This window comes from Scardinius erythrophthalmus (assembly GCF_964197995.2).
Source record: "Scardinius erythrophthalmus genome assembly, chromosome: 8".
In the NCBI taxonomy this organism is placed as follows: domain Eukaryota; kingdom Metazoa; phylum Chordata; class Actinopteri; order Cypriniformes; family Leuciscidae; genus Scardinius; species Scardinius erythrophthalmus.
In genome coordinates this window covers 13,136,989-13,425,346 of record NC_138228.1, presented here as the reverse complement: position 1 = coordinate 13,425,346, position 288,358 = coordinate 13,136,989, and the positions used below count along the sequence as shown (strand labels likewise).

Below are 288,358 nucleotides of genomic sequence, written 5' to 3'. Positions count from 1 at the left end.
ACACAATGCCAAGTACAGAATACAATTGTATACAAGTTATAGAGCAAAAGTAAAATCCAGAAAAGTAGAGAAAGAGATAACAATAATTTATTCTATGCCAGAGTATGAGTCTATGCCAGCCCATAGAACCATATTAGAAATAGTTGTGAAATTTGGCACAAAGATAGAGGACAGTCTGAACAATAACCACAACAATTTTGGACTCTCTATCTCAATCCCTCTAGCGCCACCAACTGTCCAATTTGCACTTACATTTATGATAATGACTTTTGAACAGTAAGTAATTCAGTAAAAACAGTAAAAAATCTTTTTTTCTCTCTGATTCCTTGGCTCAAGACGATTGGACTGCTGTGACATAATTTTCCATCATGAATTTTTTTACATTTTTTAAATTTTAGAACTGGTAGGTCAGACAGATATTGAGTGAAAGAGAGAGAGAGACGTGAACAGACAGAAACAGACAGCGATACAGACAGAGATACACTTGGTATTAGCCCAAGCTGTTGGTAGTCAATTGGTCCATCTCGCAGAAAAGCATCAGGTGGAACAGACGCTATGGGCCAGTGGGTCAGTACCAAAATAAAGCAACTCCCTGAACCGAGGGTCTGTCTTTTTGGGTCTGAGGGGATGAGATAGGGTCCTGTACTGTCACAAAATCATTAATGCAACCAAAGGCATCGTTCCCCGACCTGTCATTCAAACTTTACCTAAACAAGGATGGTAGATTTCAGATATTTTTTCTGGGTGTTTCTTCAGCAATGGCTGCTTTCTGTCTCTGTGGACCTTCACAGGTTTAAACAGGTTTAAATTTACAGGGTTTTTTTTTTTTTTTTTTTTTTTTAGTCCACTAACAATGTCCAACAGTTTATATAGGCATCACTGGTTAAATATGAATGTTGAATATGAATGTATGATTTTTTGTTGTTGTTGTGTTTCATTGTTTTTTGCTAGCCATAATATTGGAACAGTTTTCACAGCTATAGAAAAAATTAAAAAGTATTTTAGAATGCAGAGGGGAAAGACAAAGAACAGTTTTGTATTTGATTGTGAATCTGCTCACGAACTGAGGCTGAAAAACGATCTCTTCCATATCAACAATGTTTAGCGATGCATTAGGAAGAAGTTTAGAGAAGAGGGAATTGGATCTCAGCAAAGTCAGACAAGATATGAGCCTATATATATCAGTGCACCATGACAAAGGGGAAAATAAATCACTCTCATTATGGATGGGAAAGAAGACAGCATCCGAAACATCCAGTCCCATTACATGCTGCATATGTAATAGACATATTTATGCAAACAACTCTTTCTTATCCTTGTCTCATGAATATCTTTTATGTCAATGCTGCATGTTAAACAAAGCGTTGTGTGCTCAACTATTCATGAAGTCTGCTGTATATTTCAGCTCACGTTTACCTTAATCAATACTGATGTTACAGGGGTCGCCGGTTTATAAGATGAAAGTTATTAAGTGATAAACTGCGCTACTGCTCATTTCTAGAACACTTTATGGTGCATCTAAATGTGTGTAATAGGCCTTCAATGTGAGTTAGAGGAGGAGGGAGCTCTTAGCACTGCTGAAGATGATTATGATGATGATACTGATGAAGATGGTAAAAACTAGAGCGATCAAGCGAGGGAATGTGTTTTTTTCTCAGTGAAGACAAATAACGTTAATGTTTTCTAACCACGTACAGCAATCGTATGTAAATGGGGAAGATTTTTTCATTCCCTCATGCATACTGTATATGTCTTCTCTGAGTCCCACAGCACGCATAGGAAAGCTTCATAAATCCTGACTGATACGATTTAACATCATGATGTATTTTCTAGGAGCAGATTTGAAGAACTTTGTTCTAGTTGTTCCATACCTTTTATTATTATTTTATTATTTGTTAATATTTGCTCGCATTTTAAAATGTATGAATGTCATTGCACTAGATACAAAAGACCAAAAAGTAGCATTTATTTTTATGAAAGAACAATAAACATTAAAGCATTTTAAAAGAAGAGGAGGGTCTCGTCTTACAATAATTCAAATTATCACATAAGTACTTGGATAAAGTTTTCGGATACATAAAAATGATGCCTATGGTAGCCATTCAACATAGAAGAAATCACCTTTTGAAAGTAACTTTAACCACCAATAACTGCTTTAAATAAAGATTGCATCAATTACATCTTTACACCAGTTGGTGAAATGTAAAATGTATTTGTCATTCAATCATTCATTCAAGAAATTTGTTCAAAAACACTGATTCATACAGAATGTACGTTTTTTTTAGCTTGTACTATGAATATGTTAGCCTTAAGGTTATGAATAAGCTGGTGTGTTCCAAAACAATGACAAAATTAGCATTTAGGAGATATAAGCATTCAAACTTACAGTCTCTCACTTCCGCTAAAATGGATCACGGATTTTTATGACATCACCGCGGACTTAAGCTTCTCATCACATCTTCTGTCCAATCAAATGCTCTCTAGAATCTAACGCATCCCGCCTCCTATGTTATAAATACCACCTGGCCAAAGCGACTGGCGTTGACACGTCACGGAGCAATATGGGTATTCGGTTGCTCAAACACTTGAGTTTGAGCTTGAGAAACACTTGAGTTGAGAATTTTGATACTGTATTTATTTTTTGAGTGCCAATATAGGAAGTGAACAGGAGACCAATGTCCAGAGACAGAAGTAGGCTACTCATACTTCACTGTAAAAATAAATTCCCAAAAATTATTGGAGTATGTTTTACAATAAAATAGTATTTATTAATTCCATTTGATACTGTAAATTCTGAGTAAAAAAACAAATCTACACCAAATTATTCCATGTACAGGAAGTTTCAGGTTGTCTTCAGCATTATTGTTAGATACTGGGCCACCTAGACTCCCAGTTTCCCTGAATGACAGATTTATTTTTGTCAGCATTGACGAGACACAGATGCAAGTTCGGCTAATGAAAGTCCCAGCCACGCTCCTCTTCCCAGCGGGCGCACCCTTCTAGTGCATAACCGAGTGATGATGATGATGATGATGATGATGATAGAAGGGAAGAAGACTTATAGTCTCAATATGCACAATAATTCCCTTGTGCAAAGCTAAAATACTTCCATAATCTTTGGGGAGAAAATAAATTGGAGGTCAGTGGCAGTATGTGGACGGTTTGTCTTCACCAGACCAAAACTAAGCGTGATGCAATAACGTTTCATATTGCTGCTAGCTTTCAGAATGGTTGAAATTGTTTTCTTTTCATCTATTCAGATGCATTTTTATAATATCAATCAAAATGTGAAAAAGAAAGGCAAAATATATTAATATAAACTATAGTGTGTTTTGTGCAATATCTTAATGTAACCTTTATTGCATTTGCCTTTATGTATAAACCTCACTTGGGCAGATAGCAGTGTGGTGCATTAAATATGAATGCATTTTGGTGTCTATATGAGTCACAGATGTGATCTCTCATCCGAACGCTCTCCGTTCCAGTGGAATAACACAATAACATGCTACCAGATACGTCACCGTGACTGATCTACAGACAAACAGAGGCTATTTTCATGTTTATTTATAAAAAGTGGTTGAGGAAGATTCCAGCTCGCAACCTCTTGCACTTGAGGACAGAAATATGACTCTGAACCACATCAGCTCATGCTCTGGAAGGGTGCCCAAGCTCCCCTGAATATTCTAGAGTCGCCCCTGCATACATCTGGGATTTTTATGTGATCCATATCTTGTGCTTTTAGCTTTTTGGGTCAGAAAGCGGTCAATAGCGGTGGTTATGAACATGAATCTAATCTATATCCACTCCAGTCACTGTACCATATACCAAACCAGCTGGTGGTATTTATGTAATACTTGCCTTGACCTTTGCCATCTTTCAATCATTGGTTTGTTCACTGGTCTTGAAAGTGAAGCAATGGATATATTTACGAATGCACACACAAGCCACGTCTAAATTTTTAAAGAGTTCATTACTTATAAATCAGATCACTGTTATCGCTCATGGCGGGACGTGTTTTCTTCTGCGAAGCATAGTGAGAAGTCTGCCGCTTTTATGGTGTTAGGCGAGAGAGTTCGCTTTTGTCCATGGATACGCGTTTCTTTTCGTCTTGTGAAACGTCTTGTTATGTACTTGGCAATCCTTTTGAGCAGAAAATCAATAAAACATGGCAAGGACGTCATTGTTCTGCCTCTAAACGCTGTTCTGCAGGTGTACTTTAGAGGCAGTTGGAACAAACCTGATTTCTTTCTTTTTTTGCGAGACATTACATTCTCCCATGTTTTGACACTGTGTCTTTTCTTCTTCCCTTTGAGGCCTGAGTGTTCCTGGGAACACGAGGACAAAATCATTCTGTAATTACTGATCCTGTCATCGGATGTTAATTGCGAGTGACCTCCAGGGCTGTTTATAATTATGCAGTCCTGCAATAACTGCTAATCTCTCAGAGGCAGAATTTTTTTAAAGCCTTAAATAATATGTTTTCTCCTGTGCAATATTCAATGAAGTGCAATCTGATACAAAACGAGCGTTCTTTCAAATCAAGATAATTGCTGTTACTCCAAGTCAGATACTGAATGTTTTGATTTGGTGTTATTTTTTCTTTCTGTATAGACATTGATTGCTGATGTCTGTGATTCTGCATCCTGTCTGACCTTTTGTAAAAAGTCTTTAACCCACTTTGCTTTACAGTAACAGTGAGATGCCGGTGCTTTGATCGCAGGGATTAGCGTTAACTGCAAACCTCCTATGCATTTAAAAGAGAACTATTGATTTGGCCTATAAAGCCAGAAAGCTTTAGACTGGAGAAGAACTTTTATGTGATTGCGAGCATCAAAAATGCTGCTTTTTATGGAAGCTTGTTTTCTTTTTCAGAATATCAAATAAAAAAAGATAAATGTGGGATTAAAGTTAAAGGTAAATGTTTACAGTAAGAAATAGTACAATTCTAAGGAGATTTTCTTTATTTTTTTATTTAAATCTGAGGCAGAAACTTCCATAAAATAACTTTAACTTCAAAAATTCAACTAAAATAAGATTTGCCTTTGGCAAATAACTGAAGTAAAGTAAGTGTAGGATGAACTTGCTCAAATAAAAATACATTAAAACTAAATGGCAAACAATAATAAATAAAAATGACAAAAACACATAGGCTAACCAAATGATTACAACATAAGCTTATTAGAAATAATAATAAATACTAGAATATTATCTAAATAATATTAAAATAGCACTGGTCCTGTCCTACTTTTTTTGTTGCATATTCTGTTTAACTCTACCTTTTGTCTCACTAGGTAATCCACCCGCCACTGGCACAGGTACACTGATAATCACTCTGGAGGACGAGAACGACAACGCTCCCTACGTCTTCCCCTCCGTGGCCCGCGTGTGCGAGGACGCTAAAGACATAAATGTGGTGGTGATCGGGGGACGAGACAAGGACATTCATCCTAATACAGATCCTTTCAAGATCGAGCTTGGCAAACAGCCAGGACTAGAGAAAACATGGAAGATCTCCAGGATCAATGGTAAGCTAATTCTCAGATGGGACAGAAACAGGCACGCACCCAACGTTAAACACATCCTGGCTATTTCTGAGGCCTGTTCGAGGAAATGCACAAGGTGCTCTTACTAAAAGAATAGTTTACCTTAATATAGTTAAGCATAATTGATTTTTTTGTTGATTAATCAATTTCAGCACAAATGCATTTAGTAATAATGAAATTAGATTGTGAAAACATTGCATATAGAGGCATAAATTACTATATTTTACATTGTACATTGTAATGGCAATTAATCATGAACATTTTTGAAAATAGTAATGGAGTGCCACTTTAAATCAACTTGAAATTTTGGAAGAATTGACTGAGATCATAACAGTCCTGAAAACTGGCATCCCTTTAGTGAATAGCATTATTGTGGAAGTCTACCAGCTATACTAGCACCAAACCAGCACTAACCAGCCAGTACAAAGGTACAAATTGTGGTGCTTTCACCAGGGTCAAATGGACCACATGCTGCTGAGATGGAAAAGGATCACTTTATTGTCACAGACAGTGTGTGTACTATTAGAGATCACTCTGACCAAATAGCTGAGTGTATTTGTGGTTTATCTTAGCAGACTCTCGATTACCCATCTCTCCTGAGAGAACACACTCAAATATAGAAAGGCATGCGAATCTCCAGACTTCTGTCAGCTGTTTGAGAAGAGAATCAGTGGCAGATGATGTGATACAGAGACAGAACAAGAGAGGTTATTTGAGATTAAGTGGCTTATAGTCTCCTGTAGCCAAACCTTTTGTAGTTTATTCTGCCTATTTAGAGAGGAAGATCCAGTCTGTCTGAACGGTATATTAAATTGTTTTCTGATGTTTTTTAGACACTCACTCCCAGATCATGTTGCTGCACAGTCTTAAAAAGGCCAACTACAACCTGCCGCTGGTTCTGACCGACTCTGGCATCCCTCCCATATCCAACAACACAGAACTGAAAGTTCAGGTGTGCACCTGTAAGAAGAACAGAATGGACTGCAGCCGTGCCGCCTCGGTACAAACAAACCTCTTGCTTCTGCTCGGCCTGGTCCTGCTCTCCATGCTCTGTAAGTGTCCTACATGACACACACTCACACACACATGATCCCTCTCATCAAATTGCTGGAAATTCTAGGTGATTTGCTTAAATGTGGAGTTTTAAAGTTTGATAGGTGCTGCATATTTCATGTTTTCTAATAAAGTGCAAATAAATATTGCAAGTGTTCCAGAGCCACGATTCAACCTGACAGTAAAATAAATAAATAAAATAGGCCATATGGAAAGTCAGAACTCTGCAGAGTTTATTATTGTACAAAACTCTCTTAATCCTTGAACTTGGAACCTCGTCCATTCTGTGCAGAAGCGGTACATCTGAACTGCTGACTTCATTTGCAGGACTCCCTAGGCTTTTAAACCTAGATTTTTTAAATCTCTTTGGATTCAGGTATTAGTAGAGTCCAGTTTACAGGCTGCTTGCAGAATCACTCCCATTCATTCAGTTTGTTTATGGACCATATTCTCAAGGGCTAAACACCAATCTGCTCTCATGTGGCACCTTAGCGCACACACACACACACACACACACACACACACACACACACACACACACACACACACACACACAAACACATTTAAAATGAAGGGCAAAACAGAAAATGGCAAATAACACAATTTTCATTCATATATTCAGAGTTATGACTATTTAAACTTTTTACTAAATATATAATCCGATTTACGTTCATGTATTGTATTTATATATTTGGGCTTATAACTATATTCAGATTTATACACACGTTTACTGTAAAACTGAACAAAGATATTTATATTTTTACTTTTTTTGGCGAGCTACCTACCTTTTTAGAAGTTTTCCAGCATTTATGTGTTGCTACTTTAGCTCAGTTTCGATGTTGATAATGAACACCCTGTATACCTTGCTGTACAGTTTGACAGGAAATTGGCTTCTCTTCCTGAGTGTCTTCAGTGACCCCGTATCTATTTACTTTGGTAAAGCATGGAACTGCATTAAGAGTTGATCCATATCTGGCTAGATTTACAGCATATAGGGCCACTATTACAGCCACTAGAGAGACATAGAAGCATTTGAAGTAATATGCACGAATTAAAGGTTGCTTTACAGCAGGTCTTAAGCTTCTCGGTGTGTGTATGTGTGTCGTTGTGTAATATATGTTTGTCCCATAGTTAATCTCCCATCCAAACCTGCACACAGTCCCCTGGTGACTCTTTCTCCCGGCAATAACATAAATAATTCACTCCTTTAGAGGGGCTGGAACATAATGGAACTCTATACAGCCATTCTAAAATAGAAAACAGAGGAAAAATAAATCTTTTCAGAAGAGACATCATGCTCTGAGGATTTCTATTGCTAGGTTCCTCGCCCAAGCCCTGGTTTGAATAGAAGTTGTGATGCCAATGTCTCCAGATCTGCATTAAGGCAGTTCTTCTCCACAGTTTCTCTCTCCCCCAGTCACTTTCTTATTTGTGTTTTCTCTCTACATTCAGATATCCATTTTTTCCCTTTGATTTTGTCTTAATATCCTGCAAAATAACATTTGGGGTGAATTCATTAAAATTACACCCTTTTCTTGTGCTGTATATCAGAGAAAAACCCTCATCTTATTCAATTTAATTTAGGTTAATTGGGTACTAAAGACGCTATTTATTATTATTTTATTATTTATTTTCTGCTTGTTGTAGGTTTTCTATGGATTTTATGTCAATCATGGTCGCAGTTTTTCATCTAATACCTGACGCACAACAACTGATCAAATGATGGAGAATTATAAATCAAGCATATATACAGACATACGTGAATGAGAGGTGCAAATAATTTAAATTACCTTTGCCTATAGTGGACGCAATTCTTATTGAATTCCCATTTTAGCATTGTCTCTGCGTCTTTTTGCCATTTCATATCCATCGTATGGGTCAATTTGACTGTTTTATGCATCATTTTCTGTTTTGTTTTTCCACAGTAGCTCTGCTAACAGTCATTGTGTTAGAGTGAATGTTTAATTTGTTACTGTTAATTGACTGAAATGATGGGATTATTTGCTACTGCCCTGGCCGACATTAACATCCACTCTATTATGCCATGCTGGTTTACCCAAAGTGGCTTTGGAGGTGTTTCTGGGGAAAAAAAATAAAAATGTATATGTGTGTGTGTGTATTAGGGGTTGCACGACTACTGATTTCTGCTAGTCGATTTCTTATCAAAATAATACTCGAGTTACTCGACTACTCGTGGTTCATGCTACTGTAAATGAAAAGACATGAAATGGCTAGATCTTATCAATAAACATTTATTAATTCATAGCCTAATGCAACAATTACATAAGTAAACTCTCAAAACATTATAATTATGACATTTCATTTTTAAATTTTCATGTAACAGTCTAAAGCCAAATAAATAGCCGTTCTTGCCTTTCATTTCAGACGTCTGCTTCTAGGGGCCGTTCACATATCGCGTCTTTTTCGCGCTCAAGTTCGTTATGTAGGCGCGCGGCGAGCACGCTCATAATGGAAGCAACGTGGTGCGCTAGTTTTTCTAGGCGTGCCGATGCCGCGGCAAGATGAAAACATCTAAACTTTTCAGAATGCCTCAAGCGCACCGCAGGTCATGTGACAAAAACCAATCAGCCTTTCCGTAACATCATCGAAAGCTCGGCCGAACAGCTGATCGTAGCTGTACAGGGCGGGTTTTCCCTTCTCATCCCCAGAAATATATCTAGTAGTAAAGCTAATGCAAGGGCTAGAAATCAATTAATCCTTTGCTGATACATCTTCGTCGTCATCATGGAGAGCGCAGTTCATGGTTGCATAGCAACCACAGACGCCACGGGAGAGCAAGCACTTTTAGACAGCGTCACGGTCGCGCTTTCCACACGTTTTTAGACGCAATATGTGAACGGCCTCTTGCAGAGTTGGCCAATTACAATATTTTTGTCATCCTTGATGAAATACTTCCACACATCTGACGTGTGGTGCCTGTTGGTGACGTTCGCCATTTTTAATTAATTTATGGTTAATGGACGCTCGAGTAGTCGATTGTTTCCGACAGCGTCGGCTAGTGGTTGAAGTAGTCGATCGACTACTCGACTAGTCTATGCAAGCCCTAGTGTGTGTATATATATATATATATATATATATATATATATATATATATATATAGTGCATCATCAAGTCTGAGAACACATTGGAAATATGGGATAAGTCTCTAGGTTACTAATCAAATAGATAAATTGGTAATATAGATCATCTAAACTCTTTTGTACACAAGGTCATATATTTCCGCAGTTGATTCACAAGATTCTCTTCGAATCATCTCAAGTCATGCTGGAGAACATTATCATCAGGTTTTTACACAAACTGGAGCTTGCGCAGCTTAAGTGCTGCTCATTAAAGCCACAAATAATTTCTATTTTAAAATCAATTTTAAACTTTTCAGTCAAATTATGCTGATCATATAAATTGCAATTCATTGTTTTGTATTTAATGTGGAAGAATGCAAAACAGAAGCATTTTCACTAGTGGTCGCAGATGTTTAGACCCCACTGTAAATTATGTATGTATACGTGTGTGTGTTCCATTCTGGCAGTGATGCATTGAAACAGGCAGTCTGAAAGTGTGTGCACGTGTTTATATCTTGTGTGACATGACACAAAGCTGGTGCATGCTGGTCTCAGAACTGCACTACACGCACACTAATGACTCCTGTAAGGATGCGTTTCACTGTCGCGCAGGAAGACACAGTCGAGGAGGTGCCATGTCGCTATGTCACACACTGATCGAGTAGGGGGGAGAGAGTGTCTGACTTCAATTTCCTTATCACCTTAATGAACCCTGACCCCCGCTGAGAGAGAGAGTGGTGAGAACAGGCAGATAAGCCCAGAAGCTCAGTGATGGAGCTCTGCAAGAGAGAAATGGCCAAAAGATTAGACAGAACTCGCTTCATCTGTCTCCTCTACAGGAGACACGTACTCACACACTCACACGTGAATTACTGTCATGTAGTTCATTAGTTTGTGCCATTCCATTTGTTTATAGGTAGTTGACATTAAATACATAAGTTGATGATGTACTGCAGTGTGACACATCTCTGAGGCCTGACACCTGCAAAACATCATTTTGATAATTATTTTATAATCATTATTTTATAATTAATTTCCTCAGGACCATTTAAAGAGATGAAAATTACAATTTTGTCATTTTCATCTGTGGAAAGCAAAGATTTGGAAGATAAAAAATATATATACAAGATATTTTGGGGAGAAATTACCTTTTAAAATTAGCTAGTGAAGGCAAAAAGATGATTCAAATGGTTAAAGATTAAATGTTATACATTATATATATGTAGCTTATGGATGCATATACATTTTAACCTTTGATCTTAAAGATAAAAAGGCACATAGATCTGTCACCTTCCCATATGGTGATAATTGTAAATATACAACAGTTATTATTAATTCAAATTGTTTGAATTCTGTTTCATTCAGCTTTTTAAATGAACAATGTATGTTTGTAAATTGTTTGTCTTCTCCACTGAGCTCCTGTGCTTATCTTCATGGACCTCCAGGTTAAAAACACTGGCTCGCTAGCTAGTTTTGTCCCAAGTGTGAGTGTGATTTCTTCTATTTCTCTGTAACAATGTTTCCTGAGGAAATACCAGACAAGTGTTAAAGTTTTAGGTAAAATTATAGTTAGAAAAGTTGTAGACCCAAATACCAATAGAGGGAGAGACAGAGAGTGAGAGAGATTGTAATATGCAATAGAGTGCAACATACCTTTATACTTTTTTCAGTGGCCTTGGTTACCGAAGACTTTTTCCCATTCATTTTTCCCATAGGCAAATTATATTCGTTAAATAGTTATAAGCCATGAACCAAACCAACCTGCTATGAGGTATATAACAATTACGACCTTTGATTTGAAGCCAAAAAGTACTTAAAGGAACACTATATCCACTTTACCACCATAGGGGGAAAACCGTTCTCATTGCTTAACCGTTCCATTCCGTGCCGTCTGGCCCAGCTGGTGCGGATATGGTTTACTTTTTGACTGTGGGGCTGATAACAGTCTTCTTTGTAACGCAAGAGTTTACAAGTGATATGAGATGTAAATAGTGATTGATATGGAGGATGATCAGATATTTATTTTAATTTTATTATTAAATTGTGTTTACGTCGCTCAAATAGTGCATTTAGCCAGCTACAGAGAAACTGGTATCTGGGTAACAGACAAGTGACCAAGTGTCACTACGGGCCGAGAGCAGTTTTGTATTTGTGTCGTGCCGTACCAGGATCAAGTGTAAATACAACTGGAACCGTTCCTTACTGTACTTAGAACCTTTTGGCCTGACAGTGGAAAAGCGGCTTATTTATCTTTTGGCCCTCTAGCGGATAAAAAAACAAAACTGCATGCATTTTATGGAAGAACATTGTTTTGGCTGTGCTTCGGCTCTGCGTGATTGTGCGGATGAATATGGCTATCTTACTGCTCATAAAACATTCAATACTAGGCTTAATATATATAACCAGTTTAGATGGAAAGGATTTCAAGCTCACAAGCTGAAGATGTTACTGTAGCTACTCCCAATTAATAGACACGGTACTTAATTAAAAGTAAATTTCTAGCACAGCACTAGAACAGCCAGTAATGAATGACCCTTCACAATAGATAATGCTTTACAATGAACTCTGTTAGAGAGCTACATATGACAGTTTATCTGTTCAATAAAATGCCTTACTAATTGAGTAATAAAAATGGCATCTCCACATTGCTTTTACAACATTTAAAATCCCTCAGTTTTCATCATTTTATTGCGAACTCTATCGTGTTCTCTTTTTGCCAGCAGACTCTCCTCATTTCCACGTTTTTTTTTTTTTAAACAAGTGATTCCCCAGAGGTTCAAGATTTAGCGTGGTCCATGTCAACTTTTCACAGTTGTTGTGACAACTTATCTATGCCACTCCCACATGCGTCAAAGTAGCCGGAGCAACTTTTCTCTATTTACAGATATGATGAGACACACGGGGAAGTGACCTATGTTCACAATTTCCTGTGAAAACCATCTCGCCTGATCGAAAATATAAACACTTACAGTACAATAGGCTTACCATAGTGAATCAGGATAAGACAAAAAAAATTTACGAAAAGAATGATTGATGATGCATTGAAATTTTGAACACAAAAAATTTACATAGTGTACCTTTAAAGCGTTAGAGAAATTCGTGTTTCACAGACGTACTTTGTTTGGATTAAATTTTAATCCAGTCCAAATCTGCCAAGTCTGTGTTTTTCTCACACAACCTCTTTAAAAAATTCCAAGGCAAATCATCTACTGTTTTTCGGCAATCTTGACGGTCCTCTGGAAAATCTAATCCCGTCCGAATGAGAATGTCTGTGATTGCCAATATTGTATTATTCAAACACTTGTCCTCATGTGTTTTTGACCCACCTCAGCTCCCGTTTGCGCACCAGTCTTCGGCATGCTTTTATTTCAATATGGATAGTATCTGATGAAAAAATAAAATTATAAAATTAATAAATGGAGAAACTGCAAATACTGCCCATTTGATAATCATGTAAGAGTAAGATACTTGTCTAGATTTCTTAGCTCACTTGTTTATTATAAACATCCATTTCTATAAACTTGTGAAGTTTACTTAAAAAGGGTTTTTAAAATGAATTCAAATTATACCATTACATAATAAATTGAAAAGCACAGCAGATGAGGTTCTGTAATGCTCACATCTAAAAAACACACACTCCCACCTCTGTTAAACAGGGAGATAGTCCCATCCGGATCGCTACATGAAACAGACGTTGAGTGATAAGAATTGTTGTTTAGAAAACTAGTCCCTAACTAGGCTATATAGAGATTTTCAAACTTAAATCTTTAGTTCCTATTTTAGTTATTAATCATAACCAAAAATAAATAGAGTGAAATTAAGGTTCTGGATTTATCTCCCATATGGTGTGAAAGACATTTAATTGCTGAAAATGGGACAAGAAGAAGAATCATACTCAGTGGGAATTCCACTTTAAAGTAACCGTTTGTTTGTGTTTGTGCGGCTGTGAGTGTGTATGTGTGTCAGTGGATGTGTATTTTTAGCTTCCATGTTGCTAACCTGCTGAAAACGGACTGAAAAAATCCATACTCCCTGTTCTTTCTCCGTCCTCAAGGATAAAGGAGTCCAGTGGACTTGCATTTGTGGGCTCTTAAATAATGTATGGAAGCCTCTGGGAGAACACAAACAGTTCATCTATGAACTGACACCAGTTCCTCTCTCGTTAGACCCCCATGAAAGTTCCTAAAGCTTGCACCAGCAAGCGTATACATGCGTGTGCCACATCATGGGGGGCCCGACTGGCACCGTCTCACACGCACTTTGTAGTCTTGACGTCTTCGATCCCACAGGAGCCATTGTTGCGGTTTCTGATGACAGTTTGCCAAACATCACCTTCTGTGCTGATTTGCCCTTTGAGTCCATTGATTTTGTTTGTCCTTCGAAAATGTGGCTCCATTGAGCTGTGTATCTGATTACACTGGCGATGTTAATTGCAGAGAGGAAGAAAAACATCATTTACGACACAAGAAGAGGCCAGATTCTGAAACAAATATTGCGTGGAAATCAAATTGTATTTTACACTGACAAAATAGGCTTTGATGTAGCAATTGAGCTCAAGTGTAGTTCACAGAGGAGACTGTTAGGTGCACATGTTCAGCAGAGGAAGGGTCAAACAATGCCAAGATGACCTTACTGCCCCCTGTAGGACTGGTTGCAAACTACAATTTAGAGATTACTCCTTTGGGGTAAGACACAGTAAGCTAATCAAAAGTAACATTAAAGACATTTGTACTGTTAAAAAATAGTTCTAATAAATACGGTTCTTTTGAACTTTCTATTATTCAAATAATCCTGGAAAAAAAATGTCAGTTTTCTAGAATGATAATAATTAATTAAGCAGCAAATCGGCGTATTTGATTGATTTCTGAAGGATCATGTGACACTGAAGACTGGGGTAATGGCTGCTGAGAATTCAGCTTTGCCATCGCAGGAATAAATTACGATTTAAAATATATTAAAATAGAAAGCTGTCATTTTAAATTGTAATAATATTTCACAATTGTTAAACAGTGAGGTAGTCCATCTGGTAAGCACACACATTTGAAATGCCAGTCATTGTTTAATTAATAATTGCTGTAATTGAAAATTTAAAATGATACATTGGTATGTTGCTAAAGTGATATTTTTCGTCAGTTGAAGAGTTGTGATATACCCAACAGGCCTCTAAAACCGCTCTTTAATCTAATGAAAGATGCCCAACAGGGGTAAAATATAATTAATCCACAACAGGGAAATAAGCCTGTGCCCGAGCCCACTGAAGTTTAAATCCCCTTTTCTGCCAAGATGGACGTTTTTACTCTTTAATCCACTCTGGTTACTAATGTGGCCTGTCTTGAGGGGATGAGAAATTTCCACATCGACCTGTTTACTGGCTCTTGTTTTGACGTGCCATCCGCGGTGCACCTGGCAGATAAAGCATAACCTCTTCTTGTTAATGAATTTTTAAGCGCGAAAGGAACGATTAATGCAGGGGGTACTTTCCATAAGATCATCTCTCAATGCAAATCAAACTAGCTTTTAGGCTAACTGAAATAAAACCATGCCAATCTCTAGGTATGGTGAAGGCTATGTGATGATGTGGGGCTATTTTAATTCCAAAGGCCAAGGGAACTTTATCAGGATGCATAGTATCCCTAAAAAAAAAAAAATACTTAAAAATAAAAATCTGCCTGCCTCTATGGGAATTTAACATAGGGGTGTACTAACTTATGCACCATGTATTTTAAGGAAGAACATTTATTTATTTACGATACATTATTCATTCACAAAGAAAATTGGTGTCCTTAAAGGTTGGATTTTTCCTAATTTTTTAAATTAAGGCATTAAGTTCAATTTCCAAAATATGATTTTTTATTCCTCTTTTTAGTCAACTTTAGCATGGGTGTATTCACTTATGCATTGCACTGTATATATAAGAGTATAATAAATTGTATATAGTAACCAAAGTGTTACTATATACACACATTTCACTGAAATGGCAATTAATAGGTAATTTTCTTTGCCTTTTAAGGTAAATTACTGAACTTAAACGAGCTTCATAAAAATGATCATTCTAGAAGAAAATTTCAGATGGCACTTAGAGGCTTTTGCATCTGAACTCTTCATATATGTATATATATTTAGGGTCCAGTTCTCACTATTAAATAGTTTCTTATTAGCATTCATATTAGGATATTGGCTGCTTATTAGTACTCATTAAGTACATATTAATGCCTTATTCTGCATGACCATATTCTACATCCCTTAATCCTACCCAATTCATAAACTTAACAACTACCTTACTAGCTATTAATAAGCAGTAATTAGGAGTTTATTGAGGCAAAAGTCGTAGGTAATAGTTAGTTAATAGTGAGAATTGGACCCTAACCTAAAGTGTGACCATATGTTTATACTGAGTTTCATGGCTGTTACCTTGAAACCCTTCATGAATAACTTTACTTCATTGCTGATGAAAAGACACATTTACAGGGAGTGAATTATGATGCAAAGGGGGTGCAATATATCTATCGGACCAAAGCACTGGAGTGCAGGGATCACGTGTGTTATTGTGTCTGTCTCAAATGCAGCTGACTGCTGCCACAACCACTTTCCTCCAATCAGGCTGATGGTAATTAGATCAAACACACTTTCGTCTTGCTGCCTTCATAGCAAGTTCCCTGCACACTTACCTGTGTTTTACCCCTTAGGAAGATGGAGTGAAGAGTGTATGTATGCAGAGATGAGAGTAGAGAGGATTTTTATCCACTGCTCGCTTGATTTTATTGCGGGCGAATGTGGCGAGGTGAATTGATTTAGTTATATATTTTGATGGTCCAGGCTCACATTTGGTTCGCCTAAGGAGGGGGGAGAATTACCTGGTCACATTTCAAGCCCTCGGCACATGTATAAGCGGGGCTGGAGTCTCATTTGAATTTGCAAATGGCATTTTGGGGAACAGAGCAACCTCACCCATGCTCTTAAGGGCTGTGCAAGTCTTATTTTCCTTCCACTGTCATTTAGGACCAAGCAATACAAACATATCTAGTGGAAAGAAACATCAAGCAGCAAAAGGGAAAAAATCAATAGTCCTCCCCCCCCCTCCACATTTAATATTCTCTCGCATCGGATCTGGCACGGTTCGATCCCCTTTGAATTTCTGAAATCCCCAGGCCAATTCATTTCGCTCAAGTCTTGCAAAATTAGACCTTACATTTTTCAAAGTAACATTTTAATCGTATTTTATTATGATGGCAGCGTGGAGTAAGAAAGGAAAGAGAAGGAAAAAATAGGGTTGACTCTAAATAACTGGTTTAATTTATTAATTCAATGCTTTGTTGTGATTTGTCATGTTTTTATACATTCATTGCATACAAATATGTCACGTTGACCTAAAAAATTCAAACCTGCCGCTGAGAGTTTATTACCACCACAGATGTTCTGTTAAACTTTCAAATGCTGTTTAATTACCATTTTTCACAGTCCTATTTTTTCTCTTTTCTCTTTTAGGCTTGTAAATTCCACTGATTCTTTCTGTAGTCCTTTTGCAACACTGAAGAAACCTTCTTCTCTTCTCCACACGCAAAGCAGGCAGAGAGAGACCTCTTCCCCAAAAGACACCTCGCACCCTTCATTTTTGCGCTCCTCCTTTTCACCGTTCTCTCTCCATCCCAAACCGACCTCCACCTTTTCACCAGGAACTCTCCTTCTGTCCTTTCCCTTCTTCCCCTACACCTCCTGTCTTCTCATACCTCTGCAATACATCACGGACGGCACCGCCTCGATGAACTCTCTCTGTCACTGGACTAAGATATATTGGATGGTGGGAAAGCGATTGGACATTTCGATGTACTCTAGTTTCCTCTGGTTAAAGACTACTGTATTTGATCTTGTTTACTAATGTAAGGGAAGGACACAAGGCCTCTTTAGTCTGCAGTGGTTGTGTTTTCTTAGGGCAGGTTGATAGCCAGAAGCCTTCAGAGTCTAAAAAAAAGCGTCTCTTGAGTCTTTTATTTTTGGTTCAATTGCATTAGTTGTTATGGAGTGGAACACAATATATCTTTATAGTAATGTGTGAAATGATGGGAGGAAATGCACACTATATATATATTTTATTTTTTACCAATGTACAAAACTATTAATTAACTTATGTACTTTGATCGCTTATTCTTTAATGACCCCCCTCAAGAGAAAAAAAAAAAGTTAAGAACTGGATGTTTTTGCAAAATTGTAGGGACTATTTCTAATGCCATTGATGTTTTTTCCTCTTTTTCATGTATGAGCTCGTGTTTTAGAGTGCGGTTCTTGAGTCTAGAGAGCGATTTGCAGACAGAGAGTGAATCTGTCTTGTGATTCTTGTTTCTGATGGTGCAGCGTTTATTTACATTTTTTCCCCTCTCCCATTGGGTCAAAGGCCAGGGAAGGCTGTTGATTCATTTGTTCTTTATATAAATATTTCTTCCCCCTTTTTGCGCTTGTGAGAAGAACAAAAGACAACAAAAAAGAGAGACAGAAAAAGATAACATGAAAACAAAATAAAATGTTTGTGTGGGAGACCCCGTAAGTTCTGAAAATGCAAAGAAAAAGATGACGTGGTGAATGAATTGTCTGTTTTTTGCACTAATTTAATAAAGCTGTTACTTCCCACCACTTCATCTTTTCTCATTTGTTTAAAGTCTTAAGACCAAAACGATTGATTCATGTCATGAAATATGCTTCTACTCTTGCAGTTATAGTGGAGACTGAATGGATTCCAATGGGGATACGGCTGAGACAGTAAATACACCAACATACAGTATGTGCATGAGATCATTGGTATTTCAAGGATATAGAAAACTCAGCAACCTTACAAACTTAAAAAGCCTTGTCCATTATGACATTTTATTATTGTTATTAATATTATTGAAAATCACTACTACTACTCATAAGTGTATATACCCCATGCAGAAAATGCAAGATACTAACAACATAAATTGGTATATATTTGGTAATAGAGGGACCAAAAATTGCATGTTATATTTTTCTAGCATCTTCTGCATATTTGAAACCTTTTCCAGCAGTGACTGTATGATTTTGAGATCCATCTTTTCACACTGAGGACAATTGAGGAATTCATACACAACTATTAAAAATGGTGAAACCATTCGCTGATGCTCAGGACGGCAACACGATGCATTAGGATCTGGGTTGGGGGGAGGGGGGTACATTCTCTTATTTTGCTTAAAGATCCTATTCTTTTCATTTAGAACTGAATAAGTACAATTTACCCTGATCATCCCCCGGCTCTTAATGCATGTTCTGCAAGAGGTGCATAAACTTATGAGCAGAACTGTACATGATTTTATGCTGTACATATTTAAATAATAAATTATAGGTAATTATCCATTTTTATTTATATATTGTAGAATACACTTATAAATAATACATTGTGTAATTCATACACAGGTATAGTTGGATGATTAAAACGGCACAATCTGTATATATATAAAAAATCCAGGCATCCCTTTGTACCTTATTTTCATGCAGACATATTTTATTAAGCTCACTTAAACAATGTTGTCAGAAGGGTCTAAAAAATAAATACTTGTCCACTGTAAAATGGAAATGTCTTGGTTTGAAGGTCAAGGTACACTTGCATATTAATTGTGATTTAATGAACCAGCTCAGGCATTTAACTAGCTTTTGCATAAATTTTGAAGTCAGAAAAAAAAAAAAAAAAAAAACTACTCTGGCCGTCTCGAGTCATCATCACTTAGAACAAATATCATCTGATAATTTCTGGCCAATTTGATTAACTGAAATAATTAGCTCATACACCAGCATTAACATTTCCCAGGAGATGCCAGAGTACAGTCTAAAAAACCAACTCCATCAGTATTAATAATCTGAAAATGAACTCTTGAAACCCTGAATGTTGCTTTCAGTTTAAAAAAGTGATGCTGAAACTTTGACAAAAGAACAGGGAACTTTTGCAGCTGTACTTGTATCTGAATTGCCCAATTTAAGGTCTGAATAACAGGCCTTGATTGGAATTTTTATCGTTGTTACTACAATTAAAAAAGAATAATGGCGAGCCAGCAATGTAATCAGCCCTCTCCTCCTCCCTCAGCTGAATGAGTCTCCTTTTGATTTCATACTCTGTTTTTGTCCCACATCAATTCTTAATCACTCTATATAAATACTAGAGCCACTGTCCTGACAGAAGTTTGTTATATGAAGTCACTGCCTTTTTTGTCATAACGATTACTCTTTGTGGAAGCGCAAACGTGCAAGACCTCGCTGAATGGGTTGAAATCAATAAATGAGCATGCTTGGCCATTCGAATCTGGGTAATGACATGCAATTGGAACATGTGTTTGGTTCGATAAGTGTGCACAGGTATTCATGGCCTCGATGAAGTCACTGAAGCAATGATTAATATTTCTTAGATTAGCCTCTAGCTTGATCTGAGAAAAAGTTTGAGATGTCATGAAATCAATTAAATCAAAGGGCATCAGTATTATAATATGCTTTCTCTAACACAAAAATGGAGCAAAAATATCCATGACCTACAGTTCTGCCCATACGTTTGTTAACACTTTTGATTAGGGAACACATTTTCACTATTAACAAGGAGTTTTCCCTCAATAAACTCATTACTGCTTATTATAAATAACTTATGTCACACTGTAGTTTCCTTGGGAACAGACTGAAGACTCTGAAGACAATTATAGATACAAACTCAAACACATAAACGCCACAGAGATTGGACAAAGACTGAAAGAAAGGGTGTATCTTAAATGGTAAACAGAAACAAGATAACTAATCATACACAGCTGGGACAAATGAACTCATAATGATAGTAACCATAGAAACAAAAGAATGGCGTGAAAAGAATGTAGGAAAACAGGAACCAATCAAAACAAACTGAAACTGAACACAAACCAAACTTGAACTGACAAGTCACTACTTAGTTGTTGTAGTGGTTATGTTTAGGTATTTGGTGGGGTTAAGGGATCTAGAATATGGTCATGCAGAACAAGGCACTAATAAACAACTAGTTAATAGTAAATAGTGTTTCCTAATGTAAACCTTTACCATAAGTTTAGATTTCCTTTGCACAATTATGGGGGGTGTAAACTTTTTGAATTGGATGATTAGGGTTAATCGGTAACATATTGCATGCAAAAATGATTACTTTTGACTGGTTTCTATTACACTCAGATGTTTATACTGATCTTTCAACAACAGTTTCAACAACATCATACTGTATTCATCACATTCAGATATGTCTAAAGCTAATGAGAGAAGGTATAAGCTAAGTTAAGCATAAGTTATTCTACACTTACTACATTTAGTTGTAGGATAGAAGCAGCTTTCATCTCCTATCCCTCTCTCACAGGTGACATGAGGGATTTGTCTCCACAAATGTTGATGACTTCTAAATCCTCTGAGAGTGCTCTTGCTTTGAAATGGCAGATAGAGCTGAGATAGCCTGGCAAGCCAGACCTACATCAAGATGTTTGGTCTGGCAACTCACCATAGACAGGCTCAATCCGAGGGGTGGGATAAACGGCTGTCTTTCAAATTCCCTCGGCATGCAATAGGACAGCGCTTCAACCAACCAGAGCGTTTTCCCAACAGCGGAGCTAACATTAGTTGATAGATTCAACTTTTGAATCTGGCCGGCAAAACTACGAACACATCTTACTTTTTTAAGAATGACTTAAGTGCCGTTCTTTGCTCTTTTCTCAAAGAAAAAACTTAACTCCAAGTCCTCCAGAGTCGCGGCCAAAGCCGATTCGAAAGACTGTTCTCCAGCAGCAGCCGCCATTCGTTGTTTTCAAGTAGCAGGGAACCGTCGCAACTCTGTCGTCATTATGTTAAGCCCACCCCGCCTACTCTATACACGATGTGATTGGCCTGACCCAATTTAGGTTTTTACAGCTCCGAATGTCAACGGAGAGTTGCTAGACTACCCTGGCTGCAAAATAAATTTTGCTGCCGCTAGGGTGCGTCTAGATTTCTAGGCTAGAGCGGAGAGGAAAAACCTCCAGACCTGACCTATTACACTTCCACAGCCAACAATGTCACAAAATATTCAAAGTTTGGAGGAGTACTTTTTCCAATACAATGAAAGTCAATGGGATGTTTTTCATATAACACCAATTTTATTGTCTCTACAATGAATACATGATGTTAGCTAAATGCGATTTGTATTATCTTAGAACTGTACATTTCTGGACATATGGACATTACTTGGACACAGTCACCTCTGATAACAGATCACTCTAAATTGTAATGTTGAAACATGCATTTTCTGTAAAGCTGCATTGAAACGATATACAGTATTGTGAAAAGCGCTATACAAATAAATGTGAATTGAATTGTTTTGGACCCTATGAACTTTCACTGTATGGATAAAACAGTTGAATTATCCAACATCTTTTATGTTTTCCAGAGAAGAAAGAAATTTTTAAGATTTGGAATGACATTGGAAACAAATATGGAATGACATAAGCGCAAATAATGGGGTGTTCTATCTATTTAAACGGATGTAGTTTAATAATTTTGACAATGTTATGAACTGATTCATTTTCAAAAGAAATTATAGAAACAGTTGAAACACTAAAATGGGCTCATCGAGAAGGAACTAATCATTTATTTACAAGTGATTCCTTTTTTTTAAATACTAAATTGTTCCAATAATAAATTAATTTACAGTTTAAGCTGTATAGATGTTCAGTCAGGATGAGAATGTACAGTGCTTTCAAAAAGTATTTAAACACTTAAGCCATAACTTTTTATCATCTAAATTAAAATGGCATTAACCTATCTGAATGTCACTGCCTTAGAAAGCAGAATTTCAAACCAAGTGGCATTTATTTAATATATATATATATATATATATATATATATATATATATATATATATATATATATATATATATATATATATGCACAAGCACTTGACGAGCGAAACATTTTTGTGGCCATTGAATGTTCTTGTATTTGGGTGGCTGTTTGATGAAGTGTCACAGATGCTGGACACACACTGTGTCCGCATCTGTTCTGCTCGGTTGGAGACTAGTAAATAAAATTCTGTTTATTTTTGGGCATGAAAAAGCATGAATGTTTTTGTGTTTTGTTTTTCAGTCATGTCTCTCTCTTTCTCTTATTTCTGCTTTCCCTGCTCACCCTTCACTTTCTTGTGATCCTTTTATATCTCTCTTTGTCAAGCCTTCTCATCTGTGATGTATTTTTTTCATGACTGGACTTGCAAGCAGGGACATAGGAACAACCTGAAAAGGTAGAAAGAGTGTGTGATTACTTACATCTTATAAACTTTTAATGAATTTGGCATCACGTAATTAATATTCTGTTTGTTTATATAATTATTTGGCAAATGTTGAATGAAGGATGCCTATTTAAAGTGTGTGTGAGTGGAAGGAAGATTTTGTGCTCAAAATTATGTGTACTGGAGGCACTGCAGGTGTGTGTGTTTGTGTGTGTGTGTGATGGATGTGGCAGGTGAGAGCCCTGGGGGAAAATTCCATCTTACACCAGAAGAGAAACCGAACTGTCGGAGACCTAATTGTCCCTCAGAGCTCCTGATTGGGTAAAACTGAGGAAAGAGAGAGAGCCTCAAGTGTGCCTGCTGGAAATAAGAGTGCAATATATCAACAGACTGGAACTCTTGTGTGTATAAGACAGAGTCTGTCAATACACAACAGTTATTTCTCGAGTTTGTTCAGGGGAGCACTGAGGTCTAGCTGTCTTGGCCCACGTTTGTTGTGTAGACATCACCTTCTGTCTGAATGCCGTTGTGTATTCATCCAGGTTTTTGTTTTTTTAGGACTGTTTTGTCTCTGAGTTGCTCTGAGTCTCTGTTTTGTCTCATGCTGCCGCTGACTGGAGTGCTGATGTACTACAGTTTTTGGCCACTAGGAAACTAGGTTTTAACATTTTCTGAAAGTGTCCTCTTTAAAACATGTGACCATGGCTGGATTTCCCAAACCTTCTTAACGCTACGTCGTTCTTAAGTTATACCTTAAGCTGTACCTCATCGTTAATGCATTCTTTGGTAAGTATACCTTCTGTGAGTCATACATTCAGAAGGTTGGTCTGGAGGACCACTCGTAGCTTTACCTTATCACTGTTAACAGGTGGCCACCACTGCAAAAACGTATTTACATCTCAGTCTATACGAATATAATTCTGAAGTTAATACACCCAGTGTTCAGTTAGGCTAATTCAAGTGTTTTCATGCACAGAATAAAATTGTAATTACACTGATTGTTGTTAGCTTTTTAAAGGGATACTTCATTGTTTTAGCATTAAGTTTTGTATTAGTAGAAAACCTGTAGTATTTTCGAATTACCGTGCTTTCCACCCTCATATCCCCCTGAGAGGAGAGATTTATATATATTTTGTCTGGAAAAAATCCTCCGATGATGCAAAAATCGTCATTTTGGGTCATCGGAGGATTTTCTGGCCAGAGGCTAAAGACTACAGCCAGTAGGAGGGGCTGTCCCGTATGTTTTCAACCCGCCCATAGAGGGTGGGATCTCACTCACATAATGTACACACAGTCAGCCGTCTTTCTTTGGAAGCTAAGCTAGCATGCTCTTGTTCTGTGAAGAAAGCTGAGTAGTAGGAGAAAGCTGAGTAGTAGGAGAAAGTAGTAGGGGTTACCATCCTCCTTTTCCCGGACTTGTCCGGCGGGCGAGATCGTTCAAAATGTCCGGGATTCGGCTTTTGCTTTCTGCGGTCGCCATTCATTGTTTACATGCACACCTCTTGTTTCAATCTAACTGAATTCATTCCGATTGGTGAATCTGAATGTAGTGTTCACATGAACGCTAAACAAGTGATCGGTTGATGTGCGTTTTAACATTGCTAAGAAAATTCCCGCACCTCCGTTGCGAGACCGGCGCGTCTCAGTAATGATGCCACCGGCCTCTCCCGCGGCCGTCAGCCTCGTCCTGCTCGCCACAGTAAACATAATGAATGGCGACTGTTGAACGCAACAGCCGAATCCCGGACATTTTGGGCGATCCCGAAATCCAAGGCAGACTCGTCACAGAGACTCACTGGTAGCCTAACCTTGTTGTTTTCAACTGCGCTCTCTTACCGGTAGGCGTGGCCTCCTAGGGCAGCGAAGCAAGTGCATTCTGGGAGTTGTTGTCTTTCATCCACATAAGCCAAAAATACATTTTCTGGCTTTTCTCAGTCTAGATTTCTTCTACATAAATGACCTATTTTAAATACACATTCATCTTTCCAGAGGTGAAGTATCCCTTTAATTGTATTAACCAAAGGTACATCAGCTGGCAAACCATTAGGCAGTAAAAGCTTAGGAGTCTATGAGGAATGATTGTGGTGGGTAGTTTGCTCAAACTATAGCAGCAATACTATACTATAGTTGTTCTAAAAGATGGCGCCGTCCGCGGAGCACTTTCAAAGGCCAGTGAAAGCACTGCTAGTTAAGCCCTATTCGGACAGTAATTGTTTCTCATGGGGTCGTATGGTATTTTGAACATTTACAGGGGTTAGTCTGTGATTTTATTGCCGTCCGAATCCAGAATGTCCGTGTTTTCCTCCCACCACCTGCGTAAAAATAGCTGGCCAAATTACCTACTGTTTTTTGACGAACACCAAGGTCGTGTGGTGATTTAATTGCCGTCCGAATCCACGTCTCTAAGTTAACAAGAAGAGATCACTTAAAACTTCACTGTTTAAATCCTTTTTGATCACTGCCGAGCACCGTACGTACGATGTACACATTTATTACTGAAATGCTGGAAAGTATTTACAAGAACAATATTTAATCACAGCTCCACCTCAGCGAACAAAAAGGAGAAAGAAGAAAGCACGTAGGCCCTATACATTTGAAATGGCCGTTATTGTGGCAGCAATGTATGATACAATTTTAAAATATGTAGGCTAGGCTATAGACTATTATAGTTTGGATTATTTTATATAATATTCCATGAGTCCTAATGAATGCAATTTCAACTGTTTCTGAAGTGCTTCTTTTATAAAGAATACCGCTTTTTCACATAACGCAGTTTGGCAGCCCCAGCACGAGCGAATAATCGATTCTCGAGTCATCGATATCAACACATTCAGCACCATCGTCGCGGACAGCACCTGGTAAAATCGCACGTAAGAAGGTGGTATGGTTTGGGGAACACGCAAAGAAATGGTATACCTTTAGTTAAGTAATACCTTAAGAGTCTTCGTAGCGCTAAGAGACAACGTTATCAGGAAACACAGCCCAAAATGAGTGTTTTGAGTGGTATCCAGGGAGTTGCTAAGGGATCTATAGTGTTTTTTAGCCAATTAATATGGTGTTGTGTGTGGTTGCTAGGGCATTGCTATGCAGTTGCTACGACATTTAGAATGGTTTTTACTTGTTGCAGTTGCCAGGATGTTGTAGGTGGTTGCCAAGATGTTGCTATGCAGGTGCTAAGATGCTGCAATGCAGGTGCTAAGTTGTTCACTATTTTAACTTCTTGTTATTCATTTGTTAGGTTGTTGTAGGTGGTTGCCAGGGTGTGTTGTTTATGGTTGCCAGACATTACTATGCAGTTGCTATGCTGTTGCTAAGAAAACAACATTTTGTGTTTCATTTTTTTTTCCAATATCGTGCAGCCCTACTATGGTGCTGTGGGTGTTTGCCAGGGCATTGCTTTTCAGTTGCTAAAGACTTTTGGAATGATTTTTAACCTGTTTCTTTGCTCTTGCTAGGGTGTTTAGGGTGGTTGCCAGGGTGTTGCTAAGGGATTCACAGTGTTTTTAGCATCTTAATAAAGTGTTGTGGGTGGTTATCAGAGTGTTACTATGCAGTTGCTATGATATTTAAATTGATTTTAAACCTGCTGCTATGCAGTTGCTAGGGTGTTGCGGGTGATTGTGAGGGCATTGCTATTCAGTTGCTAAAATGTTCAAAATATTTTAACCTGTTCCTATGTAGTTACAAGGGTGTTGTGGCTTGTTTCCATGGTTTCGTTACGCAGTTGCAAAGATGTTCAAAAGGATTTTTAACCTGTTGCTATGCACTTGCTTGGATGTTGTGGGTGGTTACAAAGGTATCGCTATGCGTTTGCTAAGGAGCTCAGTGTGATTTTAGCAGGTAGCTTTGCATTTGCTGAGGTTTTGTGGGTGGTTTACAGGTCTTTACTTATTAGGGTGACTACCATCAAACAAACCAAATGTGGGATGATTACTAAGTTTGTGTGGGACAATGTGGGACATGTTACCAACACTAAAACATAACCTGAAACTTTTATATAATGTCTATCTAACTTAATAAAAATATTTGTATTCTGCCTTTCAGCTGATAAAAATACTTTGTTCTTTAGTCCCTTCCAGAAAACACCATTACGTCACAATGTAACATAACATGTCTTTATTTTACATGTCATTTAAATTCAACACCACTGAGCTCAAAGCCAATATGGGCTAGTGGGACACAACCTACTAGTGAACGTGTTTACTCATTTCTTTTCAACCACTGGATAGGATTTTAAAAAACTGCTGTTGTATTTGTACTCCTGATGAAGCGCTGTTAAAAATAGGTGAAAAACTATGCCGCAAAAAGAATAAATAAAATGCTTTCTTAAAAGGCAAAAGAACACATGCACGTTTTCTTAAAGGGGTCATCGGATGCAAAATTCACTTGTATTTGGTGTTTGCATATAAATGTGCCTTTGCACTTTGTGGACACAGCCATCATACAATGAAAGAAATCCATTCACTCCTTCTTTTTTTAATCCTCAAAAAGCCTAAACACTCTCAATAATCAAGCCATTTGGAGTTTCTTAGCAATATGATGTCATTTTGCTCATGCTCCGCCCACGACCACTGATGGACTGTCCTGTATTAGCATATTTCCGTCCTCATCCATTTGTATACTGTCCGCAAAGGCAGAACTTTGTGTCTTGTGTTGACACCCCACATGGAAGAGAGGGGTGGGGTGAGCAGTTGCTCATTATCATTTAAAGAGACATGCACCGAAACGGGTCGCTGTGAACAGAGCTGTTTTTGAGGGTGTTGTTTTACACAACCATTGAGGAATTTTAACCAAAGTATGTTACAAACTTTATACGAAGACCCTAAAGTATCATACCAACTTGTGGAAAATGGGCATCCGATGACCCCTTTAATATGATAATTAAAAACTGATGAAAATGCGGGATATTTTATCAAAATGCGACGTGCGGGACAAGGGGTAAAAATGTTGTGTAGTACAACGCAAAGCGCATAGCGTGAAATATCTAAAACGTTTGGAGTGCATTTTAGCATGTTGCTATGATAGGGTGTTATGGGTGCCTCCATAACACCCTATCATAGCAACATGCTAAAATGCACTCCAAACGTTTTAGCTTGTCCTGCTCTAGCAACCATGCTCTGGCATCCACCCCATTGGGTGGCTGCCAGTGCATTGTTGCTTTAACACGCACTGCTGTTTATTCAGAAGAAAGAAACCTGAGACATTTTATAGGCCAGATTCATAACTTGCATTGTCCCACATAGCATTGCAGCTCAATTTGTGAAGATCACATGTACCATTGTTCTAACATGACTACATTTTCCGCCCATTTTCCGTAAGAACATTCAGCTATACCATCCGTAGGATAGGAAGATTTTTTTTAGATTTTGAATTATTGGACAGGAGCAGAGCTTCACACCTTTTGTTAGCATTGTATTAGCCTGCAGGGATTCCATTCTCACCATTGAGGGTGTGAAAATTCAGGACTGTGTTTGATTCACAGCCACCGAAAAGGACGTAGACTTCACAGCAGCCACCCTAGATTACCATGATCCGTCTTTACATCAATCCGAGCTACAGCTAAAATGAGAGCAGAAGTCCAGCTACATCTACCTCAGCATTCCATTCTCCCACAAGCCATGCTAAAAGTGAAAGGGGGAGAGGAGGAATACACATTTCTTTCGCCTGTTTTTTGTTTTGTTATGTTTTGCAGAATGGGGGAACGGTACTGTGTAGCAATGTTGACTCATGAATTATTGACTGCAGCCACATCACCTGGACCATCTCATTATCGACTCTCTATAAAGAAAGTAAACAGTAATACGGCTAGCACATCTCCATTGCAATTACCAGAAATTCAAAAGAGGCTCACACACACACAAGCTTTAAATCTAAAGACTATATGCATGGATTTATTGACTCGCATATGAGTCTGTACAGATACAGTACACAATGAATATAAGTGCTACGTTTTCATTCTGTGACATAATGCATTCACATACACATGCAGTCGTCACCTTGGCAAGGACACCTTACTCAGGAATCAATACCTGCCTGCAATGAGTGGATCAGAAATGGGGAGTTTAAACAGCAGCACACACATACTAAACAACACACACTTCATCACCCTAGCTTAGACTATTCGCTCATCGATATTCATCAGCACAGGATTAAAGAGCTCCATACTGACGGTGGGGGCTGATCAGCGCTTAATCACATGTCCAGGTGATTCACACTGTTTTTAGAGTAGTAATGAATAAGGAATGGCCATGTAGAGATTGTGTATAATGGGATTTAATTGATTTGCTTACAGTCTTGTAGCTGTTTTACAAAATTAACATTTTCATTATCTCACTCCTGTGAATGCAGAAATGTTCTGAATATAGAAAATGCATTTTCTGAGTGGTCAGATTTTTTTTCCTGGTGTTCACAACCGTTAACAAGTTAGGGGTTGGTAAGATATATATAAATATATTTCAAAAAACTTTTTTCAAAAGAAATGTCCTACTCTCGAAAATACCTTAAAACAGTAATATTTTTAAATATTTCATTTAAAAAAAAATATTTTTAAATTTTGTGACTTTTTATCTCACAATTCTGCCACCTTCTGGGCCTCGATAGAAATGGGCTTCCATATAATTCTGGCTTCATAACTCGCAATTGTAAATTCTCAGAATTGTGAGATATAAACTCTCTTCCAGTTCTGAGGGGGGAAAAATAAAAAAAATTCTTATAATTACAAGTTTATATCTCACAATTCTGGCTTTATAGCTTGCAATTGGTCAGATGTTCTACAAGGCAGAAAAACAGTCACAAAAAAGTCAGAATTGCGACAAATAAAAACTCGCAATTCCGAGAAAAAAAAAACGTTTTATCTCACAATTCTGACTTTAACACGCAATTGCGACTTTATATCGTGCAATTCTGACTATATAACTCGCAAGATGTAGTCAGAATAGTGCGATGTAAACTCGATTGCAAGAAAAAAAGTCGCAATGAAGTAAGCATGGAGGGTGCATACTATACAGAGCAGTGCCAAGGCTGGGTCTGCCTCCTCCTCCACTTTGAGGGCAGTGCTTGCAGGTTTACCACCTGATCCCTGAAAGGAGTAGTGGGAAACTTGGGCAAGTATCCAGGCCGGGTTCTCAAGATCACGTGAGAGCTATCCGGCCCGAATTCTAGGCACGCTTCATCAACCGAAAATGCCTGCAGGTCCCCTACCCTCTTGATGGAGGCCAAAGCGACCAGGAGCGCTGTCTTTATCGACAGGAACTTAAAGGGATACTTCACCTCTGGAAAGATGAATGTGTATTTAAAATGGGTCATTTATGTAGTAGAAATGTGAAATTATTTTTGAATTTGGAGCCTTCTAGACTGAGAAAAGTCAAAAAATGTATTTTTTTTGCTCATGTGGATGAAAGACAACAACTCCCAGAATGTACTTGCTTTACTGCCCGACGAGGCCACTCCCAAGCCATGCCTACCGGTAGAGCGCAGTTAAACATTTCCATACCGAGAAAAGAGATCTTCTGCACGGGGGAGAGTTTGCTCTTTTCCCAGTTGACTCAAACTCTCAGGTCCCTGTGTTCGTAAACCTGCTCTCGAGAGTGAGCTAGAAACAGCAAGTCGTCGAAATAGTTCAGGATGTGAACCCCGTGTTGCCGGAGTGGCACAAGGGCTGCCTCGACGACTTTCATGAAGGATTAGCCGTAACCCACCGCTCTTCTTGGGTACAATGAAGAAGGGGCTGTAGAAGCCAGACTTCATATCGGCTGGAGGGACGGTCTCGATTGCACCCTTCGCCAGTAGGGTGGCGACCTCCGCACGCATGACAGGGGCATTGCCACCCACCATGGTACAGCGGACTCCCCTGAAGCGAGGAGGAGACCGTGCGAACTGAATCGCATAGCCAAGCCTGATGGTTCTCGCGAGCCAGTGGGACAGATTGGGAAGCTCTAACCAGGCTCCCAAAAACTGAACCAGTGGGGTCATGCGAACCACAGACATACCCACGATGGGGCAGCGAAGCGGAATGACCAGCCCAGACGTGGGAGGTGGAGCATATGCCATATGCCGCGTCCTGACAGAGGAGGCCAGAGAAGGATGAGAGTTCCGCGGCGACCTCCTCTGACAGGGGTCTGGCGACAAGAGTGGGGACGAGAGTGGCGGAGCGGAGCGGAGATGGGGTTGTCAGTTCTTTTTTTAACCACATTAGGGTGCCGCCGGCCGTGAGGCCAGTGGCGGGGAAGGGAGAACAAAAGATTCTCCCCTGGCCCTCCACCGAGGGAAGGAGTGTCCCTGCAACCACCTCCTGGGAAGAACTGCAACCCATCTCTGAGCTGCCCGCATTAGGAGCACCGCTTCACCTGGCGTTTGGCAGGCTGCGGGGTTGGTGCGGGCTGGGGCACCCTTGGCGGTGAGCGGATTGAGGCGTCTGATCCGGCGGCTAGGTGGAGGCAGCAGCTCAGGCAGCCTCAGTCTGCTTCTCGGTGGCCAAGAAATGTTGGGAAAAGTCCTCGACCGCGCCGCCGAAGAGGCCAGCCTGGGATATGGGGGAGTTGAGGAACCGGGTTCCATCGGAGGTCATCAAGTCTCGAGCGCAACATTGCGATGGTCATGTTCCTAATGTTTACTAATAAGAAAATAATAATAAGATAATAATAATTATTATTAAAATGAATTATTAAATAATTAACATTAAATAATAAAAACAATTATATTAAATAAATAATAATAATAAATATATGTTATTATTATTTTATACCAAAACCTAAAAACTGCATGGTTTGTCAAATTTTGACAATTAAATTAGTCAGTCAGAAATTTCTAACTGACTAACTTTATTCTTAACCGTCTCTAAAAATATCAGGCGATACACACATATTTAAATAAAAATACTTTTATTTTAAAATTAATATTCTGATATTATAATCCATTATAATAAAATATTTTAAAATATATATATTAACTAACATTTCAAATTGTTTTTAAATTATAAATATTTATATTATGTTTATTATTAATTATTAATATTTTCATATTGAAACCTGGAAAGTACAATTAGTGACAGAGTGACATGGAAAAATGCACTATTATGATTGGGTTTTGTGCTACATTATCTAAGAAAAAATATAATAATTAATTACATTTTAAAAGAGAGATGTCTTAGATGTATACTCAGTCAGTGTGATATTTTATTCCAACGGTTACTTCTGGTCAGAGGCTTTGTGACCATTTAGTGTATGCGTAGAGTTACATTTCATTAATGCAATGCTCAAATACTTGTACTAACTTGTAACAGAAAACACTTGCAAACTTCCATTGTTCCATATGTAAAGCACTTTTGAGTACCCAGAAAAGCACTATATAAATGGAACAAATTATTATTATTATTATTATTATTATTATTATTATTATTATTATTCTGTGCTGCTCCAAAAGATAAAGATATGACAGAATCCTACCCTTGTTTCCAGTGGTCTCGACTGGAGATCATCAAGTACGCATGGTTTACTTTGCCCTCTCCGCTCTGCACATTCAACAAGTAAATTAAAAACGCTAATCTCCACACTGCTATTTGCCAAGATGATCGTGTTTACAAAAGAGTTATTGAGGTGGCGTATTAGAATGTTAAGCAGCGTTATAAGTGCACTTTGCTTAACCGAGCATCACTTTAACAGGCCTCAGGTTGGCTGGCACTCCAGCATGCGGAACATACACCAGCTGCCACTGTGAAAAGCCATTTTAAATAATTCCTCAACACCAATATCATTCAACCATAAAACATGGTCACTTGGTGGATACCGTGGAATGAAAATGATACGTTCACCTCCAGAGATTACAGATAAGAACCCTATTGTTAAATTAATGTCATTCCTAAACATCTAATGGTTGCCATCTCAGGAGCTTCTTTTGATTGGCTTTCTTTTTAAGGTTTCTCTTTTACAAATATTTTGCAACCAAACTGTTCAATGTGGATTTCAGAACATTTGAAATGGTTTGAAAACAGGTTCCTGAACATTAAAACACCAAATGTTTAATATGTTGTAAACAAGTAATGTTGCTTTGGCAGTGCAGTAATGAACCACACACATTCTCAGTACAATATGTACATTTATCTTGTTATGTATGTTTATTTAAAATATTAAATAGGTCAGCAACACTTGGCCCAAAGTCTTTTATATTCCAGATATTTCCCATACAGTATATATATATATATATATATATATATATATATATATATATATATATAAATACAGTATATATAGGTCATATTGTATACAACGCTTCAGTACAGACCTTTGAAAAATATCACCCATCCTTATTGAAACAGCTTTAGGATATGAAATGTTCTGAATATGCTCATATAATATATTCTTGAGGAAAATGCTTTTAAATGGTAATCTTGAAAAAAGTTATCTGTCTTTCCCTGTGAGAATTGTATGGCATAGTTTTGATAACTTGAGTGTTCCACAAATTAATAATTTAAAAGTTCTGTCATAATTCACTTACCCTCACATCCTTCCAAACCTGAATGACATGCTTTATTATGTGGAACAGAAAAGTGGATTGTATTTAAAAAAAAAATAAAAAATAAAAGACTCAAAAGTCAGTGGGGTCCAACGTTATAAAAAAAAAAAAAAAAAAGCATTCTTAACAAATATCTCCTATTGTATTCCAGATAAGTCTTGGAAAGATATGTGCTATTAGACAATTTTCTTTTTTGTGTCTAAAACCCTTTAAATAGCACACTATATATATCTGTTCACAAGTACAAATGTGAATTGAGGAAGAGTTGCACTTTAAATTTGATGGTACAGACTGACATAATTGCTTATCACTTTTAAATCACACCATTAACACCTCATGACTTACTCAATGACACTCATTTGCACAGTTTCACTCTTTTTGCATGTGATTTTCTTTGGTAATAAGTGAGTTTAATCTGCACTGAGGTTATCTGCATGATCCTATGAGTATCATTTGACAGCTTTTGAATGTGTTTGAGGTTAAAGGCCCTTTCACACTGGACGCGATTTTTACGCACGAATAATTCGCGCGATGGTTTTATTTTTTGATCAGCTGTTTGTGTAATGAGTGCTTTCAGACCGAACGCGAATGTGCTGCAGCGAAAAAACGACTTTTTTTTCCGTTTCGATGTCGATTTTTTTTTTCCTTTTGCGGCGACAGAAAAGACTTCAGCCAATCATATACTACAACGACAATGATTGTGTGGCATAGCATTGCCAACCAACTCGGTTATCACGACTGTGAGTATGTTGTGTGATAGTTTTAGTTGTTGTATAGTCCTGTGCTGTGTAGGCTAGCAGGCTAAACTACATTTGGGATAGAAAGCTAATCGTCAAAGATAGAGATAGAGACCGTGTTTACGCGGCTCATGTGATGGGTTTTGACGCGAACTATTCGCACACGAACTATTCGCTTTTTCGTTACGCATCCGGTGTGAAAGGGCCTTAAGAATGTAATTTCTAAGATAATTTTAAATATATTTTAATGAATTATCACTCCATGTTCCACAGAGATACCGTCCTTGAATGATTACAGCTGGAATAGACTGTTTCCAAAGTTGGTATTATCACATGGCTTGACAAAGATACTACATAATTTGCATAGTGCAACTCCGCCCCACTGTGTGGGTCAGAGAGAACTTGAACTTTGGTTCATATATCAGAGGTTGAAAATTCCTTGTATTAGTTTTTGTTTCTGGTCTCCTGCATCCACGTGTTGAAATCAGGGTTGTTCGCCATTCAAAACTTTAATTTGATTTCATTTGAGTTTAAGTAAAAATGAAAACTCAAACTTAAATGGAAAAACTTTTCCATTAGAAAAAGGGGTGAAGAATTACAGTATAAATTTGAATGTAACAAAGCAGAATTACAATAAATTGAAATTCATATGACCGTAAAAAAAAAACTTCTGCTTGAAAAACTGGGTGGATATTTATATTTTGTTTTAGTTTTTTTTTTTTTTTATTATATTTAATAAATTGACATTTGTGAGCCAGGGTCCACTTAATTTCCTGCCTGTTGTGGCCAAATCAATTCACAATTCTCACAGGGAAAGACAGATAACCTTTTTCAAGATTACCCTTTAAAAGCATTTTCCTCAAGAATATATGGTGAGCATCTTCAGAACATTTTTCATATCCTAAAGCTATTTCAATAAGGATGGGGGATATTTTCAAAGGTCTGTACAGAAGCATTGTATACAATATGAGCATTATATATATATATATATATTATTATGTATATATGTATATGGGAAACATCTGGAATATAAAAGACTTAGGGCCAAGTGTTGCTGACCAAAAATTTTAGCTCAAAATGAATACATAACAAGATAAATGTACATATTGTACTGAGAATGTGTGTGGTTCATTACTGCACTGCCAAAGCAACATTACTTGTTTACAACATATTAAACATTTGGTGTTTTAATGTTCAGGAACCTGTTTTGAAACCATTTCAAATGTTCTGAAATCCACATTGAACAGTTTGGTTGCAAAATATTTGTAAAAGAGAAACCTTAAAAAGGAAGCCAATCAAAAGAAGCTCCTGAGATGGCAACCATTAGATGTTTAGGAATGACATTAATTTAACAACAGGGTTCTTATCTGTAATCTCTGGAGGTGAACGTATCATTTTCATTCCACGGTATCCACCAAGTGACCATGTTTTATGGTTGAATGATAATGGTGTTGAGGAATTATTTAAAATGGCTTTTCACAGTGGCAGCTGGTGTATGTTCCGCATGCTGGAGTGCCAGCCAACCTGAGGCCTGTTAAAGTGATGCTCGGTTAAGCAAAGTGCACTTATAACGCTGCTTAACATTCTAATACGCCACCTCAATAACTCTTTTGTAAACACGATCATCTTGGCAAATAGCAGTGTGGAGATTAGCGTTTTTAATTTACTTGTTGAATGTGCAGAGCGGAGAGGGCAAAGTAAACCATGCGTACTTGATGATCTCCAGTCGAGACCACTGGAAACAAGGGGTAGGGTTCTGTCATATCTTTATCTTTTGGAGCAGCACACAGTAATACTAATAATAATACTAATAATTTGTTCCATTTATATAGTGCTTTTCTGGGTACTCAAAGCGCTTTACATATGGAACAATGGAAGTTTGCCAGTGTTTTCTGTTACAAGTTACTACAAGAAATGTAACCCTACGCATACACTAAATGGTTACAAAGCCTCTGACCAGAAGTAACCGATAAAATATCACACTGATTGAGTATACATCTAAGATCTACATCTCTATTTTAAAATGTAATTTATTATTATATTTTTTCTTAGATAATGTTGCACAAAACCAATTATAATAGTGCAGTTTTCTATATGTCACTCTGTCACTAATTTTACTTTCCAGGTTTCAATATGAAAATATAAATATTAATTATTAATAATAAACACAATATAAATATTTATAATTTAAAAACAATTTGAAATGTTACTTAATATAATTTGTAAAATATTTTATTATAATGAATTATAATATCATAATAGTAATTTAAAAATAAAAGTATTTTTATTTAAACATGTGTGTATCACCTGATATTTTTAGAGACGGTTAAGAATAAAGTTAGTCAGTTATAAATTTCTGACTGACTAATTTAATTGTCAAAAGTATTTTTTTTTATTATTATTATTATTATTAGACTACTTATTAGACTACTTTTACAAATTATGCGACTGTACATTCTTGTCTTAAGAAAAAATTGTGCAACCAAATTAACTTCCACGTTAGGTACAACTAGTGTGATCTCAGGAAACAATCATTGTGATAATTATGTTATTATAATCACCATAATGTCTATAACGAATGTAAATGATTATTTGAACAAGACAAACCTTTATTTGTTTTAAAAAAATAAAAAAATAAAAATAAATAAATAAAATAAAATAAAATAAAATAAAATAAAATAAAATAAAATAAAATAAAATAAAATAAAATAAAATAAAATAAAATAAAATAAAATAAAATAAAATAAAATAGTTTGTGAGCTGCAGGAGCCCATCAACAGTCAATGCTGAAAAGCATCATATCTTGGGTTTCTTAGAAAATTGGCCACCACAGTGACCTTTATGACAGGCATTTCTATATACTCAAACAAATATCTTATGGTAGGTTGATGTTGAATGTGTTTGTGATGCTCACTGATAAATCTACTCATTAATGCTGAAGTCACACTAGGCTTTGAAAAATGACTTTGGACCCAGCAACCAGTGGCGGAACTAGAGTTTTATACATGGGGTGGCCACTGCTACTTGCGGGGGTACACAGTACACAGTACACAGTACACACACACACACACACACACACACAGTGGAAAAGCTTATGGAAGGAATTGGGTCACTCTGTTTGTGTCTATAAGTGTTGAACATCCAAAATATTTGCAGAAAACAAAGCTGAAGCACCAAGGAGATAAGATACCGTAGCATGTGTCTGTTATGAACTGCTGCATTTATTTACAAAAAAAACTCACATTTACAATTTTTTTTTTAAATTAGATATAGCAGGCATCAAGCAGACATGTACTTGAAAAATGTAAACAATTTTATTGCCCATCAATATAAAATCTTATCCTAGGAAGATTTAATACAACATAATTATTTCATTATAATAATTTATAATTATTCTTTCTAATTATAATTATTTAATTTATAAAAAAAAATTTGTGTGTTGATTTTCTGGTGAACTATCCTTTTAATCTGCCAAAATCTTCTCAACTTAAATTCCTGAATTTGGTATGTGATTGACTGCCTGTGTCTGGTAGATGCTCTGAGCTGTTGCTGGTCCTGAAGTCTGACCACACTGACTCTGACTAGCCAGTGGTGATGCAAGGGCTGTGGTGTGTTTGCATCTGATCTGCCTGTTAGTCCAGTCATTTTAAGCCAAAATGGGGGTCAACCTTGAACAAATTGCAACAGAAGCAAACTCAACTGATTTTGTATCCTCAATATGTCCTACTGTAAGTAAGGAAAAACAAGTCCCGAAGAATCCCATTAGGGGAAAGTTTAGAAAAAGACCCAAATATAGCCTATTCATACGTCTATTCATTCTTTCTCTCACATGAATAGGGTAAACCTTTAGATATCACCATGAAAATTACTGAGTTGATTACTTACATCAAGACAAACAAAAAATGTATTACAAGTTTTTTTTTTCAATTGTTTGTTAACATGGACAAATAGTGCATAATCTAATTATGTATGTTCTAATTTGCATAAATACCACAACAGATCTAAACATTGGGTATAGCCGGGTGAAAATGTCTTGTTGAATCTTGTTGACATATAACTGTAAAATACTTAATGTTAATGTCTGAATGGAACCCATTTAGGCTACCCATGAGCATTAATACATAGAGGCAGGAAGTACTTTTTAAGAGATTGGGTTTGGGGCTGGGTCTGTGGGACTGTTTCTGGGGGACGAGTCTGAGGGAAGAACAGGAGACAATGGTAAGGAGAATGCAGAAGACAAAAGGTAGGTAAAATAAAAAGTGAATCCCCAGAAACAGTTTTCAAAACTTTCCCCAAATGGGATTCTTCTGGACTTTTTTTTCCTTACTCAGGACATATTGAGGATACAAAATTATTTGAGTTTGCTTCTGCTGCAATTTGTTAAACCTTTTTTCATAAAATGACTGGACTATGTTTGTGCTTATTAAAAAGAACTCTTATAGCCTATCTCTCTTTCTTTTCATGTTTAATTGACCCCGTTAAAAAATATGCCAAATTTAAAATATGATTTAAATCATATTCATATTCCAATCATCATCCAATTACCAACATTTTTATCTTAACTATTCTCCCAGTATAAAAAAAATGGTGTTTTTGGTAATTTTCACAATTTCATGGCACCCCAGAATATTTTGTTGTATGAATATCTGAACATACCAAAGAACAGACCCTGTGCTTTAAAAAAAAAAAATCTGTTTTGTCTTTTTTATCAACACTTGAATGTTGGCAAGTTTCATAAAAGCAACATGAGCAAAAAGCTGAGAAAATCGCATTTTTATCAAAGACTACATCTAGATCAGATTTAATTTAATGATGATCAAAACATAGTAGATCGAGTCCATCAGCACCCTACACCCATAAAGCTTCACAGTCCTAGTGATCGCATTATGATATCGCTTATTTCTGCTCTTCTTTGCCTGCGTTTTGATCTCCTATCCTCACATTAGCTAGAACATTTGTATACTGTAACGTACACACGGCAAGGTAGCCTACTGTATGCGTGTATTAGGCCGAATATATTCGGAGCAAACCCCCCCTGATGCTAAACCTTAAAAACTTACTTCAAATATGATGTTTTCTTATTCGGTGAAGTTCGGTATCTTGCAACTATCTCTCGTCCTCTGCTCGTCCGTTTGAAAACGCGCGCGCGCCGCGCTGCCGGCGAACGTAATTTTTTTTTTTTTTTTTTTTTAATCAGCGTCAGCAACTGCCAGTAGCAAATAAAATTTTGGGGTGGCACCCGGGGTGGCCAATCGCATGTCAGGGGTGTCCAGTGCCACCCCGGACCCCCCTCTGGCTCCGCCACTGCCAGCAACTGTCACGGTCTCACCAGGCTCCACCATCTCACACAACCAATGCTCACTCTCACCTGAATACTGATCACCTGCACCTGTCCCTCATCAGCATGCCAGTGGACCGGTATAAGAGCACACACCTCACAGTCACTCTCTGGCTGTGTCCCAAAACTAGCCTACTTGCTGCCTCAGCGCCCTATCAGGCAATGACTTTATAGGCAGCATTTGCGCACAAAGGTGCCTGACAAAACTGATTTCAGATAGGCTTCTGAGGCAAGTCAGGCAATTAATCTACAGCAAAATAGAGAGAACTGATAACTAAGTGAATATTTAATTACTACAGTATTAATTTCTCGCTATAGAAATTACATCAGAAGTGGAAAACGTTGGTCAGAAACATATGTTTAAACAAACTGACGACTGACCAACAGCTGCAACTTTCAGACGCCATCTTTCTTTTTTTAGCTCAACTGTCATAGGATTGACAGTTATTGTCAATAGGATTGAGCTATTGCACAATCCGCATAGGATTGTGGGATATCAAAGGCACCAAAGGATACATCTATGCTGCCTTCAAAAATCAATCAGATGAAGGTATCTCAGGAGACAGGAAGTGAAGCTAACGTTGGATTCAGACATGCCTTGATGCCTTCCTATCTTGGAACGCATCCTCTGAAGTTTTCAGATGCAGCCGCTGTCTGGTCTCCGTAGTAAATTACAGACTACTTATCTGCTATAGCCTACTCACCTGAGAATAGACCCCTTTTCAGCTGGTAAACATGGTGATGTTTTTTTGTAGGCGGAGCTTAGGTGGTGGCAGAACGATCCCCCTGGCCACTTCACTAACGTTAGTTTGCAAGTTTCGTTAGCTTGTTTTTTTAACAATGACTGGAGAAAATCCGATTTCATTTTAATGTGCAAGGTCACTCACTGTCCAGGACCGCGATTGTTATTTGCAAAAGTTAATTTTAACGGACATCCCAAACTTGACACGCTCAGTCAATGGATGGACGATCTGACAGGATTAACGTTAACGCTACCCCGGTTGAGTGGCCTGACTTCTACACCTACCCGACAGAGAAACTGAGCGTAAAGAAAAACTTAGGGCATATAAATCTTTAGATGCCTATAACTGTACTAAATAGTCACAAGACTTGTGTGGTAGCCTACGATCCACAGTTCTGCCTAGCCAGCGCCAAGGCCAAACAGAAGACGACAATGTAAAGAGTGACATTACGGTGCAATTTTAATGATGTGAATATTTTCTTGAGATAAAAATTCCAGATCATGCATATTCATTTTTTAACTATGTATTTGATTACCCTTTCTTAGCAGGTTCTTCAAAAAGTCTAGTCACAATCAGTCAAAAACATTATGCGCTAAAATTTCAAATTGGAGCCTGTACTCCGTCGATTCTTGCACCCAACAACACAACAAGATGACATTTAATAACAATAATAATAATTTAAGCTCCTTATTATGTAGCCAAATCTGTGCTGGTTTGTATTGGCCGCCTCCAGTTTTCCCTTTGTTTTGCCACCAGCTAACGCCGTGACGTAACTGTGACGTCGGCTCGAAATCGGTCTATAGTCCAAGCAATCTCCTTGCCAAACTCCAGCGATCTCCTAGTAAGAATCTACCTGTGATGCTCCAGTGATCTCCTGTCTTTTGAATCTGTTTATTTACCTGGTATCATATGATGTTTTATTAACAAAGTTCGGGAGGAGCACGTTCAAATAATCAAGTAATCAATCAACTCATCAAACAATTACCATGTCTACCCTATCAGCATGAGAGGAAGCATATATATATTCACTCTGTCAACTCATCTAACTTCCTTGACAGTTTTCAGCATCCCTCCACCACCCCGACTCCTCACTCTTGGCTTGTTCTTTCACAGCCAGGAATACGGGGGGAGTACTCTGTAAAAAAAACCTGTAAATTTACAGGAAACGGTCTGTATTTTTTAACAGAATTTTGTCGTTTTGTCATTATACAGTGAATACCTGTTATTTTACAGATATTTGTTGTAATTTAAAGGTCCACTATTAAATTTACAGGTAATTGCTTTTATTTTGGTTTTACATTAATTTTACGTTTTTAAAAGGAAATTCTCTGTAATTTTATAGTGTTATGTGTAATTTTACATAAAAAATTAAGTAATATTTTACAGATTATTTCTGTGGAATTAGAAAACAAAGAAAATAAGGTATAACTGCAGAAATCAGCAGTCACTAAACATGTTTTCCTTAAAGATTATTAAGCATGTGGGGGTTAAAGTGAGTTTTAAGATTTGTACACACATTAGGCAAGCCTATTTAATTATTTATAGTCTTTTAATTTTGTCTTGCAAATAGATGTTCATTTTGATCATCATTTGTAGGCTATTTGCCCGAAAATTTCATTTAGGCCTATATTTTATGTCTTTTATGAATCGTTTTTCCAAATCTGCGTGGCTTTGTGTGCGTTTGTATGTATGTGTGTGTGTGTGTGTGTGTGCCCGCGCGCGCGCGCAGATTCAAATTATCCGCCATTACGTTTCGTTGCTGCTAGTCCCGCCCACAACAGTTAGCTAGTACAGATCTGTCTCTGTCGTCGATCTGTGTCAAGGGCAAGCGGGAGATTTGAAGTTTCAGTCTACGCTCGTGAAGTAGTCGTGGATTGTGATCACAGTGGTTCAAAGCTATAATCGTATTCGACAGAAGCAACCAGCCGTGAGCAGGAGCGCTGAACACATATTAGTTGTTTGTAGTCTGTCAGTCAGTCCAGAAATAATGCGCCCTTTTTCAGTGAGCCTGGTTCGTCGTCACAGCGGACCTCATCCCGACCGATCAACGGCTGAGGTAAGAGTCTCATACTACATGTGTGTACGATATTTTATATTACATTTGTGTTAAGTGGTTAGACAGTTTCCATGCTAACGTTAGCATTCTTAAATGATGTTCAGTTATAACTGGGTCAGGGCAAAACACTGAAAATGCAGCATGCGTTTTTAATTATCGATCTGTGTTAAGAAAGATCAGTTGAACCCAACCCACATCTCTACTTATTAACTTAAAGACCTAAAACAATCTTTAGTAGACTTGTTATTCATATTAAAGTCCATAATTGTGTATAAAATCTTCGTTATGATAGTCAGTAACATTAAATCAATAAATGGCGGGATATTTTGAAACACTGTCTGGAAGCTGAAAACTTTTCTCTTAAAAAAATACTTTATTTTATTATAATAAAATTGTAGTAAACACGTTTTTAGCTGATTTTTTACCATTGTAATAGCCACAGTTTTACTAAAAATAGGCCTACCGTGTTTCTTTTGTTTATTTCGTAATAGTTAACATGACTAACTTTATTAAGACCGTTAAGAAATCAAAATACTGTAACTTAAGGTACTTGTTGATGATACAGGAAAGCCTAGAACAGGAATACTAGAATATGAATACAACATGATGAACCCCTAGGACCTAGGTGTGCAGCTAGGTCACAGTAAATCATATTCATTTAACTTTACTTTCTATAAATGTAACTTAGCTAAAATCACATGGCAGCTCAAAATATTACTGTTAGCCTTTCCAGCTCAGCTTCAAGATCATAGTCATTTGAGTTTTTGCATTGTCCCAATGGAACATATTCTGACATGTGTAAATCTAATACTGAGTTTTAAAATAACTTGTGTGTGTGTGTGTGTGTGTGTGTGATTTCAGGTCACGTGGAAAGCAGATGATCATGGCAAACAAGGTATGGGAAGAATTCATTAAAACATAAAAATCATAACGGTTCTGATTCCATATGTTCATAACAGTCTTCTGATTCCATATGATTGCACTAAAAGTATGCACAAGGTTTGGATTTGCTACAGCAAGATTACGATTGTGTTAGATTCCACCCATCTTTCTTTATTTTTTTATTATTTTTTTAACTACCCACTAAGCAAAATTATGTCCGAAAGACTTCTTTTCAATGTCTTTGTTACAAAAATCAGACGTTGAAATGCCGTCCACTGAGGAGCCAGAATGAAAGTTATGACGTCTTTTTTTGACGTGTTCTGCACGTCCGATATAGACGTTCATCGAACCTTCGTACAAGGTTAAAACTAGTTCAGATGTGGCCATTGTGGACATATTTCAACATCATTTATGGTCTCATTTAGACATAATTACTTTGACTATTGCTGTCAGATGATCTTAGTGAGAATTAACAGAGGTTTAGATGTTGATATTAGTTTAATTTGAAGTGTCACCATTGTGGCGATCCGTGTTTGCTTTAGTTGGGCTCTTGGTCCCCGTTCCTTTTATTTGAGCTTTTCTTTGGCTGCTGTAACAGTGTGTTTGTGTAACACAATTGTTGTGGCAGGGAAAGCCTAGAAAAAGTATGAGGTGTTATCAGTTCAATGTTGATGATGACATAATTATCACAAAATGAGCCTTTAATATTGTGTTTAAAGTTTTGTGTTTATATTTGCCGTTAATAACCACCAACCTTTTGGAACTGCATTATTGGTGAAGGTGTATTTATTTGAAGGTGTGTAAAAAGCATGTGCACATTATGTTTTGAGCAAGAGTATCATACAGTCACACACAGACATCAAGATTTTGGATATGAATCACAACAACGGTGACAACCAAAAAAAGCTTGGGAATTAAGGATGAGTTTTGTACTATGAAAGCTACCCATCATGCATTGCAGCATGAAGCTTTTTTTTTAATTGTCACCATTGTTGGAAATCATATGCACAATCTTGATGTCTGTGTGTGACTGTATGATACTCTTGCTCAAAACATCATGTGCACATGCTTTTTACACACCTTCAAATAAATACACCTTCACCAATAATGCAGTTCCACAAGGTTGTTGGTTATTAATGGCAAATATAAACACAAAACTTTAAACACAATATTAAAGGCCCATTTTTGTGATAATTATGTCATCATCAACATTGAACTGATAACACCTCAAACTTTTTCTAGGCTTTCTCTGCCACAACAATTGTGTTACACAAACACACTGTTACAGCAGCCAAAGAAAAGTTAAAGTAAAAGGAACGGGGACCAAGAGCCCAACTAAAGCAAACACGGATCGCCACAATGGTGACACTTCAAATTAAACGAATATCAACATCTAAACCTCTGTTAATTCTCACTAAGATCATCTGACAGCAATAGTCAAAGTAATTATGTCTAAATGAGACCATAAATGATGTTGAAATATGTCCACAATGGCCACATTTTAACTAGTTTTAACCTTGTACGAAGGTTCGATGAACGTCTATATCGGACGTGCAGAACACGTCAAAAAAAGACTTCATAACTTTCATTCTGGCTCCTCAGTGGACGGCATTTCAACCTTTGATTTTTGTAACAAAGACATTGAAAAGACGTCTTTCGGACATCATTTTGCTTAGTGGGGCTCTGTCATTTAGAAACATGACTTTTCCTATCACTACTATCTTAATGACACATATCTTTTAATCCAGCTAGATGATCTGACGGTTGCTGCTCGCATCTCAGCCTACCTGATGGAAAACTCTTGCTGGATGAATGACCTTCACCTTTAAATCAGCCTTGCCAAGACAGAACTGCTTATGGTTCAGCTTTCAGCCAAAACATACTTGCTGTGATCCTGCTGATTTGCCTTATCATTAGGAGGATCAGGCCCTTCCTATCGGAGCTACACAACTCTCTTGTTCTATCCAGACTGGGCTATTGTAATGCCCTCCTGGCAGCTCTTCCAGTGTCAGTCAAACCTCTGCAACTGATCCAGATGCTGCAGCAAGAGTTGTCTTTAAAGGTAGCCCTATGCCTAAACTCACTACTTCAGATCTGTGTGTCTCCAGAAGCATGTGCTCTGCAAGTGAACGGCGCCTTGTGGTGCCATCATCCCAAAGAGACACAAAACCACTTTCACTGACATTTACCTGGACTGTTTCCTGGTGGTGGAATGACCGGCGCAACGCAACACATTTTCAAGAAACTGCTAAAGATCCATCTTTTTCATAAACACTTCACCCAATAATACTTAATCTTTGTTACAAAAAAAAAAAAAAAACACCTTTCTATGTGTACTGTACTAGACTAACTGGGACTTGTCACTGCACTTGTTGCTTTTTATTATCTTTAATTATTATCTTAATTGGTTAGTCACTTTGGATAAAATGTAATTGTAAATGTTAAAATAAGTTATACTGTAAAGGTATACGGTAATTGCTTTTTATTGTGGATATTTTTACATGTTCTAAATTATATACTAAGCTTCTATTTCCTATCAATCACTTATCTTGATGTTTAGTGTTTGTTCAATTACTAATACTTTAAATATGCAGGTAATTTGTACTCATACATTTAGTTAATTTAAAAGAAATTGACTGTACATTTGCTATTATTAAGAACGTAATTAGAGATGTTGTGAAATTGGATCTGTACAAATAAAAAATAAAACTGTAAATTTACAAACATTTGTATTTGAATTTATGTACTTGTGTGCATTTTTTATACATAATTTCATTGTTATTTTACACATAAAAACTATTGAAAGAAAATTACTGTAGATAGACAGCATTATTATATAAAATAATTTTATAAAACCTTAAATTTACAGTATTTAATTGTTTTAAAGGTGTATATGACTTTTTAAAACATTAAAAATCCCAGTAATTACATAAGATTTAATGTAATATTAAAGATATAATCTGTTATTTAATTATGGAAAATTACTGTATTTTAACGTGATTGTTTTTTGCCGTTATTTTACGGTAATTTTCTGGCGCCCCAGCTGCCGGAATAATACCGTTTTTTTACAGGTTTTTTTTTTACAGTGTGGGTTCGGGCCGAATACCGAGCCCGGAGCCCTCTCCTCGGACAGCACGCCAAATACACATTTATTCTATCTGACTTATTTGTAAGTGTGAACTCGTGAAACCAGTATCATTGAAGAGATGTGTGCTCTCCAACTCCAGTTACAGTCAATATCTCAGAAACCTATAAGAAGCAAAGACTCTGGTTATTCTGCATTCATCTGCTCTTATCTTCATAGACTTCTCCAAATTTCTCACCTGCTTGCGTTGTTTAGCCCCGGTATCAATAAATTCCGGTTTGGGTTGGACTAACTCTTTCTCTGAGTCTAATATCCCTGACAGCAACACTGCAAACCATGCAGTTTTTAGGTTTCTGTGTTCTTTGACTTCAGCCAAGAGGTCAGTCCGAGATGTTTAGAGCGTGTGCTGGTCAAATATCACGGGTCAGAGAGAACTTGAACTTTGGCTCGTAGCAGAGGTTGCAAATTTTAGTTTTTGTTTCTGGTCTCCTGCATCCACGTGTTGAAATCAAGGTTGTGCGCCATTCAAAACTTCCTGAATTTAATTTGAGTGCAAGTAGAAAAAGGGATGAAGTTAAATTACCATATAAATTTGAATGTAACAAAGCAGAATTACAACAAATTGAAATTCATAAACTATGACTGTAAAAAACAAACTTCTGCTTGACAAAACCTGGGTGGATATTTATATTTTGTTTTAGTTTTTTTAATCATACTTTATAAATTGACATTTGTGAGCCAGGGTCCACTTCATTTCCTGCCTGTTGTGGCCAAACCAATTCACATTCATAAATCGAAAGGGAATCAATTCTTCAATTTTGAATTGTAACCCCTGGTAGAAATGAAAGTAAATGGAATGCAGAGGATTGTGTTTATTAATACAGAATTAGACAAACGTTTTTTTCCTCTCCAGAAGTTTATCCATTTACCCTATTTATTTGTGTCATTGCAGTTCTGCATTTATTATTGTGCATTTGATATTTTTAAATGCATTAAATTCAGACTCTTATGCTCTTGTAAAGTGTTTGCGAGGGAAAACATGATGCAAGAACATAACCGACCATTGCAGGTGCTCCCCAGAAGTACATCAATATATTCCATGTAACGTTACTGCAAGCTCCAGTGCTTAACGTGAGTGGAAAGCTTCCGAGCAAAGGACAGCAACGGGTCATTAAATAAATTCCCCTTCTGCTATTGTTGTCTTGTGTGCAAGCTCTTGGTGATATAGATTGTTTTCAACTAACGGGTGGTGAAAATAGTTGCCTCATTATTTTTAATGGGGATTTCAAATCGCTCCATTTCAGCCACGCGCTGTCATTTAGTTGGCCAGGCATACCATGGGATTATAGTGGAAATGTTCAAGTTGCCAGGGGAAATGGGTCTAATTCAGCATCACGCCTTATCTCTACGCTATTAACATTGGTCCAGAACCTAATGCCATCGTCCTGAAAATGTTTTAATTTGTTTACGTTGATCAGCAGTCCTTCATTTGAGATGAGAGGGGCAGCGAGAGAAAAAGTTTGTTAGATCTTAATGGTGTTTGCGTCTGGGTCTGACCCAAGTGGCCATCACACACTAATTGTTATCATTTTTCAATTTACATCAGGCAGTTGTTTAGCGAACACCCCACCCCCGCCTCCCGCCCCAAGATTTCCCACTGTCTCCAGATTACTTGTCTCCCAACTGCACTGCGGCCCCTAACAAATGACATTTTCCCCTGCATTTTCAATCAAGATGAGCTTTTAATTAGGCCTTCCCTTCATACTCTCTTGTGGGGTTTCTAATCAAATCAGGGGAATCAAATCTCTCCCGCTGCTGTTTCTGAGCGATCACCAAGCATCTGCTTCATTTTGTTGCATTCTTCTCGCACAGCATGTTCTTTGAGGTTCGCATATAATGTTAATAAAACTTTTTGCACAAAAAATTCTATAAAAAAATATGTGTGTGTACAGTACTGTATATATACTTATGTATGTATTTGTATCATTATTATAAACCTGTGGACTTTTGACTCAAAACCTAATAGTAGCTTCCCATGTAATAACCAGCCCTGGTCTCCCCTTTTTAATTTACAATGAAACCTCTGTTGTCTGGACCGGTCAGGGGTGCGTTTCCCATACAATGACGTAACTCGCTGCTTCACTACCATAGTACGATGCATTGTTGAAGAAATCAACTAGCTAGTCACGACTGTATCCCGAAACCATATTGTCTCAAATTGGTCATTCAGCCATGTTGGTTAATGATGTCACGCAGGTGGTGGAGTAATAATTACTTTCAATTAATCTGTTTGAGAGCGAATTACTGATAGATGTTTTGCCATAAATTACGGACATGTCATCTGAGGACTATTTCTCATTTTTCTCAGTTATTTTGCTTTATTTCCAGATTCAATAGGCTCTTTCCTACGTAGTAGAGCATGCACGCACATGCAAAATCGAGGCTTTAAATCTCTTGACAAACTAAAAGACGCAAATTACATTTGTATGTAGATAAAAGATATAGATTGCACTGAATGTCAGCTTTCTTATTTGGCTCAAGATAAGGATTTATTAAGTCCACATGTCATGCAAACAAGAAACTATGCTTCTAAGCACAGGTCAAGAGCTGTCGTTCCAACCACATAACTTTGCGATGCTGTTTGCGAATGTTCGTTGGAACTATGTTTTCGGGAAACACTACGATGGAATTTGCCACCAAAGTTGGCTAACCATGCTTTTGGGAAACGCACCCCAGGTTAGGTTCCCTTGTGCGTTTAGCTGTTTTTTTCTTAAAGCATTGTCAATGTGACCTTTGCAGCTTGATTGATTTGTATGCCTCTTGTTGTTGTTTTTTCTTATGTAAAATTCTTTTTGGTTTGGACTGAGAGTTCTGTGACATTTCGTATAAATGCAAACCATGGGAAAAGATTAAATGGAAGATTACACAATTGTATTCTGGCTTGTGCCAAAAGCAGTCTAAAAGAATTCGACAAACAAATGTTTTCAAAATAAATGCTTTGTTTAATGAACTCTGGATCTAGCCCAATGTGTCATGGTGCTATACAAGATTACATGCATTATGAATGGCATCACACACATATGCAAAGCAGGTATCTCTTGGCACACATGCTTTGTCCAAATACACTCCATGACGACTGGATTAAACTGCCAGTTAGAAGACAGAAGAGAAGTACTGCTTGAGTTCCAGCATCTTAAGATACTAATCGTCTTAGCAGCGGAATGAATCAAACAGTATCCCTGAAAGAATATTACTAACAAATAAAAAGCTATATGCTCGGAGGAGAAAGATTTGCTTTTGCTGGCTCCCTCATTCCATTCAGCTGTAGCGACTCTATGAGAATACAGTGGCAACTGTATTCTGAAGGATCATTGAGGAGAAGGAAGCGCCCCTGCATTTGGAATTCAGCATCTGTCATGTGATTCGCACCAACCACATCAAAACAATTTCAGAGTCTATTTAGAAGGGAAGCTGTATGTATGTATACATCTCAGATCCTACCACTGCTGCTATCCTTTTCTGCTGTTTATTGCTTCCTTCTTCTTTTAATCCATTTCTATGGGGCTTGTTCTGAAATTGTCAAATATCAAAATGGCCTGTAAAATCCTGTCAAAAAAATATCTTGAAAAATTAGTTGAAGAGCAGCTATAGAAAAAACAGCTAAAGCAAGCATTGCAATTGTATTATATATATATATATATATATATATATATATATATATATATATATATATATTATTTTTCTCTCATTGGTGCTATTGATTTGAACAAACTGCTCATAATTTAACATGAAAAGTTACCATTTGTGCTAAGAATATAAGCGATAACACATTATGCTTCTTGTTGAGGGAAGGCTATTTCTTTTCAAAATAAACGATGTGAATCGATCCAAGTGAATGTTCAACACTATCTCACGACCAATTCGTACGAATTCGTACGAATGATAAAAAGTTGGCTAATTCGTACGAATTCGTACAACCTCACCCACGTGATGGGTAGGTTTAGGGGCGGGGTCAGGGGTAGGTCATTCGGATGAATTCATACGAATTGGGCAATTCGTAAAATATGTACGATTTTGCAACAATTGTACTAATTCGTACGAGTGAGGTCGTATGAATTCGTACGAATTAGCCACCTCGTAGAATTTGTACGTTTTCCCGTGAGATCAGGTTGGAATGTTTAAACAGACGGAGAAAAAAATCCCATGTGGCACTAAAGAATTTGATTATTACTCTTCTTATTTTTTCAATTAATTAATATTATTTTAATGTTATTCAAAATAATGTAACTGTAGTATAATTTATGTTTATAGTATTTATTAATATTTTGAATTATTCTTTATTTAGATTTTTAAATATTTTTATTTAAAGTTTTAGTCTTTTTTTCTTTTCTTTTCTTTCTTTGGGGGGGGGGTGGGTTATATTTATTAGGGGTTTTTGATATTTTTATTTAATGTATACAGTATTTGTTTTAGTTTGTCATTTTAGTTCTTCAACTTAAACTTAAAACTTAAATTTTATCTCAGTTGCCAAGTTTTTAAAGTTATTCACTTAGTATAAAAATGTTGCAAATGGCAACAAAAAGTATTTTCTTTGGACCAAGTGCAAATAGAGTTAAATCCTCTATAAAAATGAAAATAGCAGTATTGTCTTTGCAGTAAAAATAGAAAAAGGGGGATTCAAACCTGGGTCGATCGCTTAAAAAGATAACGCCATCTGCCTTACTCTCCACACACTAATTCTGTTTTCATTTTTAATTCATTTTTAATTTTGTCTGGCTTAATCAGACAATAGTGGGCAGAGCTTGTGTAAGTAGCATCTGAAAACAAGGCGGCCTATGACGACAAAACCCGGAAGACTAATTTGCCAGTGGTTCCTTTGAGATTTTCCTATGATATTCCTGACATTTTCCCATATTAAAATGAATTTGCAGATTACGGTGTAGAACAAAACATCCAAGTATCATCAAATTATGTTTACCACAGATCTATGTACTGAGATGAAAACAGGCAACATAACCCTGGGCAGAATAGTGTTAAAAAGAGTTGTTACACTAGCATCAGGTGGACATCAGCACTGTTGAATACAAACTGAAATTCATCTTGCTTATGTGCCTAATCACCTAGAGGATGAAATGCTTTGACCTGTTCAAATGTGTCCTTGTATACTTTATATTCTGTTTATTTGTTGGACAGCCTTAAAGGTCAGTGGTTGAACAACAGGAAAATGTTGATTTGATTTGCTGTGGCCTGAGGGCATTGACTTTCATAGAGGAATCCTTTTCATGGAACAGTAGAGCTGCCGAGAGATTCAGGTAGTTCAGTCTGGACTGGAGAAAACAAAACCTAGTGTACAGATTTACAAGCTATATGCAGGGAAAAGTTTGAGTGTGGTATACTGAGGTGGGATTTAGGTATGGGACTATTGAGAGGAAGTGTGTCTTTCCAAGCCCTCAAACCAATGAAACCTTTAGGTGTTTCTGAATGAAAAACTCATAAATAAACGAGAGAAGTCCTGTGATGTACGGTCTCGTCTGTTCTTGGCAAAGGGCCATCTTGGGAAATATCTCAAAAGCATACCGAACTGCTTAAATGCTTATCAAAAATGCTCTTTGATCGATGTTTCCAAGACCCTTTAGTGAGCTGCCGGAGCACAGGTGTTCTTTCTTAGACGTGTTCCAAGAGTCTGAACAGTCTGTTGCAATATTTCATTGCTGGCAGTGATAAATTTGCTCTGAAACCTATGTAAGGAGCATGGACAATATCTTATGTCAGTATATTGGCCCTAGTGAGATGGTGACTGCGGGTCTGTTAAAATAAACCTTGATATGCTTCAGGGGAATTTGTCAGCTTGACAGGGTTAGACAGTCTGAAATGAGATATCTGAATGTCTTGGGTCCATGCAGTTGCTTTTGTGTATTAAATATGTTCTCCAAACAGTCTAATCAGTTTCAGAGACTATTGTTACTTATTGGGCTCACAGATCTATCTATCTATCTATCTATCTATCTATCTATCTATCTATCTATCTATCTATCTATCTATCTATCTGTCTATCTGTCTATCTGTCTGTCTGTCTGTCTGTCTGTCTGTCTGTCTGTCTGTCTGTCTGTCTGTCTGTCTGTTTAATTGTCTATCTATCCATTCATCCATCCATCTATCTATCTCCCTCCAGTACAACAATTTTTCCTTTTATTTTGATTGTTGTTGTTCACGGCAGTACAGTGATTGACTATTGCTTGCTATGCCAAAAGTGTCTACTGTTGTTGGCCCCTTTTTGAAACCATTTATTTTTCCTCTGTAGGGTGCTAGATGGTCTCAGTGCCAAGTCACCAGGGTATTTGTAGAAGAAATAAGAAAGAAAAAAGAGAGAATGAAAGAGTAGGGTATTTGTCGTGTGCACGCAGTCTCGGAGCCTGTTACCAGTGTAATTTTGGCGTAATTGCGGGCGTGTCGTCTCTCTTAATGTCGAGTGATTGCTGTGAAAGTGGTTGATAACTGCAGCGCTACGCCTTGCTACCCAAGACATTACACGGTCCTGCCTGTAAAGTAATGGAAATGTGTGATTGTATCAAAGGCGTCAGATCTACGGCGCTCTCTTTCACAGGCAACCGTGGAGTTTTCCAGCAGTGTCATTTCCGAGTTCAACATTGGCATGCTGGTAAATTGAACTGGGTATGGATCATGTGGTGCTATTGTGCGTAAGAAAAACATATTGACCATACAATGCACCTGGTTGCTTAAAAGATAGTGGAATAGTTCATTCTAACTAATAAACATGCTTGCTAATAAGTCTACGGTAGCACTTTATTTTACAGTGTCCCTGTTACATGTAGTTACTATAGTAATAACAATTAATTATGTACTTGCAGTTACTTAATATTGCTCAGTAATGTTTAATTACATTGTAACAAAGACATCTTAAAATAAAGTGTAACCAAGTCTTCAAATTTACTTCTAATGTTTACAACCTTAAAGGTGAACTAAGTAACTTTTTTTACCTTAACTGAACAGCTTCGGAGTCATTGGAATGGTTATATTACTTATTTCGGGTTGAATGGTTGTCGTTTCGCACCCCCCTAGTGCCCGTGAGCGGAAAATACGCACTTGCAACTTTGAGCCGGCGGGCCGGCTGCCGCCGCGTCAGGAAGTCTCGCGTGATATCAGGTCTCGCAATGTAAACAATTGCTTTACGGCCAAAAGAAATCTGCTAAAATGCTGTCATTATTGCGCTCCCTCACGCTGTCCGAACCCGAATGAAGATGTTTTAAAGAATGTCCCATCTGCTTTGATGTCGTTGATCTACTAGCCTCTGGTGTCTGAGAATCACCAACGAGTTTTTACAACAGTGTTGTCAAATATCTATTCCGGAGCTGTGGGGGGAGCTCTAGACAGAAACCTGCGAGCAAAAAGCGAGAATACAGCGAATAAATCCCGAAGCTACTGAGTGCTGCTTTAAATGCTTACAGCAAGTAAAGATGACCGTTTTCCCTTGAAGATGTGGTGCTTGCTATTGCTACATATTTTGTCAGGTTTGGTTTGTGACTATTTCAATTTCAATGCTTTGTGCTGAAATACAAAAGACATTTAAAAAATGTATATTGTTTTTATCATTTCCATTATTTAAAAAAAAGAAAGAAAGTAATTTCATTACACGTTAAGCACTGGAGCTTGCAGCATTTTAAATTTAAAAGTCACAAAAAAAAAAAGGCTTTCTCTGTGAAAATCATTATAAATTATCTGCAAAAGTTACCAGCAAATTACAATTTCAACACCCACATTAGTTATGGTTATTAGTAGTTATTTTTTTTAATCATTGAAAAGTTAAAGCATTTGTGTGATCAAATTCAAACTTAAATTATTTCATTACACTGAAAGTAAAAATAAAAACCTTTTTGTTGAAGAACCATAGAATCCATACAGACCTTTAGACCACCTTTATGCAAATATGATGCAAAATAACTGTAACTCAATGACAGTGTCAGAGGTTACAGTGAAATATTGATCGGCAGATACACCCCTACTGGTCTGCAACATGTCCGAAATCCTCCAGGACATCCATCACGTTCCTTCCACACAAGACTAAGATGCATTATTATGAGGAACAAAATAGAGAGGTATGTGTTTCTTTACCTGATTAGAATTATAGTCTGACAACAGTGGAGATCCCTGATCTGTAGCTCAACCCTGTCAGACCAGAAGATAAATTGCTCTTCCACAGGATCAGCTTCAATGCAAATTCATACGTTACACATCTCAGGGCTTAGGTTCTCCCGTCAGGACACACACAATCACACATATCAAGGCAGCCATTCAGTCATAGGCTGGGAAATGAGATGTCTTGTCTTGAAGTGGACCTGAACTTTACAAGCATTCAAACCGGCCATGTGAGGAGTCACAACACAGAGACTGCCGCAGGCTGATTTGAGTGGTTTATGTAAAGCGAGAGGTACAGAGGTCGATACTGTCCAGCCGAGAGCCATCGCAGAAATGGCTTAATGGTAAAATCACCCAGTGTGACGATTAGAATGGTCATTGTGGAGGCTGTAGTGCAGCAGGACACCTGAGGACATTGGCGCACTAGATGAGAACATGACAGGTAGGCGATGAGGAACACACCAATATGATGTTTTTTTTTTTGTTTGTTTTTTGACCTAGTGGAATTAAAGTAAATGCACAATTTTATCAACTGTCAAAACAGGCTAAAATTTGCCTTTAAAGCCAACATAAACTCAAAATTGGCCCGTTTTTGCCTTTTTGTGTACAGTTCATCAGCACGTTATTCCGATAACACTTTAGATTAGGGAACACATATTACTAGCATATTGGCTCTTTGTTAGTACTTATAAAACACATATTAATGCATGCCTTACTCTGCATGAACAAGTATTTTAGATCCCTTAACCCTACCTAAACATAACAACTACAACAATTACCTTACTTACTATTAATAAGCAGTAATCAGGAGTTTATCGAGGGGAAAAAAAGTTTTTTTGCCTGCAGAACAATGTGTGTTTATGACATCTACCAGCAGGGGTATCTGAACCATGCTATCCTTCCAACATCCCCACCATCCTTCTATTTGTTTTAGTCCTTATCCAATCACCTTTCTCCATTATGATATGTACTTTTCACAATCCAATCCATTGCGAATGCTTGATTTTACTGTAACAAGTAATTACAAAAGTCTTTATAAATGCTTGTTTTTCAAGAATTTTTAAAAATGCATTTATTATTGAAATTAGTGAGAATATGGATTGACGGAAAATTCTGTCAATGTCGGGGACATCTTAACATATTTGTTAAGAGAAATTATTGTTAAATTGCTTGCAATTCCCATCCCAAAACATGTTTATCACAATTTAAAGGAACACTCCGACTTTTTGGGACTTTAGCTTATTCACAGTATCCCCCAGAGTTAGATAAGTCCATACATACCCTTTTCATTTCTGTGCATTCTGTAAGTGTTATTTGACGCACCCACCGCTAGCCTAGCTTAGCACAAAGACTGGATGTAAATGGATAATGGTAGCATACTAATCCCAAAAAGTGACAAAATAATGCAAACATTTTCCTATTTACATGTTGTGATCTGTATAGTCACAGCGTGTACAAATAACAAGGCTATATGAGACAGAGACCATTTTTAATCGTATAAATACTGGGAACTATATTCTCACTAGGCGTAGGAGCACAGCTACTTGGGCGGAGTGATTAGCGCAGCACACGAGACGCCCTGTTGTTGATTTAGCTGTGCTCCTATGCCTAGTGAGAATATAGTTCCCAGTATTTATAAGATTAAAAATGGTCTCTGTCTCATATAGCCTTGTTATTTGTACATGCTGTGACTATACAGATCACAACATGTAAATAGGAAAATGTTTGCATTATTTTGTCACTTATTGGGATTAGTATGCTACCATTATCCATTTACATCCAGTCTTTGTGCCAAGCTAGGCTAGCTGTGGGTGCGTCAAATAACACTTACAGAACGCACAGAAATGAAAAAGGTATGTATGGACTTATCTAACTCTGGGGGATACTGTGAATAAGCTAAAGTCCCAAAAAGTCGGAGTGTTCCTTTAAATTCATTTTATTTCACACTTGAGAGATTTGTCTTGGGAAGTTTTGGGCCTTCATCACCTTGTTCTAACGTACGCTTAACTTTTGATGTCCTTTTAAATTTAATACGGGTGGAGGAGAGAACTTCCCCTTTGCACTTCGGCTGGAGAGGTAGTAGTGGATTATGGGTAGCGTCGAGATATGTGCTGTGCAAGATTATGCCAGAAAGAAAAACTAATTTCGAGGTCTGCTCTGGTGTTAGCCGCTTTACTGTTTACGCTGTATTAACTATGTTGGATTTCTCTCCTTGAGTGTTTGTGGGAGTATATGCATGTGTGTGTGTGCACGTCAGGTTCGCCCGGCTTGGAGAACGCGTGTTGGCACTGTCAGTCGGCATGACGATAAACATGCATTTCAGTGAGGGCTCTTGCTATCTTTAAAGCCCAGGCGTCGAAAAAGACAGACAACATAGAGGCAAACATTCATTCTCATTATCCTTTCCGTTAAATTATTCACACTGTGCATTGCCCACTATCTCCCAACAGCACCATTCTGCTCTAAGCTGCCCTTTAACCATAATCAAGAAGCTGAGGACTTCCCTCCTTCCTCTCCTCTCGCTCTCTCCCATTCACCCTCTTTTCTTTGCCCTTTGTTTTTCTGACATTGATCCTCACAATAGAGGTATGCGTCTCTATTTCTACTTTCTTTAGCATTCCCAGCAGTCTGTTCATCAGCGCCAGTGCAATGCACGAACAGGTGGGAGTATTTCAGGAAGGGAATTAGAGCGGGACCCTCAGACCAGGAAGGGCTCCGGGAGTCGTTGATGGAGGCCAACCCGCAGGTAACTGGATGTCGGTACACATCAGTCACACACACACCCCAGGGACGGCACAGGTCACGTGTACGACAGCGGCCCCCTCTCACCCTCCTCCGCGTGCATGTTTACGTGTGACAATCTCAGTTTTTTTTCACCGATGTTCATTTTTATACTCATTAATACTAATGAGGCAATGATTAAATACGATAAAGAACATTTTATCAAGGCCTATTAGTATAATGCATCAGATAATAAGTCTAATTGTGTAATTAGATTAGCGGCAACTGTTTGTTTAAAGATCATAAACACGCAGCTGTGGTAGAGATTGCAGCGTAAAGATAAAGAGAAGACTCCTGAAAGAAGTCATTATGAGTGTTTTACTGTGCGTAATGGCTTGTGAACAAAAGACATGCAAAAATGTGCACGTCACTGCATAGCTTTTCTTTAGCCTGCCGTCTGTTTAGCTTTTGTTAATTTGGCTTCAGTGTGAACAGGTAAACAAATCCACTTCCTTTGAGGAAATTATCCACTGTGAGACGTCAGCGCTGCATCTAGCGGCATTATTACTTTCCTGATTTTGTTCAGCAGCATGGAGAAAAGCATGTGTTACGCAAACCCGTCGCATTTTGGAGATGGCACAGGTCACAGCTTAAGTCTCTTGGTCAATGCCTGATCGCTCTCTTTTCTACTCTGGATGTAAGCCACTGAAAGCTCTGGCTAATCCACAGTTAATTAAGCTTAAATAGAGCTCTCTTCATGACAGAGAAAAAACTAGGCATCCAAACCCTTTCCATCTGTTTCTGTCAGAAACACATTTTCTTCCCCATTCTTGGTCATATACCTTGACATTCTTTTTTCTCACTGGCATACAGTACGCTTGCTTATTTGCTTTGTTATATTGTGTGGTCGCAAGAGCTAGCTTCATATTTCAGTTACCTCACCTTTAATAACACAGTGAGTCGTCTTATATTTACATGGTCCATGTATATATAGGAAAATAGCTCCTATAATTTTTTTTTATGAGGGATTGTTCACTCAAAAAAAAAAAAAAAAGTCATTATTTGCTCAAAAATGCAGCATTAAATTAGTTTTCTTCTCATGTGAGAACCAGTTCCGTTCTGGCATCAATAATCTGGATGCAAATATTTGTTAGAAAATACATAAGTGTGAGATAATAATGACAACAACAAAAACTTTTTTGGGGTGAATTATTCCTTTAATGTAGTCTAAAATCCCAAATAGTGAAAGAGCAGGAATAACTTCCTGGATCAGGAATCTGGAACAACATTCCTGTTAACCAAATAGATTTTCTGGATTAGGCTTTTTAACCTGTTTACACCCAATTTATGAAATGTATCAATTTAAGCATTGACCATAAATTACAATCAATCAAAAAAAAAATGTGATTACTAAGTTAATGTTATTTAAAATGCCCATTAATGTGGTCATTGGTTGTGCAAAAAAACTGCTTATTATACTTTATAATTCGAAAGTATTTATTCATAATATTTATTTATTTGTTCATAATTTATTCAACAACATGTGACATTACATTGATCAAAAGTGACCGTAAAGACATCTAAATTGTTATAAAAATTCTATTTCAAACAAATGCTGCTCTGTCGAACTGTCTATTCATCAACGAATGCTGAAAAATGTTTTAAAAAAAAGACATTTTAAATATATTAAAATAGTAAGCAGTTATTTTAAATTGTAATGGTTTTATTGTATTTTTGATCTAATAAATGCAGCCATGGTGAGCATAAGAGATGTAACGAAGTTAAAGGATCAGGGAAGAAGGAGGCACTATAAACAAACAAACACAAAACGAAAGTAAAAGCGGCAGCCCCTCACGGACGACTGCCTCACACACATAAGCAAAACATAACGTAAAGTCTGTTCAGGTCTGTTCTTCTCTCGTCCGTCACGTCGCTCCTCCTTTTAATGCTTCCGAAGCTCCTCCACGAGAAACTCGAGACTGGTGTGTGTGCTCATTATTACTCATGCCACCGGCACCGTCCTGCTCGCCTCCAGAGACTTCTTTCAAAAATTAAAAAATCTTACTGACCCAACACTTTGAAACGGTAATGTATAGGCCTATATGAAAATCTCACTACTCACATTGTGGATAATATATAAGCAAAATTATTCCACTACTTTGTTTTTGTTTTTTCTGGATAATATATAAGCAAAATTATTCCACAGCTTTGTTTTTTTTTTTTTTTTTTTTTCTATTCAAGAGTTTCTTTTCGAGCTGTCACATCTGTATGTGAAAATGAATTCAAGGGCAGGATCGGACAGAAACAGAGGACGTTCAGGCATCAAGATGTCAAGTGTTGACCTCACATTCCCTTCCTCCTCTGGTCATCTCAGCATCTTCAGAGAGCAGCTCTTACTGTTGGGTGACATGTAGCTGTTTATTGGAGAAGGGATCATTTCTGCTCTGCCGTCCTGTTCCCCTACAGCGGGCATGACTGGACATCGGCTTTCGGGTGGGTGAGATACTAATCCGGTGTTTGCGGTTGCAGGGAGCGTGAGAAGATTACACTATTCCCTGAGGCAGAGCTCTGTCCAAAGGTCCTGTTTCTCTGGGGCCTCGTATCGTCTCGCCATCTCTCTGTAGAGTTCTCAGTCAAGGGCACAGCTGATGGATCCTCACAGATTAGGTAAAGGTTATCTGAACACTTTGCTCAAGTGGGCCTCAGAGGACAAATGAGTAGGTGACGGTAGTAACACACAGCTCTACTGCCGCCAGGCTAATGTCCACAACTGTGTTGATGAGGAAGGCTATGTTGAGGAAAACGATTTTAGAGTATTTAGTTAAAGCAGAAGGGTGCTATTTTTGATAATGACATTTTACCCAGCTTAATGCGGATACACAACTATTAAGCTATTTTTATGTTGATTTTCTTGTAAAAAAAAAAAAAAAAAAGATAATGCAACAGAAACCCTCTGTATAATTTAGCAAAATAGACTGATTTCCCGATCAGTCCAACATTGCAACTTTAGTGCAACCAATGCCGTTAATTTAGGGTGAAACCCTAAAGAAAGAGAGAGAGACTTTTTTGGACTAGGCTTTTTTGGAACTGTGTTTATTTCTTTGAGCTACAATTCGTTTAATGTTTTTCCCTGTCATTCCAATTGAAAGTCCTATGTTGTGTCGAAAAGGTAGCACATTTTTTCCATTCTAAATTTTGCACAAACAAACTCCCAGTTCCCTTTCGAAAGGAAACTCGCACTGCGTCGAATGACGCTTTGGGGAACACCTCAGGTGTCTGAAACTGCTATCGAATCACGGCAATCTTACTGACCTTTGATAGCCCATGATGTCATCATCGTGCGCCCCGAAGTATAAAAGGGGCATCTTGCAAACATGACGTTCATCTTTTCGTCTTCAGGGGCTGTTCTGTTTGTAAACGCTGAAGGATTCTGGTAAGACAAATTTAATAATTAAATGCACGGGGAAGGCTGATTGTTTTCAGAAGTGTGCTGACCCGTGCCCAAGATATTTGACGGTGGGTGACACACATGAACTGTGTGTTTTCTGTCTGGGTGAAGCGCACGCACAGGCGGTTCTCGAGGGACTCCTCTGTGCAAACTGTGAGCGTTTTTCTTTGAGAACGCTACACTCTCGTCTGGCCCTCTTCTCGAGTGAGGAGGGCTCAGCATCTGGACCTCGTAGTAGTGGTTAACTGTCAGCTTTGCAGTCCCTCGGGTTCGATGGGAGGAGGTCCTCTCTCAGAGGAATGGGCCAGGGAGGGGCTGTCGCGAGGAACACTAGTTCCGGGAACCAGGTCCGATTGGGCCAATACGGCGCAACAAGCAAGACCTGCTCCTCGTCCTCCCTGACTTTGCACAGGGTCTGTGCAAGAAGGCTCACTGGGGGAAACGTATTCTTGCGTAGGTCCTGGGGCCAGCTGTGTGCCAGTGCATCCCGGGTGACCCGGTGCATCGTCTGGTGACCCAGTGCATCGTCTGGTGACCCAGTGCATCGCTTGACCGACGGAACGTGCGGTTTCTTTTGTCGCTCGGAGGGCAAGGTCAGTTGCCGCATGGAGCTCCTGGAAGAGCTCTGGGTCAGAACCACCCTCGCGCATGTCCATGACCGGATGCCCTCGGTCAGGGAGAAGATTAACTGGCAGTGGGACATGTCTGGGGCAGCAAACAGATCTACCTGTGCAGTCCCGAAGCGCCTCCATATCAGCTGGAACACCTGGGGATGGAGTCGCCATTCTCCCGGTAGCACCTAATCCGTTTAGCAGGCCCGGAATGTAAATGGCACAAAGCGACCTCAGATGCTTCTGACTCCAAAGGAGATGGCGGGCGAGTTGTGACATGCGGCGGGAGCATAGACCACCCTGACGGTTGATGTACGCAACGGTCACAGTGCTGTCTGTACGGACCAGTACATGCTTGCCTAGTAGTGGCGTTTTGAAGCGGCTCTGCGCAAGATATTGCTAACAACTCGAGGCAGTTGATGTACCAATGCAGCTGAGGCTCCGTCCACAGACCTGAAGCTGCATGCCCATTGTACGTGGCCCCCCAACTGTGGTGACCACAGAATCCCTGGACACTTGTTCTAGGGGAACACCTGCCCGTAGGAACGAAAGGTCCGACCACAAGCTGAGAGTTTGGCAAGAGTCACCCGTCTCAGGGTTGTTTGCACCTCCGCTTGCATCCTGGTTTGGCAGCGGCCTGGACGGGCGGGGCCGACTTCCTGCGGCTTGCTCCACACTGAGGCCTGGGTGATGGCTGCTGCGGTGGCTTAGCGGGAGCGGAGGACGCCGCTGCGCCCGGCAGACGGGTAGAGGCAGCAGCGGTCCGCCGGGTAACACAGCCGAATCCTCATCTCCAGAGGACTGAAGCTCCCCCTCCGATGCTGCAACCGACAGCTGGTCGTCAGGTGGAGCTCCAAAGGACACGACTAGTCATGAGAAGGACCAGTTGTGAGAAAGACCAGCACGCTCCTTCGGAGGCTCCAACGGCGGCAGCGTTTGTGAGGTGTGAGGGACCCACAGAGATTGCCTCGGCGGGGAAGCCCTCACGGTAATCCTCAGATCACCCTGGCTGATGTGAAGTGCTGAAGTAAGCCTATTCTGAGGTCCAGAATAGGCACTAGATCGAGGCATAGGCGAGGGGACTGCACCTCCCTTGAGGTAAGCAAGTCTCGATCTTAACGCTGCCATAGTCATATTCCCACAATGGGAACATGAGCTATTCACAAAAGCTGCCTCAGCATGCTAAATGCCCAAACACGTGAGGCAGCTATTGTGGCCGTCTGCTGACACCAGGGAACGACTGCATCCAGAAAAGCACAGACGGAATGACATCCTGAAATAGATGCAGTGTCGTGCCTGTGTTGCTATTTTGTGGGAAAAAAAGCTCTTATGTGATTCTTACACAGTGCTGAGGCACCCAGGAAATGCCCGCTGTGTACTCAGTACACTTCAGGGGAACGCCCACCGAACCGACACAATACTCTTTATGCTGTGATAACAGCAGTTGTATTGAGTTTTGAGCTTGTGGCCACTCACTGTTCGCGCCGTCACACCAACACTGAATAGTGAGAGGGAGAAGAGAAGCTTCTTCAACGCAGTAGCAGTCAGTTTCCAGGAAGACAAACAGGAAGCTCAGCTCCGAAGTGAAAGACAATGTGTGCGTGCGCCCGCTTCCTCTTTATACCCTCGATGCGGGCCGCGTGACACGATTCACGCACGCCAACGTTCTGTAGACACTCAAAGATGATAGGGCTCCCTGAAGTGATCCAAATTATGTTGTCACGTCGACGTAACGTCGAACGTGAGCAACTGATGGGGAATGAGAAACACAGAGTGACAGAGATCCAGAGAGAAAGAAAGAGAGCCAGAGAGTTCATAAATCATATGAAAGAGAGGAGCAGTGGGGCTGGCTTCACTGTTTTAATTGACTTTGCTAGCGTGGTTAATAAGGTAGACGTTCTGTAGGCAATGAGATGAGCTCCTGAACATAATGGGTCTCTGAAGATAACTTCCTCTACGAGACAACACACTGACCTCCCTTCGCCATCTGTCCTTCAGTCCGAGCGCATGCTGAGTAAATTATGCTACGTATAATGGACTTGAGTGAAAAATAGGCCGCTCTCAGTGCCTGAGTGCTGGGTTTAATGCTGGGGTTACAGCAACGATCTGAAGATACTTGCCGGTAAATTGCAACAATGTTCTAATGTCACCTCTTATGAATGAATCCCATCTGTGATTTATTTAATGGCATGTAAATTGAGTAAATATTATTGAAAATGCCCTATCCTTTTAAACACCAGAGTGGCCCTATTTCAAAGCGGATTTGTTTAATCCTATGGCAAATTGATGTTATTCCTATAGGAAATTACACAAAATCGTTGGTAAACGGCTCTAATTCTATGATAAATTATCCCTCCTACTCCCTGCATATGGGGTTGACACTGGCATAAATTGGCCTTGGAAAATAGAACCAGATAGTCATTTAGGGACAAGAGGAAGCAAAACACCATTCAGGAGAGCGATAACTAAGATGCACTAGCCAGTGTTTTTAAAGGAAAATTTGTGGGGGAAGCTGGAATGACTGTAACTCTCCTTGGCTTTTGCTCATTTATTTAGAAAACGTTTAGCCAAAAGCTTAAAATTTTTACCCCAGACATCTTTGTTAGTGGTTGTTACCTTAATTATACAATTTGCACAATTAGACTTGCACAAAGACTGATGTTACATTCATATCGCTTAGGCTGCATAATCGTAAATGTAAAAAAGAACTGTGTACAGTGCATTTACATTTTGTCCAAATGTCTGAGACCACTATAGGGAAAAAAAATACTTCTTTATTCTAACATAAATTACACACAGTGATTTATACAACAGCTTCCACAAGGGTGTGAACTTGTTAAGGATGTGCTTGATAAAATTGGATAGTTGTAGAAGTCTTTATGTACAGTTTTTTAGGACATACAGCTGTATAACTGTACAGAAATTCTGCATGTGTTTAGCTTTAGAGGTAAACATGTTCTTATGTTTAAACATCACAACATTCTCATTTTTATATTTGATATCTACACTTTATGAAGTTTTCCGCAAGTGGAGGATAATTGAATCTTATACCCAGGCAATGAAAAGTCATATTGACCCCTGTGGTTAGAGGCATAGCTGAGTGGAATAAAGCACATGAGTCTCATATCAAAGCGAGCATGAAGTAAACATGGAGGACAAACTTGTCCCCCGGTGAGCGGCTCATCTCTTCTCAGCATGTTAGAGGTGCCTGAGTGCCAGCAGATCCTGTGGGACCCCAGGAAACTAGACCAGAGTGGGCTTGTGGTGCGAAATGCACCAACCCCGTTCTCCCTTTGAGGAGCTGTGTGCACAGATTGATCTCAGCAAGCTTGTTTATTCACTTGTAAAAGCTCACCATCACAGGCTCTCTGTACACAGTCGTGTGGGAAGTGGATTATGCCACAAAAAAAAAGCTCCTTGGCTTTCATTTTTCAAGAGTGTGATTTGCTGTTGTTGTTTGTGAGAATCTGTTTGTGTTCTGAAAGGCAAAGCAAGCGAGAGAAGGAGATTGCATTACATTGTCTTTGTCAGAAGAGCAGAAAATGAAAACATGGCAAAGTGGGATGACGAGAGAGAGAGAGAGAGAGAGAGAGAGAGAGAGAGAGAGAGAGAGAGAATAAGCAATGGTGTAACGCAGATCATGGCAGCCCTCAATGAACCATGAGATGTCGGATATTATGTTGACGTCATGCAAGAAAGTTTATCATATAAAGTCAGTTAAAAAAAAGAAAAGAAATGTCCCTTTTTCAGAATATTGTATAAGCCTTACAGATCTTAATTGGAAAGGGTTTAAACAAAGGTTTTTTTTTTTTTCAGGTTTGTTCAATATATAATTAATGCAAATGCAGTGTGTGATCAGTCCTTAAGACACTAAGTCAGTTTACTGGCGTTTGAGGTCACAGTTCCAATAACTTAGGACAGTAAAGAGACATTTCTTCTGACTCTGAAACACCAAAAGAAAGATGCACAGGGTCCCTGATCACCTGTGTGAACATGTCAGTATTGCTGCCGGGAGGCATGAGGACTGCAGATGTGAACAGAGAAATAAACTTTAGTGTCCGTAATGTAACACGCCTACGACAGTGCTACAGATAGACAGGAAGGACAGCAAACCACATGTAACCATATGTGGAGTAACATATCACAGCAAAAAAAACTGGTAAATCTGCTGCAGTCCATGAGGATGAGATGCACTGGTGCACTGGAAGCAGCTGTTAAGAAATTTGCTTGAAGTAAATGCAGCTGAAAGTAAGAGGATGTTTCTTTTTTGCTGAGTTTATATTGAATTACATAAATTACATTGATCAAAACAGACAGAAAGGACATTTGTAATGTTACATAAGATTTTTATTTCAAATAACCACTGCTCTTTAAAATTTTCTATTAATCAAGTAATTAATCATTTTTCAAAATAAAAAATTAATTAATATGAATTAATTTTAACTTATTTAAAAAACAATCCGATCTCTTCTAAAAAAAATCTAGTAATAAGAAGCAACTGGAAAAATCATGGAAATCCATTGGATCAAAAGTTGTGGGTATATATAGCTATGACCAATTTATGAATAAATCATTCAGACTGGTTTCAAATCATCTGATTCTTTCACAAGTCATCAATTCTTCTCTCATTAAACTTCAGGACAAAACTTCTGCTATGCACATGAATTGTGGACTTCATCAATCATGTGACTGGTTACAAATGGACGTACATTCTCAAATATTTTGAAGATACTTTTTTTTTGTTTTTTGCTAAACTCATTAGAGACAGAATACAGAAGTTCTTACTGATAAAACACAAATAGGTTCTGATTGGCAGAGGTGGAAAGAGTAATAAAATATTCTACTCAAGTAAAAGTACTACTACTTGAATAAAATTTTACTCAAGTACAAGTAAAATTACTGGTCTAAAACATCTACTCAAGTAAAAGTAAAAAGTAGCTCATTTAAAATTTACTCAGAGTAAAAATTACTGAGTAACTTTTTTTAACAGCGGGGGTTTCTCCCGTGTAGGGTTGTAATGGTATGAGATTTTCACAGTATGATATTGTCTCAGAAAATATTACGGTTTATGATATTAAAGGGATATTTCACTCAAAAATGAAAATTAGCCCATGATTTATTCACCCTTAAGTAGGGCTGCACGATTATGACAAAAATCATAATTGCCGATTATTCCCTTGAAATTGTAATTGCGATTATTAATTACGATTATCACAATTTACATTGAATATATTATGTACATATATATATATATATATATATATATATATATATATATACACATATACACACACACACATAGGCTACATACAGACATTATTATACATGTTTACTTAAAAATTGTGAACACACACACACTGTCCCCCTTTACTTAAAATACACATAAATTGTAAGAATATGACTACTAAGAAATAAACATTAGGTAGCCTATAGATGCTAAAGCTATTAAATAGCAGTCCCAAACTAGCTTTTGTTAATACAGTGTTGGTATGAGCCACCACAGTCATTTAAAAATATAAAAAAACAACACAAAGTGAAAATAAAGTGGCATTTTGGGGTTAATATTGAAAGGACAGTTACCATGGCGAATACACAATATTAACAAGAACTGTTAATGAAACATGGAAACTGCTCCTGGTGAATAGAATGAAAATCTGCAAATCCTTCTCAGCTAACACACGACATACCAGTAACGTGATTTATTGGTATTTTACTTTTATTTCGTGACTTAGCCTACTAATTTACAACGTAACAACGTTGCATGCTCGTAGTTTCCTTTGCACTTTATATACAGCGCGTGCCGCCGCATTTGCGCGTGCAATTGAAGAGTGTGCGCTACGAACACAGTAGCTTATAACGGCTGACATGACAGGAACGTCCGTTTTTCTGAGGTAAAAGACTTTTTATTTCAGCGTACACATACGTCGCTGTCTGGTAGTTCCTATTGTGCTGGGTTTTCTGAAGTAGTTGTGATTCGCCTCTTATAACATGCTCTAAATGCACGCAGAGTGGATTTTTTTTTTTTTTTTTTTTTGTAATCGCGGCTTTGAACGATTACGTAATCGTGGCATCCATAATCGTAATCGCGATTAGAAATTCGATTAATTGTGCAGCCCTACCCTTAAGTCGTCAGGTGTATATGACATTCTTTTTTCAGACAAATACAATCAGAGTTATGTTTTAAAAAAGTCCATTAAAGTGCATCTATTCATAATCTATTCATAAAAGTGCTCTGAGGGGTTAATAAAGGCCTTCTAAAGCGAAGCAATGAGTTTTCCTCATAAAAAAAAATCCATATTTAATATGTTACAATGTACAATTCTAGCTTCTGGCCACACAGCCATACAGAGTCTACTTACGTCTAAAGCACAACTTGCGTAACTTATGACGTCGAAGTAGCGTTGTGTAGCGTTAATATCAGCAGTACGTCTCCTTACTCGCATAAATTGTGCTTTAGAGCCGGAAGCTATAGTAAATATGGATATTTTTCTTACACAAACTCGTTGCTTTGCTTCAGAATCCCTTTATTAACCTCTCATAGCCGTGTGGAGCACTTTTATGATGGATGGGTTAACTATTATGATGGACAGATGCACTTTTATGATTGATAGATGCACTTTTATCATTGATAGATGCACTTTTATGATGCATAGAAGCACTTTTATGGACTTCAAAACAGAAAAGGCCATTCACTGCCATTATAATAAAGCTTGGAAAAGATTTTTTTTATATAACTCTGATTGTATTAGTCTTAAAGTAGAATATCATATACACCTAGGATGACTTAAGGCAAGGGTGAGTAAATAATGGGCTAATTTCCATTTTTGGGTGAAAAAATATATTCCTTAAATAATATTTTTATTATTATTCATATTATTGTTATTATTTTGATAAGTACGTTCTATTGTAGGCCTACAATAGTAACATATTTCTGATATTCAATTTTTATTTTGACGGGTAGTGAAGATCTGTTTCAGCAGAGTGTGTTATGCGTTCTCTCAGAGCTGCTCTCTAAATGTTCATTCATTAAATCATGTCCTCATATTGTTTGTTAGACGCCGAAAACACAACGAGCATCAGGCATACTTGAGTATGCAGTAGACAAACCGGAACACTACAGCTCGTTCACACAGGCACACAGAACATTTACGCAGCAGTCTTTTTGCGCTTTGAGACCATGTCACGATTGGATTTATTGCACAGCTATAATTTCAATTTATTCAGTGCGTGGTTTACGTGACATCTGCATGTTAATTCCATTTGCATGACTGGATTCGGGGATGCGCTCTGCATACCTTTATCTGCATGGATAGATGGTCTATGTTTCCTCCTTTTTGCGACCACATTGCGTCCACATTTTCAGCAAATTGGATATCTAACCACGCGTTTTTCCTACATCTAAAGTAATTCGAGGGCGTTTCTCTTCCAGCTGAGTCAGCGTCACCTTTTTTGCACGTTTGTTCTCCCGCCCTTCAATCAATGTAGCAGTTTCCGGAGCGCGATTTTTTTTTTTTTTTTCCCAAACTATTTTTTTTTTTTTACTCAGTAACGGATGTGATTTAAAATGTAGCGAAGTACAATACTTCAAAAAAAACGTACTTAAGTAAAAGTAAAATTACAGATTTTAAAAATGACTTGAAAAAGTAGAAGTACACAAAAAAACTACTCAATTACGTAACGCGAGTAAATGTAATTCGTTACTTTCCACCTCTGCTGATTGGTGTCATGGGAAGGCAAACAGGCGCCCCTGGCAGGATTTGTGGAACTTAATTAGCGCTTTTAATGCTCCATCAAATGTGCATTTTGGGTTGGAGGTATTACTTAACCTTGACGAGATCAGCCAATGTGATATTCCAACATGTACCTCCATCGGTCTTTATGGATGGCTTTCAACTGCTAATTGAGATCAAATGTTCATTTATGAGGCATTTTTGCAGGAATGGGCAAGGAAAGCATTAGGATAATCAAAGGTAAAGATAAGAGCAGCAATTAAGACGATTTGTTAACAGAACTACATTATTCAGCGTTATTTATTACAATATAACTTATTATAAATAATTTGTATTAAATTGCACTGCTAAAAAGGAAAGTAGGCCACCCCTGTTCTGAACATCTAAAGAGACGTTGTTTGAAGTCAGTAATTTACTGACAATTTTATAAAGAGAAACCTTATAGGACTACTCTAAGAGCATGCTAAAAAATTTATGTAAACAACAGAAATGCCTGAATTGAAGTGCTCAAGTGTTCTAGTGTCAGGGTTCGCAGTGTCAGTGTGCTTCTCCGTCCACATGAGTTGTTTTGTGTGCAGAGCGTGTTTTTTTTTTTTTATCCCGGCACTTTGGTCTAGTTTGGTTTTGGTTCTGTGTCAGGATTCTGACATTCATGCTCTGTATGTTTGTCATCGGTTCGCTCATTCTCCGTGCGCTCCAGTCTTGGGCCCAATCCCAATTCTATTTTATACCCCTTCGCCTACCCCTTGCCCTTGCCCCTTGAAACAGAGTGGCAAGGCGTAGGGGTGAAAATATTCCCCTAAGAAATGGGACACCACTACTACACCGTTACACGTCAATATACGTCGTCGCTAGTGCCTACGTTAAAGGAGATGCGCCAATGTTTATCAAGGTAAGGCAAGTTTATTTATATAGCACATTTCATACACAATGGCAATTCAAAGTGCTTTACATAGAATAAATTAAAATAATAAAAAGAGCAATGGCAATTCAAAGTGCTTTACATAGAATAAATTAAAATAAGAAAAAGGAATAAGAATAATTAAAACAGTTTATAAAAATATAATAAAATACAGTACAAACAGTCGGACTAACAGCGGCACAGTGCTCATTCAGTAAATGCATAGCTAAACAGAAGTGTTTTGAGTCTGGATTTGAATGTGACTACTGTAGGAGCACATCTGATCTCCTCTGGAAGCTGGTTCCAGCTGCGGCTGGCATAATAGCTAAAAGCGGACTCGCCATGCTTAGAGTGAACCCTTGGTATTTCTAGCTGATATGATCCTATTGATCTGAGTGATCTGTTGGGTTTATATTCAGTCAGCATATCTGCAATATATTGAGGTCCTAGGCCATTGAATGATTTATATGCCAGCAATAATACTTCAAATTCAATCCTAAATCTAACTGGGGGCCAGTGTAAAGACCTGAGGACTGGTGTGATATGTTCATATTTTCTGGTTCTGCTCAGAATCCTGGCGGCAGCGTTCTGTATGAGCTGCAACTGTCTTATGGTTTTTTTGGGAAGGCCAGTGAGGAGTCCATTACAATAATCCACCCTGCTGGTGATGAAAGCATGCACAAGTTTCTCTAAGTCTTGTATTGCATCTTATTCTTGCAATATTTTTCAGATGATAGTATGCTGATTTAGTTATTGCTTTGACATGAATACTGAAACTAAGGTCTGACTCTAGTGTCACACCAAGATTCCTGACTTGATGTTTAATTGTTTGACCCCTAGAGTGAAGGTATGCGTTCACCTTGAGAACTTCATCTTTGTTTCCAAACACAATGACTTCAGTTTTGTCTTTGATTAACTGAAGAAAGTTTTGACACATCCAACTGTTGACTTCATCAATGCATAGGGAGTCAATGGGGCTGTAGTCATTAGGCGATAGGGCTAAGTAGATCTGTGTGTCGTCTGCATAGCTGTGGTAAGCAATTTGGTTCTTTCTCATTATTTGGCTCATTGGGAGCATATACAGGTTTGAACAGGAGTGGCGCAAGAATTGAGCCTTGAGGGACTCTGCATGTCATGGATGTCCACTCAGACTTATGGTCTCCTATACTCACATAATAACCTCTCCCATCTAAGTATGACCTGAACCATTTTAGGACTATCCCAGAAAGCCCCACCCAGTTTTCCAGCCTGTCAAGAAGTATGTTATGATCGACAGTGTCAAATGCAGCACTGAGGTCGAGTAGTACCAGCACTGATCATTTGCCTGAATCAGTATTTAAGCGAATATCGTTTATTATCTTTATGAGCGCTGTCTCTGTGCTGTGGTGCGGTCGGAAACCAGATTGAAAATTGTCAAAGGATCCATTCAAGCTCAAGAATTTGTTCAGCTGATTGAAGACAACTTTTTCAATGATCTTGCCTATGATAGGAAGATTTGAGATCGGTCTATAGTTGCTTAATATGGTCTTATCCAGATTGCTCTTTTTCAGGAGGGGCTTGACAACTGCAGTTCTCTTACGAGAGTTCTCTCGTACTGCGTTTTTGATAAAAACGCTATGGTAAAAGTCTCTTTTCACGAAAACACTGAAGCAAAAAATTATCCTTAATTTTTCATATATGTAAAACGCGTTGCGGCAGCAGCAGACAGCTGAAGCAAGACGGCTTGTCTGCTCATTGGCTGCTCTGCGGCAACTGCATAAGCCTATCGAGCGCAGGCTGATGCAACATCAGGCCAATGAGGGCGCTTTGCGCCCTCCTCGCCACTTCCCGCCGAAACGGGCGTGGCTTACCTCTATAAAAGGAGCTCGAAAAGGCTGATTCACTCAATTTTGATCTCTTCAGCGGAGCGCACGCATCGCTGGATCACGGAAGCAAGCGTCGTCGAAGCAAGCACCTCAGCGGGACGAGCCCTCGAAGCTGCTGGCCAACGCCGCCTTCTACAGCCGTACCTACTGCGCTTTCCGACGCATTATATCCTTTACTGCTATTGCTCTGTTTTTCTGTGTGTGCGTGTGGTGTTCTCCGTAACACTCACCTCCTAAAAGAGCGGCGTCTTTCTAAAGATGCCTTCCTGCGGCTCGTGCAGAGCCCCTCTCGCCGAGGGAGACAACCACGTCATCTGTGTTTCCTGCCTCAGTGAGGACCATGCAGCACTCGCGCTCGCTGACGGCGGCTGCCCTCACTGCGAGCTTTTGCCGATGGTGGCTCTGAGGACCCGCCTGGCATCCTTCTCGAAGCCTGCATTCACCGCCGCGATGCCGCGCCGAAAGAAACGGCGCTCGCAGCGGATCCCGGAACCCGCTCCAGCCCGACTAAGCTCGCCGGTTCGCCCGCTAGCTTCACCGGCCTCGCTCGAATCACTCCCCGATGCTCAGCGCCCGCAGTCTGCCGCCGCTTCATCTGAGGGGGTTGTTTCAGAGGCCGCGTCGGGGGATAAGGATTCCTGTTCTCTCCTGGCTTCGGACAGCGAGGATTGGGCGGTCTCTGAGGATCCCGCGCCTCCTGCCCAAAAGCCCTCGGTGAGAGCCAGCATCGAGACGGAGCTCATGCGGATACTCGCGCTGGCCGCGGCGAGCCTCGGCCTCGAGTGGTCTGCACCGGAGCCCCCCTCTCGCACCCGGCTTGATGGTAGCTTCCTCCCCGGTGAGCGCTCTTCTCCGGAATCAAAGCCCGCTCCTTTTCTTCCTGAGTTACATGAAGAAGTTGCGAAGGCCTGGAACGCGCCCTACTCTGCGCGGACGCGCTCATCTGTGTCGCCTGCATTTTCCTCGCTGGATAATGCGAAAGACCGAGGCTACCTCTCTCTGCCGCCGGTGGAACAGGCGATAGCGACCCATCTTTGCCCGCCCTCTGCTGGACGGCGGACTAAACCGGTGTTGCCTTCGAAAGCCTGCCGCATGACGTCATCACTGCTCGCGAGAATATTCTCCTCCGCTGGGCAAGCAGCGTCAGCGCTACACACCATGGCTACCTTATAGGTTTTCCAGGGAGATCTCCTCCGTAAGTTGGATGAGATGGGACCTGATGCTGTCTGTTTGGCGGATCTAAGGAGTGCTTCGGATCTTACGCTCCGAGCTACCAAGGCTGCCGCGCAAGCCATGGGACGGTGTATGGCTTCCGCCACTGTCGCTGAGAGGCACTTGTGGCTGACGCTCACAGAGATGGCCGATTCCGAGCGCACAGCGTTTCTCGACGCCCCGCTGTCTTCCGCTGGCCTCTTTGGTCCTTCTCTCTCCGAGTTCGTGGAGAGATTTACCGAAGCCCAGAAAGCGTCCCAAGCCTTCAAGCACTTCCTACCGAAGCGCTCTGGTTCTGCGGCGAGTCGTGGTAAACGGACCCCGCGGAGCTCTCAGCCTCAGCCCCCGCCTTCGGCCTCATCTTCGCAGCAGCCGCAACAGCGCAGCGCGAGACCCCGCTCTCGATCAACCGCCCGGCGCACGGGCCGCGACCGAGGATTGTGGTGAAACCTGAGGTTCCGAAGAAGTCCTAGCACCGCTAGGAAAGCGCAGGTGTGTGAGTCCCGTTGCGGCCGGCCTCTCACCCAAGCGCCCCGCTGTTTCAGCCCCAAGATTCGCGGCTGTTCCAGTGTTATCTGCAAAGCGCAAGCCTGTACTTCTGCCCGCTTGCCTGCACACAAAAGCCGTTTTTACGGCTACCCAGATATATCCCAAAATGATTGTGATTTCTGGTGTCCCGGCCACGGCCGATGGTGCTATAAATGTAGTATCGATGCCCACCCCCCCGTGCCCATCGTTACACACAAGCACAGCCCTACACTTAGGGCTCGCGCAAATAAAATCGACTCAGGTCGATTGCGCTTCCAACATAGTAAAAGTGCCCACTGCCCAGTGCCCACGAACACTATGTCTATCAGATCACAGGCTCTCTGTAAAAACGAGACCTGTGAGCGCGCGCGCTGCTCACACAGGCAGCGCGCCCAAATCAGTAAATGTGCCCGCTCTCAGCCCACATCTACTTGCACACATGAGTCCCACGGGACTCTCGCAGCCCTCCCTCACTCAGCTAAGAACTGCTGTAGGGTCGAGGGCGAGCGTTCCGTCCGCTGTATCAAGCGTGGCGAAACGCCTACGTTTGTGAGTCCCGTAGCACCTCTGTCGCACGGCGAACAGAGCGAGCTCTGTATCCGGCCCTTAGCCAACCATGCAGAAGCATGGGCAGCGCTTCCAGGGGTTTCGGACTGGGTCTTAGGCATTATAAAGAGAGGCTTCTCGCTACAGTTTTTTCGACGCCCTCCACGCTTCACAGCGCGCGTCGAAACTTCGGTGCCGTTGGAAGTAGCACACCTACTTCGCGCCGAAATATCAAAACTGATAAGCAAAGGGGCGATAGAACGTGTTCCCCGTGCGCAAAGCGAACAGGGGATGTACAGCAGATACTTTCTAGTCCCCAAAAAGGACGGCGGTATCAGACCCATTCTGGATCTAAGACGGCTGAACAGAGTGTTAGTGAAACGCAGTTTCAAAATGCTCTCAACCAGCAAAATTCTCGCGCAGGTTCGCCGAGAAGACTGGTTCATGTCGATAGATCTGAAGGACGCGTATTTTCAAATACAAATAGCGTCGCACCACAGGCGATACTTGAGATTCGCCTTCGAGGGTCAGACATACCAGTATACAGTCCTGCCTTTCGGCTTGTCCCTGGCACCTCGTACGTTTACGAAATGCATGGACGCAGCGCTCGCTCCTCTCAGAAACAGAGGCATGCGAGTGCTGAACTATTTGGACGACTGGTTAATCCTAGCCCAATCACGATCTCAGCTCATAGAGCACAGAGCCATTTTACTCGATCACCTCGAGAATCTTGGTATCACGGTCAATTGGGTGAAGAGTTCACTGAACCCCAGTCAAACGATTTCGTTTCTGGGGGTAGTTCTGGACTCACAATCTATGACAGCACAGCTGTCGCCACAGCGCGTGCTGAGCATTCAGAGCGCGGCGAAGTCTTTCCGCTGCGGCGCTTTAACCCCGCTCAGGAAGTTTCAAAGGATGCTGGGTCTCATGGCCTCAGCATCATCAGTTCTCCGGCTGGGCTTGCTCCGCATGCGCCCGCTGCAGTTCTGGTTGAAAGCGCGGGTAACCGGTCGATTGCGCCTCAAGGTCAATCAGAACTGTGTCACAGCCCTGGTACCTTGGATGGCGAACGACTGGTACCGGTCAGGTGTAAGCCTGGGGACTTCCTCGAAGGTGAAGATGGTGTCGACAGACGCATCCACCTCGGGATGGGGAGCGCTGCTCGAGGGCAGACCGTGCTTCGGCCTATGGTCGGAACGAGAAAAGCTCCAACACATAAACTGCCTAGAAATGGTGGCAGTACACAACGCGCTGACGCGTTTTTGTCCCCACATCAAGGACCAACATGTCATAGTCCGTTCGGACAATATGGCCGTGGTGTCCTATATAAATCGCCAAGGCGGTCTGAAATCCACATCCCTGTACAGGCTGGCGAAACGCCTCCTAATATGGGCTCAGCACAACTTACGCTCGCTGAGAGCAGTGCATGTGCCCGGGCTTCTGAATGTGGGCCAGGACAGACTGTCCAGGAACAACATTCCCCCAGGAGAGTGGTCTCTACACCCACAAACAGTCCGGCTGTTGTGGGAGAGATTTGGCAGAGTGGAGAGTGGGTTCTTTTCAAAGACCAGCAGCGCGCTGTCCCGAACGTGGCCACGCTGCCCGCTATACGCGTTTCCCCCCGTCTCCCTCCTGCCACAGGTGCTGGAACGGGTCAGGAAAACAAAATGCCCAATACTGCTTGTGGCACCGTTCTGGGAGAACCAAGCGTGGTTTCCGGCTCTGATGCAGTTAGCAGACATCGCTCCATGGCCAGTGCCGGTGAGGAGAGACCTCCTCTCGCAAGCCATGGGCTCGATTTGGCACCCACACCCGGAGCTGTGGTCCCTTCATGTGTGGGCACTCAACGGATACCCGTTGGTCTCACAGGGGGAGTCTTGAATACCATCACTGAGGCTAGAGCGCCGTCGACCCGGCGGCTCTATGCTTCGAAGTGGTCGGTTTTCTCCAGCTGGTGTACGGCTCGGAGCCTTTCACCCCTCGAATGTGAGGTAACGGAGGTTCTCTCCTTCCTGCAAGAGCTGTTGGATAAGGGCAGATCCCCTTCCACGCTCAAAGTGTATGTGGCGGCTATCTCAGCGTTCTCTGGTTCAGCGCTGGGTCAGTCACTGGGAAGGAATGATTTAGTCATCCGCTTCCTCAGGGGAGCCAGGAGACTGAATCCGCCCAGACCTCCTTCAGTCCCTATGTGGGACCTTTCTACGGTCCTGGCGGCCATGAAAAGTGCCCCTTTTGAGCCTATTCAGTCTATCAGCCTCAAACACTTATCTTTTAAAACAGTGTTTTTGATGGCTCTCGCTTCAGTGAAGCGCATAGGCGACCTGCACGCGCTCTCTGTGAGCCCGACGTGCTTGGAGTTTGGTCCTAACGACTCTAAGGTCATACTCAAACCTAAGCACGGCTATGTGCCGAAATCCCTCAACACGCCTTTTCGGGCTCAGGTTATTTCCCTGGCTGCCCTGCCGGCGTCGAGTGAGGAGGGGGACTCGAGTTTTCTTTGCCCAGTTAGGGCTTTAAGAACTTATATGTCCCGCTCTGCTGCCTTCAGACAGACAGAGCAGCTCTTTGTCTCGTTCAGCAGACGTTCCAAAGGAATGGCTGTTTCGAAACAGAGTCTATCCAGATGGATAGTTGACGCCATAGCGCTGGCTTATACTGCCAAAGGCATTCAATGCCCGTTGGGAGTTAGAGCGCACTCCACGAGAGGCGTTGCTTCCTCGTGGGCTTGGTCTAGCGGGATTCCCTTACAAGATATATGTATGGCGGCAGGCTGGGTCTCTCCGTCTACATTTATTAGGTTTTATAACCTAGAGGTTCCCGCCTTGCAGGCTAAGCTTTTGTCGGTGTAATCTACTTACAGGCGCTATGCGCTACCGACAATACTGGGCAGAACTATGTAAGACCCACGTTTTCCCGCATTAGTGCAGGCTCCCTGCCCTGGCTATGTGATGTCGTATTCGTGTCTGTGGACATGTCTATATAAGGATGGAGGAAACCCCTTCCGTCTTTAGACTCTCCCCGTGAGGTAATGTAAGCCCACGGACGCTACAGTTTAGGGAATTGAGGCTTCCTCCCTTATTCCCTGACTCTGTGTGAGTCTATCCGGTGATTATGCACTGTATGCCTGAAATAGCTTCCGGTGATCGGTGTTTTTATCCCGGCACGCACGGCGTTTTGCAAGGGGTTCCCATAGCGTTTTTATCAAAAACGCAGTACGAGAGAACTCTCGTAAGAGAACGTACTCGGTTACTAACGTAACCTCGGTTCTCTCTAGAAGAGGGAACGAGTACTGCGTTCCCTGCCGTGCGTTTGGTTTGCTCTGGTTCGCTTCGGCGATCAAACTTGAGTGAATCAGCCTTTTCGAGCTCCTTTTATAGAGGTAAGCCATGCCCGTTTCGGCGGGAAGTGGCGAGGAGGGCGCGAAGCGCCCTCATTGGCCTGATGTTGCATCAGCCTGCGCTCGATAGGCTTATGCAGTTGCCGCAGAGCAGCCAATGAGCAGACAAGCCGTCTTGCTTCAGCTGTCTGCTGCTGCCGCAACGCGTTTTACATATATGAAAATTAAGGATAATTTTTTGCTTCAGTGTTTTCGTGAAAAGAGACTTTTCCCATAGCGTTTTTATCAAAAACGCAGTACTCTTTCCCTCTTCTAGAGAGAACCGAGGTTACGTTAGTAACCGAGTACGTTTTCAGGGAGTTTGGAAAACTCACAGAGAGAAGTGAGGCATTTACCACTTCTAGAAGATCTGCTTCTAAACTGTTTAACACACTTTTGAAAAAAGATGTGGGAAGTGTGTCAAGAGCGCAGGTTGATGTTTTAAGGTGCTGTACAGTTTCTTCCAAAAGGTTGCCATCAATTTCTTTGAAATCAGACATAGTAACTACTTTCTCAGGTGGTCTGATCTGTCTGACCTCAGTGCAACTCAAGGATGTGCTGATCACCTTTCTGATATTATTGATTTTCTCAGAGAAGAAAGAAGCAAACTCACTGCACTTGTTGTCTGAGAGCATTTCACTGGGAATCTGGCTTGGGGGGTTTGTCAGTCTCTCTACAGTAGCAAAAAGAGTGCGTGTGTTGTTTAAATTGCTGTTTATAATTTTTGAGAAGAAAGTCTCTCTCACTTTGCCTAATTCCATATTGAAAGCATGAAGGCTGTCTTTGTAGATGTTATAATGGACTACAAGTTTTGTCTTCTGCCACATGCCCTCTGCTTTTCTGCATTGTCTTTTCATATTTTGCACTGCTGTTGAGTTTCTCCAAGGTGCTTTTTGTCTGCCACTCTTCTTCCTGACTTTCACAGGAGCAATATCATCAATTACACTTTTAACTTTTGAGTTAAAAGAATCAAGGAGAAAATCAACAGAGTCTGCAGATATGCTTGGTGTTAAAGGGTTAGTTCACCCAAAAATGAAAATTCTGTCAGTAATTACTCACCCTCATGTTGTTCCAACCCCGTAAGACTTTCGTTCATCTTCGGAACACAAATTAAGATATTTTTGATGAAATCTGAGTGCTGGATCACTCCTCCTGCAGGCTTATGGACACCTTAACTTGCTGGCCCAGAAAATGTATTAAAGAGATCATTAATATAGTCCAAGTGACTCCAGTGGCTTAATCTTAAGTTTATAAAGCGTCTAGAATACTTTTTGTTCGCAAAAACAAACAAAAATAACGACTTTATTCCACTTTTCATTTCCTTCTCTCTGGACCTCGAGTCTTTTTACGTAGTGTTTAAGCATAGCGCGTCTGTGTTGCACGTCACCTTGTAGGCTCACTATTGGGCGACTCTGGTCATGTGTGATACGTGGTGACGTGAAACACAGACGCGCTACGCTTAACCCTCTCGGGACGGATTGGGCGGTACCGCCCAAAATGGCATCCTTTTACAAATGTGTAATTATCTTAAAAACTATTAATGATAGAGAGATGTGCCGTCTTCCTCAGATTCCGCTGAAAACAATGGTATATGGTATACACACTTCCTTGTTGCGTAATACCACTGCGTACAAGGCCAATGAAATCGATGTTGTTAGGAATATTCCACACGCAAAGACCAATGGAAAAATTGCCGCTGCAGGAATATTTTTCTTACCCAATCAGAAGAAGGTTACCATGACTTATTCTAGCTAATCAGAGGACTCTGTAGCCTTGCAAGTGATATGATGCAAACAGCCCAAGTGGAGGAGACAGAGAGCGAACGGAGCAGAGTATTACACACAGAGATTTATATGAGAGAGACAGAACGATTATAATATTTATATATATTAGCAATATTTAATATCTATAGCATATTAGCAATTATAGCATTATTATTTTATTGTTTTAGCACTTGTATGATGGCAAGCAGTAAAATATTTACCTCAGAACAAGCTCTGGAACAATTACTGGAAAGTGACGTGGAGAAATCCGAAGCTGACAGCTGTTTGAAAAACGCTGTATATAAAGTTCATTATTTCATTGTTCTTTACACTTTTGATTGAACAATTACAAATATCTGTCTAGCAAAGGGTTTGAAAAATATATTTTTTGTTCAAAAACTGTTCACTATTTTTGTGTGAGGTGTGATTTTCAGTAATAAACGACTAAAATAAAATTTTCGGTTTTGAAATTCTCTAGTTTATTGTACATTTTTTACTCATACTTCCTTTATAAACACATTACATGCATTCTTATGTTAGCTTAGGGTCTTCTGAATCCATAGATACCAAACACATGGTGTTCCATGTCCATTACATATGGTTTATAAGCCCAAATGTAAATATAGAGAAAACGGACCAAAAAGGGCTTAGTCCCTAGAGGGTTAAACACTATGTAAAAAGACTCGAGGTCCAGAGAGAAGGAAATGAAAAGTGGATATGAACACAGCGTTATATAAAATATGAACACAAGATTGAATGTGACATAAAGAAAATGATTATTGGCAGTCATGTTGCCTCTGTAGCTGGTGTATGCAGGGACATTTCTCATACCCCTTAGTTTGAAGTGGTCCCGAAAAATCTTCATTTCAAGGGCTATCTGGCCCTTCCCCCTACCCCTACCCCTCCAACCAAAAGAGAATTGAGACAACCCTACCCCTTCACGGGAACGCGCAAAACAGAGGGGTAGGGGAAAGTGAAGGGGTAAGGGGTAGAATTGGGATTGGGCCTTGTTGTGTGAGCGTGCGATTTCGAGTTCGCTTGGGCCGTCCGTACACTCTTCTGTCCACTTGTGTTGTTGTGTTCAGTGTAGCACACGGCTTGTTTGGTGTGGACGCACAGTCTCTGAGTGCTCTCATTGGCGTTTCCGTGTCATGTTTTGTTTGAGCACAGGGCTTGTGAATGTGGTCGCTGGCCATGTGCTCTTGTTTTTTGTCATTTTTGGTGAGAGCACATGGCATATCATGTTTGTTTCTATGTGCCATGTGCTCTCCTGTCTATAAAGGGTATGCATTGACATCACTTTCCCACTGGAACACGCCCCCCTCAGCTGGACTGAGTGGCAAAAGACCCTGCTGCGTGACTGGATTTAATAGGGGAAACTGCGAAAACGGGAGTAAAACAAACAATAATCAGTGTAAATTTAAGGTTGGACTCGATATAGTGTTCCTTACAACTTACCAAAGAGCCAGTGATCCATGGATACTGACATGCAGCCAGGAATCGTGTTTCCTGACATTTATAAGTGCCCGATTTTCCTATTAACGCTTTATATAAATACAATAATATTGTTTGTGTGTTTTTCGCGACATTCACGCTGAAAACAAATGCTGCTGCTCAGTCTTTTTGCCACTCAGTGTGTGTAACCGCAGTCACTCCGACCGGTGGTGACGTCACGCGCATACCCTCTATTGTCTTAACCATTAAAAATACCTGTTCTCCCTTGTTTGCTCTCCCTATTTATCCTCCTTGTGTTTGCAGTCCTGTGGAAGATCGTTCATGGGTTTTCTCCCATGCGGTAGTTTCGTTATAGTTTTCGTTTATTTTGTTAATGAATAAAAAGCCCATATCTGCATTTTTGAGTCCTCGCCTCATCCCTTCACTCAACCCTAACATCTAGATAATCATGGAAACACTGAAACTTTGCTGTTCATCTCTTTAGATGCTTGATGCAGGTACAGTATAATACCACCCATGTGCCTATTTACCTGCTTTTTCCTCTATATATATTTTTATAATAGTCTTTGAAGGTGCACTGTGGGTCGGGACCCATAAGAAGGATTCTGCTTAAGGCCCCCATTTGGCCATGTTTGCCTCTGTATTAAGCTGGGATAGGAGAAGGTATTTTTTTACAAAGCTTCAGCTTTCCCCTTGCATTAGATACACCTTTCATCGTTCTTGTTAAAAGAGGTCTGGAAGTTTTTAGCGTCTGATGATCAGAGAATTTCTGTTCCTCTGGTTTTCATGTCCTTGACTAAGCAAGGTGACAGAGAATATATTAAGCTAAAACGAATTTGTGTGCGCGTGTTTATGACCTGCCTTGTCTGTGTGTGCACTTAGCAGAAAATTAAATTAGTTCACGAAGTGTAATCAAAAAAAAAAAAAACACACACATACACATACACACACACACACACACACAGACACTCAAAGCTCCGGGCTAAAAGCACATGATTTTGTGGACTCATAAATCATTATGTAAGTCTCTTAGTCTCAGCTTGCAACACAACATAATGGATACGAGTGGTATCCTGGGTGAAAAACAACTTGGAGCGGTGGGCTTCTCTGAAAGGTGACTGAAAATGACTGAAAATGAATTTAATCGCCATCCAGCAGAGAGATTTCTCGCCTGTTATATACCCCCACCCCCATCCCGTTCACATAACATTGCTGTCCCTTTTGGCCCCTAGAGAAACCGAATAGGTGTGGAGGAGTCTGGAATGTGTTTCTATGGTTACATATGGCAGTAGAAAAGAGTGGTTTTAGCCGGAGGGAAATGGTCAGGATGCAGGACGCAACCTCCTTTCACACTCCTTTTCCATAGAACTTTCACCTCAATTTTTGCAGCAGGAGACCAGAGGGAGGAACAGGCAAAGGTCACTTCACTGAATGCCTGCTGCGTTTCTCAGTGTTCCTGCATCATCTCAGCATCCGCTGCACAGTTTTAACTTGTTCTCTGCTAGGTCTGAAAATGTTGCGCAGCTAACTCGTAACAATATTTCACTCTCACTAAGGGGGCAAACATGCTTTAGAAAACAGACAGAGCAAAGCACACTGGAATATAACACAAGGGTATTGAGGTGTTTTAACCTATTTTGAGACAGCGGCCAAAAAAAAAAAAAAAAAAGAAAGAAATCTGTCCAGAAACATACTCTATGCAAGTAATTGGCCAACACTTTGTAAACGTCAGTTGTTAAGTTTGATAGAGTTATCTTCAAATATCTGTGCTATTAAATGTGACATTATTCAGAGATGGCTATAATTTTTTTTTTACTTTAATTTGCTCAGCAAGGGAAAAAAACACTAATTGACTTGGAAGAGAAAACCAGCTGTAGAAGACAGTTTACTGTATTGGCAGCATCTGAAGGACATTATACTGTACAAAGACAAAGGAATTTGTAGTGATTTTTTTCTCAAACAGAAAAATGTTGAGGAATGCAAGGGCGAAGCTGCCACAGTTTTTAGGGCACCTACACAATTTATAATATGTGAGCGAGTTGGAAATGGTGTGTCAAGTGGATATTTGCAAAAGTGACACTTTATGTAAACAACAGCAAAAAAAAAAAAAAAAACATTGTCATGGTGCCATTGACCAATGAGCCTTTCAAACAAACATTAATTAGTTTCAAAGACAGAAGACGAGGAAGTGACATTTTTGCATTTGATATGTTGCTTGCAATTTAAAAACAAAAAAACAAAATTCAGTATACATTACCATTTTTACCACATTACCAGATTTGTGTTTTACTTAAAATAAATTAGTTAATTTATTTATACAGGAAGGGCACGTTAAATTGATCAAAAGTGACAGTTAAGATATGTAAATTACAGGCCGTTCTCATCCCAAGGCGTCATATACTGACACTTTTGACATTTCGTCTACATCAAACGCACATGGCACCCTTTATCGTCAATATGAGACGCTAACCCTAACCCTAACCCTAACCCTAACCGCAGATAGATGTGGGCCAGAAGGCGCCTCCTAGCGGTCTAACCCTAACCCTACCCCAGACCTAAACCTACCCATAACCGAACAAAGCTCTGTGCGTGTCATATTGACGCTAAAGGGTGCCATGTGCGTTCGATGTAGACGAAATGTCAAAAGCGTCAGTAAATGACGCCCTAGGATGAGAATGCGTTGTAAATTATTATAAAAGATTTAGATTTTTAAATAAATGCTATTCTATTGAACTTTCTATTCACCAAATTCAAAAAGAACGAGATATGTTGAGAAATGAGAAATAATGAGAAAAGTTTCTTAAGCACCAAATCAGAATGATTTCTGAAAGATCACGTGACACTGAAGACTGAATGAAGCTCAACAAAATCTTTGATCTATACTGACAAGTTTGAGAGTAGAGAACTGAACTCAGCTGGAGGATGAGATCGTCTTTTGCCAAACTGCTTTATAGATGAAATGAACTAATTAATAATTGATGATCTTTACAACGGGACTGAATCACCACTGAACTTCAGCTTAACAACAGCTGAAATGCAGCATTTTCCTGTTATCACTGGTAAGCTGCTTTGAAACAATCTGTATTGTAGGCTATAAAAGCACTATATAAATAAAGTTGACTTGACTTGGCTGAAATTCAACTTTGCCATCTCAGGAATAAACTCCTTTTTTAAATTTATTAAAATAGAAAAAATATACTTTTTCCACATGAGGTGCAGTTACAAAATTGACCAGCAGGTGCTAATTGAATAGCTAACCAGCCAAACCTTGACCCCTTTGTAAATACCTTAAAAAAGTATACATGTAAGATAAGAGAGCCTGTGTTATCAATATGCATTTTTAATGACATGTCTAAATATTGGTATATTCTTACTACACTCTCAAATGTATGTACTTTTCCATCAGCAGCAAAGTATACTTACTTTTAGTGTAGTATAAGTATGCAAATTGGCTCATAGTCGCTCTCCGAAATTTCAGTCTAATGTCCATCACTCTCCGTGTTAATTACTGAGATCAATAGGGCTCTTTCTCAGGCACACTAACCTTGAGCACTCGGGAAATGACTAATTAAATCTTTGCTGCCCACCGTGTGTGTGAAGAAGATATGTAATTTAAAAGAGGTTCAGTTGGTCACGCCTTTAAGAGCGCCCCCCTTTCCCCTGAGTGGAAAGAGGACGACCCAGACAGGGACATTAGACATCTTTAAATACCTTTAATTTATCCAGCAGGTCAAAGCAACAACAAAGTTAAAAGAATGAGAGCGTGAAACTGCCGTTTACAGAATTCCACAGAATTATTTTTTTTTTTGTTGTTCATATGGAACTTTTCAGAAATATGGAAATAGTACAAAATAGTTAACACAATTATTTTTGTTGTTTAATAAAAAAAAAAAAAAAAAAAAAAAGTAGTAGTAGAAGGTGATTTTTACCTTTGGAAAAATATGATTGCCAACCTCACCATCAATTTTATATATATATATAATATATATATATGACATTGGCTAAATCAACATTGGTAACATATAGTAAAGAACATCCTTTTTTTTCATGCAATAGCTCGGCAGTTGCCGTTAGCACTCGCATTTTAAGTAGAATTATGTAAAATTAACATAGAATGATCATTTACTTGTCATTCCACCATGCTGTAGAGTAGTTCTAAATGATGGTCACAATGATGATAGTCACAAAGTTTATTTTTTGTAATATTTATTTTTTAATACTGTGTATTACAATAAATTTAAATATCAATATATCCAAATAAATTCACTTGCCTGTTAAAATGATGACAACATGTTCCTGGATCATCATCTCTGTTGATCCTGGAACAACATTCCAATCAACCAATCAAATTTGAGAGACAAGTTACAGTTTATGTCAAGTTTAAGCTTACATTCAGGTGCTTCTACGTCAGTGTTATTCACCTATCATTTCTCTCTGATTTTAGTGATAACTTTTAGGTTTAGGGGTATGGATAGGGTTAAGACTACATTTTCAGACAGGAATGTTGTTCCAAGATCATAAATATTAAAAAAATCAAATATATTTTTAGATAAGAACATTTAGCTCTTACAACAACAACAACAACAACAACAACAACAACAACAACAAAAACATGCAAATTATTTCTGTAATGCTATAAAAAAAGAAAAAAGTAATGGGCAAAGTGAAGTGCTGTATAACTCCTTACTGTCTGTTGACATAGCAAGGATCAGTTCTAGTGTTCACCTTAAATCTTCCCCTTAATGAAAGTTAATGAGTAAGGAGTTAAATTGATTTGTAAATAGTTCATAGGCTGTAATTATAGGCTTCCCTTGTTCTGTTGAATCTAGACAAACGCTTGTGCTCCAGTGTTGCTAGTGTTTTCCCAGTGATTTCCCATTGGTTTATGGTGGTAAACATGTCAATCTCTGAATCAAGTATCACTCATTCACTTCAAGACCTCTTGTTGTTGTGACCTAATGCATTTTTTAGCAGTGCATGTTTGAAAAAGAACAGATGAATATCTTCCCTATGTGGGATTTAAAAAATGCAACATTGATGGCTCAAAACAACTCAAAACAAATTGCCAGTGAATGTTTCAGTCAGTATTTAAGATGGAAATCCAATTGAATCAAATTTTCTAAAGAAAATATGTGGTGTTTGTCCAAAGCAAAAGTGGAGGTGAAAGAGACGAGGGAGAAGACTCTTGTTTGCTTTGGCTCGACTCTGATGAAACTCAGCTCTGACATTGACTGTTGCGCTCTCTGACACTCCGGCCTGTAATTTGCACAGATCAGCCCTTTGTGTGACAAAACCCGGCAATCACCAGATCCAATTAGACAAGCAAGAGGGCCAGAACAGAACCCACAGAGGAGCACTGAGGGGATTACAGCGTGAAGAGAGGTGCACGGAGAATGCTAAACTGAACGCTTCCCGTTCTCGACATTAACAGGCACCGCGGCACGCCATATAAGCTCCGTACACAACCTCTCAAACGGTGTCTATTGATGAATCGATTCATCCATTTATCCTCTCATTCGTCTTCATTTCAAAGCAATGAAATGTGTAGTTTTAATTGTGCTTCTTTGTTCTTTTTTTCCACACAATCCGAACAGACTCGCTTTGTATTTTGCTCCCGGAGGCCTGCAGCACAATTATGTGAAAAATGTTCACAGTGAATGTTTTTTTGTAGGATTGCTTTGTTTTTATTGTTCGCTCATGTTGATGAGGTTCACAGATGTTGTAATGATTTGAAATGATTTTTTAAAACGCCGTGTTATAGTATTACAGCACATCCTCTTCTATTTAATTCAAGAGCAGTTAGCTGACCTCGTGGCAGCCGGGGGGCAAACGGCTCCTTTTCAACACATTTCATTAAAAGCTGCTATTGTTGAAAAGACTAAAAATATATTTACCCAGCATCTCACTTGCTAGCCATATTTTTGAGTTAACATAAGTTTTTGCTATATCTGGCCAAGAACCGGCCACTGTTAAGCAATTGACTACTGTAAAGTTGTAAAGTCTTTTTTGTATGTTTTTTTCAGACTAATCTATAAAAATAACTGAAAAATACATTTGTTTATCAGAATTTTGCGCATGATCCTTCAGAAATCAATTTAATAGGCTGATTTGGTGCCCCAGAAATCATTATTATCAATGTTGAAAACAGTTGTACTGCTTAATATTCCTTGATTCTGTTTTGTTGTTTTGTCAAGTATTTTGATAAATATATAATATTCTATTAACTTAAAGGATTCATAAACATTTGTACATCTCTAAATTTGTTTATACGCAAATTGCTGACATTTTAGATTCTGAAAATGCATGAAAAATGTATGAAAATGCATGTGATAGAGCCACACTTTACATATAAATGTCTACCATCTGTTAGCAGCTATATTCATAAAACAACTAGATTAAACTCATTATATCAAGCCAGAACCTTTTAATTCTAAGGCTGAGATGTCATCACTCTGAGCTGGATCATGTATTACATGACAAACAACATCAAGCATTCTGATTGTGACTTATGCAAGTTGTATTTTGTCGTGTCTACAGAAGACGTGATTGTCTTTTATTGCAGGGGGTGTTTTGTTGTAAATGCACTCCATTGATGCTGCAAATTTGTTTGTATAAGTCTCAGAGTCTTTCTCTCTGCACCTCAGCATCACAGCTGGAACACTTCTGGCTGTCTCTCTGAACACTTGAGTGCTCGCTCATCTTGCCCTTTATGAAAAGAGCTCTTCTGCATCTTGTTTTTACCGAGCGAAGGTAAATATGAGGATAAGTGCTCGTCTTAATACCTTTTTCTCTCTCTCAGACACTGTCTGTTTGCATGGGGCGGAGAGTGGTGGGCGTTGGGGACTGGGTGAGCTAATTGGCCCTGAGCATAGTGCTTAATCCCCATCTAACTCATTAGACAGAGAAACAAACAGGGCGGCTCAGAGAGAGACTATAATTAAGAGAGATCTGTGACACCAAATCCTGTGTGGCATGAATCTGATGCAAACACATCTGTCAAAACAACCCACCTTAATGTTGTTGTTTTTTGTTGCTCATTTCTACTTGTTAACTAGAAAGATCTATCTTTAACTTTCTTTTTCCTTTATTGTACCACAAAACAATTATTCCATAAATCTCTCATTTCTACACACTTTAATGTTGGGAGATTTGACACCATAAGAGTTAAAAAGAATACTTTCCGGGTGGACATACAGGTCCATCTTTGATAGTGTTCAGTAAACACTAATCAAATGGTTACTTACAAACACTTGTCAATTTTAAACAAGGTAAGAAATTAATCTATCTATCTATCTATCTATCTATCTATCTATCTATCTATCTATCTATCTATCTATCTATCTATCTATCTATCTATCTATCTATCTATCTATCTATCTATCTATCTATCTATCTATCTATCTATCTATCTATCTATCTATCTATCTATCTGTCTGTCTGTCTATCCATCTATCGTCTCTCTGTCTGTCTATCTATCTATCTATCTATCTATCTATCTATCTGTCTGTCGTCTCTCTGTCTGTCTGTCTGTCTGTCTGTCTATCAATCTATTTTCTCTCTGTCTGTCTATATCCATCTATCGTCTCCCTGTCTGTCTGTATATCAATCTAATGTCAAGGCTTTTTAAACTTTGTTTCCAAGTTTCAGACTAGCCTTTGTCAAGCCAACAACATTTAAAGATTATTTGACAAACTTTGCTTTTCTAGTTAAAAATAAGTTTCATGAATTAATTGGAATCTCAATTCATTTTAATTCCACCTTATTTCATTTACAGTTTTTCTCAGTCGCTTTGGTGCATTTCAAAGAAGCTTGTGCAAACAATTCGTACAAACAGCACCACACATTGGATTACCTTCAAAAGCCTGTAACTTACTCAAATTCTTTAGTTCATCTCTCAAAAGTAAGTATTTATGTAAATGAACTTATCAGTTCATCAGAATGAAAAGTCCTTGTGTCATTGTTCACAAACAAGATAGTCAAATTGCTTAGTCATGTTGTCAATAAAACACTGCACTCTGTTAATAATAGCTCAAAGCTGCGCTTTGACGTGCCAGTCTGTTGGGCCACAGATTCTCATCTACATCACAATGAATATCTTCCCTTGCAATGCAACGTGGAAAAACTATTTTGGAATGTCTTATCCAACCTCTGTAGGCGTCTTCTGTGATTTCCTCACAGGCTACATCCATGGCAGCCGGCAGGGTCATCTGAGTGTGTGGCTGGTGAATAGACCTTCCACCTCCATGCTGAGAAGAACTCCTCAATTGGGTTAAGGAATGGAGAATAAGGTGGGAGGAATTCCATCAGCATCCTATAGTGGGTCACAAACCATTGCCTGATGGTGTTTGAGTGATGGAATCTCACAGAATTCCAAATTACCACATACTTTGGTAAATCATCTCGAAATGGACCCCTCTCATCATCAGGGATGAGAGTCAGCAGGGTTCACCAATCTCGGTCCTGGAGGGCCGCTGTCCTGCAGAGTTTAGCTCCAACCAGCTCTATAACACACCTGTTTGAAAGGGTCTAGTATGCCTATAGTGAGACCTTGATTAGCTGGTTCAGGTGTGTTTAATTGGGGTTGGAGCTAAACTCTGCAGGACAGCGGCCCTCCAAGACCGAGATTGGTGAACCCTGTTGTAGAGGGTCTCTGATAAGGTGAGTATGCTTGCCAATTGAAGGTTCATGAGATGCAACTTTGAGCTATTTCAGGGAACTGGTTTCTCATTGGTTGATGTACATTCTCTTCATTAGTGAAAGTCAAGATCACCTGCACAATTCATCAATTCATGGTACATTTACAAAAAGTCTAATAGAAATGTGTAGAAAATATGCTTGTCAGTTTATGACAACTAGATCATCCATTTTGCATTTTAATGACTTACACAATGAACTAAAATCTAGATGTTTTGAGGGGTAAGACTATTGCACAGAGAACTGTTTAATACATTTTGAGCAACATGGCATTAGCAACTGATAATGTAGGAAACCACAGACATTTGTACATAATCAATTGCATGAATGCACCAAAGGAATCGCAACTTGTTCCAAAGAATGAGAAACTGCTTTTATGATGTGCACAAGCGACTAGATGATGTGGAGGTTGAACAAAAATTAATTTCTGATCTGAGAAATGCACCAAAGCAACTGAGAAAAACTGTAAATACAAATACAAATTGCAGTTCTGCATCTTTGCTACCTCAACAGAAACTCTATGTAAATTTCATTTACTGAAATTACATTTAAAAGTATTGCAAGATTACAGATTTGTCATTTTCAGGTGAATTTATGTTGTAATGTTGTTTTATGTTTTTGTTTTCCCCAAAAATAAATGATGGCTCAGTGTGCCCCCCACACATCCCAACCCTCTCTCACTAGAGTGACATATCGACTAATGCATCCCCAAAGCACTCCACTAATGCCATCTCGAATGTGTAATTTAATGACCGCACACACACTCTGTCACTTCTCTTCTCCACCATCATAATCCCCTTTTCTTTCACTTATTCTCTTTCTTTTCTCAATTTCAATCGTGCATGATAAGCTCCGGCATTAATCCTGACTGTCGGAGAGAGCCACGGGCCCGTTCTGCCCTCCATGATGTGATATTTACACATGGCAATCAGCTCACACACACACAGACTCTGTTCTCTGCAGGGCTACAGATTGTATCATTACAGTGCAACATCACACATCCATCAGTTTATGATGCCAAATTATTGTGTGCAAACATCAGTCATGCCCTCTGGTCAAATTTGTACTCTGACAGTTACTGCTTAGAAAGGGATTAAATTCGGTCGCTGATAACAAACACGGGCACACAACACACCTGATCAGGACTTTGTCATTCACTGTCACTGACTAGACTGATAACACCCAAACCAGGGTTATTATCATTGACTAAAACTAACACTAAATATATTAAAAACGTTTATGGTAATTGAAATATAGCTGAAATCAAATAAAATATAAATATAGGTTGAAATTTGAAATGTTGCCTTAAATAAGTTTAAGCAAATTGTTGCACGTCCTGATTTTGCAGAGCCGCGTTCCTGGGTATATGTCAACATATTTTGTTGATCCTGGAACAACATTTCAGTCTGAAAATGTAATATGCCTACCACTAAATCTAACCCTAGTTATCCCTAAAATCAGAGGGAAGTTAGAAGCGCCTATCCCTGACTGTAAGCCTAAACTTGACATAAACTGTAAACTTGTCCCTCAAATCTGATTGGTTGGAATGTTGTTCCAGGATCAACAACCATGTTGATCTTATAACATGTTGTACTTGGTGAAATCATGTTCTGCACATCAACATGCTAAATAATAATAAAATGACAAAAGCACATTGGTAAAAAATGTAACTAAAATTAACATGAAACTAAATATGATTAGAACTATAATAAAACTAAAATAAAACCTAAAATAACACTGACCCAAACTGTTTCAAAATGCGGAAATAAAAAAGTAGGGTCCAAATTTGTATGAAAATGCTTATATAGCTTCACTTTATTCTTTTTTAATTTTTACTAATTTAATCAATTTTAAATTACAAATTAAATGACTAAGTTGTAGTGAAAAGTCCATTTTAATTTCAGAATTGGTCCCAAACATTTGATTGGAGACCAATAAATAGTGCACAGTATTATATTTATGATATTATTACATTTATTGATAAATGAATTAATGAATGAATGAATTACATTTATTTGTATTGTTTATATTATGTTTAGTTCAAAACATTCTTTGTTTATATATTACATTAAAATATATATATATATATATATATATATATATATATATATATATATATATATATATATATATATATACATTCAATGACTTACTCAGTAATATATATATTAATAACATTAATATATATATATATTAAATGTTATAATTAAAAATAATAATATTCTATAAAACAAATTGGTATAGATAAAAAAATCTAGACTTTCAATGTGCTCTCAGACTTGTTTACTCCACTGTATCTTACAATCGGAAGAAAGAGGCTAAACAGTTTGGTATAGTACATTCATGAGAAAAATATTGAGAAATGTATGGTAGTTCAGTTTTTTTATTTTTTATTTTTTTATTTATATAAAGTTCAAATGTGTGCAGGCAGCATATCTTGTTCAGAGACAGCAATGGCCTCAGGGAATGGTTGGATGGCATGAATTAATGTTGCATCTTTGGACAGAGGTCGCGCAACTGCCACAGGGCTGCGGTCCAGCACTTTCTGCATACAGGCTTGTATTATCTAGCAGAGCATGGGTGGATGACACAGGGATCAAGGCTTGAGCACAATTACTTATTCAGTAGCACTGTAAGTGCCCTGAGATATGCACTCAACTCTCACCTACCTCGTACAGTAATATTGAAACTAATGATACAGCACCACATTTGGAAAGACAGTAAGCTGCCCACATGCAAGAGAATAGAGACTTTTGTATTCAAATAAACATGAAGCTAAACCTGCAAACTTGAGTATAGGCCTACAGAACATATACATGATTAATGTGTAGATGTGGAATAAAACCGTATTACTTTATTGTATAACATGATTGTTACACCACTTTTAATATGATCTAGATTTGAACATTCAAATTTGTCATTGACCCATTTACAAAAATTATTACATTTAAGTATGTTGAATTATGTAAAGCACTAATACTACATCTTGTCGTCATAAACCCAGAACAGTTCACATAGACTGAAATAATACCGTCCAATGACAGTTTCTACCAGGTAAAAGCTTTGGCACAGTATAACCTTAATCAGCCTTAGGAATGAATAAATTACCAAACCATTTGCCTCCATTAGCCTATGCAGATGAGACTGGGAGGGAAATGACACCTGACCTGCACTGGGGAAGCAGCTGCCATTGATGGAGGACAATCCAGCCTCATTTAGCTTCAAATTACCCCGGGAACTATAACACCCATGATCACCTTCAACATGGATCATTCCACTCCCACTCAGCCAATCACAAAAGAGCTTTAAACGCAATATTTCAGATATCATTTCTCTTGGGTTATTCTCTCAATAAGTGTAGTGTTATGGTCAGTTGACTGGTATCCTTTAAGACTGATTAAGTTCATTAGTTTCTACACTCAGGACACACGGTGGAGCGTAGAATATCTCCATCCGACCCCGTCCATCTTTATCCAGGTACATTGCTTATATCCTCTCCACTTGCCAACATCTGCCAGTAGTCATCATGATATGGATAAAAATGGAAGCACTTTTCAAAATTGAATCTTTTGTTGCAGTTTGCCCGCACAGAGTGAAATGAAGCAAGCGTTCTTAATTATACTACAGCTGAGGCCCCCAATGTTCCAGCCCTGAGAGAGAGAGGCGGGGAGAAAGAAAGAGACAACTGTTTAATACTTTAAAGTTTTCTAGAATGGTTCACCTGCAGATTCATTAGTGAACAATTCATGTTAAGAGCTTATATAAGTCAATATGCTATATGATTGAACCAATTATATTCCTGGTCTTAAAGGCCTTTGTTAATGTCCTCTTATATTGCATTGAGCTATGTGTTTAAAACCAAGTCACGTGACACTTGAAAACTTCACATGCCACATTGTACAATTTCAGACCTTTTTTCCTGTATGTTTAAATGAACAAAAAGAGAGCCAATTTCTTTTTTCACTCTTTCCTTTCATTTCCCTTATACACTTGAGCAATTCCATAGTCTTATCAAAAGACAGTAAAATCACTTTTCCCCTCTCGATGCCCCGCTTTTTTTTTGGACTAAGCTGTCTTTCCAAGGTAACCTTTTCTGTGAAATCCTCCGCCTCAATGACTTATTGTGTGAATTCAGTGAGGTATTAAACCGCATATTTGCTCATTTCAGCCCATTCTCATATCCATCGTTTCACATGCATTTTTATGAGCACCCATGCTTACAATACAAGCTACTGTGTCTCAATTAAAAATGGTTTGCGAGAAGACCTCAGGTAGAACATCAATATGTAGAAATGAGAATTCTCATATTTTCTGCATGTGGAATCCATAAGAATGGCAATCAAACAGCAAATTGATTAATGTGCTGTTGGAAAATTTGCAACAAGGCAATTGAACATTGTTCAGCATGTGCTTTACTTAACTGTAATGACTAACTCACAGCCATTAAAAAGGGTGTAAAGTGCCTCCTGCCTGTAATTGCGTATTAACAAATGGGCACTAAAATGTTAATGTGCGGTTGGCCGGTAGCTGCGGGTGTGTTGATGAACGTATTGTGCTGAATCTTCCAGGTCACTGTGAAATGCTCTTTGAGGTCTTGAAGGCCTTGTGTTTAGATATAGTGTTGCTATTCTGGTCGGGCAGATCACTAGTGATATTAACACAGTATCGTATTACGCAACTTTCATTATTACATAACAGTTCAAGTCATTGGAACTGCGAGCCAAGAGGCAATAACAGTCCAGCAATACTGAGACTTTTCACTGTTTGTATCACTCCGCTTTTCTGTGTTTGTACATTCAAGACAGTGGTAGACGGATTTCAGTAATTGGCTCTTTGGTTCCATTGTAGCGATTCATTGAATCATTTACTCAAATGATTTATTCAACATGAAGCGAGTGGGTTAAATCATCCGCCTAGTCGAGTCTCTCAACAACACATTCATTCAGTATGTGACCCAAGTAGGTAACACTTTATAATAACGTTCAGTTGTAAGTCATTTATAAATGGTTAGTTAATGATGAACTAATCATTTACAAAACATTCATAAATGATTAGCTAATGATATACTAACATTTTATGTATGTTTTGTAAATTCCATTACAAGTCATTTACAAGTGATTAGTTAATGATTAAATAATCATTTACGAAACATGACTATGCATTCATAAATGATTAATAAGTGAATTATGGTATGTATGTTTTGTAGATTCAGTTATAAGTCATTTACATTTGATTAGTTAAAGGAGAACTCTGGTCAATTTTAACATTTTTTTGTAAATTTGGAGTGCTGTCAATACAGAGAACAACGACAAAAATCGGTGTTGCCTACACCGTGTTATCCTCTTTTAAAATTTGCACCCTGTTGACTTCAATGGGGCAAGTTTTAAACCTGCTTTTAGCCTCTTAACATCCTTGAAGTGTCATTACAAGTGCACAGCTAATGTGAGTGGTGCTTTCAGAGTGATCACGGGTGAATCTGACTGCAGTAGATGTGAAAGATATTAATAAAAAAGAGGATAACACGGTGTAGGCAACACCGATTTTTGTCGTTGTTCTCTGTATTGACAGCACTCCAAATTTACAAAAAAATGAGCTCAATGTTAAAATTGACCTCCTTTGAGTTCTCCTTTAATGATTTACTAATCATTTACAAAACATGAATATGCGTTTCATAATTGTTTAATAGATTTTTTTTTTTTTTTTGTATGTATGTATGTAGCAATTAGAGGGTGCAGAAAGTTGATGAATGATGTGTAACACATTTACAAGTGATGAATAGTTTACGCTTTAGATTAGGGGATGCAGAAAGTGTTGTAAATGATTTATTCATGTGTTTACACATCTATAACACATGGAAGTCCAATTTAACCACTGCGCACCTGATGTAAGCAAAACATACAAAAGAAATTAAAAATGAATTAAACATTTATGAAACGCATAGTCATGTTTTGTAAATGATTAGCTAATCATTAACTAATCAAATGTAAATGACTTATAACTGAATCTACACTGTAAAAAATGAATCATGAGTTTTGTAATGTTCATTAAAAAAATTGAGGTGATCATTAAAAATATTATGTATATTTTATTAAGAAAATTGTGGTTCAGTTTTTGTTGAAAATATTGAGAACATTTCACTAATAACACCAAGAGATGCATTTTTCCTATTTTTTTAAGGAAAAAATTTTAAGGCTTGAATTGAGGAACTGATAAACCTCATAAAATTAAGGAAAAGGGGCTACCTATTTATTTTAAGAGAATTAGCTAATTTATGCGGTTTTATTTAGAGACACCATTGTTTGTTCCCAGCATGCTTTGCACATGGCTGGGAAATGGAGAGTAAATCTTGAAATTAAGTGTTATTTCATGTGTTTTTGAGTAAAGGGAAACAACTGTTAATGTTTAATGTTCAGGTATGTTTGACATTTGAAAGAGTTTCTATTATGTTAAAGTTTTGATCGTTACCATTGTGCAGAAGAGTAGGGCTTATGGTTAGGTTGTGAATAACTGCATTTTTAAATATTCTGAAGCATGTTGTTTTATACATGTAGCAATAACTCTGCTAATAATAGTGCAGTAACAAGATTGATTCTGTGCTGTCCTAGCAGCATACAGTCTTATTATAAAACAATATATCTCAAAGTTAAATATAAACAGGTCATATCTATTCACTTGACTTCACACAAATTTGAGAATAAAAAATACTTAAAATAAAAAAGCACATTTCACTAAAATTTTTTAATTCATTATGTCTAAATAAATTAGGACATTTTACATGATTTATTCAGGTAGATTCCATGAATGAAATCAAGCTTTAACTACTCAAAAATAGTATGTGTAATATTGTTACCATAATTTTTTTAAGTAAACATACATAAAATAATGAACATATCACTGATTAATCATTTATGAATGCATAGTCATGTTTCGTAAATGATTAGTTAATCATTAACTAATCAATTGTAAATGACTTGTAACAGAATTTACAAAACATACATAAAATGTTAGTATATCACTTTGGTAATCATTTAGGAATGTTTTATAAATGATTAGTTCATCATTAACTAACTATTTATAAATGACTTACAACTGAACGTTATTATAAAGTGTTACCCAATCCGGTAGGCTACTCACATCATGTAGCAAACCATAAATATATCAGCAAAGTCGCCGACTCGCTATTTGTAATCCTCCTTAGCATCGTATCTGAGAGAAATGTAGCAGCGCGTGGATCTGTCTCATATCCACGCGCTGCTACATTTCTCTCAGAAACGATGCTAAATCCAATCGGTGGTGTCACTTGGATTGTGCATTGTTATAAATTATATTCCAAAAATCTCCTTGAGAACGATATTTAACGATGGTCTGGTGACATCTGCTGTTCTTCCAGAAACGCCAACGCTATCATCATTGTTCATTGTGGTGCCTTCTCCAAACTCCAAAGGTCTTATGGCTCTTTTAAAAAAAAAAAAACTTTCAACCTCTTTTAATCCTGCGGTGATCTACCTGGGTTTTATTAAGAAATAGAAAAAACTATTTATGAACTAAATTAATTTAAAATTGCGTATTTTTATTTCCATTTTTATTTCATCGTTTAGGCTATTATTTCAATATTTTTAAATCCATTTTATAACACATTGTTAAAACGGTAGTAATCCTAATGTTCAAAGCAGTGTTTCCCGTGATCTAATCCCTGTGTAAATGATTTGGTTTCTGTGCCACTTTTTCTGTGTAAAGATGCCTAAAGAGCCCAATTATTTTTGTGTATGGTATTTTCCTAAAATTACATAATGTATGTTTTCATGTAATTCAACAACAACAACAACAACAACAACAACAACAACAACAACAACAACAACAACAACAAAAAATAGAATGAATATTTATAAAAATACACACGTACATCCTATCAAACATCCCAATTTTCCATTAATACAAGTTTCTAAATCCTACCAAAATAATTTCATTTAACGGTTCAAAATTTGTGCAATTCATCATCTCTGTGAGTGCCTCTATATGACACAGAAGCATGATTTGAATACCAACAAATTACCTGAGGCTTATTTGTAAAGTCTGAATACAAATGATGAGTATCACCTTTAGTCGTCCCATTAGTCCTCAAAATGCATCTTTTTCAAGTAGCGCTTCTAGCACAGTAAACAAAATGATTAGGTCATAATCGCCAACTGAGTTCTTGTTCGCTTGGAAATATGCTGGATATTTTACTTGTATGGAAAAGTCTTTTTTCATGAATGACTAGCCTACTCTTTACACTTCATTTCCTGATCCATTATGTTTTTGTGAGACGGTAAAAACGAATAGCCTTTCGGTTTCACTTCCAATGTCCTAAAACCATGCAAATAATGCAAAACAGACACATATTTTTATACTTGAGCTTCAGATTTGGGGGGAAAAAAATCTGAAGAGGACAAATTTACTGCGTTTGAATCGTGTCGTGCAAGTTATACTAAGTTGCCCAGCTGTTGCTATGGTAACCATGTATTTGCCTCATAGTAAAGCACTTGATGTTGTGAAGTAAGGCCATCCAGCCTTGGGCCTGTGACTACAGATGTGTTTTTCTTCACTTCCTCTCTCTGTGGGAGGAGTTCCTCAAGGGCATCTTTTAAACATTGTCCTCTTTGTTCCGTTTCCACCTCGTGCTCAGTTTAAGTGAATATCATAAATTTATCATCAATTCATTTTAGGTTTATTTCTCACTTCATTAGATTTTAGGGCACCGCACGGAGGGAGGGGGGAGATGCGTGCCTCCTTTGAGAGTTAAAAATGCAATTTCACAGTCAACTTACACTGAGATACTTTACACAACAATAGAGGGAGAAAAAGACAGGAGGCCTACTTGAACACTGCAGTCTGTTATCAGACACCAGAGTCACAGAGGAATAAAGTGCTTGCTGGAGAGTGCTAAATCTCTTTAAACACCGCCAGTTAAAACGCCATGGAACGGATCTGTCCAAATGTGATAGGATCTGGCCCAACGAGATAGTGTACTGTCCTCCTGTTAAAAACGTTTGAACATCCTCCATTGCCCAATATCGATCAAACATCCGAGATAGCGCATCATGTTTAGAATAGAAACAAAAGAAAGAAAATCAGTTTTGGAAGTAGAATTTTTATATAGAAATAAATATTTGTAGCTAGCACACAATCGTGCGCACATTGAGTCACATTTGAACATACAGACAGCCATTTCACAGTGAATCAGATCACACTAATGAAGGAATCAAAACATCATTTATTACAGCAGCTTCCACTCAGTCGCGCTGGCACGCTCTCTTACATACACACGCTGAGAAGGCAAAGACATGACAGGGGCTGATAGATTTGTCCTGCTTCATTACCCACAGTCTTTCAAAGTGTAGCATAAGTCCACATCAAAATCAGCAACCAGCTAATCAAACAGAGGCATAACTCAAGCACTGCTGAAAAGGGCCAAGGCAAATAGAATCGTTTGGACAATTATCTTTTTCTTCCTTGAAATGAATGGGCATTTGGCACACCTTCCAAAAAATGGTGTATGGCAATTCACATTTCAGTTTTTTCTTCACAAAAAGCTGTTGAATACCTTCATGTAATATAGTGCACAAATCACATGGACTACTAATGCTTTATCATCCCTTTTGGACAGTGTGTATGTGGTCATTGTGAACTACTGTTGGAGGAAAGGCTGCAAGAAGAGTCTCTAAGGAAGAACGAAATTCATACAGATATTCAGGGTGAGTAAAATGTCCCTTTAAAATTTGATTTATTGGATTATTGTCTTTCAGAAAGGCAGAGTACAACTGTCCATCTCAATTAAAAATGAAATGTGACACAATCTGGTTTCAGTCGCAGAGCCCAATGGATCTGTATGAGGCTCGTTTAAGCCCTCATTGCGTTTATCCACCCAGTGCAGATCAGATATTAAAAATTATAACCCTGAATTTAAGTGCAGATCATCTTGTCCCAATGCAGAGCCACAGATTTGATTCATAGTTTGCTGCTCTTCTGGAATTGCGACACCAGTCCCAGCACCTGCTCCGAGGCCTTGATGAATTTATTCTGCATGTAGGCAGCGCTGTTAGTGCTGGTCTCTTGCAAAAAGTAGCGATAATTGACCATTATGCCACAGGAGTTGGCGATGCCCCGCGGGCTCGTGTCCGCTTGCCAGTTCAGCCTCCACATGGTGGCACCGTTCTGAAGGTGGAAGTTGGCAACAGGGTTTAGGGCGTAGCCCCGTCGTTTCTCTCCATACAGGTACCAGGCACAGAGCCGCATTAGCGCAGGTTCCAGAGAGCGGATCAGGCGATCCGAGCGGATCCACTCGCTGGTGCCGATGAGCCTGCGCAGGGCCTCCAGAGCCGGAGCGCCGGGAGCAGCTCCTGTCACATCCTCCACCTCCCTCCACTCCTGCTCAGAGAGGAGCTCCGTGGCACGTCCCTCCCTCTTGTGCTGTCCGAGAGCCCCTTGTAGCCATGTGGAGAAGCCAGGGATGGGAGACAGACTGGAGAACTGGGCCATGTGTGGGAACTCACTCTGCACAGAAAGATAAACAGACAGTTAACTCTCAAATATCTATCTATCTATACTCTGTCAAATATCTATACTAACACATGCACAAAGTAATATATGGTTTTATCAATCCATCCTCTCTGTCTGCATTTATTTGATCAAAAATACAGTAAAAAGAGTAACGTTGTAAAATACTATTACAATTTTAAATAACTTTCCTATTTTAATATATTTTAAAGTATGTGTGAAAAATGTTCAGCAGGCATTACTTTTCAGTGTAAAATAATCATTCAGAAATAATTATAATATGCTGATTTCCTATTATTATAAATGTTAAAAGCAGTAGTGCTGCTTTTTTGTGTAAAGAAAGCATTTATTTGAAATCTTTTATAACTTTATAAATGTACTACTTACTGTCTCTTTTGATCAATTGAATGCATCATTACTGGATGAAAGTATTAATTTCTTTCAAAAAAATTACTTTTGGACTGTAGTATACTCTCTACTTCATCTTCTTTTTTCTCCTTATTTCCTATCCCACACATTCCATTTGTGCTGATTTAAAAACCATGTTGAACAAGTCCACAGTGTCTCTTTCTCTTCGCCCACAAGGGCATAGATACACTCATTTTCTCTCCCTCTTACGCCCACATTCAACCAGAAGAAAGCACTGAACAAACCAAATGTGTCAGACTGCCCCCAGAGGAGCAGAGATTTTAAGTCCTCCACATCTCAAGTCCATCACACTTCTCTCTCGCTTTCATTCTTTGCCATGTATCACTCCTTCAGACAGGCCGGAGAGAAGAAAGATTAAGCATGTCCAAGGGTCACCTTTCATTCATCAACTCAATTTACTGTAAAACATTGGTCAGCAGGTTTAAAGCTACAGAGAGCGAGAAAGAGAGAGAATGAAGATCAAGGACAAGAAGAGAGTGAATGTAAGACAGAAAGTGAGTGCAAAAGAGCCCCATGAGGATTCTGCTGAAAGACAAGCAAACCCTCCTCCTCTTCTCCTCAATCACACCGTTTCCTTTCTCCACCTCTTTTTTTTCTGTCTATCATCCATCCATCACGCCAATCATCCCCTTGTGGCATGGTGAGTCACCTTTACTCTTTCTTCAGCGGAAGGATGAGCTCAGACACTCACGCTCTTAAAAATAAAGGTTCTTTATTGGCATCTATAGATGATTTTCCACCGTCGAGCCAAATCGTTCTCATTGCTTAACCGTAAAAACTTGAGAAGACATGGTTGTCTTAAGTTTATAGACCTTAGTCGGGTAAGACGCCATTTTGCATGAAAACGAGACTGTGAGAAATAGATGTACAGTTTTTACAATGGCACGCACTGTACAAAGATCATAGGTCACGTAATTTTCACAACTTTTAAAACTGTTTTATGGAGTTTTTGTAAACTGAAAGTTTTTTCAGAAAGATGATTCATTGGATTGTTGTTAAACAACAGTACAATCCATTGAATGCACTGAATTCTATCCCTCACTGCCTCGTTTTCATTGCTGTCAACAATTAAATATGGTGATACCCTGACAAAGGTCTTTGTAGTTTGAAGGAACGTATAAAGTACCTGTATGCTTAAAAATAAAAGGTTCCAAAAGGGGGTATTCGCATTGATATCATAGAAGAACCATTTTTGGCTCCCTAAAGAATCTTTTGTGAACAATTCTTAAAAGGTTACATGATTACACTAACTTTTCCTCAAGTTTAATCACTGTCAACAATAATGACAAAAGAAATCCTCATTTACTTGTTTAAACAGTTAAACTTGCCACTGTTCTTCAGAAAATGAAAAAAAAAATCTATTTATAATTTACAATAGTAACTATAACTGGTGGAAAAAAATATATATTTTGCTAGAAAATATGTGAACCTGGATCACAAAACCAGTCACAAGTAGCACAGGTATATTTGTGCCAATATCCAACAATCCATTGTATGGGTCAAAATTACCGATTTTTCTTTTATGCCCAAAATCATTAGGATATTAAGTAAAGATCATGTTCCATTAAGATATTTTGTAAATTTACTACTGTAAATCTATCAAACATTTATTTTTGTGAGTGAATGCAGCACAATCGCGAACATAAATGGACAACTTTAAAGGCGATTTTCTCTCTGTTTTAATTTTTTGATCTTCAAATAGTTGTATCTCAGCCAAATATTGTCCTATCCTAACAAACCATTCATCAATGGAAAGCCCATTCAGCTTTCAGACGATGTATACATCTCAATTTCCAAAAAATTACCCATGTGACTGGTTTTGTGGTCCAGGGTCACATATGGTTGTAAGGCTAATGTGAATATTTATGGACTGAGATGGAGAGAATTTGATTCAAAGATAAACGAGCTATCTACACCGACATACTTCAAAAACAATCTAATTCAAACACAAATCCAGAGCATCAACATGCACAATCTGCATGAAATAAAATCTATCAGCCGTCATTTCCACTCAAATGATGCCTTCAATCTCTCATTCGGGTAAATCAGCACTCAGAGAACTGCAGCCGCTCGCAGAGAGCTCTTTACTAGGGTTTACATCTATTACACAAACAGCCACCCGGCACTTTGTTTCACCAACACTCCTGCTGAAGAAAAACTCATCCAAATCTATAAACCTGAGTGCCTCTCGTTTCTTTTCCATTTAATTCCGCCTTCATCTAGTAAATAGGCAGCTCTGTGATATGCCATGTGTCCCTCCTTCCTCATGTTATTGAGGGTGACAGCTGAAATGTTATTAGTTTTCCTGCTTTTTTCTCCATTCCAGATAGAAACACACAATGTATGTAGATAGAAATGTACAATGCCTGGCACTAGGTGATGCTGTGGGACAAATATATTAAACATATTATAGTATTTAAGGTTGTCAATCAATTACATTTTTTTTATTGAATTCATTACAAAATGCCAATTAATTAATTGCATTAAATTGCATTTAGTATTTGTTGACAAAATCCCCTAGACAACGATAATTTGAATACATTACATTATACACTCACCTAAAGGATTATTAGGAACATCATACTAATACTGTGTTTGACCCCCTTTCGCCTTCAGAACTGCCTTAATTCTATGTGGCATTGATTCAACAAGGTGCTGAAAGCATTCTTTAGAAATGTTGGCCCATATTGATAGGATAGCATCTTGCAGTTGATGGAGATTTGTCGGATGCACATCCAGGGCACGGAGCTCAAGTTCCACCACATCCCAAAGATGCTCTATTGGGTTGAGATCTGGTGACTGTGGGGGCCATTTTAGTACAGTGAACTCATTGTCATGTTTAAGAAACCAATTTGAAATGATTCGAGCTTTGTGACATGGTGCATTATCCTGCTGGAAGTAGCCATCAGAGGATGGGTACATGGTGGTCATAAAGGGATGGACATGGTTAGAAACAATGCTCAGGTAGGCTGTGGCATTTAAACGATGCCCAATTGGCACTAAGGGGCCTAAAGTGTGCCTTCAACTGTCCAATTTTGGTGAGCTCGTGCAAATTGTAGCCTCTTTTTCCTATTTGTAGTGGAGATGAGTGGTACCCGGTGGGGTCTTCTGCTGTTGTAGCCCATCCGCCTCAAGGTTGTGCGTGTTGTGGCTTCGCAAATGCTTTGCTGCATACCTCGGTTGTAACGAGTGGTTATTTCAGTCAAAGTTGCTCTTCTATCAGCTTGAATCAGTCGGCCCATTCTCCTCTGACCTCTAGCATCAACAAGGCATTTTCGCCCACAGGACTGCCGCATACTGGATGTTTTTCCCTTTTCACACCATTCTTTGTAAACCCTAGAAATGGTTGTGCGTGAAAATCCCAGTAAGTAGCAGATTGTGAAATACTGAGACCGGCCCGTCTGGCACCAACAACCATGCCATGCTCAAAATTGCTTAAATCACCTTTCTTTCCCATTATTTATATATATATATATATATATATATATATATATTTCCCATCTTTTTTTACATGCTGACATTCAGTTTGGAGTGCAGGAGATTGTCTTGACCAGGACCACACCCCTAAATGCATTGAAGCAACTGCCATGTGATTGGTTGATTAGATAATTGCATTAATGAGAAATTGAACAGGTGTTCCTAATAATCCTTTAGGTGAGTGTAGATTAACATAGGCCCCTTTCACACATTAAACCTGGTAAATTACTGGAAAATTACCATATAGACATTTCTAGTAAACACACCATATATACAATTACAGTACCATTATACAGTACCATAAAACTCTTGCTCAATTTAGAAACCACATATTACCCTTACTATTTCTGCCATAGAAAGATATAGTAAAATTTTTAATTTACCAGTAAAGACTGTAGGTGTAAAAGAGGCTATTAATTAGACATTCAAAGCGGCTTTAGAACTTGTTTATAAGTCGGTATATTGTTTTATTCCTTATTATTTATATATTGTTTTAAGCACTGTATATTGCTTTTTTCAGCATCTCACACCATGAGCGCCACAATTTAAGATGTTACATTGTAATTTTTAAACGCAATGTAATTAATGTAAATATTAATAAAAAATCAAACTTTATTAAACTGCAAAAAATTATAAAATCAAGAGGTAAACTGAAATGTAATTTCTTTTTTCCCTTAATAACTATTGTTTATTTGAAGAAATGTCTAAAATCATTTATTAATTACTATATCAACCCTTTTAGTTTCTGTTAGTAATATATTACAGATTCATTATTATAATAGTTTATTATATTATTATAGCATTATATATAGGGGGATTCCTAGCATTTATTTTTCATTAACCGAGTTTTCGATGCAATAATTCTTAAAACAGCTGTAATGAACATAACCAGTGCTAACATCTTTTTATGATTTATGTTCTCATTCATCTGCCCACCTGCAGTTCTCGGACCACCCTCTTGATGAGGTAATTTCCAAGCTCCACCCCCTGCAGCCCAGCCTGAGTGGAGGAGATGGAGTAGAAGATGGCAGCATTGATCTTGTTCACATCCTCGTCTGCATCTAAAGTGGCAAACTCTCTCACGATTCCCTGGGAAAAATAAGAGGCACATAGTAACAGACTCACAGGGGACTCACTAGAGGCATTGGCAGATTTCTGTACATTCTGAGCACATTGTCTTTGTTCTCTGTATTACTCCACTACTGTCTCTGAATACATTTGCCTGATCCTGCACAAGGACACTTTCTACCATTCATGGACCCAATAACACATTTACACTCTATTTACATTTTAACCATCAAGCCATCAATTATTCTTTGTGATGAAAAACAACTGTGATTTCCATTTGTATTTACCTGGATATTATTTGCTATGTCCTCAGTTAAGGCAACATGCAGCACCACCAGTGGTTCTCCGGGCATTGAAGCGTGGGTGAAGGCATAACATCGACGGTACGGCCCCACTCTGCGTTTGATATCCGTCCAGTTCCGCACAGGGTGGACCGCCTCGTACCTGTAGGATCAGACAAAAAAAATAGAAAAGAAAAAAGGCTCAGCTGGGACGTCAAATAAAAAGGAAATGTTTACACGTACGAGACAAATCTTACTGGCTGATCTTCTGAAGGATTTCGCAAGGGGACTGCCAAGTGATTCTTTCGAGTCGGAGTAACCCAACAGAGAACCATTCTGACAGAAGACTCTTCAGAGTGCTGTTCAGATCCTAACACACCAAGATACACAAACACAGAAGAACAGATGAAGAATATGAGAAGTTAACCCGTCCCCTATTTTTTAAGTTTTGAAACATATTTTTTTATATACTATTATTTATGTACTATCATATTTTATGAATATTTTGAATAAGGTTTAGGCTTAATTTTAGTGCTTCAACAAACTTATTTTTTGTTTCAATTAACAAAAATAATAATGTTATAATAAGTTCATTAATAAATAAGTTTTGAATAATTTTAGTTAGCCTCATAATAACCTTAGATTGAACCTGACCCGATTAAACCAAATCAATCAGACTCAAATAAAAAGGAATAATTTACTTTTTAAATGTGATTTCAGTCGCACACATTTTTCCATAGGCACAAAGTTATGTGAGTTATGTTAAAATTAAAACTGTTAAATTAATGTTTTAAAAATGTTTATTTTATAGTTTTTCACTACAAATCCAACACAAACCTAAAGTTACATATGGAAATACTGAATTGAACCGCCTTGAAATGCAAGGTTTGGAATGCAAAAACGGAGCAATTCCAAGAGGGTCCTCGCACAATCAGTGCTCGGGCCCTAAAAATGGGTCATCCAGAAATCATCACAGTTTTGCGAAGAGGTTATTTACATATGGTCTTAAAAGTATAGCTGCAAAACCAGCCTGTTTAATCATAAAGGTCAAAGATAGTGTCGAAAATGGTCATGCAAAACTAAATCACGTGCAAAAAACTTTTTCCCCTGAAGTCCAAAAAATAATATGCTGCAAAGTGTAGATCATTGCCGGTTTAATATTATAATTCATGTGCAATACCCAACGATTTTCAAGAAGCGTTCTCAGTACAGCTGCGCTCATAATGGTGCCTAATTATAAAGTGTGCGGCTTCCGTTGGTGGAATTAATATTTCACAGGCGCTTTCACAGATATTGTGAAGCAACCCCACCAACTCACAGTTGCTGCCATTTCATCTGTCCCATACACAACACTTTCAGAGGAGTCTCATTTCCCTCTGCAGCTCTTAGCGTCTGTTTATTTGCTCTGGTGGTGTTCTCATTAGAGCACAGGGAACGGTGTTAGCGTCCATTCGAGGATGCTGAAAGATTTCTGTGGTAAACACAGTTCCATTTCATCAAAGAGCTGTTGCTCTCAACATGAGATATAGTTCTGCACTCTCCCTCAAGGGTCAGATTTCTTTCATAATGGTGATGAGCAACACAGCACACATACAAATATCTAGATCTAGTCGCTGGCGCACTCACACAAAGCAGCTTTAAAAATTCTAGGCTAGCCTGTCCCACAGATGCATGCGCTTAAAATAATTGTGGGCCTGTCAATCAAACATCAACACCGGCCGTCTGTGCATGCTTCGCCCTCATCTATAGGTAGTACACGTAAAATCTGACCTTATTGTAACACTTTCAGCGGTACCTGCAAGCAAAAGATCTTGAATTATCATTTCTCAGCACGCTTTTCCCTATAAAACCCGCTTGCTTAGATCAGCATACATAAACGTGCCACTAAGTCATGCATTTGCATGTAGAAAATAACCAGGGGGTGTGAAGGTAAGATGTCTGAAGCTCCCAATAGCTCAATAGCACCAAAACAAACAAAAGTTCGGATTGTAGTGTTTCCTGAAAACAGGATGGCTGTTCAAGGAAAGCAGGCCATTTGGGGACTGAACTGGAGGAGTAGTCTACAGCATTTTGCTTTTCTGTCTATCTCAGCTTTACTCAGAGTGCAATCCACAGCCTATGGCTTCCCCAGAAGTCACCGTTCCACTTAACATTAAACTCATCAAATCCTCTCTGGGCTGGGAAATTACTTCTAAGCATTTATTCGATATTCTACCTTCAAATTCAGGGCAGCTGAATGTATTCGCCCAAAAAGAGTTTTGTATTTGCTTACACGGCTGAATTTTCTCTGGGGCCAAGCGTGCGTAAGTGGAATCCAACTTTGATATGTACCATCGCACTGCAGGACACAACTTTCAAAAGCACTGCACTGTTTGGGCCGTTTCAAATATTTTCTTGTGTGCCTAAGAGAAGGGAAGATATCCAACTCGAACTAAACTATAACCGTCAAGGCAGATGCAGAGATCACAAATTATTAATCCCACCAAAGTGCTAGAAAAACCTTTGCCACGCTGAAACTTCAAAGGGCAGAGAACATTTGCTGCATGGAATCTGCACTGCACAAAAGCAAGAATGTCAAGGACGTGGCAATGCCTGCACCTGAAATTGGGCTTTTGACATTCTCAGATTTTACCGACATGAATGAAAAGTGGAGAAGGCAGGTGCAAATGGAGCGAATCGTGGCATTAGAGCAATACCTGTTCACACAAAAAATGAAAGCCTGTTTTACACCGTGAGCATTTAAGAAAAATACTTGGTAACACTTTCTATGTAATGCCTTATAATTGTATTATAAGAACTGAATGCATTAATTACTTGCCTTGTAATTCACCTTATAATGTATTGTATGGTCTCATGAATAAATGTAACCACAGTTATAATATTTATAATAATACTTACATACATAATTATAATACTTATCTATTCATTAAACTCACCTTTAGCAAGTATAATGCATTAAAACACATGAAAAACTAGCAATTTCAGATGTAACAAAAATTCTGCAAATGTTATAATGGATTTTTCATTATAATTCATTATAATAATGCATTATACCTTTATAATGCATTATATATAAAGGCTTTAAACGTTTAAAATCATAAATGTAGCTTTGTAAAATATGCTGTAAAATATATAAATGGCATAAAGGGATAGATCATCCAAAAAATGAAAATTCGGTCATTATTTACTCGCCCTCTAGTGGTTTAAACCTTTGTATGAAATACAAAAGAAGATATATTTAAAATGTCAATAGGGTCCAAACAATATTTTTTGGGTGAACTGAACTCCTTTAATAGCAAAAAAAAAAAAAAAAAAAACTTATTTTCTTATAAACTTAACTAACTGTTAAGTAGGCTATTTATTTATTTATTTTTACACCAAAGCAACACATAAATGTAAACACTTTCAAAATATTAAATTCATAAATGCAGCTTAGTAAAATATGTTGAAATGGCATATAGAAATATTAGAATGTAAATCAAATTGACATAGTTATTGCTGTTTTTGTTTTAGGATTCAAGCAAAAGATTTTTTATTTCCAGTACATCACTAATGCTTCAAAATGCTTTTTTTTTTTTTTTTTTTTAAATGCTTCAGAGAGTAGACTACTCCTGCTATAATATAATGTAAATCTCAAAACTAATGGACTGAGGAATTGTAAATGGCTTACTGACAAGGCACCCAATGTAACTTTCAATCACTAATATTGCAGAGGGCAAATCAGTGCAGTCAACCTAAATTGCTCTGAGGAAAACTGTGGAAAGCTTGCTGAGAGTCCAATACAATGCAGACTCAGAAGAAATCTGCAGGACACCTGTTTGAGTCCAGACAGACTACATCTGTTTATCGATTATATATCAAGAGGTGCACCTGCCCAGAGATTTGAACTGACATTTCTTTGGGATCCTGATAATTCTGCTCGGGAGAGTTTGGGAAGTGTGATTAAAGTTTACTGCAAAGCTCAGCATCTTTGCTGTTCTCTGTCTTGACCGATTATTGTCATTTTAATGCATTTTGCTCTTCAGCACTCTGGCTGGTAGGAAGCAAGCTAAATCAGTTCAGGTGCTAGTTCACAGTTTATGGATCCAGGTTTCAATCTCTTTGTCGGTGAATCAGAGTTGTTGTAGTCATTTATAATACTTACATAAGGTACACAGAGTATTAAAGCAGTTTATTTTTAAACTAAACTTGAGAAGTTATTCCTAATTAACAGGTCAATTAATGTTAATATATTCCTGATTATTCATTTGAAGCAGTGAGAATGTTGAAGAAAATATGGTTTGCAATGTCACACTTCATTCCAGTCCATTCAACCACTTTATGAACACATTTTACTGAAAATTGCACTGTTCAATTTGTAAAGCTTGCGTAGCCTGCAACAGTAACTAATCTTAGCAATGGTTCAACTGATGGACAGTTTGGGTGACAGGACACCTCCTTACGCTGCATCAGGCTGCTATTTCACCCCACTGTCACTGACTCAGATATATTAATGACACAGAATCTGATTTCTGATAGGGCCTAGCGGGCTGGAGGTGTGCCAGACGGTTTCTCTGAAGCATTCCTTGGGGATATGCTGTAATGCAATATTATTATAGATAGAGAGAAGCAAGGGAAGCCAACGCTGAGAGCTGTGCTAACACTCACTAACAGGTAAAAGGGCTTTTAAATGAAGTGCAGAATACACAATGAGTGGTCATGTGGCCAAATTATTGCTTGGCTGAATGTCAGCTTGACATCAATTGTGTATTCAGCTTTCATTGATCATTTCCCACTCTTATGTCAAATTACAACCTATTTAAATTGAAATTTTATTAAGTAATCCTGTATCATATATACAAATGGTTGTTTATAGTGGAAAAGGTTCTTTAAACACGCTAAGTTGTTTGTTTCTTTTAAAACTGCTCACTGGAAGGTTTCTTGAGGAACCAAAAACTATTATTCTATGGCATTGCAGCAATTTATATATATATATATATATATATATATATATATATATATATATATATATATATATATATATATATATATATATATATATATAAATATAGTACTAAAATACTCAAGTACTCAAAATATTGGAACCTATATATATATATATATATATATATATATATATATATATATATATATATATATATATATATATATATATATATATATATATATATATATATATATATATATATATATATATACATTTATATATAGGTTCCAATATTTTGAGTACTTGAGTATTTTAGTACTTTTTCACATTTTACTTTTAAGAAATAGTAGCCAGTGTGTAGTAAGCAATACACTAATATTCTTTTTTTAACATTAAGGGCCAGATCTACTTAGCAGGCCAAATTAGCATGAGAGTGCAATGGAAAGTGGAAAGTTCTGTGAGTGATCTACTGATGACGTGCACATTAAAGAACACAGATGACCAACACAATCTACCAAGAGCAGCACAAATAGCGTCTGGTTTAAAACATGCTTTTTTGGGTGGTACATAATGGTGGAAATAGGCCTACCAGTATATTGAACCGCAAAAAATAACTGTGCCCATGCCTGTTCAGCACAATTTTTTTCACTGCGTGTAATAAATCCTGACAGTAGTTTGTTTTAACGCCAAAAGAGGGTTCGCGCTGGTGCAAGCTGTTAGTAAATCAAACCCTTATTCACAATTCACCTCATGTATTCAATTCTTATGTTTTTCAATCCACCTGTGTAAAAAAAAAAAAAAAAACATTTGAGAAGGCTATATAAAACCACTGACAGAGTTTCAAACTTTCCAAAAATCACTATGAAGTCCTTTGTAACAAAATGGGGGAAAAAGATTGGAGTTTGGACTGCTTCAAAAATAAGCATCAGAACAAGATACTGTGCAAGTGACCCAAAGGCCGTCTACAACACTAAGAGCATTGCACATCTCTTTGGCTGAAATGGGGGAAGCTGTCCAGACTTCAAGGATTTCTTTGCACTTCACAGAAAAACTCACTTTTGAAAAAGGCAGAGAATGTCATACTGATGTTTGCTAGGCACCATGAGAGAGAACCTGAAATATATTTTGGTCTGGTAAGACCTACTTGGCCTCAAAACACTCAAATCAAATGAAGCCCAACATGCAGTAATTCCTCATAGATCTTATTCAAAGTAGATTCCGCATTAAATTGTTTACGAATGAAAGCAAGGCTGTCTTTTAAAAATCTTCCACTATAAATAACCTTTTGTGCAATGGAAAGATTCCATGGATGCTAAAGGTTCTTCGTGGAAACATTGATGCCAAGACCCTTTATTTTTTTTAAGAGTGTATGCTGTGTGAAGCATGGCATTATCTTTCTATGACTGTTGCCATCAAGGGCATTACAGATGAGGCCAATTCCAGATAAATCTTTGAGGAGAAACAGTGTCAATCTGTTGAGTTCATGGAATGAAAAACATTTTTTCAACAGAGAAATGACCAAACCAGACTTGAATCCTAATGAATGGCTTATTCTCAGGATGACCAAATATTTTCACATTTTCTACACTGAATTTGAGGGAAAAGATCTCTGGATTCTGTAGAAAGGATTTTAAACATGGTGAACAAACATGTGTAAAATGAAGCTGAACGCATAATCAAAGTTGACAAAATATTTAACACACAAACATGCAAGTGGATTTGTTGAATTTTGGGAATGACAAGTGTTACGATACTGCAGAATTCTGCAGGGGGAAAAAAGGGATAAAAATCTAAAATTTCTAAAAGCATAAAGTTCAAACTAAAAAAAAACATTCTTGATTTCTGAACAATTAATTCAAAAATAATTTATCTTCTTTAACAGATGAGAAATTGTATCAATTTGACCAAATTTAGAGGAGCTAAAACAGGAACAAAATGTTGGACTGACTTGTACACACAGACATGTGTCCATGTGACGTCGTGACTTAAATTAAAACAGGATTCCATGAATTCAAACGTATATTTGGCACCACAACATTACAAACTATGTCACAGCTGAAGCCTGTGACGTTCACAAATGTGGGACAGAGGTCGTCTGGCACCAAACACTACCAGCCATGTGAAATCAGAGACCACCAGGATCTAAAGTAGGGGAAAGGGCAAATCACAAGTTTCCAAGCCATGTCATAACCAAAGCCCTTTTTTAGGAATGCAGTATTCACTGACACCATCTGAAAAGCCAAAAGGTCATTCCATGACACAGGTGCCTGCCTACACAGTGTTTATTAAAGAAATGACGATATTTCTATAACATTTTCGATAGCAAGTTATTTACTGTACAAAATCACGGAAACAGAGCTATAGGGAAATAAAAAACTGTTACTATGGTAAAAAAAAAAAAAAAAAAAAAAGGTAGAGAGACGTAGCCTGGGGACACAACTCAACTTTATTGTTCACTAAATTCTAAATATATCTGTAGGTCTTTATGTTTTAATTGTTAATCATATTGAACATTTCTGCTAACAAAGCAAGGAAAATACTGAATGTATAAATATATGTAGCCTATGTATAGTGTTGGGGTGATCCATTACAAGCAACGAGAGTTACGTAATCAGATGACTTTTTCAAGTAGCAAAGTAACAAATTACTTTTTTTTTAAGTTAGCCTACTTTTTCAAATAAGTAAAGTAAGTTACTTTGTTTTCTGATTTATAGATAATTTTAGAGTAAGGTGCAGAGCCTTTGTGTGCGCTGGATCATAAAAGGATCATCTCACTTTTGGTGTGAAATATGAATTTCACTTTTGGTGTGAATGGGACTTTATTTGTGCCAAAAATTTAACTTATGTTTTTAGCCATTTATTTTTGGTATTACAAACAAACAAGTAAGCCCAACCCAGGTGAGAAAAAGTAACGCAAATGTAACGTAACGTATTGCGTTCCATAAAATGTAACACAATTAGTTACTTTTTTTAAGGAGTATAACACAGTATTGCAACATTACTTTTAAAGGTAACTCTCCCCAACATTGTATGAAGAACACAAACTCCGCCTTTTTTCTCTTGGAATGACCCCAAAAACAATTACATTTGATACATAAAACGATGAAATTATGAGTATTTACCCTCATATGTGGGCTGTCACTAATTTTTGAGGATGCGAACTCGATGAGATCTGCCCTGAGGTCCACCAGAAACTTCACCCCTCCCTGAACCTTGCTGATGTGCGTGAGGAGCTGTCGGTACCGAGGTGTCAAACTGTACCGTAACCTGTCCTCCACCTGCAGGATCGTGGCCACATCCCGCCCCTGAGTGTCCAGCAACTTCGCAGCCAGATCCGAAGCCCATCTGTGATCTACCCCGAAATCATGAGATAACTTCTCGAGAAACTCCAGTCTTTGCTCTTTCTCTAAACTATTGTAGAAGAGCATAAACTCCAGACTGTTGGATTCAGGTGGAGGTGGAGATTTTTCTCTCATCTCATAGGTGGGCAATGGGACCACTGTCTTTTTCAGGATCTCCTCCATGCTATTGTGCTCTGCGATGGAACTGCATGGATACATGTTTCTGAACTCCCACGCTCTGAGTCCCTGGACCGTTTTTAATACAGCTCTGTGTCGATAATACTTTAGCAAAGAGCGCGCGGCTGTAGATAAGTGGAAAGGTGTCATTGCGCGCCTGACAAATTCGCACCAGAAATAAACCTTGTACACAATGTTGTCTACTCATCTACTTCCGGGATCTCTTAAAGGAACCGTGCACAATTGTATGTCAAATGCATGACAGCACAAAGAACAACTTAATACATTGTGATCCTTTGTATTTTTTATGTTGTTATTGTTCTGTTATGCAATAAAAAAAGATCCTACAAACTCACAAATCTGAACTAATCTTTAAAAAAGAAAGACGCTATCAAAATAACACTAGTAACCAGGGCCCAGTTGTTCCAAAAAGTTTAATCTGGATCAGAATGATCTGGATTTGGAAATCTCATGTTGTGCTATCCAGGATCAGGTAATCCATCTTACTTTTTTGCTGTTTTTTCAAAGCAAAACTGGATTGGATCACCCTGATTCAGATACCCTTTTCATTTACACTTTCAGATACACATATTTCAATGTTTTTGCCTTCTCTCAGACAATTTTGTGTAGCATTCAGCCGAGAAACTTTGTGTTCGCTCGCAAATAACTTCTGACAGGTTCATCTCTTATGATAGTGCCAATGCAGTTTACAAACAGTGATAAAAAAAAAAAAATGTGTGTGTGTGTGTATTACTTGATACAAATGTTATTTTTTGACCAGTCTTAGTTTTATTAAATTTTTGTTCCTGAAATCCACCCTTCTGCTGGGATAATCAGGTATCCCAACATTACTAGAAAACTTTTGAACACAAACTGGTGATTTGATCCAGATCAAAACCAAGATTGGATTTTGTGTTCTAAACTGATTTCAGAATCCTTTTTTTTTTTTTTTTTACAACCCATTTTCAAGATTTGATCCAATCTGATCCGATAACGTTTGAACAACTGGGCCCAGGAGATTAAATTGAGATTTTGAAGGGTAGGAAACCCTGTTCCCCACTCCCCAGCTCACTTATTTTAGTAAAAGTAAATAAAAGTAAAAAGAAGACTATGTAAAGCAAAAATGAATAAACAATTAAATTATTCTATAAAGTCTTTATCAAAAGTTCAGATTTCTGTTCTGGAAATGTATGCAAATGAATGCATATTTAATTAGAAATTGCCTTGAGTATTTAAACATAACGTTTCAGAAAACTTGACATACAAAACAATTGTCTTTTTGTACTGTGTGATTAATCAACTGGTGAAGAAGGCTATTAGTTAAAATCTCCAGTTCACCGTGGTGTCTTGCCTTTAAAAAATCTGACCATAACAAATTATATTTTAAGACATGTATAATACTATAATGATTAACTATATTATTAAATATTATTTTAATAGTGTTTGTCCGGAGAAATCACTCTTATCTTTCTCTGAAGAGTGCTTTATGTTGTTTTTTTGACAGGAGAATAACCGCGGTGTGTTGGCCAATCAGAAAACGTAGAGACGGCTCTCTAACAAAATCAACCAATGGCGTGATCTTGAGGCGGGAATACCTTTCTGTCCGACCAATGGCAGACGTATTTGGAAAGTTTTTTTTTTTTTGGCGCAAACGCGTGCAGCAACTTTTATATTGAGACCTTTCAAGCTAACACGCGACTTTATTACCGATTTTAAATTATTATTTGCTGAACCAGGAAATTTTACAATCACATTTTAGAGATAGGATAAACTGGATTAAAAAATACCCACGACATCAAAACCTCAAACCAGTGGATCGTCTGTATGATTTGGAACCACGCGGATTCATAACAACTGCACAATATACGGATTTGCTGGTATTGCATTAATGTTTATTGATTTATTCACATGTCAGAGCTAAATTCAGGTTTTAGCATTATCTTTTGTGAAGTTTGTGAACCAATTAAGACACCTGATTTGCTTTCAGTGTCAGTGATATTGTAAAATAGTTGAATTTCTAATTGGCATCAACTTTTTAGGAATGACAGAAGACTCCAGCTCTGTGAAAGCCATGGAAAAAGAGTTGAATGATAATCCATGCTCGAGTGAAGATGCATTTGCGTGAGTACAGCTGTTATTAAAAGTACACTGTACATTGCACTACTAGGCCCTTTATACATCACCAACAAATGTTGCACTGCATGTCCAATCACATCACATCCCCCAAACACTTGTCCAAATGTTCTGTAGGCAAGAGAAGCTCTTGTTCTTGACTTCTTGACATCCTGTAATTGTGCTCTTGCTGGCACACACTGCATTCAAATTCACACATCACCTCTAATGCATCTATGAAGTCTGTAGATGAGTGTACCAGTAGGCTAAATATGTGTTAGTCAACTGAGAATAAGCGCTATTTAATGGCAACACAAACAACAGCTGCGCATTATTATACACAGCTCTGCACTTTGCAGCACGAAACGCCTTTCGTGTTACTGCGAAAGATGGAGACAAATTGAGCCTCCCAAACAAATGATGTGCACCAGAAATCGTAAATCTAACCAAGTGTGAACTGAGTGCCAGAGAGCTTGCATTCATTATTCAGAGAGTTGTACTCCATCTTCTTTATGAATAAATTATTTTACTTTGATATCTAATGCATTATATGAGCGCGATAACACCGGGGACATCCATCCGTCTCTGGCATTTGTAATTAATCTGATGAAAGACTTGGACACCTGTAAGTGTTGCTGACAGCAGCCTGTTGTGATGAAGCCTGCTGGCAGACTGTCAAACACTCCAGTGAAGGGAGAAGTTTATTTTTAATGCGATTATATGGATTCAGATCTCATGAGCATCGTCTCATCTATTCCCACCCCTTTTTCTTTTCTGATATATGTTGGTCTTTTGTCTCATATCCCTTTCCTCGTCATTTGTGTTCCTCCACAGAGTAAACCCAAAGAAAAAGAAATCAAGGGCCAAAGGAAAGGTGAAGACTCAGCATGAAGGGAAGGAGAAAACGCACAGGAAGGTAGTTCTTCAATGTCACCATTAATTTTCTTTCGTCATGCCCCTGGGATTCTCTCAAGTCCAGCTTAATTAAGAGGCCCTGTTAGCTTTGCTGTAAAGGAATATTTATGCAGTCATATCATTCAGAGCTTTCAACCTGTTTCATAGGTTACAGGGACCCAAATATAACAAGAACGGACTGCTACACGGAGCGTAACCTAAAAGCGTTTAGTCAGCGAGCAATCAAGTCTGTGATCGGATGACAGATTCATAGGTTACGAAAACAGAGGTGTAACAAGAATAGACTGTTACGCGGAGCAAACAATGCAATCTTCCCTTTTCAGAGCGGTTGCACTAAACCACTCATTATCTGTGAACGATAGTAATAGTATGTTCTCTAGTGCAACCTATTTCAAGCCATGCAGATATTTTTGTAGTGGAATATGATTCTCCTTGACAGCTCCGGGCACCAGTTTGGCCTCAAGTGGTCTAGATGGCTTTCCATGATAGCAGGTTGTAAGCCATTTGATTAGACTGGGCTTCCCTGTGGTGTGTCAAACCTACAAATAGCCCTTCTTTTCCACTGCAACTTTACATTTGCATAACACGGCTTCTTCATCTCTTTGATATTTCCATGTATTGCCTCTTCTTTATTTATCACCTGCCACCTTAATACAGTGTTTTACTGGGTTTTGCACTGTGGAATGAGATGGAATTGTAAAGGAATGTCCTTGTCAAGTCAGTAAGTAGATTGTTTGGAACTTATTTTTGATTTTTATTATTCAATTTGTTGGGATGTACATGAACACACACACATATATATGTATGTATATTAGTAAGTTTTTTTTTTAAAAGAAATGTATACTTTTTTTCTGCATGGAATTTGATCAAAAGTGGCTAAACTCCAACCTTTAAGGACACCAATTTTCTTTGTGAATCAATAATGTATCGTAAATAAATAATGGGGAACTTTCCATAAGATCATCTTTTAATGCAAATCAAACCAGCTATTAGGCTAACTGAAATAAAACCATGCCAATATCTAGGTACGGTAAAGGGTATGTGATGTGGGGCCATTTTAATTCCAAAGGCCAAGGGAACTTTATCAGGATGCACAGTATCCTGGATCCATGAAATAATAACTGGCCTTTAAAAATAAAAATCTGCCTGCCTCTATGGGAATTTAACATAGGGGTGTCCGGACTTATGCACCTTGTATTTTAAGGAAGAACATTTATTTAATCCTCTTTTTAGTCAACTTTAGCATGGGTGTGTTCACTTATGCTTAGCACTGTATTCTTCAAAAAAAGTCACTGTTAAAAAATATATTAGGCAAAACAATTATTTTCAATATTGATAATAAGGAGAGTTTCTTGATCACCAAACCAACATATTACAATGATTACAAAGGATCATGTGACACTAAAGACTGGAGTAATGATACTAAAAATTAAGCTTTGCTGTCTCAGGAATAATGTGATTTAATTATTAATGTAATGAATATTTTATTTATATTATTTTAAATCCATAGTTGCATTAAACCCTGTGCTGTTTAACTCAGCGTCCATTATTGATAGCCATCCAGACGATCAAGGCAATAGTGCCACCATATTTGGGAAAAGCAAAACAAAAGTTACCATCAGCTAGTTGTCATGTTTTTTTTTTATTGTTTTTTTTTTAATCTTTCAGATGAAAACACCTAAAGAGGAATGCATGGACTTTGAAGAAAGAAGGTACAGTGAGACAACTTTGTCACATGTGAGGGTATTTTTAATAGCTAGCACCGCACATGTAGTATTGCAGATCCAGACTTTTGATTTAGAGAAATGGCATCAGCAGCCAGCAGCTGCACTTGGAAATGAGTTTTAATCCATTTACAATTCAAATATGCAATCATATTTTTTTTCTCTTTCCTTTAGAGTTGATGAAAATTAATTCTGATGATTTGAAAGTGCGCAGTTCTGGACAATATCCATTCCGATTTTCTCGCTACATTGGCTGTCTTTCAGGAAATTAATTTATTTATTAGAAAGAAAGATGTGGCATGTCAGAAAAGTAATAAGTAATAAAGGGAGGGGGGGGGGGGGGGGGGGTAGATTGGAGCCTGAGGCACAAGTCTGGGAAAGCAAACGTTTAACATGAAGCTCTATTTCATATACAGATATAATTTAATATGTAAGATTTTCAGATATAAAAGTTAGACCATCTAAGATGTCTCGTTGACTGTTTCTGTCTCACGATAAGAACACGGTATGTCTCTAATCAGGGACTTTGACAATCAGACGCTTTGTAAATCAATTCCTGCTGGTGATTGCAGGTGGGAGGTTGATTTACACGACAGAGGTCAGACTTTAAAACTGCTGAAGGTGTCCGAGTGTTCTTTTACACTTAATCTTTCCGAGAAAGTTCTTTCCTGAATTGAACCATTTGTTATTGTGATTGTAATTAATTGATTTGGTCTGTTCACCTCCCACCACATCTGAATCATGCTTTATGGAAATTGAAGCTTGCATCTCTTTGCAATTATCCTTGGACTTAATTACTGTAATTATATAATTATCATCAGTGGCCATTAAGCATTATTGTGTAATCACCATAATTTAGTCATTGTCATTGGTCAATGCGTTTTTGTCCTTTAGTTTTTTTTTTTTAGACTGAAGTTCTCACAGCCTTTTAATGTGTTATTGACTGTTTGTCTTGTTTAGTTCTCTAGTGATTGTGAAGGAAGAGCCAGACAAAGATCCAGACTTTGTAACAAAAGGGAAAAAGAGGAAAAGAAAAGCGGATAAAACGGATGGTCCCTCTTCTACCTTTGAAGCACCTTTGTAAGTTTTTTTCTGGGTGTAGCAATGAATAAGCCAATAACATATCCCTTTTTCCTCTTTATATATTTCTTATATATGTGTAAAGTGGGGTAAGTTGTGCCACTTTTTACTTAAACCGATAGTTCACCTAAAAATTCCAAACCTGTATGACTTCCTTTTACAAAAGGAGATGTTTAGCAGCTTGTCAAAGCTGCTCGTTGTCAATACCATGAAAGTGGAGGGTACCAAGGGCAGCCATGGTCACCATTTACTTTCATCTAATGGAAATGAAATTTACAGTACAGTACATAAAATTAAGTGATTTTATGGGCCTAGAACAAACAGCTTGTACATTTAATTGATCATATATGGTTAATCTTTAATCAAATAATTAACATGGTTTTGTAAATTGGAGGAACACCAATATACATGTTATACCTGAATTTGTGCATAATTTAATGTAAAATTAATAAAAAATTGCATTTAAATTACAAAGACCTTGCAATTTAAACATTGTCTAGCTTATTAAATTAAGTTTTTTTAATGACCATTTGACTACTTTTACACAAATACTATGCAACTAGACAAATTTTGGCATGTGTACTTTTATTGTAATGTGTGTCTTGCCAGCGGAGGATGGAATTTCTGTTGATTGTCACAGTTGCCTTTGAATTGCTCCCTTTAAAGGGATAGTTCACCCAAAAATGAAAATTACCCCATAATTTACTCACCCTCAAGCCTTCCTAGGCGTATATGACTCAGAGTTATAAAAAAATGTCCTGCTCTTTTCAAGCTTTATAATAGCAGTTAATGGAGGATGATATTTTGAAGCCCAAAAAACTGCATCCATCCATGATAAAAGTAATCCATTCGTTTCCGTGGGGTTAATAAAGGCCTTCGCAAGCGATGCGTTTGTGTAAGAGAAATATCCATATTTATAACTTTATCAACTAAAATAACTAGTTTCCGCCAGGAGTATCTTAAGCTTAAACACCTCTCGTGGTTCAAACAAACAGGGCTGGGCAACAAACTCAAACTCCCCCGACATTTCTCTTTAAAAATTCTCGTTTTAGACTTCTAATTCATGACTGGTGTTTTGTTTTGCTCTATCCTCTGCACTTCTGCGTTTGTCAATGCGTCATGCGTTGGGTCAAGGATTACCATTTTGCTGTAAATCTGGCATAAGCTAGTTATTTTAGTTGATAAAGTTTTAAATATGGATATTTATCTCACAAAAACGCATTATTTCGCTTCGGAAGACCGTATCCATGTGGAGTACTTTTATGAAGGATGGGTTCACTTTTTTTGGTATTCAAAATCATATCCTCCATTCACTGCCATTATAAAGCTCGGAAGAGGCGAGACGTTTTTTACTTTAACTCAGATTCTATTCGTATGAAAGAGGAAAGTCATATACACCTAGGTTAGCTTGAGGGTGAATAAATCATGGGGTAATTTTCATTTTTGGTTGAACTATCCCTTTAAATGGATGGTTTTTTTGTAAAGTCAAACATGCTGAAACTTTTTAGCATAAAAAAGATAATATGTGTATCAATCACAGACACCTGGATATGATGCACTTGTAAGTGATGGTGTTGGTATTCTTTTTTTGAAAGTCTCTTGTGCTCACCCATGCTGCATTTATTTTATTCAAAATCCAGTAAAATAGTAATATTGTAAAGTATTACAGTTTAAAATAACTGTCTTATTTTACCTATTTTAAAATTCAAGTTATTCCTGTGATTGCAAAACTAAATTTTAGCAGCCATTACCCCAGTTTTCAGTGTCACATGGTTCTTATTCAGAAATTATTCTAATATGCTGATTTGGTGCACAAGAAACATTTCTTGTCATCAGTGTTGAATGAAATTTAAGAGACGAGAAAGTATTGACTGCTTACTGTATGTCCCTGAAAGGCCAAAGAAGAAGAAGAAGAAAGCTGCAGAAGAGGGACAGGGAAACTCTGCAACAGCAAAGAAGAAAAAGGACAAAAAAGAAAAGGTGGGCTTTACCCAGAGTGCATTAGTGGTACATTGATTATAGAGAGAAGAACTTAGTGACTGCGTGCTGAAATGCTAGTAATTTTGGTATTGAAAACCAAAAATCTTTAAAAAGGACACATGCTGAGATGAGTTACATAAAGGCACAGTCGGATATTTCTGAGATACTGTACATTAGGTAGTTTTGCATTATTATAAATTGATTTTATATTAATGCCTCCACCAGGTTATTTTTTTTTTTGCTTAAAATGATGATTTAAAATAAAAAAGAAAAGAAAAGAAAGTAGTCTTAATTGAAACTTCAGTTCACATGGTGAAAAGTCATGTTAGCACTTTTTTTTCTTCTTCTCACAAATCATTTCATTCTACTTTTGCTATTCAACTAAACTGCCATCTGTAGGTCAACGCAGCTTGTCCTTTAAGGTCACTTTACAATCTGATGGATTTAAAAGACCATGTCACAAAAGCGATTCCCTCTGCTGAAAAGCCATCATTTTGTTCAACAGCTTTCTGTTGATTGTCATTTTAGTGCTGCGGAGAGCAGTTTTGAAGAACATTTCTCTTGCAGAGCTCAAAATCTTATTCTCAGGAGAAACCGTTTACAGTTTTGTTTTTAGCTTACCGTGAAAAGAGGCTGTCCATGTCCACGCTGCCCCTCAGGAGTTCATTTTGATCAGGTGTTCCCACTGACTTGACTTCTGTGCGCTTAAATTTATCCAAGTATTTTGATCTTTGTAAAAGTAAATGATTTTTGTCTCCTGTGGATCCACCAACATTTCAACCAGGAAAGCTTTTTATCCGAATAGCCACTATTCTGACGCTGTTGTATTCCTCCATTATAACAAAAAAGTCATGTCTAGAGATGGCCTTAAAGTTTATCATAAAAAACTCTCTAAACACCAAGAACTCGTGACAAAATTATCAACAGCAGTTAATCATGTTTGTACGTACATCCTATTTTCACAGTTTCATAGTTTTCTTTTTTAACTAGAGCCCTCTTTCAGATGTGCTTCAGAGCATCAAAGCTGTTACAATTGTATTTGAAAGTAAGCAGCAATTTTAAATCAGATTTTCAGGAAACAGGATTTTAAGTACCACATTACGAGAAACTTAAATTATGAAGAAATGGAAAGTCTCACTTCTCCACAGGTGGCTTTGAGTCCAGCAGTGCTTATTTAAACTGGCTATATTTTTGAAAATTTGCTACTTCTGCAAAATGCAGACAAAATGTTCACAAAGTTTGCAGTGATGACCCCTTTTTCCCTTTCAAAGGTGATAAAAGAAGAAGGGGGGTGTTCTGTCTCCACTAAGAAGAAAAAAACCAAGGAGGAGATCCAGGCAGCCAGGGCTCTCAAGATAAAGAAGAAAGAGGAGGAAGAGAAACAAAGATGGAGATGGTAGGCTCTCTGCATGCAACTTCTTGAGACCTCTTTTAGCCTAGAAGTTTTGTTTGACACTTTTCTTGACTTTTTTTCACAGGTGGGAAGAGGAGAAGTACGAGCATGGAATTAAATGGAAGTTTCTAGAACACAAAGGGCCGTATTTCCCCCCTGATTATCAACCCCTTCCTGATGATGTGAAGTTTTACTATAACGGTATGTGTTCAGACATTATGAAGATCTAGTTGCTTCTGTTTTACTGATGGATTGAGTGGAAGCGTTTCACAGCAAAATGTGTTAAAAAAAAAGAGACATTTCGTTCAGAGAGGGGGTCAGTTCACTGGTCAGTGCTGTTCCCATTCATTTTTCTGGTCTGGGCACACAGCCCAGCTCAAGGTTGACCTTTTCCTCTGTTGGTGTCAGGCCTACTTCAGAGAGCACAGGAAGAGTCTTTAATCTCTTCGCTAAACTTTACGGTCAGCTTCTTCTATTAATATCCACTCTGCCATTTACCGTAGAGAGGCGTTTCTTAAACTATAAGTGCGTTTTGGAAGGCCCAGACCATTAATCTTGGTACAATAGCCCTGAGGGGGAAGTATTTGAATTTTGTACCTGAGACTCCCTGAACGGTAAGCTATAAATGCAGTTTTGATTATATTTGTCCTAGGCCATGATTCTCCGTGATGCATTTAAAGTCCTATATTGAAGGGTTTTCTGTCGAGTCCTGTGGGAACGTGTGTCTGAAGACTCATTTTATTGTGGTTAAAAACTTTTTTTCATTGCTCACTCGTTCTGTTGGAGATCTATGAAATTATATCTCGTTTATCTCTGTGCTTTTGTTGTCACCAGTTATCTTGTGAGAAATTAAGTTAATAATAATGTTTATCTACTTTCTTTTTATTTGCAGATAAACTCCAAACTCTTAGTCATTAGTGATGTTGATTATTTACATATTTAGGGTTTGAGGGGCTTTTGGGGCCCTAGAGATGTTTTGACATGCCCTGACATTTGTGCTTATTTCAGTTACTTATAACAGCTTGTACCTCTCGTTGGTTTCATACAGATTACATAATCAGAGACTATTTGTTTTCATTTTCATTTCAAAGTAGACATTTCAAGCTTTCTATAGACATGTTTCTCATGTTTGTTTGGCTAGTATTTGCTGAGTTTCGGTTCGGTTTTTGTGACGGGTTTTCTTTACAGTTTCAAATGATGTCTTTTAGGCCTCGTTCAGACTGTCAGTCCAAATCCGATTATTTGTGTATCCGATTGGAATCTGATCTAAAATTATTGATGTCCACAATGTGTATCGCAACTGTTCATATCCGATTTGTGTGTCCATGCAGCTCTTCCATTTTCCGGAATGTCTGTATTGGTGTATACGTTGCGTTGGTAGTCATGCGCCAATAACAAGAAGAACCGCAACATGGAGCGGTTTGCAATAGAGATGTTGTCTTATTTTAATTTTACAACATGGAAATGTGTAGCCATGTACTGGACTACTGCATCTTTTGAGGCAGCAGCAGAACCGGAGGCTGGTATGTAACGTTGCGCCTTTTTTCCCGCGCTGTCGTCTTCTCCGGTTTCAAAATATGACTCCGTTATATTGTCATTAGGGATGTCCCGATACCACTTTTTCACATCCGATACCGATACCGATGCCGCAGCTTTGGCTATTTGCCGATACCGATATCAATCCGATATTTTTATTTTATTCTTGAACTAATACTACTAATAATAAAATATAATGGAAGCACTTTCCTCAATTAGCCACTTAAAAACATCTCACTCAAATGGAGAACAAATACTTCTCCAGTATATAGTCCACAACAACAGTTGATAATGAAAGACTGCCAGCCTTTATTCAAAAGACCTTGAGATATGTTTGGTAACCTGAATGAATTTAAAATTAATTCGCTATATTTCAGATCAATATATTTGTTTCCTTTAAATTTTAATTAACTTTTACTTTATTCTCATCTGAATTATAAATGATTTATTTCTGTATAAAATAATACTACTTTTAAAAACACATTTGATTTTCTTTTTTATTCAATGTAGAATGTGTAACTTAAAAATAAACAAATTAGTGCTCTGTTTTAGGACAAGAAATGAAAACCAATGCAATGATGAATGTCCAAAAAGATGAGATCATTTTTGCTTTTAAACAGCGTGTGCGCGCGCGCGCGTGTGTGTGTGTGTGTGTGTGTGTGTGTGTGTGTGTGTGTGTGTGTGATTTTGGTTGGGTGACAGTTACAGTTTGACAAGAGTTTACAGTTTGACAAAAGCACAATGTTGGGTTTTACACAAATATAAGTAGGCTAAACACTTTTTCCAGTTTTAATGATGTCCTGTATGAAAATGACGGAGTATGTTTTTTTGTTTCCACTGTTCGATCGCGCCCGTGCCTCTCTCTCTGACACACACACACACACACACACCAGCATTGCAATCTTGACATCGCAGCCTGTTCATTTTGCTGCGTTCACACCAAAACGCGAATAGAGCGTCAAATTTGCGTCTATCGCGTCTAGTTCGATGCTTGAACAGTTTGAATCCATTCGCGCGTCCAAAACGAATAGGACGCGCCGCGCGCGTATAATGATAAAGTGAGCGTTTGAAGCGATATAGACGCGCATTCAGAGCTAAGGCGGGCTACAGATTAGGTGTCCCTAAAGAACCCGCTTATGCGCGTATCTAACAGTAACGTTAGTTTCGTATTACATTAATTAATGTGCACGCGAGATTTATTTATTTTTATACCGTGTATTCTCTGTGTAAATCCATGCACCGAACGTACGTTCAGTACGAATACGTACCGTTCCACCCCTAATAGGTATCGGATCATAGGTATCGGATAATTTTTTTTCTCCCCTCCGATATCCGATCTAGCGTTTTGGGCCAGTATCGGCACGATACAGATGCCGTGGATCGGATCGGGACATCCCTAATTGTCATTTTCTGCTCGTCCGTCACTTTGCAACAACACAAGATTGTTTCTTTCAGCATGTTTCCTATAGCAAAGTCAGACATTTACGTTTTACGTGCCGTGAGGAAGTCACATAAACAACGCAAAATCCAATCAGATCGCTCAGACTGAGACTTTTGGCACATCCAATGGACACTGTATTATCCCATGAGGCCATGGAAGAGGAATCACTATATTTGCTATGGATTTAGTGAAAATTTAGGCCAATAATTTTGATGTTATGGCAGATTAGATAAATGGCTAAAATTTATTTTCTGTTCTAGTGTCCAAAAAAAAAAAAAAATGCAGTTTAAAAAGTGATTTTAGATATCACTGTTATTATTAAAAGTACGAAATGAACATATTTTTATTTGAGATATGCTGAAGCATTATTACATTTATTTTAATAAATAAATTATTAAAGTTGCAATGAAATGGAAGTAGCGACAGGTCTTTTCATACATATTTTGATGTTCATTTCACGCAAAAATGTAGGCAGATGAATGTGAGTTTGCAGGGGCAGAGTTTAAACAGACTAAATGATTGGAGAAATCCTGCAGACGTTACCAGAGAGAAGTCTTGTCGTTTTTATCGGAAGATCCAGTTTTGATATTTTGATTAAAACATTTTTTTTTATGAAATATGTGCATGGATGATTAGTTTAAAATAAATAAAAATGTTATGACTAGATGGTGGTAAATCATATGCATATTTATATTACATTTTTGATTAACAGTATGAAATGTATGTTGTTCAGTACATACTTTTACCCAAACAACTCATAATTGGTTGTTAGCTGGTTGTTGTTTTTTCACACTGATGTCCTTATGGTAAGTGAATATGTTCTTTTTGTTGTAGGAAAGGCAGTGAAACTCAGCCTGCCAGCTGAGGAAGTGGCACTTTTCTTTGCTCAGATGCTGGATCACGAATACACAACAAAAGAGGTCTTCCGCAATAACTTCTTCAGGGACTGGAGGAAGGTAAACCATTCCTTCACTTGTAAGCCTAGCTCAATGTTTAACCAGTAGCTTTTACAGTGAGGAGGGATGGGTGTCAGGTTATGAGTATGGAACAGTTATGAAGCTTGCAGCATCCCAGAAGGCCTTAGGGCGTATCATGCAGAATTAATTTCGTGCTGCTTAGTGCTCAATGCTCTTGAAAATACGATTTGTGTAAAGGCATTGATATGCTAATCCAGACAACTCGCTTCCCGCATATGAACAAATCCAATTTAACTGTTTTATTATAACACGGAAGCCCCTGCTCGCTTCACTGAGCACAGTCTCCGCCCCGTCCCCGAATGTCAATCACGAGAATGAGCGAGAGAGGAATTCAAGTGATGAGACATCGGCTCTATTATTACAGTGCTTTCGAAAAGTGTTGTATGAGTGTTTTTGTCTCTACCTGATTGTTGCTCGCTGTTTTCTTCTGAGTTATCAGCAGCATGAAGCAAAGCAAACGGTTGTTAAAAAGTGTTCATATAGATGTTTCTTGGCCTTTTGACCCATTTAGTACTCATCAAGGGAGACTAAACCTCCGAATACAATTAAGGGTTCAGTGGATAATGAATTTCTTGTGTTTCAGTAAATGGCCACCCATAGTTGTGCCCACATTCATTGACTGTGCAGTGCAGATAGCAATTAGAAAAACAAGGTCAATGAAAAGTGTGCTGAGAGGGAGGAGGCGTGTTTATGTACTTCTTAGCATTTGGCAATTACTGCACATTAGAGACCCGCCAGAACTGGGCGCCACAGGATGTAATCGGAGAGCAGCCTAACTCCTGTCTAGCTACAAAACTGTGTTCAGGATAAGTGGATTCATCTTTGATTGTCTTAGAGATAGCCTATTGAAATTCTAGCTGATACTGATTATATATATAACGTTATGGCAGGTAACCTAGAAATCTATAATACTTTAATAAAAAAGTAAATGCTTTATTATGTTTTATAATACACTAAAAGAGTTATGGTAGTGAATTTAGGCATCACAACGATATATACAGCATGAAAAATAGATGATAAACTATCATACATCCATACAATGAAAGCCAATGGGCACCAAAAACTGTTTGGAAACTCATATAGGTTTTTTAAAAACATGAGTGAGTAAATGATGATTGAATTTTCATTTTTGGTGAACTATCCCTTTAAATGAATGTCATCATTATAATAGAGGTGGGACCTTTGAGCTGCTGGTTACATTGTACCTGAAAAAAAAAAACATCTTTGCAATAATCTACCACTTTTTTTAGTGGTAGACGATGGCAAAAGCCATTTCAGTTAAATTTGATATTTAATAAATAAAAAATAAAAAAAAACACAATAACCATTATGGTGCCAATATGTTCGTCCCTACTAGCTTCACACCAGTGTTGGTAAAATCTGTATTTGGAAGCTATCATTGAATTATCTCTCAAATGTATTTGTGTGTCCATAAGCTTATTGTGGCTTTATTTGTAACTGTCGAGACACACACAAACACTATACGAATGTAGCCATCATTCGCGCTGTTAAATTATATACTACATTCGTATTAATACTGCAGCAAATTCAAACACGCTCTCTCTGGATCTCCCAGTGCTGTCTAGAGGTTAACTGTGTCAAGACACGCGCAAACATACTAATGTTATAATGCAGCTAGAGCAGGAATCAAGGCTTCATCGGGACAGCATTCTCAAACAGAGAAGCGCAATTACACAACATTTTAAGATGAAGAGGTGCTCTTTTGGTTTTCAACCTTGAGAACTAATGTGCACACTCACAGAATCAGACTCTACTGCTATTTACAGGTGAAACTCTAAAAATTTGAACATTGTGCAAAAGTTCATTTATTTCAGTAATTCAACTTAAAAGGTGACACTAATATATTATATAGACTCATTACATGCAAAGTGAGATATTTCAAGCCTTTATTTGTTAGAATTATTATAGATTACAGCTTATGAAAACCTCAAATTCAAAATCTCAGAAAATTAGAATATTACATGAAATCAATAAAAAAAAAGGATTTTACATACAGAAATGTCAGCCCTCTGAAAAGTATAATCATGCATATGTACTCAGTACTTGGTTTGGGCCCCTTTTTGCATGAATTACTGCCTCATTGCGGCGTGGCATGGATGCTATCAGCCTGTGACACTACTGAGGTGTTATGGAAGACCAGGATGCTTCAATAGTGGCCTTCAGCTCTTCTGCATTGTTCTGTCTCATGTCTCTCATCTTTCTCTTGGCAATGCCCCATAGATTCTCTATGGGGTTAAGGTCAGGCGAGTTTGCTGGCCAATCAAGCACAATAATCCCATGGTCATTGAACAAGGTTTTGGTTCTTTTGGCAGTGTGGGCAGATACCAAGTCCTGCTGGAAAATGAAGTCAGCATCTCCATAAAGCTTGTCTGCTGAAGGAAGCATGAAGTGCTCTAAAATGTTCTGGGAGACGGCTGTGTTGACTTTGGACTTAATAATTAAGCCATAATCATCAAAATTAGGTTCCGAAACAAACTCTCAGGTGTGAAAGCACCCTTAGACTTAGATTGGAGGGACCCATACCACAACTATAGATCTGAACGTCATATAGACTTTAGGTCAGTTAGTAACCACTCTGAACATGCTAGCTTTAGTATAGCAACACAAGTTTAGGACACAACAGTATATACTATGCGCTATGTACTCTACCATTTAGTCCATCTATCAAAGTTAGGGTTACAGAGTCTGATAGACCCTCACATTTTAATTTATATATAAACATTATATTTGGGGTCAGTAAGATATATATTTTTTCATTTGATCAAATGTGACAGTAAAGACTTTTACATTTGTTTTAAAAATTGTCTATTTTAAACGAATGCTGTTCTTTTGAACTCTATACATCAAAGAATATTAGAAAAAAATATACTATTTTCAACATTGATAATGTGAAATGTTTCTTGAGTGCCGAATTATTATATTAGAATGATTTCAGAAGGATCTTGTGACACTGACTGAAGACTGGACTAATGATTCTGAAAAATCAGCTTTGAATCACAGGAATAAACTATATTTTAGAATATATTACAATAGAAAACAGTTTAAAATTATAACTATATTATTTTACAATATTACTGTACTAGCATTAAATATATATAATATAATATACAATAGACATAGCAATGCACTATTTGTAATACTGCCGCAACATGAAACAGATTATTCACAACAAATCATGGGCTATAATAAATGGATAACATTGCACTTTTTAGCATTGCACTCAAGTTAATTTCCATTTGTTGAAATTAAACTTTTCCTTTTAAATGCAGTGACGCATTTCTCAATTGCCAGTTATTTGTGATCGCCATTTAGTACATTTGATTTATTCAACAATATAGAGTCATGGATTGTGCTGCGCTCTTGACCTAACCAATGTAGTTGATTTGTGAGTCTATGAGAGTGTCTGTTTGTGTGCCATTTTTGGGGGGGCATTCTTTCCCTTTCCATCTCATTTTACTCTTTTCCTTCTCTGTGCTCTGGGCTCTGCTCCCTGGCTAATGGCCCAGGGGTGCCATTTATGGCCGAGGGTGTGTGTGACAGAATGGGGAGATGGAGGGGGGCAGGTCAGATGAAATTGCTTGTGTGAGGTCCCGTGGCGCTGGTTCTCTTCACCAGCCCCTGGAGGAGAGATTAGAGTGAATCAGTGTTAGTGTGACATTTAGCACCGCAAAAGTGCAAGAATAAATCATAAGCCGACAAAAGGGAAACGCGTATGTCAGTCCTCTGTGACCCCTCCATCCGATACTTACTTTTCTCTCCTCTCAATTTTTGGTTGTCCTCGTCCTCTATCTCCTTTCCTGTGCCACATGGGAAACTGTGATCATCACAGGTGAGGGGATCTCGGCCCTCTAGTGTTGTTTTGATGATATTTAGTGTCTTCTGATGTAGGAAGTCCTTGTTGTTATTGAATGTCATGAAACAGGCCATATCTCGAAGCAATATCAGTGCAAAGCATCAGAAGGCACCCTTTTTTGACATTGAGATCAGAAACAAAAGAAGTGGCTCACTTAAAAGGACTTAACTTTGAAGTAGGGCTGTTTCACATGATATATCAGTTAATTAGTGACATATTTCAGTATTCATTATTATGAGAGATGATTAAATCTTTGAATAAACAAAATGGAGCGTTAGAAATCAATTTATTGTTTGCTTTGTATATGTCATTGAATATTCTGTCTGAGGTAGACTTGGGCGTGGTTAAACAAAACGTGTTCTTGTATTTTATTTTATTTTTTTCAAAGCAGCACAAGGCAACAAAACCAATTTTGACTAGGCATAAATATTGCGAGCAAAAGGAGAAATGTTCTTGCCTTGGCATGTATGATCAGACAGCCATTGTCTGATCAATTTACCCTTCAGAATAGCTGCTATGCGTCACAAAAGTCTCAAGCACTTCCACTGAACTGAATCTTTTGCCTTGTCTGAAGTAAAATGTTCCAAAGTTGCAATTCATGACAGGACTGCCAATTGGAATCAACCTGAATGCAAGGTCCACTCAAAAACCTGCTGTAAATGCTCAAGATCTTGACTCCTAAGCAAGGTCAAAGTCAAATGTAAGCCTTTTCCCAAAATTTAGAAGAATGTAAATAAAGATTTAAAAGTTTGAGGTCTGTAAATTTGTATTTATTTATTCATTCTTAAAAAGAGGTCTCTTATGCTCACCAAGGCTGCATTTATTTGATCAAAAATGCAGTAAAACAGCAATATTGTGAAATAGTATTACAATTTAAAATAACTGCTTTCTATTTTAATATATTTAAAAATGTATTCCCATAATGGCAAAGCTGAATTTACAGCATCATTTCTCCTGTCTTCAGTGTCACATGATCCTTCTTAAGTTAATCTAATATTCTGATTTGGTGCTCTAGAAACATTAGAAAACATCTACCCTTAAAAGATGAGGTCATGCTAAAAGTGTCTCCAAAGCAGTAGCTGTCTCATGGAAGATGTATTGACCTGAAGATGTACTGATTGCTGTCATGAATTGTTTTCGTCCATCATTCTACTCCGAGTGTGATGATTCAAAGCCTTTTATTACGAGACAAGTTGGATAATGTTTCATTGATTCTCTCACATCAATTTATTTTCACATATTATTCTCTGTAGCCGTTTTTGCTGCTGTCACAGCATAAGGCGAAGTTCTGATATGTGAAAATCTTGCAGTCAAGAATGTATGTGTTGCTAAAAAAAAAAAAACATTAGGGTGTGAATCTTTTCTGATCTTCACACATATACGCTTACCCAAGGACAGCACCCTCAGCTTCTTTCTTATAAGATGTCTGGTAGATGTATGAAGCGAGCAGAAATATCTTAAAACCCTGCATGGATGGGACTTGTTTTCCCTGAGGAGTTAAGTTAAATTTCTGTTTCACAGCCTTTCGTATTGATTTTAATCCTGTCCAAACTGTTGTTGTTTTTTTCACCTAACCGTGGGACACATTTTGGTGCAAATTGTCTACAAGGGCTGGGACGATACACCTATCTCCTGATTCGATACTGTCACGATACTTGGGTGCCGATACGATATGTATTGCAAATTATTTATTTCTTTTATTTTATTTTTTTAAGAATTGCAATTCTACAAGTATTGCGATTCGATATTGCAATTTTTTTTTTAACACTAGACCATCGGGAAAAGTTAAATCATACACTTATACAGACTGTACATGATGTATAAGATGAGTCATATTTACAAAAACAAATCATCACATCTTTCTGACTTTTATTTCAGAAGCATCATACAATACTACATTCTCTTGAATAAACGATTCAATAACAAATACATTTTTTAACAGTCACTTGTCGCCACTTATTGCCGAAACAATGTAATCGATAAATGCGTTATTTTAAGCACCAAGTTTCTATCAAAAGCTGATCGCTATCATAGACATCAGTGTTCATATTTGAACTTTAAACTTTTATCCAAGTACTTCTATGGTAATTTTAACTATTGCATCACATGTTGGGTAGGTTAAAGAAAAACTACAACTCCCACCATTGGACTACAACTCTCCTACCTGGCTTTCACAGGTGTGGTAATCACTGTTGATTGCCCTGATGTGTTTGAACACAGTTAAGTTGATTGCTACATTTAGTGTCTTATATTTAGTGTTTTAATGCCCATTGCCCTGAGGATGGTCGTTTGACCGAAAGCTTGGTGATTAAATTTGCTTAAAGGATTTAAGTGTGCAGACAGTTTATTTTTTGAGAACTATTGCATCACAGAAATAATGATACTATGAGGTTGAAAAGACTGTTTCATGACAACTTTCTCTGGGTCAGCGGCAGCACCAACACAGCTTTGAATGTTGCGATTTGATTTTGTCAAAGTTTAATAGACAGACAAATTGAAAGATAGCGTGGGTGTTTGAATCGAGATCACAGTCTTTTAAAGATGAATCGTGCAGCTCTATTGTCTTATCTCTCTCTCTCAGCATATGAGTAGCGCAAGGGCTTTTCAGTGTTTTCAGTCACACTTCCACGCGTCCACTTGGGATATTACGTCACTCAACACTCATAGATAATGACACATTTGGACACTGTTGGAACGAAAGTGGCTAACTTCTGTTAACCTCATCTACAAGCAAGGACAAAAATAAAGCAATTGAATTTGAATCAATATTGATTCTGGAATAAAAAAAAAATCGATTTTAGAATCGTAAAAAAAAAAAAAAAAAAGCGATAGCTAGGTGAATCGATTTTGTCTCCCAGCCCTATTGTCTACTGTGTTTAGTCTACCCTGGGGTCCTCTGAGAAACAGTAAATGACATCTAGCTGGGGATGTCTATGATTTTGCTGTGTATTATTTTAGCACAATGATTCTCCTAATGTATACTGCTACTAAGGCCGCATTTACATCACATTTTTCAAGTGGCCCAATTCAGATTTTTTTTTCTTCCTCCCATGTGGCACAGATCAGAAATGACACATGAATGTGTAAGCAGGAAAAAAGCACATTGATTCTGATATTCTCAGATCGGTTTCAGGCCTCATTCATATGTGGAAATAAATCAGATATGAATCGGATACATGCATTTGCGTCTGCCATGCTAGCTGACAGATCAGTTATTCCCCTGTCAAAGCGAATCTTACGTTATTGAAAAAGCGATGGTGGCAAATGATGTTGACTCGGGTGGACACCAACCGTGATCACATAACTCTTTTCAATGCCGCAATGGAGGACGAAGGCTTAACCCAATGTTTTGCTGACCTTTAAAGATGGTACAGAAAGCAAAAGCTTGTATTCATCTGCGTCCATTGCAAATCGTGTCGTTTTTACTTCCTTTTCGGCCTAAGCTTTTCCAGGTCAGTATGTCTACCTTGGGTTGTTTCGCCAAGTATATAGTATAAATGCAGATATTGGATATGGGTCACTTTTAAAAGATGTAGTGAGCTGGTCATCAAAAAAATCAGATATAGTCAACAAATTGGAATTGGGCGTGGGCATCAAGACCTGCATTTAAAAAAAAAAAAAAGCTTCATTGCCTGGTGAGCCTTTAATATGGACTTTTTGCTAACTTTTTGGTTAAAATTACAATTGGTGGTTCAAGTACAGCTGACATCTCATCCGATTTAAATCAATAAGGAAAGTTACAGACTGCTGAGAACACGGTCATTGTAGAGCAGTGTGTGGTCTGATCTGATGGTTCACTCACCCAAAAATTTAAATTCTGTCATTAATTACTCACCCTCATGTCGTTTCCAAACCCGTTAGACTTTCGTTCATCTTCGGAATACAAATGTATCTTTTTCTAATCTTTTTGATGAAATCCAAGAGCTTTCTTTCCCTCCATAGATAGCTACTCATATGACACTTTGACGCCTCAAAAAGTTCATAAAGAGATAGTAAAATCATCTCTTTATGAATCCATATCAAATTCATATGAATTTAACAGTTTAGTTAAAATTTTCTGAAGAGACTTGATCACTTTATATGATCTTTGGGTTTTGATGGTTTATGCATGTTGTGTACAGGAGATGACTTTGGAGGAGAGACAGCTAATCACAGATCTGAACAAGTGTGATTTTGGGGAGCTCCATACTATGCACAAAGAAAAGGTGGAAGCCAGAAAGAACATGAGCAAAGAGGAGAAGTTGGTGGGTGTCCTTCGAAACATCTAAATGTTTGAAATATAAATCAAAGTTACAATCTTTGAATGGACTGCTTCATCCCTTACACTAGGTAACCAATGTTCCTCTGAATTAATAAATGTTCTCTAGGTTAATAAAGAGGTCAATCAAAAAATTGTTGAGGAGTATGGGTTCTGTGTGTTGGACCACCATCGTGAGCGCATTGGGAACTTTAAGATAGAACCTCCAGGGCTTTTCCGAGGCAGAGGAGACCATCCTAAACAGGGAATGCTGAAGAAGAAGATTCGACCTGAAGACGTGATTATCAACTGCAGCAAGTGAGGCTTTCATGTTGTAACACTCCTCAGTCTGCATAGCCGTATTATATGTTCAGAAGTGGGATTGTTTCTGTAGCACTGTGGCATGAAATGTGAAGACTAACAAAAGCACATTGCTGATATGTTTGATAGAAAGTTGTTTGCAAATGGGTAAAAGCAATTTTTCTTCAAGATCTCTTTTGAAAAACCATATATATGCAGTTTCAAGTGATATTTCTTTCATCAATCAGTGTTTTGTTTTCAGAGGAAGTTTAAGGTATGAATTTAACCCTACAGAGATTCTCGTATCCCAGAACCTCCTGCTGGTCACCGCTGGAAAGAAGTTCGTCATGACAACACTGTAACGTGGCTAGCCAGCTGGACTGAGAACGTACAAGGATCTTGCAAATATGTTATGCTCAATGCCAACTCCAAACTTAAGGTATATATTATAGTCTCCACTTCAGATTCAAAGCTTTAGCACTTGTGTATTTATTATTTTTATATATTTATTTTGCTATTTAACTATGCACAATTTTACTGCATGTATATGGTTAATTGCATTTTACTTATTTACTTTATATTTTTACTTTACTATTTACTATTATTACTATTGTATCCTTTTTTTGGAGGGGGGGGGGTTTGCTACCCTATCAGAACAGATTTGTTGCAACCCACCATAGATCTAGATCAGGGGTTTTCAAACTTAGCAGGAAACCCCGTAAATTATTATAAATGTGCATGAAATATGGAAAATGATTTAAGTATAATGTCAAATTCGGTAGATTTTAACTACCATTATTGTTGTTGTTGTTATATTAACTAACTCTGGCCCCTTGAAGTCCTTGGACCCCAATTTGAAAACCCCTGATCTAGAAAAACGTACTTCAGCATAATCTACATAAACTAATTCAGATAAACCCATCACTAAACAACACATAAAAACAAAACAAAAACTGAGATCGGTCACTTTATGTCGGTGGGACAATCTTTTCCTTCATAGAGTACATTAGTGCCCACCCACTTTTTAGCAGCATTGGTTAGCAGAAGTATTTTTATTTCAATTCATTTTTCCCATTGGGATTTTTAGTCTTTGTTAAAGTGTTACTTTTATTTGAAGCAAAAAAGTATTTGAAAATGAAGCTTCATGGGAGTGGGCATTTCCCGCCAGCTCTTTTGGTGTTAACAGCAGTTAAATCTTATTATTTAAAGTTGAAATAATGTGAACGGATAGCTTTAACAAAAGCATACCATCGAATAACAACCTTGGAACTCGCAGTAGGTCTGTCTTTAAAGGCCTAAAAGTTATCATTAAAAATCTATTTCCTTATGGAGAAAATGAATGGAGATTTACTTCCACAACCCGATTGTTTTATTCTATTAATTGGCGGTTCTTGGTCAGAATAAGCTGCAATATGGATGCAACTTCTTGCTGTTAGTAAAAAGTCTGGTGGTGTGATGGTAATATTTCCTTAATATTGACTTGATTAAAATGTACTTATTGCCCTCTCCTTCCTCTCTCTGCCTGTAAATCCCTTCATTTACAACTCAGCTTCACGTCCTTTTCACCTCATGACTACCTGTCTCTGTCACCTTGTTAATAATAGATGTGATTTGATGTTGCCTTTTAGCACTGAGTTTGGGCCAATCAAACAGAGCTGATGTGTATTCTATTCTCGCGTTCTGCCGAATCACGCTCACTTAGTTTCAGCTCAGCACCTCATCTTCACCCTCGTTCCACTCACTTCCTCTCGCTAATTAAATTAGGAAGAAAAGTGATCAATTTCATCAGAACTTCGTGATGGACACCTCTCAAGAAATCTAAAAATCAAAACTACACCGTCTTCCAGCCACCTCATTGCTTTGCTTTTCTTTCCTAAACGAGTCCATTCATCTGTCTGCTTTCTGTTGCTTTTTATGTACTGAATTAGTGTGTGAACTTGAAGGTTAAGTTATTCTACACTATGTTGGTCACTATGCTGTTGCTGTGACAACAAAGTAACTTTCTTTATGTACAAATTAAAGTGCTTGAAGCTGGAATCAGACAACCTGACTGTAACATGCAATAAGGTTTTTTAAATACCTGTTTTCAGGATTTATTAGATGGGAGGTGGCGAGGCGCTACAATGTTCTGTTCATTCATCATCAACTGAAAACAGCATATAGAAATATATTGATTCTTGGAATTTAAGAATTGGTATTGTTTCATAAAAATGAGATTCAATTCAAATCGAGAAATCAATTTTCTTTTTTTTTTACCCAGTCCTAATCTATATTAAAGTTATGTACTTGTTAACGTTAAACTTTTAGCTGAAATATAAGCCCTTAGATGTTCTGACCCAACTTCCTGTTTCAGCAGAAAGAAAAATTGCACTGAAAAGGCTGGCAAGAAATTTGCATTTGTTTTGTGGAGTCTTTAAGATTATTTTTCCTAAATCTCTTGATGTGATTTCATAATTTCAGTCAGTTCCTTTGGAATAAGATGGTACTTGAAGACAGATCACTCATGAGGTGTCAGGCTAAGCTGCCCCATGTCATGTAATTTAGTTCCTTGCTTTACTTTGTTGATTTATTTTGTTTCCCGTAGGGTGAGAAGGATTGGGAAAAGTATGAGGTGGCTCGTAGACTGAAGTCGTGTGTGGATGCCATCCGAACCCAGTACCAGGAGGACCTCAAGTCCAAACAGATGGGCACACGCCAGAGAGCCGTTGCCCTCTACTTTATAGACAAGGTCAGGCCACACAAGCTGCTCAGAAATAATTTGTGCACATTAGAGGGCTTTCAATCATGATTGCTTTATTTTGGAAAAGACCAAAGGGTTTGAGTGTACTGGTAATCACTTCACGTCAATTAAGCTGCCTGTGAGAATAAAAACAGCAGAGAGTGAGGAGATATCAGGAGGACAGCATGGTGCATTTTCTATTTCTGAAGGTGTACTAAGTTCTGAAAGTTACAGTATGTTTTCATAATATAATTAACTATTTATTTTAAAAGATCAAAGTTCAGTTCCTCATGTTATGGTCAATTTAAAGGGGTCCCATTATGCCCTTTTAAGAAGTCTTGATTTGGCTTTTGGGGGGTACTAGAATGTTTTCATGCTTGATTGTTCAAAAAACGCATTATCGTTCAGATATTTTACATCATTACAGTTCCTCTCTCCCCAGTCTGTCTCGAACACAGCAATTTCGATGAAGCCACCCCTTCCGAAATACGAAATGTGCTGTGATTGGTTAGCTGGCCCAGTGTGTCATGATTGGCACAGCGTAGCGCGTGTTCTGGAAATGTCCCTCCCCTCCATAATTTCATAATAGCAAATGTCTTAAATGGGACTTTTTCATGATTGTGAATTCATATCTCACAATTGCGACTTGTCACAATGAAATTATATTTCACAATATGGGGCTGTTTACACCTGGCCACTTCATGCGTTTTCTCAGATCGGATAGCTATCTGATTTATAAAAACGATTCCATTTACACCTGGTCACATAAATGTGTTTTTGCGAAACGGATTTAAATCCGATCTTCAATTCCCGCGCTATATGCAGATTTAATGGAGTGCACGTCACCGAAAGCAACAGATATGAGCAGCATTTTATTGATCATCAGCTAAAATTTGAAAATCAAAGACCACAATAAGAGAGAGCGGCAACAGCCCTGGTAAGATCATTTCGTTTCTTTACTTTTAATGATGATGATTGTGTGTTAAGCGTCTGCGACTTTCACTTTGATTTGTGATAGTTTGCTCGTTGGCTTAATGAATAGATGCTCAGCTGCTCATCTGTGGTGATGCGTGTTCCAGTAGCGTCGTCATATCTGGCTATAACATTACATATAGCATATAACACGCTCTCATACGTTTATTTTTTAGCATTTTTGGGATGAGTACAATTTACATATGTGGTTTCAACAACCAGATGCATTTACACTTGTCCAGTTTCGTCAGGAATGTGGCCCAGACCACCTCCTGAAGTGGTTTGAGCGATCGGATTCAAATCCGTCTCGAATGCGTTTCGGAGGGCATTTACACCTGGTCTTTTCACGATCGGATAGCTATCCGATCTGAGAAAACGCATGAAGTGGCCAGGTGTAAACAGCCGCTATGACTATTCAAATTCAACTCCATATCTCAAAATTAAAAATATTTCTTGTCAATTTGAGTATCTCATAATAGTTTTTTTTAGATCTTATAGTGTGACAAATAACATTTTTTGGAAGGCAAACACCTTTTCCTCAGTTTATAAAAACGCACACACACTCACACAAATCCTAGTTCCGTGTGGAGATACTGGATCAAAGGTTACATCAGTATCAAAGGTTTTCAGAGTCTTTTCTTATTACACTGCAGCTTTCAGTCCACTGTCATGTCCAAACCTGTTCACAAGCAGCTGAGCATTGACTCTAAGATGTTCTGAAGATCCAGTGTCATGAAGCATGTGTATGTGTGTGTTAAACTCTTCAGCTGGCTCTGAGAGCAGGTAATGAAAAGGAAGAGGGTGAGACGGCAGACACCGTGGGTTGCTGCTCACTACGCGTGGAGCACATCACTTTACACGACACACTAGATGGGCAAAAGTGTGTGGTAGAGTTCGACTTCCTGGGTAAAGATTGCATCCGCTACTACAACAAGGTTCCTGTGGCCAAAAGGGTAAGAACATTTTAAAAGAAGTAGACAGATTGTGCTTGCTTACATTTACATTTCTTACATGAATTAACAATGGAACAGCACGAGCTTAACTAAAACACTTCCAAATGGAAATGCAAATCTAGTGCAAATTGGATTCATCGCATTTATCAATTACCTCATGTATGATAATTTTAGTCATAACAGGTGGGTTATTATTTTAACACAGCTCGTAGCTGTAGAAAGTACGGTTTCTCCACTGTTCGCTAGCGTGCAGGTCAGGCTAGAGGTACCGTGAGACGTGTGCTGTACTCAGCCGCTAGATCTTGTTTGCTTGCATAGGTTTCAAAATGTAAATGAGAACATTTGAAAGAAGCTCATCAAGTGAAAATTAATTAGTTTCTGAATATCTTGTAAGTTTATTTGGCGTCAGGCAGACTTTGCGGAAATGTCAGATATAATTGCAGGTATTGTGAAAACCGACCCCCACTTTCTCATCACCGCATTACGACATAATGAATAACAATTAAAGCCTTTGGAACTTGATTTCACGTCTGTGGCTGCATTACCATCAATACGCTGCTTTTTATTTTCCTTTTTTATAGAATAACAAGTATGTTTGAATAACAAACTTTTTGTATGAATCTATCTATGGCTACGTTCACACTGCAGGCTGAAACGACCCAATTCCGATTTTTTTGCCCCTATGCGACCTGTATCTGATCTTATCATGACAGTCTGAACGACACAGATCCGATCTTTTCAAATGCGACCCAGGCCACTTGGGTATGTGGTCCAAATCCGATACGTATCCGATCTTTTGAAATGCGACTTCAGTCTGAACGGCCAGGTCGCATGTATTCGACCCGCACGTCATTGAATTGCCACCATCATGATATATCCAATGTGAATAAGAGTAGACTAACGTTATGTTAACTTATTTGTGCTGATATTAGATAGGTCAGCGGCTGCTGTCTGGCTCTTGTGTAACGGTCGCTGCACGCGCTCGTGTGTGTGTGTGTGTGTGTGAGTGAATCACAAGTTTAGCTACTTCCGCAAACAACAAGTGACGTCGTTGACCGTTGAGTACTCTTCTGCGCATGCGGGTCCCTTCTGGGTCATTTCACATTCACACAGGAGATCGCAAAAGGTTGCATTTAATTGGAAATGTGAACGGCCTTGTAAAAAAAAAAAAAAAATCGGAATTGAGCATTAAGCCCTGCAGTGTGAACGCAGCCTATGTCCTGAAGTCTGAGATCACATGAAATATATGTGATTCATCACCTCATTTTAAAAATTAAGGTTATGTTTACATTAATCCGGATACATGTTAAAACGGCGCTTTCGTTTCTCTGCCAACACTTCCAAAAGTTTGTCATCCACAGTGAAACGCTAAAATCACCTTAGTGCGCATATGTAAAAACTCTTTAAAGCTCACTGAGATGATACAGATGGAACAGACATAATCACGTTCTCACATTATTTTTCTGGAAGGGTCATTTTATTTAGTAAAATCACACTGAATTTGCACTTAATCACCATTGTATGTCTGGTCTTTGTATCATTGTACGAATGATACTTTCTGTAATTCACATAAATTTAATTTCACTCAAACTATTTTGCCGATAATGTAATTTGTAATGAAAAATGTGGAGCTATATTAGAAAAATGCAAAAAGAAGCATTTTCGCTAGTGATCTGTGAGCTTTGGACCCGCATTATTTGGTCATATTAGAGTGTGTTGAATATGCGATCATGTTAAGTGTCGATCTCCCCTCTGTGTGCTTATTAGACAGGAAGGTCAGCATATGAATCAGTCATTACTAACATACGGCCGTGTTAAATTGGGGGAAAATATTCCAGAAATATAAATTGTCATTGCTTGGCGAGCGGTCTGTTTACTTTCTTCTTCATGCATTTGGCTCAAGGATTGTTATTCAAATGAGACTGATTTAAAAGCATCACATCTGCTACCGTTAATTAGTTCCATGCATATTTTAGCTGGTTTATTTAGGAGGAGTGGAGAAAAACAGGACTTCTGCGAAATGTCAAATATAATTGAGAGTGCCTCTCCCTCTTTCCTGTCCCTTTTCTTTCTCAACCTCTGTTCTATGCATATGATAAACAAGCAAACATGTGTTTTCTGTTTTAGGTTTTCAAAAACCTCAAGCTTTTCATGGAAAACAAGCAAGGAGGAGACGACCTCTTTGATCGACTCAATGTGAGTGTAATGTTCTGAAACAGCGGCAGACAGTCATAGATTTTTCATTCTTAGGGATACGATTCTCGAGAGGCTTGCGTCATACGGGCTCACACTAAAGGATGGTAGTTTTTTCTTTTCAGCTCATTTAAAAAAAACATATTTCAGTCTTAATTTTTGCAGACAAAGGATTCTGCCCTCCTGAAGGACAGAGAGAGAGAGAGACAGATTGTGAGAGAAAATTGGAAAAAGTGTGTGTGTGTGTGTGTGTGTGTGTGTGTGTGTGTGTGTGTGTGTGTGTGTGTGTGTGTGTGTGTGTGTGTGTGTGAGAGATACAGTGACAGAGAGAGAAATGTGCCCCCTCGATGAGGTCAGGTTGGTAATGGTGGGCAATCATGGAGGGGGGAAGTTAATCTGTACTTTGGGCTCTTCCGATTGATATGGCGAAAGGCTGGGCAGAGGGGTGAACGAGGGAGGATGCGGCAGAGACTCTAATACTGGCCCTCTTCCACAAAGTGCTGCAAATCTTATTACATGCAGCTGTGCTTTTAATCTTGTGTGTGTGTTTATATATGCTGCTAAAAAAAGTCTTGAACTTGGCTGAACCATCACCAGTTTATATATATTACATACACTCAGACTCGTTTTTCTAGCTACATAAATTGTAACTTTTAATGAGAGGGGCTTGCATAGGAGAGCCGCTTAAGATTTTTTCCCCCAGCGTACCATAAAACGGAAGAAAATATACTATAACATGGGATGTTTTGTTTTGTTTTTCGTTTCGTTTGAGACATGGCCAAAGGCTTGAGTCTGTAATTTCTGTATCTCTCTCTATTATTGCTTTGTATCTCACTGTTTGTATATATACATAGTGTCTTTTTTTGCAATATTTTTGGCCTTTTTGCCAATGTCCCAAAAAGTACTTTGTCAGGTTTAGCTAAGATTGGAGGACATTGTGCAGCAGTTGTGTTCCTAGAAGTATAGATTGGGTAAACAAACACTCACACAAACACACACACACACACACACACACACACACACACACATAAACCTTTACCTGAGTTCCTTTGAGTCACTGGGTGTCTATGGCAAGTCGTTTAGACTTTTAATCATTCGCAGGATATGAATTTGTGATCTCAACAATTACATTTTCAATAGTTAATTCAATTCAATGTGACAAAACAAATGTGTTATAATGTTAATTCTTGATTTTCTTTATCAGGAATTTATATTTTTACTAGTTACAAAGTAATTATTGAAATCAAAAATTATGATTTTCTGATATGTGAAATTTGAATTTCAACTAGTAAGAAATATGTTCTTGATATCAACAGTTGAATTTGAATGGCAACCAATAGTGACATTTAACTAGTAGAAATACAATTGCAGATATCAAAATTTCACATTTTTACAAGTGGAAATGTAATTCCTGATATCATAAATTACCATTGTTACTTGTAAAAATCCAATTTCTGATATCATGAAGTAGCATTTTAACTAGTGAAAATTGTAGGGATGCACCGATACGAACATTTTAATCGATGCTGATAACCGATAATTCTTTATATTTGAAAGCCGATAACCGATATATTCGCTAATAAATCTAAATCCAAATTTTTATATACTTTTTATACAAAGCCTGATTACACAAACAAAAGTCTCACCATTAAATCTATGCCCCAAATACAATTATAATGATGTTCTCATTATAATTGTATGTAGCCTTAGCCTGTATCACAGACTTGCGCTTCACATGTTGCACTGAACTATATTTTCCTTTTTTGAAATGATTCCAATCATATTTCAAGTAATTCAAAACCATCATGGTCAGCAGTGTGCATCTGAAGTGTTTCTGCTGAAGGACATTATCCATTATTTATTGGCTTTAATATATCAGCCAAATTTTCTTATTGGGCTGATATACTGATATGGTGGCCAATATGGCGCATCCCTAGAAAATTTTAATTTTTGATATCACAAATTCATATCCTGCTAATGATTGAAAGTCAAAACGGCTTGCCATAGGGTGTCCTGACCCAAATGTCACAGTGTTCCTTGGTGAACAGACCGACATATTCAACATGCTTCAAGCGCCTTGCCATGGGCGTGTCATCAGACGGCAGCACGTGCTGAACATTAGCCGTGGTTGACATGCTAGCACACAACCGGTATCATTAGCATTTAGTATCTTTAAAGATATCACATCTAGCTTCATTTAGAATACAGATGTGTGTGACACCTTCCCCTGGGTCACACAAAACCACAGTTTCTGAAGTGAATATTTGTACTTTCAGTTTTAAAAGAAAAGTGAGAAAGGATTTTTCCATTTAGACGTTTGAGTCTGATGTAAGTGTGCATGCACTTGTTGGTCGTGGAGCTTGTCTGCGAGTCCTTTTTAAGACACTCATCTTTAAGATGTAGTTGCAGATTTAATGGATATGTTTTCTTTATGTCTGGAACATACAGTCCATACTCCTGCACTCATAAATCCATTAAAGTTGGTACGAAGCTTGCTCTTTTAGACATCTTTTTTTGTGTGTGTAGTATATTTATTTCTAGACAATCAAGGCAAAAGCGCCATCTAGGGGTTTGCAGTGAAGGTGGCTAGTAAAATATTTAGATTTTTCTGCTTTTGTGTTTGAATACTACCTTTTAATATCTTGTTTTTGTCTACACAGACTCAAGTGCTGAATAAACATCTGAGTTCCCTAATGCCAGGATTGACTGCAAAGGTTTTTAGGACATACAACGCCTCTATAACCCTGCAGCAACAGCTGAAAGAACTCAGCAACAGTGAGTGCTTTGTTTTTTTGCCTCTCTTTCTCTCTCCCCTTTCCTTCTAGCATTCTATCAGTCAAACTTCAAGTGAATATTCAGCTTCAAGACAACTTGTACAATTTCCAGATGTTTAGCCATGCCGTCAGTATGGATGTGAATTAGAAACATTTGCTAAGATCACTCAAATATGATGCCAGTATGGATTGCTGTCAGAGTGTTGAAAAACAAAACGTACATTTTGACAACTGGGAGTCCACAGGAACATATGGTTATTGTTAGTATGACAGTGTGTCTAAACTCAAGAGAGTGACATTATAATCAACCAGGTTTCTAGTCTGCGAGCGTGCAGCGTGACTGGCCGCAGTTTCACATCAGTGTTTGAGTCTGGAGTTCATTGCAAGCTCACTGATTGTTCAGGGTTATTATAGTTTTAATTTTTTGTATAACTTAATTATTATACAGTTTTTATTTCAAATTTTTCATGTAGTCTTTTTAATTTATTTACAGTACATGTCTATTTGTATTAATTAATTGCTCTGTTTTTATTTCTGCTATTTTCAAAGTTTAGCTTACTTTGATTAGTTTTTAATTAGTTTTTATTTTAGTTTTAATTTTTTTATTTAGTTAACCATTTCTCAGCACAGTCTAGTGCTATTGCTGTGGAGAGTTTTTGTTCTTTGTTTCAAGTTTTGTAATATACCATGTATTTAAAACAATTTGAATTATTTTAGAATTATTTTATTTAGTCATGAAAATAGTTTAATGTCAGTTATCCCAGTTACTTTTAGTTTAGTTTCAGTAGCTAACTAAAAATAAATGTTTACATTGAGTTTTGTTTGAGTTTTTCCTATGGTACTGCCCATAAATCAGATGTATGGAGCCCAAACCTCAAAGTATAAGCTATAAACTGATAAAACAACTGGATTCAGTCAGACTTAGTCAGATTAGAAAGTTTTTAAATGCTTTTATGTTTGTTCAGGAAAACCCTATATTGCAGAATACTTACTATACTGTATATAAGTGTTTAGTGCAAATTATTTGAACCACTAATCTGATTTGGACAGAATATAACAACTCGTCCAAATTACTAACTGTAAAACTAACTGTTAAAAAGGATGGATGAGTTTATATATATATATAATATATTAAATGTGATATGGAATTAGACCATATCGCATATATCGATATAGTTCAAATTTGCGCTGTGATCCTTGCTCCAAGCTGACCCGGAGCTCTCTGCACTGCTCCCCGCGCCCCCACCCCTCCTTTTCCACTTTGCGTGTGTGTTTAGAGCATGTTATGTTATAACATGAAATAAAGTCTTTCACCTCAGAAAAACAGACTTTCTTGTCCTGTCAGCCGTTATACTGTAGTCGTAGCGCACATTCAATTGCACGCGCAAATGCGGCGGCGCGCACTGTGTATCGCCTCACTGTATATAAAGGACAAAAGAAACTACGAGCATGCAACGCCGTTACGTTGTAAATTACACAAAATAAAAGTAATGCAGGTATGATTTTCATTCTATTCACCAGGAGCAGTTTCCATGTTTCATTAACAGTTCTTGTTAGTATTGTGTATTCACCATGGTAACTGTCGTTTCCATATTAACCCCAAAATGCCACTATTTTTCTTTATTTTTTTATATTTTTAAATGACTGTGGTGGCTCATACCAACATTGTATTAACAAAAACTAGTTTGGGACCGCTATTTAATACCTTTAGCATAGGCCTAATGTTTATTAGTACTAGTCTTTACTATTAGTCATATTCTTACAATTTATGTTAAGTAAAGGGACAGTACTTGTGTGTGTGTGTGTGTGTGTGTGTGTGTGTGTGTGTGTGTGTGTGTGTGTGTGTGTGTGTGTGTGTGTGTGTGTGTGTGTGTGTGTGTGTGTGTGTGTGTGTGTGTGTGTGTGTGTGTCAACAAATTTTGCAAAAAATAAAACATGAAAAATAAAAAAATATCGGGATATATATATATATATCGTATATCGAAATTCAACCTAAATATATCGGGATATGACTTTTGGTCCATATCACCCAGCCCTAGTTGAGATGAAAACTCTTGTTCATTAGCCTACATTTTACTTCATAATTGCAACCACATGTGTTGTATTCATTGTTGCAAAACTTGTTCTGTATTTCCTTTGTTATCGTGATCAAAACCATTGATCTGAAGCTCAATGCTGATGCTGTCATGTAAATAGTTTTCTAATCAGCAATAAATATAACAATTTCTGATCAACCCATATCAATTGCATGCTTAAAATAACATACCGGTTAAAGCCCCGCCCATTTCAAGACAACCCGACCCACTTCCGTGTTAAATCCCGCCCACTTCTTCAGATAATTCATATGGTATACAGATACAGATACGGATAATGCTGTACTCGCTCATCCCTAATATATATACACACTCCCCTAAAGGATTATTAGGAACACCATACTAATACTGTGTTTGACCCCCTTTCGCCTTCAGAACTGCCTTAATTCTACGTGGCATTGATTCAACAAGGTGCTGAAAGCATTCTTTAGAAATGTTGGCCCATATTGATAGGATAGCATCTTGCAGTTGATGGAGATTTGTGGGATGCACATCCATGGCACGAAGCTCCCGTTCCACCACATCCCAAAGATGCTCTATTAGGTTGAGATCTGGTGACTGTGGGGGCCATTTTAGTACAGTGAACTCATTGTCATGTTCAAGAAACTAATTTGAAATGATTCGAGCTTTGTGACATGGTGCATTATCCTGCTGGAAGTAGCCATCAGAGGTTGGGTACATGGTGGTCATAAAGGGATGGACATGGTCAGAAACAATGCTCAGGTAGGCCGTGGCATTTAAACGATGCCCAATTGGCACTAAGGGGCCTAAAGTGTGCCAAGAAAACATCACCCACACCATTACACCACCACCACCAGCCTGCACAGTGGTAACAAGGCATGATGGATCCATGTTCTCATTCTGTTTACGCCAAATTCTGACTCTACCATCTGAACGTCTCAACAGAAATCGAGACTCATCAGACCAGGCAACATTTTTCCAGTCTTCAACTGTCCAATTTTGGTGAACTTGTGCAAATTGTAGCCTCTTTTTCCTATTTGTAGTGGAGATGAGTGGTACCCGGTGGGGTCTTCTGCTGTTGTAGCCCATCCGCCTCAAGGTTGTGCGTGTTGTGGCTTCAAAAATGCTTTGCTGCATACCTCGGTTGTAACGAGTGGTTATTTCAGTCAAAGTTGCTCTTCTATCAGCTTGAATCAGTCGGCCCATTCTCCTCTGACCTCTAGCATCAACAAGGCATTTTTGCGCCCACAGGACTGCCGCATACTGGATGTTTTTCCCTTTTCACACCATTCTTTGTAAACCCTAGAAATGGTTGTGCGTGAAAATCCCAGTAACTGAGCAGATTGTGAAATACTCAGACTGGCCCGTCTGGCACCAACCAAGCTCAAAATGCCATGCTCAAAATTGCTTAAATCACCTTTCTTTCCCATTCTGACATTCAGTTTGGAGTTCAGGAGATTGTCTTGACCAGGACCACACCACTAAATGCATTGAAGCAACTGCCATGTGATTGGTTGATTAGATAATTGCATTAATGAGAAATTGAACATGTGTTCCTAATAATCCTTTAGGTGAGTGTATATAGTGTATGTATGTTTGTATGTATATATTACATACACATATATATATATATATATATATATATATATATACACACACACACACACACACACACACACACACACACACATATAAATGCATGCATGCATACATGCATTTATATATAATTTAAAAAAAATTATATATATATATATATAAATAAAATTAAATTATTTATATATATAAATGCATGTATGCATGCATGCATTTATATGTGTGTGTGTGTGTGTATATATATATATATATATATATATAACAAGTGACAATATATACAACTGTAAAAAAAGTATTACTTTATATTACTTTTTTTTATATATATATATATATATATTATATTACTATATGGAAAAACAACCTGTTTCTCTTTGTTTGCCATAGTCATAAATAGTTAGAACAAAGACTGTTTATTAACATGGAAGAGATCGCTGGATGACGGACATGTTCTAGTCTGTGTTGCCGCTAGCTGTGTAAATAGGATTCTCATCATTAATTACTGAGTTGTGTTTTTGCGCTAATGAGACTGTTATGTTTGTTTGTGGGTATTGTAACTATCCGAGTATCTCTAGAGCGAGTGCTGCAGTCTGTGCATGTGATGTGTGTGTAATGCTGGGGTTGGTGTGGTGTGTGTATTGCTGAGGTGTCTGAGCGCCGCTGAGAGGGAATCTGTTTTCTGCATCCGCTACAAGCTCTAATTAAATCAGCTCAGTGTGTGGCAGGGTCTCGCCCATCAGGTGCCATGTGCTTTGCGTGTAAGTGGTCCGCATGTTGGCTTGTAATTTACACATTTATACAGAGAAGCTTGTTTAAAGTCCTAGAATTATCCATTTGAAACATTTTCAGCTCTGTATTTCTTTCACGTTAGAAGCATTCAAATACTTATAATAATATTCTATTACAATGAAAATGTTAATTATAATGAACCTCAGAAAATGCTTTTTGATGAATGTGTAGGTGATTATTTGAACCCAAAAATATTTGTATTGAAGCGAATGAAGCCTTGTTTTATAGCTATTGAGAATTGATTTATAATTATAATTTTTTTTTTTTTACTACAATTATTTATTACTACAATGTGAATATCACATTCTTATTTTAATGGGGGAAAATAAATGTAGGCTATTCTATTTAAATTAGTACTTTATCTATGTACTGTCTTATGTTAAATAATTTTAAATCATTGTATTCAAATCAGGGTTATTATCATTAACTAAAACTATTTAAATATTTCTGTTTATTGAAATAAATTTTAAATAAAATATAAATATTAGTTGAAAACTAATAATAAAAGTAAATGAAAATTAGAAATGTTGCCTTGGCAATAAACTGAAATGTAAAAGTTGAAGCACTAAAATTATTAAATGAAAATTAATAAAAAATATAACTAAAACTGAAATAGAAATAAAATTAATTATACCTTAATAAATCAACTGACAAAAGCAAATGACAAAATTACTAAAAGTTAATAACTATTATAAGAATAATATAATAAAACTAATAAAACTAAAATAGCACTGATTTGAATAGGATGATTACAGTAATAAAAATAACCATTTTATTTATACAGATTAATTCTTTTTGGGAGGGGTGAAATATGATATCTTCATTTTTTTTATATCATTTTGGGTTACACTTTATTTTAAGGTAACGTAGATAAATTGTACTTAGTACTAGTAATTTTAATAAGTAATTGTTTTAAATGAGTTATTTTGTTCAAATGTATGTGACATGATTGCTGAAGGAGGAATCTAACATTTAAATGCATCTGTAACTCAACATATATTCTCTCTCTCTCTCTCGTTCTGTATGTGTGTGTTAATGTGTCATTCTTATTACAGTGAAGGATAATGCGGCGGAGAAGTTGCTCTCTTACAACAGGGCAAACCGTGCGGTTGCAATTCTATGTAACCATCAGCGGGCGCCGCCAAAGACCTTCGATCAATCTATGGCTAACCTGCAGGCAAAGGTACTGGGGATATGAGACTGAATAGTAAAAGAAGAAACATTTAAAACACATGAAAGAAATGTTTAAATATGATGCTGTTTTATTAGGTTTGTTTTTCCTCTCTTCTCTTGCTCCTTTCAGATTGACAGCAGGAAAGAGCAGCTGGACTTGGCTAAGAAAGAGCTAAAGCAGGCCAAGAAAGAAGCCAAGGGGAGCTCAGACAACAAGCTGCTCATGTCAGTATCTCATTCCAGAAAAGCGGCGTTTATTTGCTCTTCCAGCCTTTGGAATGGTTTATATACATTAGTATGGTATGCTGTGTTTGTGTTCAGTGTGGTGGAGAAGAAGAAGAAAGCTGTGCAGAGGTGTGAGGAACAGCTGCTGAAGATGGAGGTTCAGGCTACAGACCGAGAGGAGAACAAACAGATCGCCCTGGGCACCTCCAAACTCAACTACCTGGATCCACGCATCACCGTGGCCTGGTGATGATGTCACACTCAAACACACTATACTGATAGTTTTGTTATATATTATATCAAAATTATTATTGCAGTGTTTTATTTTGTTTTTTGCTTCTAGGTGTAAGAACATGGAGGTGACACTGGATAAAATTTACAACAAAACCCTAAGGGATAAGTTTGCCTGGGCTGTCGACATGACTGAACATGACTTTGTGTTCTGAGTGGGATTTGTTCATTTTTCAATTCAACACAGTGTTTTATGCAAACATATATTGTAATCGAAACTGTTAACTGAATTGTGCAGCCATGTTCTTTGGTGATATTGTTGGCAATTTTTATTTTGTTTTTTATATATATATATATACATATATTGTTTAATCAAATTCAGCTGTTCTAAATTATTTTAAGAGTTCAATAAATGTTCATTCCTTGTAGGGAAACCTTTTAAGTCCTGTTTTTAATGCAAATGACCACAAACGTTTTTTTGGGAGACATGTTTTACATTTCACCTCAAAATCAGAAAGAAATTAAAATACAAGTTTTTTTTGACAATAAGGATTTTTTGTTGTTGTTGCAGTGTGGCATTATCATAATTATTCTAATTATAATGATGTGAAAAATAATACAGTAATGAAAGAATTAATTTTAATAGATTTTCTTCTTTTATTATTATTAAAAACACCATTCATTAAATTCTATGTGACATATACTGGCATGCTGTATGAATACTTTTCAATTTAATCTAAACTATTATTGAATTAGTTTTTTTTTTTGGGTTAAAATATTAAATTTTTATTTATCTTGGGGCAAAATGCAGACATGTTCTTGACAGATTTTTGAGACTGATCTGTTTAGATCCAGTGTAATTCACCAATATACATCACTACAACTCTTTTCTCTGATTTAAAATGAGATATTTCATGAAAAAAAAAAAAAAACTTAAGTCTTTGATAATGGTGTGACTTGACTTTATAATTTCTAAGGTGTTAAGGCATTAATCATCAACTTACCCAGCTTATATATTGACCAATTATAACAGTCATATACCGGTAGTAATTTTACATTTCCAAGAATTCACCCTGTTAGTGTATTTGAGGCATACACTTTCATTTTGTCATTTGCATGTCAAGATATGTTTCTTTGACATGTTTAACTTGCCCCTGCCAGCAAATAAATGGAGGTAAAATAGTGAATGGTTTAATAAATCTACAAACATAGAGAGATGAGGGCACAGGTTTTAAGAAACAACTTTAATTCAACAACAAATTTATTTGAACAGGAATGGTGTTAGGTTGGCACTTGGGCTAGTGCTGTTATTACAGTAATGCAGGGTTCGTTTCTACAGTTGGATGTCATGTTTAAAAAGTCATTTGCAGTCCATAAAGGAAAAAGGGTAGCATATAGTCACAGCATTAAGACTGACTTGAATTCCTGCTAAATATTTTTTTAAAAAAGCATCACATCAAACCAAAATGTTAGTCACCATAGAGAAAATCTTGCTGCTCCTGAATAGTGTGTATAGTGTCTTCTCAGCATCCTGTGAAAGATAAGTGCATTTTACTACAGTATGCCAGAATTAAATGCCATCGAAATCAAACCTAAAGTACTTTTAAACAATAGAAATCAAATTAAACTACCTCTACTAGGAGGCCTCTCCTCCCTCTTTGACCTTGTTTTCTCCTTCATTCTCTTCCACTCCTGCCTGAGTCATCAGGTCTGCTATGTTCTTCTCTAGATCATCGATGCGGGTGCTCATTTCATCAAGTGAATCTTGTTAAGGAAGATGGGAACTAGTACAGGTGATAACCCACATATTAACCCTCAGACGGTCCTCGGTCATTTCTGACCGATAAATTTTCTGTTTTGAATTTCTAAAAATCACAGCTTCATCGGAATGTTATGAAACTTGGGGACTTTTATGGCATTAGGTATGTGAATACAAAAAAAAATTGAGGTCATGATCCGAGCATGCTAAGTGGTCGTAAAAAAAATAGTGACGATTTTGGTCTTCGGTCAAAAATGACCGACCCATAGGAAATGAATGGGAAATTTACAAAAAAAAAATTCTCAGAATTTTTGTGTGTACAATCTACAAATCGGCCTCAATCCTAAAAAAAAGTACACCGCTGTAAAGGGGTGACACTCTACAACATCAAGAGTACAAAAAAGACACACACATACACACACACTTTTATACACATAAACACCAATAAATTTTGATTACAAAAAATCTGTTTTGAATTTTTAAAAATCACAGCTTCATTGGAATGTTACGAAACTTGGTGACTTATATGGCATTAGGTATGTGCACACACAAAAAAATTTAGGTCATGATTCGAGCATGCTAAGTGGTCGTAAAAAAAATTGTCACACTTGTGGTCTTCGGCCAAAAATGACCCCCATAGAAAATGAATGGGAAATAAAAAAAAAAAATGTAATATTATTTTACAAAAAGTGTTATAATTGAATGAATTGCATTTTTTGTTACAAATTCTGTACAAAAAAAAAAGTAAATGTTTCCATAAACAGCTGGGGAATTGCCTCTCCATAGAGAACTGTAGATGCCATCTAGTGGTTACACCATGCTCCTACGCTTTCTCTCCATACTCTCACCAGATGGTGCTAATCTGCTTCAAACATTTTTTTTTGAAGGCCTAGACTCTATATTAAACTAAAATACTGTATAATTTTTTTTTTTTTAAATACATATATTTATATAAATTTTTACATTATTTTCAATGGCAAAAATAGACCATAAATATTGCATAAATATTAATAAATTCAATCAAATTATCTCAAAATACAAAATTAAAAAGAATAAATATTATAGAACAAAAATAAATTGCATTGGTTTTACTGGGATGGAGGAAGTTTAATTTTTAGGCCTCCGGTCACTTCTGACCGGGAAGGCCCAGGATGTGACTCCGAAACGAAGACCATCTGAGTGTTAATTGAGAGGCTTAATGATTTTGATTTGTAAACAAAAGTGTGTATTCTAAACTTCCAATCTAATATTACTGAATTAAAACAATCATGCATTTGTATTTTTGTAGAGTTTAGGCGATTAGGATTTTGATGATGTGGTTGTCGTAAATGCGGTAAATTCTGGTTCTGTGAAAATGTGGAGCTTTCAGCAGAGATTTGCATAAGATGCTCAACCGTCCTGTTCAATAATGGTGGTTGTGGCAATTTTAATGGTTAAAGACCTGGATTAATCTCTCCAATATTGACAGTTTGACCTGCCTCACATTTATACACCTGGGGCCGTATTCACAAAACATTGTAAGACTAAAAGTAGCTCCTTAATTGCAGATTTAGGAGAAACTCTTAAAAATAATGGGCATGTCAGTCCTAATTTTAGAGTATTTCACAAAGCATTTTAGCGTTAAAAGTAGCCTCTAAATCTATGGCGCGTTACTAGTCAAGAGGACTCCTAAGTCACTAAGACAAAATCACAAACAATCCTAATGGCTGTTGAACTTTTTTTCATAAATGCAATAAAAAAATACTTAGAGATTTTAATCTATGATTAAACACCAAAAATATTTTTTTATTAAATAAATAAATAACGCCTGACTACCAGTGGCAATTTGCACGAGTTCACACTTACAAAGTGATCGAATAAAGTAAAAAAATATAATAAGCGTATTTGGCGTGCTGTCTAAGGGGATCGAGGGCTCCGAGCTTGGAATTTAGCCCAAACTCAGAGGTCTCCCCTGTATATCCCCAGCCGAGAGTGAGGAACGGGGTAGCGGAGGGAGGGATGCAGAAAACTGTGAGCTTTGTTTATGAAACATATTCTCATTTGTCGCGCGAATTCTGCAATCTCTTTGAGATGCAGACACGCAAGAGGCGGACAAATAGCTGAACATATACTAGTTTAATTAGTGACACATTATTTGAATATAGCTGCATTTTTATTTTAAAACTTTTATTTGAATTCTACAATATATCTATGATTAATGACAGAGACCCAATTCAATTCATGCTTTTGTAAATCTTCATTATGACATTTAAAGTCATAAGACATATTAAGTGTTATTTATAAGATGAAAAAAATTATGCAAGTCATTAAGAGTAAAATTAGAGGTAACACTTTAGGGTCAAATTCTTACTGTCAACTAGTTAGTTATTAGCATGCATATTACTAGGATATTGCCTGTTTATTAGTACTTATAAATAACATTAATGCATTATTCTGCATGACTATGTTCTACATCCCTTTACCCTACTCAATACCTAAACTTAGCAACTACCTTACTAACTATTAATAAGCCGTAACTAGGAGTTTATTGAGGCAAAAGTCGTAGTTAATAGTCAGTAAATAATGAGAATTGGAGCCTAATCTTAAGTGTGCCCAAATTTAAAATATGACATTCAAAGTGAATTTTAATCATAACTTTGTAAGTCACCATTTCGATTCATTATGACGTAATTTAAACTGCATCTCAATTATGACTTAGTATGGTAAAATTTCGACTTACGTCATTATGATTTACAAAAGCTTGCTTTTCCTTTTCTTATGTGGCGGAAATGGGCTTCCAATACTATTTACATAATAAAGCATAGCTAAATATGAAGTAACCTTACTTAAACACCTCTAAATAGCTTGCTGTGATCTTAAAATTTGAGGTACAGTATATCGGAGACTAACGTTACTGGTGCCTACTTGGAAAAACTCTATAGCTCTATAAAAATAAAAATAAAAGGATATTTCTCCCGATGATCTGGTCTGACATTGTCTGGAACTTGTCCTGCATCTGCTGCAGCAGTGTCTGCACCTGTTAGGAAAAACATTCATTTAATCTAGCGTTTATAAATGCACAAAGATATGTAAATATGTTCAAATAAAACATGATAGCAAATAAATCTGCTTCTTTAAAACACAACAATAATATTATCCGAAAAATATCTAATTCGAAACGTTAAACGAAGTTTATATCGCATCAAAATAATCTTAAGTAGAACAGATAAACATGGCCTAGCATTAGCCTAGCTTCGCAAACCACAACAATTTCGTCCATTTTCAAACCTACCACTGCTGTGAGATCCTGAACCGATTTCGGGTCTGTTTCGGCCATTTTTTTTAATAATAAATAGATTTGTACAACTGCAAAATGTGTTTATTCTTCTTAAAATTGTGTATCCTCCCAGCTCTTTGCTTTCTAAAAATCAGCTGTTAGCCGAATCACGGACTCCTGACAAATATCGCGAGATTTTAGAGACCTCTCGGTGAGAGATTACCTCAGCTGCAGGCACGCAAATCTGCTTCTGGCGTGATCAGACAGACAGACGCGCAGCAGCAGGGCAGTGCTGCTCATCCAAAAGATGCTGCCATTTCATCTATTAAAACCAGCGACAAATTACAGCAGGATATGCCAGAAAATAGTTAAATGATTCAGCTGATTTTGTTGCTTAATGACAAAAATGGTTGTTTTGTTCATTTATTTATTAGGTGTAGGAGAGGCAGAGATACCAAAGTCTTTGTTAGTTGATAGAGATATTTTGGCCTTTAAGTAGTTTTAAAGTCACACTTAACAAGATTATAGGTTCAAATTGGCAAAACAAAATATAGATTGGACGATAATTTATTTTTAAAAAGATGTTGTGGGCAAGTTGTTTATTTGTCATATTTGTTCAGTGTAAAGGATAGCCTAACGGTCGATGTTTTGTTGTTGTTGTGACGTTAAACTTTACTGTAAAAATTAGTACAATGGTAGCGCCATATTTGGTTTGATAAGATCTAGTGGTGTTCTCCCTGTTTATTTACTTTTCCCTCTTCCTCTGTAACATTAAACCGATGAAAGCTGCGCGCGGCCAAGCCCACATCTCCAAACTGCATCAGCCTGATTTAGACTAGATGATGGCTAGATGAGACAGCATATGCTCATGAGTGTGCAGCTGCTATTATAAGGCTAAGTTGTCAAACAAGTCTTCGCCCGAAATAAGGTATGCTTGAACTTACTACGGTTTTTTTTCTTTGCAACTTCTTTCTGTTAATCAAGCTGTTACAGTAAAGCGAAACCTGCTGAATATGCAGAGTTTTGAGTAACTTAGTGCTTAAAGCTTCGCGGTGAATGCCTGAAATTGCTGATCTGAGAGTTCTTAAAACGCGTTACTGCATTAATGTTCACTCTGATTCATCAGGTTCACTTTATTGAACAAGACAAAGCATGCAGATAAGTTGTACACGCAGCATATCCATAGACAGTATATAAACGAGCATATCCCTGAGTGGTTTGTCCATATCCTCCTTCGTGATCGTTTTCGAATCGTTTTTTTTTTTGAGTCGGATCTTTTTCGATGAATCGTTTAAACGGATTTTGTTCACGATTCGAACTAATTCGGTAAATGCGGTTCTCGATTTGAAATTCTTTCGTAATCCGGATAACCTAACCTATTCATAATGGCTCGAGAACCAATGAGTGAGATTATAGAACGCACTGGTAAGGCGAAAAGTTACTTTAATTGGCAGATAAAATAGCTTAAATAAAAGTGACTGTTTGTTTACAACTCTTGACCGCTTTTTATCAGCTTGCATGTGGATCATATTGTTTTAAATAACTTTTACATAACTTTACACCTGATGATGAATTAATTTTAAAAGGCCGTATTGTAAATTCAAATCAGCCTAGTTTGGGTTCTTCTAATTTAGGCTACATTTTATGTGACGAACTTGACTGGGACACGTAGCTACAATTAAACTATTACAAATAGTAAATTACAGCTAAAACTTAATTTAAAATAAACAGCAACGATGACGTAAAAGGTCCACTAAATCATTTTTTTGGAACCGATAGATTGACAAATTTATCAAAAGAATCGACTCGCGGAAATGATTCAGACTACCCATCACTACGGTTGTATGCTGCAATTTAAACAGCTATAGCGCGTGACGGAATTGAATTGAGGTCTCGACTCTCGAGACGTTTATGGTTGAACTACTTGCAACGTACAGTTTGGAGATACTGTCAAAAAACTGTGTTAAAAAAAGGTTACTACTGTGTGAACCGACTCTTCAGGTTGGAACCCCATGAGGAATTTCTCTGCTGTCCCAATGTGCTATCCGGTTTCTAAATACCATAAACACAGACGTGCACATTGCATGAAGTGCCTCAAGCATACCAAACGTGTTTTATGGCCATGTTTGCCATTCCAGAAAATGACTGTCTCTTCTTCTTGTTTTTTTGATCAGGAATCTAAATCTATTTACTGTAAGTGTGCATGTGAACATCTGTTCATGCAGGAGACACAAAAGAGAGAGGTGGAGACATGTCAGAAAAGCCCAACCCCCCCACGGAATGCAGAAGTTATGCAACACATCTATGTACAGTAGCACTTCTCAGAAAATATACTTTACTGATAGACCACTATAGGACACAAGCAATGCGAAAATTCTTGGTTCCAGTTGAATTTATATGGATTATACATTCCTTACTAATCTGACTACTTAAACTCATAAAATCCACTTTAAAATGTCGCAGGGCCCTTCAGCTTGATTTTGAGCTTGGTTTTTGTTCGTTTGTTTGTTTGATAATTGCTTTAAAATATTTTTGCGGTGAAATGTACTTTGCCAATGCTGCTTTTCAACCATCAACACTTGTCAGCAAGGTAATAGCCTGGATTTTCTAACTGGCTAACAAATATAAAGTTGTGATGAATCTGGCAGTCTAACATTAATAAAATCAGTAATGTTTTGCCATGTATGCCATATTTTTCCAGCAATGTTGTTTATGGATTTATTTATTCCTGTTTTGGAGTTTCATATTTAAAACGTTGGCAGGTCAAATCTGAATTAAAGTTGAAAAAACAACTATAAGCCAATGTATGGGTCAATAACACAGTGTTGGTTTAAAAATGAGCTTCTTCCAGGCTTTGTGTTAGCATAGATTACACATCCTTCCTTTTTCTACATCCTTTAAAGAATGTTCACCCCCTCAGAAAACATATCTGTCCAAGACTTGTGCTGAAAAGGAGAAATGATGCTGCAACATAAGCTCAGTCAGTCATAACTATTTTGAAACTTCTCAGCAGTGTATTCTAGATCTTGTGACTCAGCCTATATCATTTTGAGGAGATGTTTGTCAGGTCAGAGACAAAGAGAAGCCTTATCTTTTGGTGCACAAACATCCTGTTTAGCTGAGATACCGCCAGATTGGGTGGCAGCGTGTATAGACGCCTGTTACTGTTTCACTACTATGAAAATGGCCCTTCATAGGATTTAATTTCTAGAAAGGCACACATTAATCCTTTACAATGTGTTTATTGTAAGTCTGTTGTTGATCCTGTGAGAGCTTTAAGGATACTGAAGGTGGCACTGTTGCTTTTATTGGTGCTGCAAGAGTATGTATATGCCTCTTTTTGCATTGTATTGTACTTTGTGATCAAATGTAAAAGTGTCCTAATCTCTTCTTTCAGGGGATATGAGTGTAAAGAGAGTGTTTTGTTAAGGACTAAAAGATGGAGCAGGGGTCAGAAGAGAACATGGAGAGCTCGTGGTCTCTGCTATCCTGGCTGGCTTCTGGTGTGTTGGTGTTTGGGGGTGCGGTGCCCTACGTCCCCCAGTACCAGGAGATCCAGAGGACCAATAATGCAGAGGGATTCTCCACAAGAGTCTGTCTGGTGCTGCTCGTTGCTAATATACTTCGAATTTTCTTCTGGTGAGTGGAGGAGAGTTAATGTTACAGCAGCATCAGATAGAGTTCAGGAAAAGGAACAAAGCTTAACTAATAAAAGTTGATTTTTTTTTTGTTGTAATTTTGTAGGCCTGTTCTTTTATTTATTTATTTATTTGCTCCCCCTTTTGTTTGGAGAATAGACTTTCTTCTCAATATAAGTTTTATTGTGCCGTTTTATGTATGTTTCAAGCTCCTTTTGTCTTTCTTTTTTAAAATAAAACATTAAAATTAAAATTATTTTAAAGTCAACACTCAGAAATGGAACTTCACCCTATCTACCCTGTTAAAAACAAAGGTTCCAAAAGAAACCTTCATCAAAAAAACATTTTAATAACATAAATACAAATTTTCCACTATAAAGAACCTTTTGTGCAATGGAAAGGTTCCATGGATGGTAAAGCTTCATGGATTCGCAGATGTCGATAAAGAACCCTTAGTTCTCTTACGAGAGGTTCTCTCGTATTGCGTAGTTGCTTACGCTACGGGAAAGCCTTTCTTTCTCGAGATACTGAAGCCAAAAATTATCCTTAATTTTTATAATCTTGTCAACGCAGTGCGGCTGCCTGCAGACCTAGGGCAAGCTAACTAGCGTGCCCATTGGCTGCCCTGCGGCAACTGCAGCAGCCTACCGCTGAGCCCTTGACGTGACGTCACGACCAATGAGCGCGCTTGGCGCGCTTAATGCGTCACAGCCCGCGAAAGAGGGGTGTGGCTTAGCGTATATAAACAGGGCTCGGAGGCTGCTTCTCTGATTTCTGTCTTTTCAGCGAAGCTCTTCGCATCGCTGCTCTCTGAGGAAGCCGCCGTCGAAACAAGCGACCAGCACGCCGAGGATCTCAGCCTGAGGACGCCGGCCGCCTTCGCCGCCTTCAGCTTTCCCTGCCTGCTTCGCTATCCGGCGATCATATCCTTTACTGCTCTGTGTTGTATGTGTTTGTGTGTTCGCCCCGCGACACACTTTTGCATCTAAAAGAGCGCGAGACGTTGTTGCAAATGCCTCGCTCATCCTGTGGCTCGTGCAGAGCCCCGCTCAGCGATGGAGACCGCCACGTGGTTTGCGCTCTCTGCCTGGGCTTCGACCACGCAGCCCGCGCCCTCTCCTCGGGCGGCTGCGAACAGTGTGAGGACTTGCCGATGTCGACCCTGCGGGCTCGACTCGCCATGTTTGACGATCCTCCACCTTCCCCGGCTGCCTCTTCAGGGCCGCGTAAGAAGAAACGCCGCTCTCAAAGGCCTCCCGAGCCGGTGGTTATAGCTGAGCGCTCGCCGGAGCCCCTCCCGCGAGCCTCGCTTTCTCCTTCTCCCCCGCCCTTCACCGACGCGCAGCGGCCGGCTACTGCCCGCACTGCCGTCGCCTCAGGGGATGAAGCAGATGACGCCGCTGACAGCTGCTCTCTGCTTGCTTCGGACAGCGAGGAGTGGTCGGGCTCTCACCGCTCCGCCTCCTCGACTCCTGAGTCTGGCAGGTCCCGCTCCAGTGTCGACGCGGAGCTTATCCGCCTCCTCACCAAAGCGGTCGACCGACTGGGATTGGACTGGTCCCCACCCAAGGAGCCCGCGCCTAACCGACTCGACGGGTGTTTTCTGCCTAGCCGCCGCCAAGCGCCAGCCTCTAGGTCAGCACCCTTCCTGCCTGAGCTCCACCAGGAGCTATCGAAGTCGTGGAACGCGCCCTTCTCCGCTAGACTCCGCTCGTCTGTCTCCTCGGCTCTCTCCCAGGTGGACGGGGCCGCCGAGAAAGGCTATACTGGCATCCCTTCCGTTGAGGAAGCGGTGGCAACGCACCTTTGCCCGCCGTCTGCTAGATGGCGCTCAAAGTCCGCCCTGCCGTCTAAAGCCTGCAGGACCACATCAGCTCTCGCCGGCCGCGCATTCGCCGCCTCCGGCCAAGCTGCTTCTGCCCTGCACTCGATGGCTGTTCTTCAGATCCTGCAAGCCGACCTCCTCTGCGAATTGGACGAGAAGGGCTCGGATCATACAGCCTTAACAGATCTGTGCAGCGCGACGGACCTTTCGCTCCGTGCTACCAAGACCGCTGCACAAGCCATCGGCAGATCTATGGCCGCGCTCACCGTCATCGACAGACACTTATGGTTGACGCTGGCGGATATGAGTGAGTCAGAACGCGCTGTTTTCCTCAACGCCCCGCTCTCGCCCACCGGCCTCTTCGGCCCTGCGGTCAGCGGGATTGTGGACCGCTTCTCTGAAGTGCAGAAGGCGTCGCAGGCTATGAATCTATTCCTGCCTCGCCGCTCGAGCCCAGCCGCAGGCCGCTCTCAAGCTCAGCCTCCTGCGCGCAGCTCCACACAGCGCTCGTCTCGGCCACCAACCACTTCGCAGCGACACCAGGGCGGCCGCCCTAGGTCGCGCTCGACCAGCCGTCACAGACCGCCGCCCCCCCGGGGTCCGCGTCCCAAGATAACGCTGAAGTCTGAGCCCGCGAAGTCCTCCTAGCACCCGCAGGGAGGAAGAGATGGCTGAGTCCCGCTGCGGCCGGACCGCCATCAAAACGCCCAGCTCTGTCAGTCCCCTCAGTACAGGCTACTGCAGCAGCTTACACCGCAGCCAACGAGCCAGTAATACCACTCGCTCGCCTGCACACAAACGCCGTTTTTACGGCGGCCCAAATAAATCTCAGAAAGAGTGTAAATTCGGGCTTTCCGGCTCCGGCCGAAGGTGTTGTAAGTGTAGAAAATGTGCCCACTCCCACGTGCTCACTGCTTCACACAAACACGGTCCCCATGGTAACGCGTTCAGAGCGCTCTCTCATAAAGCGGTCACACGCCGCTCGAGTAATAAGTGTAGTAAATGTGCCCACAACTCTGTGCTCACATCTACCTGTAACTCGCTCTGCCACTCGGTTACCCCGGGCAACAGCGGCTCAAGCCGAGGGTGTTATAAGTGTAGAAAATGTGCCCACTCCCATGTGCTCACTGCTTCACACAAACAGGGTCCCCATGGTAACGCGTACAGAGCGCTCTCTCATGAAGCGGTCGCAAGCCGCTCGAGTATTAAATGTAGGAAATGTGCCCACAACCTTGTGCTCACACCTACCCGCTGCTCGCTCTGCCAGCCAGTTACCTTGGGTCACGGACCCTCTAAAGCCCCCAAACACTGGCCGTGTCATAAGTGTAAACCCTGCGCCCGCTCACGAGCACGCGCACTCACTTGTAGACATTATAATCCCCACGCCACTCTCGCGCCTGGGATGTTTGACAGCAAATCACGCTCCATCCGATGGGACCGAGCTACTGAACGCTGTACAGTCGGCCAATACTGTTTACCAGCCCCCGTGTTCGAGCACCAGCGGCGCGCGTGCCGCGCCTTTCTCTCTGATACAGGCTCCCCATCCCGCGCAGCGCGGCGATCTGAGCCCAGAGACCATTCGACCCCTAGCTATGCATGCGGAAGCATGGGAAGCGATTCAGGGCGCGTCAGAATGGGTGCTGAAAACTATAAAACACGGCTATTCGCTTCAATTCGCTCGTCGCCCTCCGCGCTATACAGCACAGACGGAGACGAGAGTGAGTTCAGAAGCTGCGCACTTGCTTCAAGCAGAAATAGCGAAGGTGCTGCGCAAAGGGGCTATAGAACAGGTTCATCCTTCTTTGAGCGAGTCGGGCTTTTACAGCCGCTACTTCCTCGTGCCCAAGAAGGACGGAGCGTTCAGACCTATTTTAGATCTGAGACATCTGAACAAAGCCCTCATGAGACGGCCGTTCAAAATGATCACAACCAGCAAAATCCTCGCGCAGATTCGCCCAGGAGACTGGTTTATCTCTCTCGATCTAAAAGACGCATACTTTCAGATCCAGATAACTCCCCGTCACAGGCCATTCTTGAGATTCGCCTTCGAGGGTCGAGTATATCAGTACACAGTCCTGCCGTTCGGCCTGTCTTTGGCACCCCGTACATTTACGAAATGCATGGACACGGCCCTCGCTCCCCTGAGGAAACAGGGAATGCGAATACTGAATTATCTGGACGATTGGCTTATTCTAGCGCAGTCAGAGACGGAACTTGTGTCTCACAGAACAGCGCTTCTCAGCCATCTGGAGGAGCTGGGTCTCTTGGTCAACTGGACCAAGAGCTCGCTATCACCCCGTCAGTCAATTTCCTTTCTTGGAATAGAACTGGACTCGGTGGCTATGACGGCTAGACTGTCGGAGCAGCGCGCGCGCCGCATCCGCCTCCTCGCCGCATCCCTCCAAATAGGCAGCCGGGTTCCGCTGAGGACATTCCAGCGTATCCTGGGGCATATGGCCTCAGCTGCAGCAGTGCTCCAGCTGGGTTTACTGCGCATGCGCCCGCTCCAACGCTGGCTGAAAATGCGCGTGCCCCACCGAGCCTGGGCGGCCGGCGGCTTGCGAGTCAGAGTGAATCAGGGATGCATTTCAGCCCTGCAGCCCTGGCTGGCAGCCGAATGGTATCACACAGGAGTGACTATGGGAGTGATTTCACACCGGAAAGTTGTCTCGACAGACGCTTCCAACCTAGGTTGGGGAGCGCTCTTCGAAGGCAGACCGGTCTATGGCCGCTGGTCAGACCAGGAGAATCTCCTACACATAAACTGTCTAGAGATGCTCGCGGTCGAGAAAGCGCTCAAACACTTCCTCCCATTCCTCCACGGTCACCATGTTCTAGTCCGCACGGACAATACATCGGTAGTGGCCTACGTGAATCACCAGGGCGGTGTCAGATCAAAGATGCTCTGCACCCTGGCGGAACGCCTCCTCGTGTGGGCTCAGCACTCTCTGCGCTCGCTGAGAGCCGCGCATGTGCCTGGCCACCTGAACGAGGGCCCCGACAGACTGTCCAGGGACAACGTTCCCCCTGGGGAGTGGTCTCTACACCCCCAAACAGTCCAGTCACTGTGGCGACGGTTCGGCAAAGCGAAAGTCGACCTTTTTGCGTCAAAAGACAACGCTCACTGCCCAGAATTCTTCTCGAAGAACGAGGACGCGCTGGCCCAGATCTGGCCCAGCGGCCCGTTGTACGCTTTTCCCCCGGTCTCTCTGCTGCCTCAGGTCATCGAGAGAATCAGGGAAGCGCGCCACTCAGTGCTCCTCATAGCCCCATGCTGGGAGAACCAAGCTTGGTTCCCGGATCTAATACAGCTGGCAGACTCAGCCCCCTGGCCGATACCGGTGAGGAGAGACCTTCTCTCTCAAGCACGCGGATCGATATGGCATCCCCATCCAGAGCGCTGGTCTCTGCATGCGTGGAGCCTCAACGATTACACGCTAATCTGCCAGACGGGGTCATGAACACGATCATACAATCTAGAGCCCCCTTTACGAGGCGGCTCTACATGTCGAAATGGTCAGTGTTTAACACATGGTGCACTGCTAAGGGGCTCGATCCACAGACATGTGGGGTATCGCGAGTACTGTGTTTCCTTCAAGAGCTACTGGACGCGGGCAGGTCCCCCTCCACGCTCAAAGTCTATGTTGCGGCCATTTCAGCGCTCTCGGTTTCTGAGCAGGGCCGCGCATTAGGAAGGAACGAGCTCGTCATCCGCTTCCTTAGGGGAGCCAGGAGGATGAACCCCCCGCGACCCCCCTCGGTTCCTATGTGGGATCTCTCTCTGGTCTTGGAGGCCCTGAGAGCGCATCCCTTCGAACCCTTGGAAACTGTGGATATGAAATACCTCACGCTCAAAACCGTTTTTCTGATAGCTCTGTCGTCAGTCAAACGAGTGGGAGACCTTCACGCGTTATCTGTTAACGCCGCGTGCCTCGAGTTCGGACCTAATGACTCCAAAGTCATTCTCAGACCGAGGCATGGGTACGTTCCAAAAATTTTGGGCACTCCCTTCAGAGCACAGGTCATTTCCCTCTCAGCCCTGCCGACGCACGGCAGCGAGGCCGATAGTAATCTCCTCTGCCCGGTCAGGGCGTTGAGAAACTACATTTCACGGTCCGCCGCTTTCAGGCGCTCGGATCAGCTCTTTGTTTCGTTTGGTGGGCGCACCAAGGGTCTCGCCGCCTCGAAACACAGCCTGTCCAGATGGATAGTGGACGCTATTGCTGCTGCTTATGCGTCTAAAGACCTGCAGTGCCCATTGGGCGTTCGAGCTCATTCCACTAGAGGCATGGCCTCGTCGTGGGCATGGTCCAGCGGGATTCCCATTCATGACATTTGTGCAGCGGCAGGCTGGGCCTCCCCCTCCACGTTTGTTAGGTTTTACAACCTGGATGTTCCCGCCTTGCAGGCGAAAGTCTTATCAGTCTAAGTCTCGCGTATGCCAGCCCACTATCTGTGCGCGGGCTACGTTGTGTGATTTAGCTCTACTGGTTGAGCTGCACTATGCAGGGAATTGTCAGTTAGGACCGGCCGTGCCGCTCCTAACCCCCTAGTGTGTGCTTATGTACGGCGCTAGCCCTCTTCGGGCTGCCCGGCTCTCCGCTATCACGTTCCCCGGGCTCTCCCTGGGACTCATTCAGTGGATGCTGGGCGCGCACGGCGTTGACAAGGGCGTTCCCGTAGCGTAAGCAACTACGCAATACGAGAGAACCTCTCGTAAGAGAACGTTTCGTTTACTCACGTAACCTCTGTTCTCTCTAGAAGAGGGAACGAGTATTGCGTAGCCCGCCGTGCTCGCGCCACGAGCTCATTTCGCTTCATGCGACAGAAACCAGAGAAGCAGCCTCCGAGCCCTGTTTATATACGCTAAGCCACACCCCTCTTTCGCGGGCTGTGACGCATTAAGCGCGCCAAGCGCGCTCATTGGTCGTGACGTCACGCCAAGGGCTCAGCGGTAGGCTGCTGCAGTTGCCGCAGGGCAGCCAATGGGCACGCTAGTTAGCTTGCCCTAGGTCTGCAGGCTGCCGCACTGCGTTGACAAGATTATAAAAATTAAGGATAATTTTTGGCTTCAGTATCTCGAGAAAGAAAGGCTTTCCCGTAGCGTAAGCAACTACGCAATACTCGTTCCCTCTTCTAGAGAGAACAGAGGTTACGTGAGTAACCGAAACGTTTTTAAGAGTGCATGTTCCAAATGCATCTTGCTGAAAAAAAATCATTATTGATCTTTCGGCGAAAAGGCATATGATGTTGGCCAGACATCTCCAGTCATTTAGTCTACTTAAATCTGCCCCATTTTTTACAATCGACTACAAGCTCATTTTTATTTTTGATAAACCATTTCACTCGAATGTACGTCAAAATGTGGGAGAAAAGTCTCTGCTTTCATTACATTGTGACTTTAATATATAAAGAGAGCCATAAGTTAGCCATTCATATGTTGTATTCTCTGAAAAGCATAAACATTTCCAGCTCTGTGGCTTCAAAAATGGCTTTGTTTGTGTATCCGAACCAGCCCAACATAACAGCATAGCCATTAACAACATAATGGCTCAACCGATGGTGTGATTTTGGGGCAGGGTTTTCAGTTTGTTTGTCAAATGGAAAATGGCAGCACAGTCTGAGAAACCTGTTTGAAAACAGTCGTTAATTTCGCAGTGTTTGGTTTATCTAGAGGCGCAGCTTTTACAAGCTTAACCTTTAAATTAAGTATTTATTGCTTTGTTTTGCAGGATAGGCAAACAGTTTGAGCTGCCTTTGCTCCTGCAGAGTGTGGTGATGATTCTCACCATGTTGGCTATGCTTCATTTGTGCTGTTCCATCCAGAGCAGCAACCGTGTCAGTACCAAACAGCACCACATCACAGGTAATCACATTAAACAACACCCCGTAGCCAGCAGTAGTGTGAAAGTAGCTGTGCTCATCTCAATGCAATACCATTCATACATTTTTAAGTGTGGTTAAAGTGTCCAATATTTTTTGGGATCGTATTAAGACATAACTCGTTGAAAAGTATAGTGAGAATCTCTTGCATGAAAGTAGAAATTTGTTAAGTGCCAGTTATATTGATTGCTACAAGGCCTTGCCGTATTCAAGTGTTGTATTTACGCCTGAGGTGGTGTGAATGGTATATATGAAATATATATGCAAGAACATTACTAAACAGATATCGGATCTTTCTCTTGCTGTCATGTAGATGGGATTAAAAGAGCATGAATGTTACTCATTGCCTGGGGCGCCAGTCTTGTCACACATTCATTTATAATGAACATGTTAAGTGTCTGAGAATATTGGCATCACGTGGACCAGGGTGCAAACTGTGTGTAATTTCCTTTTTGCTCTTCCGCAGAATTGATTTATGATAAAGTTAGGCTTCAGTTGATTGGCTTTCTCTGGTTTTAAAACTCAATCTCACGTGAGTTTATGAGATCACTGTCTTGGAGGGAGATTATATGATAACATTTTGCTATGTTGTAATATTCAGAAAATTGAATGTGAAATCAGACAGAGCCCTAAATCACCTGCCATGTTGATTGATTAAGCTGGAGCAATAGCTCTTTCTTTTACTTTGTTATAAAGTGTGCGAAGCCTGTGTGAATGCTGACCAGCACACATTGTTGGACTTTTGTAAAATAAAATACATTTTAATGTGGTTAACCAGCAAACTGTTTTTTTTTAATGAGTCAGTGATTAACTTATGAAATAAAACCATTAATGCTGAAGCTGTAAAAAGAATCTTCTCTCTTCTCTATTTAATGAGACACCTGAGCTTTGACTGAGAGTTTTGACAGTTGTGGAAGAAACCATGGTGAAACTTTCTTGAAAATTTTGGTGAAATTCAGAGAAAGACTTTCCTAATGGTGAATTTATTTAGAAATGAAAATCAGATGGGATAGGCTACCAAAAAGGAATGTTATTAGTGTCATTGTCATTGACACTAAAGAATGATTTCAATGTTTTACAGCCCTAATTTCCCCCCAGTATACTAATAATACAGTCACAATTTGTTTTTATAGGTTTAACAAATGCATTTGTGATTTTACTTAATTAACTTTGCTTTTATAATGTGTGGAAAAGGATACACCATATCAGTTAGCTTCTGTAAAATAATTTTTTCCAACTGAAAAATAACATTTGGAAATGTTCACATTATAATTGTTTTGTTTTTGTTTAATAAAGCAGACTGTTCAGTGCTGAACATCCAGTTTCACAGAGAACTGTGTGTGTCAGCAGGTTTGCCTTAATGGCAGTTAAGGTGTCCGGTTACAGCAGGAACAGAAGGGAAGGGTGTGTGCTGGACCCAGAATAGTACGGACATCGGGTCCTCCCTCTGAACGTTAGACGTCAAATGAGACCCTCTTTAATCACTGGCTGTCCCGCTGGCTATGTGTGACCTACAGCCCACCTGTCCCTGCATAACTTCACACCTATACACACAAACACACGCACACACACACACAAGCTGTGAGTGTGAGGCTACAAAAACAGATCTTTAACCCCCCACCCCACACACACACACACACACACACACACACATACACAAACACGTGTACACTTGTGAAGGTATGCTCAAAGTAACCAATTAACCTATACGCTTTTGTATACATACTGCATGACGTTCCCTCACACGTTTCATTTGTCAGTTATGGGTAACGTAAGGTTATGTTACGTGTAAAGCTCAGGTCTGTTTAACGCTGCAGGAAATGAATTATTTTGCATTGACTCACAATGATTGCCTCAGGCTGTTCATTAGATTCCCACTGTTGTTGTTTTGACATGAATTCATAGATGTTGAGAGAAGTGTTTTGGTATGACCTTTAGGAGACCTTTAATCCTTTAGGATTAAGAAAACCAATGTCCCATATTTGTTTCATCTGTTGTTTTAGAGTATGCTTTAAATGCCAGTGAGCTTTGCCCTGGAGTTTGTGTCAGTTCTATTTCACACAGTCTACTTTTCTGTCTAGTGGCCTTTTCAGAGTATATCTGCATATTTGAGCACAACTGTGTCATGGCTTCGCAATAAGTAGCAGTTTTATTATCATCATAATGACAAAAGGAAATCTACCCTGCAGCTAACAATTACACACAATTTGGGATTGTAATATATATATATTAAATATAGGCTATAGTTATTTACGTAATATATATATTTTATATATTATATAAAATTTTAAATAGTTTTCATTAAGGGTGCATTTATTTGATAAAAATAGACCTAGTTAAAACAGTAATATTGTAAAATATTGTTACTATTTAAATATCTTTTCAATTGTGGTATATTTTAAAATGTAATTTATTCCTGTGAAGACAAAGCTGAGTTTTCAGTAGCATTTAATTTCAGTAGCACTTCAGTGTCACATGAAGATTAGATATTTGAGTGAATGGTAACACTTTTAAGCTTTTTTTTTTTTAAACTGTAAGACATTAAAAACCAGAACAGCAGAGCCCTCTTGTGGAGACACGTGGTACTTGACTTGAGTTTGATGGATAGTGCCCCCAAATGTATTTAGCAGTAATGTTTATGTATTTATTTTAATGGGAAATATATGAAGTTAAAATGAAGAAACACACTTGTGTAATTTGTTTGCAGATATTACTTGGTTTGATATTTTTCAGTGAAAAGTTTTTAAGTGTGACTCAGGTGTCTAAATACTTTTTGGGTCACTGTGAATTAAACCAGAAGTGGTTGTTTGAGCATGCTCAGTGAGTTTCTTGGATTATCTGGGCAGAGGAGTGGCAGGTGCCGTTATCTGTGCCTCGCAGAGCTGAATTGTGACCAATCAAGTGTGGCCACTTACTGGTGTGTCAGCTCTGACACTCATTTCATTACGCCCTGGTGTGTGTCCAATTGAAATTTAAAAAGTACATGTATCCAAGTGACACCATTTGGCCAATTATGCAATTGAATAAGGTTTACATTTTCAGAATTCAGTTGATGTATTTTATTACATTTTCATTGTTTATTCATTGTGTGCACATTTTCAGTTTTACAGCAGTGAGAACTGACTCATGTTTATGTGAAAAGCATAGCTGGAGCTCCCACTGTGTTGTAAATATGGTATACCTGACATAACTTTAAAGGGATAGTTCACTTTGAAATTAAATTTTGGTATGTTTTAGCTTACCTCAAGGGCATCCAAGATGTAGGTGTCTTTTATTCCGCAGTAGTTTAAATTTTGATATTTTTAGGTCAAACCGTTCTTGTCTGTCAGTCGTATAATGCAGGTCTATGGTCACGGTCTCAAAGAGCATGCACAGAGTCCAAATTAAAACAATTCCCCATCGTCCAAATTAAACAATTCCCCATCGTAAGTACACATTGATGGCCTAAGACACGAAACGAGCGGTTTGTGTGAGAAAACGAACAGTATTTATATCGTTTTTAGCTCTTATACACAGCCACGTCCAAGTGATCTGAGGGCGCGCGCGCATCCTGGTGTGTGAAGTGTACGCAGACTGGTGCATAGATATATACACTAGATGTCGCCTTAAAGACATTCGTTCCAATGAACTGCCGTAGACAAGGCGACATCTAGTGTATATATCTATGTTTAATTTGGATGATGGGGAATTGTTTTAATTTGGACTTCTCTGTGCATGCTCTTTGAGACCGTGACCATAGACCTGCATTATATGACTGACAGACAAAAACGGTTTGACCTAAAAAATATCAAAATTGAAAATACTGCAAAAAAAAAAAAACTACATCTTGGATGCCCTTGAGGTAAGCTAAAACATACCAAAATTTAATTTCAAAGTGAACTATCCCTTTAAGGTGAAAGCTTAACACTTCTGCTGTAAAGTCGCTTATGAATAATTAAGATTACATGGAATATATCATGGATCCTTGGAAGAACCTCTGCCTCTTCTTTTCCCTCTCACTGAACGTGTTTTGATGTTTTTATATTGGTTCCTGTGTAAATGTCAGAGTATGTGATATACCTATGTATGATATCAGATGGCAGGAATTAATCTGCTCACATTTCCATCCTCTTGCTAGCGGCCCTTTCACACTGGACGCGATTTTTACGCACGAATAATTCGCGCGATGGTTTTATTTTTTGATCAGCTGTTTGTGTAATGAGTGCTTTCACACCGAACGCGAATGTGCTGCGGCGAAAAAACGACTTTTTTTTTTCCGTTTCGATGTCGATTTTTTTTTTCTTTTACAGCGACAGAAAATACTTCAGCCAATCATATACTACAACGACAATGATTGTGTGGCGTAGCATTGCCAATCAACTCGGTTATCACGACTGTGAGTATGTTGTGTGATAGTTTTAGTTGTTGTATAGTCCTGTGCTGTGTAGGCTAGCAGGCTAAACTACATTTGGGATAGAAAGCTAATCGTCAAAGATAGAGATAGAGACCGTGTTTACGCGGCACATGTGATGGGTTTTGACGCAAACTATTCGCACACGAACTATTCGCTTTTTCGTTACGCATCCGGTGTGAAAGGGCCTTAAGTCAGGCAAATTGTAATGCAGTTGTGCTATTACTCATTCTATTATCCAGGCCAATATATATATATATATATATATATATATATATATATAAATGTGCTAACAAAAGTAAAAATTAAATATAGCTGCGAGCAGCGATTACGGGCCCAAGCCGGTGGTACCGCAACCCCGGTGCCTTTAGTTACCTAAAGGCACCGGGGTGGCGGTACCGCCGGCTTGGGCCCTTCATCGCTGCTCGCAGCTATATTTATATATATATATATATATATATATATATATACATACACACACATACATATATATGTATATATATATATATATATATATATATATATATATATATATATATATATATATATATATATATATATATATATATATATATATATATATATTATTGTTCAAAAGTTTGAGGTCAGTAAGATTTTTAATGTTTTTAGGAGAAGTCTCTTCTGCTCACCAAGGCTGCATTTATTGATTAAAAATACAAACAAAAACAGTAATATTGTGAAATATTATTCCAATTTAAAACAGCTGTTTTCAATTTTTAAATATTGTACATAGTAATTCATTTCTGTGATCAAAGTTGAGTTTTCAGCATCATTACTCCAGTCTTCAGTGTCACATGATCCTTCAGAAATCATACTAATATGATGATTGATGCTCAATTCATTATTATTTTCAATGTTGAAAACAGTTGTGTACAGATTTTTTTTTTTCAAAATGCTTTGATGAATGTAAAGTTCAAAAGAACTGCATATATTTCAAATATATATATTTTTAACATTATAAATGTCTTTACTGTAACTGTTGATCAGTTTAACTCATCCTTCATAAATAAAAGTACTGATTTATTTTATTTATTTCCCCCCAAAATAAAATTTTAATTATTACTAACCCAAAACTTTTGAGCGGTAGTGTTTAACGTTACAAAAGCTTTAGATTTCAGATAAATGCTGTTCTTTTGAACTTTCTATTCATCAAAGACTGTACACAACTGTTTTCGACATTTAAAATAATAATGAATGTTTCTTGAGTATCAATCATCATATTAGAATAATTTCTGAAGGATCATGTGACAGTGACGACTGGAGTAATGATGCGGAAAACTCAGCTTTGATCACAGGAATAAATAACAGCTGCTTTCTATTTTAATATATTTTAAACTGTTTTAAATTGGAATGATATTTTACAATATTACTGTTTTTGTTTGTATTTTTAATCAAATAAATGCAGCCTTGGTGAGCAGAAGAATCTTCTGTTATGTGCGCGCCACAGACTGCACGCACGTCCGCTTAGAGTTCCGCCTTTTGCCTTCCGTCAATATTACGTTATTAGAAAAATATTTTTTTAGAGAATCGATTTTTTGACATTTGTGAATCGATTCAGAATCGTCCACGTCCGCATCGCGATGCATCTAAGAATACATTTTTTCTCCCACCCCTAGATTTCATACAACAGGTTAATAAACAGTTACAATTAAGTCACTTACTGTACATTTTAGATGCAATGTTGACTGTTTTTGTTCTGTTTCAGCAGCGAAAATAGTTAAACAAAGATCACGGCAGAACCATCACGCATCACGTGTTTTCTCATAACTGAACGATTCAGCATTTTTAACGAATCGGTTGACTCAAAGATTGAATGATCAATCCATAAACATCTGTCTTAATCATGATCGACTCATTCGAACGAATCGTTTGAACGAATGAATCAATGACTCGCTTATTAAGATGGATGCCTGGCGACACCTAATGGCGGTTTAGTGTTGTTTAAAAGCATCATTCTTTCCCACATGTGTGTGATTTGTGTGTGCAACATTATCATTATTTTTCTTTCACTATTATATTAGCGATTTAAAAGCACCCACTCGTGTCACACGTCGATTAACCGGTGGGAAAATATCCTCAGACACATACCTAATAAATGTATATTTAAATACAATATTGGCCTACCTGGTAAAAAGTTTTATATACTATTTTGATGTCCTTTTGGACACAAGAGGGCAGTATAGCCCTATGTTTGCTTTTTTGTTGAACCAAATAGCACTAAATAGCCTGTTTTAACTTTTTCATTCTTCTTGAATTGCAAAAACAGAATAAAATGGGTTTAGTTGTGATATTTGTATTCTTTTATATAGAAATAAATGGTATATAATTACATTTTTAGAAGATTTTTAGTGTTTCCTTTTTGGACATTACTTTAATCCCTCGCCATAGCAAAACCGTTTGAGATATTTATTATCCATTCACAATTTAGCATATTTAATGTAGTTTCATCATGTTGAAAAAGTTTGGTACGAATAAAATAAATAGTTTAAGAGGAGTGGCTAAAAATTCAGAGGCTGATTTTGCAAAAAAATTCACATTCAGACCAAAATATCTGACTTCCTGATGGCCAGAGCTATTGAATGTAAATTAGAAAGTTGTCCGGCTTGATGAGAACAATATACAAACTGTTTTTTCTTTACTGTAGTTAAAACTAACCCCCCCACTTTTGTCAAAAGCATGTTGAAAGTGACACACTTCCTGCTGCCAGTTGGTGGCGCTATAACTTTGACTCACAATAGCTACATCCATCTAATCGGCCTCTTACCACGAACACACTGCTGAAGTTTCATCAAGATCAGTTAATGTATGCAGAAGTTATTCCACTTCCGTGTTTCTCTTTTCTCGCCATAAATTCGATTCCTCGCCACAGGCAAACCGTTCGAGATATCAAAAATCCGTCCGCAATTTAGCATCCTCAAAGTCTTGACTACATGCACACCGAGTTTGAAGGGGACACGGTGAATTTTCTAGGAGGAGTATTTCACATTCCACAGCAAGCGTTTTCCAAACAACCCATAATAGCCGACTTCCTGTTGGGCTGGCGTAAAACTTGACCGGGGTAAAGTTGTTCGGCCCGATGAGATCTATATGTGTACCGAGTTTCATATTAATTCATGCGAGCGTGTTTGATATATGGATCAAGTTTTAGAACCCCGTTCAAGGGGGCGCTGTTGAGCCCCCCAGCCACGCCCGGGTACCAGCTTCAGCCCGTCCCTGATGGCCGTGGGTTCTGACCTGTGTGCAAAGTTTCAAGAGTTTTTGAGCACGTTAAGGACCCCAAAAGCCCCTGAAACCTTGATTAACAATATAAAAGCAATAGTCAAATCCCCCCCCTCCCCTCACACACACACAGACACAGAGAGAGGGAGAGAAAATTCTTCAGAAAATCCACATTCAAACCAAAATATCTCTCTTCCTGTTGGTCGGAGATGGTTCATGTAAATTAGAAAGTTGTCCGTCTTGATGAGAACAATACACATACCAAGTTTTGTGATTCTAGGAAAAACTAAGCCCCCATTTTTGACTAAAGGTGGCGCTACTGAGCCATTCCACCACGCCCGTTTCTGAAACTTTGCACATGTCTACGGGCTAATAAATGTGATGTGTCTGTTGAGTTTCATGCAATTTCAAGTATGTTAAGAGTCTCAAAAGCATCAAAAAATAATATTAAAGTTTGATGCGTTGCCACGGCAACAGTATCTAAGATATCAATAATCCTTTCACAGGTTTACATCTGCCGTGTGTCTACATTGTACACATAAAGTTTGAAGCAAATCGGGTAAAAATAAGACACTGATTTCAAAGCATTTTGAAAGTGATGTACTTCCTGCTGCCTGTTGGTGGCGCTATAACTTTGACTCACAATAGTCACATCCATGTGATCGGCCTCTTACAACGAACACACTGCTGAAGTTTCATCAAGATCAGTTAATGTATGCAGAAGTTATAACACACTTCCTGTTTCATTTTTTCGCCATAAATTTGTTTCCTCGCCACGGCCAAACCGTTCGAGATATCAAAAATCCGTCCGCAATTTAGCATCCTCAATGTCTTGACTTCATGCACACCGAGTTTGGAGGCGAATCGATGAATTCCCTAGGAGGAGTACATTAAATTCCACAGCATGCGTTTCCAAACAACGCTAAATAGCCAACTTCCTGTTTGGCTGGCGTAAAACTTAGAGCACGAAAGTTGTTCGGCCCGATGAGATCTATATGTGTACCGAGTTTCATATTATTACATGCAAGCGTGTTTGATTTATGGACACGTGTTTGGATCCCGTTCCAGGGGGCGCTGTCGAGCCCCCCTGCCACGCCCGGGTACCAGCTTCAGTCCGGCCCTGATGGCCGCGGGTTCTGACGTGTGTGCAAAATTTCAAGAGTTTTCGAGCATGTTAAGGGCCCCAAAAGTGCCCGAAAGGTTGACAAAATAATAATAATAATAATAAATATAGCTGCGAGCAGCGATTACGGGCCCAAGCCGATGGCACCGCAACCCCGGTGCCTTTACCTAAAGGCACCGGGGTGGCGGTACCGCCGGCTTTGGCCCGTAATCGCTGCTCGCAGCTATATTATATATATATATATATATATATATATATATATATATATATATATATATATATATATATATATATATATATATATACATACACATGGCTATAATGAACAGGCTGCGATGTCAAGATTGCAATGCTTGAATGTGTGTGTGTGTGTGTGTGTGTGTGTGTGTGTGTGTGTGTGTGTGTGTGTGTGTGTGTGTGTGTGTGTGTGTGTGTGTGTGTGTGTGTGTGCATGTGTGTTCATGTTTTTCTATCCCGGTGGGGACTTCAACCTGAATGCACACAGACTCATGGGGACTCGTGTCACAGTGGGGACCTAAATAGAGGTCCCCATGGGTAAACAAGCTTAGAAATCATACACAATGAGTCTTTTTGGAAATGTAAAAATGCAGAAAGTTTTCTGTAATGGGTAGGTTTAGGGGTAGGGTTAGTGTGAGGAGATAGAATATACAGTTTGTAAAGTATAAAAACCATTAAGTCTATGGAGAGTCCCCACAAAGATAGTAAACCGTGTGTGTGTGTGTGTGTGTGTGTGTGTGTGTGTGTGTGTGTGTGTGTGTGTGTGTGTGGCGTGGGCGCGATGGAACAGTGGACACATAAAAACATACGTCATTATACAGGACGACATTCAAACTGCAAAGTGTTAACTTATATTTGTGTACTGTCGCAATAAGACACAACATTGTGCTTTTGTAAAATAATTTCAAGCAATCCACCCCCCTGAAAGGCGCTAATTTTAAAATTAAACTAAAATGCTCATGGCTGCACGGGCATTCATGGTGCGCATCCACGACAAGGAACGAGCTGAACAAAGTGGACGTTTTTCAGTTTATTCCTACTTCCATAGGAATTCATTTGAAACGCCCGCTCAACCGCTCACCCTGTGGTCTGTGTGAGTCCTAATGCCCCAGTGTAGTGCCGGGGACACTATACTGCCAAAAGAGCACCGTCCTTCGGATTAGACGTTAAACCGAGGTCCTGACTCTCTGTGGTCATTAAAAATTCCAGGATGTCCTTCGAAAAAGAGTAGGGGTGTAACCCCGGCATCCTGGCCAAATTTGTCCCTTGGCCTCTATCCATCATGGCCTCCTAATCATCCCCATGTACTGATATACTGATTGGCTTCATCACTGTCTCCTCTCCACCAGTAAGCTGGTGTGTGGTGGGCGTTCTGGCGCAATATGGCTGCCGTCGCATCATCCAAGTGGATGCTGCACATTGGTGATGGTTGAGGAGATTCCCCCCATCTATGTAAAGCGCTTTGAGGTCTCAGAAAAAGCGCTATATAAATGTAACAAATTATTATTATTATTATCAACCACTATCAATGTCAGTGCGGACGAAAATATTTTACTTTCGTTTTTAAGTTTGCGATTCAAAAGCCCCCAGCGGTGTCACACGTCGATTAACCGGTGGTAAAATATTCTCACCGTCACATACCTAGTATATTTTTATGTAAATACAATAGGCCTACCTGATTTTGAACACAAGAGGGCAGTATAGCCCTATGAATGACTTGACTTTTATGAGACTAAATGGTACAATTACTATTTTTAAACTTATAAATAATTATTAAATTAAAAAAAAGAATAAAATGAGTTTGGTTGTGATATTTGTATACTTTTATAGAAATAAATGGTGTATAATTACATTTTTAGAAGATGAGGCTTTTAGTGTTTAATTTTTGTACATTACTTCAGTCCCTCACTATAGCAAAACCATTTGAGATGTTTAATATCCGTTCACAATTTAGCATCTTTAATGTATTTTCATCATTTTGAAAAAGTTTGGTGTGAAAAAAATAAGCCAGTTTGGAAGAGTAGCTAAAAACTCAGAGTCTGAAATATCCCAAAAATCCACATTCAAACCAAAATATCTGACTTTCTTTTGCTCTGAGCTAATGACTGTTAATTAGAAAGTTGTCCGGCTCGGTGAGACCAATATATATACTCATGTTTGTAACTGTTGGTAAAACTAACCCCCCCACTTTTGTCAAAAGCATGTTGAAAGTGACACACTTCCTGCTGCCAGTTGGTGGCGCTATAACTTTGACTCACAATAGTTACATCCATCTGATCGGCCTCTTATCACAAACACACTGCTGAAGTTTCATCAAGATCAGTTAATGTATGCAGAAGTTATAACACTTCGTGTCTCTCTTTTCTCGCCATAAATTCATTTCCTCGCCACGGCCAAACCGTTCAAGATATCAAAGATCCGTCCGCAATTTAGCATCCTCAATGCCTTGACTTCACGCTGACCGAGTTTGGAGGCGAATCGATGTATTTCCTAGGAGGAGTACATTAAATTCCACAGCAAGCGTTTCCAAACAACCCATAATAGCCGACTTCCTGTTGGGCTGGCGTAAAACTTAGAGCACGAAAGTCGTTCGGCCCGATGAGATCTATATGTGTACCGAGTTTCAAATTAATTCATGCAAGTTTGTTTGGTATATGGACCAAGTTTTAGAACCCCGTTCAAGGGGGCGCTGTCGAGCCCCCCTGCCACGCCCGGCTACCAGATTCAGCCCCGCCCTGATGGCCGCGGGTTCTGACCTGTGTGCAAAGTTTCAAGAGTTTTCGAGCACGTTTAGGGACCCAAAAGCCCCAGAAACCTTGAAAAACAAATGAAAAAGTAAATCTCACTCAACTGACAAATCACCCCCACCCCTCACACACTCAGAGACAGAGAGAGAGAGAGAAAATTCTCCAAAAAATCACATTCAAACCAAAATATCTGACTTTCTGTTGCTTTGAGCTATTAAGTGTAAATTAGAAAGTTGTCCGGCTCGATGAGAACAATATACATACCGATTTTTGTGATTCTAGGAAAAACTAAGGCCCCATTTTTGACTAAAGGTGGCGCTACTGAGCCATTCCACCACGCCCGTTTTTGAAACTTTGCACATGTCTACTGGCTAATAAGTGTGATGTGTCTGTTGAGTTTCATGCAATTTCAAGTATGTTAAGAGTCTCAAAAGCATCAAAAAAGAATAATAAAGTTTGATGCGTTGCCATGGCAACAGTATCTAAGATATCAATAATCCTTTCACAGGTCTTTATCTGCCGTGTGTCTACATTATACACATAAAGTTTGAAGCAAATCGGGTAAAAATAAGAGAGTGATTTCAAAGCATTTTGAAAGTGACACACTTCCTGCTGCCAGTTGGTGGCGCTATAACTTTGACTCACAATAGTCACATCCTTGTGTTCGGCCTCTTACAACGAACACACTGCTGAAGTTTCATCAAGATCAGTTAATGTATGCAGAAGTTATAACACACTTCCTGTGTCCCATTATTCGCCATAAATTCGTTTCCTCGCCACGGCCAAACCGTTCGAGATATCAAAAATCCGTTCGCAATTTAGCATCCTCAATGTCTTGACTTCATTCACACCTAGTTTGGTGGCGATCGGATGAATTCCCTAGGAGGAGTATTTCACATTCCATTGTATGCATTTTCCAAACAACGTATAATAACCGACTTCCTGTTGGGCTGGTGTAAAACTTAGAGCACGAAAGTTGTTCGGCCCGATGAGATCTATATGTGTACTGAGTTTCATATTATTACATGCAAGCGTGTTTGATTTATGGACCAATTTTTCCGACATAATTCCAGGGGGCGCTGTCGAGCCCCCGTGCCACGCCCGGGTACCAGCTTCAGTCCGGCCCTGATGGCCGCTGGTTCTGACGTGTGTGCAAAATTTCAAGAGTTTTTGAGCATGTTAAGGGCCCCAAAAGTGCCCGAGAAGTAGAAAAAAAAAATAATAATAATAATAATAATAATAAACAATAATCCTACCGAAAACAATAGGGCCTTCGCCCTTTCAGGGCTTGGGCCCTAATAATAATAATAATAATAATAATAATAATCCTACCGGAAACAATAGGGCCTTCGCCCTTTCAGGGCTTGGGCCCTAATTATTGAGATTGTGAAAAGACAACGCCTTCCCCCCAGACCGCCACTATCCAGTTTGGATTATGGAAGACGCAGGAATACACTGGCCGGCGCATGTTTTTGATGGGACTGCTCCACCCCTTCCGCTGTTTTTTTGCTCAATGCTCCCTTACTTTCAACACACCATCCCTGTGGTCTTCTTGTTTTTGAACAAACTCTTTCCATCGCACCAATTCTATTCCTCTTACCCTATTCTGACTTTACCCCAGGTCCCTCTATGTCTCCAGGGCTATAGTGCAGGTACCGGTATAGCCCAACCCCTCCGAATTCAGGCCCTTCTCTTTTCATGGTTAGGTCAAGGTATGTTACAGGTACAGGCCAAATATTTCGAATTTTTAACCTTCCCCCTATAAGGGGTATGTTACACGGGTAACTGATGTAGGGATAGCCCAACTATTGGTTGTCATATTACCTACGTATACCATGTGTGAGACTTAAAATAATTTACTCAGGCTTTTGTTTATGTGACTTTTTATTTAGACAGCAAAAAAACTAAGATTTAAATGTTATAATCCAATTATTCCTGCCCTTACAACCAGAAACCCAATAGAAACAACTTGGAAACCACATACAACATCCTCACACTTTTGAATGCATTGCACCACTCACAGTCCCACTCACAGTGTCTGATTTTAGTTCTTTAAGTACTTAAGTAATTTACTCATACCGAACGTAGGCTCAAAGATAGCTATTCCTCGACACCTAAGAGACATGCCAGGGAAAAACAAGAAACAGTTAATTTGTGAGAAGAGCAATTACGTTTAAATTCTAAGATCAAAATAAAACTGAACAACTCAATATTGCAATAAATTAAAGTCGACACAACGTCTACAAACACCCAAGTCTCAGTTGCACTCAAGTCTCAGTTAAGCTCAAGAGCTCACAAAGGGTTCACGTAAAACAATATTGTTCAAAAAGTTCCCTTGAATACAATGGATAAATAAAATAATGTTAAAGGGGACATATCATGCTAAATCCACTTTTTATGCATTTTGCTGTATATTTGGAGTGTTTAGAAGTACAGAAAAGTTGAAATTATTCTCTTCAGGTGCTTCGTTGATATCTTTATATTCAGTTTTGGTCATATTTTTCAACCTGTTCAGATTTTTCTGTTATCTATGACGTTTTGTGAACTATTAGGTCACAGTATTTGCAGCGGAACTGCCAAATAAGGACATTGACTTCCAGCCCAACACTTCGAGCAATCCGCCATTTTTATTTCTCGCTGCAATTTTGTAGTCCAAGCTAAAAGATGCAGAAGTTACGAGAGGGTAAGTTAAAATGTTCGGTTGTTGGATGTAGTAACCCACACGCTTCATTACACCGTCTAATGTAGATGAACTGCCGCGCTTGTGACAGGGCCATTTTTAACTGAAAGAACGAGCAGAGAGAGAGACCCGGTCGCGCGCGCGCGCACTCTCTCTCTTCGGAGCCAGGCGAAAGTGTAAACAAGACACCGTCTCCAAACTAGACGCTGTCTTGCTCTCTCTCCCTCGCACATATTAATCAAAATAAATCGACACGGTGGTAAAAGGTAGGAAGACCAAAGTTTCATGTGTAAATACAGTAATACACCATTGCGATACATCGATATGAAGACGTTGTTCTGCAGGTTCGTCGTCTTCATTTTGATCTCGCTCTGGACATGACTCTGGCTCGAACATGTAAGGCTGGCTGGACAAGTCTTCCGTTGTTGACATTTTGTTAATAACGTGTGAATAAAAAGTTTCTGTGCCGCTAGATAATCGTATCTCTGCTATCAAACTACAAAAATGGCCGAACGGGGTGGAGTTGAACCGAGTGTCACCTCTGCAAACTGGAGAGGGGGCGGGGTATGAAGTGTCTCAATTGTATTTAAAGAGACCGCACCAAAACAAGTTGCTCTTAGACGCACATCAGAAAAGGGGTAGAAAAGGGGCCTGTGGAGCTATAATAATGAGGAATTCAGACCCAAGCATTGTAGTTCCGCTTTATATAGACTACAAATGTATGATTTATATGTAAAAAGGAACAATTTAAAAGCATGATATGTCTCCTTTAAATAAAATGAAATAGGCAAAGCCTACTTGTACTGAACACTGGTTTCTGCCTCATCACCGGCTGCAGTCCAGTCTTCATCTCAAATATAAACGCCTCTGATTCACAACTACCTGCTAATTCATTCGCATTCGTGTAAAGTAGCCTTGTTGACAAGCTTGTTTGAGGAAGGGCAAAACTCATAAGAAGTAGTACCTTTAATGCCATGCAGATGGTGATATTACTTATTTTGTAGCAGAAATAAACTGCAGAAAAAGTTAGGTGCCATGCAAAATGTAACAATTAATAGAATTTCTCGTTACAAATGTATTGCTGTAAAGAGTGCACATACTTATTCAAAAATGTAATCAAGTATAGAGGTTGCTAATATCTTTGATACTAAAACTACAAAGCAGCCAAAAAGAAGTAACTAATTACATTTACTCAAATACTTAAAGGAGAACTCTGGTCAATTTTAACATTGAGCTCATTTTTTTGTAAATTTGGTGTGCTGTCAGTACAGAGAACAACGACAAAAATCGGTGTTGCCTACACCGTGTTATCCTCTTTTTAAAATTTGCACCCTGTTGACTTCAATGGGGCATATTTTAAACCTGCTTTTAGCCTCTTAACATCCTTGATGTGTCATTACAAGTGCGCAGCCAATGTGAGTGATTCCTACAGAGGATTCCTTCGATTGTCGAGTTCACACGCGTGATCATAGGTAACTAAACATATGCGCGTGAACTCGACAATAGATTACTATGGACTTCGACCGAAAACAGGATGTAAATACAGGTATTAGCGCTGGCCGAATTAACTTCATTTTTATTCACATTTGCAGTCAGATTCACCCGTGTTAACTCTAAAGGAATCACTCACATTGGCTGGGCACTTGTAATGACACATCAAGGATGTTAAGAGGCTAAAAGCAGGTTTAAAATATGCCCCATTGATGTCAACAAAAAAAAATAAAAATATATCTAAATTACGTCATATGCTCTCATTGACAAATGCGGAACAATTAGTTCATGCGTTCATGACCTCAAGGCTAGATTATTGTAATGCTCTACTGGGTGGTTGCCCTGCACGCTTAATAAACAAACTACAGCTGGTCCAAAACGCAGCAGCTCGAGTTCTTACCAGAACCAGGAAGTATGACCATATTAGCCCAGTTCTGTCAAAACTGCACTGGCTCCCTATTAAACATCGCATAAATTTTAAAATATTGCTGATTACTTACAAAGCACTGAATGGTTTAGCTCCGCAGTACTTGAGCGAGCTCTTAACGCATTATAGTCCGTCACGTCTATTACGATCTCAAAATTCCGGCCAGTTGATAATACCTAGAATATCAAAATCAACTGCTGGCGGTAGATCCTTTTCCTATTTAGCACCAAAACTCTGGAACAGTCTTCCTACCATTGTCCGGGAAGCAGACACACTCTGTCAGTTCAAAGCCAGATTAAAGACACATCTCTTTGACCTAGCTTTCACATAATACATTATAGACTTCTATAATTTAATGTTATGCTGCATAGATTAGGTCAGCCGGAACCGGGAACACTTCCCAAAAATCCTGATGTACTCGTTACATCATGAGAAGAATGGCATCTACGCTAATTTTAGTGTCTGTGTTTATCCCAAGGTTTTTCCTGCAGCCTGCCGGATCCAGGCCGTATCCAGATCTGACGAAGGACCTTCACCTGGACCGATGACAACGCAGTGCTGAAGTGCCAACTAGTCTCTCCCTATGGAGGATCCCACTACCACTCTACAGATAAGGCGTTGTCGGGAAAATTCGTCTTGCGGTCCTACCCCAAAGCAACAAATAAAATAAAATTCCTTATCAAAATTTATAAGGAAAGACAAGTATTTTGTTTAGGCTTGGCTTGTAGGGAATTCCAAACCTGCGTATATTCTAACGCACATAACTATAGAACCCATTCTAAATGCGCATGTGACCGCCATCAGCGTTTCTCACAGGTTCGCGTTTAAAGTCTGTGTAGAGAGAATGGTGTCGTCTTAGCGGCCCCTAATTTAATAACAAATGATCATTGCGACGGAACCAAATCAATTAAAACTAACTTTAGATGGAAATAACTTAACTCTGCTGTAAAGCCGAAACAATCTCTGTTACCTTAAATTATACGCTTATCTCTGTAAAGCTGCTTTGAGACAATCTACATTGTTAAAAGCGCTATATAAATGAAGATGACTTGACTTGACTTGACTTAACAGGGTGCAAATTTTAAAAAGAGGATAACACCGTTTAGGCAACACCGATTTTTGTTGTTGTTCTCTGTACTGACAGCACTCCAAATTTACCAAAAAATGAGCTCAATGTTAAAATTGACCGGAGTTCTCCTTTAACACTGCTGAAAAAAGCTCTTTAGTTCTTTGTTGTCTGACTGTGGCTGTATCTGCTGGTTATGTGTGCGCCGCTTTTATAAATTCACGAGTTCATCTTTGACCCTCGGTTCTCGAGTCTGGTCTCAGCAGGGGATTCTCACTCACTGAATCAGCAGTGTATTCTGACAGGCAAGTCCCCTCCCCATCCCTCAATCACTCTGTGCTCTGACAGAACAGTCAATGGCATGTAACAAGGTGAAAGCTTAGTAAGTGAACAGTCTTACAGAGCTTGAAACAGTGCAGCAGGGTCATCATCTCTAGCTCTTCAGTGAGTCTAAATCTCTTTCTTCTTCTATGCACTTTCATTTTCCTGCTGCCCTTTTGCTGTTCTTTCTCAACCTTATCTCCATAATACCTTTGGCTTTTACTCTATCCTTCTCTAACTGTATTTCTATCTCTAGATGGATGAATCTCACAAAACCCATGCTTAAATTTCATGAAAATGGAAGAAAAAAAAAAGTCCTAATTTTCTTTATGCATTTTTTTCTTCTTTTGATTTTGGGGTGAAATGTGACCCTGGGCATGTTTTAATGAGATTCACCCCTCTAGCTTTCGCTTTGTAGTGAGTTTTTACACTCATTAATGCTTTTATAGGTGCTTCTGCATTGGTTATTCCTGATGCAAGATCCCTAATAAAAGTCTAATCCGGGTCATCACACTATTTTTTATTTACATTTGACTTAAATTACTGTTCAAGGCTTGCAGCCCACATTGCACGACGACTCATGAGCTCACACCCACAATCAAGTTTTACAGTTCAAAGATGCTTTTTGGGAGCATACTGCTCTTAGTATGCCTAAACACCATTCAGTATGCAACATGTGATCTTGTTATGATCAATTTCTGCTTCATCGTCTTGTTTAGTTTATAGTCATAGTGTTCATTGTCACCTTTTGTCTAAAGTTATGTTACTGTGTAGTGTTCATTAAAAGTCTTTCTGCATCACGCATCTCGCTTTGCCAGGATTAAGCTACGCGCAACCCCTGACAGATGTACAGTAGATGGCACAATGGCTCCTAAACTCTCCCTCTTTTTCACACTGTAGATGTGAGAGCTCTGGTGACAGAGTCCAGATGGATGATAGATGAGAGTGCTGGTTAGCCCCCGCTTACCCCCAGAAGCCTCTATTCCACATGTTGCCTGTCTCATTTCTATTATTAATGAGAGTTCACTTAGACCCAGCACTGTAAGAAAAAAATCCTGTTCAGTTTACAGTAAAAAGCTGACAGCTGTGGTAGCCAGAAATTCACTGTAAAAATAAATAAAAAAAACTCCTGTGACAAGTATTTTTAGTATTACAGAATGGAATATTGGTGCCTGTTTATTTAACAATTTATAACTGTATATTTCAAGTGATATAATGTTAATATACCAAGCTACCTTAACCACCAAGGTCTCTTTTTTATCTTAAAATGTACTGATAACCATCATAATTATGGAGTTGACACAATAGAAAGTCACATTAATTCGAGTTCATTGTAAGCATGTTGCAATAGTCTTTTCTTCGCTATTGTGACGTATATATCTGAGTGAAACAGCTTCTTGAATGAGAAACAAATGTGGGGCGGGACTTGATTTTGACAATCGGGAATTGATTGGATCTTTGGATCGTTGTTGTTTGCTATTGCTGTGACCTTGTGTGAGAGACTGACAGGTCGTCCCAGCCTCACGCCGAAAAACACGCCATTAGAGCAGAGAAGAGATGTTGCTTATGTGGATGGGGAAGTTATTTTGATTAGAAATGATGAGGACAAATGAATTAAAAAAATGATGTGCGCGGATAAATCATTTATAATAAATACTGCAATAAAAAAACAAGAATTGATTTTAATTTAATTATGACTTAAATACATGGCCAATACAATATATTGTGCACAGGGTCATACAAAGGCAAAACACCATTAACAAAAATAAGGGAAAAAAACAAGTTATAAAGTATAATCATGGGGCTTCTGAGAATGCCCTTTTATGTTTTTAAATGAAATGCAATTCATAGCTGTTACCTATTACTTGCAAAAACCATACATTTGGCAGTAAAATTACACCCAACTTTTTACCATATATGGTACGGTAACTTAATTCACTTTCCAGGTTTCATTTGGATTTTGTTCTGCCTTGACCATGCGTACCATGCTGTGCTATCTGGACTTCAATTCCCTCGCTGCCTCATTAAAAATGACCGGCATCAGATACATCTCTCCAATGCCCACTCGGACCTCGGAGTTGAGTTCTGCCTTACTGTTAGCGCCGCTGCATATTTCTTGTAATGGATCCCCACTATTCTTCACTTCTTCCTTTTGCTTTCTCCAGTGAGCCCAGATTCTTTTCTTTGATTGCACCCTCTCGTTCTCACTCGGACTCTAGCTCTCCATCTTTATCTCTCTCTCTCTCGGCTGTTTCTCTCATTTCCTCACTTGCTCTATCCCTTTCTCCTTTTCTTTGCTTTCTCTCTCAAGGCCCATTAAAACCGGATTTGTATCATCAATCAAACGCGTGCAGACAGATTCCACCTATTTCATCAGGTAGGAGATAAAAGATGCCCACTGCTCTGTGCTACACAGAGCTACATGAGCAGAAGACAACTTTTGTTTGTCTACCAACAAAGTTTTAATTGTGTATCCGTGTGTGAAGGCTGTCATTTGTTCAGCTTCTTGTCTTGACTAGTCACAGCCACTTCACGTGAAATTTGTGTTCTAGATCAGCCATATTTGGGTACTTCTTTTTAAGCAATTTTGTATTTTTCTGCAGTGAAAATGACACAATGAACAATTTTGTCTATTTGAACAGAAATCAAGGTAAATCTCATTTGTGATCAGAATATGTTTCCGCTCAAGCTGTAATTTTATGAAATTATGCAAGAAAGGTGAAAATATTATTTAATTGTGAGAACTGTGCACGAAATGTCACGAAATGAAACTATAGTCTTAGCAAGACAAATCAAGCCATTTAATTCCAAAAATGTTCAAAATGTCGTTTCCACCACAGAAATGTATTACGCAGAATTCATAATTTGAGATGTGGTGGAAGTGACACTTTTGGTAGGAATTTTCATGACTTTCCTATTAAAGAAAGAAAGATTATATATATATATATATATATATATATATATATATATATATATATATATATATATATATATATAATCTTTATATTTATATTTTATGTTTTGTATATTCACTGTTGGACATGGTTAGGAGACATAAACTAGTGTAAACTAGTGTTTTTTAAAGCCCACAGGCCCAAAAGTGCCGATGATTAGGTGTCACTTGATTTTCTACATCATTGTGGCATCCTTGAAGACACAAGGTCATCTGTGTCCTCCTTTATACACTTAAGCATCAAGTGAAAGTGTACGTATGACCTTTCACCCTCTTGACTTTGTGGTGAGATGGTGAGATGAAGATGACAGTAAAGCATCAACATTAAAAATGAATGACAGACAGAAAGCAAGAGGACATTTGCGGAAATGCATTTGCTAAAAAGAGTCACAGCCTGTTAATGGGATGGACTGTTGAAAGGGCGTGTGTGTGTGTGCGTGTGGCCTACTAAACCCTACATTAGATGGCAATATCCCAATTGCAATATCCGTGTGTGTGTGTGTGCGTGTTGCATGGCTCTGTAGTCCTGTCCATTTCTTTCTGTGTCTAGTGGGGGCAAATAGCTGACAGTGGTGGGATCTTAGCTCCTACAGGCTGCACTGCAGCATTTCTTAATTCAGAGAGAGATGCAGTAAAAGAGATGGTCAAACTAAATAATTCATTCAAGTCCTGTGGCTGTACATCCTGCTTTTTTATTATACAACTCTCTTGAATATTTGAGTTGTGGCATTCACAGCAGCGGAAGAATAACTAATTGGCATAAATATCAGAAATTGGAGCACTTAGTGGTAAGTCTGTAGACACACTTATTTGGTCAAAAATAAATATTTACACACTTTTTAGCATTTTTTCCACTTTTTTATTCATTTACTTTTAAAACTTATTGTGTTGAAATGGCAGTGGTGGAAATTACATTTTAAATATTTTTGGAATAAAATGGCTAATTTCATCGCTGGAATAATATCTATCAAAAATATACATTGTTAAATAGTATTTTCACACTTTTTGCATAATTTGTTTCTTTTTGCAGAATTGTTGTCATGGTGGAAATGATGCTACAACCGAGAAACATTTGTTGACAAAATTGATTATGCGTCATTTTCACACACTAAATATTGAAGTTAAGGCTTGAAGTTAAATCAAATGCATTGATTACATGATGAAAGTATCAAATATAAATGATGAAAATAAATGTTGAAAGTCATGTTGAGAAATGTGTGACCTTCATATAACAAAAAGGGGTTACACTTTATTTTAAGGTGTCATTGTTACAGTGTAATATATAAGTACTGAGTAATATTAATCAACTACATGTACTTACTATAGGGATAGGGTAGGATTAGAATTTGGCTGAGGGTTAGTTGCATGAAATTATGCATAATTTACTATCATGTAACATATGTAACAAGGACACTGTAAAATAAAGTATTACCCAAAAAGGTTCTTGAAACCTTAAAATCAACTCCTCCTGGAGCACAAAAGTTCCCTTATTTGAAGAAACCCACGTTCATGAAGAGACAGATTCACCTTGCGGCATTAAAATCCCACATCCTGCTGTAGTTGTTGATGAATTGTTCTGCTCTGACTTTGAAATGAGTTTCTAATCTCTTTTTTTTTTTCACACCCACTCTCTCACCTCCATCTGTACATTGTCCGTTTTTGTCTTGGTGGCACTTTTTCCCCCTATCTCATTAACATGAGTTTCACGCCCTTCCCTTTCACTGTGAATTATGTAATTGAATGAATTGTGCAGCACATCCTGGATCTCTGCAGTCTTTACGCAGTCATGGTGCGGCACAAACGGCTGCATTGTCATAGCAGGTAAATCTTGCATTGGCTCAGCTTCCTTGTTTGGGGAATCCCTCCTGCAGCGTCTGTGTGTGTATGTGTGTGTGTGTTCTCTATGCTGTGTCCTTGGCTCACTGTCATTGTGTTGCGTAGTCTTATGTAACCCGTATCTGAGTTGCTTTTAGTGCTCTCCTCTCTATCTCATCTAGCCTTTCTCTCCCTCTCCTGCATGCCTAATGCTTCCTCATAACTCCAGAATCCCTGATGAAATACTGGTCAGTGCTGACAAGCTGTCTGTTGAGTTTTTTGGCTGGGTAATCGCTGACATGAGGGTAAGATTTCATCATACAGCAGAGAATCCATCACTTGACACTGATGTGGTAGTGTGGACTCATGAGTTAAGAGTTACTTAATTGGTTTTGAGTGACCTCACACATCCCTTGAAAGTGGACTGTGGGGTTTTATATTGGTTTGACCAGTTTAATTCTACATACCATATATTTCCTTTATGGCGGACGACCTTTAAATAGCTGATATGCAATCATTAGTATTTTATATTAAATAAGTAAATTACTATATTTTATATTTACGTAAATGTTATTAAATAATAAGTGTTTTTAAAGATTAAAGGGGGGGTGAAACACTCAGTTTCAGTCAATCTCATGTTAATCTTGAGTACCTATAGAGTAGTATTGCATCCTTCATATCTCCAAAAAGTCTTTAGTTTTATTATATTTATAAAAGAAAGATAGGCTGTACCGAGTCTTTCCGGAAAAAAACGAGCGGCTGGAGGCGTGCCGTGTGGGCGGAGAGTACGACAAGAGGCTTGTTAAAATAAAGTAAATACAATCTCTTCAGTCCCCCGAAGATCCCGAAAAAAATGTCCATTGGTGCTTCAGTTCACTACTTCGCTTAGAGAACCTGTCAATCACAGCTGTCAATCATGACGTTACACCACCGCATCACGCAACTAACTAAAAACCAACTTATTTTTGAAACAGACACTTGAACTTACATCAGCGTGATAAAAACGACAGCAAATGAAAGAAACCACCTTTGGAAAAATGATATTTGAAGTGTAATTTAATTGTTTAGTTGGTCTCACGTCCCGTTGAATAACACGGGGAGGCGGGGCTTATGACCTATACTAGGACCAGTCACCGGGGGGCGATCGAGACGTTTTGGCTTCACTTTTCAGGGTTTGTGCGGCACGCTTGGTTCCAACGCACGACCGTGAACCTCTACCGTTGGGACTGCTCCATCCTTAAGCATTAGACGATCTGCAAATCCGGCGTCGAACTGGGCCTTGTTTATAAAACGATCATCGTCGAAATGCAGGGAACAAACAAAAACACTTGCACAACTCCGTTGATGCTCTGGAAAAACAAACTCCATCCACTGGTCCCTTAACGCTGGGTTCTTTGGGAATCTGTGCAGGGTTGTCTTGCACTGGCAACCAAAAACCCACTTCTATGGTGACATTGACTTCCCTAAAGCCGAGCACAGCGCTTTGATGGGCGTACTGCTTTCGCTCTCTCGCTCTGGTCTACGGGTGCACGCCGCGCCCTTCCGGGAGAAGTGCACTTAGGACCCGTATAAGGAAATTCCGCCCCATCTGACGTCACACAGGCCCATACTCGAAAAAAACTTTCCGAAACTTGTGACAAACCGGAAGGAGTATTTTTGCCACAGAAATACTCCATCAAACGTACAACTTTATTTTTGAAACTTTGTCCATGTTTAGCATGGGAATCCAACTCTTTAACAGTGTAAAAAACTCAGTATGCATGAAATAGCATTTCACCCCCCCCCCTTTAACTTTAAGTGACCGTTTGATAATTGTTGCTAATGATCTGATATTTAATCTAAATCTAAAAATAAAAGCAGGCGTGCTAGTGCGTGCCAGGGCCAGTTGTGTTTCCACTGTCGCTTCCAGGGCTTGATCGGGCCTCGTCTGGGCTTCATCGACACCAATGGCCAGGGTTTTTTGGCCCGATGAATCCCTTGGTCCAAAGTGGGCCAACTCGGGCTTGAGGAGTGCTTACGAACAGAGGCGGAGTTTACCTGAGTCTCGAGACGGCAGCACCGGATGATTCCATGTACCAGCTATCATCGGCATTAATGACTTTTAAAATCATTTTAGCTCAAAACTCACTTTCATGTTTGAATACCTTCTGTTTGTGATATGATGTGGATTCTGATCACTGTATAAGGCAGAAATATTTATATGTGATGCAAAAGACTATGCATTTTTTTAATTTCATGTGTGTTACCATGATGGTGTTTAGTGTTTGCGTGAATGACATTGTGCAGCTTCTATTTTTCACTATTAACTTTCTTATGGAAAAGATGCTTGTGATGAGCTTTGATTCAGTATATGACTCTCATCATCACTGTGATTGGTTGTCAGTGTATTACAATGTTACAAAACAGATATTAGTACTTCAATAGGTTGGTAAATTTACTTTATATCAGATAATGAAATGCATTGTTTACTGTCAATTTAAGTTAAGTCTGTAAAACCTAAAATGTTGCTACCGTATTTTTTACGGTAGAATTCTGACATTCTGGAATTCGCTGTGATCTCACTAGTTTCTGGAGCTTTCTTTCTGATTCGTTTTCTGATAAAACTTCCATTTATTGGCGAAATGATGGGTTTGTGTGACGTTGTAGAGAGGCGTGTTACGGGCGGGGTTTTAGTGAAGCGCCGCAGAGCATCTGGCCCGACAGTGGAAATGCGGCTATTAAATACCTTTATCTGCTTTCCTTCATCTCTGAGTGCACCCGTGTTACAGTACAAATATTGTACATCTTTAATTCAAAGCTGAAGTCCTAACGGTTATGAATGGTTAACCTCTTTGCTTTATAAACATTTGTGTGTTTGTTGCAGGCTCAGGGGGCATGACTGTAGATAAACTTCTGTTTTCTCTGCACAGCTGGGAAAAGTGATAGAGCTTTCTGCATGAGCCCTCCCTCCATGGCCACCTGCACTTACCGCATTTAGCTGGAAGATGACTGAAGGCACAGGTGGACCTAAATAATTGCCTTTGCAAAGCGATCTCGATGTCATTTCCTGAGGTTAGAGATTGGTTAAGGGTGACTAGTGAACTCAAACAGAATAGACATGCAGGATACAGTCTGAGACAATACTTTCACACTCCAACTAATCTCTCTTTTCCCCTCTCATTTTACGGCCACTTAGATTTATCACAGAACGATTTAGTTTTTGTAGGATAATCCAGACACATGCACACACATTGAGCGAAGGTGATCTGTATGACCATCAGTGGCAAAGCAGCTGGACAGGGGGAAAGTGTGATAAGCAGAGATGGTCTGAAGAAAATTAGGCCTCTGTTCAATAATGGCTTCAAATATCGACCAGTATACACCATTAACAAGAGAGCTGAGAGGAAGATAGGCAGCTTTAAATGACTGATAATCCCTAGTGTACGTGCTCTATGATGTGGTTGGGAGACCTTCTTCCATATGTTTAGTTTGCGATGAACAATGACTGACCTTGTAGCTAAAAACCTGGTGTAGAGTAAGCGGGGCACAACCTAACACATTTTGGTTTTGGCTCAATTATGAAAAAAATATTTAAGTAAGATTAATCTTTTTTTCTTTTTCTTTTTTTTTTACACAAGCAGCGTACACATCTCTGCTGCAAATGAACACTTAACAATTGAACCATTTTCATACAGTTGCACTGAAAGTGACAGAAGTGCAAATGTTACAACTTACCCCATATGCGGGGTTAATTGTAACAGACAGCAGGGTTACTCACTTGTAACACACATAATTCAGTACTATTTTATCTGTATAGTTAGTACATCTGTATAGATAGATGTCCATACATCCATCCCTCATCCAATCATCCTTTTATGGATCAATATCATGGATAAAGATATAGGAAAGGGGTGCACTATTTTGCAATAAATAAAATCAAATATTGTAATTGCAATTGAATTATATTTGTGTGTGGCAGCTGCATGCAAAATTATTATTATTAATATAAAAATGAGCTCAAAACACATTTTAAAGGGTTTATTGTATGAAAAACAGGCTATATTCTTAATAAATAAACAAGTGATCAATGTATAGTAAACAAATGTGAAGAAAAAAAATCATACTTTGACATTTAAATTCTAACATTGTTTGTGAAAGTCCAACAAAGTTAAATGTGGCTAAATAAATATATAAATAAATACTCAAACCTGAAAAGTTGTGTGGCTCCATTTTATTTCATTATCGTTGTACATTTGGCGACTTAGTTGTAACTGTTCTACAACTAACAACACTGTGTAAACAATATTTTAAGCCTAGCTAACATTAGGCTCATTCACTTGAGTGACAATCACGCAATGTGAATTATTAAAGATGATCTAAGTGATTCCCTGGAGGTTCGAAATTCCATGTCAACCTTTCTTGGTCATTGTGAAAACTTACTTGCTATACCACATGCGTCAAAGTAGCCGGAGCAACTTTTCTCTATTTATAGATATGAGACACACTCAGGCGAGTGACATTTGTACGTAATTTCCCGTAAAAACCTTGACTGGTCTAAAATATAAATACTTATAATAGGTTTACCATAGTGAATTAGAGTAAGACAAAAATATGTTTTGGATGAAGGACTGATGATGTATTGACTCGTTATTAAAATTGTGTTCATTTTAAACATAAAACAGTTACATAGTGTACCTTTAATTACTCTTTTTTTATTGCTTCAGTACCTCTATCCTAAATTAATATTCATGAGTTGCAGTACTGCCATTGCATGACATCACAATCAGCGAATTATCAGCTTTCCTATTTCAAGCATCACTGTTGGCTACCCAGAGTAATCTTGCTGTGCTGTGATTGCAGTATGTTCTAGTTTTGGTTGTTGCGATAGAGTTCCAATGCCGGAAGGTTGTGGGCGATGTTACGAGTGAAGTTAATCCGCAAGAGTCGCCACCCTCTTTAACCCAAGGGTGCTTTGTGAGAGGAAAGCATAAACCTTCATGGATCACAAAAGGTCACACTGTAGTGCTGTGAATTACTTAGGTTAAATTAATCATTCGACTTTGTATTGTCATGCAGTCAAACCCCTAGTGACATCTCTCTGGCGTCTTCACAGATGTTCAACCTCTAGATGCTTAAGTATTTTCTCAGCACAAGCTGTTTTAGTCATTCCCCTTGGGGTCAAATGCTTAATTACCCCTCCTGATCCCCTACCTAATTATCTTTTTTCATCTTATTTGAAGTAGGTAGGATCTCAATCGATTACCTATTTCCAACACGAACTGTTATCCAGCCAAGGGCAAACCTTGAGGCGACCCATTACACTATCATAGTTTTCTCAATGATATATTGCTGTAAAGTTGCATCAGTGCATCCGGGCTGTCAGAGCTCACTGAGGTCACCTGTAGGTTGTGGAAACATTTGGGTCGGGGTGTTCGAAGTGGGACTTTTGTGCTTGACCTCTGCCTGTTCCAGATGTTTCCTCATAATCCCATCAAGCTGTTTCACAACAAATTTGGCACATGCATGTAAAAAGCACTTTTCCTTGATTAACAGCTTCGCTAATTAACCCACAAGGTTGCTAATTAAAATTCAGAGAGCTCCACATGGATGTTAATGTAGATAGACTGGTCACACTTGGCAGGAATTAAGTGCATGCTATGAGCACACATGCATGAAATCCTATGCAAAGTAGTGTGCGTGCGTATCACTGTATTGCATGAATATTCATTGAGTGGATCAGCTCAGCTCAGAGTAGTTTTGATTGTGTCAGTCAAAAAGACAGAATGAGAAGGTTCATTAGGACTCATACTGCTTATCATGGATATATTGTGTGCGTGAGAGAGAGAGAGAAAGAATTGCTTAATATAAATAGAATGGTCACACTTGACAGAAAGTATGTTGAACACATGCATACTAAGCATCAATGCAAAGTAGTATCACCACGTTGTATAAATATTCATAAAGTGCGTCAGGTCTGAGTAGTTGTGATTATGTCGGTCAAAAACACTAAGAAAGCTGTACTGAATATTTATGGAGGTGGAGTCAAGACTCATGTAGGTTATTGATAGACCGACGTGTGTGTGTGTGTACTAAACATGCTATTTCTGAACAGTTCTGGGCATCTGTTCTTAAGCATGCCTACTTTAATTAGTGTTCTCAAAACCCAGAAACCTAGCGCAACCACCATAGATGGCATACACACATTGGCAGGGACATAGAAAAATTCCAAACACATTATAAATCTCATCAGGCTCTTTTCATTAGTATGAAATTAATGCAAGTGGCATTTAAAAGCCTAAAAATGAAACTTTCCACAAATGTATTCATTCTGTCTGAAAAGTTGATTTATTAGGCCTGAAGTATTATTGCAACAAATGTGAATCTAAAATGCATATTAAAACAGTGAAATCACTTTGGAACTCTGTCCTATCTTGGCTGCACTCGAGGCGGTGACTAATTAAAATTTCGAGACTTTTGTCGCGTGATCGCCTGGTCGCAGCCCTGTTCACACCGCCAGCAGATACCAGATTAGCCAGAACCGATACTATATAGTAGACATACTACACACATATACATACATGCATACATATTTGCCTATGCATCAGATGTTCACCAGGACTCCATTTATTTATTTAAAACAGTAATTTTGTGAAATATTATTTAAGTTTTTCAAAAAAACTTTTCTAATACATTTAATACATTTTAAAAATGTAATTTATATGTTATTATTATTATAAAAATGTAATATATATTAAGTTATTAGTGATGGAAAAGTCGTTTTTTAATCAGCCTTTACCTCCGACTTCAATGTCACAATCCTTCAGAAATATTGTGAAATATTATTACAATTTAGCATATTAGAATGAAAGATAATGTGAATGATCTTATCTTCACAAAGACTGCATATATTTATTTATCATTTTTTATATTTGTAAGCCTGTCTAAATCGGTCCCAATGGCAGTATCCGATAGAACGGGTGAAGGTCTCTGCGCGTTACTGTTTTTTCCCCGTGGGGAATTTTGTACGTTTACATTTCCCAGTAATGTAGTTCCAATTTAACTTATCTGACTCAATTTTATCACAGCCTCGAATTTTGGTTAGAATGCCAATTGGTTAATGGTCTTTTATATAACAGTTTAGCAGCACATTTGATTATTCTTTTCAACTCTTTACTTATTTTTTATCCAGTACAAATCACAGTCTATGGTACAAATACTTTTATTTAAAGCTGTAGTCTACGATGTTGAAAATCGGTCGAGAAAGCCTGAGATGGTTGGGAATTTTTAAAAAACTCATCCCACCCCTCCACATACACACCCCTCCCCTCTGTGCTACCTGATCCCTCCCACCGGGAAACGACCTGAACAACGTCACTCAGTCTGTCAAGCTGTGATCACCGGTAGTAAACATCGGAACAGAGATTTACCATGTGCAATGTCAAAATAGCTCAGAGGTACACGTTTGAGTTCACGCTCACGCAAAATTAGCAACACATGCAATGTTCTAAACCCCCCACCACCCGAAACACAAACAATAATAAATAAATAAAATAAATAATACTGTATTACAGCTGCCGTCTTAGGAGGGTACGTTTGACATACGTTTCCCCTCCTGAGCCTCGTTTACCCTGTTCAAAAGTGCTACCTAAGGCACATTAATTGCATTATTAGTTAGTATTGCTAAGTATTGTAATTGTTATAGCAGCACACAGCGCATCTTGTTCAAATTCCGATCGGCTCGAACAGAACCCACTAGGCCTACTAAAATATATTCAAGCACTTCAAGAAATATAATTACTTTGACCCGTGATAGGCGATGCTAAACGGCTAACATTCCAATGCCGACCGGCAGCATAAGCATGTTGTCAGACTGATAAAAAGCTATTTATGTAACACCTCACACCATAAAAGTATAAAAAAATGCTTACCTGCTCAACAAAAAGTCAGCCGTGACTGTGGGGGCAAGCAGGGGCCGCTTGCTGCTTTCGGTTTGTTTTTTTCTCCATAACTGAGCTGATTCTACTCTGCTAGCTACCATAGACTGTCAGCTGCTTGCACGCGAAATTTCATGTTGCAGGAGGGGGGCGGGGTGGGGGGGGGGAGTTTCAAGCAGAGCGGGGGATTGGATGAGAGCAGTTGACCAATGTAAGCTGTCCGGCCGGACAGCTTACATTGGTTAACTTCTCTGCGGGTGTACACCCAATAGAGTGAATGGATTTTTTTCATTCTTTTTTCTCTTCATATTGTTAGGATTGTACTGTAGAACCATAACCAGCATCTAAACGAGGTTATTAATAATGAACAATCTTTGAAATCGTAGACCATAGCTTTAACCTTAAAAAACTCACTTTAGCCCCCACATGCTTAATAATCTGTAAGGAAAACATATTGAATAGATGCTGATTTCCGCAGTTATACCTTCTTTTCTTTGTTTTCTAATTTCACAGAAAAAATTACACATAACTCTGTCAAAATACAGACAAGTTCCTTTTAAAAAACGTAAAATTGCTGTAAAACCAAAATACAAGCAATTACCTGTAAATTTAACAATGGACCTTTAAATTACAGCAAATGCCTTTTATTTTACAGATATTTGCTGTATAATGACAAAACGGTAAAATTCTGTAAAAAAATACAGTCAATTACCTGTAAAATTACACTTTTTTTTTTACAGTGTATTAGGAAGCTATGTCGCTTTGAGGTCCTCACGCCTTCTGTTTAACGCGGGTCTCACGATCACAAGCTCGTCAGTTTTGGTCATTAAACAGAGGTAATTGGCTATATATCTAAGATGGTCGTATTCACGCTTACACAATCAAAGATACTTTGGTATAGCCCCCGTGGTTTTGCATATACTTGAATTTAAAGTAACGTTTACTACAGGCAGAGAGGTATGGCCACTACTACAGATATAAGTAGACCAACATTACTTCTCTTATAATAGCTTTGGATTGGCCATGCCGTGGTTTCCCACGTACACTTATCTAAAGTAACATTAAATTAAATTGCGTCTCAAATGGTGATGCTAACTTCACAAGAGAGAGTTTAAATGTTAATTTCCTTTGTTTTCTCAGAGAGTTGCCCTCTCTTCCAGTTCTTCCAGTTTTTCCAGTCTTACATATTTATTGCTTTAGCATTCACTGTTTTGTGGTAGCACATAATCAAGCTTTCATAGCAAATCCAGAGATCTGTGCATCTGCAAATTAATATGCATGATCATGCATGCATGTAAAATGAATCTGTGTATAAATAAACACTCATGGAATTCTGCAAACTGGACTGCTTCTTCAAAATAGCCTTAGTGTGCAGTGTGCAGCTTATGGGTAGAGCCAGCAAAATTGGACATAGGGCCCTTGGTTAAACCTCTACATCCAGGCATGGACAGAATATAAGAAAGGCTTGATCAGGCTGTAGACCTGGGAACAAAGGTTTCTCCAAAGGTTCCTTGTTCCTTAATGTTGTTGCTGAGATTGAAGTTCCTCATAAAGCAGTAGGGACGGTAAGACCTCTTGTATCTCCAGATGTTGTGGCCTGAAAGCTTCACTGATGTGAGTTTTTTTTTTTTTTTTTTTTTTTTCAGAGAATAGAGCCACTGCAAATACAAAGGTTAAGCCAAACTTCCGACAATGATAGATGCTATAGTAATTGATATGTTTGATCTGTCGACATCTGAGAAGAAAAGGCTCTGCTCTTGTTTTTTGCACCTTTATATTCTGTTTTGAAGCGTGACCGTTCCGTTGAATGCCACCAGTGGATAACAAGACGTTCTGGAGCATGACAGGTTATAGCTTGCACATCAGCCAGGATGAAGTATGATGGCATTTATAAGCGGTTTCTAGGGTATTCTGGTTGTTTGCAGGTTGAGAGAGAAAAAAAAAGCAAGAATCTATGACATTCTGGTCCAAAATTATGGTTTGGATGACCTGTTCTGTGGTGTGTGTGTGTTTTTTGTCTTATTTTATTTATTTTTTTGTCTGTTATATTGATCTGTTAGTTATGTACATTTGAGCAAGATTGTGGGTTTGCTTTTTCTTATACTTTCCTTCCTAGCTTAGCACTTAACTTTTATGTGATTTCCGAGGCTTTCTAATTCCTGATCTTATCTGTACTCTCATTTCAAGCTGTGAGTTTTCTGATAATATGATGCATTAATTACGCAAACACATTGAGATGTCCTTTACAACACAATCATGCAAATATTTCCGAGCAGCGGATGGCTAGGCAGCCACACTACAGTACCGGTGCCTGTCAGGTAGATGCATACAAGTAATCAGAGCATAAAACCTACTAAATGACAGCGTGTGGTATGTGGGCTCTCTACCACTCAACATGACACTCCAGTCAGAGCTGTAACAAATAGGGCTATTATTTAGCTATCAATTCTCTGGAGCTGATGTCAGCTCATTTAAGGATCCTGTGCTATCAGTATGGGAGAGAGACAGGTAGTCATTGATCATGTCAGGGTGTCTTACATGGTGCGTGATCACTAATGTAGAGATGACCAATGTGACGAAGAAGCCTGTCTTCACTATCCTGTGTCTTTTTTTGTCTCCTCACTGGTATTTTAGAGACTGGACAGAACATTTTTTTCCATTTTGATAATAATTAGAGAAGATCACTACACTCTTAAAAGGACATCCATCCATCCATCCATCCATCCTTCGTTCGTTCAAATAGCAAATGCATTTGCACCCATTTGTGCGCCAATGGGCGTGCTGATCTGAAAACGAGGTGTGTTCAGGCGCATTATTGGTGCGTTGCTATTTTAAGGCAACTGAAATAGACTGCGCCATTTGACCAACAAAAACCTGGTCTAAAGTCAATGGCGCAATATTTTTCTTGTTATTTAAAGGGCTCATTAGTAATATGAGCCTATAGGCGGGTGCACAACGCATGTACACTCTGCTTAGGGCAGCAGCACACAAACATGTCAAATATTAAAAATAAAAGGATTACAATGTAAAAGAATATTATTGTGTACATAAGATATGGTGGAATCCGGTCTGCTTGCGCGCTTTAACACGAGCAGATCCGTTTCCTCTCTGGAGAAGCGTTCAGTCTTTCCGCTATGGCGCGAACGCAACTGGCTTTTAAAGGGAATGGGAGATGAGACTCTGATTGGTTTATTGCACATTACACCCAAAACACACACCCATGTTTCCCGACATTAAACTAGGAGTTCTGGGAGTCTCCAGCATATTGACGCCTGCAAATTATAAAACATATCCCCAAAATCGAGCGTGCGAGAGTTTCCACTTGATATTAAGATGGTGATGATCAGCCAAGACACATTACCATTTTCACCTGGTATTATCACACATTTCAAATATGTCTCATGTGACCACTTGCGTTCGGATGTCCTATTATATCATCTACATCACTTTCACTTTATATACTGTACATGGAGATGTTATATTGCAATGGCGATGCAACATTTTCAGTGGCCATCACTTCAATCTTCAGCGTTTCTTTCCAAAACAATAAAATAAAAAAAATGTACTGCCCCTAAACTTTTGTACAGGTATATACATCCATGTGCATACTGTATATAACAGTAGTATATATGTAATATATATGGCTTTCTTTGCCTTGGACTCAATTACATTCATGGTTTTGTGTCTTTATTTTATGTGAGTGCTTAATCTTCACTGCTGAATATTTGGCTGTGTTCCCCTGTAGAGCCTGGTCATTTATTTCATGGCTCTCAGGAAAATTGTAAATGAAATGTTGAGTTGTCGTAAATGGGTTTCTTTATATAATGCAGAATTGCAGAGAGAGGCATACAGGTTTCAAAGCTCATTTAACTTTTCATAGCGTGAGAGAGTTTGTGTGAGGTGTAGAGCATTGTGATATGCATACTAATGATAAAATGCTTCAAAGTTTCACTTTCCCTTTTTTCTTGGGTAGTGTTATAGAGAAGATGCTTGGAGAAATCTTTTTTTCTGTAAATGAAATACTTGGAGAATATTTTTAATGCATTTTTATGATTCTTTTTATCTTTCTTTGTCTCTCTTCCAGATTTGGACCTTCGGTATTTCTGGAGCTGGAGTTCTTTTGAGGACTATCTGGTGTTCTGCTTTGCCTTCATGTTGCTGTGTGCTTTCATAACATTCCTCTTTCTGGACTGGGTCCTATTTGTGGAGACCCTGGGCTCTTTGGCGGTGATGTTTGAAGCCATGTTGGGCGTGCCTCAGCTGCTGCAGAACTACAACAACCGCTCCACCAGAGGCATGAGGTAAACAAAAGCCAAACTATTATTGATCGTCCTTTAAGATGCTTTATTTGGGCCCTTTAATTGTTGTTTTTAAAATGTTGCATTAAGGGTGTGTTCTATAGGTCCTTTAAAAAGAAAAATCTGACCTGAGGCAAACCTGGTAAAATTATACCAGATTCCGACCCGACGGCAATTTTTTTCTAACCCGATTGGACCCGAAAGTTTGGCCTTAACTGCATTTAGATGGTTTTCTGCAAACGATCTAGCAACAGTACATTGTTTTTCCACTTGGGCAAGCACCTCCAAGTAGATAAAACATAATCATAAGCATTATGTTTCACCTCAAATGACAAGGAAATTTATATGTAGTTTAATATTAAGAAGCAAATCCCCAAACTCATTCTTGGGAATGGCTTGGGTATTTGGTTTATGGGAAGTGAGCGCCACTGCTGCATGGACCAGTATCCTGAAGGGTATGGTCATTTATACATGGAAGTGTGTATTGACAGAGAAGGGGTAAAATAACATTGTCATACTATTATTTGATATGCATTTCTTTTAAATAATAATATATTGTTAAACAACTGAAACTAATGGTGGAAAGTTGGCATATTTTAAAATAATTCAGATCTTCTTGGGTCCATTCGCTTTTTTTTTTAATTACCAGAGACCCGAGGCTACTAATATCAGTCCTGACTCGTATCCAAGGTAAAAGTTTTGGACCCAAACCTGCTCAGGTCTTGGGTCGGACCTCGGGTTTTCGGATCCAAGTCGACCCATGAAGACCTTTACACTTGTAGTTTGGTTCTCTTGGTTCTTTTGTTCTATCACTTCTTTTGTAATCAAACCAAACCTGCTAAATGTGATCACACCCTGTGGAAAATGCAAACCCAGAATGAATTGTAAGAAAAATGCATTTAAAGTAATATTGACGAAATATAAGGGATGCACAATATACCATTATCATATAATTTATCAGCAGGTATTGGTCGATATTTGATACTTAATTGTTCATGTAGGTGTAGATGATGACAATGGTGAATTTAATTTTTAAAAACACCAATCATTTATTAACAACTCTATCCTAAATAAATCTCAAAATGATACATGATACATTTTTCACACTGTACATTGTAATGTTGTGATGCTTAAATTCACTTGTACTATTTTAAACAATTGATTTTAGTTTTCATTGTTTTATTTTTGATTTAATTAGACAAAATAATATAGTTTTTTTTTATATTGCCACTTATCGGCTTATCTGTCTGATTTTTTTTTTATTGGTGAATCCCTAATAAATATATAGTTATATTTCATTCAGTACTGAAATTATTTCAAGCTACTGGAAATTGACTATTTACCCAGTATTGGTGAATATAATGAAATCCAATTTTCTGTGTGCATAGAACTTTTGCCCATGTAAAACAATCACTACAACACTACTGTCCATGTATGTTATGGTTCCATGTTATGTAGCATTTAAAATATTGTAGCATTCAAAACATGTTACAGTCTATGCTACACAAACTTTTTTTTTTTTTTTTTGGCAGTTTTTGCCCATTGGTTGCCATAATGTGTGTTAATGTCATCTGTGCCATGGCAGGTGGAAGGAGAGAAGGTTAAATTCACACACAGTAATTGTTTGCAGGATATGCCTCACTCGAGACATCCCTCATTAAAGGCACATAATGAAGATTATTAACATTAGACAGCTAATGAGCTTGTTAATTGATGTTACAGCCCACACTGCTCAAATCCGAAGACTCCTTGGTGAAACAAAGTTGACCTTACTGGTACTTTTTGAAAAAAGCTCAAAATGAGAGCAAGAGAATTTAGAGTAAAGCTAATATATTTAGCCTCCAGCTATAGTCAGCATAATATTCACAATATCAGCTCCACCTTAGCTGAAGCCAGCACTTTTTTCTCTCTCTTTCTTTTCTTTTTTCTTTTTTTTTAAATAAAGGGAAAAAGCCCTTCATCTCATGGTCTGTTCCACAGAACCTGATGTGACACACGCTCCAGGCTCCTCTTTATGAGCCAAATTAAACATTGTGAGCACAGTTTAGGCTGAGAGAGGGGAAATGGAGGCCAATGTAAATGGTGTTTCTCCGGAAATCCATCTTTTTGTGAACACAATGAATGTGTCACCACCGTCGCGTGTAGTGTGTAATGCCTTTGCCCTTGATGTGATTTCAGTGTCTGCAGGCGTTGAGGGCCCTCAACCGATCACTGCACTGACATCTGTGTTTTTTGTACAAATGCATGTGTGAATTTATTGTTGGTGAAGCCTTTGGAATCATGGTTCAGAGTTTATTTTTGAAGCTGTCCATCAACATACATTCGTGGAAGATAACTGTCACCAAGACAGTATGTAAGTGTTTGTGTTTGTATACAGTATATTGTGTATTTATATCAGTGTATAAATATGTAATGAACCTTTAAACCCGAGAAGGCTGCACCCAAACATTTTTGGATTTTATCTAAAATGATTAAATGTGCTACTACTAACAACAATACTAGTTCACCCTGCCAAACAAAAAAATTCTGTCAACATTTATTCATCCTGAAGTACAGGGTGGGCCATTTATATGGATACACCGTAATAACATGGGAATGGTTGGTGATATTAAAGTCCTGTTTGTGGCACATTAGTATATGTGAGGGGGCAAACTCCTCAAGATGGGTGGTGACCATGGTGGCCATTTAGAAGTCGGCCATCTTGGATACAACTTTTGTTTTTTCAATAGGAAGAGGGCCATGTGACACATCAAACTTATTGGTAATGTCACAAGGAAAACAATGGTGTGCTTGGTTTCAACGTAACTTTATTCGTTCATGAGTTATTTACAAGTTTCTGACCACTTATAAAAAGTGTTCAATGTGCTGCCCATTGTGTTGGATTGTCAATGCAACCCTGTTCTCCCACTCTTCACACACTGAATGGCCCCCAAGGTCTCCCGATCTGACCCCCTTAGACTTTTATCTTTGGGGTCATCTGAAGGCAATTGTCTATGGTGTGAAGATACGAGATGTGCAGCACCTGAAACTACGGATACTGGATGCCTGTGCTGGCATTTCTCCTGCGGTGTTGCTATCAGTGTGTGAAGAGTGGGAGAACAGGGTTGCATTGACAATCCAACACAATGGGCAGCACATTGAACACATTTTATAAGTGGTCAGAAACTTGTAAATAACTCATACGTTGAAACCAAGCACACCATTGTTTTTCTTGTGACATTACCAATAAGTTTGATGTGTCACATGGCCCTCTTCCTATTGAAAAAACAAAAGTTGTATCCAAGATGGCCGACTTCTAAATGGCCACCATGGTCACCACCCATCTTGAGGAGTTTGCCCCCTCACATATAGACGAATCCGACGAGCGTTCTGTGTAGGCTGCCATCTTGTGGCGACGCCATTACTGAGCTGTTACTAGTATGTAAACAAACCTCCGTGATAACGCAAACGCACCCTCGATGACAGCTGCAGGCAGTATGACTTGTTAGGTTGATGATGTTAGACAGTGGCCTCCAGTCACAGATGAAGGTACAAACGATCTTACAGATTATTTATGAAAATAGCTTGGCAATAACTATGCTAGCTAGGCAAGCTAACGAGGAAACTATTAAAAGATCTGTCCATTTGGCAACAATAAATAAATTAATGATATCAAATAAACGAATTCATGTTTTTATTTTGTGACCATTATTTATCTCATTTTCACATTTCAAAAGGAAAGGGTAAGGTACAGCTAACTGCTAGCGTTGTTGGTTCTCAGAGTGAGAGTCACAGTCAAGCAAATACAGTAACGTTAATGCTACTAAGTTACTGCCCCAACGCGCCCCTTCGGTTGTTTTAAAGGTATTCAAGAGTATTTTCTCCTTCGCCTGGCATCCGATGATCAACAAAATGCCAACTACAGGTCACTGATAGAGGGTCAAAAAATTATCTGAGCTCCGTATGGGTTGGTCAAATAATGCACACTCTACCAGATGATAAATACATAGTTCTTAAAGGACCTGTCCGATCTTCACAGACCATTAACAACACTTATACTGTTCAAATAACTCTGCAGAGGAAGAATAGTAAAGTTGTAGATGTAACGTTAGTGACAGTCGTAAATTGCGGGCTGTTTATTCCAGTGGACGCAACCAAACCAATAGGAGGCAATGGCGCAACGCTACCCAGCAACAGCTCAGTAATGGCGCCCGCTTACTTCCGGTAGTTTCGCCGGATTTGTCTATACTAATGTGCCACAAACAGGACTTTAATATCACCAACCATTCCCATGTTATTACGGTGTATCCATATAAATGGCCCACCCTGTACATATGTGTCATGTCAGATTTAACATAATTGGTTCTCGCATTTGTGATCTCTTTACAGGAAACATTTATATCCATCAGGAGGTGCATCAATTTGTGGTCAAGCTCTTGTATTGACAATGCAAGTGTCAAGCACTCTGTAAAGTGTACTCTAGCACATCCCAAAGACTTTCAATGAATTTAAGGTCTGGACTCAGTGGTGCCAATTCATGTGTGAAAATTATTCTTCATGCTCCCTCCCAACACTTCTTTCATAATTTGAGCCTGATGAATCTTGGCATTGTTGTCCTGGAATATGGCCATGATGTGTCTTCTTACATGGTTGTTTACGAAATTAAAAGATACACACTCCATCAATTAGGGTTAGACGAACTGTTGCCAAACATATAACCTGCTAGACACATAATAATCACTGCAATAATGATCCAGTCATCGACTCTTAAACATTTGCCTATTTAGATCCAAACAGCAAAGAAAAAAAAAAAAAAAAAAAAAAAAAAAATTGTCCGGGCACTGTATATTAGTTTACTATCATGCAATATGGTAAAAGTGTTTTAAGGTCATGACATAGGATAATACAAGTACCACTCAAAAATTTGTCCTTTTTGTCCCTGAAATACATGTGAAAAGGAATGAAAATAGTTGGTGTTTAACTGCCACTAGTGTTCATTTTAGCTTAAAAGTGTGTGAATTGTATGTATAAGTTTTGGGAGTTTGTTTTCAATGAGCCTAGGTTGTAAAATGCTGTCTGTGGGCAGCATACAACTCTAGGTTGTGGAACAGAGCTTGTGTTTGTGTTGCCTTGCCCTTGTAGAGAGAGTTTTATGAGGTACAGTATTGTGACAGTCTCCACATCAGTAGCCTACCTTCACCAATGACACGTGAAGTACTGTCTTTAACAAGACCAACCACCCATACCCCCCTACAGTCCTTAATATGGGCCCAACGCTGTGCCCTTGAGCCAGACATTTATTGAACCTGAAGGATTTAAATAGCCCATCTCCCCTTGCTATTTTTTGAAAGCGCCCATCTCTCTTGTTGACCTTTTTTCTTCTTGTTTGAATCCTGTGTCCACTTCTGCTGTTGTTTAAATTCATGTGTTCATTTCTGGTGGAAACACAGATGTAAGTAGCAGCGTGTGTGTCAGCCTGTGACTGACATTAATGGACCAGGTACCCAGCGGCTGTCAGGGTTCTGCCCTGGCAGTCTTGTCTGTGTTGTGTTTGAGCACATGGCTCTGTCTTGGTCTGTGTTTGCCATGTGCTCCTCATGTCCCGCCTCCTTGTTTCCTGTTACTACGCCCCCTTGTTTTGCCCTCGTTTCACTAATTGTGCTCACCTGATCCTCATGTGCTCTGGTCCCTTTATATTGTGCCTCTTTCCCTCATGTGTTTGCTGGTTTGTTTTGTGTATGTACTTGGTGTTTTCTAGTTTGTGTTCTGGAAATTACGTTAGCGCTTAATCTAGTTGTTGTTTTTTTTGGTTAACACCTTTCCCGGTATCAGAGTATCCTTGTTGCTGTTTTGTTTTTCTCCGTCTCTGTTTTGCTTAGCTTTTGCTCTCGTTCTTTATAATCTAGTTTGAGTTCTCTTTTGTTTTAGAATTTTAATTTTAGTTATTTTCTTCAGTTCTTATTTCCCTGTCTAGTGAAAGACTTGCTTTTCTCTTGCAATTCCAGTTTTGCTTTTGTTATTTATTTCTCTACTTTAGTTTCTCTAGTCATTATCTTATCAGGTTTATTTTGGTTCTCTTAAAGCTACACTGTGTAACTTTTTAAGTTGATTCTTAGCAAAAAACACTCATGTGCTCATTCATGTGTAATTACTTCCACCAACTAATAAAGTATTCTCGTAAGCGTAAAATCTGCCATTTATAATACATACGAGCGAGTCGCTCGAATGGCGGCGGCCATGTTGCGCCTCCATCTTGAAAATACATTTGCCAAAGAGGGACATACCTGGAAATTTGGCTTTCGCGTTTTACACTCAGTGACACCGTGACGAATGCGAGGGGGAAATTACTCGCGACTGCCGGCAGATTTGAAAGATTGCTGAAGATGGGGGATCACGCCTATTTTCGAGGACATGTAGCAGAGTCGCCAAGGAAGCGAAAGAGAATTAAAACGTCAACGTGAAAGGCAAATCAGTAAGACCAAAGTCAATATTGGAGTAACTTTTCCCAGATGGAAAGAGCTCATGAGGAGCAAAGATTTTAAAACGGACGCCAAAGTTGCCTGCTTTCTTCTCGACAGGTAATTCAGCCTATTTGTGTAAATTCAAAGTTTTATATTGCTTGTCTAACCATAGCATGGTTGTGCATGACGCCAGAATGACCTGTAGTATAACTGGCGTTACTTTTCCTCGCGTCAATGGTGAAAAAGTATTGTTTACCTTGTAACATAAATCTGTGCTGCAACGGATCACAGGTGATGAATAGTTTAAGAGGCGCAATTTTTGCGAAGTCGAACTGGAAGCCATGTTAATCTTGGAATAATACGGCCACCGTAGGAGTTAAAACGCCCTCGGAATTGAAAGGAACAGAAACTAATATTCACTGGGTAGTCATATACAATTTCTCCGCTAGATGGGGGAAAATATCACACAGTGTAGCTTTAACTGTTACTATATCTTGTCTCTCTTGTTTTGAGTTGTCTTGTGTGTTCCTGCCCTGTATCCTGAGTCCCCTGGCCACTGACTGGTGCAGCTATCTAGCTCCTGTTTCAAGCCTCTGGGTCTGTGAGCCTCTACTTGGCGGCAAGACTGGTGCAACATCTGAGATCTACATCGAGCTATGAGTTCGTTGTGTTTCTGTCTGGTCTTTGCTTTGGAGCTGCCTCTTTTGCACTCAAGTCATCACCATCTTACTGACGGTCTCAGTGGTCATCCATCCCGCTCGAACTGTGGTTCACGCTTCACTCTCCCTGCTCTCTTCAGTCTTGTTAATAAAACCCTTGTCTGCTCATTTGCATCTGGATCCTATCTCTTGCCAAATTGTGACAGCGGCACACTGACTCCTCTCTCCCATGAGTCTTTGCCCCATTTTACAATTTCTAAAAGGCCCTCAGAAATCTTGACAGTGGCTTTTTTTGAGTTCACATTTGTATTTTTACTGAAATTGATTACTAATCTCTTTCATTTTAGATTTTGGACCCTGAGGGAACTGTTTATGTGAGCAAAAAGAGCTCATCCTATTTTATCTGACGTAATCCTTCACACTATCATGTGTGTTTGACAACCATATTCTGTGTGTTTGACATCCATATTCAGTGTGAATTGTATTATGAATATATCTTTAGCTTTGCGGTGGACTGGTTGATAATGGTTTTAATTATTGAGATAATGACCCAGCGGACATTGACTCTCACCTTGTGGATCCTCTTTTCTCTTACAGACTAACACTCATTATCCTTGTTTTAAAACATCTCGTCTGATGCAAGTAAAGACCTCAGATACTGGTTGTAAAGGGATGTGAACGATAACTATAAAGTTTTAATAATCATTCTAATTTTAAGAGAAAGGGGAAGTGCACAACTATAACAAATATAGAGGAATGATATCATTGGAATCGTTTTCAGAACAATTGTTTCATGCTGATGTACGATAAAAACATTGATAGCCAATCGGAATCCATACAACTTTACAATGAAATCAAACACAGTTCTATTTTTTATTGTTTTTTTTTTATGGAATTTTGCAGTGTTTATTATAAATTATTTATCCGTGCACATCATTCTTTAAATGCATGTGCCCTCGTAATCTTTAATCAAAATTGTATTCTCTCCCTCTTGCAACTATACATCTCTTCTCATCTTTTCTCTGATGGCGTGTTTATGGGGCAAGCTATCACTCACACGAGATCACAGCAATAGCAAACAACAATGATCCACAATCCAGTCAATAAAGTCCCGCCCTACATTTTTTCTTGTTTGAGAAGCCGTTTCAATCGCATATCATAATAGGGATGAAAAGACAATCAAAACTTTCATTCCATGCCGACTTTAAAGAGCCTGAGCATTTAAAGTAGTAGATGACATTATCATCTTTCATATGGACGCTAACATAGTTATCTTTATTGTTTGGAGTTTCATTTTATAAGTCCTAACTATACTCAGATCACAAACAAGAATCACACTGCTGCCACTGTCTTTCACCTGCTGTCCCAGTTCAGACGCCTCCACACAAGCTCTAAAACATTTTTTAAAAAGTTAACCAAAAAAGTTTGAGCCACTCAGCTCTAATGTCGGCTGAAACCAGTTTCTGGGGTTTGGGCTCCATGCTAAGTCGAGAGCGTAGTTAGCATCAGGACCCTGCTGTGTTGATGAAGCCAAGTGCACTGTAATCTGTCTCCCTAACAAGCAGGGACACGCAGCCAGATTCTCCCATGAGACCGAGCTTCGCCATGGGCCTCGCTGCTCACACAGAGTCCTGATCGGCCCTGATTACCCCTGGGAGTTTCACGCTTATAGGAAACGTTTCCCGTGTTTATAAAAATAAGGAAGCAGTGGATTTAACTTAGTTGTACTGGGTATCTGGGGAACGGAAAGTGTCCTCGCTAGCATAGATTCTGTTTTGTTGTGGCTACTGTTATGACAACTGGTGGGAGCTATTTGTCTTTCTGTGGTCTGTTTGTGCATGTGATCTATATGCTTCAAATGGTGCTCAGCAAAACACCCAGGTGGCAAAAATTCATTTATCAAAGGTAGTGAAGCAACATCCATGAAAATGGACACAAGCAGTGTGGAAGAAATGCTTTATTAACCTTAAACAAGTCAACAATACTGAGGGAACCTGTTTCTTTTTCTTATTTGCCAACAAGAACATGACCTATACTGTTGTTTGAATGGAGAGTACTGCTACAAAGTATACATTTGTATATATATTGTATACTTACTGTTGTTAAAAAATATGTGAAACAGTTTGCATTATGTAAGGAATAAGTGACGACGGGCCATTGAATTGTCAGAAAAATATTGCATACCTGAGGTGGTAATGCAGCCACGAAGCAGAGTGTGCATTATTTTTCTAATAATTTATTGAATAATTAATTTATTGGACTTTTAATCCTTTTTGGTGCAAAAAGTGTTTTTGGCAATCCGATAAAATTAGTCAAGATGGAGATGTTATAAAATCATTGTATACTGGTTGTTCTGGTAATGCGTATAACACTGTATAATAATGCTTTTTTTCTTGTACATATTTGAATTTAATTTAATTACCCATATTGGCGTATTTTTCTTTACCCATATTTTCAATTGTTTTAAGCATTTAATGTATAATCTCCAAAAAAAATATTATTATCTTACACAGTTTCGCTTTGCAAGTATATTTAGGATTGTTTTAGAATTTATTTTGATCATTTCACTGCAAAACTGAATTAATTAAATTATTATTATTATTTTTTTGCAGTGTACGCTATAGTTCAAAAGTGTGAACTATACACACTTTTTTTAGTCAGTAAGATTTTTTCATGTTTTTCAAAGACGTCTCTTATGTTCACCAAGGCTGCATTTATTTGATTAAAAATACAGTAAACCCCATAATTGTGAAATAGTAGGCCTATTACAATTTAAATAGCTATTTTATAAATTTTAAAATGTCATTTATTTCTGTGATGGCAAAGCTGGATTTTCAGTATCATTAATTCAATCTTCAGTGTCACATGATCCTTCAGAAATCATTCTGATGTTGATTTGCTGCTCGAGAAACATTTCTTCTTATTATTTTGCTGCTCAATATTTTTTTGGAAACTGTTGAAAAAATCAGGATTCTTTGATGAATAGGAAGCTGAAAAGAGCAGCAATTATTTGAAAAGAAATTTACCAAATTTATGAATGTCTTTATTGTCACTTTTGATCAATTTAACGCATCCTTGCAAAATAAACAAACAAAAACATCGTATTGACCCCAAGCTATCCCTTTAAATATGCCCTTTAATGATGTCAAAATGTATCTTAATGAATCTTAAATAAATCGTGATTGACTTTCTGAAACCTGAAAGTGATGTTTCACCTCAGCACATATTAACAAGGTATGTTTTGACACACTTCGATCTTTGAGTTGCCATCGCTTAGAGGCACGCAAACATACAGACCTCTGTCAGTAGAGTTGTTGCCCTCACAGTTGTTGGCTGTCATGTCTGGGTTAATTAGAGAAGAAAAAGCCAGTGGAGTGAATCCCCACCCGACCCAAGATGAGCGGAGGTACGCCGGCTTCCAGCACAGTCCCCATTGATCAGACTGAGCCGTGTGATTGAATTAGATGAGCCGCTAGCAGCCACGGCTTGCCAGGACCAGTACCGCAACAGAATTATTCACATTCCCTCCTGGGCAAAGCACAGCGGAGTAAGGGAGGAGACGAAAAAGCAAAATTAAAGAGAGCAGAGTGCAGGCATTCTGGAGGGAAAGGCAAACAAGGAAAAAAGAGCAAACCGTCAGTTTTTCCAGTTGACATGTATCTTTGTATGACATTAGCATTGCTCTTAATGGGTTTGTGTATACAGAAATAGAAATATATCACAGGGGACATTATAATGTCCAACTGAATTGATTTAAAGGCTGCTGGAACACTCCATTTCCATTTTGTTTGTAAGAGAGTGATCTGTGTGAGCTTGTTTGTTAGCCATATGGTAGAGAAACATAATTCAATTCTAGGGTTTTAATGTCTCCCATCACTTTATCTTTCTCTTGGAGGTTTTTCTGTCTTTTTTCCTTTTGTGTGGTGGAGACTGGTCTCTTTTAGAAAATGTGCCTACTCTCCTGTGTTTGAGCCGGATGGATCGATCTACATACATATTTCATTTTCTTTCTTCTTTTTTTCTCTCTCTCACCAGCCTTTTGAATTCACTGGCCAAAGTTTTGACGAGCCCACTTTCGCTTTCTCTGACGGATTCTCAAGGTTTTGTTTTTCGCCTTGTCTTTTTCTTTCCATAGGTGAAGAGCAGGACTAGTTTAATCAGCTCTCTTCACTCCATTTGTGAACATTTGTACTGAGTGAGGGTTTTTACGTGGGAGCTTTGGTGCCCTTCTCTCTTTCAGAGGCTTCTCGCTGGTCACGGTTTATCCCTCCATCGATGTAAACTCAGTAGAGAGAAACCGGAGAGACTGCAGAGGGAAGAGGAAGGATCTATCTGTCTATCGTCTGTCTAACATTCTGTCTGCCATTCTATCTATTCATCTATCTGTCTGTCTATATCTATGTCGTTCATTCTATGTATCATTCTATCATTTTGTCTCTATTGCTGCTGTTCTGTCTTTCTATTGTTCTATGTATCTTTCCATCATTCTGGTGTTCTAGCTATTGTTCTGTCTTTCTATTGTTATATCTATATTGAATTTTTCTGTCTATTTTACAGTGTCCTTGTTACATGTTACATGTAGTTACTATAGTAATAACTATGAATTATGCATAATTACATGCAACCAACCCTTAACCAACAACCCAAATTGTACTGTATTGTATCCTAACCCTAACCCTATTGTATTGTTCTATCACTCGATCTGTCTATCATTCTATATATACTGTAGTTCTGTCATATAGTTCTATCTTTTGTTCTAAATATTGTTCTATAATTGTCATTCAGCATGTCTGTCATTCCATGTATCATTTCTATAGTTGTATCATTCTGTTTCTATATCATTCTGTCTTTCTTTCCATTGTTCTACATATCATTCTGTCCATCTGTTGTTCTAGCTAAAAAAAATGATATCATTCTATCTCATTTTATTCTATCATCCTATTCTTTCTGTTGTTTTATCTAACATTCTTTCCCTTTCCCTGTCTGTCTGATCTTCTTTAATTCTATCTGTCAATCTATGAATTTAACATTGTCTACTATTTGGATCTTTCTTTCATTCCTTCCTTTCTGCGTAGGGATGAGAGTGTCAGGTTGAAGAGGATCAATTGAAGGCTTGTCAGGGTTGAGTGCAGGGCTGTTCAGTGTGGACGGGAGTGCTGTAACCGTGGCCTCAGTTCTCCTAATCAATGCAATAATCACTTCTACCTCTCTCACAGGCCCTGAAGCGCTGCTCGCTGTTTGCAGAGCATTTCTTTCATCTGCTGTCAATCCGCAAAGTGCTCGGAGGGGAAGGAGAGCGGGGGGGGGGGGGAGATAGCGGTTTGTTTTTGTGAACGAGAAAGAGCATGTTTGTCTTAGAATGAATGTTGGGAACAATGAGTTTCTATTGTTTTTCTATAAGTTTTTATTGTGTGGCACCACTGTCATCAGTGCTCTTGTACAGACGACCCAACCTTACTTAATTACCTCATTAATGTTTCATCCCCATTAATGATGTTTGAGAATGGTCTCTGGAGTAAACTAATGTAGAAGACAAATGAAGGAGGAGAAAAGAGTATTAGACCTGGAAAGTCCTTGAAAGGTCCTTGAATTTAAAGTTAACCAAGGTGTGGGAACCCTGTTTTAATGTAAAGTATTAGTATAACTTTCAGGATACATAGCCTTTTCCAGTTCATCATCATTTTCACAACCACATCACATAGTACTTTTTAGTTCGCACCAACTATGAGTTGAAATAAACTATGAAATAAAATTTAAGGAAGTGTCTATAAAAGGTCGTTTTAGCATTGGATTTCACACTACTTAACTGATTAGCAGATGTTCCTTCATCCTCATTCACAATCTTCCTGTGATACCAAAACAATGCTCAAAAAAAATAAGGAAGAACATAGTCATAGTTAATATCATGTCTAGATGAGTGGGTTTGTATCAAGTAGACAAGTTGGAAGAATGTTCCATTTCATTAGTTGTCTGCTTCTGCTGCCTCACATTGTGTAAAAGACACATTTCTATTGTGGGGATGACCGACAGGAGCACAAGAAGTTCAAATTCTCATCCCTCTCCATCTGTGACAGTTGATGTATAGTCTATGCTCATCTTTAGACCACTTTTCTCTCTTTAAGCTTGAATGAAAAGAATGAACTCATTCAGCATAAATACCGCTGAGAACGCAGCATCCCTCTTTGCCCGAGAACACTTTAGCTGATTCCTGGAAGTTTTCAAAGATGAACTTTTCTCTGCTTTTCAAAAAGAAAGGAGGATTGACATTTACAAAATATTACAAAATTATACATAATAATCCCCCAAGCTTCCTGCAGGTGGTTCGGCCCTTCTCTGACTAATAAAGAGCAGGTTATGTCCCAGGATGCACTGTCCCCTCCTGTCGCTTAACCTCGCACAGTCAAATTGACATTTGTAGAATGTAAATTCTTCAGCATAAATTGCACAAATGGATCTATTTTTAGATTTTATGAGCTGTTATGTACCAGAAGTTATACCATTGGACAATTTCATATTTTATATGAAATAATTGCTTCCTCAGATTCTTTAGTGTGGTCCCATTGGACTCAATTGCACAAGACTTCAGAGACTTGCAAATGTGTGAGATATACAGATGTACGACTTTATCAAGTGGGAGGACAGGATATTGTACGATGCATTAGTTTGATGTATTGGTGACGCCTTTAAAAGGTTTCGAATGAGGTTAATTTATCAGAACTTTATAGCTGAGTGGGAATCTTTCCAGCTGCTGAGACTTTTTATATTTCTGAATGCTTCAGTAAAATGTTCTCTTTCTTTGTCTCTCTCTCTCTCTCTCTTTTTCAGCATAAAGATGGTGCTCCTGTGGACCGCTGGTGACATCTTTAAGACCACGTATTTTGTGATCAATGAAAGCCCCACTCAGTTCTTGGTATGTGGTGCGGTACAGATCTTAATTGACATTGCCATTCTGCTCCAGGTGGGCTACTACGGCCAGGACACGAGAATCAAACTGGGCTGAACTCACTACAATAACGATGGTCATCAACACTCCTAAACAAGGGCATACTACATGCTGCATACCTACAAAACTACACGCTCTTACTTTTTTCAGTATTTCTTTTGTACAAATACACAGTGGGGTTCAAAAGTCTGAGACTAAAAGGAAGATGTTTCTATTTTTCTTTTCTTTTCTTTAATATAACTTACTAAATTAATAATGATATTAAATCATATATTTATCTATCATTTTAATTACTTATTAAAAATGCTTTATTATAGCATGACAATTAAAGTAAAAAGTTCAGTTTAAAAATGTTAATGATTTATTAGGGGAAATAAGTCTGACATTTTGTCATAAATTGGTGGCCTAGAAATAGAGCAACATTTTTAATTGTTTTGTATTAGTTTTGTCATCATGTATTTTTAATTGTATTCAAAATCCTATATATTAGCTTTAAATTTGATTTTGGATCCCAGATTTTCATTTTGGCCTCAGTCTTTTAAACCCCACTACATATTTATATTTATATTTATTATATTTTTCATATATATAGTTCAGGTTTCTTTCTCTCTCTTTTCAAGTTATTTCACGTCTTACCAAACAACAAGTCTGTTCAAAGAAGAGTGAACAGGCCTTAAATGAACTTCTGTTAAAAAACAAACATTTAACTAATCAAGTCTACAACCTGACAAATGAATCTTTCAACCTTTCACTTTGTTATTTTTATAGTATTTGTCTTTTTGCTAGCTTTTGTGAGAGCCAATATGCTCTTAGTGCAATGAAATTGCTTGGAAATGCATGTGCCAAATGCATCTGCTAGAAACTGCTAGCTCATTTGTCAACCATTTGTAGTCCTTTTTCATTTTAGAGCACTTAAATGATTGTTACTTGCATAGTTGCACACAAAAATCCATTTTTTAAGCAACAGATTAATGTTAGACATTTAAACCTGACCCTTTGAGTCAAAACCAGTTGCTGATGAATGATTTTATTACTAAACTTTAATTACCTAACTGTATCAGTGGAACAGCATGAGGGTATACCATAAATATATAATGGACAACTGATTTATCACGTATGATTGCATTGCAAACAAGAAAAACAGATGGATTTGTTCTGTTTAATTATCACAGATCGATAGCCCCTTTTCAGCAAAGTCATTTTCTAAAGGATCATTTTACTATTGCTGCCAGCATTTTGCAAATGCAGTATTGTTTTTACCCAAAGTTTTTGACTCAGAAAGTAGAATGGTAATGCGTAATGGTCCAGAGGAAAACCAGTTGCAGTTCATCCTAACCACACAAAAAGCCAATGATGGACAATTTTTGAGCCATCTTGGGTTGATAGTCTGCTATGTCCTGTAAAGATGGCAATGATTAATTCTCCACATGACCACAACCAGTCATATACTGTATCGTCCATGTTTATCCTGCACATCACGCCAAGATGAAGAGCAGTCTGCCCGCAAATAATTGACATTTGGACTGTTTTTATATGGGAGTTGATGGGACTGGTGAAAAAAAAATGCACTCACCTCAATTCTGCTGCTGCAGTTGATCAGCTATGAGGAGTCTTCATCATAAAAGAGTTCCACTCTATTAAGTTACCGTTCACATCAGCACTGAGTTATGTATTTATCACTGCAAGGAAAAGGTCACTATAACTTTAAATCCCACTATAGCGCCAGGCTACTCAGGGAGGACTACAGATGTGGCCTTAAAAAAGCACTTTCCAATTCCATCTCAGTTTTGGCTCTCTTTCTACCTCCCGGCCCATATTTCACTGTAGGGATTTTGACAGTGCGATAGACTGATTAAGCCTGGTGGCTCCTTTGGCATTAGTCAAAGTTTAGCCATTGGTTATTACAGATGGTCACAAAGCCACTGCCTCTCAGCTGTTTCCTCCCTACATGGGGAGGTTTTTTGGCTTTAGTTCTCATTGTGGTGAGACTTTGTTTGCGGTAAATCTTTGTTCTGTTGTGCTGTTAATCACCGCGTCAACATATCTGACCCCAGCTAAGGTCAAAGCCATTGACACATTCATTCACAGGAAAATACAGATAGATTGTATTATTGCAATTCTGTGCAATATTATTAGTGTTTAGATTGTACTTTTGTGGCCTCTTGGATAATGTACACTACCATTCAAAAGTTTTTTTTTTTTTATTAAGGATGCCTATACATTAAAATTGATCAGGTAAAGTAAAGAAAGTAAAGTTACTTTCTTTTGAAGTTTATGTTAATCAAAGAATCTTGAAAAAAAAAGTATTGTGGAAATAAATTTTTCCACAAAAATAGTAAGCAGCTGATAATAAATAAGATGATAATAAGAAATGTTTCTTGAGAAGCAAATCAGCGTAAAAAAATTCTGAGGGAAATGTCTCTTGAAAATTCAGCTTTGTCATTGCACGAATAAATTGCATTTTAATATGTATTAAAGTCCCCCTGTAGTCAATAATTGTATGCCTTAAAACTCATCTTTGATAACCAAAATGACATATTTAAGCGTTTTTACCTTGAAAAGAATTTTCTTCATGCCTTAAAATAACTTGAATGTAACTCTACACCCTTGCCTTATTTAGTATATGTGGTTCTATTTATATGCAAATTAGCCCTGCCTCCACTCACTCACACCAGTTCAGAGATCCACTTGTTGACAGTTTCAAGGTAGTTTGTGACGTCAGAAACACCAGCGATTTCAAACCGCGATTTTGAGACTGTCTTTGGTTCACTGTTGTTTTAAAGAGAAAATACTCAGCAATGGTGTTGACTTATGAATTTGCACATGGATTATCTTAAAGCATATTAAAAACACCACAGGGGGACTTTAAAATAAAAACCAGTTATTTTAAAATGTAATATTATTTCACAATACCGACCCCCAAACTTTTGAACAGTAGTGTACACGATTTTTGTCCAATCAAACTGTCCCATCTCACACTAATACACTCCTCATGACAAAAGTTTAATTGATCAGAGGTTGTGAGATTTTGTCTCAATTCTCAATTTTGAGATTTGACTTTGGTATCCTGGACGTTTTACTTTAGTTTGAGATATCTTATGACACTCTAGTGTGAGGTTGATCTTTTTCTCAGAAGAAACATCTGAGAAGATGTAGTCTTCATTTGCTTTCCATGTCTTCTTATTGCTGTCTAGGAGAAATTACTGAGATATGAGAGATTTTCTTTGCTCTTTCTTTCTTTTGGGCCAACTCGTTTAACCATTCTGAACCTCTAAAAATCTTGCTGTAAAATGGTTGTTACATCCAAAGACATTCTTGTTATGTTCAATAATCACACATATGTTTCTATTGTGTCTTATTTTTTCCAATTTTCATTGTTTTGTTAGTTGCACATGACTGGTACAGTAAATAGCTTTGCCAAGCTTTGTAATTCTCTCATCATCAGTGAGGAAATCACACTGATGAGCAAGATAACGGTCTATTATGTGTTTAATGTTGTGTGATAATGACCATTTAATGTTGCCTTAATGGTCTGAACATTTTTGGCATTCGTGTCAAAAAGTTGCCTTAAAAAATGACATGACAAGAAAATATTTTACCTGTCATTATGAATACAGGTTAATGGACATAATTATTATTTTTTCAGGATACTAAACATATGCACCCTTGATTATGGCATTTTGTATGTATGAAAAAATGGAGTTTGGACTGAGTCCAGGGTGGGTTTTTTATTGGGAGTTCCAGTTCAAAATTTTGAGAATTTTCATCTTTTATCCACATAATAGCCTCCAAATGCTATGGAAAAAAAATACACAAATAGTGGGGTTTTTTTCTGCATTTATAGCTTAAAAATAAAAATAAAATATGTTCCCAATGGGTCTTGGCCATTTTCACCACTATCATTTCCTTGGACCTGCAAATGCTATCCTGTTGCATCTCGATGAACCCACAATGTCAGCATGTTATGTAACAATTGCTTGTTGAATGAATTTTTTTTTTTTTTTTTTTTTTTTGTATTTGCAAAGCTTATTTGTATTATTTGTATTTTTATTTTATTTGTATTTGCAAAGCTGCAGCAACATACTTGATTTAATAGCATCTGATGCATGATTGCACATTTTAAATTACATGTAAATTGCTTGTGTGACCAGTGTAGTGGGGTGTAAAATTAAAAAAACCAGTTCCATCCTTTTCTGATTCTGTACTAAGTGTGTGTGACAGGAGACAGTGAATGACCATTATGAATAATACAGACAGCATCACTGATCAGAAAGTTTTCAGCTCTACCGCACCGCAATGACCCACAGTCCTGAACTTGACAGTACTGCACCCTACATGGCTTTACATTCCTTTGGTGTAAGCAGTGAAAGAGACTCTGCATGAAATATTCATGTTTGTGGGGAAGACTGGATTATAGATGAGTCTAAGCCTTCAGGATACCTGTATTACCTCATACCTCCATTAATCGAAGTTCCATACATTAATGATATGGTACAGGATGTCACATTGATGACTGCGGGAATTGGGTGTTCTTGCAGGGATTGGGACATTCAGGTGGGCGGAGAAGAAGCCTGGTGCAGGGATAGGGAAATGACGGATTGAGTTACTACATTTCCTCGTTTTTATCTCCTTCTGTAGACACAGTCCATTACAACAATGAAAGCAGACGTTTCAAGTTTCAAATGCTCCAGTAACACAAAGACAAGCAAGGGGGTTAGGCCTACTGCAATTTAAAAATTTGGGGTTGGTATGATTTATTGATCAAAAATATTTTTAACATCAATGTTGAAAACAGTTTTACTTTCAGTTTTAATCAATTAAATGTGTCATTGCTGAATACAAGTAATACAAAATAAAATATTATTGACCCCAAAGTTTAGAACGATAGTATGTTGTGGCTGGCCAATGTTGGAGAAAGAAGCCCAGGAGCAAAGAAGTAGGTCCCTGCTGGGAAAAATCATCAATTATGAGTACTTCCACCTGTTCACCCTTCAAACAAATGGGTTGGTTGAGAGGTTTAATCAGACCTTAAAGCAAATGTTAAGGAAACTGATTGAGGTGAATGGGAAAAACTGGGATCAGTTGCTGCCCTATATTCTATTCTCCATTAAGGAAGTATCACAGAGCTCCAAGGAATTCTCACCATTCAAACTTTTCTATGGACAAAGGCCCAGAGGGTTGACGGATATTGCCAAAGAGGTCTGGGAGAACCAACCATCACCACATCGCTCTGTGGTAGAACACGTGGAGCAGATGCACCAGCGGATGACTCAGTTGTGGCCAATTGTTAGATAGCACATGAAACAGGCTCAAGAGGCCCAAGCACAAATCTACAACAGGGGGGCCCAACTAAAGGTGATGATACACAGGGCAACTTTTTGAGCAATGTTGCTGGGCAATGTTGCTGTCAAAAGGCAACCAGATGAGACACAGGGCCCACGACCGAACTAAATTATCCATATAGAAATGTATTGCCCATTTTCAATTGGAAAGTGCCCAAGCAACAATCGCTCAGCAAGATTGCCCAGCAATATTGCTCAAAAAGTTGCCCTGTGTTTCAACCAGGAGAAAGAGTTTCAACCAGGAGAAAAGGTCATGGTGTTGGTCCCCACTCATGAATGCAAGTTTCTTGCCAAGTCGCATGGGCCGTATGAAGTGGTTGAGCAAGTGGGTCCAGTGAACTATAAGGTGAGGCAGCCTGGCCGGCGCAGGGTCCTCCAGACCTATCATGTGAATTTACTCAAGAAGTGGTATGGCCCAGAACAGTGTCTGCTCTCCATCCTGTCATCCCAAGTACCCATGGAAGAGGAAACGGGAGCCGAACTGACCCCAAACCAGAAACAAGACCTCCGGGAGATGGTAAGCTAACATTTAGATATATTCTATCTACTGCCAGGTCAGACCACAGTGGTGTACCATGACATAGTCACAGAGCCTGGGAAGAAGGTGAGACTGAAGCCCTATCGCATCCCAGAAGCCAGAAGAGAAGCAAACCGTGAAGTAGTAAGGAAGATGTTAGACTTGAACATCATTGAGGAATCCAACAGTGCATGGTCAAGCCCAATTGTTCTGGGGCCTCATTTATAACCGTTGCGTACGCACAAAACAGGCCCTGAAAGAGGCGTACGGAGATGGAGCAGTTTGGCGACACCGATGGTGAACTGGAGTTAAATGGCTTTTTGGTCACTTTTAGACAGAAAATCTAAAGACATATACAGAAAGATAATAGAAAATATAATTTCACTCACCAAGCCTATCACTTGAAGCAAATATCCATCCCTTCTTAAATGTCCGCGCCAGCGAGCGCGTTGGCCCGTTTAGTGAAACTAGTAAAACTAGGCATTGTAAGCTCCATATATGGTTATTTCGGGGTGGAGACGCATGTGCGTACAATCTTCTGCTGACTGGGATTTATAAAGAGCGTACGAACGGTTCTGGCATACGAACGGTTTTAAGTCAAGTCAAGTCAAGTCATCTTCATTTATATTGCGCTTTTAACAATGTAGATTGTTTCAAAGCAGCTTTACAGAGATAAACGTATAATTTAAGCTAACAGAGATTGTTTTGGCTTTATAGCGGTTCTTTAATAAAGTTATTTTCCAGCTAAAGTTAGTTTTGATTAATTTGCTTCCGTCGCAACGATCATTTGTTATTAAATTAGGGGCCGCTAAGACGACACCATTCTCTCTACAGAGACTTTAAACGCGAACCTGTGAGAAACGCTGATGGCATTCACATGCGCATTTAGAATTGGTTCTATAGTTATGTGCGTTTGAATATATGTACGCAGGTTTGGAATTCCCTACAAGCCAAGCCTAAACAAAGTACTTGTCTTTCCTTATTCATTTTGATAAAGAATTTTATTTTATTTTGTCACGGGGTAGGAACGCGAAACGAATTTTCCCGACAACGCCTTATCTGTAGAGTGGTAAAGGGATCCTCCATAGGGAGAGACTAGTTGGCACTTCAGCACTGCGTTGACATCGGGTCCAGGCGAAAGTCCTTCATCAGATCTGGATACGGCCTGGATCCGGCAGGCTGCGGGAAAACCTCGGGATAAACACATGTGGCGATTTAAAAAAAAAAAAAAAAAAAAAAAAAGGAGCTTTACGCCACATCTTCGTTTTGTTTACTTTTATTTTTACTTTCACTTTGCGTGTATGGGGAGGCGTTTTTCAATTAACGGCGGAGGCAAGGAGGATATAAATGTGGGTTCGTACCTGAGAGAGGTCGCGTCATCCGAAGGTTTGAAGCTGTGGGAGTGTTTGTTTGGATTGTTATTACCGTATGAAGGGGAGAGACGGCCGCTTGTGAGCTGAGGTTTCCTGTGAGTGATGTCTGGTGCGTCGCGGAGTTCACTCAACTTCACTGCGTTGCACATCCTGATCATCTGGTTTTAATAAAGCTGAAGACAAGTATGGGCTGCTTAATCCGCCGAAACGGTGCCTGACAACAACACCCCCTAGATCCCTTCATAAGCAACAAACTTGGTCAGTACCTGTGCGCCGCCATTACACCCACTCATTCATTCATGCACGCACTCGCAAAACATTCACGCACGCACTTTTGATATGTTTATAAGTATTACTGTGATTGTTTATAGATTATTGTACCTTTAAGTTTGTTGATGTTAGTAACTTTGAACTAATTAACAGAATGTTTATTCTATGTTTTTTTTTATGAATGGTCCTGGACGCGAATCTGCCTATTGGAAACGTGACACAGGTGACGCGGCGATTGCTACAGGGATTTTTTCTTTTTCTTTTCACCCTTGAATTGCATTGTTGAACAGTTTTTTTATTTTATTTTTTTGTTTATTTATTTTTTTGTTCTTGAAGGTTGTTTTGTGTGTTGTTTTTGGGACATTGGAAAATAAATTTCTTCTTTTTGCTAACAGTTGTCGCTGACAAATTTATTTATTTTTTGTAAATATTGTAACCGGTGGTTTTTGCTATCCGGGGAAAAATACCATCTTTGTCAGGAAATTCCTGGCTGGCGCCCGAACAGAAAGAATATATTATTTCTTTGAAAGACTTTTTGTGCCAGGGTGGTCACCACCGTTACACACAGACACTAAAATTAGCGTAGATGTCATTCTTCTCATGATGTAACGAGTACATCAGGATTTATGGGAAGTGTTCCTGGTTCCGGCTGACCTAATCTATGCAGCCTAACATTGAATTATAGAAGTCTATAATGTATTATGTGAATGCTAGGTCAAAGAGATAGTCTTTAATCTGGCTTTGAACTGACAGAGTGTGTCTGCTTCCCAGACAGTGTTAGGAAGACTGTTCCAAAGTTTTGGTGCTAAATAGGAGAAGGATCTACCGCCAGCAGTCGATTTTGATATTCTATGTATTATTAACTGGCCGGAATTTTGAGATCGCAATAGACGTGAAGGACTATAATGCGTTAAGAGCTTGCTCAAGTACTGCGGAGCAAAACCATTTAGTGCTTTGTAAGTAATCAGCAATATTTTAAAATTTATGTGATGTTTAATAGGCAGTTGACAGAACAGGCAGTTAATAGGCAGTTGACGGAACCGGGCTATTATGGTCATACTTTCTGGTTCTGGTAAGAACTCGAGCTGCTGCGTTTTGAACTAGCTGTAGTTTGTTTATTAAGCGTGCAGGGCAACCACCCAGTAGAGCATTACAATAATCTAGCCTTGAGGTCATGAACGCATGGACTAATTGTTCCGCATTTGTCAGTGAGAGCATATGGCGTAATTTAGATATATTTTTAAGATGGAAAAAGGCAGTTTTACAGATACTAGACACGTGACTTTCAAATGAAAGGTTGGTATCAAAGAGCACACCCAGGTTCCTAACCGACGACGAAGACTTAACAGAGCAGCCATCAAGTGTTAGACAGTATTCTAGGTTATTACGTGAGGACGTTTTTTGTCCAATAATTAGAATCTCTGTTTTTTTTTCAGAATTTAGAAGTAGGAAATTACGAGTCATCCAATTTTTTATATCAGCTATGCATTCCGTTAATTTTGTGAATTGATAAGTTTCGTTAGGTTTTGAAGAAATATACAGCTGAGTATCGTCAGCATAACAGTGGAAGCTAATTCCATGTTTCCTAATGATATCTCCTAATGGTAGCATGTACAGAGTGAATAGCAGCGGTCCTAGTACTGAGCCTTGTGGTACGCCATACTGAACTTGTGATCGATGAGACATCTCTTCATTTACTGCTACAAACTGATAACGGTCAGATAAGTATGATTTAAACCATGCTAGTGCAATTCCACTAATGCCAACATAATGTTCGAGTCTATTTAAAAGAATGTTGTGGTCAATGGTGTCAAATGCAGCACTAAGCTCGAGTAACACTAATAGAGAGATACAACCACGATCGGATGATAAGAGCAAATTATTTGTGACTCTAACGAGAGCAGTCTTAGTACTTAGTACTTAGTACGATCTAAATCCGGACTGGAAATCCTCGCAGATATAATTTCTTTCAATAAAGGAACACAGTTGTGAGGATACTGCCTTTTCTAATATCTTTGACAGAAAAGGTAGATTCAAGATCGGCCTGTAATTGACTAATTCTGTAGGATCAAGTTGCGTTTTTTCAAAGTTCATAAAATCATTACTGCTGTGTTGCTTGGAAACTTCGGTACTTGAAGCTTTCTTTTTCGTTAGTTTAGCCACAGTTTCAAATAAATACCTAGGATTATGTTTATTTTCTTCTAATAGGGTTGAAAAATAAGCAGATCTAGCAGCTTTTAAAGCCTCTCTGTAAGTAATCGAGCTCTCCTTCCATGAAATGCGAAATACCTCTAGTTTTGTTTTCTTCCAGTTGTGTTCCATTTTTCTGGCTGCTCTCTTAAGGACCCGAGTGTGCTCGTTGTACCACGGCGTTGGACTATTTTCTTTAATCTTCTTTAAGCGCAACGGAGCAACTGTGTCTAAAGTGCTGGAAAAGAGAGAGTTAACAGTTTCTGTTGCAATATCAAGTTCTTCTAAGCTATCTGGGATGCTGAGATGATGAAACTGATCAGGAAGATTATTAATAAAGCAATCTTTAGTGGCAGAAGTGATAGTTCTAACATATTTGAAACACGGAGTCGGCTTTGCAGCCTTGGCTAAATGTAATTTACACAAGACTAGATAATGATCTGAGATGTCATTGCTCTGCTGCAGAATTTCAACGGCATCAACATCTATTCCGTGTGATAACATTAGATCTAGAGTATGATTACGACGATGAATAGGTCCTGACACGTGTTGTCTAACTCCAATTGAGTTTACAATGTCTTTAAATGCCAAACCCAATGCATCTTTTTCATTATCGATGTGTATATAAAATCACCAACAATTAGTACTTTATCTGCAGTCAATATTAATTCTGATAGAAAGTCCGCAAATTCTTTGATAAAGTCTGTATGGTGCCCTGGTGGCCTGTATACAACTTAGTGGTTTTGAAAATATTACTATAAATAACAGCAACTCCTCCCCCTTTGCGTTTCAGACGAGGCTCATGTTTATAACAGTAATCTTGCGGGGTGGACTCATTTAAAGTAATGTAATCGTTTGGTTTTTGCCAGGTTTCTGTCAAACACAGCACATCTAGGTTATTATCTGAAATCATATCATTAACAATGAGTGCTTTTAAAGTAAGCGATCGAATATTCAGCAACCCAAGCTTTAGCATTTGCTCATCTGTATTATAGCTGTTTTTTATTTGTTGAACATCAATTAAATGTTTAACCTTAGATGGGTTTAAATGTTTTTTGGATTTCCAATTTCGGGGAACAGACACAGTCTCTATATGATGATAACTAGGTAAAAGAGGCTCTGTGTGATGGGATTTATCTGACCTTGGTGACGCGAGGCCGCTAGCAGACAGTCGGTTAAGCCAGTCTGTCTGTCTGCAGTCAGTCTGGTTTTATAAGTCTGAATATTTTTTTGTGTACGCCTTTTTTGGCTTTCGGGCGCACGTACAATTTTAGTAAGGTTCCTACGCACAGTTTTATAAATGAGACCCCTGGTCCCCAAGCCTGATGGCATAGTACAATTATATAATGATTTTAGAAAATTAAATGAAATCTCACGCTTTGATGCTTATCCTATGCCCGCATTCTTCACCAACTGTGACACGTCCCCAAAGCAAGGAGAGGTTTCAGCTGCCACAAAACACAGCCACAAGAGAAACGGGGGCAGCGTTAACAGAAACTGTCTTTTATTTAATAAAAAATATATAGGATGGCCAAAAGGGATCCAAACTGGAATTTAGGTTCTTCCCGGTCTGGGGTACTCGTGACAGCTGTGTTCCCACCGTCCGCTTGAACATTAGGCCTCCTTGAAGGCGGAAGACAGAACAAATGAAAGGCAGAGGTGGTAAAGCAGAGGTTACAAGGTTAACTGTGTCTTTTCTTACTCTTCAGCCAGTTTCACTATAGACCTCCCTGTGCTTCTTCATCTCATCCTGGGGTTGTCTGCACCCAGAACCATCTTCTTTTTGAGTGAAGCACAGATCCCAGATTTATAATGTCCTCCATTGGGTCATTGGCTTCAGCTCTGAGTGGTTCCATGTTTGAAGGGTGAACAGGTGGAAGTACTCGTAATTGATGATTTTTCCCAGCTGGAACCTACTTCTTTGCTTCTGGGCTCCTTTCTCCAACATTTATATTGTTATTATTTAAATTGTATAATAACTTATGCATCATGGTAGTATTTGTCTTTTATTCCTGGTGATTCTAATGATCAAAAAACAATATACAATAATTATTTTACTTATATACAATACAATATAATACATTATGGTAATGAGAATTTGACAATTAAGAATTTTTCAAATGCTTAATTGTCTTGAAAATAATTTCACTATGTAATGGTCTGAAAAATAGACTATTTTTTTCATGTAAAAATGTATTTAATAATTTTTGTTCTTCTGATGGCGAAATGTGACCTGGGCATGATTTCATTATGATATTTACCACTTTCACCTGTTTTACGTGGTGATTTATGGGGAACAGAATCGGGTTGATTTCTCTGATATCCACTGATGAATGACTCTTGCTCAACTCTCTCGATGGACTTTCTTATGTCATGTAGATTCGGAACGTCTCTGCTATGCTTTAAATCTGTTCTTGAGATGTCCTGATAATTGCTTGTATATGCTGTAGGTGGGTTGACCTGACATAATATGATCTGACCTGAGTTATGGTACATTTGTCCTTTACCTTCAAATCGTTTTTCCCATTTATATACAGTTACGTGAGAGAAAAGGCAGTTTTGTGTCATCTGTGAAACAATTGATGTTTATATTAACTTCCTTTTATAGACACAGAAATGTTGCCAAGGGAACCATACTTCAGCATGATGTGTATGTTACCTAACTATAGTGCAGGTGTCATATATCACGGGACATTAGCTACTTTGATAAGGTCAGCATGTCAGAAAGTGTGTACTGTACAATAATGCAATGCTGTTTGAGGTGCTTAAAGCATTCAGTGTCTAGATTCAGATGGCAGTGGTGATGTACAGTATGTGGGCAGGAGATATTTTACTCCTAATTGCAAACCATCAGCTAATTGGGTCAAAGGGTCATGCTGTACTTTAGCTCTTCACTTGAGATACCATTACAGGTATCATTACACACGTATGCACGTGACAGATAAGCTGCAGCTCTGTAGGATTTTTCCTCAGATGTTCAAATAATCGATAATCAGTCGTCAGTGAAGATGAGTATACTTAATATCTTGAGTATACTTAATGCTTTCAAGTTTACTCAGCCAATGTGGAGCACTTTTACAAAATCATTGATAATATGAATGTTTTCAGTCTAATATGCAGATTGCAGATATGTATATGTAAGGGATAATACCCGGCTAGCTGTGCATTAAACTATTTTAATGCACGACGTGGAGGCAAGTAATGCAGCGATTCAGTAGCAGCAAAGTTAATTTATTAATAAAAGTCATGGGGCAGCGTTAACAAGAAGTTTCTGTGCTCCTGAATATTTCTGTGTGTGTGTAGCACGATCTCTGATCTCTGATCTCTAAGTGCAAGTCAGTGGACACTTATAACACTTATATGTAAGATCAAAATCAACAGAGTATTTTGAGTCTTTTTTGCACTGATAAGAAAAAAAGCGAGCTGGTCACGCTGGCGCGACCGCCGACCCCAGAGGGTTAAAGGGATAGTTCACTCAAAACTTAAAATTATACCTGTCATTTTGTTATTCCAAAACCTTAAAGGATTCTTTCAGTCGAAAAAAAAAAATGAAATAACCGGTTAAGCATGAAAGTATTATGCAAACATTTAAGACATTTCTCCTCACATATTAACTTTTTGGGGTTCTTTAAAATTGAGTCAAGAACCCTAGGGTTCTATAGAACCCCATGGATTTATTTTTATGTGCTTTTCAAAGTAACATGGACCTCACTGACTTTCATTTTATGGACAAAAACACTGACATTTTTTAAATAGATTCTTTTGTGTTCCACAGAAGAAAGAGTGTTAAAATCACACTGTTTTTATTTTATTTTTATTATTATTATTATTATTATTATTTTATCATTCTCAAATGTAAATAATGCAAAGCCCATAACTAGTACTGTCAGTTTGTTGTCTTTGCATCATTTTGTATTCCTTTAATCAGTTTCCCTATCTTCCTCTTTTCCTGTCCTGTGTATGAACAATGACCACTGGGGAGACTGGATTCACTGTGTGATGGAGAGGCCCTATGATCCTATTTGTTTTATTCATTCATAAACGCCTCTTTCAGTCTACCCAGGCTGAAATATTCAATCTGTTAGGGTAATGAGAAGGTCTCACGCACCAGAAGAGGTTGAAATATCGTCCTTGCTGCTGCATTACACCTGGCTGAAAACTGCACCATTCAGCTCAACTGCAGGGAAAGCAATTGGGAAAATCAGGTTTAGTGGCAAAATTTACAGACTTTCAGCTGTTTGCAATGAACAGATCAAACAAAAGTAATTTAAATTGCTCAACACAACAAATGTTTCAAGTGGTTTCCCCAAATTCAACTAAACATGCAACTTTTAATGATTTCTGCAGTCTCAAAATGATTCAACCCCTTCATGGCAAACATCTTTAGTACTTAGTAGAAAACGTCTCGGTTACTGATGTAACCCTCGTTCCCTGAAGGAGGGAACGGGAGACGTAACGTCGACGTGACGACGTAATTGGGATCACTTCAGGGAGCCCTATCAACTTCGAGTGTCTACAGAACGAGCCAATGAACGTTGGCGTGCGTGAATCGCGTCACGCGCCCCGCCCCGCCGCGCGGGTATAAACAGGAAGCGGGCGCACGCACACATTGTTTTTCGCTGAGGAGCCGAGATTTGTGACGGCCATGCAGCGATGGTCAGCAACGGTGGCGACGGGACGTTACGTCTCCCGTTCCCTCCTTCAGGGAACGAGGGTTACATCAGTAACCGAGACGTTCCCTTTCAGTCGCTCACGTTCGACGTAACGTCGACGTGACGACGTAATTGGGATCCCATGGAAAACGCCACGGTTGCTGCCACATCCAGCGCCCTACGCAAGACTCTCAGACCCTCAACTGCTGGGGCGGAAGATCTGCGTAGAGGGAGTTCAACTGCTGTTCCATTATACCCCACACAGCGGAACTCTTGGACAACACTGGGAAAGCGTACCTCTCCAGGGGAAAGAACGCTGCGGAGCCACATCCTGCCCGAAGGGAGGTAACATGTGGAGAATACACATATGGACTGGCCGAAGGGGCAGTGCGACATATGGAATGTCACTGGGGTGGCTCCACCCGAAGGGGGAGACACACCGGACAGTGACGGCAGAGCAGACTCTGCCAAGGGAAGACACGGGCTCACCGCAGGGAACTGGTCGTGGAAGAATACACATATGGGATCGCCGCAGGGATCACCACATATGGAACCCAGCCTAGCACAAGTTACACAAGCATACGAGCACTAGGCCTGGCGTCGGACGCTCCGCAACGTCCAACTGCCGAAGGGGTGCGGAGGAACTCACAGGGTTCGCCAATGGGGAACTCGACTGGAGTAAAAAGCGCACGTATCCGTTCCTAGGAAGGGAGTGGCGCAGCAAGCCGACACTAGAGCGGGAACTTCGGTGTTACCGGCTAGTAGAAGCGAGCACACAGGAAGAAACCGGCTCAACACGTAAGCTATAAAACCTAGCGAACGTGTTAGGTGTCGCCCAGCCCGCAGCTCTACAGATGTCTGTCAGCGAGGCGCCGTGAGCCAGCGCCCAGGAAGAAGCGACACTCCTAGTGGAGTGGGCTTTCAACCCAGGCGGGCAGGGCACGCCTTGGGCTTCGTAAGCCAAGGCGATGGCATCCACTATCCAGTGGGCCATCCTCTGCTTGGAGACAGCCTTCCCTTTCTGCTGGCCTCCGTAACAGACGAAGAGCTGATCTGAGGTCCTGAGGCTTTGCGTTCTGTCCACATACAGACGCAGAGCGCGAACGGGACAGAGAAAAGCCAGGGCTGGGTCTGCCTCCTCCGAAGGCAGCGCTTGCAGGTTCACTACCTGGTCCCGGAAGGGAGTGGTAGGAACCTTGGGCACGTATCCGGGCCGGGGTCTCAGGATGACGTGAGAGTTATCCGGGCCGAATTCTAGGCACGATTCGTCGACCGAAAATGCATGCAGGTCCCCTACCCTCTTGATAGAGGCCAATGCAACCAGGAGTACTGTCTTACAGGACAGAATTTTTAACTCAGCTGATTGCAGAGGCTCAAAGGGTGGTCTCTGAAGTGCCGAAAGGACCAGAGACAAGTCCCAAGAGGGTATAGAGAGTGGGCGAGGAGGATTCAGTCTCCTCGCTCCCCTCAGGAACCTGACGATCAGGTCATGCTTTCCCAAAGACTTACCATCAACAGCATCGTGATGTGCGGCAATAGCGGCAACATACACTTTAAGGGTGGAGGGAGACAGCCTTCGCTCCAGCCCTTCTTGCAGGAAGGAAAGCACGGCTCTGATCGAGCAAGATCGGGGGTTCTCCTCGTGAGAGGAGCACCAGTCAACGAACAGGTTCCACTTCAACGCATAGAGGCGCCTCGTAGAGGGGGCTCTAGCGGAAGTGATGGTGTCAACTACCGCAGGGGGTAGGTCACCTAGAACCTCCGCGTCCCGTCCAGGGACCAGACATGGAGTTTCCAGAGGTCTGGACGCGGGTGCCATAAGGTGCCCCGTCTCTGAGAGAGCAGGTCTTCTCTCAGAGGAATGGGCCAGGGAGGGGCTGTCGCGAGGAGCACTAGTTCCGGGAACCAGGTCCGGTTGGGCCAATACGGCGCAACTAACAAGACCTGCTCCTCGTCCTCCCTGACTTTGCACAAGGTCTGTGCAAGAAGGCTCACTGGGGGAAACGCATACTTGCGAAGGCCCCGGGGCCAGCTGTGTGCCAGAGCATCCGTGCCGAGGGTCCCCTCGGTCAGAGAATAGAACAACTGGCAATGAGACGTGTCCGGGGCGGCAAACAGATCTACCTGAGCGGTCCCGAAGCGCCTGAAAATCAGCTGGACCACCTGGGGATGGAGTCGCCATTCTCCCGGTAGCACCTGCTGCCGTGAGAGCTCGTCGGCTGCACGGTTGAGCAGGCCCGGAATGTAAATGGCACGAAGCGACCTCAGATGCTTCTGACTCCAGAGGAGGAGATGGCGGGCGAGTTGTGACATGCGGCGGGAACGTAGACCACCTTGGCGGTTGATGTACGCAACGGTCGCAGTGCTGTCCGTACGGACCAGTACGTGCTTGCCTAGTAGCAGCGTTTTGAAACGGCTCAGTGCAAGACGTACTGCTAACAACTCGAGGCAGTTGATGTGCCAATGCAGTTGAGGCCCCGTCCACAGACCTGAAGCTGCATGCCCGTTGTACGTGGCCCCCCAGCCGGTGGTAGAGGCATCCGTGGAGACCACAGAGTGCCTGGACACTTGTTCCAGGGGAACACCTGCCCGCAGGAAGGAAGGGTCCGACCACAAGCTGAGAGTTTGGCGACAGTGCGGAGTCACTTGGACCCGGCACGAGCCGCTCTGCCACGCCCATCTCGGGACTCGATCGTGGAGCCAGTGTTGGAGCGGCCTCATATGAAGCAATCCGAGCGGCGTAACCGCGGCTGCAGATGCCATATGCCCCAGGAGCCTCTGAAACAGTTTCAGTGGTGCCGCTGTTCTGCGTCTGAGCGTGCTCACGCAGTTCAACACTGACTGGACACGGGCCTCGGTGAGGCGCGCTGTCATGTTGATCGAGTCCAACTCCATACCAAGAAAAGAGATCCTCTGCCCGGGGGTGAGTTTGCTCTTTTCCCAGTTGACCCGAAGCCCTAGGTGGCTGAGGTGACTGAGCACCATGTCCCTGTGTTCGCACAACTGCTCTCTCGACTGGGCCAGAATAAGCCAGTCGTCGAGGTAGTTGAGGATGCGAACACCACGCTCGCACATGGGAGCAATGGCCGCCTCCGCGACTTTCGTGAAGACGCGGGGCGACAGGGCCAGCCCGAAGGGTAAGACCTTGTACTGATATGCCCGTCCCTCGAACGCAAAGCGGAGAAACGGTCTGTGTCGAGGGAGAATCGAGACATGAAAGTACGCGTCCTTCAGGTCGATCGCTGCAAACCAATCTTGGGGACGGATGCATTTGAAAATGCGTTTCTGCGTAAGCATCTTGAACGGTAGCCTGTGAAGGGACCGGTTCAGGACGCGCAGGTCCAAGATTGGTCGTAACCCACCACCTTTCTTGGGTACAATGAAGTACGGGCTGTAGAAGCCGGTCTTCATATCGGCTGGAGGGACCGGCTCGATCGCGTCCTTCGCCAGTAGGACTGCGATCTCTGCCCTGAGCACAGGGGCATTGTCCGCCAGAACACGGGTGAACAGGATGCCCTTGAAAGCAGGGGGGCGCCGGGCGAACTGAATCGCATAGCCGAGTCTGATGGTACGGATGAGCCAGCGAGACGGGCTGGGAAGCGTTAACCAGGCTCCCAGAGACCGAGCAAGCGGGACTAACGGCACCACAGACGTACCCGGGGTGGGGCAGCGCGGCGGAATGCAGGGACCCGACTCGGACGGCACAGCGGCCCGAAGTGGGGTCTGAGTGTGTGGTGCAGCACATACCTGCTTCCGTCGAAGGGCAGAGTGAGTGTGAGGAGGCGAGAGCACGTCCGGAACACAGCCACTGCTGCTCACTGGCGATGAAAGAGGGGCTCGGGAGTGACAAGGCATGGCGGCGTCGTCGACTGCCAAGCGCGCCCTCTTGGGGCCCAGAGGTTTCAGAAATTGCTCTTTTTTTGAAAATGTGGGTACCACTGACCCGTGGGTCAGTGGCGGAACAAAAAGAAAAGGAAACAAAAGATTCTCCGCCCGGCCCTCCACCGGGGGAAGGAGTGGCGCCTTCGCCATCTCCTGAAGAGCAACTTGATCCACCTCCGGGCCGCCCGTCTCAGGGTCGTTTGCACCGTCGCTTGCCTCCTGGTTTGGCAGCGGCCTGGACGGGCGGGGTCGGCTTCCTACGGCTTGCTCCGCGCTGAGGCCTGGATGGTTGCTGCTGCTGCTGGGGCTTAGCGGGAGCGGAGGACGCCGCAGAAGGCCGACCTTGGCGACGAGTAGACGGAGGGTCTGCGGCCGGCGGACGGGTGGGAGCAGCAGCGGTCCGCCGGGGCAGGATGTGCCGGATGGCCTCCGTCTGCTTCTGTGCGGCCGAGAACTGTTGGGCAAAGCTCTCGACCGCGTCGCCGAACAACCCAACCTGGGAAAGAGGGGCATCCAGGAACCGATATTTATCGGTGTCCCTCATATCCGCCAGGTTGAGCCAAAGGTGGCGCTCCTGGACCACCAAGGTGGACATCGCCTGACCGACAGAACGTGCGGTTTCCTTCGTCGCCCGGAGGGCGAGGTCGGTTGCCACACGGAGCTCCCGGAGGAGCTCTGGGTCAGAACCACCCTCGTTCATGTCCATGAGCGCCTGGGCCTGGTGGACCTGCAAGAGCGCCATGGCATGGAGGGCGGAAGCAGCCTGTCCACAGGCCTTGTAAGCCTTCGCCGTTAGACCGGACGAAAACTTACAGGCCTTGGACGGGAGGCGTGGATTACCCCGCCAAGAGGAAGCGGACGCCGGACACAGCTGCATCGCGACGGCCCGCTCCACCGGGGGGATATCCACATACCCCTTAGCTGCCCCGCCGTCGAGGGTGGCGAGGGGTGAGGAGCCACTAGAACGGTTTCGGGCACTATACGGTGCCTTCCACGTCCTAGAAAGCTCCTCATGCACTTCCGGAAAGAAAGGTACCGGGGCGGCGCACTGAGAACCAGCACGGCCCGCCCCGAGAAACCAATCGTCCAACCGAGAAGGTTCGGGACGTGGTGGAGGATTCCACGCAAGCCCGACCTTCTCGGCGGCCCGGGAAAGCATAGCAGTCCATTCTGGATCCGGCTCGGACAACGCTACACACCCCGAGGGGGGCAACGCAGCCGAGTCGTCATTTCCAGAGGACAGCTCCCCCTCCGATGCTGCGATCGACATCTGGTCATCAGCCGGAGCCCCAAAGGAAACGGTTGGCCGTTCCGGAGAAGGACCAAGACGTTCACTAAGGAGCCCCAATGGCGACAGCGCTTGTGAGGCGTGAGGGGCCCGCGGAGAATGACTCGACGGGGAAGCCCTCACGGTAATCCTCAGATCACCCTGGTCATGCACCGAAGTAGGTCTATTCTGCGGGGCAGAATAGACACTAGATCGGGGCATAGGCGAGGGGACTGCACCTCCCTTGAGGTAAGCGAGTCTCGATCTAAGCGCTGCGATAGTCATATTCCCGCAATGGGAACATGAACTATCCACAAAAGCTGCCTCAGCGTGTTGAATGCCCAAACACGAGAGGCAACTGCTGTGGCCATCTGCTGGCGCCAGGGAACGACGGCATCCAGAAACGCACAAGCGGAATGACATCTTGAAAAAGACGCAGGGTCACGCTTGTGTTGCTCTTTTAGTAAAAATAAAAAAGGTTGAAAAAATACTCTCTCAGTGCTGAGGCACCCAGGGGTAGCCGCGGTGTGAATAAACACACAAGGAAACGCCCACCGAACCGACACACACACACACAAACACAGAACAATAGTGCTGTGAAAACAGCAGTTTGTGAGCTGCAATGCTCGCGGCCACCGCTGATCGCGCCGTCACACCAACACTGTAGGAAGAGGGTAGATCTCTTTGAAGTCTCCAAGGGCTGAATCTCTTTGTAGACAGAAGTCTCACGAAAGCTCGGCTCCGAAGTGAAAGACAATGTGTGCGTGCGCCCGCTTCCTGTTTATACCCGCACGGCGGGGCGGGGCGCGTGACGCGATTCACGCACGCCAACGTTCATTGGCTCGTTCTGTAGACACTCGAAGTTGATAGGGCTCCCTGAAGTGATCCCAATTACGTCGTCACGTCGACGTTACGTCGAACGTGAGCGACTGAAAGGGAACCGTTTTTCAGATATGACCTGCTGCATGCTAGATGTATAACCAGACACCAGCTTCTGGCAGTGTTTCTGAGGAATCTTAGCTCATTCCTCATGACCAATGGCCTCCAGTTATAACTTGGTTATAGTGTACCAAATGAGTTCCCTGTATAGTTTGCAGCATTACTAGAGAGATATTATTCCTTAAGAAAAATCAAACCATCGACATCGTCCGTTATCATTATGAAAAATCAGCTATCGGTGGAGAATTTTAGTATTGGTGTATCTCTAGTAATTATACATTTGTTACAGTGTATTAAGTGTAATTATATGTTTGTTACAGTGTACACATTTGTTACTACACTGCAATTATACCCCTGTTACAGTGTAAATATGTTTGTTACTGTGTAATACATTTATTACAGTGTAATAATACATGTTTTACAGTGTAATACATTAAGAAGAGAAATAATACATTTGTTACATTGTAATTATGAGTGTTACAGTGTAATTATAAGTTTGTTACAGTACAATAACACATTGGTTAAAGTGTAATTATACATTTATTACAGTGTAATTATAATATTTGTTACAGTGAAATTATGTTTGTTTTAGTGAAATAATGCATTTGTTACAGTGTAATTATAAATGTATTGTTACAGTGTAATTACAATGCATGTTACAGTGAAATAACTTTTTACAGTGTAATAGGTTTATTACCATATAATTATACTTTTTTACAGTGTACTTACACGTTTGTTACAGTGTAATACCTTTGTTACAGTGTAATAATACAGTGTAATTATATGTTTGTTACAGTGTAATATTTTTTTTACAGTGTAATTCTAGGTTTATTACCATGTAATTATATGTTTTTACAGGGTAATCATTTTTTTACAGTGTAATTATAGGTTAATTACCATATAATTATACGTTTTAGAGGGTAATTATACGTTTGTTACGGTATAATTGTACATTTGTTACAGTGTAATAATATATGTTACATTGTAATCAAATATATTTTTACACTAATACATTTGTTAGTGTAATTAAGTGTAATTAAACATTTGTAACAGTGTAATTATACATTTGTTACAGTGTAATTATAACATTTGTTATGGTGTAATTATAGCATTTGTTACAGTGCAATATATGTTTGTTACGGTGTATTATACATTTGTTTTAGTGAAATAATACATTTATTACAGTGTAATAATATATTGTTACAGTGAAATTATACGTTTTTTTACAGTGTAATAATACATTTGACACATTATAATCATACATTTATTACAGTGTAATTATAACATTTGTTACAGTGCATTAATACATTTGTTTGATACAGTGTAATTATACATTTGTTACAGTGTAATACATTTGTTATAGTGTCATTTTACATTTGTTAGTGTATTTATATATTTTTTACTGTAATACGTTCGTTACAGTGTTATTAAGTGTAATTATACATTCATTACAGTGTAATTAAGTATAATTATATGTTTGTTACAGTGTAATAATACATTTGTTGCAGTGTAGTTATATATTTGTTACAGTGTAATTATATATATTTTTATACTGTAATTGTTAGAGATGCACCGATGTATCAGCCAATAATCAGTATCGGCTATAAGCTGAAGAAGATAACCGGCACGCTTTACTACAGTGTTAATTTTAGTGTTCAGTTTGCTAAAACCAAATGCATCCTATGAGATAAATCAGATATAGATAGGCCTACACAAAATAAACACAATATTACAACTTACATGTCATTTTACTTTTGCTTCCCTTGCATTTTTCTTTCTTTTAGTCTTTTCTGTGTAAAGTCAGACTTTCAGCGCATACAGACTTGCAGACAAACTGCAGCACAAACAGAAGTCATCAGAATGACTCACTCACTGCCGCCCATACTGTGCACTGCTACTGCGGTTCCAAATGATTATCAGAGTGGCTGCACTCGTGGACTTCCCTGAATGACTTCTTCTGAATGCCCCGGGGTTCCTTTACCAGAGCAATTAGCCCTCAATCTAATTGAGGGCAGTCTCCATCTCCATCTCCAACCTGAATCACTGTGCTACACCATATCTAAATCAATATTAGTTTCTCTCCTACGATTACAACTTTTTCTCATTACTGGCGATTCAAATGAAACAATCACTAATCGGGCCGTTTGGCAGTGGAGCTATTTTCTGCTCACAGGTAAATTATGCGTCATTTTAAATTACCACTGTAAGTTTACGATGAGCACGGACCTTTCCCTTACATTCATCCATTTAATAATGGGGAAATATCGATATAGGTTTTTAGCATAATGATGAGGCATAGCTATATTACTATGACTGATACAAATCATAACTGTCATTGTCTTCTCATCCATGTTATAGGCAGACCGGGTAAAATATCCAACTGGGTTAATTGCAAAAAGTCATGGGAAAGCTTTGGAAATGGAGCATAACCATGGTTCGATGGCATCTGTGTGATTAAAACAGAGGAAAATCACTTTTTTATGGACGAACCCTTATACCCTTAAGGGACAGTTCACCCAAAATGCAATGTTCTATCAATATTTACTCACCCTCACGTTGTTCTATAACTAAGATATTTTGCAGATTTTCTGCACTGCTCTTTTCCATAAAAACTAATTGGGACAGGGGCTGTCAAGCAGTATAAATGACAAAAAGTGACCTTAGTGTGCTATAATCTATATTAAAGAATAGCCCATTATTTATTTATTTTTAGCTAACAAATTTTTAGGGTAAGAACGACCTCTCTTAACCTGCTATGAAGAGTGTTCAAAAAGCAGAGAAGACATATTGAGTCACACTGGTGTTTCCTAGCTCATAAATGGCCCATGTGTCTCTGTGTCCTCCCTCGTATCACAAAAAAAAAAAGAAAGTGATTTCAGGAACAACACCAAGCACTCTATTTCCAATCTGTTCCCATGCCTACTGTCTATAAAGACACGAACAGCAATGCTGGAAGGATCTTAGGAAACTGTATCTGATACGATCTGTCGAGTTACCCATGATTACAGATTATTGCACTGCTGCATTACATAGAGAGTGAAATTATTTATCTATCTATCTATCTATCTATCTATCTATCTATCTATCTATCTATCTATCTATCTATCTATCTATCTATCTATCTATCTATCTATCTATCTATCTATCTATCTATCTATCTATCTATCTATCTATCTATCTATCTATCTATCTATCTATCTATCTATCTACTGTATCTATCTATCTGTCTGTCTGTCTGATATATGTCTGTCTGCACTATATCTGTCTTGCTATTCTAGCTAACGGTATTATTCTCTCTAGCTATCATTCTATTAACTTTGCTTATTTTAGTTAAAATTAGAATGTGCATTTCAGTTTCAGTTCATTTTAGTTCTACTTTCTTCCATTTAATTTTGAAATTCTGTTTTACCTAATGAACGTTTATAAGCAGCTGTGTGTTATTGTTCTGACATTGTGTGTATAGTCTCCATGAATGGAAAGATTAATCCAATGTCCTTGAAAACCCTTGCATTTGCCTGCATTGAAGGCATGCTCATGCTATGGCCAAAGCCTGTATGTAGCTCTAAGGCTAATAATTATTTACATCCACACTTGCTGAGCTCTATCTCCTTCTATTAATCACCGCTTCCATCTCTGTCACCTCAACCATGCTTGTTCCTTATGCCCCCTCATTTCAAATCCATTTTTTGGTGACTGGCTGCCCGAATGTGTCCTTGCTACATGGTCTCCCCCAGGGTATAGGCCCCCTTTGTTAGGCATGTCTCTCATTCCATGGCAAGGGACATCAAGGGCATCCTGGTCTGTCTCATGGCCTGCTCCAACCACCTCCCCCCTGGTGATTATTATTGCCAATCCCCTGGGCTGTAATCCCACACAGACTTATTTAACAGGGTCAAAACCATTACAGTGCACGTATGGGACCCTCCTTGTTAACGCTGAAGGTGACTGAGCAGCTCGTGATGGTAGCTTCTTTTAGTTGGTAGTTTAGGATGAAGATATAAAGTTACCAAATGTATAATTTTCATATGGCTCTGCTTGTTCATATATATTTAGTTATTTATTTGTATTTTGTGAGGTGCTTTATCTTTCATTCTCAGTCTCCATAGCATTGATATTTACTGCTTCTCATGTTGCCATCTCAAATACAAATGGATTCACATTACATGGTATAGAATTCAGCACTTAAGTTTCAACAGGGCTCTTGTATGATTTGTATCTCTGACTCTGGCAAGATTTAGTTGTCTCCAAAACAAAATATGCAAGCAGAAACTGATTTAAAGAAGCATGATTTGACCATCAGTCAAAGCCCTTTACTCATTAAGAACAAGTTCGTTCAATATAGTAATGAGAGGAAATGCAATCACGAGAAACCAAGACCGTTTCTGCAAAGTTAGTTTTCAATTAATTCCAACAAATCCAACTCTGGCAGGCATAGCAGAATCACTAGCTTGAAATATGCATTTGGGGATATGTCTGTTTCAAAACACTGGATAGTGAAAGGGTCTTCACTCCGTTTTGACAGAAAAGGAAACCTATGGGCATCTGCTTCATTTGCATAATTTCTTCATTTGATATATATTCACCCTTCTTATACTCTTCTTGGCAGAAGGGCAAAACAACTTTTTTTCCTTTGACAGCCTTCTGATTGGTGCTGACGGCAAACTGCCATTGAGTTTAATGGGAATTCTGCTAACCGATAGTAGACATCCTTTGGGTCAGACAGGTCTTGGGTCAGAGTTCTTCAGAGGGAAGGTGAAAATCTTGCCATGATTAAACGAAACTTCAGAAGACTTTTTTTTTTCCAGCCCATACAGGACACCTCATGTGTCACAAGATGAAGATGAGGATGAAGACGAAGGTACATAGCATCCAATACGAAGTGATTATAATAATACAATAAACTCGTAAAACAAAGGTTAACACACACAACATCGACAACTGAGAGTGTACAGGGAGGAACTTAAATACATGATGGTGATAAACTGAATGATGAGCAGCTGTGATGATGATAAGTGTCCATGGTTACTGATGAGTGGTGGGAAAATTCAACGCATTCTCATCCTAGGGCGTCAAATACTGACGCTTTTGACATTTCGTCTACGTCGAACGCACATGGCACCCTTTAGCGTCAATATGACACGCACAGAGCTTTGTTTGGTTATGGGTAGGTTTAGGTCTGGGGTAGGGTTAGGGTTAGACCGCTAGGAGGCGCCTTCTGGCCCATATTTATCTGCGTCTCATATTGACGCTAAAGGGTGCCATGTGCGTTCGATGTAGACGAAATGTCAAAAGCGTCAGTATATGACGCCTTGGGATGAGAACGGGCTGGAAAATTAACCAAAGGAACACATGTGATGATAAAAACTAACTGAAAGTCCATGAGAGTGAAACTAAAGATGAATGAATCCAGATAACTGTGACATCATGAAACATTTACCGGGTGGTTGATGCTATTTTGTTTACTCAGTGGGCCTGACTCACTTTGCAGATTGTTCTTTAGGTCCAGTTCTCTGCTGATGGTGACTTTGAATGGATGAAATGTTTAGTGGTTTGTTCCTTCTTCCTTCTTTTTCTTCTGTCTTTGTCCCTCCCCCTTTTTATTTTAAATAATGAATGTCCTGTGTAAGAGAATCTGAGCTTGGGAAAGACTGAGATCATTGAAAGGGATCCTGAGCATTGTGGGTTAAGTTTCAGTGCAGTTTTAAACACTGGTCAGCAGAGGAAAAGTAACAACTGCCGAGTTCACACTGACCGATTTTAAGCCCAATTTTTAAGCCCGACAGGTTTTGGGAGATCGTCGACAAATGCCCGAAATCATAGGCAAATCGGCGCTTGTTCACGCGAGTGAATCACGCAGTGTGAATTATCGAAGACGCGATCTGAGAGAATCGCCCGACACGTCCATGAGATAAATATCTGGACCTGTCGGCGATTCAAAATCCTGCTGTGTGAATGTGTTCTGACTGAAAACTACATTGGCGATGACCGACAGCCAATGAGAGAGCAAGATACAGGGCAGTGGGAGGAGTTATAGGCTAGACCAGAATATCAGTATTTTAATAGATATATTTAGAATTATATAAAACAGAAACAAAGCACAAACATTTGCTTGAGCAGCAGCACATTGCAAAATGATTTATTTACCCCCAACTCTCTTTGCAGAAACACACAATCCTTGCTCCCCTCGTGTCCCCCCATTTCCTCCTGCATAATCTGTTTTTTTTTTTTCTCTCTCCTATTCACCGCAAATCAGCGCACAGGCAATTTGGACTGATGAATTATAGATGTGATGAATTACATCTATAATGAATTATATATTTAAGTGTGTACATACTGTTCAAAAATATGTGGCTAGTAAGAGTTTTTTTAAAGTCTTGCTGCATATTATATGATCTGATATTTTTTTAAATACATTTTATAATTTAATTTATTCCTGTGATGGCAAAGCTGAATTTTCAGCATCATTACTCCAGTCTTTGGCGTCACGTGATCCTTCAGAAATCATTCTAATACGCTGATTTTGTTCTCATGAAACATTTCTTATTATCAGAGTTGAAAAAGTTGTGCTGTATAATATTTAAAAAAACTGTTTTTTGATGGATAGAAGGTTTAAAAGAAAAGCATTTATTTGAAAGAAAAATATGTTGTATCATCATAAACAGCCTCTTTTGATCAATTTAGTGCATCATTGCTTAATAAAAGTATATATTTCTTTAGAAAAAAATCTTTTAAACAGGAGTGTACAAGTATATTATATACATAAAATGCACCAACATCTATCTTTCATTTCTTGGTCTCCTTCCCTCACAGGCAGTGCAATGGCACCACAGTGGATTTCATTGCCTTGTTAAAAATGTTCTGTCAGGAAGCTACAGAGTTATTTAGTACTTTGTAATGACAGACAGAGAAGTTAGACTTTAGCAATAGCAGACTTTTTTTATAAATGGGCAGAGATGATCATAAAAACCATGAGTACTTTCCTCGCTTCTTGAAATTGACCATGGGATGGGCGGCTTCTCTTTTTTCCACTTCCTCTCACCTGTCCATGACCCTCTTCACAGTGCAGCGTGAACACTGAAAACGCATTAAACAAACCCAGTGATTTATCACAGGTTGGCCTGTGGTGACACTCAGGCTCTCCCGCAACTAAGGGGAGATTGATGGGACCACCAACATAAAGCCTTTGAAGTTGTGACCTTTCAGTGTCCTTTCTCTGATTTTCCCTCTTTCTTTAGTTTTTATTAGTAGTGGAATGTGAAAAAGCATTTGGATCCTCCACTTGAACAGTGCTGTGGTTGTTGTTGTTAACTCCTGTAAGATCCCAATTGTCCATGCCTGTGAGTCCAACAGGTGGGCACTTATAACCAACCAAAGTAACAAGTAACTGTATATTCTAAATACTCCTAAGTATATTGTATTCTTTTTTGAACATGTAGAATCCTAATGCGAGTTTATAAGTACAGTAGACAATGTATGTAGGTATAATGTTCAGTCAGACAGTCATTATCACTAATAAACTTGTATCTTGTATCATCCCGAAGGGGTTTATTTTGTGCAAATGATTGTCTGAGTGTACATTAAATAGACTGTTCCATTGCCATTGTTCAAATAATAAATAAATGCACATGAATTATTGATTTGAGCTGAAATGAAACTATTTTTTGAGAAAAGAGGCTGTGGAGTAATTCAAAAGTCATGTATTCATGAGAGCTGTGTAATAATACATTTTAAAAAGTTCTTGCTATTTATATTTAAGATTTTTTTGTCACGGAACAGAAGGTACAGGTACCACTTGCAGCAGGAAGTGAAGAGAAGTGGCTGGTGGGCTGAAGACTGGCAAAGGATGATACAGACGAGACGAGACGAGAAAGTTTTCCACAGGTGGGTAGTCCGCTACAGGTTCAGTGTAGAATGACGAGACCAAACCAAGATGAGCCTTTGGTACTGGCTTATAGGAACTGATGAGGCTGATGGCAGACAGGTGTTGAGATTGTTGAGTGTGAACAGGTGGTAGCCAGAGAGGATGATGGGAAATGTAATGTGTTGAGGTGACTGGTCTGGTAACTGAGGATTGTGACATTTTTATTGTATTGTTAACTAGCATAGCAAATATATATATAGTAAAACAAGTTTATTAATCAAAGTTTATTTTTTTATTTTTTAATCAATAATAGAATAAAAGAATATAGAGTAGCCTATCTGTATAGAGTATCCAACTGTTTTCATAAGCCTTGTTTCTTTATATTTGTTGGTTATGCTTTTTTGTTTTGAGAATACCAATGAGGGGATTAATTTGAGACCAGAAGGATAAAAAGAAGAAAATGAGCTTTTGAAAATGGGAGATCTCATTAAAAGCCCCCAGTGGTGGGCTGTCAGGGCCAGCAAGGCCTTCAAATGTTCATTAGGCCTTCAATTTCCTTCTAAAATCTGTGTGAGATAACACAGATAACCTGTACAACAGAGTAATTTAAGTCTTTTTGAGGAAAGAAATTAGGATGGATTTTGTGTAAAAAAAAAAAAAAAAAAATCTGGTGAGTATAATGCTTTTTTTGCCCCTGTTTTTCCCGTGGTGAATATGATTTTCTTGGAAATGTATGATCCCCAAACATTCATTCAAACGTCTGACAATTAAGGGACTATTGTAACCCTTGAAGAACAAGACAAGGGAGGCTCCGTTTCTGAACTTATAATCGGAATGCAAGAACCACTTTACACTAACGCACAAGGCAAACTCACTCGCTCGTTTTTCTCTACCCCGCCTTTTCCGAACTCACTGCATTAGGCCTAACCCTATAACAGCCGGTGCAAAATAAAAACAGCAATTTCACAACAATTATAGAGAGTAAGTGCGCTGCTACACTATTAAAAGTTATTAATTCAGGTAGAACACCACTGAAGGCCTAAGTTGTGAAAATGCACGGCCCGCCACTGAAAGCCCCCATCTCTTTCTCTCTCTCTCTCTCTCTCTCTCTCTCTCTCTCTCTCTCTCTCTCTCTCTCTCTCTCTCTCTCTCTCTCTCTCTCTCTCTCTCTCTCTCTCTCTCTCTCTCTCTCTCTCTCTCTCTCTCTCTCTCTCTCTCTCTCTGTTTCTTATTTTCTCTCCATTTTCTCTCACAACACCAATATTTTCCTTTTTGGATCCCACCATGACAACAGCTGGCTATTATGTGCTTTCTGACCAACCATATGTGTCTTTGTTTACACCCTTCAATATCTGTAGGCAAATGTTCACTTCACCATATGTGTTCCACTCAGTTCTGTCCACTATGCATTAGTCTTCCTGTCGTTATGTCAGAATGAGCCAGCTTTACATTTGATAATGGTAATTGTGTTGAGAGTGGAGGCGAATGCACTGTAACCATATCAGCAACGGATTAGAAAAAGCTCTCCAGTTCTGCCCTTTGAGACTCAGAGCAGTGGATTTAAGTTATTTTCCATTTACAGAGTTTACTTCATGCTTCACTACCGGAACATTTTCAGCCATAGAAACACAAAGACTCCAGTAAAAGCAGATCACAACAAGAAGGACTCTGTCATCAGCATCTTTGGTTGTGATGTGCAGAAGTAACGGGTAATGATCACATCTGATAGGAAAGAAATATTTATTTGCTCAGAAGGATTTTAATTCAGTCATACATTAACTTGAATGTACTGTATAGTGTTTGAAGTTGAACTGGAGCAAATTGGAGATCAAATGTTTATATTTCTCTCTCTCTCTCTCTCTCTCTCTCTCTCTCTCTCTCTCTCTCTCTCTCTCTCTCTCTCTCTCTCTCTCTCTCTCTCTCTCTCTCTCTCTCTCTCTCTCATATACATATACACATATATATATAGTGACACGCCCAAAAGCAAGGAGAGGTTTCAGCTGCCACAAAACACAACTACAAGAGAGACGGGGGCAGCGTTAACATAAACTGTCTTTTATTTAACAAAAAATATATAGGATGGCCAAAAGGGATCCGAATTGGAACGTTCTTCACGGTCTAGGGTAGGCTACTCGTGACAGCTGCAATCCTACCATCTGCTTGAACCCTAGGCCTCCTTGAAGGGGAAAGACAGGAAAACCGAAAGGCAAAGTTGGTAAAGCAGAGGTTACAAGGTTAACTGTGTCTTTTCTTTATCTTCAGCCAGTCTCACTCTAGGCCTCCCTGTGCTTCTTCACCCTGTGCTGGGGTTGTCTGCACCCAGGACCATCTCATTTTTAAGTGAAGCATAGATCCCCAGATTTATAGTGACCTCCATGGGCCATTATTGGCTGTGAGTGGTTCCATGTTTGAAGGGTGAACAGGTGGAAGTAGTATTCATAATTGATGATTTTTCCCAGCTGGGACTAACTTCTTTGCTCCTGGGCTCCTTTCTCCAACCTTGGCGTGCCACACATTCCCCCCCTCAGCTCCAGGCTATTGCCAGGAGCGACAGACCATAGGCACTCCTCCCTGCGGGACAAGGCGTCAACATTACCTTGGAGTTTCCCTTCTCGAGACTCCACTCTGAAGCAAAAGTCATGTAGATCCAGGAACCAAGGTGACTCGGGCATTATAGTCCTTAGCAGTAGTGAGTGAAGCCTCAGAAACGAAAGACCGACACAATTTCCCTATGGCTGAGACCGGTTTATTTATTAATTAATTAATTTATTTATTATTGACTATGCATTTATACCCTGTGATTAATGGTAGCTGTAGACCATTCTTCACTTGGTCATTGTTAGATCTGATTTCAGAACAATACACTGTTGATTAGAATAAAAAATGATGGGTTTCATTGGACCAAAATTTCAAAGCTAACCAGGGACCAGGATGAGAACCATTAATAAAGTTTTGTCAAGTTCTGTGGATAAGAAATTTGGCTCTCAGTTTAACCGAAGACTTTAGTTACTTGAAAGGTCAGTTACTCCCATATAATTCACCCTGAGCTGCAATTCCTTCATTTACTTTTGGTATAAAGCTCTATCAACAGAGGTTCTTTCTGACCTCTATTATTTTTCAACCATTTATTTAGACCCACACTTTGATGTTGAATATTCAGTATTCAGCTTTCTATTTCCTATTTCACTCAGTAAGACACAAAATAATTAGTGTTTTCAGTTTGAGTGTGCGAATGAGACTGACAACTGTGTGCAGATGTGCATGTGTATCCGTTGAGTTTTAAAAGGATAGTCCACCCAAAAATATTTCTTTCACCACTAACCCACTGTCATGTGAATCAAGCAATTAATTCAAAAGGTTTGACTCAAAAGAATGATTATAGTTCTCAAATTGTGAAGGCGAGAAGGAATGGAAGTTAAATTTAGCCTGTTTCAAACTCAAAGCTATTATTTGACTTCAGTATGACTTGAAGACTTGCAATATAGCACTAGCACATAAGTCTTATGAGTCACTTTTTATGGTGTTTATTTAGAGCTTGACAGCACATGTCCTCATCCACTTTCATTACTTCAAATGACCAGGATATTATTCAGAAAGTCTTGCTTCCACAGAGGAAAGAAAGATGTAAGGAATTTGGTTCAGCATGAGTAAATAATGACAGAATTTTCTTGTTTGGATGAACTACACCTTTACTGTGTGTGTGTGTGTGTGTGTGTGTGTGTGTGTGTGTGTGTGTGTGTGTGTGTGTGTGTGTGTGTGTGTGTGTGTGTGTGTGTGTGTGTGTGTGTGTGTGTGTGTGTGTGTGTGTGTGTGTGTGTGTGTGTGTGTGTGTGTGTGTGTGTGTGTGTGTGTGTGTGTGTGTGTGTGTGTGTGTGTGTGTAAAAAGAGATTAAAAGCAAAGGAAGCATGAACAACCCATGATGAAAGGAGAACAGTGACGCTGGCCAATTCTGACCTGTATTTGATTAAGGTGGTGTGGTGTGTTTTTGTGTGCCTGCATTTAATCTGGCTGCTACACTTCATATGTACCTCAAATACAAGGCATTATCATTTATTGTAATCCTAACCACGTTTCACAATACAGCTATAACATCAGCTAATTAGGTGCTTTGAAATGTTTACCAAAGATACCTTTATGCTCATAATATACTTGTGTAGTAGCATTTAATCAGAAAATGGTCAACATTCATTTGCCATTGAAACAATATCATGGTTATACAGTATATGCTGAATGAGAGAATCACGAAATTAGCAATTTTGGAATTAGTACCAATCACTGAATCTTCTGTAATGAGGACAGACATGGATAATGGCTACATTTCATTCCATCCTGATAACCTTCATGTTCTGCTTGGTATTTGTGATTATTATATTATACAGTGTATGTATTAATATTATATGTGCTTAACATTGAAACGTTAGGTTAATACTTACAGTTTTTCTGAATTGCAAAAACACATTTCTTGAAACCATCACTCACTTTCTCAAAACCTTAAACACAAAACCCAATTTTCAAACCGCATTCAGAGAACCCCTGACTCTTCTGGCAAAATCAAACAATTGCCTCAAAACCATTTTATCTGTGCTCAAAATCAAACAATGCTTTCAGATCGCACCGTGAGCCAAAATTATAAACACTACGGGCCCTATTTTAACGTTCTGAAACGCAAGTATCAAGCGCGAAACGCAAGTAACTTTGTGGACGGGTCTTGGGCGCTGTTGCTATTATACCAGCGGGATAAATGACTCTTGCGCCCGGCGCAAATCTAAAATCTGAAGTAGCTTCATTATTCATAGGTGTGGTTTGGGCGTAACATGAAATAAACCAATCAGAGCGACATCTCACATTCCCTTTAAAGGAGAACTCCGGTCAATTTTAACATTGAGCTAATTTTTTTGTACATTTGGAGTGAACACGAGTGAATCTGACTGCAGTAGATGTGAAAGATATGTATAAAAATGATGTTATTTAAGCCAGCGCAAATACCTGTGTTTACATCCTGTTTTCGGTTGAAGTCACGCGCGTGATCATAGGTAACTAAACCTATGCGTGTGAACTCGGCAATCGACTACTTTGGACTTCAACCGAAAAACAGGATGTAAACACAGGTATTTGCGCTGGCTGAAATAACATCATTTTTATACATATCTTTCACATCTACTGCAGTCAGATTCACTCGTGTTCACTCTGAAGGAATCACTCACATTTTCTGTGCACTTGTAATGACACATCAAGGATGTTAAGAGGCTAAAAGCAGGTTTAGTACTTGCCCCATTGAAGTCAAGAGGGTGCAAATTTTAAAAATAGAATAACTCGGTGTAGGCAACACCGATTTTTGTCGTTGTTCTCTGTATTGACAGCACTCCAAATGTACAAAAAAATGAGCTCAATGTTAAAAGTGACCGGAGTTCTCCTTTAAGAGCAGGCGCGCTTGTTCCATGGCGGATTGATGTTATAACGGCGGATTTGCCAGGCGCACACCAGGAGTGGTTCACAGCCGAGGAGACCGACGTTCTCGTCAGGGGCGTAAAACACAGAGAAGTGACATTGAATGGGGATGGGAGAAACCCATTATTATTATAAAATTATAATAATTTGGGTAAATGTGTAAGCTAGATTTATGCCTATTTTTTCACATCTTCATGGACACAACAATGATTTCCCTCGTGTGTTAATATTTTTCCTTGTAATAATGTATGGTTTTCTAAAAATGAGAACTGCTGCGTCTGTGTGTAGATGAGATAAGCAAAGTGCATGCGCGTTGTGCACACGCTACATTGATTATGGCCAAGCATGCGCCCTTAAAATAGCATATGAATAACATGCGCAACGCACCACTTACTTTAGACTAGGTTTTTCCTGGCTGTTTTTTAAACCTACAAAATAGCACCAGGGAACGTTTGCGCCGGAACACGCCTCCTCTTTGCGCTGAACCGCCCCCGGGAGCGCAAATGCATTTCCTAGTTTACCGACGTGCGTCTGTGGAGGGAAAAGTCAGCTGTGCGCGGGTGCAAAATAGGAATGATACATGCGTCGGTGTACAAAGTCAATTGCGCTGGGTGCAAGATAGGGCCCCAAAGATCATTCGTTAGACACTACATAAAAAAAATGGAGAACACTGAATCAAAAGCATGCAGTTACAGGGAAAAAGTACAAAAACGTACAGTAATGACAAGGTACAGGTGAATAAATGGTATGCACTGCAAGTGTAGTATTGTAATGGATATTGTATAGTAGGCCCATCAAATGTCTGTATATTCAGCACTTGTATACTGTGAAAATACAGTGACCCAACTGCAAAAGCCAAAAAGGGTTACAGTAAAAAACTCTAAATGAAAAGCATGTTAAAGTCACTTAGAAGATTTGTGCAACTGCATAATCAAGGTCAGTGAGAGAGATTGATTCTGCTTCAGCATCATGTTTTCATGTTGGGTCCGGCCGGAGGACTTTGTCCACATCACAGACAAAGGGAAAAACCCTAAAGCAGATCCAGCCTTGACAACATTCTCCACACCTGCTCTTCCTCATCCTCTTCCTCCTTGTTCACCACCTCTTATACACATACTCTTCCTTCTCTCCCTTTTATATTGTTTCCATCCATTATTGGTATCAACATTCAGTGCAACATTTTGAGTCAATTTTGGGACTTTGAACTGACTTGTGTTATGTACATGTACAGTTGGTTTGATCACATCATTAGAAATAAGTGTGAACAATTTTGAGTCATTGTGTGTTAAAGTTGTGTTTAACTTTTGCCTGCCTGTGTTTAGCATTTTGAAACATAAGTGCATCACTGTGCAAAATGTGTTTTAGTGAGTGAAAATGTGTTTAGAGTTTTGAAAAAAGAGTTCATGAGATTTGCAAGCAGTGGTTTAACCACCTGAACTGGTTTAATGTTTTACAGAAAGAGTGATTTATTCAACAAATTGGTTTAGGCTATCGAGCATTTGGTTCAGAGAATGGGGTTTAGTGTTTTAGCAATTCAGAAAAACTAGATTTTCTACATTTTTAATGCATTTTCCATGTTTTTTCTGTGGTCAAATTAAAACAGAACAATGTAACTATACCTGCCACATTTGTGAAAAGTGATTGCCTTCTTTGTGGTAAAACACGGATGTAGATAGATAGATGTATTTTTGGAGTATGTATGGCAGGATTCATTACATTTCAAGCATGAGGCAGCTGCTCCATATTCAACTAGCAGGGCTGAGTGCACTGATCCTTTCCCTCCATATTATTAGACCGGCCATTCCTGTTCCCTCCTGTTTGATCACTGAGGGCTGCACTGTACACTGCTGTCACAAGAGAACATGACTCAGCCAATGGCACATGTTTTTTAAATGAGGTCTGAAGCTTTGTCATGTACTTTAGAGGTCATTCATTAGCCTTGTTCTGTTTGTCTTGAACTTTTCTCCGTAGGCTATGACAGTTCTATAGCATTCAACATGGACTGTGTGCTGATGACAAAGGAATACAAAGGCTATCATTTTGTGGGATTGCAGTATATGTGTGGTGTATGTGTGTGATCACAATTTACAACCATCTTCATGGTGTTCCGTTAAAACAAAGATATTTCACAAAAGGTACAGAGCATTATTTTTTCATAATAGGGTCTGGGGCAGTTGAGCTCCAAAAAGTGTTCTGAAATGTACTTTAATTTTTTGTGAGAAACGGACATTTCAGCAGTATTATTATAGTATTATTTATAAACTATTATAGAATGTATTGAATTAGCTTTTATTTTTTATTTTTTTTTTTTAATTTTTGTTATAATCTTGGTATGTGCATTTGTCATTTTAATAGCTTTTTATTTATTTAGCTTAATTGATTTTTGTTTTACTTTCAGTAATTTTAGTATTTTGAACTCATGTATTTTAGTTAGATGCCTGTTACGGTTATTCTGGGTTTAATGTCTGTTTTGGGTGGGTTTTGCACTTTTTTTTTTAGTTCAATTTCCTGCTTTTGAATTTGATTTCCTTGTTCTTTCATTGATTGATTATGATCTGCACCTGTTCTCCATTTCGTTGAATAGTTTAATTTGTTATTTTATACCTTATTCATTCCGTTCATTGTCCGTTCTCATCAATATTATGTTGGTTGTTCTGTTCTACGTGTTTTTGTATCCAGTATTCTGAGAAGTGTTATTTTGTTTTCATTAAAAATTCACTGCTTGCGATTAAATCCAGCCTTTTATTTCATTGTGTTTGCAACCAGCTCCGACAGAAGAACGGACCAGCAAAATAGATTTAGCAACACTGAAAATACAGTCCATCGAGAGAGACACACACGGGCCTTTCTGGATTTGTACCATCTCGTCCACCATGACAACAACGGCCTAGGTGTGTTTTTCTGGGCAGGTCTCAACGCGGAGACATAAGCGTGCCTGCCCGTATACGGACCTTAAGTGACGTTTAAAGAGTATGTAGACTGGGTTTACCATCTGCAAGAGAGAGGATGAATTCAGCACACCATCCACATCCATCATTCCAACAGAAGCTAAGCCAGAGCCTGCCGCGACAGTCTTTAGGAGTATAGGAGTTTGATAGTTTTAGGTCATTGTATGTTTATATCAAACATTCTGCAAAAGTTTTCCTTTTTGTTCCATGTAAGAAAAAGTCAAACAATAGTGAATGAGAGTGATAACTTTTTATTTTCAGGTGAACCAACACTTTAAATATCATGATTTTTTTATTTATTATGATCATATAAAAGCAACTTCACGCTAAAACATAAATCTGGCTTGGCAGAACTAAGCTTTGCTCCCCGTGTTTGATGCTGTGGTGTGCTAACATACTATCAATATTCCCGCTGTAAGCAGTGTATTGGCAGAGGAGTGAGAAAGAGTTCTATTAACTCAGCTAGCTAGCAAATACTTCCTGACAAGAATATTGAATTCTGTTGCAGTGTAATGATTAATTGGACCAGGCAATGTAACAGCCCAGCACGTGTTTGCTTATCAGAGTTAGTTCTCCCTTAAAATTAAAATATATCATTCCTGGCGGGTTTTAATTATTGAAAACGTATTCCCCCTCCCCTCCCCCTTTTTTTCTCTTGCCCCTGAGCATGAAAAGGTATGGAGGAGAGAGACTGACTGATTCACTCTATTGGTTTTGTTATGATGCGTGTCGATGGCTGCTTGGTGTGTAGAAGCAACTTCATTTGAAAGTTGGAATTCATTTTAATGAGTTAATGATTATTTGCACTGTTTGCAGGAATGGCGATTCAATTTGGATGACTGTCTGTGGGGATGCCAGATAGAGCTGACTTATCTGTCCCAGGATTGCGTGGTCCTTCAGTCCGCAGGCACCCGTATAGCCTCTGGGTGAGTGAGTTGCAACAGAAAAATATTAGGCTTCATGCTCTGTGTATTTTGCTGGAAGCTGTTATCTCCATGACTGCGCTCGTGTCCTGTCTTAGTCTATTCTTTATTCTGAGTAGCATGTTGACAGGTCAAGGTATTTGGGAATTGTTGAGAGGCTCTGATTGGTCTCCTCTTGTCTTCAAAATCAACATGAACTCAGAATGTACACTATTTGTACACATTTTCCTAGTCTTATGTACAATTAATCAGTGCACATTATTCCAAAGGAATATTTTGGTATTCGTCATTTTTTATCAAAATGTAATAATTTTGTCTGCCTCTGAAACATTATTTTTCATCTGACACAACCAAGGTCTTACGCAAACCCAGGATCACTGAAAAACTTTTCTGTGGCGACATTACTGCATATGTATTTGCTCTGTACTATAGTGCAATTTGCTTTTCTGTTTTATCTCGGGATGCCCATCCCAAGATGACTAGAGAGTACGTCAGCTACAGTTTAGATCCAGCCTCATATAAAGACTTCAGATGCCCCAAAACCTGTAAGGACTTCAGATGAAGCAAACTCTGAATCAACAAGCACCAATGGTAAATTTACTATATATCCTAATTTGTTAACATCGTGTATTCATGACTTCAATGAGCTCACTGTTTCTGCCTTAAATTAATACATTGTTTAATTTTGTTAGCTATCTGCGTGATTTCTATATGTACATTTCTGTGCGTTAATGCTCTATCGCGTTTGAAAAAAATGTACCTCATACAATAAAACTTACCATAAATCTAACCGATAGTGTAAAAGTGTAACTTTGCAGATTTTAAACCCGCTTTTGTATTGTTACAATGTCGGTATGTAAATTAACAATGATTACTTGTTCTCTGTATTACTTGGACCGAGGAATTACTGCTGACAAATAAACGTTCCAAATAAAGAAATCCGGATGATGCAGACTTCTGAGAGCTCTAGCGCTTTTGTGATAAAACAGATTATGTTTCCAAATTTTAGCATCCCGTATCATACTATATATACTATTTAAACAACATTATGGTAAAAATGGAACACTGTGGCAACAGCTTTCTTACCTGAACGTGACAGCTTTTGTTTCAGGGAGTTTCTTTCAGTTTTTCCCCTCCATTTGTCCTAAAACACTGCGTTCATTGTCATTCAGTTTGAAATGTTTACTAAAAACACAGGTTTTTTAGATTTTCCATCGTGGCGTTTGCTCTGTATTACAATTCTTTGCCTAATGCGCTAGATCCTTTACTGGAAACCAAAAGTAACTCACTCCCACCAAAGACCAAACATTTACTCTTTGAACCCTTGCACCCGACGAACAATACAAGTTTGCTAAAAAGTATTCCCTACTAAAGCAAGGCAATATTTGACTCTGGTGACTCTTATCACTCCATGACAAGGAGTGGTTAACATGCCCAGTGCATTATGGGTGCTATTTGGCAAAAGGGAAGACAAAAGCCTCTTTTCTCTGTTTTCTCTAGTCAGGTAGCACTGATTTCAAAAAATGTTTTCCCTTTCTACTGTACAGGCAGCCAAGTTTTATTGAAAGCCCATTTTGCCAGCGAAGTACTCCTTTAACAAAAGCAAACGTGATGAGTTAAAGAAACCATGTTATTTTAGCTTGCTTCTGCAAGTCTTTTCTCTCTTTTGTCGTGACTCATGTTTCACAGGACTTGTACCCGAACACTTCACATTGTAAGTGGAATACTGTACCAGGTGAGCTATACCAAGCAAATTGTTCATTATGGCCATTGTTCAAAAATTAACCAATATCCAAATATTGTTGTTGTATTGCAGTAATTTTATGTAAATAAGGTCACTGCTTAAAGAAGATAATTAATTTGAAGAAGAAAAAACTTCTTAAAACTGACTTTCAGGGTAAAAAAAAAACATCTTCAAAAGTGGTTTCTGGTGGTGCTTCAGTAAAGTAAAACCCCTCAGTGTCCAGTTTTTTATTCAGTTTCTGATAATCAAATCAGTGATCCCATTTTTTCCCTCCTTCAGTGATCCCATTTTACAGTGATCCTGTTTTAAGTTTAATGGATTGGAAAAGCAGTTTTATGCGGACTTTAACAGGAAAGAAGATGAGACATTGATAATCTTTCATTCAAAGTAAGAAAAAAAAAGAAAGTTTTCCCAGTATTCTGTTTTGATTCATGATGGGCTGGGAAATTGAGCCGCAGCGTCTGTAAACTGATCAGAGATCAGGGAAGTGAGATGATCAGGTTGAGCGCTCAAGTTCTTATCCAGGTAACCTGAGCAGCAGGGTAAGGGCTGCTGATGTAAATAGGCTCAATTAATGTGGAAAAAAAACACTGCACGCACAGCAGAGACCACAGAAAGTCCCTCGAACGTGAGAAAGACGGTCCCTTGAGTTTCACTGCTGGCTGCAGTTAATGGCAATGCCATGTGTCCTTGTAAACTATATCATTTGATGTTGTTGACAGGAAGTGGACGCTTCTAGAGTTGCATGTTGAGTTAATTGATAGGCAGATGGATTCATTCTATAGAACATGAGGTTTTACTTGAAATGCTGATGAGGTGCTTTTGGTACAGGAAAGGCTCAGATGTTCTTCACCCTGTGCAGATGATGAAGACCATTCTATTTTTGGCCCTCTTGTATGGGGATATCCGGTCTGCAGTTCACTCTCTCACAAGCACACACACATGCACTCTCAGAGAGGTGGTGTAACTGCGAGGGAGTTCTACGTTCCTGGCTGTTCTCAAATTCCAATTTAAGCTCAAAGGGAGGTTTGATGTCTGCATAAAGGGATAGGTCTATACATCCCATCCTCCAGCATTAATGTTTAATACAGAACACCATAGAAAGCTTCAGACTGCACATATTTCTCTTTAGAAATCTCCAATGCTACAACCAGCCCAAATTCCTTTTTACTGACATCTGCCATCCCCCAGGAGAAAACTCATTTAACCTGATTCCCTTAGCTGCCTTCAGGATTTGATTACAAATTTGAATGTTATGTAAACCGTCCTGGATTAGGATTGCCGCCCGATAGACAAAACAGCATGGTTATGCCGAACCAGCATTTCCTGCTCCATCTCACAGTCATGGTGCTTTAAGCACAACAAAAATCCCATCTTTGATTATATTGATTCAATTGGCGGGGGAGAGAAATCATCAAACACCTATATTATTGGGATTGAGAAAGTCTCACAGCTCTATAACTCATTCTCCTCCACTCTGGCAGACCACTGATTGGCAGTAATCTAGCTATTCACACATCGGCTTGAGGAGCAATTATGTTGATCAAAATATATGCTGGATCAAACGAATGTCAGTGGGACACACAACTGCCCATCAGATGCCAGAGCTACTCCACGTCCCGTCCCCCAGCCTGACACTCTCATCAGTTTAACCCCATCCCTTTGTCGCTGGGGATTACAGTTTAATCCTCCAACTGATTCCTTTACTTTTCCTCTCATTCTCAAACAGTCTCTTTCTCTGTTAAATGTTGGGCCATCACTTTAACCACTGTATCCTTGATGAAGCCACCCGTTTGTGTGTGTGTATAAATCACACAAGGGTGTCGTCTGGCAGACAACAAGGAACATTGTATTTTGACAAGGGGGTTCACAATAATATAACTTCAAAAGCAGATTGCGTTACAGCGGAGAGACGAAGCCTATCCCAATTCAAGGGCTTCTTCAATTGCATTGAAATGCATCCTTCATTTTCCGGGCAATGAAGGATACAAAAGATGGATCCTTTACATCCTAGCCAACAATATATTGCACGCTGGTGATGATTACACTTTTAAATGTAAGTATTGGGTTTCAACTTACTCGAATATCTAATGATGCAAATGTAAAAAATAGTTCAAATTCAAATTCACATTTTGACATATCTTTCTAAGATGCGATTTCATTTAGTTTATAATAATAGAAATAGCAGTAAGCAGTACTAATAGCAGTAAGAAAAAGGATATTTTTGAAGTTGTAAATAAAGAATAATTCAGTCTGTTTAAAAAAAAATACTATTTCAGTCTTTGTACGTACCATATTTTCTTTGTAATTTTCATTATTTTCTAGAAATTTCAGAGTGAAAAGTGTTTCAATTTTTAGTGCACAGATAGTAGAAATACACTGAACCTCAGAATGGCTTTTATTTTGTGGCAAATATACATAAATGTATGATTGAAGGGGTACAAAAAATTAGGGGGCGGATGCATATCAGCAGTGAATATCTGTGCAATCATTCATGGGTTTTATGTGTGCTGCAGACCCTTAGCATCCAATGATGGAGAGGCCAAGTGCACAATGCCAGCTGTCTCACTTTCCATTCATATGCCACTAGGACCTGTGCAAACTGCTTAGTTATTTTAGTATTTCCCTAGGCATGCCCAACCTAATGAGTCCAGTATGCACACTTTGTATGCGTCTGTTTGTAAGCTCCATAATAGTGCTGCCAGGTGAACAGCATGTATGCAAATACTGAATCAAACTAATTGGGTTGTCCCGGGGTGTTTGCACTGCAATGCATAAATAGACATAGTAATTTCAGCAAACACAGATATGCACTTAGCCTACCTGTAGATATAGGCTATGAACTTTAATGGAATATTGCTGTTGATGAAACAACCTCATGAGCCATGAAACAAATTTTCTATTAGGAAAGCAGACTATTTTGCCTTATGATCTTCAGTTACCGGATTCAGAAATAGATTGAAAACGCCATTGTCACCAGGGAAGAGGTTCAAGTGTCCATTGCGAGTGTAATAATTCATCATGTCTCAGTGGTGACGCTCAGTGACGTGCACATCTAAAACTAGTTTAAAACCGAAACCTGTAATAAATAATCTGCTGTTTATTGTCGGAGTGCGAAGAAGAACGTGACCAGGGTTTGATTTCAGTACATCCCCACTATGATTTAGACTTCCTTTTAAACTTACAGTGCTTTTGTCAAGGAGCGAGAGGTGCGCGCGACCGACCGGCGTTCACACACACTCGCTCGCTCGGGTCTATGCAGTGATAGTGACTCTGAGCGGCGCGCGGGACAGTGATGATGTGTCAGCGAAGAATATTCGCGCTGTGATCATTTCCCCGCCTCTAACTTCAGCATTCCACCAAGACGCGTTAAGTAACTACTAAAGTGAGTTCGTTTATCCTGTTATGGAGCAATATGCACAGAAAATGTCTCTGCTGAAGAAAGTGAGGACCGGAGTCGTGGCGAGCGGTGAGTAGGGAGTTTCTACTTTGATGCTCTTGTAGATTTCATTTATTAAACTTATAGTTATAGAGTCATTGTACATTTCGACTATATTGCGTATTTATCAACTTTTAGGATGTCAGTGGTGCGTTTCGCTTTAGCTTTATTTGATGTCCGTGCTTTCATAGATTGGCGTCTTACACATGTCTTCAGAATAATGTTATTTGAGCATTTTTATGTATATTCAGAGATAATACTTTTAAATTCAGCGGCGTTTGAACTTTATCATATTGCATGATATATTTTTTTATATTATGGTTTGTGATTGAGCCAGGAATTTTAATAAATTCTTTAGCCTATAAATTTTATATATTTATGGGATATGATATATAGGCTATTGAAATCGTAAGGTAGTGACGATTCGTCTTAAACGATTCTGATTAGTCTTAAACGATTACAATTCCACGAACGATTCTTTTGGTAGGCTACTTGAGGAAGAAATATTTGAATATAAAAATGCAGTTTTGTGCTGCTCTCAGCAGTCTGTTGACAAATTATGAGATCGTTTCAGATTTCAACATACAGCCTAGGAACAAATTTAATGTAACTCTTGCTAGATGTGTTACATAGACTTTTTAATTCTATGTTAATGTATACTATGTATACTAAAATATAGGGATTGAAATTTTGCTTGCAAAAGGATTTGTTGGTGTTGGAATAAACTTGTCAAAAATGCTCTTTGCAACCAGATGGCAGACATAGACATTGTGGAAATGTTTTGGTGTTTGTTTTTTATGGTTAAAGTTACAGTATAATGATTTTTTTTTAAATGTACTACAGTCAATAAATCACCAGATGTGTAGTGGATTTTTAAATAAGCTTTTTTAAAGGCAACAGAAGAGGCCACTGACCCTTCTTGCATGCTGTTATAAAAGTATGCCCATTATTTTGCCATTGTTTAGACACGTTTGCAATTATCATGCATTGTCTGCTTGGTTCACATCCTTCCTAATTTCCACCCTATTTTAACACCTGCTTATGTGTGATTATGAAGCATCTTGCTCCCCTGGCTTTCTGCTCATCAGCCTGTACTGGAGAGAATGTTCTTGATAGAGCCACTGCACCGGGCTGCTCAACACACTTTCCTCAATTAACTTTCCACACAATAAAGCAAGCCTCGCTCCCAATGGGAATATGCTTCTATTAATAAATAGATTATCACTCCCACCCTATCATAATGAAACAACAGCAAATAATTCAATCTCTGTTAAGAGTTGTGGGATGTCTGGAGGTCTCTGCTAATACACCCAGCCTCCAGACAATAGAGTGTCCTTCTTTATTGAAATACGAAAAGCAAGGCTGTAAATATGTATATGATTCAATTTCTACGTAATTTTAACAAAGTTATAGTACTATTTCAAACTTATATGTCAAACTGAACACAACTATTTGACCTCTTTAAGTTTTGTTGTCCCTTTGTCTCCAACAGGGTGCAAATGATGTGGGCTGTTTGGCTCTTCACTGAACTGTGCACAAGATCCTATGGGATTTGCCTTCAAATAAACACCTCAATGCCCAGCACCCAGGTATCAGGCTAACACTGAAACGACCTGAGCTTCGCCCATCACTTTGATCAACTTTCCTTTTCAATGCCATCATGCCAATCATCAGCAACGCCAATCATGACTTTAGCAACCTCTCGGTCAGTGACGACAGCAGCTTGGACCACATCTTTACTGAGATCCCAGAAACCGAGACCATCAAGGGAGAGTATTATCAGCGCGCTCAGTTCATCCGCCGACCAGAAGATCTGATTTCTGTAGACCACGGCCTGCAGGCCCTCATCAATGTGGGGGGTAACCGTTACACATTCCCTTGGAGTACGCTGGAGCAGTTCCCCTTGACACGCTTAGGACGTCTAAAACCCTGCAGCAGCCCTGAGGAAATCGCTCGCGTCTGTGACGATTACGACGAGGCCTGCCGTGAATTCTTCTTCGACCGTAGCCCCAGTGCATTTCGTGTAATCCTCAACTTCCTAGCAGCAGGAAAGCTACGTATGTTACGGGAGATGTGCGCACTCTCGCTGCACGAGGAGCTCAACTATTGGGGCGTAGAGATGACCTACATGGAACGCTGCTGCAAGCGCAAGATGTACACGCGCATTGAGGAGGTCGCCGAGCTCGAGCGGCGGGAAGAGGAGCGCCGTCAGCGCAGTATGCAGCTGCGCCCACCTGTAGTGGAGACACGTTACCAAAAGTTCATGAACGATCTGAGGGACATGGTGGAGAACCCTCAGTCGGGCTTGCCAGGAAAGATATTTGCTTGTTTGTCTGTGGTGATGGTGGCGGTGACAGTGATCAGCCTGTGCATCAGCACCATGCCGGACCTCAGAGAGGAGGAGAATAGGGTGAGTGCATACAAAATATCTTAACCTGATTAAGGAGATTGGTCACCCTAAAAATTAAAAGTCTGTCATCATGTTGTTCCAAACCATTATCGACTTTTTTTTTTTTCAGAATATCTTTTGTGTTCCAACAAAGAAATAAAGTCATACAAGTTTGAAACAACATTAGGGTTGAGCAAGTGATGATCATTTACTCACCCTCTTGTTGGGTAAGCTTTGAAAAACAACGTAATATATTTTTAATGAAACCTGAGAGGTTTCTGTCTCTCCAGTGAAAGTCCAGGTAACCAAAGCTTAGAAGATTCAAAAAAGTCATAAAAGCATCTTAAAATGAATATATGAATCAAGCAGTTTAAGTCTTATGAAGAGATATGATTGCTTTATATGATGCACAGTTTTTATTTTAATGATGACAAAATTTTCAATTTTGGGATTGAATTAAGCCTTTAAGTCTATATGATCTAAATAAATTCTGTGCTAAATTAGATCCCCTTTAAAATAGACCCCCTTCTCCTCAGGTAGAAACGCGAGTTTGTCATTGGAGGTGAGTTTTTGGTCTTCAAACAGACATGTGTGTGCTGTTCCTAGTAAGAAATAATGAATGCACCTCAGCAGGGCTCCCCAATGTCAGTAAATACCCAGAGAGTAATGAACTGGACCAGCAATGCCTCCACAATGTCAGCAAACATACATTGAGAATAATGAACCAGCTCCATAGAGACCTCTCGAATGTCAGCAGGCACACAGGGGGGTCCGCTTGAGAAGACTAGACCTTTTTGCTGTTAAATGACTATGAATTTTAATCGCCCTTAGGCAGATACCTCACACTGTCCAAAGTGTAAGGGGTAGGCCGCCGACTGTAGCTTCATTTGCCTGAAGTTTCGCTCCATGTGTTTTGAATGGAAAATGTAGTACTTTGTGTGTGATTGGGGTGTGCTTGTGTATATGTCAAGGTAAGATCTGGCAGTGTCTATGCAGTTACGCCAGCATAGCATCCAATAGGCAGAGCCCCGCTGGAAGCAGCAGGACTGTCATATTTAATTCACACTGCCGGGCCGTTTGTCAGTGTCACCAGCATGGTAGAAAAGGAATGGCCTGAGCGTGGAGTCATTCATCTCTGCACATATATTTGTGTGTGTGTGTGTGTGTGTGTGCGTGTGTTTGTGTGTGTATGTGTGTGCATGTGTTCACTGAGTGATAAAAAGATGACCTCCTCTGTCTCTCACAGCACTTTCAATTCTTTGTGCAGTTGAATGTGAAGATGTACAGATTGATGTTTCACACTTCTGTCTGTTTACAGGCATAAAACTTTTTTTTAGTTTTATTCCCCTATAAATTATATACAACAAGACTTTAGTTTAGAGCTCAATATCAGATCCGGAAAGACAAGGCCGCAAATCTCTAGTAAACAGGAATAATGAACAGAAGTGAGAAACACTGTGAGTAAACTCACAATGAGCTAATAGAGAAAAAACAGTGAATAAATTCAACAACCCACAGGCTTGTCTGAACTTTTGGCATCAGTGTGACCAGACCCATGTAGCTTATGCAGCTTAAGTTCTAGATCTAAAATAATCTATATGAATGTACAGTGGTCTCGGAAATTATCTGGATACTTGAAGAATACATAATATATAGGAATGACCTTGCATTACACAACAAAATATCATAAAATTCATTTTAGAGAAAAGTTGCACAAGAACACTTTTCAAAATGCTTCCCAAAAAGTTTTGAAATTATAAAACAATAGATATATTGTCTTGTTAAAAATCAAGAAAAGAAGTATTTTTACAATTTCTATTAGTTGAACATGCCCATAGTTGTGCAACTACTGTATATAAATCTATTTGAAAATCTATCCACTGAAAGTCATTGGTGAAGTAAAGTGAAGTAAAATCTATTGTAAGGTCTTGCATAATTTGTTTGTAGATGCCACTTGGTTTGATCATTTGAATCGAATGCTACATCATTCAGGGATTTTAAGTGTGATTTAAGTGTCCGAATACTTTTGGGGGCTCTGTATACACACTCTCATTGTGAATCCTGAACTCTGTAGTGCAACTGAAATTGTGTTTTGTGTTTTAAGCGTGATATGGATAGATAAAAGATACAAAACATTTATGGAGTAGCATCTGAACTTGTTTAATCTGACAACCAATTGGGAATCGATCCAGAGAGGTTAAGTATCTTGTGTGTTTGAGAGCAGGCTGTATTCTTATAATCCCAAGCACCACCTTTTTTATATTGTTTAGATAACAATAAATACATTCTTGTAAGCTGATAAGATGAGTTTTATGTGGATTCATATGCCCTAATTCCCTTTATCTTTGCGGCAGCTAGATAAGTCTGAAGCAGTGCTCCTAGAATGGTATTATGTGTACGCATGGGTATACCTTCTGCAGGTTTGTAACAGTTTATTATATATATTAAAAAAATGAACTAACCTTCATTCTACTAGTTTGGGAATATATATCTTCCCTATGGATCTGTGCTTCACTCCTTCCTGTAGATATTTAACTTTTTTTCCCTCTTGTCCTACAGTAGATGCACTCTAGCCCTGCTTTTTCACTGTTATATGGTAGGGGGAGCTATGACACATCTTCTGAAAGAGTACTGAATCTCCTGATCAAAATCATGTGAAGAAGAAACAGAAACAAGCAATAGCATGTAAGCAGATGCATATGTAAAATAACACGATCATCAACATTAAACAGCATAAAAATCAAAAGTGCCTAATGTTACCGAATGAAATGTCGACCAGGACGAGGTATAGGACTGTGCAAGCTTTGGGTCTGTTGATGGACTCATGAATGGAATGGAAAAATGCATGTTTCCCACATTCAAGGGTTGATTAAAAAAGAATGCATTAAAGGTGCATTAAAGTAGGTGATTCTCTGCAGAAAGATTTTTTGTTATGCTGGTTCAAAGTCTCCTTATATCCTGATAGCAATCACTCTGTTAAGCGGTCTAAATGTATTTGTATAAATATATGTCGTCCGTGGAAGCGTAGGACCATAAAATGTTCGTTCAATCGTATCGTTCGGTCCGAACGGTCCTATAGCATGTGTTCCCTTTCGGTCAATGTGTGTTTGCATACGACTGCGCAGGCTGTTCACACAGACATTATAAGTCAGCGTGTTCACGTACGCTGTGCAGACAGAGCGAGAACAAGTTTTGCTAGCTAAACAAACCGAAAACTTGCTGCATCTAATTCTGTTTTTAAGAATTTGTTTACGTTTGGTATTGTAGTGTTACTTACTGTACTATAAAGTTTTCTCACCGGTGAATGACACATGATATTGGTATTGCAGTAACAATGTCTCCGGTCTTCTTGGCTGTGCACGTTCATGCTTTCAGGAGGCGTGGCTTTGGATGGCGATTTGCAGGGAGGGTGGGACGTACGCTTTTACGCTATCAGGCTAAAGTTAGCATTTTCCCAGATGTCCTACAGCACCTTTAAGGTAGAATAATACTTTTTTTTCTTTCTTTTTTAAAGCAGAGACTCTCTGTTCTTTCTTTTGATTGATTGCATGTTCAGATATTCATACAACAAAATATTCTGGGGGCCATTAGAAATTTTGTGAAAATGCTAGCAGTGGCAACTTTTTAAAAAAAAAGCTGGAGAGAAAAGAGTTAAATGTTCAATTCTGCCTTTGCTTTTCTTCTTTTGAGCTTCTTTTCTCTGCCTTTTCTCACCTTTACTCTTGTTACCTCTCTCTGCCCCGTCCTTCCCCCATGCTGTCTTATACTCTCTCTCCTTTTCTCCTCCCCAGGGCTGCAGGTGTAAATTTTCCTTTGTTTGAGTCAGCAAGGACTCTGAACCGAGGGTGTTTGTATGCCATGAGCATCCTGCAAACTCTCACTCACCAAGTGCTGGAGAGACACACACTTATTCACAGTATCCTGTAAAAGTGAAGCTAAACATCTTAAAAATAAATGATAATTTTTTTTTTTCCTGAACGACTAGTCGACTAATCGGTCTTTGGCATAAATTTATTCACACCCTCATGTAGGGATGGCTCGATACCACAATTTTGGCTTCGGTACGGTACAAACTTATTCCGTAGTATTGATAGTAAAACGATACCATATGGGTCTGAATGCGTTTATAAAGCAGGAAGGTACAGCAAATGAGCAAATTAATCAACACAGATTATCACATCAAATCTGTAATTTGAAAACTTTCTTGTGAGAAGTAATTTCAGCAGTAGTCTACTGAGTCTCCCCTATCTATCTCTCAAAATGAGCAAATTAAAAAGACATCACCTGCACTGTAAACGAGCTGCGTGCTGCAATACAACACTTTCACTTGTGTTTCAGGACAGGTGACGCAAATCACTTGCCCATGTCTTTTCAAACTTTGCCAATTTGAACATCCAATCGATTTTATATCATTCAGTAGTACTTTGGAGCTCTTTGAAAGACAAAAGTTTTTCTTTGCGCTTACACCAACAACACACACACAAGCCACCTATAAAGAGATTGTGCATTTCAAAGTAGGGCTGGGCGGTATATCGAGTTTGTACGATATATCGCTATATTTTTTTGAAACGATATGGAATGAGGCAATACCGTTTATATCGATACAGTAGTTTGATACGAGCACATCTGAAAAACGCGGAAGACGCAGTGTGCGCTGCCGCAGTGAAAGTAGCCTACATAGTACAATTTGTCCTAAACATGACACAAGCTTATATTAAGGGCTTCAAAATAACTGGTAAGATATAGTTAACAAGTTTAAAGCAGCTTGCCCTGTCAGATGCTTACTGACAGATACTGTTGCTGACTGACAGATAAATACTTGCGCTGTTTAATGCGTTTGAGATGTGTTGCTTTCCTCAGTGCTTAACTTACATTTCACAGGTATATTCTCCATCTGTAAATGTTAGAAAGTCAAACAAATATGTCCATTTCACTGTCAGGAGAGGACGAGCTTCTGCAATTGAATCTCCGCTAATATTCAAGCTTCCGTGAATGAGCGACGCTGCGCGCATGCGCGCCAAACAGACGGAGCACAATAGAATAGTAGCGCAATAATTCTGACTAAAATATACATATTGCTAAAATGTTTGTTGTTGGAAACAATAAATAGGCCTATGCCATATGGGGAATTTTAAACCTACAAGTATATTTTTATGAAAGTGACCATTATAACGGGGTAATCAAACGCAGGCTAATAGTTTAAGTTCTTTTGTTTTTATTTTCATTTTTAGTTTAGCCTTTAGTCAATTTAAAAACAAAAGCATTATTTTTGTTGGAATGTAATGTGATTTTAACCACCTTTTTGCACATAATATATTGCATAGCCTACATTACATTCACTATATTTGTTTCCATATCCTCCAATATCAACATTGTTGGATATCATTGGGCAGGATGAAAATGGCATGTTTTTTTAAATAAATACAGATTTTCTTTATCCAAATGGAAAAATGTAGAAAGTACCGAGATATATATCGTATATCGCCATTTAACCCAAAAATACCGAGATATGATTTTTTGGCCATATCGCCCAGCCCTATTTCAAAGTGAGTTGTTTTTCCTCAAACGGTCAAATACACACATAATTGTCAAACTGTCCGTCTTATTGAGTATTCACATTAACACAGTCGGTAATGTCTTGCGTTAATGTAAGTGTAAGTATATGTGTCATCGCATGTAGTATATCGGATCTGTGACAGCAGCAGCCTAATACATGCTGCTGTCTGCCACTAAATAACTTTTGTAACTTTAATTGTAAGGATTTACCCGTTTAATGTATTAAAAGTGAAGACTATCCAGTGTTATTTTACATTTGATTACTTTATTCTGTTAGACCTACCTAAAGTTAAGGGCAAATATTATGAGATCTAAACATCATTGGTTCTAGCATGTCAAACGCACGCTGCAACATTGTGCTATTTAAACGATATGATCTTATGTATGTGCGTTGATCATTGTTAAAAGAAAATAAATGTCTAAATTAGATGCACTCACCTGTCGATCTCTAAATGTCTTATACAAGTCACGATGGGCAAGTGACTGATGCTTGGCAAGGTTTGATGGTTCTTCATCCGTTTTATAAGCAAAGTAATTCCAAATTTCACTTCTTCCACTTCTTCCACTTCTGCCCTCTTTATTGATTAGTTTTGGCCGTGTTGAGTGAGATTCAACTGCTTTATCCATTTTGTTCCTCTATGTTGTCACATTTGCCGGTTCCACATCAGTTTGGGTAGCACACTACCACCTAGCAGTGAATTTCGGAACAGCAGCATAAGTACCGAAATGAGCAAAATCATGATATTGTACCATTTGAAATAAAATATATACCAGTATTTTCCCAGTACCAGTATACTGCGCAACCCTATCCTCATGTCATACCAAGTCTGTTTGACATACTGTCTTTCTTCTGTGGGACACAAAATAAGATATATTGAAAGTAACAACAAGATGTTTTTCTTAACATCGTTCATACGTTAATGAATTTGGAGTATTCTAAATGAGCAACCGCCCGAGGTTAGAAATTTGCATGAAACACATCCAAACCATGTCCATATGAAGTCTTTCCGCACTCCCTTTCCTTTCGTCGCTCTCAGCAAACATGACGCACTCTCGCCTGAGAGCACCCGCAGCAAGATCCCTGAGCAATGCCAAATGCCATCCTCCAAACAAGTTCAAACTCAATAAACACCTTTAATACATATGTAATGGATGGAGGCCAGAACTGTATATAGTATACAGTTGTGGTCAGAATTAATGGCACCCCTGGTAAATATGATAAAAAATGGCTGTAAAAAATAAATCTGCATTGTTTATCCTTTTGATCTTTCATTAAAAAAAAAATGCAAAAATCTTACATTTCATTGAAGTAAAAAAATTTAAAGTGAGGGGGGGGATCACATTATGAAATAAATGCTTTTCTCCAAAACACGCTGGCCACAATTATTGGCTCCCTCTTATTAAATACTTTTTGCAACCTCCTTTTGCCAAGATAACAGCTCTGAGTTTTCTTCTATAATGCCTGATGAGTTTGGAGAACAACTGACAAGAGATCAGAGACCATTCCTCCATACAGAATCTCTCCAGATCCTTCAGATTCACAAGTTCATGTTGGTGCTGCTTCTCTTCAGTTCACCCCACTCATTTTCTATAGGGTTCAGTTTAGGGGACCGGGACGGTCATGGCAGAAGCTTCATTTTGTGCTCAGTTACCTATTTTTGTGTTGATTTTGATTTTTGTTTTGGACCGTTGTCCTGATGGAAGATCCAACTACGGCCCATTATAAGATTTCTAGCAGAGGCAGTATGGTTTTGATTTTTTATCTGTTGGTATTTGCTAGAATCCATGATACCATGTATCTGAACAAGATGTCCAGGACCTCCAGCAAAAAAATAGGCCCACAACATGTAAGATCCAGCAGTGTATTTAACCGTAGGCATGGGGTACTTTTTATCCCTGTTTGCACCAAACACATCTGGTGGGTTTGCCAAAAAGCCCTTTTTTTGTTTCATCTGACCATAGAATCCGGTCACTTTTGAAGTTCTACCATAAAGACTCGGGAGGCAAAATAACGTAACAAGTATGGATTTATTAACAGCCCAGCAAGCAAGTATTATGATATAAAGTTCTTTGGCGTAGGCCCTGTCCGTAGCTCACAATCCGAGGGTATACGGAATCTGCATTTCCTGCCTGAAGGCGGAGGCAGGGTCGCAGCCGACCCCCTGGGAGGTATGGGAAGGGACCATCCTGGTGGTGGTGGGGAGGATGGAGGGGAAGGGACCATCCTGGTGGTGGTGGGGAGGATGGAGGGGAAGGGACCATCCTGGTGGTGGTGGGGAGGATGGAGGTGAATGTACTGTAGGCGTCAGCATCTACAAACTCAGACATGTGTAAGTACAGATCTTTTATACTACAAGTATTAGAACATGATTGGATAGATGAGAAGGTAATAAGTGACGTTACAATTGAGTCTTCCCGGTAGAACTTACGCTAAAGCTTTCATTTCCAGTCATGTCTGACAACTAAATATGCTGGAGTTTATTTTTGGAGGAGCGAGGAGGATTTTTCTTGAAACCCTCCCAAAACAACATGTGGTGATGTAGGGGTTGTTTGATATATTTTTTTAGGCTTTCTGACCCCCAAGACTCAAGTAATCTTTGCAATTCTCCATCTGTGATCCTTGGAGAGTCTTTGGCCACTCAAACTATCCTCCTCACCGTCCATTAAGACAATATAGACACACATCCTCTTCCTGGCAGATTCGTAACATCTTTAGTTGATTGGAACTTCTTAATTATTGCCCTGATGGTGGAAATGGGGATTTTCAATTCTTTAGCTATTTTCTTACAGCCACTTTCTATTTTGTGTTGCTCAACAATCTTTTGATGCACATCAGAACTATATTCTTTGGTTTTACTCGTTGTGGTGGATGATTAAGGGAATTTGGCCTTTGTGTTTCCTCATATTTAAACTCCTGTGAAACAAGAAGTCATAGCTAGACAATTTCATGTTCCTAGTCACTCTGGTGTGCTAAAAAAAAGGTAATTATTAATGGAAATATACTTCAGAGATATTTTACTCGTAAAAAATTCTAGGGGTGCCAATAATTGTAAATAATTTAAAAAGACCTCTTATATGTCAAAAGATCAAGGAACATTTGATTTATCATGCCATGACCCATTTAAATCACTGGTACCAAAAATATGAATGTTAAAATAAATAATACATAATGACAATATATAATAAACTTGTCATTGGTGGAGGATTTGATGAGTAGTCAATCATTGTTGCCCAAGCCCATATCTCCAAGTCCAAAACTCAGTACTGATCTGGTCTCCAAAGAGCTGGTATCGGACTACACAAAAGAAATTGACCCTTTTTGCCAAGAGAGAAGATTAATTGCACATTTATTCATTTATTCATTTAAAATTATACACTAATACATGTTGAAATTGGCTTGAATTGAAGGGGAATAAAATATTTAGTATGATGTCATGAACTCAGTGTTTTTAATTTAGCTAAAAGTCTCCTGCCAATGCATCAAGCAAAGAGTAGATTTGTGTTTGCAACAAAAAAGACAACATAATCCTTGTTATTTGATGGAAACCTTCTAAAAAGAGCTGGCTTTACCTGGAATTTTACTTACCGCTACACCCATCAGAATATTCTATATTGCAGGTGTATTCAATTGATTACACGCAAGAGATAATGAAAGTTGAGCTCATAATTTACATATGCTAGATGAAAGTGCTGAAAAAAAAAATGTAACTGATAAATGAATCATCTGACTGTGCTCAAGCACATAAAGTAAGGGAACATTTAAAGCTGTTTTACAGCTCTGCATCACATTCATCTCTGTGAGTTTCATGAGATTTAGCCAGTCTTGCAGTTCAAACCAAAGTTAGTTTCATTTTCCTCGTGACCGATCATAGTCTCTCAGGGCTGGACTGGGACAAAAAATCGGCCCGGGCATTTTGGCCAGACCGGCCCACTATATGATCATAAACACCACCCATCTTTGCACGCCCATAATTATATGCATACCAACTCCTATTCATTAAAACCACTAATGCCATGTAATGAGTGAGTATAGGAACGAGTGAGAGTTAACAGATTAAATAAGTAAAAATTTGACATTTATTAATACAGTCGAACTATACTACAAAGTGATGAATCCTGAAACAAGCTATAAGCTGCATTGGCATAGCAATACCATATGCATAGTGTTGTACCAATTTCTATACTTGAAAGAGATAAGACATGATCTTTTATTTTGACACAAACTGCATCAAGCTTTTATTTTGGCGGAAAACATGGTTTACAAACGCCTCTCATTAAATTTCTAGTGAATTGCGGTAATCGTCAACTATGCAGATGTGGAAATAATCTGTAACTGGGTTATGGGTTCCTACACTCATGACACAGCCTAAGTGTTTTGAAAGTAGTTCTGCTTACCGCAGACTCTACACTTTCTCATCTCTCTCCTGGTCCTCCTCACTATCATCATCTGCCCGCTGGAGCTGATGAAGGTCAGAAAACATATTTTGACACAGTTTACAGTGTCTGCTTTAAGGGCCTGGTTCTATTTTTTCACGCTATTTCTCTGCACATTCCTTGCGTTTCTTCTCCATCTATTTTGACAGATACACACTGACACTGCTGCACGCTCGCTCACTCGTTTAAAGTTGTGATTGGGCCAGCCCAGTGTCAATCAAGAAAAGAGCCAATGGGCCGCTGATCTACATGTTTCATGGGCTGGTCTGTCAGAAAAAAAAAACTAACACTGACTTTTTTTGACCAATGCATTACACCGGCACAAACCCAGCGCCGCCAATTAAGCAAAACAAAACAAAACGAATGGGCCGCCGATGTACAAATTTTATGGGCCGTTAAAATTTTTTTTAAAAAATAATAGTAAAAAGTATGTATGAGTATGAGATGTATCGGCCCAAAAAGCACGTCGGCCCACCGGGAAAATGCCCAGTATGCCCAATGGCCAGTCCAGCCATGTAGTCTCTACACACCCATCAGTGACAGACTAGCTAATGCTGTACATGTCCATGCTATGTTGGACAGAGTATTACAGAGGGCCAGATGGTGTCGGTACAGGTGCAAGTCGTGAGTGGTTTCGGTGTTGCGTTGCAGTTTTGCATTTTGGCTGTATGATTTGCCAGAAGGGGAGTTCCTGGAACAGATGGTGTTGCAGGGTTAGCAATGATCTTAGCCACTGTTCTCTGGCCTGGGTCCTTAATATAAGACAGAAGAGAGTGAACAATACACAGCGCAATCTGAACAATGTGCCGCAGGTTTCCCCTTGAGTGGACAGAAACCACCCAAACTCAGCATGATGAGGCCAAAGTGACGCAGTCAAAGAACGGAATAAAGGAAACACTAGATGAAGATTGTGTGCGCTTGTAGAGGTGTTCCGTTGATGCCAAGTTTTGTCAACCTATATATATTAAGTAGCAAAGTTTACAACAAACCAGTACCTCCATATATAATTGGACCTTGTAGGTTTTTATTAGAAATGTTTTGCTAATTACACTGATTTAAATAATGCTGACCATACAATTTTGAATTTTTAACATTGGTTTTCAAATGTGCATGTTAGACAGTGGCTGCATTTACATTACCCTTCAAATTGCAAAATTGAAATTGCGAATTGAAAATATGCCCAATGGAAACACGTCAATTTCGCAAAAACTCCCATATATTGCATGATGTGGTTTTTCTTGCAATTTGAACAACAAATATTTCTCAAAACTGCAATGGAAACATGAACGTAAAAGTCACAAAACCATTCTTTAAAGAAGGCGCAGTATGTTTGAACAGAAGACAATAAAGAGTTCTTTATTAAAATCATAAAAGCCTACCCCCTACTCTTTAGAAAAACATCCTGGGATTTTTTGTGACCTCGGTTTAACGTCTCATCCGAAGGGCGAAATACATCGATGAGCGCTAGTAAAACTAAAATACAACAGGCTAATGCAAGTTAAGTGGACGTTAGGTTAGCCTCAGACTTTGTTTTTACTTATTGCGAGGGGTAAAATGTACTTTTTAGTCGCATAACATCGGTTCATGGAAACGCCATCATTTCGCAATAGTTTTTTATTGACATTTAGGAAATATTGCAAAAGTTTTGTGCAAATCTGTAATAGAAACCAGGCTAGTGATTTGTGTATTCCAGTTGAAACCCCCATTGTTCACAACAATATTCAAAGGCCTCATAACTTTCTTCGTTTCTTCGTTAAATTCTTAGTTTCATTTTCATGGACTTTTAGTTTGTTATTTACTGTCACATGTGTTTCTTTGTTCAGTTTCCTGCCACTTTATCAGTTGTCATGGTAATTAATTTGATCTGCACAGGTGTTAATCATTATTTCCCCCATTTGGTTTGTATTTAAGTTGCTTTCTTTTCAGTGTTCTGTTGTCTGTTCTCGTTAATGCATCAGTTGAACTATCTTGTCTGGAGTTGTTGGATTTACCGTCTGATCTTGATGTTAAAGACTTTTAACCTAATCTTCTTCGTCATTGTCTGCTTCTACAACTATGCATTGATGGATTTTTAGTTGTTTGGACTTATTTGAATGCTTTTTTTGTCTAATTTGATATCATATCTTGAGGCTCCCTTGAAAGTTTGCAAAGACCCCCTAGTGGGACTCGGTTGAGAACTGTTGGTTTATTCTGAACCAGATATGACTGACAGAAATAAAATTCAGTTCAGTGAGTTACTGCAACTATTGAAACTGATAAGTCATGAAGTTGATTCAGACCATGAATCTCTTTGACTGTTTCATTGACAGTGTCACTCACATAGTTTTATTATAATAAAACCAAATATATTTTAAGTACCGACTTCACCCTAGGAAATTGTGCTTTTTTTAGTAATAGGTTTGTTTTGTGGCTTAAATACAAATGTTTCATTTAGAGAAATAATATAGATCGCCATTTCTCTTTCCATTTGCACAGTTTTTTTCAACTAGCTTAATTACAACTCATTGATATTTTGTTTATGAAATCTGCATGGAAACGTTTACATGAACAAATCACGATTCACCAAAAACTTTCATACTGAAATGTATTCAAAATTTCTGATAAATGTAGGAACAACTGTAAACGCACGTACACAAAAAGCACTTTCTCTACGTGGCCTTATAATCGTGTTAAGAAGTTATATTTCATCTTAATAACATGACTATTATTATGATATGTTATATCATATTATTAATAAATAATACAATTTCATTTTTTATTTTATATATTATATCGTAGAACCTATTCTTTCTCTTTCATTATATTAAATTCACACTGCAAGCTTACGTCTCAGCTAAAATCTAAATTGGTTTTGCCATGGGGCAAGAAATTCAGCAGTGGAATAATGGTGCAAGAAACACTGCTTAAGTGGGTTGATTACTAATTCCATGGCTTTGAGAGAGTTGAGTTTTAGTTTTTCCCTTTTATGAGAATGCAGACTGTCTCTCTACTGCAAATTGACTTTTGTTGTAGTTCTACGTGCTTTTATCAAAAGTGTGAAGGAAATAAGAGAGCTGGGAACCCTGCGGTGCTCCAATATTGATGCAGGAGAAATTGGGAGGTGATTGTCCTCACATGCAGCTTATAGAATAGGTTTTTATATGACCCTCAACAGCAGGAGTTTCCAAGCCACAAAGTGCCAGTGTAGGTCAAAAGGGTTATTGCACCAGAATCACCTTTGTTAAAGCTGGGGCTGCGGTCCTGAACGAATTGACTTGCTTGAACTCCTTAAATGAGCAGCATGACTTGAAAGAAAATGTTCCGAAGTGAAGCTGTGCTTATGCCTGCCTGCTGTTTACTATTCCGAGCACTAACATCTTTTCAGTTCCAAGGTTACAGAGTTCACAGAAAGATACTCTGGAGTGTTTCACAAGTGTACGTATAAACAAACAGACACGTGGCTGCCTCTATGCAGTAGTTCTTGTCTTTATTTGGGGAAATGTTTAGCCTGGAAATCCAGACCTAAATCTAAAAGATTAATGGTCTGGCGTCGACTAATGAAAATCGCCCAGCTCGAAGGGCGGCACCAAGCATGCATTTGAAAATCTCACTGCACGCAATTGGATAACACTACGACCAATCACAACAATAAACCCCATACGCTTAGCTACCAGCGGAGCTAACTGGTAGATTAGACTCTTACCGTATCCGGTCGGCAAAACAGCAAAAACGTACTTCTTGCAAAGGAACGATTCGAGCGCCGTCTTCTGTTCCTGTTTTAGATAAAAAGCCAAGTCTAACTCGTTCATTGTAGCGGCCAAAGCCGTTTCAAACAACTGGTGTTCATCCATAGCCATCTTGCAATGTTTACTAATGATTTTGACGTCACAGCGCTGTCGGCATCTGTTTAGCTCGCCTCTGGCCCGCCTATATCAGATAACCCGATGTGATTGGTGCAGCTCAGATCGAGGAGCATATTTAATGAGCACCATTACTCGACACCAGAGTAACTCGCTGAGCAAATTCAACTTGTGCTCTCGTGAGAACTCTGGATTACCAGGGTAGGAAATGGTTACAAGCTTAGTGTAACCAGAAGTCACTCAAATCCAGGTTGCTTCAGGAGGAGTCCACTGGTTCAGATTGCATCACAATACAAAAAACTCCTGTTCTGAAAGCCTATAGCCTTTTGTTTAGGCTTTTCTTTTAAAATATTTTATTGGATTTTTTTGCTTTTAATTTATAAAATAGAAGAGAAGCAAAAGGAAACAACAGTGAGAGGATGAATGGTGTGGTGTTGCAAGGCCGTTAATGTATGTGTGCATGTTTGATCATTTTTCTACTTGTGCTGCATACTCATTTTTGATTTAGCAGATGCAGAGATCGTAAATGGAGTAAATAGTGTCATCCATCAAAAGATTCATTCCACAAGTAGCTTCATCCCAGAGTTAAAGATGCATTTTTAATGCCCGCCTGCTTGTTATCTTCCCCTATAATTTTCTTGAATCAAATTTGCAAGATACTCAGATGTATACAACTCATCTTGTGTTGGCCACACTTTGTGGGTGCTCTCTCTCTTTCTACTTTATTGTGCGTAGACATACAAACACATTTTTTAAAATCACATTTTTGAACTTCACCACCTTTGTTTTAAATGAGTCCATTAAGAACATGTTTGCGATGTTATTTATTGAAGTTTTGTAAGATAATTTATTTATCTATTATATAAAAATATCATTATATTTATAAATATATAATAGTATTTGCCTCCCTTTCTACAGTTAACAGTTAGTGCCACGGAGTCAACTTTGGCAGCAATTACTGTGTCTATCGAAAAAGTAACCGATGCCTCGACTTTATTAAGTTAAGCAGAAACTGTAATTTCACAGATGCTTAATTAGAATGACTGGGTCACTCCAGGGCATTACTATTTGGGGTTTTAAGTGTGTATTTTGCTGTATGCTTCAGGTATCTGTCCTGTTTGAAGATGAATCACCTTTGCAGTCTTAGTGCTGTCGAGGACAGTAAAAAAAATTCTCCTAGGACTTTCTTGTTCTCAGCTTTATCCATTGTTCTTTGTGTCTCTCTGAGTTTTCAGCCCCTGCTGACAGGCATTGCATTATGCGGTCACTATGCTTTACTCAAAGGCCTGAATCATACTCTATGCAATATGGCTGGGTGATATGACCAAATTCTTATTTCACGATATGAGCAATTTTATTTCACGAAAAAATGTATTTCACAACAATACAGTATATATCACAATATAGTTATTTTGTGTTATTTTTTCTAATTTCAAATGACAACAATAGGACAAATACAATATAACAAAAATATTAACTAAACAAATTAGGCCTAGTTTTTCATGTACAATAGGTTTATTTAACATAGTTGGAATTAGTACAGAAATTGAATAATAGTCTTCACTGTAATATGCACCACTTATGAAAGCTAAAAAAGTTATTCAGTCAAGAGCAGTAAGTTATTTTCTTATAAAATTATTAATTTATTTCTTATATTTCTCTTTTGTTGAAATCTCAATATTGACACAGAGCAGAAGGTAGGTATATTAGGCTGCTGTCACTTTAAAGGGTTAGTTCACCCAAAAATGAAAATTCTGTCAGTAATTACTCACCCTCATGTTGTTCCAACCGCGTAAGACCTTCGTTCATCTTCGGAACACAAATTAAGATATTTTTGATGAAATCTGAGCCATATCTGAATCCTCCATAGGCTGCTATTGTGTCCGAAACTTGCTGGCCCAGAAAAGTTATTAAAGAGATCGTTAATATAGTCCAAGTGACTCCAGTGGCTCAATCTTATGTATATCAAGCGACGAGAATACTTTTTGTGCGCAAAAACAAACAAAAATAACGACTTTATTCCACTATTCATTTCCTTCTCTCTGGACCTCTAGTTGGTTTGCGTAGTGTTTTTGCGCAGTGCGTCCGTGTTACACGTCACCACGTAGGCTCACTATTGGCCGACGCCAGTCATGTGTGTGATGCGTGATGACGTGCAACACAGACGCGCTGCGCAAAAACACTACGAGGCCCAGAGAGAAGGAAATGAAAAGTGGAATAAAGTCGTTATTTTTGTTTGTTTTTGCGCACAAAAAGTATTCTCGTCGCTTGATATACTTAAGATTGAGTCACTGTAGTCACTTGGACTATATTAACGATCTCTTTAATAACTTTTCTGGGCCAGCAAGTTTCGGACACAATAGCAGCCTATGGAGGATTCAGATATGGCTCAGATTTCATCAAAAATATCTTAATTTGTGTTCCGAAGATGAACGAAGGTCTTACGCGGTTGGAACAACATGAGGGTGAGTAATTACTGACAGAATTTTCATTTTTGGGTGAACTAACCCTTTAAGACTAAACTCTACACGATGGGCAATTTGACATAATCGCGTGTGTATTCGACCATTCAAGCGTAATAAGACGTGAAAGAGAACTGAATTCGCGGTAGTATGCTCAGAGAGGCAGCTTTTTGTGCACGTGCTTTGGCTGTGTGCCAGTCAGCACGAGCACCGGACCATGTTCCTTTTCAGGATATATTGTGCTTATAACTCTTTTTATCATCAAGCATGTCCTGCTCTTTATATTCTCATTCATGCATTTCTCTGAAGTGTCAATAGTGCTATGTATTTACATACTGTGTACACAATATAGCAAAATCTCTTAACAGTAGACATTGTATACCATCCATGGTAACGATATATATAGTCATACCGCCCAGACTATGCAAGTATGCAGACTCTTCTAGCTATGCAAGCTAAATTTTTTGTTTTTGTGTGAAAATGCATATTCCCAGAGTTGCCACAAGATAGCCTGACAATTCAGACCCACATCAAGATGTTGGGTCTGGGAACACACCATTGGCAGGGCTCAATCCGATTTTTGTTGTCTTTCAAATTCCTTCTGCACGCAATAGGATAGCGCTATAACCAACCAGAGCGTTTCCACCAGCGGAGCTAGTTGATAGATTAAACTTTTGCCGGATCCGGGCAGCAAAACTCCAAGCACATCTTCCTTTTTTAAGAATGACTTCAGTGCCGTTCTTTGTTCTTTTCTCAAAGAAAAGCTTAACTCCAAGTCTTCCAGAGTCGGCCAAAGCCGATTCGAAAGACCGCTGTTCGCCAGCAGCAGCAGCCATCTTCTTTGTTTTCAAGTAGCAGGGAATTCACGCAAAACCATCACAACTCTGCCGCCATTATGTGAAGCCTGCCCACCGACTCTATACACGATGTGATTGGCCTGACTAGAGTTTGGTTTTTCCAGCTCGCAAGCCAACGGAGAGTTGCTAGACGACACTGGCTGCAAAATAAAATTTGCTGCCGCTAGGGTGCGTCTAGATTTCTAGGCTAGCCACAAGGGGTAGTATAGCAACATTAGCTTGAACATTTTTACTGTCAGTTTTTCTCTTTCAGATCACTGCCCCATAGTGTGCGTCTGAATGGCAAGAGCTGCTAAAATCCATTGATATACATTTTTCTGGGAAGCAACGTTTAAGTTACCAGGCTACCATAATGCTTCCATGAATTTACTAGTCCCAGGATTTACCAGGAGTTTTTAGGCAGTTTGTTCTAATATTATGGTAGCATTGGTTTAAGATTTGCATGTCCATAATCGTCATGCCGGGCTGGTAAATATGAATGTGGTTGTTTATTTTGCGTGCATTTTTTAAATAAACATTGTATATTTCCCCCAATCCCTCATTTTCTTTTGACTTTTTCTTTACAGGCCAGCATGATGAATAAACCCATCTGTTGACCTCTTGGTTATTTTTCCACTGAGATGTTTATGGGTTGGCTGTTAGGTATCCATGTCTGTTCAATGTCTCCTGGGTCCTGACTAAAAGCTAGAGATGCTGCTCTGAGAGGGAAGGAGAGGATGTTACAGTGCCATTTACACTTAGGCCAGAAACATACTTGAATGTGTGGTCAACAGCGGAAGCAGACTGTTCCGTTGTATATACTTTTCATGCGTTATATTACTGTGATGGTAACAAGTAGAGGGCTACAACAGGTAGCTAGCTATAAATATGTCTATTTGGTGCGGAAGTCATTGTTTTAGTGGCCAGCTGCTTTTTTTTTTTTTTTTTCACTGCAGCCAGGCAAAATGAAATATGACTATCTCTAAAAAATTAGCAGAAGAAGCTGGAGCTAATACATTTCTAATAGTTATAATGGTTGCTCCCTCTGATTTCTATGGTCTGATGTAGAGATGCTCTGACAGATGGAGACCACAAAACTGCTGGTGCAGGACTACGGTAGTAAAACTCGTTTGACAGGATTTGCTGTAACTTGCTATAAAGGACAGATCAAATGGACCGAGTGCAGCAGTGGTGTCCAGGGACTGGGGGAAAGATGACACTGAAGAGAGTGAACAGAATGAGAACGATGCAGTTATGGCTCGTTTCCATCGAGCGGTACAGTACAGTACAGAACTAAACCACAAGTACTTCCAACGCCAGCAGGACCCTTACTTGATAGGCGCCGTGTATGCCAGAAAGTAGCGCTCAACGTCATTCTCGTGCGAAGAAGAAAGCGACACAGTAAACAACAATGGAGAACATACAGCAGATCTTGTTCTTGCTTCTTGGCATGTGGCTGTTTGTCACAAAACAATAAAACATTGTGTTGCAACGTTATTGTGTTTCAACTGTATTAAAAAATGGCGCCTCTTGTGTTGTCATTCCCCTTGTGGCACGCACAAGTGAAGATTCTCTGTCAACCAATCCACGTTCTGTAGTGAATCTAGCTCCACCCTTTAGCTACTAGACTACTGTGCTAGGTACCCCAACAGTAGCGTCCCAAAAAAGTGGTACGATATGGTTCGTATTTTGGTTCCATTGAACTTCTGACGATCGAAACGTAAATAATTGCGCAACTTGGTGAAAACGAGCCATTAGATGAAAGGTGTGGGTATGTGACCAGTGCCTCCAAAGGTCATGTGGGAACAGTCACAGGTAGTTGCAGGCAAATCTATTTTTGTGTTAGATATATATATGTAGTGAGTTGCTCTCCTGCAGTGGACAACTCTTTGCAGCCTGTCTCTACACACACACACACACTCATATTAAGATACACAGAGTGGAAAAGGCTGCCCAATTTACGGTCTTATGATTTCCATGATGCAAAAGGCAGAATGGATGGAATCCCGGAATTCAGTCATAAAAAAAGGAATTTACTGTATAAAGCGGAATGTCACTAAATTTGCCAATATTTTGATGAATAAATCAAATGTAGGGCTGTACACTTGATCAAACCACTATATAGACTAGTGTCTGTGAATAATAAACTGCTAAAGGACTGCTATTTAAAAACAAAATCTTCATCTCTCTCTGTGAAGGAGTTGGACAGTTTAGTCTACACATACTCAAGCTCAGGGTGTTTTTTGTTAAAATTTGTATAAATTATTCAATTGTTAAAGTTTTATGAATTAAGTTGATTGGGCATCCTTTTTGATTATTAAAATTGAACTAAACCATTAAAATTTATTCCAGAATAAAACATTTAAAAAAGGAAGACAGAATTTGGGGAAAAATATATCAGATGTCATGGGGTCCAAATTAGGGCCTCATTCATCCCTTTATCTCTTCATTACTCTCTATTATAGGCGCATAAGGTGGGGGGAAGAGAATGAGTGTGTCTCAGTTGAAAATATGGAGTGCTTAGCAAGCAGGAGATGGAGAGGCAGGTGTTTAAGATTCTGAGACCGTCTCACTGTGTACTTTTGCTAGCACAGAGCTGTACCGCACCATCCAAACCTGTGCTTTACTTTAGGTTTCTGGGCTAGGATGAAAAGAGATGGAGGAGAAATTGAGTAGAGTGCATTTTGAAGGATTACACAGATTAAAGCATCTAAAACTGTATGTGCGTGTGTTGTTTAGAAAGATCTGATGAGATAAAGAAAGAGACAGAGACTTTAAAAAATAAGAGGCGAGGTGATGTAAGCTGAAAAGCAAAGTCGTTTCAGACACAGAGCTTTTACATTTTGATTAAAGATTATGATGACAAACATTCTTTCTTTGAAAAAACATGCACTGATGCATAATAAGGTCAGGAACATGTATTAAGAAATGGGTTTAATTTAGATTTTGTATTGACTTTCTCAACTGTTTCGTCTAGACGGCAGTGTGATAAAATGGAGAGCAAATGAAAGCTGCTACTTAAATCTTCTGAGGTTTTTTTATGCTAAGACACAGGCAGTAATCTCACATTGATAAGTTTGCACTTTACCAAAGTCTGCAATCCAAAAAAAAAAAAAAAAAAAAGGTTTCTCCCAAGGCCAAATGATCTGATCTCTCATGTTTCTGTTGTTCTCTTGTTTCTCTGCTGTGGAATTCTAAAGAATTTTAAAAGAAACATTCAAGACAAAAGTGAATATATATTTTTTTCTAGTTATGAATCCACAAACATAATGGTTATCTGTGTTTATGTCTGTTTTGGGTGGGTTTTAGTTCTGTTCCCTACAGTTTTCAGTTTGTTTCTGTGGTTTCTCATTGATTACATTTTGATTATCATGCTCACCTGTCATTCATGTCGTTGATTGTTTTGTTTGTATTTAAACTCTGTTTCTTGTCTGTTCTCATCAGGTTTATAAGGTTGTTATCAAGTGTGTTTTTTAGTCAAGTGTGTGTTCAGTCAACCACCGCTGACAGTAAGAGACTTAGTTATATATATGTAAATGCATGTTTTTTTTAAAGAAAATCACACCCTTCACCCTTAAGTCTTTTGACGTATCATTTTATTTTCTCTAGGAGGCCATATGTGTGTTTGTGTTTGTGTGTGTGCGTGTGTGTGTGTGTTTTCCAGAGAGGAAAATGGAGGTTGGTTGCCAGTAAGACCCAGACGTGGATATATCTGATCATCTGTCATGTTCCTGTCTGTCTCTGCTTTGTGACTGTATTAGTGCACACCAGAAGGGTGAGGGTTTTTGGGTTACTGCGATGTAGCACACATAGTTCTTTCAGTGTCCCAATCACTCCATCTCTGGCTCTGCCTCTCTCAATCTCTGGCAATGACCTCAAGGTCATTTTGACATACGCCTTCATCAGCACACACAGCCTGGTAAACACCCAACATGACAGATTGTGCACGCTTTTACAGGTTTTTTTGCTTACTTTATCCTTTATGTCTTTGAAACAACGTTCAATCTGAATATTGAATAGAGAGGAGACAGGGGAGTCGAAAGTACAGCGATTTAAATAAAAACAATATGCTGACCTCAACAATTTCCTGCCAGGGGCCTTTTTCTAGGAGATCTCAGAATGACGTGGCATTATTGACTCTGCGCCAGGAATGTTCGACAACACATATTTTGCCAAGGGAAAGTGGAAAAGACAGAGACAGAGAATAAATAATGGGCTTAGATTATGGACAAGAGACATAGTGTGTAGGCTGATGTCTGATGTGTTAGAGCAGGAAGACACAGTGAGCAGCAGCAGTGCAGTGGAGACGACTTAATCACATTACATCATATCACACTATACAGCTACTGTCACTGCAGGACTGCCGAACCGTGTTAAACATCCATTTACCTCTATTTCAAGGTGTTTCGTTGTTTTTATGTGTTTTTTGTCCATTACTCGTCCCTCTTGCCTGTAGAAAGAGCTCTGAGAGAGTCCTCAGCCTCATATGTTATCACTTCTGTGACAAAGCTCAAAAACATCAGAGACAAGACATCAGTCTTAGAATGTCTGTGAGCTTTGTGATATATTCTTCTCTCCTAGCCTCTCTCTCTCTCTCTCTCTCTCTCTCTCTCTCTCTCTCTCTCTCTCTCTCTCTCTCTCTCTCTCTCTCTCTCTCTCTCTTAATTCAATTCAATTCAATTCAATTCAAATGAGCTTATTGGCATGACTTGTACAGTATTGCCAAAGCATTGGCCATTACATAAGCAATGAAAAAAAAAAACAATAGTCAATAAATCAATCAGTAAACAAATCAATCAGTAAACAAATGCATGCATACATTTATATAAACAAGAAAGAAAAAAATCTCTCTCTTTCTCTCTCTTTCTCCTGTGTTGCACATTGTTTCATGTTCTGTTGTCGTGTTGAATAAATCTAGCTGTTATTGGGAAATACTTCTTCTGCCGCCTTCATCTTTGACCTGAGATTGTTACAGCCAACAAGTTGCTCATCTGGTGCAGTTTAATGAATCAACTGGAGAATTGGCCTTATTGAATCAGCTTGGATGACTCACTTACTCACTGAACAGCAGGATTCAAGGTGTCGCCTACTGGAAAAACATTATTCTGTAAGAAGCAATGGGTTGTTTATTTATCTTCTTTTACAAAGATACATTGTAATTTATTGAAATAGGTAAGGTTTTTTTAATGGATGAGTGAACAAATGTGCTTACCAGACATGGAAACTCCTTCCATACTTTTGGAAAAGAATCCCAGGAGGATGCACCTCATGAAGTTGGTGCCAAACATGTAAAAAGGGTGACAACTTTGATTAATCTGAAATAAGATTTGATTTTTACAAATTTGACCAAGATTTACACAGTTTATACTTTATGAACAGCTCCATACCTCATATTTTCTGACATTTCATCTTGTGTCCATTTAATATTCAATCATGTAGTTGATCTTACTCTGAGTAAAATAATTTACCCAAGGCCCTACAGGGCCCTAATATCTGAAAGTGTAGAAACCTAGTTGCAAGTGTTTTCCATAACTTAATTTGAATCTTTTTTATAAATGATTTAATATTAGATATTGAAAGTAATATAGTTTATGGTTTTCCAGCATGCCTTCCGCTATATGTGCCGTACTTATGCATTTAGGGCTAGACTCCTGCTGCGGTTTCGTTTCTCATAAATAATATTTTTTTGATGAATATCTGATGCATTTTCACGAAAATATAAGATGTGAAAATGTTTAGAGGTCTGAGTTCAAATTGGAATTTTAGGAAACAGCTGACCTCAGGGGTTTGTGTGTTGTTTGTTAACATATATGAATGAGAATGTGCTCTATCACAAGTGTTGAGTTCTGCACATGCCAGTAATGTGTTTGGAGTTGTTTATCAGACCCTCTAATTGTGTACAGTCAGATAAAAGTGTGTGTGTGTGGCAGTAGCACTGCTTCAATTATTCAACTCTCTGTCCAACCCCTCGTCTCTTCTTGACATCCCCGCTCCTTGGTCCTCATATCTCATTCACTAAGGAGCTCAAAGATTGGATTATCCCAACTGCATTTCATTTTCAATACATCCATTTATGCATTCTCAGACCCTCCCTCTAGATTCATACAGCCCAGCCAGACCACCTAACATTCAATCATAGATTCATACCACAATGATGGCTGTCAGTTCATATAACCTGTTTAGTGCTAACAAAGACTGTGACTGTAATGCATGCTGGCATGATTTCAATGGTAGTTCTGTGTTTGGTTGTTTCGTTTCTTTGTTTTACTCTGGGACTGCAGCAGTTGGGTTGAGCCAAACCTATTCCAACCATCCTATTTGATTTTCAGAAAATCCTATTGTGATTGTGTTGTGAATTGTTAAATGAAAAGAACAAGAGGTATCATGATTTCAGTTTTATTTTGATTAATTGTGCAGCCCTAATGCTGTGAATGCTGAACTCAAAAGCCCTGGTATAAACCTCGGTAATCTGCTCATTCGGTCTGCAGGTGATTTCTAAATGTACAGGTTGTAAAGATGCTGGGGCTGCAGCTGATTGGTTTTGGGCACAAAGGAGGGGGGATGTCATTGACATTTCTAGTGGCAGCACAGAGATAAGGTCACCCTAAGTGCATAAGCACTGAGAAATTGACAATCAGCTTGACGAGTTGCAAATTGTTATCCTTCTTTTACATGCATAATGTCTGCACCTGCAGTCACAGCCACTTCTTCCCCACCGCAGGGAGACGAGGAGCAAAAGAAATTACATGAGAGGAAGGTGTTGGAGTAGAAGGAGGGAATGAGAATGACTGAGAACTGAGGAGAGTGACATAAAGAGAGAGAGATGGAAAGGGGACAAAGTACTGGACGGAGGAGGACAAATTGTGTGCTGAATAGCTGAATTTACACAAATGAATCACCTCAGCGCTAGTGCGGTTTGATAATATATCCGCTCTAACTGTGAGTCTGTTGCTCCAGTGAAAGATTGAGAATTTACAATGGCTTTTCAGACTTGACAAGCAAAAGCATGAATGAGTTTTGAAAGGATTTTGAAAGATGTAAGTGTGTCAGAGTGATTCGTTCTTATAGGAAGGCAGGGTGTTTGTGGAGCAAGGTTTGCAGCATTTGTATGCAGTTTTTCAGTTGGTTTCAAGGTGAGGATTTTCTACTGCATTGCTGAAGTATTTCACAGATTGTACTTGAAACTAGAGATTGGCCCATTTTTTGTTGTTTTGTTTAGTTGATATATTTTCCATTTTCCCCTTTCTCTTTTTTCTTACTGACAAACCTTTTGCTCTCACAGATATGTTATTTTAAATCTCTCTTTTGCAAACATTTTTCTACTTTAACTTCTATATGCTAAGCTGGCTTAAACATATTTTAATACATTTTGATGCAAAGTGGTTTTATTGATAATAAATTAATTGGGAATTCAGTTAGTTTCTCACTTTCTCCCTTGTTTTGTTTTCATGTTACCAATACTGATGAATGTTACCAATACTGATTTATTGAAACAATAAATGAATAATCATTACACTACAACAAAATAAAATGTATACATTAAATGTTATTATTCTATTTTTATGTATCATTATTAGTAGTGCTAGTATTTATTCCAATATGTTAAATATTTACATATTTATTTCCTGCCTGTTAAATATTAAGGTTGAAATATTTGGCATTTTTTCACTTTTCCACTGGATGTCTTGAGGTAAACACATTATAAAGACATGTACATGTGGTACACCCGAAGTTTAGAAGTCCATCATCAATTATTTATTGCATATCTTGTTCTCTGAGGCTATGTTTCACATCATAGATCTTACCGGACTGTTTTGAATATTTGCTGAGAGATGTAATTTTTTTTTTCTTTGACTGTTCACATTTGTGTTTATACTGTAAATTACACATGTATCATTGTTAACAGACAGCTGACCTTAGCGTACCTGTGAGTGAGCATATACAGAAACAATAACATCATATGCTTTACCAGCATACAGTGTGCACATGACAACAACAAAACCATTACATCTCCTAGTGTCTTCAAGCAACTGCAAATTGAACGGCTAATTTGCTAACATGGAATGACTGTGATACATTCCCTTGAGTTTTGCTTAAACTAATGCATCTCACCAAATTAATTAAATCTGCTATCTCAGCATCTTTCCAGCATTTCTGCTTGCTCCTCCCCCAGTTTTTAAGATTTTAGCAAGGCGCTTGCTCGCACTGAATGATAACAACATGATAAAACGATGTGATGATATGCATACAGTATGTTAACAGAATGTGTGATTTTAGATCTGACTGCATCAGGGAGTTTTAAGGGTTTCACATCTAGATTATTACAATGTCAGTTCACAAGATCAAACCTATACAAGCAAACATGTCGGACATCTAGGCATGTCACATGAAGGGAAAAATCCAATTTGGGTCTCTTCCAGCATGTTGCCTGAACATCAAGTGTTTAATTCAGGTATTTCAAGGTCAAAGTGCTATGTTTTTTCTTTTCTGTTAGCTCTTTCTCCCCCACCGCCTCAATCTGACCTCTGACTCTGGCTAATTAACTGATACAGCTTGACTTATCGGTTAGTGTGTCTTGAATACTAAAAGTAAACACTGAGATTTTCTTGATGTTGTGGCTTGATGTTGTGGTTATCTGTGCTCTCCTTATCTTATCCATTTCCCTTCCTCCTTTTTTTGCATTACTGACCAACCTTTTGCTCTCTGGGGTATTTTATTTTAAATCTCCCTTTCGCAAAATTGTTTCTACTTTAACTTCTAATAAGCTAAGCCTAAACACATTGATTTTAAATTTACAGCCAAAGCTTTTTTATTAAAAATAATTGATTGGGAATTAAATTTGTTTCTTACACTCTCTCTCTCTCTCTCTCTCTCTCTCTCTCTCTCTCTCTCTCCGCAGGGTGTGTGCTCCCAGAAATGCCAGCACATGTTCATCATAGAGACGGTGTGTGTGGGCTGGTTCTCCATGGAGTTTCTGCTACGGTTCGTCCAGGCCCACAGCAAGCTGGAGTTCCTCCGTGGACCTTTGAACATCATCGATGTTATGGCCATCCTGCCCTACTACGTGTCTCTTGTCGTGGGAGAAACCCCCGCTGACGAAAACGAGCGACCCTCTGGAGGTAAGGGCTACTTGGACAAGCTTGGGTTGGTACTGCGGGTCCTACGTGCCCTTCGGATCCTGTACGTAATGCGGCTGGCGCGCCACTCTCTGGGTTTGCAGACGCTGGGGCTGACGGTGCGGCGGAGCATGCGTGAGTTTGGCCTGCTGCTGCTCTTTCTCTGTGTAGCGGTGACACTCTTTTCACCACTGGTGCACCTGGCGGAGAGCGAGCTTACCGGAGTACATGATTTCAGCAGCATTCCCGCCTCTTACTGGTGGGCAATAATCTCTATGACTACAGTGGGTTATGGGGATATGGTGCCCAGGAGCATCCCCGGTCAGGTTGTGGCGCTCAGTAGCATTCTGAGCGGGATCCTAATCATGGCCTTCCCAGCCACTTCCATTTTCCACATGTTTTCCCGCTCCTACCAGGAGCTGAAACAGGAGCACGACAGGCTCTTTAAGGAGGAGTGCGCGGCAGCCGCAGCTGCTACCGCAGGAGCCGAGGACGAGCAGGATGGAGGATGGGTGGACTTTCCCCCTCCTAGACTAGTTATTACCCCAGACACAGAGACGCCAGGCTCTGTTGAAGACCTTTCTGTACTCGGGAATGGTGGAGAGACTTCCGGGAATAACAAGCACCCGTTACCAGCTGGAGCCTTTTAAGTGATGCACAACCATTGTACTGTTCACTAGATCAAAACTGTTCTTCCATGCCCTCATACTGAACCCTTTTGCAGTGGAGAGGGTGAATTTTCATGGACGGCTCTGTCTAAAGAGTTAAAGGGCCTTGAAGCTACAGTATTTTGTCTTCCATCAGCCACAAGCTGACTTCATCTCATTGAAGTACTATTTCCTTCATATTTACACTGTGCCAGATTTAGCACTCTATGAAAATCCATGCAATAGAAATAAAAAATTAAGCTACATAGTTTAACTTTGGAGCCTTTTTCCACACCGTTAGACATACAGCAGAGAAATTCACGTTCCTCAAATTAATTATCGGTCATTTTTTAACAGATCCAAAGATGTGCTTTTTTTGTTGACTGTTTTAAATGCAAGAATTGCTCTTCCAGAAAATGTGCATAATGCATATGATTTTCTTAATATAATAAAACATGCAATGGCTCTTGAACAGCTCCAAATAAAACAGCACTAATCTCTGAGTCTTGTCCTGTTTTTTAGGGTTCATAGAAGGATTTTCTAATCCTCTTATTTGAAACGCTCAGTCATTAGACACAGTCACTCTGTTCTCTTCTCTTAAGCAGCACATATGTGCCCCTGCCATCTGCCAACTATGA

At 39.0% G+C, this 288,358-nt stretch overlaps 6 protein-coding genes across 10 annotated transcripts in view; 4 read left to right on the top strand and 2 right to left on the bottom strand.

Moving 5' to 3' along the window:
* Positions 1 to 18,301, top strand: part of cdh13 (cadherin 13, H-cadherin (heart)) — a 347,744-nt gene extending 329,443 nt beyond the window's left edge. Inside the window, exons 12-14 of the mRNA XM_081372855.1 lie at positions 5,292 to 5,525; positions 6,377 to 6,595; positions 17,162 to 18,301. Coding sequence (XP_081228981.1) covers positions 5,292 to 5,525; positions 6,377 to 6,595; positions 17,162 to 17,169 — 461 coding nt within the window. The 3' untranslated portion in view covers positions 17,170 to 18,301. The remainder of the gene's footprint in view (positions 1 to 5,291; positions 5,526 to 6,376; positions 6,596 to 17,161) is intronic.
* An 80,214-nt stretch (positions 18,302 to 98,515) lies between these two features.
* On the bottom strand, positions 98,516 to 113,770 carry mlycd (malonyl-CoA decarboxylase). Its single transcript, XM_081372854.1, has 5 exons — positions 113,123 to 113,770; positions 105,331 to 105,443; positions 105,080 to 105,236; positions 104,661 to 104,813; positions 98,516 to 99,815 (listed from the first exon to the last, which is right to left on the bottom strand). The coding sequence occupies exons 1-5, from the start codon at positions 113,666 to 113,668 to the stop codon at positions 99,270 to 99,272; spliced, it is 1,515 nt and encodes a 504-aa protein (XP_081228980.1). The 5' UTR covers positions 113,669 to 113,770; the 3' UTR covers positions 98,516 to 99,269.
* A 1,367-nt stretch (positions 113,771 to 115,137) lies between these two features.
* On the top strand, positions 115,138 to 151,194 carry LOC308694978 (DNA topoisomerase I, mitochondrial). Of its 2 annotated transcripts, XM_081372852.1 has the most exons (20): positions 115,138 to 115,395; positions 115,558 to 115,639; positions 116,465 to 116,546; positions 118,214 to 118,257; positions 119,230 to 119,349; positions 121,245 to 121,329; positions 122,601 to 122,725; positions 122,808 to 122,923; positions 126,534 to 126,655; positions 134,672 to 134,794; positions 134,918 to 135,105; positions 135,382 to 135,526; positions 137,672 to 137,815; positions 139,546 to 139,731; positions 141,859 to 141,927; positions 144,585 to 144,699; positions 150,187 to 150,314; positions 150,435 to 150,529; positions 150,626 to 150,775; positions 150,873 to 151,194. In XM_081372852.1, exons 2-20 carry the CDS (start codon positions 115,560 to 115,562, stop codon positions 150,973 to 150,975), a joined length of 2,220 nt encoding a protein of 739 aa, XP_081228978.1. In that variant the 5' UTR covers positions 115,138 to 115,395; positions 115,558 to 115,559; the 3' UTR covers positions 150,976 to 151,194. The 2 variants fall into 2 exon arrangements, with proteins under 2 accessions (XP_081228978.1, XP_081228979.1); XM_081372853.1 differs by lacking the exons at positions 115,138 to 115,395; positions 115,558 to 115,639; positions 116,465 to 116,546 and adding an exon at positions 117,134 to 117,266.
* A 791-nt stretch (positions 151,195 to 151,985) lies between these two features.
* hsbp1b (heat shock factor binding protein 1b) lies at positions 151,986 to 156,053 on the bottom strand. Its single transcript, XM_081373136.1, has 4 exons — positions 155,791 to 156,053; positions 155,469 to 155,535; positions 152,392 to 152,518; positions 151,986 to 152,291 (listed from the first exon to the last, which is right to left on the bottom strand). The coding sequence occupies exons 1-3, from the start codon at positions 155,833 to 155,835 to the stop codon at positions 152,397 to 152,399; spliced, it is 234 nt and encodes a 77-aa protein (XP_081229262.1). The 5' UTR covers positions 155,836 to 156,053; the 3' UTR covers positions 151,986 to 152,291; positions 152,392 to 152,396.
* Positions 156,022 to 219,836, top strand: LOC308695145 (solute carrier family 66 member 2). 4 transcript variants are annotated; one of them, XM_081373132.1, is made up of 5 exons: positions 156,022 to 156,703; positions 159,173 to 159,414; positions 166,971 to 167,104; positions 201,390 to 201,606; positions 215,528 to 219,836. In XM_081373132.1, the coding sequence occupies exons 2-5, from the start codon at positions 159,215 to 159,217 to the stop codon at positions 215,700 to 215,702; spliced, it is 726 nt and encodes a 241-aa protein (XP_081229258.1). In that variant the 5' UTR covers positions 156,022 to 156,703; positions 159,173 to 159,214; the 3' UTR covers positions 215,703 to 219,836. The 4 variants fall into 4 exon arrangements, with proteins under 4 accessions (XP_081229258.1, XP_081229259.1, XP_081229260.1 ...); XM_081373133.1 differs by having other exon boundaries at positions 156,037 to 158,365; XM_081373134.1 differs by lacking the exon at positions 156,022 to 156,703 and adding an exon at positions 157,182 to 157,200.
* A 40,195-nt stretch (positions 219,837 to 260,031) lies between these two features.
* Positions 260,032 to 288,069, top strand: kcng4a (potassium voltage-gated channel, subfamily G, member 4a). The gene is made up of 2 exons (XM_081373323.1): positions 260,032 to 260,851; positions 286,857 to 288,069. Exons 1-2 carry the CDS (start codon positions 260,102 to 260,104, stop codon positions 287,721 to 287,723), a joined length of 1,617 nt encoding a protein of 538 aa, XP_081229449.1. The 5' UTR covers positions 260,032 to 260,101; the 3' UTR covers positions 287,724 to 288,069.
* The last annotated feature ends 289 nt before the right edge of the window (positions 288,070 to 288,358 follow it).

Bases quoted from the DNA above. Each gene is read 5' to 3' on its own strand.
- mlycd (XM_081372854.1), bottom strand. From the start codon at position 113,668: ATGACACCTTTCCACTTATCTACAGCCGCGCGCTCTTTGCTAAAGTAT. The intron at 104,814-105,079 runs GTAAATACAAAT...TATTTTTCCCAG, and splicing joins ACATAGCAAATAATATCCAG to GGAATCGTGAGAGAGTTTGC. The intron at 99,816-104,660 runs GTGGGCAGATGA...CTTTCTGTGCAG, and splicing joins GGGTGGTCCGAGAACTGCAG to AGTGAGTTCCCACACATGGC.
- LOC308694978 (XM_081372852.1), top strand. From the start codon at position 115,560: ATGACAGAAGACTCCAGCTCTGTGAAAGCCATGGAAAAAGAGTTGAAT. The intron at 121,330-122,600 runs GTGGGCTTTACC...TCCCTTTCAAAG, and splicing joins AAAAGGACAAAAAAGAAAAG to GTGATAAAAGAAGAAGGGGG. The intron at 134,795-134,917 runs GTGGGTGTCCTT...AATGTTCTCTAG, and splicing joins TGAGCAAAGAGGAGAAGTTG to GTTAATAAAGAGGTCAATCA.
- hsbp1b (XM_081373136.1), bottom strand. From the start codon at position 155,835: ATGGCCGAAACAGACCCGAAATCGGTTCAGGATCTCACAGCAGTG. The intron at 155,536-155,790 runs GTAGGTTTGAAA...TTTTCCTAACAG, and splicing joins TTCAGGATCTCACAGCAGTG to GTGCAGACACTGCTGCAGCA. The intron at 152,519-155,468 runs ATATCCTTTTAT...AACAAGATTCAC, and splicing joins AGACCAGATCATCGGGAGAA to TTGATGAAATGAGCACCCGC.
- LOC308695145 (XM_081373132.1), top strand. From the start codon at position 159,215: ATGGAGCAGGGGTCAGAAGAGAACATGGAGAGCTCGTGGTCTCTGCTA. The intron at 159,415-166,970 runs GTGAGTGGAGGA...TTTGTTTTGCAG, and splicing joins ATACTTCGAATTTTCTTCTG to GATAGGCAAACAGTTTGAGC. The intron at 201,607-215,527 runs GTAAACAAAAGC...TCTCTTTTTCAG, and splicing joins CGCTCCACCAGAGGCATGAG to CATAAAGATGGTGCTCCTGT.
- kcng4a (XM_081373323.1), top strand. From the start codon at position 260,102: ATGCCAATCATCAGCAACGCCAATCATGACTTTAGCAACCTCTCGGTC. The intron at 260,852-286,856 runs GTGAGTGCATAC...CTCTCTCCGCAG, and splicing joins TCAGAGAGGAGGAGAATAGG to GGTGTGTGCTCCCAGAAATG.